General features: G+C 38.3%; 16 protein-coding genes, 2 long non-coding RNA genes and 7 pseudogenes across 21 annotated transcripts; 12 read left to right on the forward strand and 13 right to left on the reverse strand.

The window, feature by feature from the left end:
* The first annotated feature begins 8491 nt into the window (after window positions 1-8491).
* LOC143561584 (protein NDL1-like) lies at window positions 8492-14692 on the forward strand. Its single transcript, XM_077049628.1, has 10 exons — window positions 8492-8632; window positions 12361-12460; window positions 12547-12644; window positions 12724-12812; window positions 12898-12958; window positions 13061-13147; window positions 13239-13316; window positions 13412-13468; window positions 13542-13733; window positions 14201-14692. The coding sequence occupies exons 1-10, from the start codon at window positions 8573-8575 to the stop codon at window positions 14438-14440; spliced, it is 1062 nt and encodes a 353-aa protein (XP_076905743.1). The 5' UTR covers window positions 8492-8572; the 3' UTR covers window positions 14441-14692.
* Window positions 14693-15547: 855 nt separating this feature from the next.
* Window positions 15548-17005, reverse strand: LOC143561443 (putative germin-like protein 2-1). The gene is made up of 2 exons (XM_077049533.1): window positions 16605-17005; window positions 15548-16201 (listed from the first exon to the last, which is right to left on the reverse strand). Exons 1-2 carry the CDS (start codon window positions 16714-16716, stop codon window positions 15666-15668), a joined length of 648 nt encoding a protein of 215 aa, XP_076905648.1. The 5' UTR covers window positions 16717-17005; the 3' UTR covers window positions 15548-15665.
* Window positions 17006-19492: 2487 nt separating this feature from the next.
* LOC143561593 (mitochondrial carrier protein CoAc2-like) lies at window positions 19493-22660 on the forward strand. The gene is made up of 5 exons (XM_077049633.1): window positions 19493-19782; window positions 21611-21693; window positions 21797-22004; window positions 22088-22214; window positions 22280-22660. Exons 1-5 carry the CDS (start codon window positions 19588-19590, stop codon window positions 22522-22524), a joined length of 858 nt encoding a protein of 285 aa, XP_076905748.1. The 5' UTR covers window positions 19493-19587; the 3' UTR covers window positions 22525-22660.
* A 600-nt stretch (window positions 22661-23260) lies between these two features.
* Window positions 23261-24592, reverse strand: LOC143561453 (pentatricopeptide repeat-containing protein At2g15690, mitochondrial pseudogene; annotated as a pseudogene).
* A 772-nt stretch (window positions 24593-25364) lies between these two features.
* On the reverse strand, window positions 25365-27862 carry LOC143561463 (serine acetyltransferase 5). The gene is made up of 2 exons (XM_077049548.1): window positions 27450-27862; window positions 25365-25952 (listed from the first exon to the last, which is right to left on the reverse strand). The coding sequence occupies exons 1-2, from the start codon at window positions 27831-27833 to the stop codon at window positions 25464-25466; spliced, it is 873 nt and encodes a 290-aa protein (XP_076905663.1). The 5' UTR covers window positions 27834-27862; the 3' UTR covers window positions 25365-25463.
* Window positions 27863-32968: 5106 nt separating this feature from the next.
* LOC143561474 (protein EFFECTOR OF TRANSCRIPTION 2-like) lies at window positions 32969-36621 on the reverse strand (annotated as a pseudogene). Its single transcript, XR_013140308.1, has 3 exons — window positions 36359-36621; window positions 34748-35103; window positions 32969-33943 (listed from the first exon to the last, which is right to left on the reverse strand). The product of XR_013140308.1 is annotated as a protein EFFECTOR OF TRANSCRIPTION 2-like (transcript).
* Window positions 36622-54368: 17747 nt separating this feature from the next.
* LOC143561483 (protein TIFY 11d-like) lies at window positions 54369-55419 on the reverse strand. The gene is made up of 4 exons (XM_077049556.1): window positions 55205-55419; window positions 54971-55117; window positions 54626-54683; window positions 54369-54534 (listed from the first exon to the last, which is right to left on the reverse strand). The coding sequence occupies exons 1-4, from the start codon at window positions 55323-55325 to the stop codon at window positions 54477-54479; spliced, it is 384 nt and encodes a 127-aa protein (XP_076905671.1). The 5' UTR covers window positions 55326-55419; the 3' UTR covers window positions 54369-54476.
* Window positions 55420-59483: 4064 nt separating this feature from the next.
* Window positions 59484-62327, forward strand: LOC143561490 (pollen receptor-like kinase 3). The gene is made up of 2 exons (XM_077049567.1): window positions 59484-61338; window positions 61736-62327. The coding sequence occupies exons 1-2, from the start codon at window positions 59916-59918 to the stop codon at window positions 62299-62301; spliced, it is 1989 nt and encodes a 662-aa protein (XP_076905682.1). The 5' UTR covers window positions 59484-59915; the 3' UTR covers window positions 62302-62327.
* Window positions 62328-66158: 3831 nt separating this feature from the next.
* LOC143561433 (uncharacterized) lies at window positions 66159-67728 on the forward strand. Its single transcript, XM_077049526.1, has 6 exons — window positions 66159-66440; window positions 66682-66789; window positions 66852-67016; window positions 67096-67267; window positions 67349-67422; window positions 67508-67728. Exons 1-6 carry the CDS (start codon window positions 66159-66161, stop codon window positions 67580-67582), a joined length of 876 nt encoding a protein of 291 aa, XP_076905641.1. The 3' UTR covers window positions 67583-67728.
* Window positions 67729-68737: 1009 nt separating this feature from the next.
* Window positions 68738-73657, reverse strand: LOC143561602 (uncharacterized; annotated as a pseudogene). The gene is made up of 13 exons (XR_013140334.1): window positions 73194-73657; window positions 72389-72541; window positions 72102-72314; window positions 71938-72027; window positions 71705-71821; window positions 71352-71621; window positions 71067-71225; window positions 70867-70944; window positions 70653-70753; window positions 70374-70544; window positions 69557-69631; window positions 69260-69373; window positions 68738-69191 (listed from the first exon to the last, which is right to left on the reverse strand). The product of XR_013140334.1 is annotated as an uncharacterized LOC143561602 (transcript).
* Window positions 73658-76123: 2466 nt separating this feature from the next.
* LOC143561623 (protein trichome birefringence-like 16) lies at window positions 76124-78586 on the reverse strand. Its single transcript, XM_077049653.1, has 5 exons — window positions 78442-78586; window positions 78220-78363; window positions 77866-78003; window positions 77296-77491; window positions 76124-77209 (listed from the first exon to the last, which is right to left on the reverse strand). The coding sequence occupies exons 1-5, from the start codon at window positions 78563-78565 to the stop codon at window positions 76387-76389; spliced, it is 1425 nt and encodes a 474-aa protein (XP_076905768.1). The 5' UTR covers window positions 78566-78586; the 3' UTR covers window positions 76124-76386.
* Window positions 78587-80662: 2076 nt separating this feature from the next.
* LOC143561613 (cation/calcium exchanger 4 pseudogene) lies at window positions 80663-83221 on the forward strand (annotated as a pseudogene).
* A 665-nt stretch (window positions 83222-83886) lies between these two features.
* Window positions 83887-98157, forward strand: LOC143561553 (uncharacterized). Its single transcript, XM_077049609.1, has 5 exons — window positions 83887-84009; window positions 97358-97410; window positions 97493-97537; window positions 97633-97680; window positions 97774-98157. Exons 1-5 carry the CDS (start codon window positions 83887-83889, stop codon window positions 98021-98023), a joined length of 519 nt encoding a protein of 172 aa, XP_076905724.1. The 3' UTR covers window positions 98024-98157.
* Window positions 98158-99765: 1608 nt separating this feature from the next.
* Window positions 99766-102618, reverse strand: LOC143561634 (serine/threonine-protein kinase RIPK-like). Its single transcript, XM_077049656.1, has 6 exons — window positions 102148-102618; window positions 101565-101699; window position 101318; window positions 100781-100917; window positions 100564-100687; window positions 99766-100471 (listed from the first exon to the last, which is right to left on the reverse strand). Exons 1-6 carry the CDS (start codon window positions 102538-102540, stop codon window positions 99972-99974), a joined length of 1290 nt encoding a protein of 429 aa, XP_076905771.1. The 5' UTR covers window positions 102541-102618; the 3' UTR covers window positions 99766-99971.
* Window positions 102619-128654: 26036 nt separating this feature from the next.
* On the forward strand, window positions 128655-130259 carry LOC143561501 (uncharacterized). Its single transcript, XR_013140318.1, has 2 exons — window positions 128655-128966; window positions 129675-130259. It is a non-coding gene; the product is annotated as an uncharacterized LOC143561501 (long non-coding RNA).
* Window positions 130260-131772: 1513 nt separating this feature from the next.
* LOC143561641 (O-fucosyltransferase 35-like) lies at window positions 131773-143206 on the forward strand. The gene is made up of 8 exons (XM_077049664.1): window positions 131773-131968; window positions 139355-139504; window positions 139604-139676; window positions 139756-139826; window positions 139909-139997; window positions 141275-141407; window positions 141491-141723; window positions 142317-143206. The coding sequence occupies exons 1-8, from the start codon at window positions 131930-131932 to the stop codon at window positions 142984-142986; spliced, it is 1458 nt and encodes a 485-aa protein (XP_076905779.1). The 5' UTR covers window positions 131773-131929; the 3' UTR covers window positions 142987-143206.
* Window positions 143207-145958: 2752 nt separating this feature from the next.
* Window positions 145959-153515, reverse strand: LOC143561652 (artemisinic aldehyde Delta(11(13)) reductase-like). The gene is made up of 5 exons (XM_077049672.1): window positions 153340-153515; window positions 148440-148580; window positions 147209-147339; window positions 146907-147089; window positions 145959-146829 (listed from the first exon to the last, which is right to left on the reverse strand). The coding sequence occupies exons 1-5, from the start codon at window positions 153402-153404 to the stop codon at window positions 146189-146191; spliced, it is 1161 nt and encodes a 386-aa protein (XP_076905787.1). The 5' UTR covers window positions 153405-153515; the 3' UTR covers window positions 145959-146188.
* Window positions 153516-156694: 3179 nt separating this feature from the next.
* LOC143561673 (uncharacterized) lies at window positions 156695-158863 on the forward strand. Its single transcript, XR_013140356.1, has 3 exons — window positions 156695-156794; window positions 158670-158733; window positions 158821-158863. It is a non-coding gene; the product is annotated as an uncharacterized LOC143561673 (long non-coding RNA).
* Window positions 158864-162585: 3722 nt separating this feature from the next.
* LOC143561663 (uncharacterized) lies at window positions 162586-168616 on the forward strand. The gene is made up of 18 exons (XM_077049679.1): window positions 162586-162930; window positions 163120-163302; window positions 163398-163481; window positions 163742-163801; window positions 164060-164104; window positions 164525-164724; window positions 165031-165423; window positions 166312-166435; window positions 166538-166735; window positions 166838-166927; window positions 167026-167088; window positions 167233-167307; window positions 167409-167459; window positions 167590-167667; window positions 167838-167972; window positions 168067-168174; window positions 168303-168368; window positions 168480-168616. The coding sequence occupies exons 1-18, from the start codon at window positions 162628-162630 to the stop codon at window positions 168546-168548; spliced, it is 2325 nt and encodes a 774-aa protein (XP_076905794.1). The 5' UTR covers window positions 162586-162627; the 3' UTR covers window positions 168549-168616.
* Window positions 168617-170144: 1528 nt separating this feature from the next.
* LOC143561509 (growth-regulating factor 1-like) lies at window positions 170145-173243 on the forward strand. The gene is made up of 4 exons (XM_077049578.1): window positions 170145-170858; window positions 171433-171856; window positions 172473-172831; window positions 172924-173243. The coding sequence occupies exons 1-4, from the start codon at window positions 170642-170644 to the stop codon at window positions 172929-172931; spliced, it is 1008 nt and encodes a 335-aa protein (XP_076905693.1). The 5' UTR covers window positions 170145-170641; the 3' UTR covers window positions 172932-173243.
* A 3676-nt stretch (window positions 173244-176919) lies between these two features.
* Window positions 176920-184187, reverse strand: LOC143561680 (protein CTR9 homolog). The gene is made up of 24 exons (XM_077049691.1): window positions 183950-184187; window positions 183118-183184; window positions 182835-183029; window positions 182552-182652; window positions 182228-182281; window positions 181989-182105; window positions 181805-181868; window positions 181509-181723; window positions 181301-181385; window positions 180897-180997; window positions 180712-180804; window positions 180572-180640; window positions 180163-180255; window positions 179757-180071; window positions 179517-179597; window positions 179245-179403; window positions 179043-179138; window positions 178682-178783; window positions 178476-178583; window positions 178175-178399; window positions 177822-178088; window positions 177669-177740; window positions 177285-177572; window positions 176920-177210 (listed from the first exon to the last, which is right to left on the reverse strand). Exons 1-24 carry the CDS (start codon window positions 184091-184093, stop codon window positions 177076-177078), a joined length of 3246 nt encoding a protein of 1081 aa, XP_076905806.1. The 5' UTR covers window positions 184094-184187; the 3' UTR covers window positions 176920-177075.
* Window positions 184188-185889: 1702 nt separating this feature from the next.
* Window positions 185890-186581, reverse strand: LOC143561520 (vacuolar protein sorting-associated protein 28 homolog 1 pseudogene; annotated as a pseudogene).
* Window positions 186582-189253: 2672 nt separating this feature from the next.
* Window positions 189254-192401, forward strand: LOC143561530 (uncharacterized). Its single transcript, XM_077049594.1, has 11 exons — window positions 189254-189357; window positions 189503-189579; window positions 189729-189781; window positions 190415-190481; window positions 190577-190619; window positions 190926-190982; window positions 191057-191109; window positions 191421-191481; window positions 191568-191659; window positions 191775-192011; window positions 192101-192401. Exons 2-11 carry the CDS (start codon window positions 189541-189543, stop codon window positions 192248-192250), a joined length of 852 nt encoding a protein of 283 aa, XP_076905709.1. The 5' UTR covers window positions 189254-189357; window positions 189503-189540; the 3' UTR covers window positions 192251-192401.
* Window positions 192402-193016: 615 nt separating this feature from the next.
* Window positions 193017-193610, reverse strand: LOC143561564 (stress-response A/B barrel domain-containing protein UP3 pseudogene; annotated as a pseudogene).
* Window positions 193611-225074: 31464 nt separating this feature from the next.
* LOC143561542 (vacuolar protein sorting-associated protein 2 homolog 1-like) lies at window positions 225075-232832 on the reverse strand (annotated as a pseudogene). The gene is made up of 4 exons (XR_013140325.1): window positions 232725-232832; window positions 232547-232652; window positions 231743-231990; window positions 225075-225306 (listed from the first exon to the last, which is right to left on the reverse strand). The product of XR_013140325.1 is annotated as a vacuolar protein sorting-associated protein 2 homolog 1-like (transcript).
* Between the last annotated feature and the right edge of the window lie 5112 nt (window positions 232833-237944).

The following is a 237944-nucleotide window of genomic DNA, read 5'->3' on the forward strand; positions in this document are numbered from 1 at the left end:
AGTCGCGCCTGGACTTCAACCTCGAGGGCCTTGAATGCCTTCTCCTTCTCGGCTGCGGCAGCGGCCAACTGCCGGTTCTCCTCCCGAAGAGCCCGCGCTTCAGATACATCTTTGGCGCGAGCTGCTTTTAACTTGTCGTTTTCACGACAAAGCAGCTCGACGCGGGGCTGCGTTCGGGCCTGGAGAACCCGAAGCTCATTGGTTAGCCTACCCTCTTGGTAGCTAGCCATGGCTTCCCCCAACGCACCATGAGGAGCAGCGTGGCGAGCCCAGTCCACGCACTCCACAGGGGTGCGAAGGGTTGTTCCTCGGCGTATGTTCCATCTTGGAACATACACTTCATTGGAATCCGACACTGCAAAAGAAACAAAGGCAGTTAGGAAAAGATGACAAAAATATACAAAGAAAAAAGAACCCTACGTACCTGTAGGGTCAATAACAGGCCGATAGCCGCCAAACCCATCACCTGAACCTAAAGGAAATCCATCCAACAGGTCAGGCAGACGGGAAGGTGGCGTAGATCGGCCGGGAAGCCCGGCGCGTACCTGATGGTCCGGCCGTCGGTGCCGGTGGCGCAGGTATAGTGGCAGCCGCCGTGGTAGCCATTGTTGGCGCCGTCTCCTCAGCAACAGTAACCGCCGGCTCCGTGAAAGATGCTGTAAAAATTGCACTCACGGCCGGCGGAGACACCTTCTCAGCTGGAACAGCCTCAGGAAGGCTGGAACCAGCGGAAGCAAGCGTAGACGCCTGGGTCGACGCCTCGGGAAGGCTGACCGAGCCTACCGTCATTGGCGGGGGAATACTTACTCCAACTCCACCCTGGAATGCGTCAACATCCACACCTGCACAAGCAAAAGTGTTAGAAAAATTTATTTGAAACAACAAATCTAGACAAGAATTATGGGGGTACTTACGGGGTTTCTTGAGCTTGAACGCACGGACGAGCGGGGGCGAACCCGATGGAGCCGGCCTCTTGACACCGGTAACCGTCGTCGTCGCTGCCTCCCCGGAGGTAACACCTGCAGCCTCCGGAGCGGTGGTCTCCTCACCACCGGGCTTCCCCGCCACCTCTGCATTATCTGACTCCGAGTCAGATAGGACTACCGGGTCGGCCGTAGAGGCCACCTTCTCCTTGCCTTTCCCGACGGCAGCCTTTTTCTTCCGCACCAGTGGAGGACCTTCTGCGGATTCCTCAGAAGAAGAAATGTCATGAACTCCAGCAGCAGGCACAGCATTGAGAGGTTCAGGGTAGAAGATAGGCTTACCTGGCCGTCGGTGGCTCAGGATCTCTTGGCCTGGCGGGTAAACCTCCACGAACCGACCCGCAGTCTGCTCTAAGATGGGCAACTCGTTCTCGTCCAGAGCACGAGTACCCATCCGCGCAGGACCATCTTCCTCCCGCGGATTCAGGAGCGACTGAAGATCGTTACCCTCTGAAATCAACAAGAAAGTTAGAAAAAATCGTAGTCAGCAAAAAAGAAACAAGACATACCATAAGGGGTAGAGTTCGAACCATATTCAAGGACGATCGGAACCTTATCCGCATTCGCCGCCTTCCACACCCGGCTCATCCCCAGCATCACCATCGCCGACTCCGGAAAACGGAAAACCGGGGACTGGACCCGGGATATCTTCGCGAACCATTCCGCCTCCTCGTAGTTGATGGCGGGAAGGTTCGGAAGCGGCTGGCCATTCTTGAACTTCATGGCAATGGGGATGGCTCGAGCGGATATAAAGAAGAACTCTCTTCTCCATGAGCGAAGACTCCGCTCGGTGGTACAAATCTTTAAACCCTTGATACGGGTTGTAAGAGTGTACCACCCTTGGATGCACCTCCAAGTATAGAAGGTCATCAGGCGGTCAACAAGGGGCTCAAGGCCCAGTATCCGGCACACCCACTCAAAGTGCCGGACCTTGGCAATGGCCATGGGGTGCACCTCTGTCAGGTGCACACCGTGCCTCTCTAGGACACGGTACACAAACTTTGTCAACGGAAACCTAAGGTTCCCGTAGACAAAGAATGCAGCATAAACCCCGATCTTGCCACTAGGGGCATCGTACACAGTATGGTGGGGCTCAGGAAACTCAGGCTCGAGAGACTCGAGCATGAACTTCCTGACGATATACTGGTACAGCTCGACAGGAAGATAACACTGGCATTCGCCAGCAGTCTTCTGATCATCAGCATCGTGAGAAGACATGGTGGAAGAAAGAAGAGATTTCAGAGCAATACTTTACTGAAAAAGAGAAATTCGCCGGAAATTACTGGAGAAGAAGAGATGAAAGTAGAAAGTGTGAATTGCAAATAACCTTCTCCCCCTTTATATAGCAATCGCAATTAATGCGATGAATTTAATACGGAAGAGAGAGAAATCAAAGGTGCAATGAAACTATGACGCGTGGCAAAAGCAAACTGGCAACAGCTGTCAAAAAGGACGTGTGCCAGAGATTTCGCGGCTACGCGCCCGAAATCCCGTGCCCACGCGCCTGAAAAAGCAACTGGAATGACCACATAATGTCATGTCGCCATAACTTCTGGCACGTCCTGACACAGTCAGAAGAAACCGTCGCACGACGTTTGAGGTATTGGGTTGTTATCCATCCAACTCTTCAAATTTCAAAATTTAAAAATTTGAAGACTAAGGTTCAAAAAAGTAAGCGGGAAAATACCCCTTACCTTGGCAAACAAGTAACCATAAGCCGGGTGTGGGTACAGTGTAAAGGCAAAACCCTTCACATACCTAACACCCGCAGGGAATTGAAGCCAAAATATTTGGCAACCAACCATAAGACGGGTGCGGGTACAGTGTAAAGGCAAAACCCTTCACATACCTAGCACCCGCAGGGAATGGACGCCAGGAATACCTTGGAAGTAAAGTAACCGTAAGACGGACGCAGGTACAGTGTAAAGGCAAAACCCTTCACATACCTAGCACCCGCTGAGAATTGAAACCAGGAAGGATCTTCTGGGCAATGCTTGTGAAACGGAAATAATATCCCCGCATTGCGGGAACATCGAGTACTACGTTGTTTGAGGCTCCAAGATGGAATTGGTGGTTTAAACATAATTGATCACTATGTTCAAAAACTACCAGAACCACAGGGAGAATCCGCACAACTAAGACTCAATGCTCCTGACTTGCGAGGAGGTTACAGACCTACCCGCATCATACCCAAAGACCAAGCAGGAAACTCGGGAATTTCTGCAAGTGACAAGGACTTCCGCGGGAAGAACCCCCATGGAAAACCTTACAAAAACCCCTTTTCAAAACCCTTTGCTTAAGTCCAAAAATTCACCTCACTTTATTAGACATTCGTGAGAAGAACATTGGACTGGGGGGACTTGAAGAGGTAGGTCCCAGCAGGGCTCAGTTGGTCCCGCATGACTCACCTTGAACAGGGATGTCTGCGCAAAGACCATCTACTCCCGCAGGACCCACCATGCTCAGAGAAGCCTACGCGCAGTATGCAAGCTGCATACGCAGGGAAAAGCCTCCCAATGGTAAAGTAACCCGCCTGTTCCCGCAGTTGCGGATACAAGCCATCAGGGAAGGCTACCCGCACAGCATAGCTACACGCATAAGGCTTAACACTTACAAATATTCAGTGTCACCTGAAAGAATGAGCAAAGGCGGGAGGGGGAAAACTCCCGCCAAAATGGGCCAGTCCGTATGATGGAGGATCTTTTGCGTGATACCTGACGAGGTAAAGACAAAAGATCTGACCAAGAATGCGACAGCTCACTGACAGCAGCGTGGCAGACAGCACGCCACAGCACTGTGACCAATAGCCGCCGCCTGCCCACCAACTCCTGCCAGACCACGTGCCTAGCCTGCAGTTGGTAGAAGACGAAGAGTGCACGGCACGCCTGCTCTGTGTCAGCCGCTACCTATCCACCACTAGGAATGGCAACGGGGCGGGTTTGGGGCGGGTTTTGCTTAACCCGAACCCGAACCCGAAACCAAAAACCATCCCCGTACCCGCCCCATTACCCGTCGGGTTTAATTCGGGGATTCCCCGTTTGGTTTTTTGTACCCCCCCGACCCGCCCCGTCCCCGAACCCGAAAACCCGAAACTGACCCGACCCGACCCGAAATTGTACCAACATAAGTAATATGGGCCTTAGCTTGAACTATTGTCGGTTTCGAAAATAACTGCATAAGTATAAAAATAAAAAAATATACCTTAGTAACATGGGCCTTAGCTTGAACTATTGCCGGTTTCGAATCGACACTCTTCTTCTCAACAACAACCGATCAACTTTTAAACGAAGTAGTTTTCTTTATTACCATCTACTTTCTTTCTGTTATCATTTTGATGGCTCAAACTATAGCCCGTATCAGTTTCACACTTGGGTTGAACTAATGAATCATCAACATCCTAATAACAATAATAAAACAACATGGACCTTTAAATTCAAAACAAAGAAGTCAATCTCTAGCACAAAAACAGTCAACTTCCATCGTTGATAGTACCTTAAAAACATCAAGATTGTTGCTTTCTTCAACTTGTTCAGTAACCGACTCGTTAATAATTTCACAATTATAATCAGGAATTTTGGCTATTATATCCATGGAGTCATCTTCTTCACTGTAGTTTAGAAGTTGATGCGACAATCGTATCATCAACACCCACAATCGCTACAAAATTCAAAACCTTTCCTATAATATTGTTCTTTTGCAGGTATGAACATATTATATAATGACAATGTCCTTTGAGTTTTAACTAAATTTTTTGTGCGCCATTTATACAAGCACTTGGTGGGCGTGTGCATGGTTCAGTGTATACAAAGACATCAAATTACTACTTATCTATTTGAGCATCTTAACAATTACAATGATTTTTGAATGTCTAATGGGTGCTTTCAAATAACAATCAATAAACAAGAATCAATTACTTGATAAACCAGAACAATAATCAAAATAGGGCCTGACCTCAACACACCGATGGAAGCTAGTTACCATTCAATCACCATCAATTTTGAATGACCAGCTGTGTGATAAAATGAGTGCCTGGGATTTTGAGAGACAGGGGATTTGAAACAGAATTAGTGCCGATCGACTTTGCAAGTGAAATCGATCGATTGAAACACGAATTAGTATGAGGATAAGCATGAGGATTCAAGGTAATTATTTGAGATATTATTTATATTTATATTTATATATTATATCGGGGCGGGTCGGGGCGGGGGTACCTGAACCCAAACCCGAACCCGAACCCGAAACAATCCCCGAAACAATCTCCGAAACCCGACCCGAAACCGAAAAAACAAAACCCGACCCGACCCGAAATAAACCGGTTTTCGGGTTTCCCCGTCGGATTCGGGGATTTTTGCCATCCCTATCCACCACTCACAGGTAGGGCACGTGCATAGGTTACAGTTGGTAGCGTGTTGGGCCGGCTAAACCCCTTGGAAACCCACATTCGGCTATAAAAGACAGCAAATGGTATTATCATTTGATCATCTACTATCTCGTATAACTTACTTGATAACTGCTCTAATAGTATTCATATACTTTTATATTCAAAGAGCAATATAGACTGATTCTCACGCCGGAGGGTGGTCACAAGGAGGAACCCCCCCTTCTCAGTGACGAGCTTACGGTGTCTGTTTTGCAGGTTCCCTGAAGTACAACTTACTCTGCTGGACCTAACCTTCGTGGGAAACATTACTTAGCCCCCAGATTACCTATAATCTGCCCGGGGGTCACTTAGTGTTTCTTCAATCTGTCATATGAGACTATGAGACTTTATATTTCAATGGTTAGTTTGAAAAGCAACTTCAAAGCTCAAACAACAACCAAGCCAAGTAACCTGTTATCGGCTAAAAAGGTAATGTTATGAAAATAAACAATTAATTTATTTGATTAAAATAATACAATGATAATCACATTGTCATTTTTAATTAAGAATGAATTATAATTCGATCCTCAATATTCTTTTATCAATAATAGCAACTCAAAAGTTAAACAAAACAACTTAAAGTTATTCTTATGTAAACATATTTACTTTACTTATTTTAGAAGATTTTTTTAATTATATTATATAAAGCATTATCCCATTTATATGCCATCTCTCATCATACATATCGTAAGTTAGGAGTTACATCATATATTCACATAGCTTGTTTTAAGGTAATAATTGGCCAAGGACACGAGGTTACAACTACAAAATGTGTTTATTATTCGAATCTACTCAAAAATGAAATTCGAGTAAAACAAGATTTAGTTACAAATTCAGATTTTTGAACCATGTTGACATACTAACATGGCGGTGTTCAAATTCGAGTTACATGCATAATAAATGTAAATAAACAAGTATATATTTTTTATCTCGTTTTTACATAATGGCCTAATTTAATAAACTAGAACAATTCAAGCTACTCTATTATATCAACCTTACACCAATAACATAAAAGTCAAAACTCTTGTTAACTTAATGACAAAAACCTTGAACCTAGCTGTTTACGATTCTAAAATTATGGTTCAATTGAGTTGTTTCACGACTAAACACAATGTTTTTGATGTATACAAGACTGATACTATATCTTCATAAACATTTAAAAAAAAGGTTTGACTATAATGTATATAATGCAATTCAAATATTATTAAAAACGTGCAATATTGTTTCTTAAACAACAATTTACTAGGAAGCTTTGATTACAATTTCCAACTAACAAACGAAAGTAACCACAAAACATATAATTGCCCATAATATATATATATATATATAACATCTACTAATATAACAAGACCATAAGTAAAAGAATTTGTGAATTAGAACATGATTAATTGTTAATGATTACTATGAATAGCCAAATAAATACTATTGGTACAAATAACACATGACATGGGTTTAAAAACACAGAAAAAGAATTGTGTACGAGCTTTTAATATGAGGTGTACAATGTAAAACTGAATAATCCATTACGAGAATGATAAATGTTGAATTCATAAGAAATGTTGAAGCATAAATATCACACACACATTTTAAACAAAATGCACGTTGATTGGATGTGAACCCCCACATACCACAATTAAACGTATTCGAGTAAGATTAATATCAAGATGTGTGACATTAACTAATGTTTTAAGCCGGACAAATAAACTCAATTTCGGAAACTCCTAAAAAATAAAACAACATATTGATTGTTAAGTGAATTGAATATTACAATTATTTTTGGAAATATATATGTCTTACTTCAATTAAGTTAACAAAAGAAAAGAAAATTGTTTACTTTCCAAAAGGAAAACAAAGGTGAGCTTGGTTACTACATGACGATCCAGAAGGCTAATAATATGTCGGTAACCATGGTTGAGTTTGACCAAGAGAGAATAGTCGAATACCGTCGGTGGAGGCTAACCACACCTCCCCATTATTTTCTTCATTTTCTAGTATTTATTTAGTAAAAGAAAGTGCATACAATATCTTTTAATACATTAAATAATGGTACATAATAGTATTTTATTAAATTAAGACAATACATGTCTTTAACATATTATTTTTTAATAATTTTGTTTTTCAATAACTTGCGTTTGTTAACTAAAAACCAACTAAATACGTGGGCCTGAATCGTGATTAGTGTTTTTTTCTTTTAATTAAAAACAAAATGTATTCATATTAAAACTGTTTTCTGATATCGTAAACTATATTGATTGTCAAAGCAGTACATGTCTCGACCGAACAACAAAAACAAAGCTGTAAAAATCACGCATAGATGTTGATTAATCGTTAATCGGTACCTCACCGACCAGTCACGAATTAATCTATGTTTTGTCAAAATAAGTTGGAAATTTTATATATAAAATTGGGTATAAATGTATATTCGAAAAACTAATGTAAATTTCATTCCAATTAACTCCGATTAATTAATAATACTCTCCACCAAAATATATAATTGGTACCTCGCTTCAATAACGACTAGCGAGTTTTACAACATTGGTAATGATGCCTGTATTAACAGGACCAGTATCAATGTAGTTTTTGTTGGAGTTATTTATCGAACCGAGTCATGGATCGATCTCATTAATTATTTAATTATTGCAATTAGAGATAATTATATATTTTATTTATTAGATAGAGATTGAATTTTATTTAATAGATAAATAGGAGTTTGAGTTTTACTCTAACTGTAATTGAGTCTCTATATAACCCCAAATAATTCATGTAAGTATTAAGAGATAATTGATCAAGTTTTAAGTTATTTTTTTGGTTAATAAAATTGGTGTGTTGTCCCAAATATATTATCGTGTTTAATTTAATCTGGGCCATTTATTTTATACTTTTCAGTTGATGTAAAATACGTGCCATTATCCTTTACAACACACATACCATTAACAATATCATGACCAATATTGGTAGTCGTTTTTATGGTCTTCGATCGATATAAAACAACCGACCGTATATTTAAAAAGGGAAAGAATTGCTTCGTATATAAGCCACCGAAGCTTACAGCTAGCTGCTTATAAATGATAGGAGAGGTACACGAGAGTTTTTATTATTTCTAGAGAGAGAAAACAAAACAATACCCCAATTAAAGTGGAAGAGAGAGAAAGCTTAAGAAGACACAGCCATGGCGGATTCAAGTGATTCCGTCTCCATTGATACGGAAACCATTTATCTCGGTGGCAAGGTTCGGTTTAATCCCAGTTGTTCATTCAATCTAATGTAATATATCAACTTAAAACGCACCAGATTGGAATAATTGAATGTTGTATGCAAGGTGTTCGATGAAATGCCTGAATGAGTTTTATTAACTTTTTATGATCTTTCACTTTGTTTATTCAATACCCATGTGTAGTATGATTGATTTATGCAATTTCTACAATTTCTACAATACCCACTTGGATTTGAACTCAAATGCACGAGATTGAAATAATTGAATATTGAATGCAAGGTGTTTGATGAAATGCCTGAATGAGTTTTATTAACTTTTTATGATCTTTGACTTTGTTTATTCAATACCCATGTGTAACATGATTAATTCAAATGCAGGAGGTTGAATATTATGAAATGCCTGAATGAGTTTTTACTTTTTATTCAATTTTGTTTTTATTTGCTGTGATTTATGATGCACTTTATGGGATGAAATCATGCTCATTCCCAATTTAGAAACACCCTTTTCTTGATTTTTAAGTTACTTATGGAATTGCTACAATTGTAGATCTGTTTGACTTTTTTTTCATTGTCAAAATCTTGAAATATCAAAGTAAAGAAGTTTATGAATTATGTATATATTGTCAACATTTGCTAGCTGTTACCATTAATTTCCATTTGTTTGTCTCTATATCTTGGATGTTAGAGGTGTGTACTCTGGGGAAGATCCCTTCCCAGTTGCTTCTCCTTCTCGGCAAAGCGCTTGGCCGCCGTCATGATGGCATCCCATGTGGATGGCATGCCGTCCTTACCCGTCAATGTGCGGATAAGCTCTGGGTATTAGGCGCCCTGGATGAAAGCGGCGCGAACAAGATCTTCACTTATGTTGCCCAGACTTAGCTTTTTGGAGTTGAAGCGAGTGATGAAGTCTAGTAAAGATTGATCCTCCTCTCTAACGCAGTTGAGGATCGTCCACTGTTCTTCAGTGTATTTCCTTTGTTGGCTGAAGTGTTGGCTGAACTTGTTCTGAAAGTCCGCCCAATAATAGATGTGGTGGACCGGTAAACGATCGAACCATGCCCTGGCCGCTCCAACCAGAGTCATCTGGAACATATAACACCACGTGGGTTCCGTCCAGTTACTGACGGTTGCCCCCGCAATGAATCTGTTCAAGTGGTCGTCTGGGTCGGATAGACCATCATAAGTGCCGATGTTGGACATTTGTTTGGCACTTCTCGGGGCGATTGCTTCCGCAATGTCCCTTGCAAACTTTGACTTTCCTGCATTTGCAGCAGTTGGTCTAAAGGTTTTGGAGAAGTCACGCGGGTTTCTCTCCGCATTCGTTGGTTTAAAGGCTTCTCCAAAATTCCTTGTCGGTTGGAAGTCCGTTTCCTTACGCTTCCCTTTTGCCTTATGGCGAGGGTTTGCGTCGGTATCGGATTCTTCCCGCTCATCGTCTGAGTACTCGCACTCACTGTTCATATTGAGATGTTGGCGAGTACTGCCGAATTCGTCAGCCTGTTGAAGTGAACGCAAGCGTTCATCCAACTCAGCTTGGAACTCTTTCTGACGTGCTTCGGCCCACGCCTTAACTTGATCTAGTGTTTGGCGAGGGACCCTCGTCCGTTTCTCCATCTGGGCATCAGTGAACCCCAGTGAAATATTGTTTACTGCACTTGTCCCGGCTTGGGTAACCGGGGTAGTGTTCGTAAAATTTGTATAACCGCCGGTGTTCCCAGTTGCTGGGGTTGTGGTCACCGGGGTTTCTTGGTCACTTACTGGCCTTGGGACCGGAGTAACGTTAACCATTTCTTCAGAAATTTTGAAAAAACTAAGAATTAGTTCTAGCTTTTATACACGGATGGCGCCAATGAAGAAACACTAAGTGACCCAGGGCAGATTACGGATAATCTGTGGGTTAAGTAATGTTTCCCACGAGGATGAGGTCCAGCAGAGAAGGTTGTTCTTCAGATAACCTGCAAAACAGACACCGTAAGCTCGTCACTGAGAAGGGGGGGGGGTTCCTCCTTGTGACCACCCTCCGGCGTGAGAATCAGACTAGATTGCTCTGAATATAAGTGTATATTAAGAGATTGCTAGATAAGATAATGAGATATCAGATGATGTCCTTACCATTCCAAGGTGTTGGAGTATTTATAGCCGAAGGTAGGTTTCCTAGAAGGTACAGCCGGCTGAATAGTATTCCTGTTCTACCAACAGTGGGCTACGCACAAGCCATGTTGGTAGGTGGATAGGCTGCGGCCGACAGTGACAAGGTCGGCTGTATACTGTTCCTTTACTGTCGGCTATGCACTGTTCCACCAACTGTAGGCTGCGCACGTCCCACAGTAAGGGTTGGTGAGTAGGCAGCGGCTAATAGTGACAAACAATACTAGAGGGTGCTCCTCCTCGTACTGTTGTCGGTGAGCTGTCACCCTGTGATTGGTTCATGGGCGTCTCTGGTCAGATCGTCTGTTTTGCCCATACCTTGGTAGGTATAGTACAAAAGATCTTCCAGAAGCATACGGACTCTCCCGCCTTGCTCATTCCTTCAGGTGACTACTGAAGTAGCAATAGTGCCTTGTGCGTGTAGCCTTGCTATCAGTGCGGGTAGCCTTCCCTGATGGCTTGTATCCGCAACTGCGGGAACAAGCGGGGTACTTCACCATTGGGAGGCTTTCCCTGCGGGTACAGCTGGCGTACTGCGCGTAAGGTCTTCTCTGAGCATGATGGGTCCTGCGGAAGCAGTTGGTCGTTGCGCAGACATCCCTGTTCAAGGTGAGTCTTGCGGGTCCAACTAGGCTCTGCTGGGACCTACCTCTTCAGATTTGAACTCAAATGCACGAGATTGAAATAATTGAATATTGAATGCAAGGTGTTTGATGAAATGCCTGAATGAGTTTTATTAACTTTTTATGATCTTTGACTTTGTTTATTCAATACCCATGTGTAACATGATTAATTCAAATGCAGGAGGTTGAATATTATGAAATGCCTGAATGAGTTTTTACTTTTTATTCAATTTTGTTTTTATTTGCTGTGATTTATGATGCACTTTATGGGATGAAATCATGCTCATTCCCAATTTAGAAACACCCTTTTCTTGATTTTTAAGTTACTTATGGAATTGCTACAATTGTAGATCTGTTTGACTTTTTTTTCATTGTCAAAATCTTGAAATATCAAAGTAAAGAAGTTTATGAATTATGTATATATTGTCAAAATTTGCTAGCTGTTACCATTAATTTCCATTTGTTTGTCTCTATATCTTGGATGTTACAAAAGGCCAAAAAATCCAAATGCTTTTGGAATGATTCTTTTTTTGTTGATTGAACTTACATAATTTTGAAAAAGATGAACATTTTAAAGCATGGTACTTTATTCTGGAAATATGAATTACTTAGCTTGAGTTTTAATTTAATGTGATTGTTTAAATGATAAAAAAAAACTTGCAATCTTTTAAAGCATATGTGTTGTGTTGCCATTATCTTGAGGTTGTGACTCATTATCTAGAATGTGATTTATTTAATTTCTGACTGGTTAGAAAGTGCAATCTAGTTTCATGTTGGTTTATCAGTCGTTATCGAATTCCAACGTCATTGAATCTCTTTTCAATTATGAACTTACATTTTCATTATTTATTTATTTTTATATAATTCTTTTAAAGTCATAAACACATGAGTGTCGGTTGATTATAATAGCTTTCAACAGTTTACATGACTCGTGATCTTTATGATTAAAATATACTGCAAAATTTATTTTCAGGAACATATTATTCGAACAGGCCGTGGGGCCGTGTCGGTAATTGTGTATGGAGACCAAGAAAAGCCACCCTTGATTACATATCCAGATTTAGCTCTAAATCGTAAGCAAGCGAACCGTAACTTTATGATTCTTTTCATGTTATTTTATTCTTATTTTGGTCTAATTAAGGTTTGATTTTGTGAACAGATATGTTGTGTTTTCAAGGGCTATTCTTCTGTCCCGAAGCAGCTTCATTACTTCTTCATAATTTTTGCATTTATCACATTAGTCCACCTGGACATGAGGTCGGTGAACGGGCTAATTCATATTATCATATATACGGTTATTTGGGGTATATATATTTTATAATTATATTATTAACAGTCAGGAGCAGCAGCCATAAGTCCCGATGATCCTGTTCTATCTGTAGATGATCTTTGTGATCAGATTCTTGAGGTTCTCAATTATTTTAGGTAAGTCATCTAATCGTTAATCTTTGAACTAATATTATTTATTCGTCGTAAAAGTTATTTAACATGCGTTTTCTGGTTATTATAGGCTTGGATCAGTGATGTGCATGGGGGCAATGGCGGGTGCCTACATTCTCACTCTCTTTGCGGTGAGTCTACTCGTGAATATTGTTGGTATTTTAGGCATATGAATTGGTTTTTATAAAGTTTGACTAGTTTTTACTTTTATTTTTTATTTTTTTTTATGATAGATAAAGTATAGAGACAGAGTTACTGGTTTAATACTTATTTCTCCTCTTTGCAAAGCACCTTCATGGACCGAATGGATTTACAATAAGGTTTATTAGTTTTAATAGTGATTAATCGCTCTTTTTGCATTTAAACAATTTTTGATTTATTAAGACGTTAACAGATAATTTTAATGTATAGTTCATGTCGAATTTGCTCTATTACTATGGTATGTGTGGATTATTGAAAGAATGCTTGCTTCAAAGATATTTCAGCAAGGTACATTTCAACTTTTTTAATATTTTGTTTAAATGCAAATATGCAATACAACTTTTATAGATTTTAATTAATTAGAAATCTTCAAATTAAATTAGGAAGTCCGTGGCAATCCAGAAATCCCGGAATCAGTTATTGTTCAATCGTGCAGAAAGGTTAGTCATCAATTTAATGTAATACCATTTTTTCATGGATTTTGATTATTATTCTCACGTGCTTGTTATGCAGTTATTGGATGAAAGGCAAAGTATTAACGTGTGGCGGTATCTTCAAGCAATTGATAAGAGGCCTGATATTACCGATGGTTTAAAAAAGTTAAAATGCAGAACGCTAATATTTGTTGGTAACAGCTCATCATTCCATTCAGAAGCTCTTCACATGACTGGAAAACTTGACAGGCGGTATTGTGCATTAGTTGAGGTAATGTTGTTTATTGTTTTTAGGATCAATCATACTTATGATTGACTTTGAAGGTCAAACCTACTGTTTTTTTAGCTAAAAGTTGGATGCTAGCTCGTTATATAATAAGCGTTCTGATAATGGAAATGGTGTTGAAAATGCAACATTAAATTGTTTTTGAGTTTGAATTTTGAAAGTGCTAGGTTTGACAAAAACAGTGGTACATCAAAGGAAGTAAAATCGAGTGTTAATGATTAAAAAAATCGAATCTTTTTGTTCAACCAAACAATGAATAACTTCAAATGTAAAGGGTTTATATCAAATTTGGATCTTTATAAATAATTTTTCTTTGGGTTGACTTTTAACTTCAAATTTTTATACATTTTATAAAAGGTCGTTTAAAAGGTTAACGAAATTCTATCAAAGTTAAAATATTTTTAAACTTCTGGTTTTGACTTTAACTTTGACTTTGACTTACGACTATTCAGGTACAAGTATGTGGATCAATGGTTACAGAAGAGCAACCACACGCAATGTTGATACCCATGGAGTATTTTCTAATGGGGTATGGACTTTATAGGCCCAGCCCAGTCACAGGCAGTCCGAGGAGCCCGTTAAGCCCATCATGCATCTCCCCCGAGCTTCTATCTCCAGAAAGCATGGGGTTAAAGCTAAAACCAATAAAAACACGGGTGCCATCTTCTAATTCAACTACCGTCCCATGGTAGAAATCGTTTTTATAACGGTGTTTGCGACCTGCGTACAGTTTATTCGTAAATTTTGTCATTTTTTTTGTATCCGCGGGTAGATATATACATAATGATATATGTAGATATATAAGAGAAAGGGGGAAATATTATTCTTTAAAATGATGGACATATTCAGTTGTAGGATTGGTGGCCATAAAACAGAAACATTTTATTTTGTAAAGTGGAATATGATGATTTTTTATTTATTATGAAAAGCAATAATACTCTTTATTTTTGTAGGCTGGCAATGATCTGTCATTTTGCTTGAGAGGAATATATGGCAGATCTACATGATTGGTTCTATACTTTCTTTATATAGCATATCAATTTGGTAGCATCAACCAAAAGTGGTTATAAACTTTATAATAATGCTATTTGTGTTTAACAATAATAACTAATCTTAAACACCTTTTAAGAGCATATGTAGCGGAGGGAAAAAACAACCTTGTTTTCATGCCACGTTAACGCAACGTCAATGAGCTTTATTCAAGTTTATGTGTAGTGGTTGAAGTTCATGCAATGTAGACACATGAGCTTTATTCGAGTTTATTTGTAGTGGTTGAAGTCCATTATAATAATTTAATAATTGTAAATTATAAAGTGGAGTGATGTTGTTGTGAGTTGCGAAGGTTGGCTGACATAATGGCAGAAGTCCTTTCTTTGCGCCCTACGCCATTCCCATAAAGACGCACATAACGTTTTTTGGACAAAAACGCACCCATCGAAGTGGTGTGGGGGCGTTTTTGGCGTTAAAATTTTTAGGCGTCGAGGCAGCTCCATTACGGATACCTTAGAAGTACCAACACTTAAGACTTTGATGGGTTTACGTCTAGTTCTGACAAATTTAATTTGTAATTGTCAGTTTGACGTCGTTAACATATACCATCGGCTAACATGATTTTGATGGATTTACAAGTGATTGTGAGTTTTTCAGTAACGAATTCTTACGGTTTTATAAACAATGAAATTTTTGTTTTTAGTTTTAGGATTTAAATAGCTAAATAAAAAAAGGCAAATAAAAAGTTGCAAAAGTAAAATAAAATATTGCACTTGATAATTCTTAGCTAGCTTCATGACTTAACATATAATAATTTAGTTCTTGAACAATAGTGGATATGATCTTAAAGCATTACAATTTGTAGAACATAATTGTTAGAACATGCAAACACATTGATTGCATTGTTCTACTAATACAACACCAAAGCTAAAACTTAAGTTGCAAATCACTAATAACATTGTTACTCACTTGAAACGCCTTTGCAAGAACATCAGTAGATATATCTGGAGTCGAACCGAAAATCGCACTTCCAATGGCTATCACTCCAGGGTTCTGGCTACTCAGTGCCACTACCGCGGCCGCATTCGTGTTTCCAACATTACGTTGGTAATGCACAAGGTTCACCGGAAAAACAAAAACGTCACCCTTTTTTAGTACTTTTGAAATATGACGGTTTCCAGGGTTTGATGTCACAAATCCAACTTCAATTTGGCCTTCCAAAACGGTTAAGATTTCAGTAGCACGAGGATGGGTGTGGGGTGGGATGAGGCCCCATGGTGCAAAGTCTAGTCGGGCAAGTGAGATGCCTAGCGTATTTAGTCCTGATATTTGAAACACAAATGCAGGGGTCACACTGGACCCCATGGCGTTTGAAGTGTTCCCAATCACATGCATTCCACTAAAATGGAAGTCGCTTGCTTGAACCGAGTCTGGGTTCTTGCAAGTGAATCCGTTCACCAGCACTGTTATAAATTATATACAAATATTACATGTAAGAAAAACAATCATGCAGACATGACAATATAAATTTATTTTATTTTATTTATTTATTATTTTTTTATTTTCAGAACAACGAATTTCTTGTATTTGGAGAGCCCAACCGAAGCAAGTTGGCCGATTTATGATCCAAACGATTCGGTTTGCATTCAATTTTGACAAATTGGTATTTAGAACCGGTAATGTAATAGTTTATGATCCAACCAGTTCGGTTCACAGTTCATTTCAATTTTTTTTAATATAAACTTATGATTTTGAAAAAAAAATTTGGTTTAAACCGTAAACCGAACCATTAAACTACCAAAACATTTAAAGAGTAACTTGATCGCTCATGCTTAGTTAATAAGAAAACAAATCGTTTTACAATACCTTGACCACTCATATCCGCAACACAAAAGTCTTGAAGCGGGCTACTGTCTGTCGCCCAGACCACGGTGAAAGCTAGTGCAAGAGCCACGAACGTTCCAAGAGCGTGAGCCATTTGTGAACAATGAGGATGTTTCGGTAGTAAATGGTTTATGGTCTTAGACTCTTATGGATTGATGGTTTGAATGTTGTAAACTTAAGTTGTTTATATAGTGAAATGTTTACCAAAGAATTAACTCGCCGTCCTGCGGTTTATGGAGCCTAAGAACCGGTCAATGACTCAATGGAACATACAAATGTTTGCAGCTAAAGTTGAGTTTATAATATATGCTTGTTTTATTGTGACATGAACCGGCAGGCAGTGTTTTGGTTATGATGTTTGGGAATAGTACAACTTTTGATGCATGTGGTACAACTTTTTGAAGCGAGCTAAATGTTTGCATGCATGTCAATATCACACGTATAAAGATTAAGGAATCTTTTGTTAATAGTCCGGCCTTGCTAAGTCAAAATATACTTAATCAACCATGCCACGTGTTAACAATATAATAACAGTGATGTCATAAGTGATTAGTGATGTTAAACAGAAACCACCTTCAAATCTAACACTAGCATATTTGTCATATTATACGGATCATATGATTTTATATCTGCAGTATAGATATAAAGAAAAATGGTTGTGAGGTTCATATGACTTTGTGTCTCTATCGGTGGTTATATCAGTCATTTTAATAATAAACAAACATATCATACGAGTTGTATGATTTGATGAAGACCACCTCGTAGGGCTTATATGGCTATATGGCCATTTTCACCAAGTCACGTGACCCACAGGAACATCGTACGATTTGTAAGACATGCCAATGGTGTCTAGATAGAGTGTCTAGTGACATAAAAGTATCGGTAGTACTTTTGTTAATATCTAATCAACGCAAACACGCAAAGATAGATTTTTCTATGACTAAAACTTTTTAATACAGTCCATATCAAAGATCAAATCATTCAAAACTTAACAAAATACACATTGAAAATATGTTTTTTTAACAGCGAATTTCATTAAATCTAGCAAGAAGCTAGAAAACCAAACAAACAAAAAATTACAAGTGAAAAGTTACACCAATCTTTCCACAACAAGTTTTTGAAAGATGAGCGGTTTTTAATCCAAAGAAAGCCTAACGATTTGATATCTTCAACGGTTTTTGAAAGAGAAGTCGGCTTGTTATTGAAAATATGTAATATCATAATGTTATCATAATTCTTGACAAACTATATATAAAAATTGGAGACAAATCGAGCAAATAAACCGTTTCCAAACCTGTTTCGTAACCGACCCGATAACAACCAAAACCGATTTGGACCAAATCGTTTTTCAAACCAACCCAACCCAACCTCGTAAGATCATATAGTTTGGACATTGAAGACACAAACCGGTCTCCAAACCAAGCAGATATTACCCCAAACCGGTTTATAACCCAAACCAAATTCATTTGATATGTTTAAACATTTTTTCTCTCAAACCGATTTATAACCCGAATTAGTTTGGGCCCATTAACCAAAAGGCCCCACTAAAACTCCCAAACATAAACGCTAAACCCCAACAACATACATGCTTGGCTAACTTTTAATAAACTAACATGCTCATCAGTTACCGGTCCCCTAAACCGCTAAGCAGCAGTCAGCGCCCGTCATCGTTCGCATTCAATCACCTATAGTCGACGAGTCCAAATCGCATTCAATCAAACAATTACTAGATTTTCAAATCTTTTGTCAACTGTGGTCACACCCATTGGACACTAACATTTCATTCGTCCATCGATGTTTCATAGAAATGCAATAAATAAACTTATATGATTTCATAAACTATAAACTACGTTATTATTATTATTATTATTCTAAAAGAATCAAAAGAAAAAAAAAAGGTAAAAGGTTAGTCAGATTATTCCAATCCCTTTTCTTAAATTGGGTCTCTTATATTCGAATTCGGTTTATAACTAGAAAATTAACCTACTCTGACCAGCATATCCGAATAAAAAAATTCGAATAAACATAAATCCAAATTTAAACCAATGGAATTAGATGGAAGAATAAATCAACTTTGATTCTCACCTGTATCATTTTTTGTGGATTATGGTAATGAAGGATTTGAGTCAGACCTTATGTAAGGTTGTAAGTTTGATTCCCGAGCCCACCCGGATTTTCATCCCACCATGTGTAACACCAGAGAGTTATGCTCTTGTGACGGCACAACGGTTGTGAAGTAGCCGACGACAATATGGTTTCCTAGAGGAACGCCCAACTCAAACTCTAAAACCAGCATGAGCCCGATTAAAACAACACAGTCTTAGTCTAACCAGAATAAGACAAAATGCTCTCCACGTTCAAAAAAAAAAAGACAATAAACTTTTTTTTAATGATCATAGTTCTCATAAATTCACAAGATACACATATATAATTTTACAAAAGGATCAAATTACAATAGAGCAGACAACAAACTGTTTTCACCCCTGTTTTGAATGACAAATCCGATCATACTGAAAAAGTTACCGTGTTTCGGTGTCAATATTTACTGCTCACGATCCGCTTACCTCTTTTCATAAACGTAACAACATCCGGGGGCAAGGAAACCAAATGTATCAAAAGCAAAAGAAACGAAGACATTTTGATTCTCGACACAGACCTTCTCATACTTAGCAATTATTTCAGATTCTGCGTTTAATACAGCTTGTCTAGCAACAAACCCGATGCTCCTAAACCCGACAAGACGGGATATTCCAAATTCGTTATTCGTAAGTCCATTAGGAAACAAAAACTAATTTCAATTGGATTAAGAATTTTTTTCATTTTATTAAAGAAACTTGTTCGTCTAATAATCCTCCTTATTGATTCTTCCTTCCACGGTTGGTTACGTTGTTGATAACAGAATAACAAACAGCTTCTTCCTCTCTCTCTCTAGATTCTAGAGAGAGAAAGGCCGTTCCGTTACGCCATGAAAGAGAATAATAATAATAATAATAATAATAATAATAATAATAATAATAATAATAATAATAATAATACGGCAGCACAACGGGAAGGAGTCGGTATTCCGTTATTCGCAAAGGAATTGATCGCCGGTGGCGTTGCCGGTGGAGTTGCCAAAACGATTGTTGCTCCGCTCGAACGTCTCAAAATCCTCTTTCAGGTTTATTAATTAATTAATTCATTAATTAATATTTATATTAATATTATTCTCATTCATTACGGTTATTATATGCGGATAGCCATTAGGTCATGATGCTAATTAATTGATGATAGATTATCGAATTTCGTAGGTTTTTAGAGGAAATGTGTGGTTAGATTGACTTGTTAGAGTCCTTGACGCAGGTTATAAGTCGAATTGATGGTGATTTGTTGTGTTTGATTCATGATTTTGATAATGTGATGCATAGGAACTAAAATTTCCGGCTGGCAATTTCCGACACCAAATTTGCTTACACAACATGGAGTTAAAGTTAAATGCGCTTCGGTTTGAGCTTAACAGGTTTAAGACACGGTTAAATTCGTGTGTCTTAACTTGTTTATATTTTAGTTTTAAAAAATAAAATAAATTATACGGCATATGCCTTACGCGTCCTGTACTTGGATTTTTGATTCAGATCTGTGTGTGTGTGTTGGGGGGGGGGGGGCATGCAGTTGTCGCCTGGTGTGTGTTGTTTTTTTTTTATTATTATTATTATTATTATTATTATTATTATTATAATTCGTGTGTGTGAGATATATATATTGGGCTACCACACCACTATAACAAAAACCACCCATTTACTGATTGGGCGCCACACGTCACAAATCGACCATTTTGTGGCCCCTCCACTACACATGGCCTAAGGATTATGTATTAGTTAAGACTTTTGTGAACTTTTGGCAACTTATGTTTCCGTTCTTGTGATACTATTATCGTGTCTCTAAACAGGCCGGGTCGTGTAGTTTGTTTTTAAACAAGTTTGTGTTTGGGAGAATGACACAATTAGTAGCGTGTCGTGTTCGTGTCTAGCACAACTATTATTATGTTTTGTGTCTGGTATGTTATGCTAGCCTTACCTACGTCTAAACAAATTGGACGTTCGTATTCAAAATTAGGTTTCATTGGGTTATATCATTTCCCTCTATTAGTCACTTTTAGGTAGGTAATATGATGTATATATGTGTGAACCCTCAGGTAGGTAGCCCTGCTTGCGGTGCGCACATATGATGTATATATGTGTGAACCCTCGGGTGGGCAAAAGTGAAATTGCACTAATTTTGACGTTATTTTACTAATCTCGTGAAAATAACGTTAAAAGTGACGGACGGTTAATCAGGCATCATGTAGTGGCGTTGATAGCCGAATGACAAGGGTACATGCACCGATCAGCCGGTGTCCCGATGATTGAGTGCTATGTGCCTTATGTCCAAGGCTTGATGCAAAACTACTATCGAGCCGGGGGTCTCACCGGAAGCAGCCTCTCTATTCTTATGGGGTAGAGGTAAGGCTGTCTACATCTTACCCTCCTCAGACCCTACTATAGCTTTGCTATTGGTGGGATATACTGAGTACGATGATGATGATGATGATGATGATGAGTCACTTTTAGGTAGGGAAATTGCAATAAGTAATAAATATAGTAACCGAAAACCAGATAACTATGAAAACCATTACATATTCGTTTAACTTTAGAGGCAGAATAAGAATCTAGGCTACTTCTTTCCATTGAGACATGAATATTTAAGTTCACATGTTGACACAAAAATGTCGACGTGACAACGAGTTCTGCTTGCAGCCTTGCACATTGATGTTTCTCATTGGTTTTGACCAAAATCCCCAAAATATGTTGCAGAAGAAAATGCTTTAGGGCACTAGCATTTATTAGACTATTATGGCGAGGTTTATATCCTTGTTGTTATTAATGTTTGTCCCTGATAAATTACGGAGGATATATGATATATTGAATTTTACAAGTAACCTTTGTGTTTATGTATATGTTACATTGCAGACTAGAAGTGAATTCCATAATCTAGGTATATTAGCATCTTTTAGAAGGATTACAAAGACAGAAGGGCTTCTAGGGTTTTACAGGTTAGAGATCAAAACTTTGTCACATTTTCTCTGCTATGAAATCTTTCCCTTTTCAAGCTAGTATCTTTCCGAGTTTCTGACACGTGGTTGTAACAAATACCAGAGGAAATGGAGCTAGTGTTGCCAGAATCGTTCCTTATGCAGCATTACATTATATGGCATATGAACAATATAGAAGACACATTAGCTGCAACTTTCCTGGCATGGGAGATGGTCCTGTTATTGATCTGTTAGCAGGCTCATTTTCTGGAGGAACCGCTGTTCTTTTTACCTATCCACTTGATTTAGTTAGAACCAAATTGGCTTACCAGGTATACTATTATCATTATTATTTGACAACTTAACTTAAAGTTTTAAAAAATCTTTCTCGTTTAATATTGTCACCTCTAAACAGGTTGTGGATGCTCCCAAACTGAACGTGAAAGGAGCGATGGGTAGTGAACAAGCATTTGGAGGAATTAGGGATTGTTTTGCAAGGACTTATAAAGAGGCTGGGATGAGAGGCCTTTACCGTGGTGTAGGTATGAATTCATATATAATGCAAAATCGATTTAATTTTTTTTTAAATTTTGGATGTTTATGTTAGCTCCATCGCTCTATGGGATCTTTCCTTATGCTGGTTTGAAGTTTTACTTCTATGAGGAAATGAAAAGCCGTGTTCCTGATGATTACAGAAAGCACATAGCAGTCAAACTTGCTTGTGGATCCGTTGCTGGTTTACTCGGTCAAACTTTCACGTATCCTTTGGATGTCGTGCGAAGGCAAATGCAGGTAACTTTTCAAGTTTTTGATTCTGTTTATTTACACATGTGTGTTTGTGTTGCGCTTTAAGTTTCAAGATCCATCTTCTTTGACTATCTAAGGTTCAGCGGTTGCGTGCTTCAAACAACCTAGAGTTAAAAGGAACAATCGGAACTCTATTTACGATTGTCCAAAAAGAAGGGTGGAAGCATCTATTTTCAGGACTTAGTATCAACTATTTAAAGGTGAGTTAATCTGAACTGGAACCCCGACCACTCGTTCACAAGTAAACTAGTAAAAACTCCCTTCTAATATGACATGTAATGTTGAATTTAAGGTTGTACCGTCGGTTGCAATTGGATTTACCGTCTATGATATTATGAAAGCATACTTGCGGGTCCCACCGCGAGAAAAAGCCATTACTGAAGACGCCACAAAGAAACGTGAGAGTTAGACACGAACCTTGCTTTCACAGTCTGACTCTTTAACCTCTCAACGTAATATTGTTTTTTGGTAGTATTGAGTTGAGGGCCATTAACATTTGTACATTCGAGTCTTGTGTAACCCGAGCCTAGGTCTTATGCCAGTGTATAATGTGTACAGATATAAGTATATACCTAACCATAATTGCTAGGATAAAGAATAATGTAGCAAGGTATATGTTACTTGTCAAGTTACAAACATTGTACATAACAATAAGATTTCTATGTAACATTTATTCATAAATTCATGAATCATGTACTTAAATAGCTATCATAGTTATTTTCTAATCATTTATACAATTACAACAAGATGGTTATCTTTTTATACAAATAAAGATTTACCTTTACCAATAATCTCCACAAGAGCTTTTGCCATCCTTAAAATGATGAAACCGCTTATTATCCCTTACGATGAGCTCCCTCCCGACAATCTTGGACATAATCTTGATCGCATTATGACAATCACCGCATATCCTAAGATTCTTGATGATCCTAAGCGTCGTTCTTGCAGGCGTACTAATTAATCCATACGCAATTGCTAACCGCTCACTATGGTACATCAATGCTTGCTCTTTAGCTTCTTGATCAATGTCATGAAGCACATATCGAGTGTCGGGCACATACCCGTAATCCCTCATTTGACCATTTAACCCTTTTAGTTTCTCATCATATGCACCTTCCTTGTACGAATCATTAATTCTATATTCATTCACCTTATTCTTCCATTCAAGCATATTAACCAAAGATTGATTCCCTTTCGGTAACGAAAACTTATCGAGTGTCGCCATTGACGGAACCAAAAAGGCTTCAACACGATCTTCAAGCTCGATATCACCATGGATTCGAGCATAACTCAACAACGATTCCCATATTTCAGACGTCGGTTCAAATGGCATATCTTCAATAAACTCCATAGCTTCATTCAAATGCCCAGCTTTCCCCAAAACATCAATCACCAATAAATAATGTTCAATTTCTTGACTTATATCATACTCGTTCTTCATCGATTTAAACTGTTTTAAACATTCTTGAACCGAATCAGCACAAGCCGATAAAACCAATCTAAAAGTTTCCCTATTTGGAATCAATCCAAGTTCTTTCATTTGGTTAAATAACAATAAACCCGCACCCGCTTCACCATTATCAACATACCCTTTAATCATCACATGCCATAACGTTACATCTTTTCGTTGACGCATTCTGTCGAACACCCGGCGTGCATCCCTCATACTTGCATTTTACATACATATTCACCAGTTTAGAGTTTAAATTCACATTACCGTAGTACTCAGACCGAATCAGAAGCTGCTGAACTTTCTTCCCTAGTTCAATTTCTTCACATGAATCTAAAGAATCTTGAACACGTTGTAACCTGCAGGCACACCTTGAGACATGAGCTCAATTGTTTGGTTAATTGAACCGTTTTTTGCATAAGGTTATTAGTTCTATGTCTTGTGGTGGAGATAGGGTGGTGGGTTTTGGGTTTGTGTTGTGTTTTTGAATAGGTGGTGGTGTACGGCGGCGATAGGTGGTGCGTGTGGTGGTGTTATTGTTACGTGATGCAGAGCAGAATGATATGGGATATAGTTTGGGTTTATTTGGAATGCGGAAGTTGAATTGGAATTGGATAGAAGATGGAGATGATGATTCCATTGGAGAACCTGAAGTGAACACTGGTTAGCAACTGATGGTAGTAAAGATGATAAAAGATTAAATTCTTCTTAGAGATGATGATAAAATATATGCTGCTGCCGAGTGGCGGACCTAGCTCAAATTCTTCGTTGTCGTAATCTATCAAAAGTTAAGACAAGTGAGGATTGAACTTGAGTCTCTCCACCGGACCACATATGGCGGACAAGTTAAGACAAATTCGTTGCTGCTACCGAGTGGCGGACCTAAGTTTTCATACCACTAGACCACATGCGGTTAATATGACATTCTTTTGTACTCACTCCGTCTCGGTCAAAGTGTCTTAGTTCGAAAAACAAAAAGTTTAAGGTAGATTAAATTATTGTTTTCTTTATTTAACAAATGACAATAACGCCCTTGAAAATTATGTGTGGCAACACTGCTCCTTAGCCTTCGTCATGGAGCGTGGGGAGTGGGGGACCTCCACACAATTCACCTTCTTCCTCTTCGCAAAAATTCGTCGTGGTAGCCACCTCATCACCAGTGGGCGTCAACACGGTTTTCATACCACCCAGTCTAAGTATGTAAACCAAATTCAATAAAAGATATAGAAAACGTGTTGAGACAGGTTTCATTTTATAATCTACCACTAACATAACGTGAAAGAGGGAGACGTTTTAAGAACAATTTTAGCTGTGAGACAGGCAGAGCCTGAACCATAATGATATGCATATAACTTTTTAAACAAATGACATACTAATCTTTATAGAAAAAAATAATTATGCTTACATAAACCACAAATTCTATCAAGTCCAAATAAAACAGAAATAAATGTAAGGTCAGATACATTTATCCCCCTTAAACTTATTACTAAAAACTACAAAACACAACCATAAAACATGAATAATAATAATAATCTCATATAGTGTAATCAGACCAGTCTGATATGAATGAAGTATGATCCATAGACATCCCAGGGCACTCTTCAACCTTTGATCCTTCCTTCTCTTCAACCAACCTCGCGGGATTCCCGACCGCAGTGGCTCGTGGCGGCACGTTGATCAACACCACTGATCCCGCCCCAATCTTCGCTCCCGCACCAATCTTCACATTACCCAAAATAGTCGCCCCTGCACCGATCAACACACCGTCTCCAATCTTCGGGTGGCGGTCCCCACCAGCCTTCCCAGTCCCACCTAGCGTCACGTGGTGGAGGATTGATACATTGTTGCCGATAACTGCTGTTTCACCCACGACGACACCTGTTGCGTGGTCGAATAATATTCCTTTCCCGAGTTTAGCACCCGGGTGAATGTCGACAGCGAAGACGTCAGAGATTCGAGATTGTAAGGCTAAGGCTAGTGGTTTGCGGGATTGGGTCCATAGTTTATGAGCCACCCTATGAGCCTGGTTATTAAACCACAGACCGAGTTATTAACAAAAGGTTTAAAAGTTTCATGAATACATATCAGCCAAATTTCAATCCGTTTGACCCGTTTCCTTTTTAGTTAATCTCTGTATTTCACACGTTAGGCTCGTTCCACAAATAAACGTGTCGATATTCATCGATACACAACCGTTACTGGTTAAAATCTTAACCGGAAAACGCTGACAAGTATGAACTTTATCACAAAAATCTCACTTTTAAAATTTTAAAAAATATTTAATAGCACAGCACTGTTAAAGCTCCATAAAAAAATGAACTTTATTCACAACAAAAGTTATAAAGAATAACTATATTCTCTAGCCACAATACTTCTTCATTCCAGGATATGCATCTAAATTCATTATTGCATATAGAAAATAACAACTTTTGAATAATTTTTTTTCACTAATTTCAACAAACTTAAAAATTGTGAAGCAATTTCATAATTTTCAATTGAGGCGAGCAATAATTAAACCATTAACCGAAATTGAACTGGAAAACGACGAAAGCGAACCAAAAAACGGTTCGGTTTGTCTTTACCGGCGGTTAACTGAAACCAACGAAACCATTTATATTTTCATATATTTCTACGTTTTATACCTTCATGTCATATAATTCTAAGCAAAATTTAGCCCAAGTTTGGCTTTTGTTATTAACCTAACCAAACTGAATTCCAACAAATTAACTGAAAACCGATTCCTTAATAAAATAAATTAACTGATGCCTTCAGTTTCAGTTTAGGCCAATAACCAAACCTAATAATAACCAAACGGTGCACACCCCTAATTTTCAAGCCCGAGCTTGGGCCTTGTATGGTAAAAATCGTTTAGCTCATGGAGCCTAAACGAGCTTTGCATATTTTTTAAATTTTAACTCTATTGGACTTCTATATACTGATTCCACAGTCAACACTACACAGTCAAGCTTGAGCTGAGCTTTGGCTCGTTTAAGATACTGCACATGATCTCGGCTCATTTAAGGTTTTTTCTTAAAAAATACAAAAAAAAAAGTAAAAAAATCTATATAAAATAAAATAAATAATAAATAAATAACAAACGAGCCGAACCCACATATCTTAAGCTCGTTTAAGGTTTTTTCTCAATATATATATATATATATTAGTAAGTAGAAATGTATATAAAATAATTAACAAATTATAAACTAGCGAAGCTCCAGCTTTAAAAGAAACTCAAAACAAGCCGAGCTTAAACTCTCATAAATTAAAACAAGCAAGGCCAGGTGGTCAACTGACATTGAAAAGTGAAAACAATGTATTTTTAAATTATATACACTTTTTGAAAAAAAAAATGTATTTTTTAATGTTTAAACCCAATTGCTCAGCTAAATTTTCGCCTTTGCCCATTTACTTTTCACGATTCTTTAAGACGACACTAAAAACAAGCCAAACTCAAGTAGGTCTCGGCTCATTTACTCCCACTAAGACACAACAACAACAACAATAATAATAATAATAATACCTGACAAGCAAGAAACCCTTTATAATTAAGCAAGCAATGCGAGAACGAAACACAGGCCGGGTCACGCGACCTGGCGGCGCGTAGGTCGGCCACGGCGGCAGACCGGAGGTCCGGGTCACCGGCAAACGTGTTTAGAAACAAATCATAAAGCAAGGTAGATAACAAGGTGGAAGAACAAAGCTTGTTTCCTAAATGGAAAGCTAATGAACGATCTAAACTAGAGTGTGAGAGTATTGTTGAGTATAAGTAGCTGGCTAACGCCGGCTCCGACTCGGCGTCTCGGCGCGCCTCGGCTTTGATTTCGGCCCATACCCATGATGGGTCTTGGTCTGGGTCGGACGGTTGTGGTGGTGGTGATGAGTATCGTGAGTCGCCTGTGGGCATTGTGATATTTGGGTGTTGTGATTATTATTATGATATACGGTGTCGTTTTGATGACAGTTGTTTGGGGTCTTATCTAGGGGTTTTGGAGAAACATAGGATTAGATCATGCCATGTAAGGGTGCAAACGAGCTGAGCTGCTCGCGAGCTACTCGAGATCGGCTCGTCAAAAAACTCGAACGAGCCGAGCTTAATCGAGCCCGAGCTCAAGCCTAAAAGTAAGCTCGTTTAATAAACGAGCCCGAGCCCGAGCTTCACTTATCGAGCTCGAGCCGGCTCGCGAGCCTAAACGAGCCTGCTATTTATATAATTTTTAAAATATATATTTAATAATTATTAATATATATCATGTTATAAAAATAAATAAAAATAAGTAAATACTATATATTATTTTATACAAAAAGTTATAATAGAAAAAATATATAATAATAATTATATTATTTAATAAATAACTTATAAAATGTAAACGAGTCGAGCCCGAGCCGAGCTCGAGTTTGAAAAATCTACTCACGAGCCGAGCTCGAGCTTTGAAAATAGAGCTCGAAACGAGCCGAGCTCGAGCTTGAGCTCTATGTAAGTTAAACGAGCCGAGCTCGAGCCTGGTCGAGCTCGGGCTCGGCTCGGCTTGGCTCGTTTGCACGCCATGTCAATATCTAAAAGCTGGAAATGCTTTTATTTATTTATTTTTTTTTTGTCATCAGGCTCTTCAATTTTAAATGTATTACGCCAGACAGTTATCTTCTTTTACGACATAACAAAAGTCAAGTAATAGTCGACAGTACGCTCAAGTGGGTGTAAATTCTTTTTGTTGGGGTTTAAAAAAGGGAAAATTATCATAACTTAGAGTTTACATAATTAGATCATGCCATGTCAATATCTAAAAGCTGAAATACTGAATATGGTTATTTTTTTTAGAATGACGTTTTTTTGTGTGTTTATGTAACATCCCGAAATTTCTAAAGTAATATTTAATATATTATTTTGTCGGGTGAAATAAACGAGTTAGTGGAACGATAATAATAATAGCAAAATATGAAGACTTAGTAGGATAATTAGATGGGATTAGATATGGACTAAAAGGAAATATGGGCCTTCGGTCCATGGGCTTAAGGGAGTATAAATACCCCCTTAAACCCCAATCCTTTCCATTCCATCCATTTATCCATCCTAATCTCTACACACTCCAAAACACACACACAACCCGAACCAAGATCCAAAGGCGAGGACCCGAGCTTGTTGGTGCTAGATCGTCATGACGAACCAAAGCAACATCAAAGACCAGCTCGTGTTCGTAGTTCGACTCGTTTACGGTACGTTTATATCGATAACTTGTTCTTTTAGGTTTGGATTAGTATAGAAATGATAGATCGGTGTTTGTATGGTAAAAACGAATCCTACAAAACTAAACTTACTGAAAATGGTTAAGATTTGATGGGTTAATCGATTGATAAAAGAACCCGTAACCTATATGCCTAAATCGCACCCCTTAAACATCGATGTTAGGCCGATCAGATGGTTGGGGTTTGAAGGTGCTGGTCAGACGATTCCGTTGATACCTAAATCGAGTTATTTGGTTAAGAAACGAAGATGATCACGGGGGTTAAGGACGAACAGGCCGATGCTGGGCAACTTCGCCTGCGAATTGGGCAACTTCGCCTGCAAAAGCTTAACTTCGCCTTCAAAGCATAACTTCACCTACGGCCAAGTTCGCCTAATTGTTAACTTCGCCTAAGGCCAAGTTCGCCTAACTGATAACTTCGCCTAAAGCTAAGTTCGCCTAAGGTTTAACTTCGCCTAAAGCTAAGTTCGCCTAAAGCTAAGTTCGCCTAAGGTTTAACTTCGCCTAAAGCTAAGTTCGCCTAAGGTTTGACTTCGCCTAAAGTCAAGTTCGATTAGAAAATAAATTAAAAACCTAATGGAAAATATGTTAAGACAGTTAATGTAAATAAAATTTTTCCAAGCTGACCTGGCAGCTCGACCCCAGCCAGGGGCTCTGCCCCTTGGACCCGGCTAGGGGCTGCCGCCCCTAGACCCCGCTGCCAGGGGCGCTGCCCCCGGACCCCCGTTCGTTGTGGGTAGTAGTTAAGACTAGAAAGATGATATGAGTAGTGATAGTTAATTGATACGTATACTTGTTATACAGTCAGCCGTGCACAACTGAAGAAAGGGATTACGATTAACGGTGAACGTAACCGTGTTCAGGTGAGTTTCTAGCCCCATTCCTTGTTATGTTTTCGGGGCTGTGTGCATACTCGATGTGTTGTTAATACATTTATCCTAAGTGATAAGTGTATGTCATATGTGATATATGTGATGGATATGAATGATTGCTTGTCGGTACGCGAATGATCTTCGGATATTGCGCGTACTGTCAGGTTAAAAATAAAGGTACGAATGTTATATATCGAAGATGTATGAACATTACAAATGAATACTTGTCGGAGCGTGAACGATCTTCGGATATTGCACGTATCGACAAGGGGTATGGTTGTTAAATGAATGATGTAAAGAACGCCTAGAGTGTTCTTATGCTATAATGTAATTATTGTATATGTGAAGTATGTGTATACAGGTACACGAATGGTATGTGAGTTCTACGATCGACATAGTAAGTTAGGATGGCAAATCCCTCTAGCTTCTGTCGGACATAGACTCGGCTGGTGATGGCGTAGTTAAGGACTGCGGGCCTTATACGTAATGTAGATGATAGATGTAAACGTAGATAGGGACGGTGGGCCTTATACGTGTTACAGATTAGACGACAACGTAGTTAAGGACTGCGGACCTTATACGTATTATAGATAGGCATCAGCATAGGAAAGGACTGTGGACCTTATACGTGCTGTATTTGTGTTGTGGTAGCATAGGGGGGGACTGCGGACCTCGTACGTGCTATGAATTAGGTTGCAACATAGGAAAGGACTGTGGACCTTGTACGTGTTGTGGATGTAGGATGGTATAGGGAAGGACTGCGGACCTTGCACGTACCCTAAATGGTGAACATAGGTAAGGACTGCGGACCTTTTACGTGTTCACGACCTTGGGTACAGGTATAGACGGCGGACTATGAACGTACTCTCGGTAGACTGAGGTTAGTGATTGTAGATATGTATGTATGTATGGTAGTAAGTATGTATGTAGAACAGAAGGGTAACTAGTTAAGTATGGATATGTATCTTCGGATATGTATGTATGTGTATGTATTGTATGGCGTCCGATTAACTAGAACTCACTCAGCGTAGCTGACTTTTAGTATGCATGCAGGTGAGTAGAATGAGACAGCTAGCTTGAGCGGGCACATGGTGGGCGAATAGGAGACTGACATCTGAAGACTCAAGATGTTTTAATGTAATTGACGTTTATTTTGAAAGACAAGAATGTTTAAGGCAAGTTTTGGATTGCTGTAATGTTTCATGAAAGTTTTTATATTCCGCGAAAGTTTTAATGAACTCTGATTTGTAAGAACTGTGTTTATGAGTAAATCCGACGCTAAAGTAGGGCTACCGGGTTCGGGGCCTTACAGTTTAGGGCATCGTACTCTTTAATTTGGAGAGTCTCGGGTTTTTGTCTTATCGGAGCTATGCTCTTGTGACAGCACAACGAATGTTAAGTGGCAACCGACGGTATGGTTTCGCGGGGAACACTCAAGTCCAACTATGGAGCCAACGTTGAATATGTATGGGTGTAAATTCTTTTTGTTGGGGGTTTAAAAAGGGGAGTTTATCATAAACTAGAGTTTGCATGGTTAACCTTTTTTTACTTTTGGCTAAATGGAAACAAAAACCGAAATTTCTATTTACGGTGTCGTCTTTTGACAGAATTATTACTTGGCGGGTTTTTATTGTTTGGAACAAGGGGTTTCGGAGATGTATAGGTGGGATTGGATGATGTCACGTTAGTATCTAAATAAAATCTGAAAACTGGAATATGTTATACCTTTTGTAGGGAGAAAATCATTAAGGTGATTATGGGGTGATTTTAAGGAGTGTTTTATGGGGTGATGTATTTAGAGGACCAGAAACGATGTTATTTTTCAAAACAAGTCGGTTATCGTATAGAACAAGGCGGAAGAAATAAAATTCTTGAGTATTCTTTGGATTAAGAATTGTTTCTTTTTTCTAGTTTGTTTTGAAAGGATTGGTGTAATTTTTCTTTGTAACTTGTCCGTTGTTGTTGTCTCTAGCTCCCTGCTAGTTGTTTATTGAAATTCACCTTTCTAAAAAAATTGTAAGGGTGTATCTGGGTTGGGTCAGTTTGGTTTTGGACTAAACTAGAAGCAAAAACCGAAATGCCGATTTTTGAGTTTCTTAAAATTATTCGGTTGAAGTTTTTTCGATTTTTGGTTTGGATTTGGTTTGCCATTAGCACTAGAAAATTTTGAGCCTACAAAAGGTCGGCCAAAAATATGTATTTGGGTTTACATTTTTTGTCAGATTACACTTAATAGTCAATTGATATTATACATTTGAGCTATATTGATTATCTACAATTTGGTATGGTTTGTTTTTTTTTTGGTTTTAGATACACTAGAAACCGAACCGAAAGTTCAGTTTTTACAAAAACATAAAATCAAACCATTGGTTTTTTGCTTCGCTTTTATATCGGTTTTTCAATTTCATGCACGTCTCTAACTTATGGTCATAGGTTTTTTTCAGCTAAAGATTCCACATGGTAGATTTTTGGTATCCCACATTATTGGCAGGCAGATTTCATACTATTGTATTCACTTGCAGGCGAAAAGTAAATGTTTGTTCAAGTGAAACAAAACTTTGTTGCGTCTGTCGTGTTTGGGTTCATATGTTTGACACATGTTATAATTCATGCCAAATTTAATCCATTAACACGCCCATTAGCATCCCCTAAATTCCACAAGTAAAGAGTGTGCGATGTGCAAAGTAATTTTATGTACAAATCAACTCTGTTAAACAATCAAAGGCTAGATAATCATATGAATGGAGTGATTATAGGCTAACGTTCGACCCATTATACATTCAGACCTTGTTTTTCAATTCAATAAAGTTGGAACGTAAACGAGCTAGAATATATTCGAACCTCAGCCATCCAATATGCATATTTGTAAATCATATATGTCACATGGTATATCTTTAATTTCATGGAAAGGTTCAACACAGTGAACATCATTATAAAACTTAATAACATGTTTAAAAATCTAAAAGTTTACAAACAGTCACCAAATCTAACTTAATGTAACTTGAAAACTAAACAACACGCGTTAACTTAACACAAAAAACAATTAAATTCTGTAAATAAAAAATTAAATCATATGGTTTGTATGTATAAATAAATACCTTTTGCAGGCTGACTTCCTCTGATAAATAAGAGTCAATATGTTATATGATCTTCAAACAATTCTCAATCCATTGCTTGACGAACAACTACTTTTACAAGTTTGATTTGTGAAATTAGTCATTAATCTTGGCCCAAATGGCTTCATGTTGCCAACAAAACTTGCTGTTTTTACTTGGTTTTCTACTACAACAGGAACCTTTAACTGTAATAGCTACACAAGTCAACGAATCCACACCCGACACCGTTGACTTTTTCTCATTGACCATCATCCCTTCATGTTTTACTTCTTCACAGTCCTTTCGGCTGTTGCAAACTGTCCCGGTTTCTAAATCTAAACGAGGTTTTATGTATGCGTTGACTTTCATCCCTTTGTGGTCAACGCATCTTTTTCTTCCTTTAACAGGAGGTCGTATACATATGGACCCGTGACCCAAGGCTACACCACATATACGGACATTATCATTGTTCATATTACAGTCTTTTGATACTAATGTAGGCCGTGATCTACCAAACTTGAAAATGTTAAGGAGACTATTTGTGTCGTTTCGCTTGGTATAGAAACTAGATCCGTTTTCCAAAACAGGCGGGTCACATTGTTTGATTCTGAGGCCTACTTCTTTTGAAGGGAAGACACGAATCTTCTTTAATACCAAAAATACCCTTTTAGGATTTGAAACTGTATCAATGAGCTTTTTATGTATATCATCAGGACGTCGCTCCCCGTTCATACCTCGGTTCCATGCATAATCAAAGGTTTTTAAAAGTTGGGACTCGGTTTTCTCAGCATCTTTTTTACTTTCCATCTGTAAATCAAAGCATAGTTTATTTCTGCTTATAATTATTCACATATTATTATTATTATTTATTTATTTTTCTTCATAATATTTTATTTTTTATTAAAAACAACCAAACGATTTACAATGAAGTGGCAGGTAAGCGGGCAACAAGCTGCGCCGCAACCCCCTTTTGGATAGCAAATCCAATCCTACTAAAAACAAAGTTTCGGTTCTTATGGGCCGATAAGTTACTATCCACGACTTTTTGAACTCTATTCAAAAGGTCCACGGCATCCGGAGCTAATAATAATAATTAATAATAATCATCATCATCATCATCATCATCGTACTCAGTATATCCCACCAATAGCAAAGCTATAGTAGGGTCTGAGGAGGGTAAGATGTAGACAGCCTTACCTCTACCCCATAAGGATAGAGAGGCTGCTTCCAGTGAGACCCCCGGCTCGATAGTAGTTTTGCATCAAGCCTTGGACATAAGGCACATAGCACTCAATCATCGGGACACCGGCTGATCGGTGCATGTACCCTTGTCTTTCGGCTATCAACGCCACTACATGATGCCTGATTAACCGTCCGTCACTTTTAACGTTATTTTCACGAGATTAGTAAAATAACGTCAAAATTAGTGCAATTTCACTTTTGCCCACCCGAGGGTTCACACATATATACATCATATGTGCGCACCGCAAGCAGGGCTAATAATTAATAATAATAATAATAATATTATTATTATTATTATAAACCTTGTTAATTAATAGTCTTCATCAAGGAATAAGAAATATAAATTTAGAATCAGCAAATGTTTCTTACCGGAGCCCATCTAAACGCGATGGCAAATCCATATGAGAATATATCAGAAAACAATCCAAGGACTTTTCGGTCATTTTGCTCACCCTTTGACAAGCCATTTTCCAAATGATCACCATCTCTACCATACTGCTGAAGTCTAGTCCTAACATTATCAGCTTGCCCAAGATAAACAGGAATTATATTTTTAGAATCAAGTTTGCTAACACTCTTTCCTTTGTTTGTGTGACTGAAACAGTAATCCCGAGTTCATAAAGCCCGGGACACGAAGCACCATTTGGTAGATTGTGAGTCCGGTATCTCTCTGCACCTTCCTTGTGTAACAAGTAATCCTCCCAATCACAGGCCCCAATAAGGATCTGGAAAATAACATAGAATTCTTTAATCAAATTTGAAAAACATGAAAGATGAATGAGATAGATGCAATGTTGGAAGTTTAAACCATAGATGACAATTGACAAGGTGCGAAATTGTAGTAAGTCGTTTGGAGTGAAACTGTAGACACAATTAAATAAAGAAGCAGTTCTATTTTGAAGTACATGAGCTTTGAATCCAAACTCATAAGTAGGCCTGTAAACGAACCGAACATTCAGTGAACTGCTTGGCGGGAAGTTTGTTTATTTAATAAATGAACGAACATGAACACCATGTTTCGTTCGATCATTTACGTGCATAAGCGTTTGTTTGTCCATTCATCTATGTTCGTTCATTTATGTTTGTTTAACCGATTTAACTATGCAATTTTATAAATTATAGAATAAATAAATAAATAAATAAATAGATGTGTTTGTTAGACATGTTTGATACATAATCGTTTGTGTCCATTTATGTCTGTTCATTTGCGTTTATTCATTTATGTCCGTTTGTGTTTGTTCATATGCGTTCATCTACGTTCGTTTATGTTCATTTTGTTAATGAATGAACATGAACAAGAAGATATGTTCATTTAATTGTTCGTGTACAGCTAAAGTTAAATGAACGACGCCTACTAACAAGTAATATTGATCAAATCCAACACCTACGGTCCTACAACATGAAATTCGAGATCTAATTGGCTTTTCCGCTTAACTAACTCATAATTCATCCTTAATTAGTTTAAGATGACATTAGATAGAGTGTGGAACTGTGCATACATAAAATTTTATTAAGTAATACGATTAAATATCATCTTAACATATTCAAGTTAAGCATATACAGATCAAATTTGGATCTAGAATTGAGAGAAAAACAGTTTTCAAAATCCAGATCTGGTTTAAACGAACACGAACATGTTCATTTTCTTAACGAACGGACATGAACAAAAAATCCGTCTGTTTACTGTTCCATTCGTGTTCGTGCTCCTGTTATTGTTCAAATTCTAGATCTAACTAGCTTTTCTACTTAATTAACTCATCAATTAACCAAAATTAGCTTCACAAATTTAACATGACGTTAGATACAATGAGCATACATAAACTATATCGAATCTGATAACAATATTTAATTACAGATAACTTATTAATCAAATTCGAAATTAGCATTCAATCAATAACAGTTTCCAAATTCCAGATCTACTTCAACATCAAATTATAAATACGGAAGTAAAGAGAAATGAAATAATAATAATATTAATACCTTCCAATCGGAGAATGCGGAGTCATGTTTAGTTTGTGTGCAGTTTTCACGTTTCAACGCCGGTGCGGTGGTGACGCCGGAATCAACGGCTCTTACCATAACTAATTACTCGTAACGATGAGAGGTTCAACGTTGCTTTCTATATGTACAAAAGCGGTTATTTATTTATTTGTTTACTTTATTTAAACACTGCAATAATAATATTATTATAATAGTCACGTTAGTATTTCATTTCATGCTTTGAACTTTATACCTTTAACTTTCTGGAAACATTTTTGCACTTTGTTCCCGAGTTTATTTGAGGACGGAAAAGATATGAAATAGAATAAAAAAAAAGAAAAAAAATTATTGTGTTTTAGAGCTTTTTTTCAAGAAAAAGGAAGAAAATTAGAGAATATTGTGTTCTTGAGTTTCATTAAATTGAAAGAAAAAAAACAAATATAAAGAGTAAGTCGGAATGAAATGTTTTCTTTCAAATTTGAAAATAAACAAGAAAATAAATGAAAGATAAAACAGGAAACAAATGAAAGCAAAAGCTTTTCTTTCTTTTATTTTCTCTCATTATGTGAACTAGGGAACATAGCATAGAGTGAAACCTTGGTTTCCATTCATATGTGTTTTGTCCAGATACGCGTTTTCATTCATGTGCAAATGGGTTAGAGTTGCGAGACCTGACTCGAACTATTTTAGTGGTATTCTCAGGACTCAGGACCTGACCATATTGTAAATAACCACGTGTGGTCGTTCTAGGGCTAGTGAGTCTCATGGGTCTTCGGGTTTGACTTAGGACTGTGGTTTATTTGAGAAAAAGAACAAAATTACCCCTCAGGTGAGGGACATGCTAATGGATTTAACAACTGGAGTTAACAGGGTTGATGGAGCCAGGTTCAGTTGCAAGCAAAATGAAACCATATAGATGAAAAGTACAAGTTTGAAACTACAGGACTAAAAGCATAAATTTGAACAAACCACATGGACATAAACTGTAGTTCACTCTTTTTATAATTTGGTATCATTTGCGTTCTTTTATCAATATGTTGGGTGGCCGACTTAGACATGAATAAATATTGTTTAAGGTCGTGACATTGATAAGTAACTTTGATCACATTATTTTATTGGATCCTAATTTTTGAAAGAAAGAATTTAACTTTGCATGAAAGCGAAACGCCAAAGCGAAACGCCTAAGCACGCGCTTTGCTTCACATGGTGATGTGATTGTAACTTGTATACGTATAAATTGTGAGCATGTAAACAAATAACTTGTAACTTGAAATAACTTACAGCTTGTAACTGTATAAAAACCTGTAAGACTCATAAAACATGTAAAACTCAAAACACTCGTAAAATTGTAAAACTAATTGCAATACTCATTAAATCCTGAACTTGTTAACTTATAAAATTACAAGCGTGAAAAACATGAAATCCAATAAACTTGTAAGCTTATAAACTTGGGAACTCGGGAACTCGTTAACATGTAATGTGTAAACTCGTAAATTCCCAAACATGCAAATAGATCAAAATTTCAGAAACTGTGAATCTCATAAACCTATAAACACACTTCAAAAGGTATCAAATTATTAAAGAAAATCAAAATATAGTGTGAAGGCCTAAAGGTTGATATCAAAACTAATAAAACAACTCGTATTATAAAAGTAACAATTAGCAGTATGTTAACATTACAATAAAAGTAACATACATGTTACGCATACCTTAATACAAAGATGAAATAACTGCAGTAACTTCTAATGTTAATAGATCGTCACCATAAACCAAATTGCGAGAAGAGGTCGTGTTCGACAAGCATGAGTAGATGATCAAATGTTTGTAACCTTGTGAGTGAATTCTAACATTTTCGTAGAGTTTAAATATAATTTTTTGCATTAGTCGTACTCATTAAAGTTTTAATTGTCACTTGTGGGTTATATGTGTTTTAGGGAGAAAATAAAGCGAGCAAAAAATGTGGAATTTTCATAAGTTACATAATCTAAGAAATGGCTTTCAATTTGGTCAAACTACATATTATGTATTAAACGTTTTAATTTGGCTTTTGATTTACAAACAAAAACTTTTTATAAATTTTCTTGATTCCTTTGAAATATATATCACACATTATTATAATCAAAAGGTGATAATGCATATTCACAAAACAGTGAAACACACAAGACTAGTTGTTATTATGATGTTGCAGTAAGTTGTAATTAGTGACGAGTCCTATATTTTTGGATAAAAGACACGACCTAAATAACAGGGTTTAATTGTTTTGTGTCTAGCGGGTCTCACGGGTCTTTCCCGTTTTTTTAAAGAGAAAATGATCAGGCCCTCGAGACCTGGCCCAGATCCGTTTATTGGTATTTTTAGGACCCAAGAACTGACTCTATTATAAATAACGGGGTCTGTCACACCCCGACCAAGGCGGCGGAACATGCCGGGGTGCAACGATTGCTCATAAGCGCATGACACTATTCAAAGCGACAATATTTAACAAACTCATTTCATTTCACATCATCGAAAATGTCACATAACCAAATATTCATAACTCAAATACAACAAAATATAACAAAATATAGCAAATCAAATATTGTTCAGTTTTGCTAATATCCTAACGGTATTTGTGACGTTTTCTTCACCGAACTCCATAATCAACCTAGATGCAAACCTATAACATTTCATAAAATAAAGTTTATCAACACAAAGGTTGGTGAGCAATTCATAAGTTTGAACAATAGATATATAGTATGAAAAGCCACAAAACTAGTATACAAAACCATAAATAATAGCTATAAACTTGGATAAATAGTTATCGCTAACAAGTTAGCGACACCCAACTATAAGGGGTTGCCAAATAGTTTAGGATTTTATAGTTATCGTTAATTGCATTACGTTAACGACACCTTGCCATGAGGGGTTGCCAAATGGTCTAGGATTTATAGTTCCACCATCCAAAAGCGATAAACACATAGTCAAATAAGTATAGAACACCAAATCGAGCAATTATTCAAGTAAGGTATACAACAACGTTTGTGGTTTAAGACCCAAGTATAAAACATTTAGTTTAGATAAGTTGAAATGTCACCCCCAAAATAAAAGATAGAAAACGGGGTATGAAGTTACTCACATTCAAGTAATAAACTTGAAAGATTGATTATTTGGAGATTTGCCGGAACGACGAGTTTAACGTATGAAGCCTAAATAAAAAAAAGTCTTGGATTTAGAAAGGTTGTCTTGAAGATCTTTAAATAAAATAATTGTTGCAAAAACTAATCAATTAAAGTTCAAGGTTTAAAATGTAACTATTTAAGAATTTATAATAATAACCCTTTTAAAAAAATGTAAGTTTGCTCAAAACCGGGTTAAAGTATCTAACCTTAATATTTACTTAACCAATGTTAAGTAATAAGGTGGGGAAAATGCTAAAATGCAAGTTCCATTAGGCTAAAGATACTAAAACGGGTTTTTAACGAGTGTCCGGGTTGTCGGTTCGGGTCTTGACAAATGGTCAAACCCAAAGTCAACTTTCCAAAATATTAATTGTTATGAGATAACTCATTAAAACATACTAACACTTAACCAAGTATGTAGATCTATTGTTTAGAACTAACAACGCACGTTAAGCGAGTGTTCGGTTTAGTCGGTCCAAGCTATGTTATGAGATCAAGTTGGATCCAACTATTCCAAGTACTTAAGAAAATAATTAAAATCAGTTTGTAAACTATTTTTTTTAAAGAAATATACAAGTCTTGATAACTAAAAACACACTTGTGTGTCTTAAGCGAGTAAAAGTCGGTATAATTCGGTCTCCATCTCACAAATAGTTCATAGATGGTTTCTACATGCCCAAATATCATAGAACTTGTATATTGGTTTATAAATGAAGAAAACTCAACAAAAAAAGTTAACTACAAGTCTTTTAAGCAAAAGTTTCGGTTTAGTTCGGTTTCCATCTCCCAACGAGTTCATAGATGGATTCCATATGCTTAATATCAAAGAACTTGTAAAAATGATTTTTGAAACTCAAATCTAGCAATAAACATGTTTAAACAACTATTTTAACAAAACTAGTAAACAAAAGTTTGGTTTCCGGTTTGGACTAGTTTCGATTAAACCGAGGTTAGTCTTATACAAACCCACACCATGGAACTTGTAAATAAGATGAACAAACTAAAGGGTTAGAAGTTAGTCATAAGTGATATGTATAATAAGTTATGTGTGTGTAAATATATATCAAGAACACGAAGTCCTCCATGAAGCCTTGCCTTATGACATTCGAAACTTAACCAACCAAAGTTGGTGAAGTAACAAATAAAGGAAACAAGGGGTGTGTATTATATATATGTTGTACCACCATATTCAAGAGTTAGTAATGTTAGATGAACAAGTTAGAATGAAAGACTATAGTTAGTTTGACTTAAGAAGTCAAAACTTCAAGAATACATAAGAAATAACAACCTTGAATCTATGGAGTTTGAGAGAGTTTTTGGAGATGTAGCAAGAGTAAAATGAAGAAGATGGGTGTGTATATATAGGGAAAGAGTGAAGGGTTGGGTATAAAGATTCTTTTATGGTTTCCATAAAAATGGGTATGTTTAAATGGTCAAACAATGCATAATATAAAAAAATATATATTTTATATATCTTAAATGACAAGATCCAATATTTTATATATTTGAAATGTTCGGGTTACAAACTGGTCGGGTTTACATAACAAAAGTGACCCGAAATTGACGAATGTCACAGTATTCCCTACTTTAGGAAATTTCGTCCCGAAATTAAGATGAAGACGACGATGCAAACAAATGTGGATACTTCTCTTTCATTGTGTCTTCTCGTTCCCAAGTAAACTCCGCGCCACGCCGTGATTCCCAACGAACTTTTACTAACCGAATACGACTACGCTTGGTTTTCTTCTCGTTGCGATCCATAATCTCAACGGGTCGTTCAACCATAATCATAGACTCATCAACATGAACTTCATCGAGGGGTATATGAAGATTACCCTCGGCTAGGCACTTTTTGAGATTCGAAACATGAAATGTCGGATGAACACCGGCAAGTTCTTGCGGTAGTTCAAGTCGATACGCTACTTTCCCAACACGCTCAAGAATTTTAAAAGGACCAACGAAACGAGGAGCTAGTTTACCCTTCTTTCCAAAACGGACTACCCCCTTCCAAGGAGATACTTTTAGAAGGACAAGATCATCAACATTAAATTCGATCGGTTTTCGCCGTTTGTCGGCTTAACTCTTTTGACGATTTCTAGCGGTTAGGAGATTTTTACGGATTTGGTCAATGACGTCGGTGGCTTCTTGGACCATTTCGGGTCCCGTGATTTGAGCTTCACCGATTTCGTTCCAACAAATCGGGGAACGACATTTACGACCGTAAAGAGCTTGAAAAGGAGCCACATCAATGCTAGAGTGGTAGCTATTGTTGTAGGAGAACTCGATGAACGGAAGATGAGAATCCCAATTCCCACCGAAATAAAGAACACATGCTCGAAGCATATCCTCGAGTGTTCGGATTGTACGTTCGGATTGACCGTCCGTTTGAGGATGATAAGCGGTGCTAAGATCGAGACGTGTTCCCAAAGCTTCTTGAAGTGAACGCCAAAAATGAGAGGTAAAACGGGCATCGCGGTCGGAGATGATAGACAATGGCAAACCGTGTCGGCACACGATTTCCCGAACATAGATTTGAGCAAGCTGCTCGACAGAATACTTCTCGCGGATCGGAATGAAATGAGCAGATTTGGTTAATCGATCGATGATCACCCAAATGCTATCGTTGCCTTTTTGGGTTTTGGGTAATTTGGTGATAAAGTCCATAGCAATGTCTTCCCATTTCCAAACGGGAATCGGTGGTTGCTCGAGTAGAGCAAAAGGTCTTTGATGTTCGGCTTTGACTTTCGAGCAAGTAAGACATTTAGATACAAACAACGCCACGTCCTTTTTCATACGCGGCCACCAAAAGGTAGCACGAAGATCGAAGTACATCTTATCCGCACCGGGATGAACGGAATAGTGCGAATTATGAGCTTCGTCGAGAATACAAGTACGAAGGTCATCGCGATCGGGAACCCACAAACGATTGAGAAAATACAAAAGACCATCGGGTTTGGTTTCGAGTTGAAGTTCGGCTCCACATGACATTTCGTCATACATGTTACCTTCTTCAACGGAGGTGTGTTGAGCTTGAAAGATACGAATTTGAAGATCGGTTTGAACAATGATGCTTAGAAGCAGAACGGATTTAATATTAACCTTTCGACTTAGGGCGTCGGCGACAACATTCGCTTTACCGGGGTGGTAGCGAATCTCGCAGTCGTAATCACTAAGTAATTCGGTCCATCGTCGTTGTCTCATGTTGAGATCTTTTTGGTCAAAAATGTGTTGAAGGCTTTTATGATCGGTAAAAACCACACATTTTGTTCCATAAAGGTAATGTCTCCATATTTTGAGAACGAAAACGACGGCACCAAGTTCGAGATCGTGAGTCGTATAGTTCTTCTCGTTGACCTTAAGTTGCCTTGATGCGTATGCGATGACTTGACCTCGTTGCATGTGAACACAACCAAGTCCTTGATGGGATGCATCACAAAATACAACAAAATCGTCGTTTCCATCGGGAAGAGTTAGAATAGGAGCATTGCAAAGCATGTCCTTGAGAGTACAAAAGGCTTCCTCTTGCTTCGAACCCCAATCGAAGGGTTGTCCCTTATGGGTCAGAGAGGTAAGAGGCAAAGAGATCTTGGAAAAACTCCGAATGAAACGCCGATAATATCCGGCCAAACCGAGGAAGGATCGAATTTCCGTGGGAGTCGTTGGAGTTTTCCAATCCTTAACAGCCTCAATTTTAGCGGGATCAACATGAATACCTTTGTCGTTTACGATATGTCCCAAAAATTGAACTTCCTCGAGCCAAAATTCACATTTGGAGAATTTGGCATAGAGTTGTTCTTTTCTAAGGAGCTCGAGAATGGAACGCAAATGATGTTCATGTTCGGCTTTGGATTTAGAGAAGATAAGGATGTCATCAATAAAGACAATAACGAATTTATCAAGGAATTGTTTACAAACGCGGTTCATGAGGTCCATAAACACCGCGGGTGCATTTGTTAACCCGAAGGGCATAACCAAAAATTCGAAATGTCCATATCGAGTACGGAAAGCGGTTTTTGGAATGTCTTCTTAGCGAATACGCAATTGATGATAACCCGATCGAAGATCAATTTTGGAGAAACAAGTTGCGCCTTGAAGTTGGTCGAATAAGTCGTCGATACGTGGCAATGGATAACGATTTTTAATAGTAAGTTTGTTGAGTTCTCGATAATCGATGCACATACGAAACGAACCATCCTTCTTTTTCACGAAGAGAACAGGAGCGCCCTAAGGAGAAGAGCTTGGACGAATGAAGCCTTTATCGGAAAGTTCTTCGAGTTGGTTTGATAGTTCTTGCATTTCTTACGGGGCTAGACGATAAGGAGCCTTGGCCACGGGCATCGCGCCGGGCACAAGATCGATTTGGAATTCAATCGGACGAACGGGAGGAAGACCGGTAACATCATCGGGAAAGACATCAAGGAAATCACGAACAATAGGAATATCTTGGATCTTCCTTTCCTTTTTGTCTTTTGTCAACGAGAGAGCTAAAAACGGAATGTACTTTTGGCGTAAGTACTTTTGCGATTGAGCACACGACATGAGATTTAGCCTTCGAGACGTTGTGTTTCCAAAGACCTTAAGAACCTTGCCGTTGACAAGCGGAATGCGAATGTATTTATCAAAACAAACGACTTCGGCACGGTGCAAAGACAACCAATCCATGCCTACTATGACATCGAAGCTACCCATTTGCATCGGGATGAGATCGATGGAGAATTTATGCTTAGAAAGAATAAGAGAGCAATCGCGGATGACGGAATTGATGGTAATAGAATTTCCATTGGCGACTTCAACAGAGAACGGTCGGGAAAGCTTAGTTCGAGGCATCGCAAGTTTCGACTCAAATTTCAAAGAAATAAAACTTCTATCGGCACCGGTATCAAATAAAATAGAAGCCAAATGATAGTTCACCAAAAACATACCGTTCACAACATCGTTTGCCACTTGAGCTTGATTTGCATTCATCATAAACGCCCGCCCTTGATTACCATGGTTGACTTGATGTGCTTGTTGTGGAGGTGGAGGTGGTGCTTGGATTGTTTGGATGGGTTGGATGAGTGGTGCATTGAGTTGGGGAATTTGGGGTTGGTAAGTTTGAACATGGTAAGCTTGTGTTTGGTAGTATGGTATGGTTACGGTTTGAGCTTGGTTGGCAAAAGCTAAACGTGGGCAATTTTGGCGGAAATGGTTGGGATCACCACAATTAAAGCAAGCTCGGGGTTGTTGGGGTTGGTTTGATAGGTATGGTGCATAGCGGTTTTGGGCATTTTGGGGAAAGTTTCTTGGTTGGGTTGGTGGGTTAGGTTGGTTGGGTTGGTTTCGTTGGGTGGATCGGCATGTGTTGAAGAAGTGACCAAATCGGTTACAAATTGTACAATGGCGACACGGCGAGTTCGTTGGGTGGTGAAGTTGGCAAGTGTTACATAGTGGGGAGTTACCAATATAAGGTTTTCGGTTTTGGGGAAAAGTTTGGGCTTGTTGTGGTGGTTGAGGTTGGGTGACGGCAAAGTTTCGGTAATTAGTCTTAGGTTTCTTCTTGTTGTTGTTGTTGTGTCGGGAGGAGTTGGAGTAGTTTATAGCTTGTGGTGCAGGTTCAATCTTGGCTTGAGTAGCGGGCTCGGTTTTGGCTTTCTCGATTGTTTTCTTGAGGGTTAGGGTACCCTCCTTCACGTGATTTTCCGATAGCCAACCGGCTAACGTGATGGCTTCCTCAAGGTTCGCGGGTTTGCTACTCATGACTGAGTCCCGGATTTTCATCGGTAAACCCCCAATATATTTGTTAATTTCACGTTCGGTTGGGGTGACCAAGTGAGGTACAAGAACGCTTAGCTCGTGGAAACGGAGTGAGTAAGCGGCGTTATCACCACCTTCTTGTTTTAGGTCCCAAAATTCTACCTCAAGCTTTTGGAGCTCGTGTTTAGGACAGAATTTCTTCTTCATCAGCGCCTTGAGCTCGGCCCATGGAAGAGCCATGGCCACATCCGTACCTTGGAGGTGCATGACACTACCCCACCATGTTAGGGCGGTTCCCCTAAACATGCTTGAAGCGAAGTTTGTCTTTTTCGCTTCGGGGCATTCGCTGTATAAAAACACATTTTCCACATATTCGAACCACTGCAACAACGTAGTCGCACAGTTGGTTCCATAGAATTCGGACGAGTTGACACTAGTAAATTGTTTAAGCGGGTAGGATGCGGGTTTGGGATCAATAGGTGCAACAACGGGTGCGGGTTGGTTTGCTTGTATTTGGGTTATTAGTTCGGGAATCACAGCGACCATTTGCTTGGCGATGATGGCGGCCATACGTCGAGTGGAGTTCTTGCGCGGTTGGCGTCTTAGCGGAGGCATGCTAAAAAATTATAAAGAAAATGGGATAAGTTTTTGGGTAAAAAGGAAATGAATATAAAGGTGTATAAAATAAAATAAGATTTCGATTTTTGATTTGTGAATCCTAGAGTTAGTATGGAGAAGATGTTAGTGTTAGATAAAATATAAAACTTTGTTTATAAATAACAAAACCGAAAACAATAGTAAATGGTTTTTTTTTTTAGAATTTAAAGCTTAAAAATTTGAGATTTTGAGATTTATAGAGTTGGGAAAATCGTGCATGAACCACCATGACTTGATATTCTAACACTAAAAAGTTTTAAAAAACAACATATTGGAGTCTAAACATGTGTACGAACCACCGAAACTTTTTCATGTTTTCGACTCAAATAACGATAATAACAAAATAAATCGAGATACAACGTCATGTCAAAACACTAGTCCACGAAATCACCGTAGTTCTATTGTTTTAACACCGAAAATTAGGATGGCGACCGGAACGCTCGCATTCGATTACTTAAAGCATTGACATTTATAACACGATTTATGGCCTAGAAAACGAGCATTATAACTCAACCATCCCAGGTAAGTAAATCACCTTCGATTCTTGGAATCTTTTTGTCAAATGGTCATTTTATAATTTCTCGTTTCCTATGATGGCTACAAACCCGAAATAAACGCAACCTTTAAGGGATTTGAAACAACGGGATCCAAGTTAATCTTGTAATCCATAAAACACAATGAAAATCTACTTTTTGCATTTTAAGGTAAGGATACCTTGGAAATACCATGAAAGTGTGTGTATGTGATCATTTAGGATATTGGTGAATTTTAAACAAGTTAATAAATAAACATGCGATATGAACAATTAGATAGAGTAAACACGTATGAACACACGTATATGACCCTAAGCATAACAATTCTAGGTCGTTACGTCTAACCACCTATCTTAATTGTCATGGCTCTGATACCAATCTTTCACACCCCGACCAAAGGCGGCGGAACATGCCGGGGTGCAACGATTGCTCATAAGCGCATGACACTATTTAAAGCGACAATATTTAACAAACTCATTTCATTTCACATCATCGAAAATGTCACATAACCAAATATTCATAACTTAAATACAACAAAATATAACAAAATATAGCAAATCAAATATTGTTCAGTTTTGCTAATATCCTAACGGTATTTGTGATGTTTTCTTCACCGAACTCCATAATCAACCTAGATGCAAACCTGTAACATTTCATAAAATAAAGTTTATCAACAACACAAAGGTTGGTGAGCAATTCATAAGTTTGAACAATAGATATATAGTATGAAAAGCCACAAAACTAGTATACAAAACCATAAATAATAGCTATAAACTTGGATAAATAGTTATCGCTAACAAGTTAGCGACACCCAACTATAAGGGGTTGCCAAATAGTTTAGGATTTTATAGTTATCGTTAATTGCATTACGTTAACGACACCTTGCCATGAGGGGTTGCCAAATGGTCTAGGTTTTATAGTTCCACCATCCAAAAGCGATAAACACATAGTCAAATAAGCATAGAACACCAAATTGAGCAATTATTCAAGTAAGGTATACAACAACGTTTGTGGTTTAAGACCCAAGTATAAAACATTTAGTTTAGATAAGTTGAAATGTCACCCCCAAAATAAAAGATAGAAAACGGGGTATGAAGTTACTCACATTCAAGTAATAAACTTGAAAGATTGATTATTTGGAGATTTGCCGGAACGACGAGTTTAACGTATGAAGCCTAAATAAAAGAAAGTCTTGGATTTAGAAAGGTTGTCTTGAAGATCTTTAAATAAAAATAATTGTTGCAAAAACTAATCAATTAAAGTTCAAGGTTTAAAATGTAACTATTTAAGAATTTATAATAATAACCCTTTTAAAAAATGTAAGTTTGCTCAAAACCGGGTTAAAGTATCTAACCTTAATATTTACTTAACCAATGTTAAGTAATAAGGTGGGGAAAATGCTAAAATGCAAGTTCCATTAGGCTAAAGATACTAAAACGGGTTTTTAACGAGTGTTCGGGTTGTCGGTTCGGGTCTTGACAAATGGTCAAACCCAAAGTCAACTTTCCAAAATATTAATTGTTATGAGATAACTCATTAAAACATACTAACACTTAACCAAGTATGTAGATCTATTGTTTAGAACTAACAACGCGCGTTAAGCGAGTGGTATGGCCTTTTGTCCCGTGGAAGTCACAGGATTTGCTCTGATCAGCGTTTTGACGCTGTCGGATTATTGGAGCCTTTGGCCATGGGAGCTTCTCGGTGGCAAATATCTCGGTGACGCTTTTGGTGAGTGGCGGCCATCTGGGATTCCGGTTCGGTGACTGCATGTTATCCCTTCCGCCTAAGAGAGGGCGAGAGCTGGATGAGGTGTCAAAGTTTACCCTTGACTGCCAAATACCAAGCTTCCTCTTTTTGTTTGTCGGGCGGTACGGACATTGTTTTCTCTTGTTCTCTGAGCGTTGAGGGCTGTGCTCATGGCATCATCATAGGACGTGTTCGCAAAAATCCGATGCACAACCTACAAAAAAAAAACTTTTCTAAGTATAAAAATAAAAAAAAGAAGCAAAAAGCAAAGAATAATGGTGCTATGCGTACCTGCGGCAACGCTTCTCGTAGAAGCCATTCGTTATTGGACAAGGACTCTTGAAGGGTAGCTTGAGCTTGATCGCGTGCGCGTTCGGCCTCATTCTTATTAAGGTTGGCAAGCAACACCTCCTTTGCAGTAGCTTCCTCAACGCCTTTAAGCTTGCGCTCAGTGCGATCAAGCACACCCCTCTGATCCAAGAGCTCTTGTAGCTTCTTGGCGTCCTCCAAAGCCAAAGCCTCATAAGCCTGCTGAAGCTTCTCCAGTTTAGCTTTCAGTTCTTCATTCTCAGTGCGTAGAGGCTCAGCAACAGCTTCAGCTTTTGTGGCCCTTTCAGTCGCATTACGCGCAATTTCCTTGGCCAACCTAAGCTGTTCGTTAACAGCTTGAGTAGCCTTGGAACGGGCCTCATGCCTAGCTTGCATTTCGGCCTCAAGGTCCTTGAAGGCCTTTTCTCTCTTAGTGACGGTGGCGGCAAGCTTCTTGTTCTCTTCCCTCAGTGATCGCACCTGAGACCCCTCCAAGCTACGCTCAGTTCTTAACTTATCGTTTTCACGACAAAGTAATTCGACACGCGGCTGCATCCGAACAATTAGAATTCGGAGCTCGGTGGACAACCTGCCTTCCTGGTAGCTAACCATTGCCTCCCCCCAATGCATCACTTGGAGCGGCATGGCACGTCCAATCGACGCAGTCTGCAGCCGTCCTGAGAGTTGTCCCTCGGCGGATATTCCACCTTGGAGCATAAACCTCATTGGAATCCGAAACTGCAGCAACAAAAAACAGTTAAGAAAAAATGACAAGGATGGATAACAGGCCAAAGTAACCCCAAGCACATGTAGGGTCGATAACAGGCCGATAGCCGCTAAACCCATCACCCGAACCTAAAGGATATCCATCCAAGAGGTCAAGGAGATGGGAAGGAGGCAAAGATTGGACCCCCTTATCAACAGAGGTAAGTCTAGAGGTCCCAACTCTAAACATACCTGAAGAACCGGCCAAGGACGGAGTAGTCGTTGACGCCGAATATGACACCGTAGAAGCCACAGAGGTAGAGACCATCGGAGATGAACTCATTTGAGATGAACTCATAACCGTTGTAGTTGCTGCAGATGAGCTCATCGCAGATGAGCTCATGGAAAAAGTTACCGCCGGTCCGGTGAATGACGTGGTAAATATGGCACTGACAGCAAAAAAAGTGGACGCCATCGTCGGCACAGCAGCCATGACAGACGACGTCATAACCGGAACAGACGCAGCCGCCTGGGTCATCGCTTCGGATAGGTTGACCAAACCTATCATCGTGGGTCCTGAACCAACTCCTCCCGCACCACTCTCCTCGAAGACAGATAAGTCTACTTCTGCATAAAGAAACCTTAAGATATCAAAACAAAGGCGGAAGGAGATGCGGAAAAGGTACACAAAAAGTACACTTACTGGTTTTCTTGATCTTGAAAGCCCAGATAGGCGGAGATGGACCCGATGAAGATGGCCTCTTCACGCCAGTTGCCTTCGCAATGCTTGGCGACTTGGAAGTGACAGTCGTTGTCTCAACCTCTGAGACAATAGTCTCGTCACCATCACCAAGGTTCCTCGCCGCCTCCTCACTCTCAGTCTCGGAATCAGATTGATCCCCCAAGTCAACGAAGGTAGCAACCTTCGTTTTACCCTTCACGCCAGCCGCCTTCTTTTTCCTTGCAATAAAAGGCTCATCTGCGGATCACTCATCAGAAGATGACAAGATCAGAGGAATTCCAGCAGAAGTGTGAGTATGAAGAGGAAGAGGATTAAAGAACTCATTACCTGGCCGAGTGGCGCTTAAAATCTCATGGCCTGGCGGGTAGACCTTTACGAATCTATCCGCAGTTTTCTCCAAAACAGGCAACTCGTTCTCATCAAGATTACGAGTACCCAACCGCGCGGGACCACCAGTCTCCCACGGGTGCAAAAGCGACTGTAAGTCGTTCCCTTCTGAAATAAAAATGATAACAATGTTAGAAGGACAACCCTAAACCAACACAAAAGACGGGGCATACCATAAGAAATATAGTTCAAACCCTATTCAAGAACGATGGGTATTTGCGGCATCCCAGACCCGGCATCCTTCCACACGCGACTCATCCCAAGCATGACCATCCCAGATTCCGCGAAGCGATAAACAGGAGTCTGAATCTGGTAAATCTTGGTGAACCACTCCGTCTCCTGGTAATTGGAAGCCGGAAGATTAGGGAGTGCCCTCCCATTCTTAAACGTCATCGCGATGGGAACGACACGAGCGGAAATATAGAAAAACTCCCGCTTCCAAGAACGAAGACTATGCTGAGTAGTACAGATCTTCAAACCCTTGATCCGAGTGACAAGGGTATACCAACCCTGGATGCACCTCCAAGTATAGAAGGTCATCAGGCGGTCGTCTCGAGGCTCGATATCCAAAATACGGCACACCCATTCGAAATGGCGAACTTTAGCAATTGCCATTGGGTGCACCTCTGTCAAATGAACACCGTGTTTCTCCAAAACACGGTATACGAACTTCGTTAATGGGAATCTTAGATTCCCATATATGAAGAACGAAGCGTAAACCCCTATCTTGCCCTTAGGGGCGTCGTATACCGTCTGATGGGTCTCCGGAAACTCCGGCTCATAGGGCTCCAGCATGAATTTCTTGACGATGTAAGTGTATACATCGACAGAAAGAGTACACTGACACTCGCCAGCAGTACTCTTATCGTCCTTATCGGACGACGACGTCGGGTTCTCGGGGAAAACGTCGGACTCTTCGACTTTAACCTCTGGATCATGAGAAGAAGAAGACATTTTTTAAATATTAAGGATGAAAGAAAGCGGTTTCAGGAGAATACTCGCCGGAAAAGATGAGAATTCGCCGGAAATCGCTTAAAAGAAAAAGAAGAGTGAAGTGAAGATAATGGACGAAATACACCCTCTCCACCTTATATACTCATCGCAATGAATGCGATGAATTTTATGCGGATGAGAGAGAGAGCGTAGGAGCAATGACACGGCGACACGTGGATAAAGCAAGCTGGCAACAGATGTCAAAAAGGCGCTTGCCATAAAACTCGTGCCCATGCGCCTGAAAAAGCGTTCAGATTGACCGCATGCTGTCACGTCGTCACAACTTCCTGCACATCCTGAAACCGTCAGAAGACGCCAACGTCCTCTCAGCCGTTTGGACTGTCCTTATCCTTTCACCAACCCTCCGAATTTCAAAAAGATTCAAAAAGATTCAAAAGTATGAGGGAATATACCCCCTTACCTTGGAAAGCAAGAAACCATAAGACAAGTGCGGGTACAGTGTCAAGGCGAAACCATTCACGTACTTAGCACTTGCAGGGAATTGAAGCCAAGAAGATCGATCTTATAGGCCATGCTTGCGGAAAGAGAAATAACACCCCCGCATGGCGGGAACGTTGAGAACTAGATTGTTTGAAGTTTCAAGGTGGAATTGGTTGTTTAACATAACTGATCACTATGTCTAAAACTACCAAAACCTCGTGGAGAATCTACACAAGTGAAACTCAACGCTCCCGACTTGCGAAGAGGTTACATACCTACTTGCATCATACCCAAAGATCAGGCAGAAAAGTCGGGAATTTTCTGCAAGTGACATTAGGAAAACTGCGGGAAGAATCCCCACGGAGAACCTTAAAAAACGAAAACCCCTTTTAAAAGCCCCTTGCTTAAAGTCCAAAAGTTCCCCTCACTTATTAACAATTCATGAGAAGAACAATGGACTGGGGGGACTTGAAGAGGTAGGTTCCCGCAAAGCCCAGTTGGACCCACAAGACTCACCTTGAAGAGGTACGTCTACGCAAAGACCAACTGGATCCGCAGAACCCACCATGCTCAGAGAGATGAAGACCTTACACGCAGTAAGCCAGCTGTTCCAGCAGGAAAGCCTCCCGTGGTACAGTTTCCTGCCTGTCCCCGCAGCTGTGGGTACAAGCCAAGAAGGAAGGCTACCCGCACTAACAGTAAGGCTACACGCATAAGGCACTAACTCTTAAACTTCAGCAATGTCACCTGAAGAAGGAATGAGCAGGGCGGGAATATTCCCGCCCAAAAGAGCCAGTCCGTACGCTTCTAGAAGATCTTTTGTACTATACCTAACAAGGTATGGACAAATAGACAAGATCTGACAAAAGCAACCCATGAACCAATCACAGGGTGACAGCTCACTGACAATAGTACGAGGAGGAGCACGCTCCAGCACAAAATGTCGCTATCAGCCGCTGCCTACCCACCAACTCCTATCATGGCACAAACGTAGCCCATAGTTGGTGGAAAAGGAATATTATATACAGCTGGCCGTACCTGCTTGGAAACCTACCTTCGGCTATAAATACTCCAACACCTTGAAACGGTATCATCATCTTCTCTCTATATACATTTATATTCAGAGCAATCTAGTCTGATTCTCACGCCGGAGGGTGGTTACAAGGAGGAACCCCCCCCCCCCTTCTCAGTGACGAGCTTACGGTGTCTGTTTTGCAGGTCGAGAAGAATAACCATCTTTGCCGGACCTAACCCTCGTGGGAAACATCTACTTAACCCTAAGATTATCCTTAATCTGTCGGGGTCTTTTAGTGTTTCTTCAGATACGTGTCAAGGCTTTTAATTGAAATAGGAAGTAAATTGGAATTCTTCGCGATATCGAATTTATTAGAGTGATTGGATCCCTAAATGAAAGTTACTTTGCCTTCCATAGTGAGAGTTACGACTTGAAATTATCACTAACTAGTTTTCATGATTATCAGCTGAGTAAATTACATAGATAATCCATATGCTTTGTCATATTAACACATTTTAGATCCAACCTGAAATAGTTGCAAGCACACGATCCTTAGTTCCTTAATTACATGGCATTTCGTAACATTTTTTGAGTCTTAACATTAACTTATGCAATGATAGTTTTATACGTTTATGCTTATAGTTGAAAAGTAATAAAACAATTCCCTACCCAAGAAAAAACCCCGGCTCGTCACGTTTCCTCTCCCTCATATTTGCCGCCTCACTAATTATTGGCTAAATTCATCGTCATCGTCATTTCCTCTACTAGCCCTATCGTGCAACCTCTTGATCTTTATCTCAAATCCCATTTTCCAGCAAGATTTAAAGGTCATCGTCTCCATGACGAGATCTATGCCTCGGAGTAGATTAGCATAATCAACTAGTTCTTTTCTTGGTTTCTTTTCTGTGTTTAGGAATAAATCACGCAAATAGTTTGCTTGTTTCTGATTTGTTTTGTATTCTTTTGTCGTTGATAAAGTAGTTTACAACCGTGTTCTATATATACTTGAGTCTAGAATTTAGGAAGGCATGTCAAGAAAGTTACCCAAAAAATTTGTAACATGATTACTATAGATTTGCATTCAACTTTTTAAAGTTATTCCTAAGATGTAATTTTTAGTATACCGTATGAATTACCCATGTAATTTGCTCCAAGTAACCCATTTGTTTTCAAGATGTAGCCAATTTTGAATAGGGTTTTGTTTGTTTGTTTGTTTATGTGGATCTCTTATTGAACAGAGAATTCACTTTTGATTTATTATTGATATTTAATTTAATTTAATTATACTTGGATGACCATTTTTACCCAATCCCCTTTTTGTCCCAGAGTTTATGGTTCAACCATTTGAAAATTTGGATAAGATTCATAATCCTTGACATAGTAAGAAACATATACATTACAATAAGAAACAGAGATCAAACAAACAAGCTATAAGCTATAATATGATATGATATGATGATTATCAACTACTAGTTATAGATACATTAACAAGGATTATTAAGTAGGAGTACCAAGTACAAATTATACATGCCATAACCATAACCATAACCATAACCATAACCATAACCATAACCATAACCATAACCATAACCATAACCATAACCATAACCATAACCATAACCATAACCAAACAAGTGATAATAATCCAAGAGATAACATAACAACACCATATGCATTACCATTAATTGACTACAACTTAATTACTGTCCACCACCGGCTCAGGCTTCGAATACGCACATGCTCTAGCGGTGATTCTGTGAATAACTTTCCTTAATTAGTTCCATCTTCAAGAATAAATAAATTACATGACTACTAAACTTATTAATCACAAATAATAATACGCACCTCTCTCTTCTCTTCTCCAAGAATCGAGCCAGAGATGCTTTTCTGGCCAGTGGTAGATCTGCATCACAAACCAAAATATACAATAATAATAATAATAATAATAATTACTTATTTCGTAACGGACCCTCGATTTTTTATTTTTTTCATCTAAAAAAAAATTAAGTTTATACAAGGTGCAAACAAGCCGAGTTGAGGGCGAGTGACTAGAGATAAAAAGTTGAAACAAGCCCGAGAGTTAATTAAAGTTTGTTTAGTTATGGAGCTCTAGCCTTATGTTTTTTAATTTTGGGGTTTGGTATGTATTAACTAACTTCACCTTGCAAATTAACCTAGTAAATTGCTTACCAGAAACAGCATTGGGGGTCCCACTGCCAGCCAATTTCATAATTTCCAAAGCCTTATCGGGTGGGAAATCATCCACCACAATCACCTGCCCGGCATAAAAGATGCTCAACTGACTCGATGATTCCTTTGGCGGCCTTGTTGCCATCCCTAAAGAATAACAATCCATAACAAAAATAACAGATCTAGTCAAACCAAAGTATGCATGAATATGAAAATATATATATAAATACCAACCAAGATTGAAGTCTCCTAGAGATCCGGTTTCCTTGAGGTACTGACTCAACAGATTGAAAGTCTGTGAGAATTTGTTGGTGTTGTTTGATTTTTCAGGGCCGGAATCAACCACCTCAGACATATTATTATTATTATTAATCACCGGTAGAATAGTACCTACTTATCTCCTGTTGCTTCTTCCTTTTTAAATACAAAATAATAATAATAATAATAATGATAATGCTGCAGCTGCAACATTTATTTATAAGGCTGAGGGGTGTGGGGGGCGCGAGTGGGGGCTCCAGCCAATAATATTGTGACGTGTGGCAGAGAGAGAAACTTGATAAGATGGGTGTTGGTTGTGGTGCTCGCGCCCCGGGCCCTGGTGTGGAGGGGCGCGAGAGGGGGCGCGAGCGGTTTTTTTTTTATTTTTTTATAAATGTATTAAAAAAACGTATTATTAAAAAAACTCATAAATTATTTAAAAAAACACACATTAATTAAAAAAACACATTAATATCTAAAAAAAAAATTAAAGTACTAAAAAAAAACATTATTCTTATTCTTCGGCTTGGTCTTCTTCGATCAACCTCTTCCGGATACGTTCCTTTTGTTTTTCCATCAGCATTTGGTCGACCGGATTTAGGTTACTGAAGTCTCTTGTAAACAAAAAAGGGTATGATGTTAATGTGTATTCATTATAAAATAATATTATTTTCGTCTCTCATTCAGTGTATTTCAATTTAAGAATAAAAATTTTTTTTTTTAATAAACAAAGAGCCCAACGGCTCTATTTACGCATTCCCAGGCCACTTCACGCGTTATCCCAGCCGCTAGCCCTCTTGCGCCTGCCTGGATTTCCGCGCTCGCGCCCCTCTCGCGCCTCGGGGGCGCGAGCGGATGGGCTCACGCGCCCTTTCTCGCGCTCCACACCCCTCAGCCTAAGGCATAGGGGGTGTGGGTCTTCAACGGGGGCGCTAGAGCCCCTCCGCTCGCGCCCCCAGGCGCTAACACCACACCACCGGGGCGATAGCGGGGGCGCTAACGGGGCGCGAGCGCGAAAAAACATGCAGGCGTGATGGGGTTAGCGGCAGAAGAGAGAGTAAAGTGGCATAGGGGAGTGTGCAAAGAGCCGTTGGTTTATATAAAGAGCCGTTGGGCTCTTATTTAATAAAAAAAAACGTTTTTTTTTCCTATATAATACCCCATTTCACCCATATCAATCACCACAACTTCAAACATTCACCCAAAATCAACTCATCTTCCCAACTTTTTTTAAAAAAAATGGCTGGAAATTGGTACCCAAACCTTGATTCAGATTACATTGACGACGATTTATGGTCGTCACCGCACCAACCGATGTTTTATTCGGAGCCGCAAGAATCATCCGGCTTTCAACCATCCAACACACAACCGTCTCCTAACTTTGTTGTTCCGGAGACACAAGAATCACACGGTGAAGCTACGGGACCAAAAAGACGCGTCCACCGGAAAAAACAACTTGCAACGGACGGGTCGGGACCGGCTTCGACTCCGAGGACGAAACGGAAAACCACTCCGTGGTCATCGGATGAGAAGGAAGCCTTGTGTCGGGCTTGGATAGTCATTTATGAGGATCGGCGTTGCGGTAATTGTTTTAACGTTTTTAAAAATGATTTTTAATAAAAAAGTTAAATAAAAAAGTTAAATGGAAATCTAATTTATTTATTCATTTTGCAGCCGACTACCAAAAGAGCAAGAATTTTTGGACAAAGGTTAGGGAGACGTTCTATACGCTCGTTGGGAGTACAGAGCGGAACGCCGATATGATTTCGGGTCGGTGGTCCGTAATCAGAAAATTTGTCGGCTTGTTTACTAATCTTTTCAACAGGAACAGCGGTCGTATGAGACCAAATGGCAGTGATGATTTGGCGGTTACAATTTCACGGTCGAAGAGTGGAAGCAGGAGTGTTTGCGGAGGTATGGGATGTGAAGACGTGGGATGATTTAAAGTTGTGGGAGAGGTTGAAAAGGTGTTCCAAGTGGGTTGAGCTGGTGGCGCCGGACGTTGATGCGGAAGTACGGCCAAAACGCACTAAAACTAGTTCGTCTGGAGCGTATAGCACTTCAACCGGGTCGGATTGCCGCGTTGGATTCGACCTAAAAATTGCGGAGGAGGAAACGTCTTCACCGCCGAGGAGGCGGCCATTGGGAAGGGACGCCAAGGGGAAAAAACCGGCTGAGGGGGAAGCCGTAAACATCGCCAATCTTGTTGAATCCCTCAATAAATTCAACAAAACCATGGAGGTGGTCTCTAATGACAAAAAGGAAAAAAGTCGAATGAGAGATTTGGACTTCCTTACTAAAGACTTCAGTAACCTAAATCCGGTCGATCAAATGCTAATGGAAAAGCAAAAGGAACGTATCCGAAAGAGGTTGATCGAAGAAGACCAAGCCGAAGAATAAGAATAATGTTTTTTTTAGTACTTTAATTTTTATTTTATTTGTAGATATTAATGTGTTTTTTTTAATAATTTATGAGTTTTTTTAATAATACGTTGTTTGAATATATTTAAACAATGGGGGCTCCAACACCCCCCTTATCCAGTTTCTCTCTGCCACACGTCATAATATTATTGGTTGGAGCCTCCGCTAAAGCCCCCATTAGAGCCCCCCACACCCCTCAGCCTAATATAAGTTACATTTTCATTTAAGCACGAGGTTTACATGCCTATTGCCTTCGACTTATGACCTGTCCTTTCCTGGGCCCCACCTGCACCCTATTCCCTTCACTATCTTTACTTTTCTTTAAATGTCTTTTTCTTTGCATTTCAAAAACGTTTTATTTTTATTTTTTATTTCATTTTAAAAAAAATCAAATGTTTCTTTTCTGTTAGGGTTATAATATTTTGCAACTAAGAGCATTCAGATCTCATTTCATATATTTTTTCTATAATTTAGCTAAAAAATATCATTCTATAAATTTATCTATAATTTTTCAAAATTCTTTCACATTCTATTCCCTATTAATATCTATAAATTAATTGTTTATTATTTTTTTCTCTTTTGTCTTATTATATAGTAAATAGTGATTGGAAGATATGTGATATATTATATGGTATGGATCAAACATAAGTCCCTATATTTAGAAATTTACTTTAGTTGCTATATAACTCATCCATATAATAGGGAATAGATTGGAGAGATGATTTTGATGGTTTTCTTAAAATTTACCCTAAATTATATGGGTTTGACAACTTTAAAGAATGGGTTGAGAATGCTCAAACTTAACCTTAACTTTCTATTTCACCTTTTCCTTCATACTTTATTATCTTAGTACATATATGTGTTCGACTTTGAGGTAAACAAACAAACCATGTGTTTGTTTTCTATTCATAAAAAAGTAATTAAAGTATATCTTAAATGAGTTAAAATGAATTGTTATTGTCCTCAAATGTGAACCAAAAGGTCTAAGAATATTTTATTTACCAAGACTAAGAAATCAATTAATTTGAAGGAAACATATATATAAAGTGTGCAGTGAGGGGATCTTTTATATTCTAGATAGTCGGTCTTTACCTCATATATATAAAGGAAACATATTAATTATCTGTATATGTTCTTTTGAGCTAGAACCACCTACGCGCTGGTGAAAACCACCTTGACTTGTTTAGAGTAAGAACAGCCAGTTCATTTAGTAGACAGCAAGCGAGCAACAATCACCTACTCCAGCTACGGCTATTCTATCTATTCTCTAGACGTGAATATGAGAGTGACGATCAACTCACATATTAGAGATAAGAAAATGTACCGTACCAAAATAGGTATCATTGATATTGATTCAGTACCACTATTTGAATTATCAGGATTGGTACGGATGTTGGTATTCATCGAATTTTTATTTACTATACCACAACTGAACCGAGCATTTTCGATACCCGTATGATACCTAGCTCGTTTCTATCATGTATTCCAACTGTTGTTGCTTTAATTAAAATTGAAAAACTACGTATTAATGAGGAATATTCTAAGGCGCATTTTAGTTATGATAGATCAGTCTATTCCAAGAATAAAATTTAAATTTAGATTTATGTACGTATAATTGTATAATACATTAAAATGCTGTTTGTGGATGTCAACTCTTCTTGAGAGACCCACGACTCCCTTCAAAAAATATGTGGTCTTTATCGATTCCCTTTGCTAGAAGGTCTCAAAACCAATTGAATATGTAAATACGTTGGTCAAAAGTCAAAACCTTAGCTTCAATGTGAGTCACAATATTGTTTTTTAAGCGTTTAACAGCTTTAGTATAGTACTCCGTATCAATTAATAATTATTTATGTTAAGTTAAAAAAGAATATATAGTTTAGTTTACTTGCACAAATATTTTAAGTAACTAGTAGTGTGGTAATATGTCATGTAAGAGATTAAAATAGAAAAACTTTGACAATGTCAATTAAATTATAACCCTTACATTAACCTGATCAACTATTAATTCGGAGTCGTCAACTAATTTCCAATTTCCATCCACCATTACCAGCCACTAATGTTTTTCATTCAATTCAATCTCTTTGTTTTGTCAATTCATCTCTAACACCATTTTTTTCACACGTTTACATTGTCATTCTAATAATAACAATAATAATAATAATAATAATATATCCTTGCATGCATGCATGTTTTTCTAATCTCTACACACAACGGCCTGTTTTCCTCACCGATCAAACCTTCCTCGCGCGCGGCTTAAGCAAACATGGCCGTTGTTTGCCCTCGCCACCACCACCGCCTCCTCGTAATATTACCCTTCCTCCTCCTTTTCCCGCCATGCAGCCTCTCCCAACAAGCCCCACTCCTCCAATTCAAGAACTCGTTGACAAAATCGGACGCTTTATACAACTGGAAAGACGACGGATCCAACCCATGCGACCCCAACAACGTGTGGGTTGGCATCATATGTTCAAATGGGTTGATCAGCACCATCAACCTCTCCAGCATGGACCTCGAAGGCCAGCCTGACCTAGGGGTCTTCGAGGCCATCGAGGGCCTCAAAGCCCTCAGCATCCAAAACAATTCCCTCGCTGGCCCCATGCCAGAAATCAATCGCCTTCGTTTCATAAAAGCCTTTTACGCTGGTGGCAATTGGTTTACCGGGGTCATACCTTCCAATTTTTTCCAAACTCTAGGTTCCTTGAAGAAATTATGGCTACAACATAACAACTTTTCGGGACAGATTCCAACATCCATCGGAGAATTGCCAAATCTCAAGGAACTCCATTTAGAATACAACGAGTTCTCGGGGCCTATTCCTACATTTCTGGACCCGGACATCATCACATCGATTGATCTATCCAACAATAAACTACAAGGAGAAGTACCCAAAAGTTTAACCAACTTTGATGCAAAAGTGTTCGAAAACAACCCTGACTTATGCGGTTCAATACTCGACAAAGAATGCACCACGCCTTCTAATCATCCACCAGACGAGCCAGAACCAGAAACAGAATCAAAATCGTCAGTTAAATGGATCATCATGATTGTGGTTGTTGCTCTCTTGATTATGATCATCTTGGCCAGAGCGAATCAAATAGACGAAGATACAAGACCTTTGGGTAAGGGTGGTATTGATGAAGCTGTTGTTAATATCCCCACCGTAACCAAAAAACCCGCAACTTCTAGTACTACCCAACCATACAATAATAATAATAATAATAATAATAATAACAATACCAGCAGCAGCAGTAGTAGTACAAGTACAAACATTAATAACCAGACCGTTGCTAGCAGTAGTGCAGACATCAAAGATGCATCTGCAGCTGCAGCCCATCCTGCAGCAGTGAAAAAAGCGGGTGGTGGGGTAGGGGACCTGGTGATGGTAAACGAAGAGAGGGGGGTGTTTGGGTTGCAAGACCTGATGAAGGCTGCAGCAGAGGTGCTTGGAAATGGAGGGTTAGGGTCCGCATACAAGGCGATGCTGAGTAGTGGAGTGTCGGTGGTGGTGAAGCGGGTGAGGGAGATGAACCAGATGACCAAAGAGGTCTTTGATGCAGAGATGAAGAAGTTGGCCAAACTCAAGCACCAAAACATATTGACACCTTTGGCCTATCATTTTAGGAAAGAAGAGAAACTTATAGTCTCCGAATATGTCCCCAAAGGAAGCCTGCTTTATATTTTACATGGTAAATAATATTATTTAAGGGACCAGCTACCGTTTTGACCAAAAAAGTTTCAAAGTTTTAGTCAAAATGGTCGTTTGTGGATGACGTTTGATGTTTTACATGGTAAATAATATTATTTAAGGGATTAGCTACCGTTTTGACCAAAAAAGTTTCAAAGTTTAACTTTTTGTTCAAAACGGTCGCTTGTGGATGACGTTTGATGGTGTGAAATCAAACAACGGTGTAGCTGTGTAGCTATATCATTATGACCAATTATATCTATATAGCTTTAAGCCTAAGCTACAGCTACCATCTAGTTTTGCAAAACATACCCTAAAACACAACTTATCATCATGACCAATTATTTAATTTGGTTTTACATGTATAACTAATTAACTAACTAACTAACTACTTGCAGGTGAGCATGGGATATCCCATGCAGAACTAAACTGGGATAAGCGGTTAAAGATCATAAAAGGAGTAGCACGTGGAATGGGTTTCCTTCATAAGGAATTCGAATCGTATCCATTACCTCACGGGAATTTGAAGTCGAGCAATGTACTGGTGGGGTCAGACTACGAGCCGCTTCTAAGTGACTACGCTTTCTACCCAATGCTTAACAACACCCCAACCGTGCAATGCATGTTCGCTTTTAAGTCTCCGGAAGCTGTTTTAAACCAAACAGTGAACAAAAAGAGCGACGTTTATTGCATGGGCATTGTGATTCTGGAACTCATGACCGGGAAATACCCGTCCCAGTATTACAATAACCAAAAGGGTGGAACGGATGTCGTCCAATGGGTTAAGTCCGCCCTTGCAGAAAACCGAGGGAAAGAGCTTATTGATCCGGAGATATCATCCTCTTCTGTTTCGGAAATGGAGAAGGTTCTTCATATAGGAGCTGCTTGTACGGAAAGCGAAGAGGATGAGAGAATTGATTTAAGTGAAGCAATAAGAAGAATAGAAGAGGTAAATGTTAGTTAATAAAGAGATGGATGGATTGAATTGAATTGAATAATGCATGTATGCATAATTGGGGAATCGATAGAATCAAAGATCGAGGCCGTAAAAAGAAAAAAATGATAAGGCTGAGGCCGGGGGTGAAGGCAAGAAACTGAATGAATGAATGAATGAACGAACGAATGTAGTGAACGCGAGAGGCCTCGGATCGGCTTATTTCATTTAGATTAGAGAACTCATTCTTTAATGTCAAGTCATGTGTATGACTATGTATGTATGTGTGGAAAAAAGAAAAGAAATCCGACTCAAATAATGAATTATGCATATGTAATCATTTTTAAGCCAAACTGGCTTAATTGCTGCAATCTCATTCGGCACTTCCTTTTTTCACATGTATGACTATTTTAGGCGTGAATTAGTGGATGCTTTTTATTTTTATTTACTCCGTATTTATTTATCAAGCATCACATGTCAAACACCATTTCGTACATAATTAGATCTTTATTGTGTATTTGATTTTGTGTATAATGCTAGCTAAATTGAATTCATTTATGAATTAAAATAAGTTTTTCCATGAAAAAACAATAGATAATTAATAATCAAACTAGCATTTCGACCCCCCGCGTTGCGGGGGGTTGTGACACCATAGACGAAACTCGGATCTTGGTTATCAAGATGTCAATCGAATCCCCTCGATTTTGATCATCATGGCTTTGAACAGTGAAAGCAATTTGAAGTTATGTACGCGGGACTTAAAAAACTTAAAAAGCTTTTTTATTGGAACATACACATACATGATACTTATTTGGAACATACACATACACAATACTTATGTATTAAAGGAGACATGTATTAGTTGAAGTCCAAAGAGACTGTAAGGAAACGATAATGGATAGCTTTGCTTCTTGAATCTAACCCACACCCATCCACATCAATAGTCATGCCTATATATAGAGTCCAAAAAACTAAAGTCACCACCAACGTCCAAACTCCCTAGTCAGTGAGTTATTTTTTAATCATGTATACTTCTATCCGACAATAGCAATACGTCACCAGTGTATCGGCACAACAACCGACTGTTGTCAATATGCCACCAGCGTATTGGCACAACCACCGACCACCCCGCTTTGTGACTGCAGCGAAGATTCATAGCTTATCAAGAATCTGTCAAGACAAATATATTAAACTTAATCACAGAATAAATTAGTTGAATTAGTTATAATAAATAAAAAACTCCTAGAAGTGCATCTTAAAACTGAATTCAATTAATATGTTTGCTATTTGAGATTCAAATAGCTGTTTAACATAAATACTTAATTCCAATCTCTTTTGTTGACTTTTTGTAAGTAAATTTAGTATCTTTGGAGCAAATATTGACACAACTAATGAAAAGAAAACTAAAAGTAAAGAACTTTTCTAAGTAACAAATCTTTGAGAAAGGGAAAGCAAACATCATATAACAACACATCAAATCCGTAAAGGAAAACAATCGGAAAGAAATACCGGAATCAACTATTCAATTATCATTCTAAATCCCAAACATGCCACCGACTACAAATCAAACAAAAAAAAACACCAGAGAATTAGGCAATAGGCTCAGATAATAAAATATCATCATAGCCTTAAACATACAAAATTCATCATTATCAACATATAGAGACAACAAATATGAAGGCAGGCTCAGATGAGGTGTAGCTCATCATCATAACTTTTATTACGTGTATGTATACTCAGATACAGTCACATTCTCGTATATTGTTTTGAATAACAGATCCACCACCGGAGAGAGAAAGCTTTGATTGATTAAGTTTGAAACAGAGAGAAAGCTTTGATAGATGAAATGAGATGACAACAGAGCACGTGTAAAGTAAATGGATACGTGTAAGGCGCAAATAATACAAAGAAAAAACATACAACTTATATACAATACAAACAAAAGCACACGTGTAAGGTAACGAAGAGTAGACCGTGTGTACAACAATAGAAGCTAGTGTTACAATAGGTAATGCACACCAACGTTGTCTTTTAATATATATACTAAGGGGGTTTTTGTTTTTCATTAAAAGCACTTCCCCATCTCTTTTGTCTGCGCCGCGCAGACAACGTGCAGCCGTTTTGCTTTACAGTGCGTTTGTTTTTTGAAAGGAATTTCATTTAAAAACGTCTGCTCACTCTTCTCCTATAAACATTGTCCATACCACTTCCTACCTCTTTCTTCTTATTTTTTCATTAGACAACACAAAACAACTCCTCCTTCCTCCTCCTTCTCCTCTTAAACCCTAGCTCCCTCTTCCACCCTCCACCTCCATCGCTGGCCACCCTCCTCCACCGTCGGCCACCCTCCACCGCTGGACACCCTCCAGCGCCGCCGCATCTCTCTCTCTCCACCACAGATCCGCCGCATCTTTGGAACAAGCGATTGTGTTCTTGTGTTGGTGAAACAAGAACATCTGGGCTTTGTATGTTTTCTGCAATCAGATACTTTCTAATTGAATGGATTCTATTAAATCAGAAAGTTGAGAATCTGGAAGGAAGGCCGATATCGATTAGGCAAAGTCAAAACTATTAAGGCTGTTTCTTGTTCAGAATTGTTGAAGATAGATTCTCATAAAAATTGCTAGAATAGATTTATGTTCTTTTATTTTATTTGGGGTCTGCACATCAAAAAAGAAAAAAAATCCTGGAAATCGGTATTAATTCAGACGTGTTCTTTTACAAAGCCCATATGTTTTTGTGGTATTATGAATATTATTTAGTGTTGTTGACAATTATTTAAATTTGGATGTTATTTAAATTTCAGTTTATTTTACCAGTCTGCAGATGTTAAAAAACAGTCTTTTTGTTACAGTCTACAGATGTTTGGTCCACCTTTTCTGCTACAGATGTCTGCAGATGTGGTCCGCAAATTGCAGACATTTTATCTCTGAAAAAACAAACAACACCTAATACTAATTGGTGTACTCCCCAATGAGGAAATTGATTGTTCAAATTTCGTGATATATAGATGTGATGATTTTTGGAGTTAAGTATGTGTAAAATAAGGGGGGGTGTTTGCCAATAAATAATAATAATTATAACAACAAACCCTAACAAATAAAAATTGCATAAAAGTTAAAACACAATGGGTGAAATTGAACATAGAAGTAGCAAATTCTAACGAATATAAATTACATAAAAGTGAAAATTGGTATGTAAAATTTGTATTTTATAAAAATTTGTTAAAGCAATTATCACAAAAAAACAACACATTTTTTGGGTTTTTTTTTCTTTATTGTAAAGACGGTTAACAATTTTTTATACATAAAAACCAACTTAATTTTAGTTTTTTCTCGTATTAATCATTTAACAACGCTTTGCACATAAATATCAACGTACTTAGTGTTTTTTCTCATAAAAGTCTCTTTAAAACTCATACTTATGTGTAAATATTGTTAACAGACTATTTACATCGTTAGTTTTTTCTTATATGAAAAAAAACTCAATTAACTATATAATAGAAAGTATATAGTTTTTTTTAATACCATGTGTTAATCATAAATTCACATATTGGGAAAAAAACTGTAATTTTGTGATAAATAGAGGTGACAATAAGGATGGCAATTGATCGATTTAGGCATTCCAAAATTCATACCCGATTATTAAAGTTTGTTTCAAATCCATCAAGTTTAAATGAGTAATTACTCGTCGGATATCGGGTTTTCCGTTTGGATTTAGGGTTTTGACAAATTGTGGGTGCAACGTGGAAGCAAGAAATCCCCCAAAACAAAACACAAACTAACCTCCTCTCTCTCGTCTCCGTTGTTTGTGAGTGCAGTCTGTGTGTAGCATCCAATCCATCATCAATCATTTGTTTTATTATTATTATTATTATTGTGTTGCAAATGCATCGATGGGCAGCCAAGCGATTGTTTCAGCATGGAGCAGCACCATTCAACAACCGGCTTCGAATTGCAACCCCTCTGTCTCATTTCCGATTACGTTTTCTCTCATCTCAACCACCACCTCCTCGTTTCCCTGATGATCATCATTCAAACCCTAATAATAATCATCATTTCAATACTCATAATAATAATAATACCACCTCTAGACGAACAATAAACACCCCTAGGGCTAATTACGAACAAGAACAAGCTCGTGTCATTCAAGCTTCTCTCCAACACGTGGTATCATTTTCTTACTATTCACCATATCTATCTATTAATTTATTATTATTATTGCTGTAATTTTACATTTGATTTCAATCCTAATCATTATTATTATTATTATTATTATTATTATTATTATTATTATTATTATTATCTGCCAATAGGTCATAGTTACTTAGGATTATCAAAATCCAAAGGATGGATTTATTATCCCTATGTTATGTTCACGTAATACTACTACTGATTTATGCTGCTGCAGATTCGACTGGGTTGGAGTGAAGCTGCCATGATTGCCGGTGCCAGGGATGTCGGTGTTTCACCTTCCATTGTCGGAGCCATTCCAAGAAAAGAGGCTGCACTAGTAGAGGTATCTATCTTATGGAACCGTCTTTATCATATTTCTCTTTAAACGTTTACATTGCCTTTCAGTATTTTATGGACGAATGCTTGCAAAAACTTATCGATACAATCGACTCCGGTGAGTTACAATTACAAGATTTAGTAGCAAGTGAGCGTATTGCCAAGCTTATCAAATTTCGCTTACAAATGCAAGCTCCTTACATATCAAAGTGGCCTCAAGCTCTTAGCATTCAGGTAAGTTGCAATTAGCATATGTAGGTTTAATGCTATGTTGTTGAAATGATAAGCGAGCCTTTAACTTTAATATGAACAGGCACAACCAGCAAATGTGTCAACAAGCTTTAAACAACGGGCCATGCTGGTTGATGAATTCTGTCATGCCGCAAACGATGAAGGAAGTGGTGTCGATTGGTACCTCAAACGCACTGTTATTGGTGGGGTGTACTCCACAACTGAAATATACATGCTAACCGATAACTCCACAGGTTTCTTTTCCTCTTTTTTTTCGTTTGGATTTTTTGCTTTCTGTGTCACGTGTGATTGATGATAGTGGTGGTGTTTTTCAGATTTTAATGATACTTGGACATTCTTAAATGAGCGACTAAGAGACGCTTTTGATTTAAAGAAGACCTTTCAAGAGGTTGTTTACTTCTAGTTGGTTATATTATATATGTACATTTGGAATGTTTGCATTTTTAATATTTTGTTTTGGTTGATGTTTTCAGGTACAATATTTTGCAGAAGCTGTGGGGGCAGGGTTGGGCAGTTCATTGCAGGGATTTACAAAGAAAGGTTATTAGGATTAACATTTACGGTGGCATAAAATAAAATAAAATTTTAGGCTTAAAAGTATCTTTGTTGTTTTTGAATGACGAAATGGTTTCGTTTTACTGTAATCATGCTTTGTTTGATTGATGCTTATCTTTTGTTTGACCCAAAGAAATAAAGGATCTTTATATCTTTGTAATCGTTTAGTATTTTGTTTGTTTGTCCATTGGGACCGGACCCTAACTTCTAACTCGTATCAATGTTTTTTGAAATATCTTTTTTCGTCTTCTTTAAATTTAGTTATACTAAAATACACTAGATAATACTAAAATGACTATTTCTCTCACAGTTTCTAGTGCAATGTACATGCACGAGTCATAACATAATTACAAACTCGGTTATAAATGGAAATGTATTGAAGATTAACTTCCATCTTAGTATATCACACATGACACATTCCAAACATTTGAATACAAGGGTGTCTGGTACAATTTAACACTTTTTTTTCTACTTAATTGAGTACAGGAAGATAATGTGCATGTTAAGTTCTAAGTTCAGTATGTTCACAAGATCTTACTTGACACTATTATGTACAAGGGTTGTGTCCTATCCTCTAACAGAGTATCTAGAAGCCAAGTCCCAACTTTTATGGCATGGCAAACCTCAAACTCATGTAGGCGGTTTTTTGGTTCTTGTATCTTAAACTCAAGAAGTTAACCTCCAGCTCAACATCTCTTGCGGGTCCGCACACATACCTTGGGAATGATATCACATTTGTTCTAATCTCTATAAGCTTTCCATATTTTACTCGGCACTGTATTAGATAGTAATTGGGTATCTTAGCTGATTTGGGCACCAAGTGTCTCCTTAACCCTTTGGATGATCCGCTAGATTTTATTGTGCACACGCAATGAAGCAAACCTTAAAAACAGATACTGAAATATGTGAAATTATAGGAGATAAGAGATAGAGATACTACTGTAATGCTCTTTATTGTGTACAACCAATGGTTGGAAAAGTTGCCTAATATTTTAGATGCTAATAGCAGAAGCATTAGCAAGTAAAAATATTAGTAACTTTTTCAACCATTGAGATAACCCTTTTACCATTGTTTTCATTTGGTCATTATCAACTTTTTAGTATACGCACCATGCAATCTAAATACGAAACTATTTATGCGCATATCACTAATGAAAGAAATTGCAGACTCAAGAGGCAATCTCTAAAAGACTCATGACAGGTTGAAATTTTATCACATTTTTTGTTTACAGACGGCAATATCTTTACATATATATAGATACCACTGTCGTGGCATCATTATCCATCACAACACAATTCACAACACGCAAAGCAGCCTAAAAATGCTAGACCGGTAATTATCTGGGTGACCAAAATAGCACACTGGTCGTTGATGCTTGCACAGGCTTGAATGCAGCACATGCAACAGCACTTGCCACATAGGTTAACACAACAGTTGCCAGCTGCTCTCACCAACATTTCTGCTTGGTCAGGTAACTTTGGTTCATAGCCCGGAGGAGTGTTCTCAATAGTTGCAACCAAATTACCAAACCCAACGCCCACCCGCTGCAACACCCTTATCATTTCACATTTTTCTCTAATTTCAATACTTTCTTTTTTTCCCTGCATTAATCCACACATATTACGTTCTTAATATGCTCACAAAAAAATTGTAGAAATCAGTGACCAACCTTTTTAACGCCAGACGACGTTGACGCGTGCTTTTCTTGTATTTGTACCGTCTCTAACAAAACCATGCGCGTATACTCACTAACACCACCACTCTGCATGCTCATTTTGGCTACCTGCAGTAGAAGACAAATAATCAAAAATTGAAAAGTTAAAAAAACTTCATAATTAGTGATACAAGCCTAAACTTTAACCAGCAAACAAGCACCACTTTTAAAACTTGGAATTAAATTTACACTGCATTATATCTACCTAACTGGGTAACTCTTATTCCTCAAGAAACAAGACAAATAACTGACCTTCTCCTCAAGCTTTTTATCTTGTGAAAACCATGCTTGTGATGTGTAATGTTCAATTTGTTGCTTCGCCAGAACCTAGTCACAAAGATGATATCAATCAGACCCCAAAAAGGTAAAAAGTACAAGAGAACCCGAGGGAAAAAATTAAGGGGGAAAATAACAGATATGTATGTGAGCTATATGATGGGCACCCATAGAGCATTTAGATCATCAGAGAATTGCTTATATAAGTTAGAGCATAGCAGCACAATATAGATAGGCAAAAGAGCTGTTGTCACTTTTCGTTCATGCAACTATATCTAAACTCTAGTTACAGACCTACTAGAGTTAGCTATTTTCTTTAAGTGGGTGTGGCAGAAGTTAAACTGTTGTAAATGTACATGTAGTGTCTTAATCAGAATTAGCTGTGTGTAATTTACTTATTCTTGTTGGTTTTTGGTTAAGTGCAAAAGTTTACAGCTTTATCAAAACTCATATACTACAGATTTACAGTGTTCCTGCTCCAATGTGAGGGTATAGCAGTGGTCTTATGAAACCCATCTTAAATCTAAGAATCTTCTACTTTCTGGCAAAAAGTAGAATGCCAATGGGTTTTAGTCACATGAAATATCTTAAGATCTAGTTAAGTTCTTTTCTTTAATGTATAGGTTTTCAGTTGGTAAAAGATATCATATTGTATAGTGCTGATGTGTCTTTCAGCTATAATAAGTTTATTTCGTCGATTACCTAATTACTACATATAGCTAAAAGTTCATTAAGACAATCCTGCCATCAAAATTACAATAACTAAATATACAGTGAAAATTATAAGGCTCACCTTTTCAAGGGATATTTCCTTTGCCCTTTGCACCTTAAGGTCAATAGTGAAGTTACTCATATCTGCAAGAATCCCTGTAACTTTTAAAGTGTCGGGAAAACCACCCCTGTAATGCCCAAATACGACCAATGGCCCTTCCGAACAAAGATCTAAAGTAACTGAAGGATAAACCTGAAGAAGATAAGCAACAATTAGATCTCTTAAAGAGTAAAATTAAATAAGATTTGTATGTAAAATGCTAAACTGAGTGTGACTGGTAAAATATGTAATCCAAAACACCTGAAGAGCATCAAGATCATCTAAGCCATCAATTGCAATGTTCATCAAAACTGTAGAGGCAGCTCTAGAAAACAACATGTCCATTCGAGCCACAATGGAATCTGATCAACCGCATACACAACATTAGTAACTTCTCAATATTTCCAATTCATTTAGCTTTAAAACAATTAACTTTCTAGAAAAACTCTCCCTATGTTGAATATATATGAATTACCTGCATCGAAAGCAGACTCAAAATGGCCCCTGCCAATCATTGCAAGCATTCGTAAAAAGTAATGATTGCAGAATGAACCTACAAATAAATGCAAAAAAGTTAATACGATGTACCAACAATCGTGCTAATGTCGCCTGTAATAATGCTATAGGCTAGCAAGAGTAAGAAAAAAAGTAGAAGGTTGGTAACAAAATCATTACCTATACCAAATGTGTAAATGCGTGGACACAGCTCCGATCCTTGATGTTTTAGTTGCTTTGTCATAACTTCACAAATTTGTCTCTCATCTTCAACCGCGCCATCAGTTAAAAAGAAAATCACTGGAATTGATTGTTAATCCCTGATAACATCTCTACGGCCTGTATATCACAAAACGAGAACAAATCATAAATAAATCCATTAACACATATATATATTGTGATTATCAGATACACACAGAAGTAATAAGAGAACAAAAACTAAGCATTTTGAAGAATGAAAATAACCTGACTAAGAGCAAGTGACATGTTTGTACCACCACCAGGGATGAAATTCATGCCAATCCAATCACTAGCTTTTTGAAGAGCTTCCTCAGTTGCCAACTCCAGAGTTGATGAATACAAGTAAGTCCGGTCATTAAACGCCATTATGTTAAAAGAATCCCCTTGATCAAGCTTTGATAGCGCTACAATAATCGCACTCTTTGTAGCTTCGATTGTCCTACCCTTCATGCTTCCGCTAACATCAACCACAAAAAGTACTTCCTTCCTAATAACCTTTTATGTAAATAGCAAGCATTAGCCCTCCAACAAAACTACATCGCATTCAGTTACAAAAAAAAAACAGATTTAAAACAAACCTTTTTGCTGAGATCCGGCCCTGGAAATAGATACAAAGAAAAAAACTCCTTTTGATCGATTGTGAGTGACGATGGAGACTGCAAAAGAACACCACCAAATGCATTGCTTGTAGGAACCTGAGGGATGATGATGATGATGATGATGATGATGATGATGATGATAATGAAACGGTCATTTGACACAACTTGCGTCAATATAAAACAAATGTGAATTCAACAAGGTGGAATCTTACCTGGTATGTAAACACAAAATTAGAACTTGACCATGTAAGAACTTCTTTCTCATACACAAAACCCAATTTCCCTACTACACGTTTTTGCTCCTAAAACAAAGTACAGTTAGTTTTCAAAACAAATGAAGCATATAATGAAAAACTGAATCGAATACAAGTTACACCTTCATTTGATGGCTTGCTGTCTTACACACAACTTCTGTACCCAAACCAACATTAACACTCAACTGAATCTTTTCCTTTTTTGTTAGTTTCTTTCCTGCAGGAGTGACATACTCTGGGAAACTGAAAGGAACATCCAATGTGAAATCGCCATCTTTATAAAGTAACTTCTGAGACCATCTTACTTTGACTGAAAGATTTGAACCACCATCAACCTAGATGATACAAGTCAAACTATGTTCAGCTTTTACACTAATAAAAAAGTCATAAAGAGCAAGTCGTTATTAACCTGTGGTATTGTCAAGGTAAAGATGTGAGGTTTGAGAAAGCCACCATCTTCAGGCTTGGCTGCGGTTTCTGTCTCCCCCTTTTCATCCATCACAACTAGCTGCGTCTTGTATGATTTTCTGGTCAGTTCCACCTCTACACCTAGAATTGAACCCTGTTAGCCAGATCATGCTATATTACTTGACAATTTCAACCAAAACAATAACTCATTTTACATTCTGAAAACAAATTAAAACAGGAATGAGCTTGTTACCCTACCAGTACCAAAACCGTAAACAAGCCGAGCCGAGCCCAAGCTTAACTAGGCTCGAGCTCATCTCGTTTTGAGCTTGAATTCGACCCTCGTTAGTTGTTTTTTCAAGCTTGGGCTGAACACATTATTTATTAACCAATTTACTTATGTTTTTAATTAATTTTACATATACTGAAAAAAACTGTAAATGAACCTAAGCACAGCTCGAGCACATGTAGTACCTTAAAAGTCCAAAAGGTTAAAATACACAAACAAAACTCTTTAAGGCACAACAAGCTTCCCATACAAAGCTCAAGCTCAGACTCAATAACTAAACAAGCTTTATTTGAGGCTCAGGCTTAACTCGAGCTTGAAAAAGCTAGGCTCATTTCAATCTTTATTTGCACCGTTACCAAAAATACAAATACTGAATTTTCAAATAATTGACTACTGAATCTATAGATACACTACCGGTACAATATCAGTAGTTGTTACAAGCTGCTACCTAAAATAAAAATAATATCTATCGGAACGACAACGGTATTGAGTAAGAGTAATTGCTGTACCTCAGTACCTGTAAACCACCCATAGGAATAGCAAGCCGGCAATCAGAGGCAGCACTTGCCATAACACAATGAAGCCGCCACGAACCAGTCATTGTAACAAACGCCGTGTCGAGATAACACTCCACCTGAAGCTCAATCCCGTTCATCTGAAGCGGAATCAAAGCAGGCGGATCGCACCTGCCGTGCACGTGAGGCTGGTAGCTCGGGACGTCAGGGTTATCAACAATCCCAGGGTTGAATATCACCTCGTAAACCATAGGCGAAGCCAGATAAAACGATCTGGTGGCTTTCTCCATCGGCGTGAGCGGCTTAGGCGGCGCCACTGAGCGGTCTTTGCCGAAGTAGATGCGTTTGGATAACCTGAGGCCGTCTTCAACGCCTCTAGTGAAATCATCATCATCATCACCGGACATAATTGATTGATTATTCAAGTGATAGTTAGGGTTTTTGAAATGAAAGTTGTTGGTGATATCTAACGACGAATCAGATGTCTTTGAGCTTTGAGTCCACTTTAGGATTCTATTTCTATTCCGTCTTTCAATTTTGAATTTTGGGCCTTCGACTATTACTTACTATTGGATTCCTCCTCCTTTAACAACTTGCAATTGCCGTTTTTATCTTATGTTAACAGAGCTACGGGTGTAAACGACCCGAGCCCAAGCTCTATTAGGTTTGAGATTGGCTCATTTAACTTACACAGAGCTCGAGCTCGATTCAATCTCTATTTTCATAGCTTGAGCTCGTCTCGTTAGTAGTTTTTAAGCTCAAGCTTATTTTCTTTACTATTTATTAATTAATTTTTATATATTTGTTTAATTATAATTTTATATACAACATAATATATATTATTTAGTTTATTTTCTTAGCTATATATATCAAGTAATATTTGTTTTATATATACACACACTTTATGAAAAATTACATAAATAACATGCTCGTTTAAGTTTGTAAGCCAGCTCGAGCTTGATATGTGAAGCATGGGATTAGGCTTGTTTATTAAACGAGCTCATACTCAGGTTCAGGTTCGTTTAAGTTTGGATTTATTGAGCTTTTTCAGGAGCCGATCTCAAGTAACTCACGAGTAGCTCGGTTTGTTCACAACTATAAAAAGGGCTAATTGATTCACAGGCTTTATTATGTATGATTATAAATATGAAGGCTCCAACCCAAGTTCTATCCGCTCAAACCATGTTTAGATACCGTCGAGCCAATCAGCCAACCCAAGCGTTCGACTAGTTTTGCTTGATATTTTTTTTTTTTATAAAACAAGTAAAAAAAGGATAAAATATTCAAGAAAGAAGAAGTTGAAGGACAAAAATTGGTGTGTGTAGGGAAAACTTTGGTAAATGATTAAGAGTGCATTAATTAACGTGCAATCCACCCTGGCATATAACTGGTACAGTTGCCGTTGCATATACAGTCGCCGTCCTCAGTTTTAATTTTAAAACAAGTCCATCCATTTTTATTACATTAAAATAAGCTTCTTTTTGTCACTGACTCACATGTTCACTTTAACATATAAACCACATATGCTATTGGTTTTATTATTATTGTTTTGTTGACTCCGTTACCTTATAGGTAAGCAATTGGATGGTCGGCTAAGAATCATAATTAAGATCCAATGGTGGTGTTTGTGCCTTTGTGTGAGATGTGAACAAACATACCTTAAATTATGTTAATCTTAAATAGAACTAAAAATCACAACCTTTTTTAAGCTAATTTTATAAATAAAAATAAAAAAGTTTCACATTTAAGTCCTTGCTATAAGTCATTTACCCGGTTCACACTCATTTAAAAGTTTAAATTCAAATAAAAAAGTTTATATTTACAAGCCATATTTCTATTCATCCTTAGTCAAAAAATTCTTAACGATTCTCAATGAAAACCATGCCTCTATGAAATTTTTTTTTTTGAAAGAATATGTGACCACGAGATGTATAAATCAACAGAGAATATCAAAATTTGATGAGAATGCATATATTTTGTCATCAAATTTGCATTGCATAAGGTAAGTGAATAGCCTAGCAGCATAACTTAATTAATTAAAACATATATAATCATATACAAATATAAATCGAGTTGAACAGTTAATGTATATGAATAGTTTTATAATATAAAAATAACAAAATACGAGATAGACATGACATATATTTGTAAATTAATAGGTCTGTTCAAATAACTCAATCAATAGGTTGGTATTGCATGTTCATCTTGTGGTCTGGGGGTTCTGCCATAAGGCTTTTTTCTTGGTAGGTTTGAGATTCGAGTCCAACAAGTGTATGTCAATAAAAGGAGAACACTAATGTTGTAAGATTGAACTTGTGTATGTCATTAAAAGAGACACTGCTATCGTCAGGCTAATATTAGAAGGGATATTAGCTTGATGATGTATTAGGTTGGAAATTGTGAATTATAAAATTAAAAATTGTTGTTTATTTAACCTTGAATTTAGTTTCCTCGAAGTTTGATAATGATATTTGGTCAAAATAAATTAAAATATACAAATTACTTGTTCAACGCCAACATCGCACCCTAGCCACCGGTTTGCCGTACATCCACCACCACCTTATCATTAATTTGTCACCATAAGACCGGCAATCCAAGTATCCAACTCAAGTCTTTCAATATTTCTTTAGGGTCTTAAATCTTAAATCAATATATATCAAGTGTTTGGCATAGATATAGGATGACAATATTTTGGTTATAAGATGAATTTTACTATCCTTCATAGTTCATAACATATCTTAGTAGAATCATATCTCGAGTTTAGTTTCATACCTTTCATGTATCCAAATACTCATTATTCATTCGTAGGTTACCTTACCTGTAGACATATGTGGTTCCTATTTACGATATTATATATGGTTAAAAATTATCAAATAAGATTTCTTGAAGTCTAAAAATATATCTTTGACAAGAAAGAACATATACCGAAACTAATAAAGAACAACAAAAAAGTGTCATCTTACAGCCAAATATAAACATACGTCAATCAAATATGTTAAACTTTTCACCTGTCGTAAAACCAGCCAGTTTCCGATTCGCTCTCCAATCACATTTATTGGCATAACGAGTCAAAGTCGTAACGGACAAGAAGAGATGTATAAATAATATACTTCGTTAAAAAAACAACACTCTTTCTTACTTGAGATCCTAACTAGTAATCACTAAACCGGAACCTAAATTAGCATTACATGGATTTCACATTTGTGCAAAAAGAAGCTCATTCCACGTGTCAGGAACACCCGGCAGACACCAATGCAAACAATCTTGCATCCCGGGAGCTGCTCGAATCGAATACCTTGATATATGACCTTCCTCTCTCACCAACGACAGACCCGTTATATCCAACAACTTAACATCCGTTCCCTTAACCGCACCTGCAGCAACCAGATCACTAGACTCATCTTGCAACACTTCCAATGACCCGGGTGCTGTGCTGTCACAAGTACCTCCAGTATTCCATTCTCCATTAAAAAAATGTCTAGGTGAAATCGACCTCAAGAAAGCCTTCAAACCCGGGTGTTTTGGTAACTCAGAGTGAACCCACCTCACAACACTATGAATTGTAAAGTTTTTAGCCCCACCAATATCTAAAATCTTCCTATTGGTGTTCGGTTTCCCGCCAACATACATAACCCATTTGTTTGCATTAAGCTTCCCTCGGTTCCAATGATGCCCCGTGTTCAGAACGAGGACATGAATCCTGTCAAGATAATGTTTCAGAAAACTTGGCGGGCGGTCAAGGTGCATCGCATATTCTGTGGTTGGACTTGTGGGGTCAACAGGCTCTATGTCACATAGACTTGCAGACCAGTAGTACAAAATGGTGGTGTTCGTCTTTGGGAACCGATAAGCCCACCCGTCAGGCCGGGCAGACCCCTGGGCTTTCGCCAGCCTGTATTCCTTTCCAACGTCTTCAACATCCTGTGTATCTTCACCACCTGTCACCATGCACATTAGAGATTGGAACTGCTGGCGGCCCAATGAGTCTCCAACAAAAGCTAATGTTTTGTCCTGCATTCTGGAGTATGCATAGCAATTAGTGAAATGATAATCTAATTGACCGCCACCAGCTATGTATATATATGTGTGTGTCTGTATGTATACCTTTTGAGGAATTCAGCTCCTGTAAAATCATCCATTTTGCAATCTTTTGGTTGCCACTTCAACTTTTCATAACCAAAATCCGTTCTTTGTGTCAAACGACAAGCCCACATCCCAGATAACCATTGTTTACACCCGAATCCAGAATAGAGAGGTCGATTATTAGCAGGGACCCACTTTCCTTTACCATAGTTGCAGGCTGGAATAACCAACAGGCAAATAACTAGTCAGTATTGGTATTAATTAACTCTGAGCTAAAAATAACTGCACTACTTTCGGTCACCATTTGGTAAAAGGTAAAGAGAATTGCAGTGTTAAACAAGTGGTCTTAGTAACTATGAACAAGATGATACTGAACACATCAAATGGTTTCAATCAGAAAGTATATTATTTTGTAAAGGACTATAATACACTGAAAAAAAGACGACGACCAATAAATGTTATTAGTAGTGTATTGCATGTGATTGAGCTAGATGGAAAAAATCAATAGAATATAGGCCATGTGCCATTATTTGTTAGCGGGAACCATTTATGTAATATAACATATGGTAAGGAAATGAATGTAAGAAGCACCTTGTGTTTCTACTTTAGCTACCGGAGCATCGATCACGGTTGATTGAGTTATTTGTGAAGTCATCGGCTGCTGTTTAACTGTTTCCGACCTCTCTTCTTCTTCAGAGACAGTTTGGTCAACGAGAAGCGTTTTGTTTTCTGCATCAATGTTACATGAATAAATGTTGCAAACCAAAAAAGACCCAGCAAGATATTCTTCTACAGTGAGCTTTGATTGATATAAAGCAAGTGTAAACAATCGCATAAACGACATCTAACCTGTGCTTAAAATAAAATAAATATTATTTAAATATAAAAAAAGGAAGCAGTTAAGTATTAAAAAGATAAAATGAGAAAGGTGTGTAGGGTACATACCATGGTGAGAAGTATTTGGAAAATGATCATCGACATGGTGTGGAATGCTTGTTGAGAGTGATGGGGTAGGTAAAGCAAGACCTTGTTCAGCTAATTGGTCATCGTCATCTTTTAACGGAGTGACATGTATCCTTTCAACATCATCTATGATGATAAACAACAATTAACAATGGGCTAAAAGATTAGACAGGGATTGTTATATAATAATGTTAGTAAAAGAACCTGGAAAGAGATGATGATTATGATGAGGTGGTAAAGTAGTAGTGAGAAGAGGGGTTTTCTCCCAATTCCAGAGGAGAAGAAAGGCGCAAACAAAGACGAGAGAAAAGAGAGAAAGCTGCTTCATTTTCAGACCCCCATTCAAATACCACCCGGTACCTCCTCCTCCTCCTCCTCCTTTCATACCACCCCACTTAATTCTTCTTCTTCTGCCAGAATAATAAAAAAATATATAATATTAAACCCCCTAACTAAAGTAATACTAAAATCAATAAGATCTCAATCGAATTGAGTGAAAGCAAATCAATCAATTAAGCAATTGAATTGGAAGAAACAATTACGATCGGGATCTAAATATAAATCTAAAATAGGCACAGAGAGATAGCATTGTAAGTAAGTAACTACGAACGAACTAATCAATTAACGATGTATACTGTGCATTTAGGGATTACATACCTGCCTGCAAAACCAGAAAGAAAGCAAGCAAGGAAGCGGTCACAATCAATGAATCAATGAAATGAATAGCTAGAATAGAATAGAATAGAATAGAATAGAATAGATTTAGAATTACTTAAGTGAGTGTTCACATGTCATGTTTATTATTATTTTTTATTTTATTTAATACAATAGAATATAATATATCGGTTAAAAGTTACGTGTAAATCTATATATTTTTTTTACTCTTTATATTTAAAAACAAAAAACAAAAACCGCTTTTCATTAAAACAACAAACGAACTAGCGATATGACCGGTTAGTCCAATAGGCAAAACTAGCGAAAAACCTGAGAGAGCAACCAAGGCAAAACTACACAAAATCATGTCTTTCCAATAGGACTTGACTAAGGATGATATAAGATAGTCCTAATCTTAATCCAAACTAATCATAATACCACAACCCCACCTCTAGCTTTATGACCCTCCTTTTCTTCTATATGTAGATTATTAGTTAAAATATATTAGCTTAATATGTTTACAAGTTTAATCAATAAATGCGTCATTTTGAAGACATTATATATGGAATATAAACTGTCAAAAGCAAGATAACATGTTGCAATAAAGTAAAGTATTAGTGCTACATAAATGGGCTATAATCCAATTTTAGTTGGGCTGCAACTTGGGTCCAAGGAAATCTATGGACTTGAAGAAAGCATGTCGGCAATTTTGAGTTATATTTCGAGTCCAAGATTAATCAATTTTAATTTTGACATGCTTAATCTATGGTTTGTTTCTATTCGTTTACTCATATGTCATGCTTAATCAATTTTAATTTTGACACATAGTTTATGCCAGTTTTTTTTATTCATTATTATGTGAATTCATTATGTGATCCGACTTTTATATTTGCTTGCGGTAAACACCATTTCGTATTGGGTGCCAACCGGCAAGGGCCAACACATTACATAGGGAATTTTTTGATTAGATGCAACACTAAATCAACACACAATCCACGCTAGCGCCCCATCCGAAATGGTGTTTAACGCCCTTTTTGAGTGATTTGGCATTGGACGCCAGCCCGCTACTCATATCCACACAATCCACTAAATGTTGACATGTATTGATTCTAATTCCTCCCATAAGTATTTACACCGATTACTAAAGCTATATATTATAATCTTTAAAAGGAAATTAAGAAGATAAATCCCATAATGTAGATGCTGACTTAAGAGTGTTGTTATTAGCTAACTAGTGTATGACGTGAAAGGTTTGATTGAATGAATGATTTGGAACATTGTGTGATGGCAAGAGTTGATGATATTGGACTAGTAAGGCATGGTGGGCCGGGCCATACACATAGACGAGTGGAATTTCGCCTCTTTGATGTGACATTTACGGGCTGCAAGAGGTCCAAATCACTGCCTCCATTGGACTCCTTTGTCTTCTCTTCTCTTGAACGGATGAGGTGACAATAACCTTTTCTTAAACGGAATCTTTATTCATTCATAGTTTTTCAATTTAGATTTGAGTTTCCTTTGATATCAATCAAAATGAGTCATTAACTTATCCAATAATCCACATCAAACATAAGTAATCATATATTTATAGAAAAAATAACTTTTACACTCATGTGATTGAAATTTCTATGCGGTTTTTATGCAATTTAACGTCAATTATAAATAACCAATAACAATAATAAATAAAGTGTGTTGAAATTGGATAAACATAATAATAATAATAAATAGATTAAAAAAATAAATAAATAAATAAATAATATAAGAATGGTTAGTTGGTTGGTTATAAAATGGTTTGACGTCCGACATGACAGTTGTCCATGATTGGTATGGTATTTCACACGTTTGACACCATATCATCGGAAACAAAACATCAGATCCCGGTAGCAGCCACTCACGTACGTCTCCAACCACACCTTTTCATCATCAAACCAAACCAAACCAAACATCCTTCCTTCCTTAATTAAATAATATATACTCTGTTATTATGTTTTTGTTTATCGCTTCACTTTTATATTTTCATGATCCCTTGGAATCCCCGAAGACAACCTCTTTGTTTCTTTCTTTGTTTGTATATTAACCATAATCATATTATTATTAATTCATCTCCACTTTCTACAATTTTGTAGATGGGACAATTTATTATCTTAAGAGCTTGTTTTCATGGTCTCTGCATACTTATATTTATCATTCTTTTATGTTATAACCAATTCACCCATAAAACAACACATGGTTTAGCTTTAAAAAGCTTGGTGATCACAGAACCAACCGACTGTTCCGGGCTGACTCAACACACGGGTTTTGCAAACCAATGCGACTTCCTAAAAGGAAACCCCCAATGCAAATCCGGTGGCTATTTTTACTACCTTAACTTTTTCTACTGCGACTGTAAAAACCATGCAAATTTGGGTTACATTAGTCTATCAATATGGGTACTCGCCTTGTTTCATTTGCTAGGGAATACATCTGCTGTTTATTTTTGTTGTTGCCTTGAAAAGTTATCAAACGTGTTGCGGTTATCACCGACCGTGGCAGGGGTGACCCTGCTTCCGTTAGGTAACGGCGCACCTGATGTGTTTGCGAGTATCATTGCGTTTGTGGGGACCACGGATAACGCTGATGTGGGGTTGAATAGTATTTCGGGTGGGGCCGTTTTTATTATTTGTGTTGTGGTTGGGACGATTTCGCTATGTGTGGCTGATCAGGAAGTGTGTATTGATAAGAGATGTTTCGTGAGAGACGTGTACACGTTTCTGTTTGCGGTTGTGATACTTGGTGTTATTTTGTTTGTGGGTGAGGTTAATGTTGGTGGCGCGATTGCGTTTGTGTCAATTTATGTCGTCTATGCGACTTTCGTTGTTGCTAGTGAAATATTAAAGAAAAATGAAGATTTTAAAATACAAGGGTATGCGCCTTTGTTGCCTCTTGCGGACACAGCTGAAAATAGAGTGGTTGCGCTGGATGACGTGGCAGTGCCACATCTTGTTGAGTCTAAGGTTCCACATTGGATGTGGACATCACACGTGGCGATATATTCAGAGTTCAATAGTCATGGTTTGGAGGATAAGCCCCAATGGGGATGGATCGATGATGAAGACACACATAATGCAAATTCGGGTTCTTCGGTCTGTTCAAAGTTGTTAAAGTGGTTAGAGTTTCCGTTAATGTTACCGAGACTATTAACCATTCCAATCATAGAGGAAGAAAGATGGTCAAAAGGTTATGCGGTAGCCAGTGTTACATTAGCGCCTTTGCTTCTAGCCTTCCTTTGGAACACTCGATATCAATCAGGCGAAGTGATGATCTATATAGGAAGTGCGATGGTTGGGTTTGCGTTAGGCGTTGCTGCATTTGTGAGCACTAGAGCCGACCAACCGCCACAAAAGTTTTTACTTCCTTGGGTTCTAGGAGGGTTTTTTATGAGCATAATTTGGTTCTACATGATTGCTAATGAGCTAGTTGCTTTATTGGTTTCACTTGGTCTAATATTTGGAGTCAACCCATCGATTCTCGGGTTGACCGTGCTAGCATGGGGAAACTCAATGGGGGATTTGATGTCCAACGTGGCGCTTGCAGTGAATGGGGCGGACGGGGTGCAGATAGCGATATCTGGATGCTATGCAGGGCCAATGTTCAACACGCTTGTGGGTTTGGGGGTTTCAATGTTAATTGGATCGTGGTCTAAGAGACCCGAACCTTACACCATATCTCGTGATAGTGGATTGGTGTGTAATCTTGGGTTTATTATCGTGGGGCTGGTTTGGGCGCTTGTGGTGTTGCGGAGAAACCAAATGCAGCCGAGTAAGTTGTTGGGGTTGGGGCTTATTGGAATTTACTTGGTGTTTTTGGGTTTGAGAATAGGCATGGCTGTCGCGGTTGGAACGCTCAATAGTAGCTAGCTAGGTGATGCATATTACACGTTGTAGGATGTGTACTGGTGTAATTAGATATATATAAATAAACGTTATATATGTTGTATAGCTTATTGATGTTCTGTTTTAAAACAATAAAATGAGTGAATGTATATAGAATCAAACAAACATGTTTAAATCCACAGCAATATTCAACTCAGATCTTGTAAAATAACAACTATGAGTATGAGACAGATGGTCTAAACTGAAGTCAGAAGACAAAATTTTGAGTGTGTGTATGTGGACCTTCAACTTTGACCATTTGCCTAGCAAACCCTTAATACTCTACAATATTGTACATCTAGCTGCTTATTTTTAAATCTTCAGCATTAAATCTTAAAAAAACATCTTCAGTTAGAATTTTGCAACACTTTTTTTCAAGAACTCTTGTCATAATCGTTTATCCCCAAAAGAACAAAAAAAAGCCCAATTGCCATTAGGAAAAAAAAATTATTCAGTAAAAAAACTACACATGTATGTAAGGTTTGATATATAACCGTGTCCCTTTTGGTCAAGTTTTGAAATTTGAAAGCTAAACATACGGTTATGTACAACTAAATGATCACATAGTCGTGTTGGACAAATTATAAGGTGTTGGCAAGTAACTTGCCATGTAATGTAATATAAACAGTAGAAGAGTTAACAATTAACAAGTGGAAATAATAATAATAATAATAATAATAATAATAATAATAATAATAATATTCTGGTGAAGTTATTATTACAGTATAGTATATTAATTAAAAAGAAACAAGTGGTACTAGCTTATACAAATAATAATAATAATAATAATAATAACATAAAGAGTAGCAGTATAAATAGAGACAATTGAAGAGGGTGGCATGACATATATACTGTACGTAGTAGTTGCAGGCATGAAAGAATCATCCTACAAGGCAGTCACGTGCGGCAGTGACACGACAGACAGCTTTCAGTCTGCCACCACCTCCTCATCTGGCCATTCATTCATCACCACTTGCTTACTTAAAACCAGTACACCATTTTATTGTTTTCAATTCTTCTAGCTACTTCAATTTGTTGTTAATATATATATAATAATAATTTGTCTCATTTACATAAGTGATTGATGGTTATGGAAGAAGGAAGATCAAGATCTCCACCCAAGCCTAAATCGCCACCGCCGGGTGGCAAACAGAAACAATTGTCAAAGGTGGTTAACATCTTGGAAACACAAATTCACTTCCTTCACGTTACTAATTAACCACTTCTCTGTTTTATTTTAACGTTTTGTGTGACCAAATTCTCAACTCAAGCTTACAGTTTTAAACTACAATTGAAGAAACACTAAGTGACCCCGGGCAGATTATGGATAATCTGGGGGCTAGATAATGTTTCCCACGAAGGTTAGGTCCAGCAGAGTAAGTTGTACTTTAGGGAACCTGCAAAACAGACACCGTAAGCTCGTCACTGAGAAGGGGGGGGTTCCTCCTTGTGACCACCCTCCGGCGTGAGAATCAGTCTATATTGCTCTTTGAATATAAAAGTATATGAATACTATTAGAGCAATTATCAAGTAAGTTATACGAGATAGTAGATGATCTTACCATTCCAAGATATTGGAGTATTTATAGCCGAAGGTAGGTTTTCTAGAAGGTACAGCCGGCTGAATAGTATTCCTGTTCAACCAACAGTGGATTACGCACAGGCCATACTGGTTGGTGGGTAGGTTACAGCCAACAGTAATAAAGTCGGCTGCACTATTCCACCAACTGTAGACCATGCACGTCCCACTGACTGTGGATTGTACGCAGGCCATGCTGGTTGGTGAATAGGTTACGGCCAACAGTAATACTATTCCACCAACTGTAGGCTGCGCCTGCTCCACAGTGAGGGTTGGTGAGTAGGCAGCGGCTAATAGTGACAAACAGTACTAGAGGGTGCTCCTCCTCGCACTGTTGTCGGTGAGCTGTCACCCTGTGATTGGCTCATGGGCTGTTCTGGTCAGATCGTCTGTCCTATCCATACCTTGGTAGGTATGGTACAAAAGATCTTTCAGAATCAGACTGGCTCATTTGGGCGGGATTGTTCCCGCCTTGCTCATGCCTTCATGTGACTGCTGAAGTAGCTAGTCTTGTACGTGTAGCCCTGCTGTCTGCGGGTAGCCTTCCCTGATGGCTTGTATCCGCAACTGCGGGAACAGGCGGGGTACTTCACCATTGGGAGGCTTTCCCTGCGTGTACAGCTTGCGTACTGCGCGTAAGATTCTATGAGCATGGTGGGTCCTGCGGGAGCAGATGGCCTTTGCGCAGACAACCCTGTTGAAGGTGAGTCTTGCGGGACCAACTGGTCTCTGCTGGGACCTACCTCTTCAAGTCCCCCCAGTCCAATGTTCTTCTCATGCGTGTTTAATAAAGTGAGGTGAACTTTTTGACTTAAGCAAAGGGTTTTGAAAAGGGTTTTGTAAGGTTTTCCATGGGAAGTCCTTGTCACTTGCAGAAATGCCCGAGTTTCCTGCTTGGTCTTTGGGTATGATGCGGGTAGGTCTGTAACCTCCTCGCAAGTCAGGAGCATTGAGTCCCAGTTGTATGTATTTTCCATGAGGTTTTGGTAGTTTCGAACATAGTGATCAATTATGTTAAGACCACCAATTCCATCTTGGAGCTTCAAACAACGTAGTTCTCGACGCTCCCGCTATGCGGGGATGTTATTTCCGTTTCCGCAAGCATTGCCCAGAAGATCCTTCTTGGTTTCAATTCCCAGCGGAGCGCTAGGTATGTGAAGGGTTTTGCCTTAACACTGTACCTGCGCTCGTCTTACGGTTACTTTACTTCCAAGGTATTCCTGGCGTTAATTCCCTGCGGGTGCTAGGTATGTGAAGGATTTTGCCTTTACACTGTACCCGCACCCGTCTTATAGTTACTTGGTTGCCGAGGAATATTTGGCTTCAATTCCCTGCGGGTGCTAGGTATGTGAAGGGTTTCGCCTTAACACTGTACCCGCATCCGTCTTATGGTTACTTGTTTGCCAAGGTTTTCTTGGCTTCAATTCCCTGCGGGTGCTAGGTGTGTGAAGGGTTTCGCCTTAACACTGTACCCGCATCCGTCTTACGGTTACTTGTTTGCCAAGGTAAGGGGGGATTTTCCCGCTTACTTTTTAATATTTTCGAATTTTGAATTTTGAAATTCGAAGAGTTGGTGAAAAGATAAGAACAGTCCAAACCTCTGAAACGTCGCGCGTCAGTTTCTTCTGACTGTCAGGACGTGCAGGAAGTTATGGTGACGTGACAGAACATGGTCATTCCAGTCGCTTTTTCAGGCGCGTGGGCGTGATTTTTCTGGCGCGTGGCCGCGAAATTACTGGCACACGTCCTTTCAACAGCTGTTGCCAGCCTGCTTTTTGCCACGTGTCATAGTTTCATTGCACCTTTGATTTCTCTCTCCTCCGCATTAAATTCACCGCATTAATTGCGATTACTATATAAAGGGGAAGAGAGTTATCTGTAATTCACACTTTCACCTTTCTTCTTCTTCTCAAGTAATTTCCGGCAAATTTTTCTGTTCAGTAAAGCCTTACTCTGAAATCTTTTTCTTTTTTCCACCATGTCTTCTCATGATACTGATGATCAGAAGACTGCTGGCGAATGCCAGTGTTCTCTTCCTGTCGATCTGTACCAGTATATCGTCAGGAAGTTCATGCTCGAGTCTCTCGAGCCTGAGTTTCCTGAACCCCACCATACTGTGTACGATGCCCCTAGTGGCAAGATCGGGGTTTATGCTGCATTCTTTGTCTACGGAAACCTTAGGTTTCCGTTGACAAAGTTTGTGTACCGTGTCCTGGAGAGGCACGGTGTGCACCTGACAGAGGTGCACCCCATGGCCATTGCCAAGGTCCGGCACTTTGAGTGGGTGTGCCGGATACTGGGCCTTGAGCCCTTTGTTGACCGTCTGATGACCTTCTACACTTGGAGGTGCATCCAGGGGTGGTACACTCTTACAACCCGTATAAAGGGTTTAAAGATTTGTACCACCGAGCGGAGTCTTCGCTCATGGAGAAGAGAGTTCTTCTTCATATCCGCTCGCGCCGTCCCCATCGCCATGAAGTTTAAGAATGGCCAGGCGCTTCCGAACCTTCCCGCCCTTAACTACGAGGAGGCGGAATGGTTTTCGAAGATATCCCGGGTCCAGTCCCCGGTTTTTCGTTTTCCGGAGTCGGCGATGGTGATGCTGGGGATGAGCCGGGTGTGGAAGGCGGCGAATGCGGATAAGGTTCCGATCGTCCTTGAATATGGTTCGAACTCTACCCCTTATGGTATGTCTTGTTTCTTTTTTACTGACTACGATTTTTTCTAACTTTTTTGTTGATTTCAGAGGGTAACGATCTTCAGTCGCTCCTGAATCCGCGGGAGGAAGATGGTCCTGCGCGGATGGGTACTCGTGCTCTGGACGAGAACGAGTTGCCCATCCTCGAGCAGACTGCGGGTCGGTTTGTGGAGGTTTACCCGCCAGGCCAAGAGATCCTGAGCCACCGTCGGCCAGGTAAGCCTATCTTCCACCCTGAACCTCTCAAAGCTGTGCCTGCTGCTGGAGTTCATGACATTTCTTCTTCTGAGGAATCCGCAGAAGGTCCTCCACTGGTGCGGAAGAGAAAGGCTGCCGTCGCGAAGGGCAAGGAGAAGGTGGCCTCTACGGCCGACCCGGTAGTCCTATCTGACTCGGAGTCAGATAATGCAGAGGTGGCGGGGAAGCCCGGTGGTGAAGAGACCACCGCTCCGGAGGCTGCAGGTGTCACCTCCGAGGAGGCAGCGGCAACGACGGTTACTGGTGGCAAGAGGCCGGCTCCATCGGGTTCGCCCCCGCTCGTCCGTGCGTTCAAGCTCAAGAAACCCCGTAAGTACCCCCATAATTCTTGTCTAGATTTGTTTAAAATAAATTTTTCTAACACTTTTGCTTGTGTAGGTGTGGATGTTGACGCATTCCAGGGTGGAGTTGGAGCAAGTATTCCCCCGCCAATGACGGTAGGCTCGGTCAGCCTTCCCGAGGCATCGACCCAGGCGTCTACGCCTGCTTCCGCTGGTTCCAGCCTTCCTGAGGCTGTTCCAGCTGAGAAGGTGTCTCCGCCGGCCGTGAGTGCAATTTTTACCGCATCTTTCACGGAGCCGGCGGTTACTGTTGCTGAGGAGGTGGCGCCAACCATGGCTACCACAGCGGCTGCCACTATACCTGCGCCACCGGCACCGACGGCCGGACCTTCAGGTATGCGCCAGGCTTCCCGCCGATCTATGCCACCTTCCCGTCTGCCTGACCTGTTGGATGGATTTCCTTTAGGTTCAGGTGATGGGTTTGGCGGCTATCGGCCTGTTATTGACCCTACAGGTACGTAGGGTTATTTTTCCTTTACATATTTTTATCATCTTTTCCTAACTGCCTTTGTTTCTTTTGCAGTGTCGGATTCCAATGAAGTGTATGTTCCAAGATGGAACATACGCCGAGGAACAACCCTTCGCACCCCTGTGGAGTGCGTGGACTGGGCTCGCCACGCTGCTCCTCATGGTGCGTTGGGGGAAGCCATGGCTAGCTACCAAGAGGGTAGGCTAACCAATGAGCTTCGGGTTCTCCAGGCCCGAACGCAGCCCCGCGTCGAGCTGCTTTGTCGTGAAAACGACAAGTTAAAAGCAGCTCGCGCCAAAGATATATCTGAAGCGCGGGCTCTTCGGGAGGAGAACCGGCAGTTGGCCGCTGCCGCAGCCGAGAAGGAGAAGGCATTCAAGGCCCTTGAGGTTGAAGTCCAGGCGCGACTCGAGGCCCGCTCCAAGGCTGCCCAAGCTGTGAATGAACAGCTTCGGCTGGCCAAGGAGACTGCGCGAAACTCAACTGAGAGGGCTGCCAAGGCTGAAGCTGTTGCTGAGCCACTTCGCGAAGAGAATGAGCAGCTTAAATGCAAATTAAAGGCTCTTCAGCATGCTCATGACGCCTTGGCAATGGAAGATGCCAAGAAGCTGCAGGAGATCCTTGACCAGAGGGGGGTGCTTGACCGTACTGAAAGGAAACTCAAAAGCGTCGAAGAAGCTGCCGCCAAGGAAGTTCAACTTGCCAACCTTGATAAAAGCGGAGCCGAACGTGCTTGTAAAGAAAGTCAAGCTACCCTCCAATGGTTGCTTCGAGAAGCGTTGCCTCAGGTATCCTCTTTTTCTTTACGCTTTCTGCTTGTAATTAGAAAATGTTCTAAGTATTCTTTTGTAGGTTGTGCGTCAGGTCCTCTCAGAGACCTCTTACGACGATGCAATGAGCGCAGCCCTCAACGCTTCTCATGAGGATGGGCAGAAGACTGGCTTCCTGCTTGGTCTAGGGTTTGCTGAGAGAGGCTTTCCGCCCTCCAACTTCCCTTTATTCAATGTTAATACTGAAGCTGCTTATGACCAAGCTGTGAATCAGTATGCTGCCTTCCCGCATCCAGTGGTGGAGAAGGTGAATGAAGTCGCTGCTGCTGATGATGGGCTAAACATCCTTAAGGCTTTCCTTGGGCAGCCGCGCTCTGATGGTGCTGGCCCAAGCGGAGGTGGCCCTGAAGCCTGATCCTGAAGATCCCTTCCCGCTGCTAGGATAGACTTAGCTTTGTATAGATTTCTTTTAGGCGGGTAGTTACCCAGCCCTTGTAATTGATTGTGAAATATTAATCTCTTTGCGTATAAGATTGTTATTTCCTTGGGTTCTTTGCTTTATAAACTTATGACTTGCATACTTAGTTTAAATTAGCAATTTCCCAAGTGCTTAGAATAAGAACCTTTGAACGTGGTTGATAATGGGTTAAAGTTTCGCCTCCTCCTTCGTGATTGTGCGGGTAAAACCGTCACTTGCACTTGGTAGGATGGCTAATCTTTACCCTTTATCTGACCTGCGTGTAGGTTTTTCAAAATTTCTAAGGCATTAAGTTAAACCTTTGAACGTGGTTGATAATGGACTAAAGTTTTCGCTCCCTCTTTCGTGATTGTGCGGGTGTAACCGTCACTTGCACTTACTAGGATGGCTTTAACTTTAGACCTATATCTGACCTGCGTGTAGGTTTTTCTTGTCCTTTTTTTTTTTTTTTTAGTGTTCATAAGTTAACCTTATAACGTGGTAGACGGTAAGTTAAGTTTGGCTTCCTTGTTCGTGATTGTGCGGGTAAGACCGTCACTTGCACTTCCAAGGATGGCTAAACTTTACCTACATCTGACCTGCGTGTAGGTTTTCCTTAGGAACTTTAACATTTTGGCGTTGTGTTTATGCGGGTATTGCCGCCTTCCACACGCAACTACTTCTTCCCGTAAGGGAAGTTCATAGGTTACAAGCTATCAATACATCGTGAAAGGAGAATCATTTCCATTAGAAGTGGCTCTAGGCCTTTTCTTTACAAGTTGGAATTGATCTACATATAACATTTGCGTAATTGAGCTCCATTCCATGTTCTAGGGATGGGAGTGCCATCGAGCCTTTCGAGCCGGTACGCGCCCTTTCCCAGAACTTCTTTGATGATGTATGGCCCTTCCCAAATCGGGGCCAACTTTCCTGGGCGTTGTTGGTTCGAAGCCTCGTTGTTACGCAGTATGTAGTCTCCTTCCTTGAAGTTGCAGAGTTTTACCCGCGTGTTGTAGTACTTTTGCATTTGTCGTTTGTAGTTTTCTTCACGCACGGCGGCTAAGTCTCTGCGCTCTTCGGTTAGCATAAGGTCTAACCGTCTTTCCGCATCATTGTCTTCTGGTTGGATTAAGACCCTTGGTGAGGGTAAACCGATTTCGACTGGGATCATGGCTTCAGTGCCATAAGTGAGACTGAACGGGGTTTCTCCCGTACTGGTCTTCTTCAGCGTTCTGTTTGCCCAAAGGACGTGCGGAAGCTCGTCCACCCAGCCGGATCTGTGTTCCAAGAGTCTTTTCTTGATGCCTTCGACGATGCTCTTGTTTGCTCTTTCTACCTCACCGTTACCTTGCGGGTGTGCCACTGAGGTAAAGGTGTGGGTGATTTGAAGTTCTTTCAGCCACTGCTGTAGCTTCTTGTCAGCAAAGTTGGTGCCATTGTCGCTTACCAAATTCTGTGGAAGTCCAAAACGGCAAATAATAAATTCCCAAATAAATTTTTTGATATGCTTTGCGGTTGTTTGGGCTAAAGGTTTCGCTTCTATCCATTTGGTGAAGTAGTCAATGGCCACCACTAGGAACTGAACATTCCCAGCTGCTGTTGGAAATGGGCCTGTCACGTCAATGGCCCACTTCTGAAATGGCCATGAGGAAGTGACAGGAACAAGTTCATTTTTCGGGCGATGCGTGTTGGGTGCGTAAAGCTGACAAGATCTGCATTTTCTGATGTATGCCAACGCGTCCATATGCATACCCGGCCAGAAGTATCCCGCGTTGTTTAGCTTGGCTACCACAGCGCGGGGGCCTGCGTGTACTCCACAGATGCCTTCGTGAACCTCCCTTAGGAGGTAGTCAGCATCTTGGTTGTCCACGCATCTTAACAATGGGCCAAGAAAGTTACGTCTGTAAAGGGTGTCATTGACCAGCTGATAATTCAGTGCTTTACAGCGTAGTTTTCTTGCCTGTGACTTCGACTCTGGTAACGTTCCTGCTTCAAGGTATTTTATTATTGGGGTCATCCATGTTTCTGTACCGGTTTGGATGACACAAATTTCCTTGTGCGGGACTGATGGTGTTTCGAGGAGTTCCACGCGGATGTCCTTACCCAAGTGGGTGAAGGCCAGTGATGCAAGCTTGCTTAACGCATCCGCAGATTTGTTTTCGCTGCGCTTGACATGTATCACTTTACAATCATTAAAATCGCGCATGATGGCTTTGGCCTGGGCAAGGTACAGGGCCATTGTGTCATTTACAGCCGTGTACGTCCCGTTTATTTGGTTTGCCACTAGCATGGAATCTACATGGGCTTCCAAATTTTTTACACCCATTTTACGCGCAATCCTCAATCCGGCCAGGAATGCTTCATATTCAGCTTCGTTATTCGTACTTGGGAAATCCAGCCGAATAGCATAAGTATATTCCTGGCCTGCTGGGTTTGTTAATTTTAACCCTGCGCCTGAACCCTCGTTACTAGCTGCTCCATCAGTATAGAGTCGCCAGACCTCATCGATTTCGTGTGCTGGGGAGGGTTGAACCTCCTCCTGGCACTCTTTCTCCCGCGCAGCGGGGACTTCAGCAATAAAATCAGCCAGGACCTGGCCTTTAATGGCTGGTCTCGGCTTGTATTGAATCGCATATTCTCCCAATTCAATTGCCCATTTGGCTAGGCGTCCCGATAACTCGGGTTTGCCTAGAACATTTGAGAGTTTGAAGTTGGTGAGAATAGTGATTGGGTGACCCTGGAAATATCGTCTCAACCTGCGTGAAGCGTGTATAAGTGCCAAGACCAGTTTTTCCAGGGTAGAGTACCGGGTTTCCGCGTCTGCCAGCACGCGGCTAACATAATAGATTGGCATCTGGATGCCTTTTCGTTCTACAAGCAGGACTGCCCCGGTTGCTCTATCTGTTGCGGAGAGGTATAGGATCAACTCCTCTCCCGCTTGTGGTGCTGTGAGTGTTGGGAGTTCGATCAGGCGTGATCGAATCTCCTGGAAAGCTGCTTCCGCTTCTGGTGTCCAGCGGAAGTGCGTTTTCTTTAAACAATTTCTTAGTGTTGACACAAAAGGGAACGACCTATCCGCATGATTTGCCAAAAAGCGGTTAAGCGCGACTAGTCGTCCATTAAGTGTTTGAGCCTGTTTTATGGTGGTAGGTGATTCCATTTTGACAATGGCTTCGACCTTTTCAGGGTTCGCTCTGAAGCCATCTTTAGTAATAATGACCCCTAAGAACTTCCCTTCTTCCACCCCAAATGAACACTTGCTCGGGTTGAGCTTCATGTTTATCTTTCTGAGCGTGTTGAAAGTTTCCTCAATGTCTTTCAACATCGTCTCTGGCTCGGGGCTTTTGATGACCAAATCATCCATATAGACTTCCAAGTTTCTCCCAATTTGGGCGTGAAACTCTTTGTCCATTAGTCGTTGGTACGTGGACCCCGCGTTCTTAAGTCCGAACGGCATCATTTTATAACAAAATGTGCCATCGGGCGTCCGAAAGGCGGTTTTGTCCTGGTCATCCACAGCCATGTGGATTTGATGGTACCCCTTATACGCATCCAAGAAGCATTTAAGGCGAAATGGTGCCACCGAATCCACCTTGAGATCAATTTCTGGCAACGGATAACAATCTTTGGGGCATGCTTTATTCAAATCTTTGAAATCTATGCACATGCGCCATTGTTTGTTATTCTTCGGTACCATTACGGGATTTGCAACCCATGTTTGATATTTGCTAACGCGCACGATGCCCGCATCAAGGAGTTCCTTGACTTGGGTTCTGCACGCGTTGGTTTGCTCGGGCCCCATTACTCTGCGCTTTTGTACGATCGGCGTTACGGCCGGATCGCATTTGAGCTTATGCTCTGCCTTTCCCCGGGGTACACCAGTCATGTCGGCTGGTGTCCACGCGAAGATGTCTGCGTTTCGCTGCAGTAAGCGCTTGAGTAAGGTGCGTGTTGGATCAACAATTGTCGGGCCAATGGTAACGGCCTGATCGGGATATTTCCCATTGAATGCCCACTGTTCAGGCTCAGTGATGGTTTGTTTGGCCATCTTCGGTTTGGGTTTAGAGGAGACAGATGCGATGCATACCTGGGGAATGCCCGTGATCATCGCTACGCCTTCAGTTGTTGGCCATCCCATCATGCCGTGGACTGAGGATACCACAGCGTTGAATCTTGCCATCCCGTCTCTCCCGAATAGGATGTCATACGTATGATGTGGTTTTTTCATCACAACAAAATCCACATCCTCCGTGCGTGAATAATTCCCATCAGTGAGAGTGACGGGGAAAGATAGGATGCCCAAGGGAGTGTTCATGCTGCCGTCAAACCCTTCCATTGAAGCGTAGACCGTCTCCAGGCGTTCCTTGTCTTCATCATCGAGCTTGTCGAAGAACTGCCTGTACATCACTGTCGACGATGCGCCATTGTCAACGAGGGTGCGGGAGGTGATGTAGTGCCCCAGCTGGCTTTTAATGACAATGGGGCCTTCTTTGTTTGGGCCTCCCGGCACTCGCGGGAAGCGCACTTCTGCTTCCTTCCATGCGCATGATTCGGTCATTGGTCTCTTTCTTCCTCTGACCTTACCATGGACCATGTTGATGCTAATGTCGACGGGCTTCCGTCCGTTACCCCTGTACCTGTTGTCGTTCCTTCCTCCCTTCTTGATAGATGCCACGAGGTGTGCGAGCCTCCCATCCTTGACGAATGTCTCGACGATGTCCCTCAAGGATGTGCACTCCTCAGTGCTATGGCCCTTTGTCCCATGGAAGTCACAAGACTTGCTTTGATCCGCATTGGGTTTCTGTCGGATCACTGGAGCTTTTGGCCATGGCAGTTTTTCCGTGGCAAATATCTCCGTGACGCTCTTGGTGAGTGGCGTCCAGCGGTTTTTTCGGTTCAAAGGGTGCGTTTTGTCCCTTCCGCCAACCAGAGGGCGAGAGCTTGAGGGGGCGTCAAAGTTTATCCTTGACTGCCAAATACCTTGCCGCCTCTTTTTGTTTAGCCGGGCGGTTCTTACATTATTCTCCCTTGTCCTCTGCGTGTAGAGGTTTGTATTGTGGGGGAGATCTCTTCCCAGCTGTTTCTCTGTTTCGGCAAAGCGCTTGGCTGCCGTCATTATGGCATCCCACGTGGATGGCATACCGTCTTTACCCGTCAGAGTGCGGATGAGTTCTGGGTATTCAGCGCCCTGAATGAAAGCGGCGCGAACGAGGTCTTCACTGATGTTGCCCAGACTCACCTTCTTGGAGTTGAAGCGGGTGATGAAGTCTAGTAAGGATTCATCCTCTTCTCTGACACAGTTGAGGATCGTCCACTGCTCCTCAGTGTGTTTCCTCTGTTGACTAAACTGTTGACTGAACTTGTTCTGGAAGTCTGCCCAGTCATAAATGTGGTGGACCGGTAAACGGTCGAACCATGCTCTGGCTGCTCCTACCAGAGTCATCTGGAACATGTAGCACCACGTGGGTTCCGTCCAGTTACTGACGGTTGCCCCCGCAATGAACCTGTTCAGATGGTCATCTGGGTCGGATAGACCATCGTATGTGCCAACGTTGGACATTTGTTTGGCACTCCTCGGGGCGATTGCTTCTGCAATGTCCCTTGCAAATTTTGACCTTCCTGCGTTTGTAGCAGTAGGTCTAAAGGCCTTGGAGAAGTCGCGAGAGCTTTTTTCCGTGACTGGTTGGAATGCTTCCCCAAAGTTCCTTTTTGGCTGGGGATCCGTTTCCTTACGCTTCCCTTTCGCCCTATGGCGAGGGTTCGCGTCGGTGTCGGAGTCTTCCCCCTCGCCGTCTGAGTACTCGTGCTCACTACTCATGTTGAGGTGCTGGCGAGTACTACCGAATTCCTCAGCTTGTTGGACTGAACGCAAGCGTTCGTCCAACTCAGCCTGAAATTCTCTTTGACGTGCCTCGGCCCATGCCTTCACTTGATCAAGTGTTTGGCGAGGGGCTCGAGGTCGTTTTTCCAGCTGGGCATCAGTGAATCCCAGTGGAATATTTACTCCACTTGCCCCTACATGAGTGACTGGGGTAGTGTTCGTAAAATGTATTTCACTTGCCCCAGCTTGGGTGGCTGGGGTAGTGTTTGTAAACATTGTGTTGCCGGTGTTAACCCCAGTGGCTGGGGTTGTGGTTACCGGAATTTCTCTAGTCATCTTGGAAGTTTTGAAAAACTGGAGAAAGATGTAGTTCTAGCTTTATGCACGGATGGCGCCAATGAAGAAACACTAAGTGACCCCGGGCAGATTATGGATAATCTGGGGGCTAGATAATGTTTCCCACGAAGGTTAGGTCCAGCAGAGTAAGTTGTACTTTAGGGAACCTGCAAAACAGACACCGTAAGCTCGTCACTGAGAAGGGGGGGGTTCCTCCTTGTGACCACCCTCCGGCGTGAGAATCAGTCTATATTGCTCTTTGAATATAAAAGTATATGAATACTATTAGAGCAATTATCAAGTAAGTTATACGAGATAGTAGATGATCTTACCATTCCAAGATATTGGAGTATTTATAGCCGAAGGTAGGTTTTCTAGAAGGTACAGCCGGCTGAATAGTATTCCTGTTCAACCAACAGTGGATTACGCACAGGCCATACTGGTTGGTGGGTAGGTTACAGCCAACAGTAATAAAGTCGGCTGCACTATTCCACCAACTGTAGACCATGCACGTCCCACTGACTGTGGATTGTACGCAGGCCATGCTGGTTGGTGAATAGGTTACGGCCAACAGTAATACTATTCCACCAACTGTAGGCTGCGCCTGCTCCACAGTGAGGGTTGGTGAGTAGGCAGCGGCTAATAGTGACAAACAGTACTAGAGGGTGCTCCTCCTCGCACTGTTGTCGGTGAGCTGTCACCCTGTGATTGGCTCATGGGCTGTTCTGGTCAGATCGTCTGTCCTATCCATACCTTGGTAGGTATGGTACAAAAGATCTTTCAGAATCAGACTGGCTCATTTGGGCGGGATTGTTCCCGCCTTGCTCATGCCTTCATGTGACTGCTGAAGTAGCTAGTCTTGTACGTGTAGCCCTGCTGTCTGCGGGTAGCCTTCCCTGATGGCTTGTATCCGCAACTGCGGGAACAGGCGGGGTACTTCACCATTGGGAGGCTTTCCCTGCGTGTACAGCTTGCGTACTGCGCGTAAGATTCTATGAGCATGGTGGGTCCTGCGGGAGCAGATGGCCTTTGCGCAGACAACCCTGTTGAAGGTGAGTCTTGCGGGACCAACTGGTCTCTGCTGGGACCTACCTCTTCAACAATGTATAGATAGAATATAATCAAAGAATTAGAAGAATGTTTAATTATGTTTATTAATTTCTTTCTTAATATTTTGAATACAACTTATTGTCTTTTTTTAAAAGCTAATAAGTTAAAAGTTGCTTGGCAAACATAAATGTCCCTCTTAAGGGGTGTTTGGGATTCCTTATTTTGCCTCCTTATAACATTTCATTAAGTTAATAAGTTACAAAAGTATAACTTATGGAACTTTTCATTCACACTATAAGCAATCCCAAACACCTTATTACTTTTCAAAAAGTTTATAAGTTATAAGTTGGTGAAAATAAGCAATCCCAAACACCCCCTTACTTTAAAGAGTTAAAAAGTTGTTTTTAAAAAGCAACAAATCCTAGCTTTTTGCAAAAGCGTCAAACTAAATATGGAAAGGCTTTATTGTTGAGGAGAAAGTCTCTTGGGTAGAATTAGAGGTTTAAATGATCGATTTTGGGCTTGACACCTGGGCCAAACCACCGTGGGCAGTTTCGGCTCATCTAGACCTTTCCTTGTAATTCCACTCATAGCCCAAGCTATATATGTTCTTTTAAGTTTGGGCACTTTAGAGTTTTGACCATGTTTTCCACTATCGCTGATCGTTTTGCTAACTCTTGGATTAGTTCCTCATCAAAATGTATGTGGTTTAGGGACTTTAGGATAGGATTGATTGTTAATTAGTTACATGTTTGCCCCCTTGTTGTTATATGCAGGAAGAGTTGAAGTCGATTGAAACATTACAGCCTGCTTCTTTTTGCATCAAAGAGTACGTGACTTAACAGTAACTAACTACTGTTTAATGTTTATCCTATCTGTTATCCAACCGTTATATTCACTTTCATTTACAGGGTTACTAATTATGCGGTCGCCAATCCAGAACCACTCATCACTGTGTAAGAAACCTTGCTCGATAATCTACTTCTTACTCAGTTATCCTTAAAAGTTAAAACTAATCTGTTTTTGTTTTTATGTTTAAACAAAAAAGCAGGCGCGATAGGAAGACTCGTAAATCTCGTGGTTTCTGGAAATGGCTATGGTATTTTACTTGTCACCCGTATATATATCCCTTGTTACTTGCTTGAGCGTTGAGCGTCATTTTTTATTTTTTTTATTATTATTTTTTTTGCAGTTGTTTCGACATGTCATGTGTTTGCTGCAAGGGCTGTTCTGTTGCAACACTATGCTGCTGTTCCTTACCGGACTGTTGTTCATGTTCTTTACCAAAGTGCAAGCCACCCGCGTGCCCTTCATGTCTAAAAGCGTGTTTGTGTTGCCCAAAGTGCACTTGTTCTTGCAAATGTTGTTGGCCAACCAAGTGTTCCGGTCCAAAGTGTTCTACCTGCTGCTGTTCTTCTTCGTCTTGTCAATGGTGCTGCTGATGATGATCACAAGTTAGAAAAATCCTCGACGTCATACCTTTCTATTACATTACTTTTTCAAACCACATCTTATAAAACTAACAGATTATAACATCCAAAAGCAACCGGTCTTCTAACTTGATTGCGGTGCTTCAACTTGCACATCACAACACACCCAGAGGGGCCAACCGCCAACGTTCATTAGCTGATGGCTACTCTTCACTTCACAAAAAGGACGAGAATGATGGATCCCCTAATGTTTTGATACAAGCAAAGATTGTACTTGCTTGATAAGAAGCAAATGTGCATGTTTTGTATTTTTTAATTGCCTTGGATATCTCTATAAATCGTTGTAAGACCACTATTGGATTAAAGTATTTTGATGGTACTCATAATCTAGATTCTCAAAAGATTTTAAAACACACAAACATATAAAATCCGGTTCGGTTTCAGTTAAAGTGGATGTTAATTAAGACACTCTAACCGTAACCATAATCGGTTAATCGAATTGCCATTACCAATAACGTTTCTCGATTGTGAATTAATTTTTTTTTTTTTAGTTACGATTTGGGTTTTTTCAAACCCACTTCTTGCAGTGTCTCAAAGATAATTGTGAATTGCAAAACCAAAGCCTTTTAAACTAAAGGCCCAATAACTAATAAGTTTGGTTTACTTAAAAAGACTTAAAAATGGTCGTAGAGTTGGGGAAAAACCCAAGTTCTGGATCCGCGGATATGAATTAGGTTTCACTTCTGTGGAACCGAAACTGGACCCATTGAAACAGGTTTCATCTCTACTCGATCAAAACCTAAACCCGACCTGGCCAAAACCCGGCAAACCCAGTCAAAAACCCAACCCGGTTCTTGACTTTTGTTCACTAGACTTGGAACCGGTTCATACCTGGTTTTGGTTAATGAAAAACCCCGATTTGCCCACTTCTAGATGGTAGCATGAATACATGGCCATGTTTCGTTTGTAGCAAGTACACTAAAATAAAAAAGTACACTGGGTGTCTTTATGGATGTGTTGGATTCTTTACTCGCCATATACATAAACCAGACTTAAAATATATAATATACATCCAACTACCATACAATGTTTTAAATGGTGATATTTTATTTTCCAAACTTACGTAATGAACAAGATATGATGTAATGTGACCATTCTTTTCACGATTATAAATGTCCAACCTAATATTACTACTTTTTTGAAGAAAAAAAATTATCTTGTTTATTTCTTTTGTAGGGACCAACTCCCAAGCGTTCTTTTTGATTTTGTCCAACTATAGGAAACGTATGTAAAAGGATAATGGATCATGCAAATAAATTAAACGTCAACGTATGTATATGTCTACATATAAATGGAGACTCGTAGACATTTATGTGCTTTTCTCTAGAAGCATGTATTTATTTATTTGTTAAATGTAACATAATCCAACAGTGAGGTTGTTGAATAAGTTAGTTTTCAAAATTCAATAACCAATTGGCACACTCAAACCAAAGGAAAACTGTCCTAGTGACCCACGCATGGGTGACATTGTGACAATTGGAGTCACTATGAAACACACCATATTTAATAAATGGGTTCTACTTCATTCATAATTAAATAATTTTCGTAGTTTTAACTATAATTTTTATTAAAAAACATGATTTTTATATTGACGTATAAGACAAACAGACAACAAGCTACACAAATCTACTATTGATTTGATATTATTTTAAATGATGATATTGAATAAATGGAACATGAATGTAACACCAATAAACTGATAAAGAATGGAAATTGTTAGTGTTTAATTGCTATTACATCCAATATACAAATTCATTTTTTATAAAAAGAAGGAAGGAACAAAAAATCAATCAAAAGAGAGCTCGATCCTTCCCCTAATAGGAAAAAACCCAAAACTTCTATTTTATGTATCTACCATAGATGTATCTTGATGATATATAGTACAGTAACTACGAGTCGTCTATCCTCTCTTTAATCTTTGTTGCAATGGAGAACTCCCAAGGGTTCGATGCACATTTGGGTCCGAACGCGAATGTGGGGACAAAGGAGATTTTGTCCTATGCCGCTGACCATGGTTATGATGAGGACCACTTTTACTATCCTTTTGCTCTTCTTTTGGAGCCATGTAAACAAAGGGTCCAACGTGGACTTCGTTAAAGTCCTGTAGTGACTCAAGAGTTTTAACAATTATGCTCATATATGGTCTTGCTTTAGGCCTATGGCTAAGGCATTGATAAGCCAGTTCTGCTGCCTTTTCTGCACCTGATTCCGAGTACATTCCTTCGAGTCTTGGGTCCAGTATCCGGTTGAGTTTTCGAGGACACTTGAGTTGAGGCCTGGCCCAATCAGCTAGGTTCTGCTCTCGGTTAGGACGACTCTTGTCCAATGACTTCCTGCCGGTCAGAAGCTCCAATAATACAACTCCAAAACTATAAACATCACTTGCCGCTGTTAAATGTCCTATACAAAATCCACTTTACATATTTAGTAAAATTATCATGATTGAGAAAAATGCATAAATCAACTTATTATTATGTATATATATGACATACCTGTCATTAGGTACTCGGGAGCTGCATAGCCGTGTGTACCCATGACTCGGGTGGAAACATGTGTGTCATCTCCCTCGGGGCCGTCCTTTGCGAGTCCAAAGTCTGACAGCTTAGCTTTGTAATCCTGTAAATCAATACCAAGATTCGACTTCAGTATAATATACATTACAGGTCAGTTATGGGAAAAAATGTGCGTTATGGATTATTAGATACTTACGGAATCTAGTAAAATAGTTGATGCTTTAAAATCACGATATATAACAGGCTTTTTTGCTTCGTGAAGAAATGCAATCCCTTTTGCTGCACCTAAAGCGATTTTCATTCTTATTGACCATGGAAGTGAGACCGAAAACCCTGGAAAAAAAACAATTTGATAAAGATTAGTGTGGTCTCATGATAACATAAAAATAAAAATAAAAACAAAAATAAAAAAAAAAACAATTACTAATAACTCCAAATACGTAGTTTAGACTTTAGATATGAATATGAATGAATATTATATTTTTAACAACATTGACTTTTGATGATATGGAAGTCCCGAACTGGTAAACTGTCCTACCACCTTACAAAAAGTCAAAAAGTTTCCATTACAATGAACAAGTCTTGCCGTAATGTTAGTCAACCATCCAAAGAAAAAAAACATCTCATTTCTAGCAAGCTGTTAATTTCATTATACACACGACCTTTTCTTGTTATATTATTATTTATTTCTGTCACCCCCCACACTACCTATATAATATTAATATATATACACGCTTTGTCAGCATGCAATATAATAACAATATCCAGATTGCTATAAAAATCTTACAACTAATTAAAATCTCAACAAGAGCTAGCGACTATATATTATCAATCAATTTTTTATAGGAAAATAAAATTATACGTTGATTTTTTCAATGGGTCTGAAGTGAACAAACTTATATATATAGATATCATCATCGTACTCAGTATATCCTACCAATAGCAATGCTATGGTAGGGTCTGAGGAGGGTAAGATGTACTCGAAAGAGTTGATTTTCTAAGCTCCCGCGTGGCATGTACTTGTAGACAAGAACCCTATGTTCGTCTTCGCAACAATATCCGATCAACTTCACCAAGTGTGGGTGCCACAATTCACCAAGAAATATCACCTCCGTCTGTCACATAAAATAACAAATATTACAAATTGCTTCGATTCTCTTAATTATTATAGAATACACGCGTATGCATGGTTAGAAACCTATATATTACATAGATTAAATAAATGTTTCTTTTACAAATATTTATTTAAAAATAAAAAAACATTATATATTTGTAAGAGACGTATAATAAAATTAAATTTAAAGTTTTAAGACCTATATTATAACCAATTATTTACCAAGTGAAAGAAAATTGTAATTATATAACACGATAGAGATGTGAAATTAAAATCTAGACTTTCATTACTTTTATTAGTTATATATAAAAAAACAGAAGATGTATATGAGTGGATTTCTATCTTTATGTTACCTCATGTAAATTTCAATTATTATTATTATTATTATTATTATTATTATTATTATTATTATTATTATTATGTAGCTAGGCAGGAAGGCATGCACATACCAGCCATTCTCTATGGCCTTGTAAGCCTTCCAAGTCAAGGATCTTAACAGCCACAGGCTGAGCCTTCAAACCAGGCTTAAGTTTATCATCAATGAACCCCTTGTGAACCGGTCCGAACCCGCCTTCACCCAAGAAATTCGATGAACTAAATGACTGTGTGATGACCTTAAGCTCAGCCAAGGTGAACACATGGAGGTTAGATCCCGCAAGCGAATTCGATATGTCCTCGGACAGCGTCGAGCTGCTTAAATCCGTAAACGAGATCCTCGGAAACGAGCTATGTGATGCAACCGCAGCCGTCGACTTCTTTTTCGGTTTAGGTTTATTCTTCAATGGACGGATAATTGGCTCTTGAATCTTGAAACACTTTGGTAAGAATTTATTAACCGTCATCGTCTCGATCTTCTTAATTCTTCAAGGATCCAACGATTAATATATCAGGGTTTGAATTGAGATGAGAATTAGATAGAAAAGTTGGCAGCTGGATGAAATGAAGAAGAAATGAAATGGTGGTTATATATGAATGAATTAGTTGAACTTGAGTTATATATATATATATATATATTGAAGGGTTGGTTTCTTGCAAAGAAATTTTCAATTTTCAAACATATATAATTAAACAACCACTTGGCCATCTTGCTTTTGAATTTTTAATAACCTTTACTTAATTTTCTTGCATACCAACATTGAGATAGAGGCTTACAACGTACACCTTTATGGGTTAGACTTAGACCAATAATATATATATATATATATATATATATATATCTTTCAAGAGTTAATTTGCATAGTCTTATTTTAACAACTTTTTTTATAGATTTATTTGTCGTATAATGCTAGTTCAACGTACATTTTTTATTTGATAGACTATGATTAAATATGAGAGAAGAACATTTTAAATTTATCATACAAATAAAGTCCTTTCCTTTATCATATGTTATTATTATATAATTATATATGAAGTAATTATACCTGCCTATGAATATAATATTTCATACATACTACGTATATAATATGATTAAATTCAAATACATGCCCACTGATTAATTATTTTGTCTAGTTGATTAAAAGGATTAAATATTTCATTTTATTTAGAATAGTATGGTGGGGATTTTGGTGAATGAGAAAAGAGAAACCCGCATTTTGACTTTATTTTTATAAACAAAATAAAAAAAATAAAAAATGACGATATGAAATACATGGAGAGATTTTGCTTGGCTGGATAAAGGGCTGCGTATGGGAGTCACTAATTTGACTGACTGACTTGGTCATTTTCTTTTCCCATTTCCACATTTCATTCTTAAACCATATGCTCTATTATTAATAACTAAATGAGGTGGTTAAGGTTAAACCAAAAGATAAATAGCTAAACAAAAAACTTTGAGCTAATTAAGGAAAGTGTTGTGCTTGTGCATGGGCTCTTATGGAAAAAAAGTTATTACAGAGCACTAGGTTATTGTAATTTAGTACGAATATAAAACCTAATCCAAACCGTTTAATCTTTATCTCTTCATATATGATTACATAACGTGTATATGTTTACGTAGACAAAAACATCAAACTAAACTTTTATGCGTAATTAAAGTTGTAAGCATTTTCTGCACGTGTAGTTCTTATAAGCTATATATGATTTATACATGCGTAGATTATATGGAATAACAAGCTTTATTATTTTTTTTTATCTATACTATATATAATATATCAAATAAAGGCAAATTAAGACACATTAGTTTTAAGGGATTCATAAATCAATTAGCATATGGTACAACCTTTAATGCATCTAGGATAAGGGCAAACTTGTCAACAACTAAAAGTGGTTATTAAATAGTTACATCATTGACCCATTCATTTTGGTTAACTTTTATAAATTTTAAAAATAGTTAACAACTATGATCCTTGATCTTTAACTCTTATATGATTTTTATTTTCATTTTTAACTCAACCCCCCTCATTATTTTTAAATATTAATAAATTTTTCATGTGCTAATATTTTTTTAAGGAAATTATACCATAAAAACGTGCTAATATTTTTAAATAAAAACGTGCATGTTTTTATCTTTAATTTGAGTATCATATTGTTATAGTTTTTTTATTTAAAAAATATCATTTTACATAGGGGCATTTGATGTCTGGTTTTAATGGATTTTAAATTAAACCGTGGGTCAAACCGTTATTAACCGGTTTTGTCGTCGAAAACCGAAACGAATATTTGAAAATTGAAAACGACCGGCCAAAAGTTAATGAAAAAATCAATGGTGAAATCAAATCAATGACCGGTTTGAACGTTTTTCGGTTTCAAATCGAACAACGAACATCCATAAACTTGTTACATGATTACAAATGTATGTGTTTCCCGCTGCATCGCGCGGACACTCGGCTAGTTATTAAAGATACATATAACAATCGTATTTTTATAACTTTATTTTTTTAAAATAAACATGAAATAGCTTTTTATATTGTTTTACATGTTATCATATTTAATGACGTATATATATCTAGGATTCCCTTTGAACATAATGCCTTGAGACAACCATTTTATTTGAAGATAAATAGCCATCCATGATTTCTTCTTTTAATAACAATTAACAAATTAAATAATACATCGTTTAGCTTTTATAAAATTACAATACTGATTTAGTGATTTCATCCTATGTCTAGGTGGATGTTACATAACTGATAACTCGGCCTCCACAACACAAAACAACAAACTTAAAGTGGACATTTTGTTTATTTAAGTAACCCGCTTAATTAATTATTGATCATGGCTTGTATTAAGCAAATCCGACCACAGGTTAACATATATGTTTTTGAGACACAAATAAACTATCTATGAATGTGGTGTCATGTCGGCTTGTCACTATTATTATGTGATACGTTATTGGCCCCAAATCTCTTTTATACTTTTCAAAAGGATCTAATGGAAGTGAGTTCATATTCTGTTTTATCTTATTTTATATCTATAAGCCAGTCAATTCTATCCGGTTGATGTTGTAATATAATTGCCTTGTGAATGTTCTCACGCCAAAAATATTAAATTAAAACCAGCAAGTGTTTGGTATTTATTAACTAATAATTTCTATTGGTTTTCATGATAAATTAATTTACAAGTGACAATTAATAGTATCACTTTATATGTTTAAGTGTTTTCGAATAAAAGCCTATTGATCGAATTTGAGATAGACTTCAAGAACGATTTGGATCGGTTTTTTGTGGAAGGATGTGTTAGCATGGGATACAACTCTTTCTACATTACCTTTGTAGAAATGGTTCAAGCATTTTGAAAGCCATGTGTGAAACAAATATATCGAGCCTGTTTTTACACGTCAACGTTATAAACGCTACTCATTTTTTTTCAGGCTTGAAACCACAATAGCAAACTAAAAGTCTATAGTTAGCAATTTAGCAATTATCAAAGACGTTATACCGAAAAGTTCTACACAACTAGGGATTTTCTTTGGAGCCACAATTTAGGAATTTGCTTTGGACCCTAGTTTAGGAATTCGCTTTGTGTCCATAAAAAGGTTGAGCTAGCATTGAGCGTGACAACTGGAAATGAATGGCGGGCGATTCTAGGAGGTTGGCTTCCATTTAAGTATTAAAGTAGTCATTTCGAGGTTTGATTTATTGTAAACCTCTCACATAGAACACAAATTCATACTTAATTGCTTATATAACACGTATATATAAATATAATTATTTACGTCCAAAGTCAAAAACAGAACTTTCACTACCTTTTCCAACGTATGTATGTGACTAATGTTGTAGAATAAAATAACTATAATGGTGCATGTACAAGACTAAATACATTGCAAATCTTTTGTTTTCCTTTTGTGTTTTCATTTTTCAAAAAGAAAAGTGGACGTACAAGACAGACTAAATCAACATAGTTTAACTGAAACAACTTCCTTTTTATTTATATTAATATAATTTAAATGTATATTTTAATTAACAACTTGTTTTATTTCCATCATTTACTTAATACTATCATATATACTATCAACATTTGCAATATAGATTGATGTAATTAATCACGCAAATTGGTCGATAAATCCCGGTATATATACAACAATTAACAATAGCCAGCTTACGGAGTTGAATAAATATTTATCATTCCTCAAAATAATATATAATTATGTAGTGAATGAAACAATGCTTCGTCAAATATTGGATTAGGTGAAGTTGGTGCACTCTTAATTAAGCCATCAAAAACAAATTATATATACATTATAACCTTCTTAAAGAAACATGTGCATGCGAAAACTTGAATTTAATCGAGCTTATACAAGTCTAAATTGGAGGTCATGCAATTTATAAACGACCTAATTCAAACCGGACTATGAAACTTTTCGAACTTATGTAATACAATGTTTATATATATGTGTGTATAATTCAGAGCAGCCAAATAGATGTGGAACCTGATCTAAAAAAATAATAATATGAAGACTTGGAACAAGATCTGCTTTAACATGTTAAACGCAGGCCACAATTTGTCAATATGTTTATACTTGTAAAACTCAAATCATTCTTATTCTAAACATGATATGATGATGCCTTTTGCAATCTACACTACATATTTGTTGATCAAATCACTAACAAAGATAAAGGAAATGCAATAATGGATGTTGAATAAAATGAATATATAGAAATTAGAAAGAAAAACACCTTCGGGTTTTTCTAAAAAGGAGGGCTAATCATACTTATTGTTAGTGACAATCAACTATTTAGCAAGTTGGCTACTTTCTAGGAAACAAACTCATTAGATAATGTCAACTATAACAATTCTCGCTTTTGAGTAGATTATAACTTAGGGAAGGGTTGCTCCTTTCAAATTAAAAAACCATCTTAAAATTAACTCGATAAAATACCAATCATGTACTATCACATAAGTTTTATCCTAAACTACTATAGTATACTCTAAGTAGCGGTGTCACTTCTTTCAATCACCCTTATTTATTTATTTAATCAAATAAAAATAAAGTTTCTAAATTGCCTAATTGGACAAGTTACAAAAGTTTATTTGGAAATTGCCAAAATTGGTAAAGTTATTTGTTTTGGTCTTGTACAAGTGAACATCACCCGGAAAAGAAAATGAGGGGGTGGCGGCAGTGTGTCGGGGTACCCGAGCCCACTACCCTCAACTCACCCCCACCTGTGTTGTATATAATTGTTTGATCAAAAAGATTTATTCATAGCAATTATCATATAGCGTTAAATGATTCCTCACTCAAGTAATACGAATTCAGGTCATATTGTAGACAGAATGATGTAGTCATGTAGATTAGAGGTGTGAGTTTGAAACAAAAAAAAAATTAAAAGATTAGTTGATTTATAAGCATGATTGTTACAATTTTTTTTTTTACTAAAACACATATATAAAATCTGGGGACGATTTTATGTGTATTAGTCAAATAATCCAACTAATTACGTTGTTAAAATGTGACTATATATATACTCACAATTTCCGTATTGACTTCGATGTAATGGGAAATTAAATTAATTGCTAATCCTTTGTTTATTCACTTAATAATAACCATATATCAGATAATACAACAAAAATCAAACCATGTGTTAAAATAATATAAGAAGTGAAAGTCAATTTAACAAGAACGAGCATATACTGTCACCATGTAATCATATTTGCATGAATGACATCCGAAAAAATGAAATTCATAAATAATACGCTGGTTTTAATTGTTTAAGAGATATGTTTCATTCAGAAAAATATATAATAAAGAGATATATGCTTTAATATTTGTCAGTAACTGCTAACTATAAATTTATAATACAACACATGATATATATCTTGTTACATGCAAGGGCGTAGCATTTAAGGGGCCGGGTAACCTAAGTAGCCACCGTTTTTTTTTTTGTTTTATAGGGTAAATTTTTACGATTTCATCCCGAAAATTTTAAAGGTATTGAGCCAGTCACCCCTCAGTAAGTTCGGTCACTCCGATAACTTAGTCCAAAGGTTACATGCGTTTTTGCCAATCGAAACAATTAACAATAGATCGGTCGTATATAATACCAATTAACCATATGATATTCTAAACGTTGGGGTGTCATCTTTATTCAATAAGGATGACGTAATCATTGAAAACTACGTATAGTTTGATAGATTAATAATAATATCGTGTATGAAATAAAACGGAGAAGAAAAATCAAAGGTCAAGAGGAGGGGATGAAACCCCAACCACCGACTCAGCGAACGAGTGGGCATTTACCAAACACCCCAAAAAAATAAAAAAAACATATTCTAAAAGCTAGTCTAGCTAATTCTTAAAGTAGTTTGCCATCATCATCATCTTCGTATCGTATATGTCTTTCAGTTAATTCCTAGGTTTCATTTTTACTTTCACTTTTAATTCATTTGACTGCTCAAATATCTGCGTATGCAAATCTTGAACAATCGTCTTTCTTACAAACCTTCAACGGCTTACGCCTCGCTCGCTCCCACAATCCCACTTTAAGTAGTCATTATACTTTTGTATTTATAGACCTTAAGAGTTTAATATATGTTTATGTTTGTGCTCGTGATTTACTGTTTAGTAATGATCTAGGACCGAAGCACTTTCAAATCAAAATGTAAATGAAGTCAAGGGTGCGACTTATATCAAACCACATGAACTATTTACGTACGCATTTAACTCTTCTTTTCTGAACTGACAAACTCACTTTTAAATTTAGTCATTTTTCTCACAATGAGATATAAATTACAAACCCTCATTAAGCACTTTGATACCATTAGCCATTAGACCTTGTTTAGTGGACACTTTCCCACCCTAAAAGTTCCTAAAGCGCTGGAAACACCACCCCCTGAGCATTTACTACACCCGCTTTAAAATAATAAAATACGAATAAGATAATGATTTGAAGGAGTTTCATTCGCTACACTTATTTTAACCAAAAAGCCAATATGCTAACGTGGCGCCCGGCAGAGGATAATCTAGACCATAGGTTGTTCTATAGCCTAGTTAGAGTTGTTTAATTAGTTGACTTAATACATGATGTTTGTATGTTACACCAAACCCTATTAATTGCCCCCTATAAATAGCTGTAACCTTTTCTTGAGCATATAATTTATTACTGTTTTAGAAAGATAACTAGCTGTGGAGAGTGGATGTAAATTAAACTGATCGAATCACGTATAAATCTCTCTTGTTAATTGGTCTTGTTATTTCAAATTAGTGTGTGTGTGTGTGTGGATGGGTATTTTGTGTGCTCGAGTTGTGCTAGTGTGATTGAATCAAAACCCTAACAGTTGAAAGGTTCTCATATATAGGAAATTATAGGAAACCATGAGATTGAGCAAAAAATAAAGTAAACAATTCATATATTAAAAAAAACGTGAATGGTACCGGATTTAAAACACCATCCGATGGTGATCCATTCTCTAGTCTAGTATATAGTTCAATACTTTAATTTGGTTTGTGCCCATTAATAATTGGGGTCAAATTAGCAGTTCAACGACCAATAGACTTCAGTCACACCAATCTCTACTAACCACTTGAAGAGGTATGTACCCGCCTCAAAACCGAGCAAGGCGGGTCAACCCACAAGATAAAGACATTATGAAGGCACAAAGCCAAAACCTATGCGCATGGCGCATACAAAACATGCTCAGGCATCATATGCCCAGGCACCACACATGCTCAGGCATCATATGCCCAGGCACACATATGCTCGAGCATGTGATATGCGCGCCGCGCATATCACATGCTCGTGCATATCACATCTGCGCATGAAACATCTGCGCGTGAGAATAAAGAGAAGACCTCGCGCATCCTCAGGATTGGCGCATATCACACATGCACACAATCGACCTCGTCCTTATCAGGATTTAGGGCAACCTTGATTGTGCACGTCAGACAACCTTCCAGAAGGTATCTTTTTAAGGAATAAGAATATGCTGATGTTGACAGCTGCCAAACGAAAGATCGACAACTCAGCATGACACATGTGCTACCACGTGATTACAACCAACGAGAAAGCGCCAGGTGTCCCAGAGGACACGTGGCGCAGTGCGATTGGAGGAGGCCAACGAGGCTGAGCCCAATCAGTGGAAACCCTAGCACTATAAATACAGCATCAACTCCACTTTGATGGGGACATTCATACTCAATCATTGACAGTTACAGGCAGTGATATCACATTCAATCATATTGAATTACATTCACTCACAGTCAGTTACAGAAAAAACACACAGTCACACAATCATACAGTATTCAGCTATTAAGCAATACTCTCCAGATTCCCTGACTCACACATTATTATCTTCTCCTACACATACTTATTCTCACGCCGGAGGGTTACCCCAAAGAGGACCCCTCTGTCCCTTTCTGAGGGGTAAGTTAACGGCGTTGTTCATTTTGTAGGTGGAAGAACACAGATCCAGAAGAACCATCGGTGAAATAGTACAATCAAAACCCGAGGAAAGTAGATCTGCTACCAGTGAGTAGATCCACGTTTCTTCACCACTCTTTCTTCCTTCCTTCTAGATATCCACATATACAAACTATGAATGATCTTTAACTTATTAACTTCCACGTGACATATTTAATCACTCATAACAAAACTATAGTGCTGACTTTTGTTTTCTATTTGAAATGATATAAAGAGATAAAAAGTTCAAAACATATGTATAGATACCTTTGTGGTCCATCGATCCACGACAAATAACATGTTTAAATTAGTTCATATGATGAGTCAGAGAAGGGATGTTAAGATTATTGGATCAAGAACTAGTCATGCACACGTATGCATGTCTAGAGTCTAATATTTTATTGTTTTAAGTTTTATTTTATGTGTCCAGAATAAGTCAAGTTCCAATCTTGAATTGTGAACGTGGAGTTACTAAGTCTTAGGAGTTTGTTGGAGTCTTCAGTTTGTTTTGTTTATTTCCTGTTTTTCAGCAAGTAGTTGGTTTCTAAACGCTGTAATTTTGGCTATTTAAAGCCAGTTGGTTCAATGAAACATTATGCACTTTCAATTATATTGTGTTACTATATTCACTTGACACTTCAATTTGAATTTGAATTTGAATTTATAACTATAAATTTGAATGGATATTGTATATTTGTATTGTAGTTTTCAGTATGGTATGCTTGCTTGTGCCTTCTGAGTTGCTTATGGACTGCTAGTGAGTTAGTGGGCTTGCCCTACAATAGTCAACGTCTGGGATCTCTTTGGTCTCAAGTTCAAAACGTAACTTGGTGGAGTTTTTCCATAATAGCGGGTATTCTCCTTGATAGTGTTCCTAAGCGGGTCAGTCATGGAGTATCAAAATCAGTTTGGACAGTTGAAATCTTGTTTTAGAAAATTTCACTAATGTATTGGGAGTAGTTACAAGCGCCGTTAGAAAAATCAAATAACCATTGTATACATGTATTCTGACAATGCAATGTAGTTGGACTCTTGTGTTGATTTGAACGAATCATCATTTCCACGGAGACAGATCTTTGCCTGTTAAGAAAGAGGATAGCAAGTTACAAATTCTCTTCCTACGAATTAGTAAACTAGACAGGATTCGTTTGTACGGAGTAAAAAGTTGCGGCTCAATCTACAAAAATTTTGCCAGAAAGCAAGTATGTTACGTCAACCACTCGGATTTGTGTTTTTATAGAATTTGACTGTTGGATTGCCACATTTGTTTTTTGAGGTAACCTATTTAAACTCGTTCTAAAATAGCAAGTTTTATAAGAGTCAATAACTAGAATGACATGGTTCGTCTTACATTGGGAGAATAGTTGACCTTTGAAACGGTTCCATGTACAACGAAGAAGAGGTTAAAAGTTGTTATCTAGCCAAAAAAAAAGTAACAAATATTTAGTTACCATTAATGTTAAAGAAAAGCATAAATAGAATTTAGATAACAAAAGGCGACACACGGCCGATAGCATGTCTTTTGAGATTTCCCATGGTGCGCCAATGATGACCTGACCTCATCAACATATATATCGACAAGCTAAAACACTGAGGCTGCGTTCGTGCAGATGCATAAGTGGGAATAGAGCCCCACGCATAATATGGAACAAACGTTTTACTACTAAGATAATGACAAAGACGAAATACTAGACAGGTTAGGTTGGGTAATCGGTTTGTATATGAGCTGTTGTGATCTTGAAAACAAAATATGTCATTAAGATTTTAGAGAAAACACCTAACAGTTTGATCAGTATAAATGCCAACTAGTAGGAAAGCGTGAATAAAGATCATACCTTTCTTCCATAGATAAAACAGGAGGACCTTTGTTCTTAATAATTTCCTCATCGCTCACGATCCGACCGGCCACTAACTCATCTCCCAAAGCCTTGGCTTGTCTCAAAGCATTTGCATGACCATAATGCATAAGATCAAAACATCCATCCACCCGGATCCGTTTCTTACCACTAGATTTCCCAAGTAAGGTAACATGTATGGCAAAGTATGAAAACCAGCAATACCACTTAAATAACTTGTAGAAAAACCAAGTAATATATGCGGCTGTTAGCATAATGACGCCGAATAGGTGCGGGTGGTAGTATACCCCCTCCCAAATCAAATAGTTAGCGTTATAGTCCATGTTAGTACAATTACAAACAAAGGCCTATAGATCCTTAATTAAAACGAGCCCAACTTAGGCCCATTAAGGTTTTATCAAAATAAATAAATTAGACTAAACATGTATAGAAATTAACGAATAAATAATAAACTATCCAAGCCTGAGCCGAGTTCTAGCTTCAAAAAAACGACCTAGGAGCCGAGCTCGAGCTTTCTTAAATGAGCTCCAAAACAAGCCGAGAGTGAGCTCGACTCGGATTAATATTTAAACAAGTAACTTGCCTGAACAACTGAATCCATCAATTATCATACACATCCAAATTAAGATCGGTTTTCGTATTTAAAACCAGATCGAACTAACTGTAAACCGGAAACAATCATAACACCATAACTCCACCAAATTCAAATTCCACTAAATCAAGTTATACATAAGCTCGGATTAATGCTGAAACTAATAACTAATAATTCACCTGAATCCATCAATCATCCTACACATACAAATTAAGATCGGTTTCAGTATTTAACACTACTACACAAACAAGCATATGCTTTGGATTTTTGCTACGGAAAAATTTGGTTGCAAATTTTGCTATGGATTAGCTAGGGACACAATTTGCTACGATTTAGCTACGGATAATTCGTTGCAAAAAAATTTTCATAGCAAACTTGAGAAAAATAGTATAATAAAAATATATTTATAAAATCCGTAACAAATACGTAGCAAAATCGAAAAAATGAATATTAAAATGTTAATAAAAAAAACTTTTGGTAAAGTCTGTAGCAAAATTCGTAGCAATTTGAGAAAAAATAAATATTAAAAAAATATCAAAATAAAATTCGTGGCAAAATCCGTAGCAATATCAGAATAAGAAACCTTAAGAGTAGTTTGTGAAATCCGTAGCGAATCACATAGCAAATTCAAGGAAACCAAAATAAAGTAAATAGACATGGCAAAATCTCAACAAATATTTCTTCTAGTAGAAACATTACTCAACTGAAGCTGACCCATTTGTTTCATTATGGATGAATCAAAATGATTAATTTATTATCCCAAGCTTTGGCTTATCTCCTAACAACAAATTCACAAAAGAGTGGATGCTGGTGGGTGGTGATGGACGGGAGCGATGGCTGGTGGTGGCGGTGGTGGTAAGTGGATGGACGGAGCGATGGTTGGTGGTGGCGTGGTGGGCGGCGAGCAGTAATAGTGGTGGTAGTGGTGGGCGGCCATGGCGATAGGTGGGAGCGATTGTTGGTGGTGGCGGTGGTAAATGACGGGTGGTGGGCGGTGGTGGTGATGGTCGGGAGCAATTGTTGGTGGTGGCGGTGAGCAGTAATGGTGGTGGTAAGTGGATGGACGGGAGCGATGGTTGGTGGTGGCGTGGTGGGCGGCGAGTAGTAATAGTGGTGGTGAGTGGTGGCGGTGGTGGGCGGCGATGGCGATGGGTGGGAGCGATTGTTGGTGGTGGCGGTGGTAAATGGCGGGTGGTGGGCGGTGGTGGTGATGGCCGGGAGCGATGGTTGGTGGTGGCGGTGGTAGTCATGGCCGGGAGCGATGGTTGGTGGTGGCGGTGGTGGGCGGTAAGTAGTAATGGTGGTGGTGGGTGGTGGTGGTAAGTGGATGGACGGGAGCAATGGGGTGGTGGCGTGGTGGGCGGCGCCGAGCAGTAATAGTGGTGGTGAGTGGTGGTGGGTGGTGGGCGGTGGTGGTGATGGCCGGGAGCGATGGTTGGTGGTGGCGGTGGTGGGCGGTGAGCAATAATGGTGGTGGTGGGTGGTGGAGGTTAATCAAAGTCAATAATAGTGGCTATTGTGCCCCATTAAATGTTGTTATGACTATTACAATTCAATATGATTCAATAAGACATGTATGATATCATTCTTAGTTAATCAAAGTCAAAACGATGTTAAGTTAGTGAAATAAAGTCAACTTTGTTCATTCGTTATCAATGTCCACTCATCAAATCTAACACATTAAGCACTTGACATGATATACTAATGCCCATCACGCTCAAACTTCATCTCCAACTCTATTTTTCGACAATATCTCGACTCTAGCAACCATCTCTCTTCCATTATTCATCTTTTTGTACATCATATTACTTTTATATAACATTTATAACTTTTATTTAATTTTATAATATGTAAAACATTATACTTTATATTTGTTTATAATTTTATATAATTTTTCGTTGAAAATGTTTTATCTTTAATTTGTATTATTTTTATAATGCTATATTTATCTCTTAATATATATTATTTTAGTGTGTTAAAATATTAATATAAAAAACTTTATTTACGTCATTAAAAATGAGTTTCCCTCTGTTAATTTCCCCAAAAATTAGTGTGTTACATTTGTTTTTCCTCAAAAATTAATTTTCCCCCAATTTCAATCCAAATCCAATTTATTTACGCCCATCTTCCCCATTAAATCGGCATCACCTCCTTCACTTCCTTAAAATTCGTTCCCCAATCCCAATCATCTTTTTATCCTGGTGCTCCACTTTCACCCATGTCAATCAATAATAGCAGGTTATATTCAATTTGTGTCTCTCGATTCGCGATTCTTTCCTTTTATCTGCCCTCTCATGAATGTTGATTTATCAATAGTGCTTAGCAGCGAAGCAGTAACTGGTTATGGACGTGCAATTGTATAATTTGGTATATGCAATCTGATGAATGTTTATATTATATTAATATCATTGTTATTTACTTGTATGTATCCAACTAATTTGAGTTAATATAGTGCATAAACATCGTGAATCAGTGTTTTGTTTACAAATAAGATGCATACCAACTGTTTGATGAATTTCCCCAAGTAGAGGTTGTTGTTGAGGTTACAAAGGACGACTATCATCCATCGGCTGCTTCATTTTTTGTTTGTTTGGCTATGTTGTATAAGAAAGTGGGGATATTTAATTTATTTATTTGATAAACAGGTAATGGTTTCATTGAAATGATAAGTACTTAAGTTGTTTAATTATGTTTAGCATGCAATTAGCTTTCTATTTACCACATTGTGATTTTTGTCATGTTTTTCTCTGAATAATTTTGTACTGATATTTTTTTCCCTTATCATCAATCTTGTACCATATTGTTTAAACAACTCTATTATCATATTTTGGCTATTTGTTATTTTTCTGGTGCGTCACTCATATATAAGTTACAACCACTAATGCCTTTATTCTTCTTTATATGAATTTACGTCATCATATAGATTAATTCTCAATTACTTTGATCACCGTTTCGCTACTCTAGCTATTGTGGTCTTCAATGGAAGGAATATGTAAGTGAAAAAGAAATCATTTATCAATATCTACTTTACATTCTTCTTGTTAGTCATTACTAACTGATATCTAAAAATATATTTGTAGGTGTTGGCAGTCAATTAAAGTTACTTCTGCATAAACCAGTAGCCAAAAGAAGATACAACAGGGTTGTTGTTGTAGTATTAATACATAAGTCACTTCTTGAGTTCTTTCATTTGATTGTGATATCTTCATTTTGTTTTTGCAGGCCAAATACATATTTGTAGTTGACCTTAGCCCTCAACTTGAGATTATATTCAAATTTATGTGAGAAGATATGCAATGCAAATGATGATAAAAAGCCCCCCTCCTCTGATGTAGTTGATGATGAAGAATTGAAGATGATAGCATGTTTGGCATTTAAGCATAACTTGTATGTTGTTTTGTACTGGTGATCGTTTCATCACTTAATAATATTTATGGATATTCTATATTTATTTGTAGTTTGATAAACTATATAAATAGAGGCATATTATGGATAATTTGTATCGTTATCACTTAATATAAATTACTGGTTGATTTGTGATTGTATTTTAATGTGATATGATGTATTTTTATAAACAAGAAAATATAAATAAAACAATAATATTAAACAGGATTATTAGTATATGCTAAAAATCAATATAAAAGTCGTAGCAAAATCGATCTGTACCTAAAACACGTAATTTTGTAGAAAATTCCTTGGTTAAAAGTCCGTAGCAACATTCGTAACTAAAAATCCATAGCTAACAATTCGTAGCTAAAAAATCGTAGCAAAATTCCGTAACTAATATTTCGTAGCAAAATCTGTAGCTAATATAGCTAAAATGACGACGTCTTTTTCGGTAGCTAAAGTCGTAGCAAAATTCTGATTCCGTAGCAAAAATCCATGGCAAATAAGTTAGCTACGAGACTTGTACTTACGTAGCAAATCCGTAGCTAACACCCTGTTTGCTACGGATTTGGCTGTAACAACTACCTGTTTTTGTAGTAGTTAGGACCGAATCAAACTAACCGTAAACTAGAAATCGGATGCAATCATAGCACCGTAAGTTCCGTAACTACACAAAATCAACACTTAATGGTGTCTAATCATCCTTCTCTGTTTCGCCAAATGGGTGGGCATTTTATTGAAGTCGATCCGGTCGACTTCGAACAGATCCCGCAGCCTGGCATCACAGTGGACGTGCGCCATCTTATAGGATGCTCCCTAGAGAAAAACAAAAAGTCACATATTATTGTTTAGAGAAAACAATTAAAATTATGAGAGTTAAATATATTTGAGAAAATCGTTAACGTGAGTCCGTTCTCGAAGGCGTAATCTTCAATGGCGACAACCGCCTCATCTATCGTGAAACGTCTGCAGCTCTGGCGAAACTGGTAGCAACACCTCATACCTTGTTGGGAAATGTGTCGCAATGAAGCCTGGCAGCTCGTGAAGTATAAGGAGACTCTTTCCTCAGAAGAGTCTACTAAGAGTAACATCACATGGAATCATCCCACTTCATCCTATACATGAACCAAAGAAGAGTTTTAAGGATGTTCCATGTTTTTTTAAGGATAAACGACTTTGGATTAAATTATATGAACTCGCCATACCCATGTAACCCCTCACAAGCGAGTGTGATATAAAAACTAATTACCTCGGGGGGGGGGGGTTTCCAATACGTACATGGCGAATATTTTTAGGGGCTCATCTCTTGATATTGTTTTTCTTCCACAGAGGAACTTTTCCATCTCCGAAGACACCGGAAGCTCCACTGTGCATTGTGTAGGAAAGTGACGAGAAATCAGACTTTGGATCTACAACATGTGGACCTCCGCCCTCGGCCCAAACAAGGTTATGAGTTTTTTGTCCGTCGTTATTTTTGCATTCTTAACGTAAGGACCCTGAATACGTACACACACAAAATATCAGAATCATTGAATTATGTTTGAATGATTTTTTTTTTTAAATAATGCTTACCATAGGTCATGCTCAACTATGTATGCCCATACAAATTGCATCACTATGTTTCCGTCAATTAACTTAACCCCTCCTAAGAATTTCTCCATTTTAGGAGAAGTCACTAATGGCTCATCGAACTTTGCTTGGATTTTTAAAGGCCATATTGGCCTTGATTTGTGAAATGTGAGCCTTCCGGTGAATGATACTAGGACTTTTCAAAGGGTAAGACCCGACCCTTTTACCTAATACCCTACCCGGACCCTTTACCCTTTTAGAAAGAAACTTGGACCCGAGACTCTACCCTCTAACCAATAAAAAAGTCGGGTATAAATAAGGGTTTCAGGGGTCCAACCCTTTACCTTTTAAGACCGTAATCACATCTTCTTTTTCTGCATTTACAAGTTGCATATATCATAAATGACTTTAATGCATGAATCAAGAACAATTATACTTTCATTTAATAACATAGTAAAATTTAACTTCGAAAGTTTATCAATCGTTTGAATTGATGCAAGCAATATTCACATTCACAAATTATTTGTAGAGAACAATTAAGTGATTTTCATATATATGTTTCCATTCAGTAGTATGGCCCTTTATTTTTATTTTTCTTAGTAGTTGGAAATTTCTGATGAATCATATATGAAATACAAATCTCTCATAAATTTTATATTAATCGTGAATCTGATGCATATCTATCTAGTAAAAGGGTCAAGGGATTGCAAAAGGGTCGGATCCTTAGAACCCTTTTACCCTTTAAGGTGAAATTTAAATACCCTTTACCCTACCCATGTTATTTATTCGGGTCTAATTAAGGGTTTTAAGAGTCGGGTAACCGGGTTTCAAGGGTCCGACCCTTATCTTGCTCACCCCTAAATGATACATTCTGGCGTGGAGCATGGAAGGGTAAAGGGAAATGTGTGGTCTGCAGGAGGGTAGCCATGGGGTGATGAATTGAAGGTGTTAGTTTAGACTTTAGAGATGCAGAGAGAAAGGGATTGAGTTCAAAATGTCTGTGAATGTATGAGAAACGGAGGTGTATGTTGAGCTTAAATAAAGTGTAGATCATGTATGATGTCATGACAGCAGGGAATCTCACACCCATTCACCCCATGGTTAATATGGTAAGTCATAATTATATCTAGTGCTTGCTTTTGGTGGCGACTGATGGTGAAAAGAAAGGGAAGACAGCCCTGAGTGTTCCACAAGAAATGAATATAATATAGTTTGTTACTCTTAATATGAAAAGATTTACAAACTAGAGTCTGTTAACTTTGATATAAGACAATAACAATGCCTTAGATTAATTCAAAAACCAAACATGTTTAACTCAATATACAAATACAAATTAGATTTTAAATTAACTATTATTCATTTAAACTATACTTGAGTTCAAACATTTAAGGTTGTGGGCGTACGTGCTACCACGGAACGACACGAAAAAACGTCATTTCAATGTTTGCAACATATCACCGCACTCACCCATGTTGTTTCAGTGCGGGTTGGTTTTCGTCGGTAGAACTACCATTCGCAAACGATGAATTTGAATGTCGACCTCATATAATTTTAGGGATGGTTTTCATCTGTAGAACTTGGCCAACTCTACCATTCGAGAACGATGAGTTTGAATGTCGACCTCATATAATTTTAGGAATGGTTTTCGTCGATAGAACTTGGCCAACTCTACCATTCGAGAACGATGAGCTTGAATGTCGACCTCATATAATTTTATGGATGATTTTCGTTGGTAGAACCTGGCCAACTCTACCATTCGAGAACGATGAGCTTGAATGTCGACCTCATATAATTTCTAGGGATGGTTTTAGTGAATTGGGAGGCAACCTAGACTGGATAACTTTGGTCTAAAGAACAACTTAAATAATAATAATAATTGGTTACATATTTTAGTGAGTTTTCATGGGTTTAGTACATAAAAGTAAAGATGAAAATAAATGTGTTAGTTACTACGTAAAGGCATATCACTTGCCATAATGGCTAATCATAAAATTAGTATAGTTTCATTAGCGTGTATGAACACAATAAGTCTTTTGACACACTTAAGCAGTTATCCAACAACCTTTAGTTTTGACTTTGCAAATAGTCAATTGCGGTATCTCGAGTTTCAAATAGCTAGCAAAGAAGCGTACCGGTTGCAACATAATGAAGAAACAATTCATATCCATCGTTTATTTATACCATTGGAGCACCCGACCAACATTCCTAAAATAACCCTTCTAAACATCACATTATTCTTTATATAAACTGTTTTCGCGTCTTCTAACTCCTCCAGCCAAAACCGGATAGTCTGACTTTGATATAAAGAATAATGTGATGTTTAATTAGAAGGGTTTATTTTAGGAATGTTTGATCGGGTGCCCGTATGCTATAAATGAAGATGGATATGAACTGCTTCTTCATTATGTTGCAACCGACGCTTCTTCGGTACATTCTGGATTAATCGATAAAAAACGGAATCATGAACTTTTTGATAAAGGAGTTAACTACAGGTGCTTGTATTGTTTTCGCATTAACTGATATAGCAGAAAAGATTTCAGATTCGCTGTTTGAAACCCTAGACACTGTGGTTGAGTTTATTTGCATAGTCAAAGTAACGTCGGATATCAGCCTAAATGTGTTAAAAGGCTTCTCCAGTTTGACAACGAACATGATGTTTTTCATGGTTACAAAGATGAGGATAATACAATTAATATTATCGGAATGAGACTGCAGAAAATAGAAATGGACTGTTTGATGATATGATATCCAAAAGTAAACTTGTTACAATGCATCACTTAGCCTTACATACACCCATAATACAACAACAAACCACAATACATGATACCCTAATTGGTCTTGACAAAATGCCCTTTTAACAAGCGCGGAATTTCATTGAACTCCACTCTGCCTCGTCCGAACAACTTTTTGAATCGTTCATCGCAGTTCACTGTTACCATGACAAACATTGACCCATAATGAAACAACAAAAACTCACGTATTATAGTTTTGAGAAAACAATTAAAACTACAAGAGTTTAACATAATTGAGAAAACCGTTACCTCAAGGCCATTGACTTTCACATACTCTTCAACACCGAGTACAACTTCATCTATTGAGATATGTGTCCGGCCTTTTAAAAAGGCCTGCATCTCCGATGTCACCGGCAGCTGTACTTGCCTTTGAGTTGGAACATTTGGTGACGATAGAAGTAACTCTTTTGGAATAGGAGACTAAATATATCATTGCAGTTAATTCTTCCGCTTTCTTTATCCTATACATGAAGAGAGAAAATGACCATATAAATAGGTGAGCAGTTTAAGGAAAATTAAAAACTAATTAGTAATTACCACGAGTTGTGCCTTGAGGTGTACGTCAAACACATTCTCATAGCACTCTCCTGAGACGACAATTCGGTTTCAAAGAAAGTTTCCCTCTCCTGTGAGACTGGTAGGATGACAGATTGTTGTGTTGGAAAGTGATTGGATATAATGGCCGGAATCTGCAACCTGTCAACCTCCACCCTCTGTCTAAAGATTGTCAGAGGTTATTGTTTGTTGTGATATCCGGAACCTTAAAGGATGGAGGCTGAACACACACACACACACACAATATCAGAATCATTGAATTACTTTTGAATGAATTTGTTTTGAGAGAATGCATACCATTAATTAATTTCCCATACTATTTGCAAGGCGTCGTGCCTTGAGAGTTTGCTCTTACTTTCAATAAATTCCTCCAGCTCTAGAGAGACCATCACAAGCTTATCTAGAGTTTCTTGGATTTTTAAAGGCCGTATTGGCCTTGATTTGTGAAATACGAGCCTTCCGGTGAATGATACATTCTGGTGTGGAGCATGGAAGGGTAAAGAGAAAGGTGTGGCCTGCAGAAGGGTAGCCATGGGATGATGAATTGAAGGTGTTAGTTTAGACTTTAGAGATGAAGAGAGAAAGGGATTGAGTTCAAAGTAAGTCTGTGAATGTATGAGAAATAGAGGTGTATGTTGAATTTAAATAAGGTGTAGATCATGTATGACAGCACGGAATCTCACACCCATTCACCCCATGGTTAATAAGGTAAGTCATAATCATATCTAGTGCTTGCTTTTAGTGGCGACCGGTGGTAAAAAGAAAGGGAAGACAGCCCTGAGTGTTCCACAAGAAATGAATATAATATAGTTTATTACTCTTAATATGAAAAGATTTACAAACTAGAGTCCGTTAAATTTGATATAAGACAATAACAATGCCTTGGATTCATTCAAAAACCAAACAAGTTTAACTCAATATACAAATTAGATTTTAAATTAACTATTATTCATTTAAACTATACTTGAGTTCAAACATTTAAGGTTGTGGGCGTACGTGCTACTACGGAACGACATGGAAAAACATGTTTGCAACATATCACCGCACCCACCCATGTTGTTTCAGTGCGGGTTGGTTTTCGTCGGTAGAACTACCATTTGAGAACGATGAATTTGAATGTCGACATCATATAATTTTAGAGATGGTTTTTGTCGGTAGAACTTGGCCAACTCTACCATTCGAGAACGATGAGTTTGAATGTCGACCTCATATAATTTTAGGGATGGTTTTCTTCGATAGAACTTAGCCAACTCTACCATTCAAGAACGATGAGTTTGAATGTTGACCTCATAAAATTTGAGTCCATTTAAGTTTTCTTCTTTTTGTAAAACAAAAGAACCCATGTGAGTTTATATTCATTCATGTGTAGCAACATGGCTAGCTAGAAAAATTATTTATTGGTTCGGGGTTAATGGCCCAGTGACATATTCAAAGGCGGTTGTGGGGGTGGTGCTGGTGGTGCAATATGTCACATAAACATACCACGCATATGCCCAGTGACATATTCAAAGGCGGTTGTGGGGGTGGTGCTGGTGGTGCAATATGTCACATAAACATACCACGCATATGCCACATAAGCAATATTTTTACACGCAAACATGTCACGTCATCAAAAACTAGCGACGTTAGATTTCGTTGTGGTTGGTACAAAAAATGATAAAAGTTAGGAACGTCACAAGCTATTTCGTTGTTTGGGATTATTTAAAACCAACATAAAGTGTATTATGTTGTTTGAACTAATCTTGTTCATGCATAATGGACACTCCAGAAAAAACAAACAGAATTCTAATATCATAAAACATTCATGTTTCCTTCAATGTGGTATGTGACACACTTAATTGTTTTTTCTTAAGTGTTGCTTCATAAACAGATCTTAATGCAATTCAAGTCTCAATAATTTTATTACTTACTTAAAAATGTCGACTGCGTCAACCATCGTAGTTCTGATTATCACCTGGGCCAAATTAGTAGCACCTTCCACCACTTTTTCCGACGATAATCCTATAAGACAAGTGGTGTCTGATGGCCTACGAGAACTTGAAACTTCTGTTCTTCAAGTTATTGGTAGAACTCATCATGCCCTCGCCTTTGCTTGATTCGTTCACAGGTTCAACATTCATACATATAAATATATTCATACTAACTAGTTATGACTTTGCTGAATGAGCTCAAATTTAATTGTATTTCAAATAGTTATGGGAAGAAATACGAAACTAGCGATGAAATGAAAAAGAGGTATTCGATATTCGTTCAAAGTCTGGAGACGATTGCCTCGCATAACAACAAGGGGCTTTCCTATACTCTTGGAATCAACGGTGATCCGTCTTTTCAATCCTAAATAAAATATTGTTTTGTTTAGTTTAGTGAACAAGTTGTGTTGCATGAAACAGAGTTTGCTGATATGACATGGGAAGAATTCAGCAAAAGCAAACTCGGAGCTTCTCAAAATTGTTCGGCTACTAAGAAGGGCAATCACAATCTCACCTATGACATTCTTCCACTAACAGTAGCTAGATCAAGATGCATAGAATATTAAATAACATATATATAGTGCGGTTTACTTTCTTGTTATGTAATCTGAATTGATTGCAGCAAGATTGGAGGGAAGCAGGAATTGTGAGCCCAGTGAAGACTCAAGGATCTTGTGGAGCTTGTTGGACATTTAGGTAGGTGGTTCACATACTAAAACTCACAATATATCTGAACAACAACAACAACACATAACCAGTAAACTCCGACCAATAGCAAAGCTATAAGTAGGGTCTGGTGTCACAACATATATAAAATGGTCTTAAATAATATTACTAATTATTATGCAGCACGACTGGAGCGCTTGAGGCTGCTTATGCGCAGGCTTATGGGAAACCTGTTAATCTATCTGAGCAACAACTTCTGGACTGCGCAGGTGATTATAATAACTTTGGTTGCAAAGGTGGGTTGCCTTCTCAAGCTTATGAGTATATCATGTATAATGGTGGACTGGACACCGAGGAAGCATATCCTTACATTGGAGAAGACGACAGAGATTGCAAATACTCACAAGAGAAGGCTGCAGTCCAAGTTGTTAATGTTGTCAATATAACCGAGGTACATCCTAGTAACAATTAACTAGGATATGGTGGTAATTTGTTTTGTACATCTATGTATAGGGTAGTGAGGATGAATTAAAGCATGCCGTAGGTATTGTTCGTCCGGTGAGTGTAGTGTTTCAGGTGGTTCCACCCTTTGGACTTTACAGCGGAGGAGTTTTTACTAGTGATGTTTGTCGTAACGGTTCAATGGTAACTCTTTATGGCTTTCATTTTTTCTTTACTATATAGTATTATTGATGTTGTTTAGTTTCGCAACTAAACTATATGTTGGCCCAGGCGGATCAAACAACCGAATCAAACGAACTTATCAAACAAACGAACACGAGATATTGAGGAGACAACCCTCGACTCTTTTCATATATCAAACGAACTTAACAAACGAACTTATCAAACGTACATGGAGATGAGACTCCTTGACTCTCTCTTAACTCTCTCTCAACTCTCTCCTATCTCTCACCAATAAAACTAATAAACTGGACCTTATTTATAGACCTACTAAACTTGCTCTCCAAGACATACCTTTCCTAAACCTACTATAATTCAAATAAGTAAAATAACATAATAAACCTTAACTTTATTAATATTCAAGATTAATCTTTCATTCACCCCCTTAATCTTGAATTGTATTTCTTTTTGCATTTGTTCCTCCTTTTCAACTGACTATAGCATACTTGTTTCACCGATTCTTCAAACTTAGCATTCGTTCCTTCCGTACTTAACTTTGAAACCACATTGTCATTTTCTTTCTTATCTCTCTTCTTCTCATCAATTCGTTCTTGACCAATACTTTCATGAACTCCAAACAAATTATTCGGAATTGTTCCTAACCGAATATCCTTCACTTTCATAATCGATTTCACATCATAACTTTCTTTCTTTTCAACTTCAAAGTTATTAGGATTACAACATACCTGAAGCTTGATGTTGTACGTCATATTCAGATTTCTCTGAACCTTCATCAACAATCTCTCTTTCTTATCATATAGTCTCAATATACCATTGGCTATTTCAATCTTACATCCTTCATCCAACTTTCCCAAGCTAAGAAGATTGGTCTTCAACTTAGGGATATAAAAAACATCAAACGTTTTCTTTTCACCAGTCTTACTTGCCACAGTCACATGACCTTTACCTTTGATTTCGATCTCGGATCCATCACCAAACTTCACTTGACCCGAAACTCCTTCATCCAAGGTAGTAAAAAACTCTTTCTTTCCTGACATATGATGACTTGCACCATTGTCTAAGTACCATGTACTTTCATTCTTTTCATCCTTTTCAAACACACTAGGGATAACCCTTTCTTCATTCAAACTTACTTTCTTTATTGAACCAACCGCCATGAACAAAGAAGAATCAACATCATCTTCTTTATTTGTCAAATTCACTTCATCACTCCCTTTGCTTGGTTCTTTACATTCATTCGAGTAGTGCCCAATCTTATCACAGTTGTAGCACGTTACATACTTCCTTCTATCTTCCCATTCTTCAGGGTTCTTTTTTCGGTATTGACCCCGTTCATCATTCCATCTTGGATTCCCTCTTCCTCGTCCGTTGTATCTTCCACGACCTCTACCATTTCCATGGTAGTTTTCAACTTTCTTTTCGTTTTGGGTGAACAAGAGCTGACTTTGAGATGAACTTCCATTCACATTCTTGAACTTGTTTCTTTCTTCATATGCCTTCAAACGTCCAACCACATCTTCAAACGCCGTTGTTTCGATGTCTGCGAGTAGCTCCATCGAAGAAACAACAGGTAAATATTTATCCGGCATAGAGTTCAAGAACTTTTCTTACCAAAACCTCTTCTTCAAGTACCGCTCCCAAGCTCTTGTACTTTGACTGTACTCCACCCAGCTTTGCTGCATAATCATCAATACTTTCCGTCTCCCCCATCTTCAATCCATCTAACTCGGTTCTTAGCATTTGAACACGAGTCTTTTGAGTTCTTTCTGCACCAAGATAACGAACTCTTAACGCTTCCCAAACATCTTTCGGTTCCGAATACTTGGCCATCTGAAGCATCACGTCTTCAGGAAGGGTTTGAAAGATAACACCCAACGCCATAAACTTCTTTCTTTCTTCAATTCCCACACCCTTTTCTTTATCAATCGCATCGTTCAAACCGTTTGCACCCAAAATAATTTTCACCATGACGCGTAGTTGGTCGACGTTAACTTCGGTGCTTGCAACACAAAACCACCTATCGATTCTTTCATTGTACCCGAACTTCCCGCTTCTTTATTACCGGACATGTCACAATCCTAACAAGGTCAGTGGTGATTCAAACGGTTTCGATTTTCTTCTTTTTTTCTTGTTCGGCGTACACACCAAAAGAATATAATATACTTTTGATCTCCACCAAAAATAGGGATTACTTCCTTTTCTTTTCCTGGTGTTCACCGACTTAATCCAATGATGATGAATTAATTGTAAACTCACAAAACAAATATGTCAATTGCATATAATAATATTAATGTCGGCAGAAGCTTTTTTCAAAACACAAATCACAAACCAATATAATATATAATGGTGACGGTTATTAATATGTAATCACAATTTCCTCACAATCATAATATGGCAGTAGACAGCAATGCGGTGAACCAGTACTCCGAAAGATTTTCGTTCCGACTCACTTTTCTTTCCTCACGTTTATGATCTTCAAGAGCTAATCGAGCTCTGATACCAATTGTTGGCCCAGGCGGATCAAACAACCGAATCAAACGAACTTATCAAACAAACGAACACGAGATATTGAGGAGACAACCCTCGACTCTTTTCATATATCTAACGAACTTAACAAACGAACTTATCAAACGTACATGGAGATGAGACTCCTTGACTCTCTCTTAACTCTCTCCTATCTCTCACCAATAAAACTAATAAATTGACCTTATTTATAGACCTACTAAACTTGCTCTCCAAGACATACCTTTCCTAAACTTACTACAATTCAAATAAGTAAAATAACATAATAAACCTTAACTCTATTAATATTCAAGATTAATCCTTCACTATATATATGCATGCATGAAATTTGGGCAGGATGTGAACCATGCAGTTGTTGCAGTCGGATACGGTGTCGAAAATGGTGTCCCGTACTGGCTTATGAAGAACTCATGGGGAACAAAATGGGGTTTGAATGGCTACTTCAAGATGGAGATGGGCAAAAACATGTGTGGTATGTCACATATATTCATTCCCAGATAAATGAAAATGATTTCTTTTTTTATATATATGTATGATGAAAATGATGCTGTTTAATTTGTTGTGATTAACTGATTACTATGTAGGTATTGCAACGTGTGCATCTTACCCTGTTGTTGCGTAGATTGAGCATATACATACAAGTTGTTGAAGAAAAACTAGAAGCCTTAATAATCGTGTGACAAATAATTTTATATTATCTATGTGTAATTGCTTTATGTTCTTTATATATACATGAAAACAACATTTAAATTGTCTTGTGTTTTAAAATCTTAATTGTGTGACACTTATATTTCTTTTTCTTCTTAATATTGACGCACAAATAGACATCTAAATGAAGAAATGCACAAGAACAGAGACGTGTTCATGTCCGTGTTCGTTCATTTAATTTTAACTAAACACAAACATATAGACAAACAAAATTTGTGTTCATTCTCGTTCATTAAGAAAATGCGCATGTTCGTGTTCTCTAATGTTTGTTTATTGAAAAACTAAATGAACATTTCTTGAATGTAAACTAACAAAAACGAAGTTAAACGGACATAATTGAACAAATATAAACGCATACAAATGAACATAATTGCCTAAACATCCATAATTTAAAACAAGCCCCTTTTATGTTTATACTTTTTTTATAAATATAACCATTTACATATTTATTAAAACTTAAAGGAACATACATTCATGAACAATATGTATGTTCACGTTCATTCGTCTAATCAAATGAACATTAAAGTTTGTGTTCATTGGTTATCAAATAAATAACTTCTCATCAAAAAATTGATAAACGTTTGATTCGCTTACAAAACTACTGATACTACTTGAAACCGGTTCAAATATCATATAGCAATTGTTTAATCCAATAGTTAATTATTATTAACGAGTGAATGCCGGTTGGTTTATTATTTTAACACAAATGGTGGCCCGAGGATAAGAAAGAAGGAAGGCCCATTTCTGTGTAACCTCAAAACCCTCTTGTTCCATTTTTGTTGTGTCTGTATGATCCCTATCTATTATTATTATTATTATTATTAACTCTTGTTAATTGTTATGCTAAAAGCTTCATCAGATCAGATGATGCCTCAACTGTTTACAGACTACTGATTGATTGATAATATTAATCAAGCGGATCTCTCTCACACCTTGACTTTACTTAGATGATGTGGATCTACAATTCCTCCTCCAGTGATAATAATAATCATCATCGGAGCTTTGACTTCACCGGAGGAGTTAAAGAAGACGATGAACATGATTCAAGCAGTTCTTCTTCTTCCATCGGTAATAACAGTGACGCCTCTGGTGATTCAGATGCCGGTGAAGAGGTCCAGAGCTTATTCAAAGGCTCTTTGAACAACTTATCTGATTTGGAAAACGCTTTGGCCCTCAAGTATCATTCATTTCTTCTTCTTCTTCTTCTTATTGTTGTTGTTGTTGTACTATTGCATGTTAGGTTTTTTATATTATGATTTCATTCCAATTGAATTCTATTTTGATCACATGCATGTGCTATTTCACCTACAATTTTCCCCAATTTTTATACAAAGCACTTCACTTTTACTCATATTTCGGGCTATAAACAGAACAAAGCCTTCGGACCACGGTTCACCAACACCTAACTGAACGACGCCTTCGTTTGCTAAGGAAATGAATTTGTTTGTTAACCGTTTACGAACAAAAGTCAACACACAATGTTTTATTTGATTTGGTTAACTAGTGTCAATGGTTCAGTTTGTTTGTGTTGATGCCTTTGATGGTTGACATTCATATGCTAATTTTACATATAATTATCTATTTTTGTTTTATAGTTGATCATTTTGCTTAACTCTATATGATAAGATTAGAAAAGTCATTAGAAAACTTTAATGAACAAATAGAAACCAATAAGCATTAAACGAATGTTAACGAACACATGATCGAACGTTCACGAATGCAATTGAACGAACCTGGCCTTTGTTCTTCGTTCATGTAGTTAAACAAAATTCATTGTTCATGTTCTTTATTATTAAATAAACGAACTTCCCGCCTAACGTTCGATTCATTTACTGCTCTAGCGATATTTGGTTGATCCTTTTTGTTGAATTTGTTTGTTTATTAGGAGAGGTATATCAACATTTTATTCTGGGAAATCAAAGTCATATACAGCCTTGCTGATGCGGTGTCTGCTCCATCCATTCAAGATATTGTTAAACCAGAAGACGCATACAACAGGAAACGCAAAAACATGATTGCTCATAGTGTCATACTCAACAAAAATAGGAGTGGAATATCAAAGAAGGTTGCAGGTGGTGAAAGCTCATCACCTGGTGGTTCTCGGCCACCTTTACCTTTACCTGCACGCCACAGAATATCACCAATCGCTATCAATGAATCAATTAACCCGTCTCCTAGAAATCATTGTTCTCCATGGCGATCATATTCTCTTTCAGATTTGCAAACTGCTGCTAGTGGTGTTGCAGCAGCAGCTTCAAGCTTTACGGGTAACAAAAGAGATGAAGATGATTAGATGTGTCTGATGTAGGTCTGTAGGTGGTTTCTCTTTTCCCGTTTCCCGATTGTGCTCATTGTACTTACTTCCTTGTGGGCATTTCTGGAATTCTGTGGATGTTTCAGTACTAGTAGTTCTTCTTCCTTGTAACCATATGCTTGTTTGTTATGTATAATGAAAAAGTGTTACTTTTTATGTTGCCTGCCCAACTCAAGCATCAATGGTCTGCAGATCACTGTTACAGAGCCACTGAGTGGAGCAAGTTGCTGTTAAATCATCACTGTTACAGGCATCAATGTGTGTTGTAAAAGTGCTCCTCGCAAATGGCCATGGTTTTAGTTTCATATATTTATATTCTAAGTGTGGCTAGTTATAGTTAGTTAAGTGATGGTTATTTGATGATAAGACTAACCATGTTGGTAGTTACCGTTACACTTATATATTTCTGTGATTCTTCCCGCTCAAGACCGATCATTGGGGTATTCTAATCTCTTCATGGATTTAGCATGACATAACAAAGTACAATATCGACTGACGCATGATTACACGTTCAATGTTAGAACCCACCAAGTACTACCTCTGACCCGTGTCATGCTAGATATCATACTTATAACATTAGTAGATTATTGTAGATTAGGATTACAACCCCTTCTGGTTTAGCATTAGAGTTTGATTTTATTGGTATATTCTCTTTTATGTTAAAAGAGTTTAGAAGGTTCCACAAATGATAATGTTACTATGTTAGTGTTCTTTATTAAGGAGTTTGATTTTATTGGATGCACAATCTACTTCATGAACTTCATTCTCATTTACTTTGTGTCTCCATTGTCTAATATGACAAAATTACTCCTCTTTGCATTCCCTTTCTGTTCGCGCCTTACTTTAGCTTGACACTGCTCGTGTATGATACAACTTAAGGTAGTTATATAATGTTATCATAAATATTTATTTTCATGAACACCATATTATTTCATATTGGTGTCCTGGGCCTAACAATATTTAACTAGGTAATTTGTACTAGATATTAACTTGGCCTAGAACAAACAAAAGTAGGAAACCAAACTAACAACGATCCTTATCCCAACACTACAACTGGGGCCGGCTCACATGGATGTTTGTTCATTGTTGTACTATGAATGTAGCAATACAATACAATACAATACAAGACAGTGTTTAATTAACCGCTGGATATTCGTGTGGTAATGCGGCCCGCTTACAACGGAAGGAAAAATAGAATTATAAATAAATAATTAATTAATAATAAGGACTCAATTTTCCTCACATTCATACAGACATATACATATGGCGGTGGCAGCGGCAGCAGCAGCAATCAATCTTACTTACTTACTTACAGCCTGTATGTATATTTATTCCCTTTTCACTCCAATTCCATTAATGGCGATCTATCCCACTACTGTATAATACAATAAATAATATTAAGTTTGGGACCCTATATTCATAAATACATCATCAATCTTACACCTACACACACACACAGATGGCCAATAATAATAATCACTACCACCACAACTCAACCTCCACTTCCGCCGCCGATGGACTCTCACAACGAGTCAACTCACCCAGATTCATGACTCGCCGTGCCCAGTCATTCAAACGCAATAGCAACAACCACCATGAGATTGATGTACTCAACTCACCTAGATCTGAAGCCACTGACGCAGCCTTTGACTCTCTTTCTGACAAGAAACAAACCACCCGTTTAACCCAACGCCTTCAGACCAAAAGACTTACTGGTGACTTTGTTATTGAGAATAAGAATAAGAAGAAACTGGTGGTGGGCCAGTGGTTGTTTTTTCTGTTTTGTGGCTTCTGTTTGTTCTTGGGTATTCTTAAGGTTTCTGTCAATGGTTGGTTTGGATCTTGCCATTGGTGTCTTTGATCAGGTTAGTTAGTTAGTTAGTTTCTTACTTATATTCAATCTAATTAATCAAGGTTTTAATATATATATATGTCGAAACATGAAATGAATCTGACCTGATCCATAACGATGTTCCCACGGATTTTCGAGATGAACGAACCACGACTTGATCTTTTTCTCCGATTGCTTGAGACCTGCAATGGTTTTTTGGGGGTGTGGAGGTGACTGCTAAGAAATCTCGAGGATCTCTTGTTTACAGGACACAAAAATAGTATGATCGTGGCTCTTGTTGAGAGCAACCACCCCCCTTAATAAGGAGGTGGAGACCTCCTTATATAGGGAGCCTCATGGCCACCATCATGGTACCCTAATGGGCTTAGCCCAGTTAGGGTTACCTCCACAAAACCCCCTCAGCCCAATAATATTGTATTAGTCCATATAATAAAATAAGCCAGATATAATAAATTAAGGTCGTAAGCCGGGTTTAGTACCATACCCCTACAAGCCCCCCCAAGTCCAGTGTTGCTCCTAGGCGTGCAAGCGTTTAGGTGGAGCGCTGGACTTCATAAGGTGTGTTAGGGTATGAGGTGGTTTTTTTTCCCTTTCTTCGGCCTTGTCTTTATTGTCTCTGAGTTTTGAGAGGTTTTCTCCATGATGGTGACATGTTGTGATCCTTATGATAATAATGGTGCACTGGCATGAATAAGATATAACACGCATCATAACAATAGTGGCGCGGGGCCTAATAAGAAGATAGAGTGCGCATCTTGATAATAATGTAATGCAACTTGCGCGCGAGGCAGCTTACGAGCTATAAAAACAATGAAGCTTGCGCGCGAGGCGACTTACGAGCTATAAAAATAATGAAGCTTGCGCGTGAGGCGACAAACGAGCTATAAAATAATAAAGCATGTGCGAGTTGCGCTTATGAGCTATAATATGATGATAATTGCGGGCCTCTTCTACGCAGGATGACTATCCCAACTTGTTTTCAAAATAATAATGGAGGCACAAACGGCCAGATAATAATAATGTCATAGGTGCTTGTGCGACTCGTAGCCGAACCTGCAAAAACATATCAACTAAAAGTGGATGTATTACAAAGTTCCCATCCTCGGGCAAATTATGAGGGGTGCCTGTTAGGAACAAAGCGGCGCGCGGAAGCGAAACAGCACACCATGCACAACGATAAACACACATAAACGAAAATATAAACGACACAAGAATTTAACGTGGTTCGGTCCCCGCGAGGGGACCTACGTCCACGGCTGCAACTAGGTTTTCTTATTAAGCTCAAGGCACACAAGATTACAATTACAACTAGGGTATATATAGACTAAATCTAGGGTTCCTAACTTGTTCTCCAAGTTAGGCCCAAACAAATAAGATGGGACCCATTAGGGCCGGCTAACCCTAATTAGGGCCGGCTGCCCTATACCCTTTGTTCGAGTCTCCAACCCCTAACAATCTCCCACTTGGAGGCTCGAGCAATCCTCAAACCACCATCCAAGCAAACCCTATACCTGTAACTCCAGTAATCTTAAAAACAGAAATCTTCCAAGCCTCCAGTTCCAAGAACAAGCTAAAACTTCACGGTCAGAAGTTCTCCAAGCCTCAAGCTCCCAAGAACAAGCTATGATTTCAAATAAAAGAAGTCCTCCAAGCCTCAGTTCCCATAAACAAGCTAAGACTTCAATCTAATCCTCCCTAGTTGCAGCGGCCCGCTCCTCAATTACTGAAGAGCCAGTTGAAGCTCCATTGAGCTCCAACCCAACAGTCATCAATGACCCAGCCATGGCAAAACCCCGCATTGACTCATCCTCAATCTCAACCGGCTCCCACTGATTCGAACTACCGGCTCCAGAGACTCCCAGAGAAAACACCACTCTCCAAAACCTGCAAGTACCCAGGAGAGATTTTCCCATTCGGAATTCCGGTATTCAAAACCCAACGGTGTTTTGAACTGTACCTAGAACACGGTTCGTGCTCCCACTGTTCCAAAACCCCTGACCTAGTTTAAACCTCCGAATGCACTCAGCTACATCCCGGTGGCTCCAGGATTCACACTTGCAAAATGAATCCACTTAGCTCTACCCGATGCAGCGAGCCAAGACTTTAATACTCGGAAGTTGGTTCCCTTCTTCCAGCGATACATAAACTTGTACCTTCCCAAAGTCTTCAATAAGATTCACCAATACTTCACTACAGTGGGTAACATGAAATGAAGTATACCAGAATCTCGAACCCAAGAGTCTCACTGCCTTCACTGAGTCCCAATGCATCAACCCAGACACATTCTCAGAAGCAGAATTCATTATCTTTTGACATTGACTCTAAAGAATGTCACGAACCTCCATGCAGCTCCACGAAGTCAACTATGCCCAGCTCCCACTGTCCCTGTTATCCCAACCCATTACCAAAACCAACATTCCATGAGATTATCCCCGATCGTACTTTTCCCGGTAAACGTGTTCACCCAGCACAAGATCCCGGATCCCCTCAAATGTCGAACTGCTGATCACCACCGAACAAGAAATAATTTCATAGTTCCAGACCAGCTAACCGGCAAACGGTTATAACTAACAGCAGTAGAGCTTTACCGAAAGCAAACGGTACCAAGGATTCCGCGATTGTACACCCGATCAGCTAATCCTAACCGAATAAACCTTTCAACCTGACTTCCCTTTTTTTTCACTTATGTCGTCACCAGCACACCAGAATCAGAATACTTAAAACCCAAAGCATTCCAACCTGCTAGTTCCATTTTCACCTGTTTTATCCCACAGTACCACATCCAAGTTCCTTTGACAAAACCAACCAACCGAAATCCAAACCGGTCAAACCTTCGATCATACCCATCCCGTCTTCAGCTATAACAATAGCAATCAGGAAACAAATCGAAACAGTGAACACATCAATGGTACGAGCCAGAACTTGACGGATGTTCTCTACCGAACATTGTCAACTGACCGATTTGCTCCTACAATAAACTTCGCAGACAAATCTAAACCCAAATATTGATTTTCACGTAACTCGGTTCTCAAACAGTTGATAATAAACAGTCAACAGAAACTAACTAAATCTCTAACCTTTATTCGACGAATCCAAGAGTTTTATAACCAAACCCTAATCGGCGGCTTCAAAGAGATTAACCTGGTACTATAAACAAAACCATTTATACCCGCGATGTCATAACCCGAAACACCTGACCCGACCTTCACCTGCAAACCCGAGTGAGACCAGCAACTTCAAGAGATCCAAAACCGGAACTCTAATTGCAAATTCACTCCAAATCAGCCCCGAACAGCCCTGTTTTCTTTCCCTTTTTGCGCAACCTAGGGTTTCTCCTTTACGAATCGTTCTTCCGTGCAATACCGTGTGCAACAACGAGCCAAAGCTCTGATACCACTTGTTAGGAACAAAGCGGCGCGCGGAAGCGAAACAGCACACCATGCACAACGATAAACACACATAAACGAAAATATAAACGACACAAGAATTTAACGTGGTTCGGTCCCCGCGAGGGGACCTACGTCCACGGGCTGCAACTAGGTTTTCTTATTAAGCTCAAGGCACACAAGATTACAATTACAACTAGGGTATATATAGACTAAATCTAGGGTTCCTAACTTGTTCTCCAAGTTAGGCCCAAACAAATAAGATGGGACCCATTAGGGCCGGCTAACCCTAATTAGGGCCGGCTGCCCTAATACCCTTTGTTCGAGTCTCCAACCCTAACAGTGCCCAACCTACGTTGGCGCGTGGCCGTTTAGGATATTATTAGGCTCCCGCCCTAAGATTCGGATGTCTTCCATCGCGATAATGTAGTGGTGGTATACCACGATAGTCCCCTAGTTCATTGAACTTGTAATATAAACTTGTTAATAAAGTTTTAATCACAAACGTGTATTGATAGTCCCCCAGTTCATTGCTGCTAAATAAGGTTGTCCTTATCCTGATTTGGATTAGACTATTGTCTCATTTGTTGTGTCGCTTACGCATAGGTTTTGGCTTTGTGTCATGCGCAGATGTTTCATGCGCTTGCGCATAGGCTTTGTGTCATGCACCACGCGCAGATGTTTCATGCGCTTGCGCATAGGCTGTGTCATGCGCCACGTGCAGATGTTGCATGCGCGTGCGCATAGGCTTTTTGTCATGCGCCACGCGCAGATGTTGCATGCGCTTGCGCGTAGACTTTGTGTCATGCGCCACGCGCAGATGTTGCATGCGCTGATGTGATATGCGTGAGCATGTGATGCGTAAGCATATGTAATATGCGTGAGCATATGTGATGCGTGAGCATATGTGATATGCGCCACGCGCATAGGCTTTGGCTTTGTGTCTTCATGACATCCTGATTTCAAGCCTCGTCTATATCTTGTGGGTTGACCCGCCCCGCTCGATGTTAAGGCGGGTGCATACCCTTTCAAGCCCCCCAAGTCTAACGTGTCTTGTCTTGCGCGAGCGAGGTAAGAGATTAGACTTAATAGTTTGCCTCTGCACGTTCCTGCCACCATTTTGAACATTTGGGATGGTTGCATGGAGTTCGTAATTGCCAGAGTTAGCGTTGAACTTCAAGAAGGTCGCATGCGTTCCGTGACGGCGGAGTTTTACCCACCGGATCAAGTTGGTGAAATGTGATACGCGACTGCGCGCAAGCATCATGGCGGTGCGCATGTAGAGTGGCGGAATGGTTGATCCGCGGTGGCGCGCATGCGACATGGCTTGTGTTATAAGAGGTTTAATTATGACGGCGTGTTGAGCGGAGCGGAGCCGCGTTCGGTCTTGTATTCGGCGCGAAGCCGTATGGGTTTATGAGGATTCGCAACCTTTAAGTTTGGCGCGCGGCCGATGGCCGTATGGGTTTATGAGGATTCCCAACCTTTAAGTTTGGCGCATGGCCTTATGGGTTTATGAGGATTCCCAACCTTTAAGTTTGGCGCGTGGCCTTATGGGTTTGAGGATTCCCAACCTTATAAGTTTGGCGCGTAGCCGTATGGGTTTATGAGGATTCCCAACCTTTAAATTTGGCGCGTGGCCTTATGGGTTTATGAGGATTCCCAACCTTTAAGTTTGGCGCTTAGCCGTATGGGTTTATGAGGATTCCAAACCTTTAAATTTGGCGCGTGGCCTTATGGGTTTATGAGGATTCCCAACCTTTAAGTTTGGCGCGTGGCCTTATGGGTTTATGAGGATTCCCAACCTTTAAGTTTGGCACGTGGCCGTATGGGTTTATGAGGATTCCCAACCTTTAAATTTGGCGCGTGGCCTTATGGGTTTATGAGGATTCCCAACCTTTAAGTTTGGCGCGTGGCCTTATGGGTTTATGAGGATTCGCAACCTTTAAGTTTGGCGCGCGGCCGATGGCCGTATGGGTTTATGAGGATTCCCAACCTTTAAGTTTGGCGCGTGGCCTTATGGGTTTATGAGGATTCCCAACCTTTAAATTTGGCGCGTGGCCTTATGGGTTTATGAGGATTCCCAACCTTTAAGTTTGGCGCGTGGCCTTATGGGTTTATGAGGATTCCCAACCTTTAAGTTTAGCGCGCGGCTGATGGCCGTATGGGTTTATGAGGATTCCCAACCTTTAAGTTTGGCGCGTGGCCTTATGGGTTTATGAGGATTCCCAACCTTTAAGTTTGGCGTTTAGCCGTATGGGTTTATGAGGATTCCCAACCTTTAAATTTGGCGCGTGGCCTTATGGGTTTATGAGGATTCCCAACCTTTAAGTTTGGCGCGTGGCCTTATGGGTTTATGAGGATTCCCAACCTTTAAGTTTGGCGCGTAGCCGTGTGGGTTTACAAGGATTCCCAACCTTTAAATATTATTGAAATATGGCGGCGGAGTGGTGACTCGTGGGCGCACATGCATGGTGGCGAAGTTTTGATCTTCGGCACTGCGCATGCATGGAAGCGGAGACTTGATCTCCAGTGACGCGCATGCATGGTAGCAGAATCTTGATCCTCCGCAGTGCCCTTGCATGGCGGTGAAGTCTTCTGCGCAAAACCAAAGGCATGGAGTCGTCTTCCGACCCGCGTGTTGGGTTTTTGCGGGAGCGCATGCATGGCGGCGAAGTGATGACTCGCGGGTGCGCATGCACGGCGTCAGGAGTCTTATCTGCGATGGCGCACGTGCGGCCATCACATTTTTCCGCGATGGCGATGGCGCAGTATATGATGTAATTTTAAACCAAAAATCTAGATCTATAACCTAGATCTAGATCTGTAAACCAGATCCGAAGTGGCGAGGATTTAAAACCATCACAGATCCGGAGGCTTGACCGTCCGGATCAGGTAGTTTCTTTTTGGATCTACAAATCTTTTTCATCTTCATTTTTACACAGATCTGGAAGCATCTTTTAGATCTATGGATCTTTTTAAGCTTTAATGGAACAAATCTTGAAACATCTTTCTGTAAACTTCCAAATCTGGATTTTTCTTGGGAGAGGAGAAAATCACAGATCTAGAATAATGGATGAACAGATCTGAGCACCGAGACGAAGATCGAAGGATAGCTCGTTGCCGTCCCACGGATGGCGCCAATGTCGAAACATGAAATGAATCTGACCTGATCCATGACGATGTTCCCACGGATTTTCGAGATGAACGAACCACGACTTGATCTTCTTCTCCGATTGCTTGAGACCTGCAATGGCTTTTTCGGGTTGTGGAGGTGACTGCTAAGAAATCTCGAGGATCTCTTGTTTACAGACACAAAAATAGTATGATCGTGGCTCTTGTTGAGAGCAACCACCCCCCTTAATAAAGAGGTGGAGACCTCCTTATATAGGGAGCCTCATGGCCACCATCATGGTACCCTAATGGGCTTAGCCCAGTTAGGGTTACCTCCACAAAACCCCCTCAGCCCAATAATATTGTATTAGTCCATATAATAAAATAAGCCAGATATAATAAATTAAGGTCGTAAGCCGGGTTTAGTACCATACCTACTACAATATACTTGCTTGGTCTTTATTATTCAATAAAGTGTAGTATATTTTTAACAACAACAAGAATCTTTCAATCCTAGGATGATGTTTTTTCTTTACCATTGATATTGACAACAAAACAGTACATAAAGGCTGTCTCAAACTATTGGTTTTTTCTTTCTTTTGCTTAAATCTTGTAAAGCTATATATCTTTTTGTGGGATACTTAAATTTGGTTGCTAACAAAACTTACCTGTTGCGGTAACACCATGGTTGTAAAAATTTCGCCCGCTATTTGGTCAAACTTTAAAATTTAGACATAACATTTGTTATATATATGCATATTTACTAGTCAGTACCCCCACCGCCCTAATAACAACTAGCGAGTTCTACAACACCTGGCAATAGTATGGGAAAACTTTGGATAGCATGTTTCATTTTTTATTTTACATAAGTACATAACTACCCTTCATTTCCAAAGTAGGATTACTGGGATTCATCAAGCTCTCTTAAGAACTCAAGGGATCATATTTCCCACAACAGTAGATATCAAGATGATGAAGAAACCGATGTCAAACAAACTCTAGTTATGATAGCTTCGGGTATAGTCACAGATCAGGATCGTAAGGATGACGTGAGTCTACTACACGTTCTGAAATTTTACAATTTTCTTTTTTCAAATTTGTTTGTTTTTAACTTTTTATTGATGATTAATGAAAACGAATGATTTTAGTTTACAGGTATATGGACTAAACCAAGTAGTGGTAATTACACTCGGTGCATTAACCGTCCAAAGAGTCATAAGAGTAAGCTTTTATATATTAACTTGACTTTCACCATTGGTCTTTGTGGTCCTACTTGTTGACCATGTTCCTCGTCTTGCAGAGTTAGATGACAAGACGAATGGTTACCTTCTTATTAACGCAAATGGTGGCTTGAATCAGATGAGATTTGGGGTCTGGTTTATTTTCATTCAAATAAATTTAGAATTTTAGTACGAAATATATATATAAATCTAATAATGGATTTGTAGTGCAGATATGTGACATGGTTGCTATTGCTAAGATTATGAAGGCAACATTAGTCCTTCCGTCTCTTGATCACACTTCCTACTGGGCTGACGAGAGGTATATGTATTCTGCGAAATATATATTTGTTGATTTCTTTTTAGAGTTATTGGCCATTTTCGTCTCTGTCTTTTGCTACTTTTGCCACTTTAGTCCAAAGTTTGAATTTTTGTCAATTTAGTCCTCATAGTTTTATACATTAACCAATTACATCCCCACCGTCTAACGGCATCCAACTATACCGTTAGTTTAAGGGTATTTTTGTCTTTCTCCTTTTTATGTTAAGTTAATTGTAATTTTCGTCCTTGTGGTTTGATACTTTGCCACTTCAGTCCAAAGTTTGAAAATTTGTCAATTTAGTCCTCATAGCCAATTATGCCCCCCCCCCCCCCCCCCCCGGGTCTAATGGCATCCAACTATGACGTTACCTCGTTATCACGTTTCTCTTGTGTGAGGGTCATAAATGTCTTTTTAGCCATTCGTGAGGGTTATAATCACGTAATGTTTAAAAAGACATTTATGACCCTCACGTAAGGGAAACATGATAACGAGGGTAACGTCATAGTTGGATGCCGTTAGACAGAGGGACATAATTGGCTATGAGGATTAGATTGAAAAAATTTCAAACTTTAGACTGAAGTGGCAAAACGCCCTGCTTGCGGTGCGCGCATATAATGTATATATGTGTGAACCCTCGGGTGGGCAAAAGTAAAATTGCACTAATTTTGACGTTATTTTACTAATCTCGTGAAAATAACGTTAAAAGTGGCGGAAGGTTAATCAGGCATCATGTGGTGGCGTTGATAGCCGAAAGACAAGGGCACATGCACCGATCAGCCGGTGTCCCGATGATTGAGTGCTATGTGCCTTATGTCCAAGGCTTGATGCAAAACTACTATCGAGCCGGGGGTCTCACCGGAAGCAGCCTCTCTATCCCTATGGGATAGAGGTAAGGCTGTCTACATCTTACCCTCCTCAGACCCTACCATAGCATTGCTATTGGTGGGATATACTGTGTACGATGATGATGATGATGATGATGATGATGATGATGATGATGGAGACTGAAGTGGCAAAAGTATCAAATCACAGGGACGAAAATGACCATTAACTCAGCATTAACAGGAGAAAGATTAAAATATCCTTAAACTAACGACATAGTTGGATGTCGTTAGACGCGGGGGGGGGGGTGGACGTAATTGGCCAATGTTTAAAACTATGAGGACTAAATTGACAAACTTTAAACTGAAGTAGCAAATCATAGGGACGAAAATGGCCATTAACTCTTCTTTTTATTAATCAATTAACAAATTATCTTATATCTTATATACTTTCAGTGGCTTCAAAGATCTGTTTGACTGGCAGCATTTCATTGAAACATTGAAAGAGGACGTCCACATAGTCGAAAAACTGCCACCCGCATATGCTGGACTTGAACCTTTCGCCAAGACTCCTATTTCTTGGTCAAAGGTTTGACTTTCACCATTCAGCTCTTTTTTTTTGGGGTAATAAAGTGGTTTCTTTTGGAGTCAGCTTTCGCTATATGTTTTCAGGTTAGTTATTATAAAATGGAGATTGTCCCACTTCTTAAACACCATAAAGTTGTGTATTTCACTCATACCGATTCCAGAATCGCCAACAATGGAATCCCAAATTCTATTCAGAAGTTAAGGTGTCGTGTTAATTACCAAGCGCTAAAGTATTCCGCTCCGATTGAGGAGTTAGGGAAAACTTTGGTTGCGAGAATGCAACAAAATGGAGGCCCGTATCTTGCTTTGCACTTGAGGTATATTCATTTGTATATATATATAGGATTGAGATCATGTGAGAACTATTTTGAAATTGAGAACTTTGAGAACCATTTTGGACCACAAAAAACCCAAAAATAAAAAAAATTATAAATCAGAAAAAAAAACGCAAAAACAAAAAAAGTAAAAAAAACCAAAATTCTTATTTATCATCCCGGTTTCATAAAAAAACGTCTCGGTTTAGCTAAATTATACATATATGTATTATATGTATTATATGTACATACATGTTTTTTTTTATTATACACATGTACAATTTAAGGTAAATGATAATGTACATATGTGTACATTACGTAACTAGAGATTAAATGAAATTATACACATGCATGTAATACAAAGTTGTTCTTTTTTTTCTTTTTTTTTTATGAAACTGGAATAATATATAAGAATTTTAGTTTTTTTTACTTTTTAAAAATTTTTGTTTTTTTTTTTTGTTTTATAATTTTTTCAAATATTTTTTTTAGTGGTCCAAAATGGATCTCAAAATTCTTAATTTTTAAGTGGTTCTCTTATGATCCTTACCCATTAACATAAATAATAATTTTTTTAAAATGTATATGGTTGATTGCAGGTATGAAAAAGACATGCTTGCGTTTACGGGTTGTAGTCACAATTTGACATCAGAAGAAGACGATGAACTAAAAAGGATGAGATATGAAGTGAGTCATTGGAAAGAAAAAGAAATAGACGGATCAGAAAAACGACAAATGGGCGGATGCCCGTTGACCCCACGAGAAACGTCTCTTTTACTTAAAGGTTTGGGCTTTCCACCGACTACCCGTATTTATTTAGTAGCGGGCGAAGCATACGGGAACGGAACAATGGAAACTCTAAACCGAGACTTCCCAAACATTTTCTCGCACTTCACTCTTTCAACGGAGAGAGAACTGAAGCCGTTTAGGAACCACCAAAACATGTTGGCTGGTTTGGATTATGTTGTGGCTCTTCAGAGTGATGTTTTTGTTTATACTTATGATGGGAATATGGCGAAAGCAGTTCAAGGTCATAGGCGGTTTGAGGATTTCAAGACAACCATTAATCCCGACCGAATGAATTTTGTTAAGCTTGTTGATGAACTGGATGATGGAAAGATAAGTTGGGAAGAGTTTAGTACTCGAGTGAAAAAGATTCATGAAAACAGATATGGAGGTCCGTATATTCGGGAAGCAGGCGAGTTTCCAAAATTAGAAGAAAGCTTTTATGCAAATCCGCTTCCGGGGTGTATATGTGAAGAGAAATAGGGATTGTTGCTTGTTTGCTCAAGATTAACTGTAGCTGAGGCTTCAAAATTGAGAGTTCACTCAGGCTCTTGGATTGAGTATAGGATATAGGAAATAGAATATAGGAAATGGAAATACTTGTTCCATAACTTATATTATTATTGTTACTACATGTTTTACTCTTTCTTGTAATTTAACATATCCAGAATATATCTATTTATTTATTTATCAACACAACAAAAGCTTCTTAATATATATGATTATAAGCTAACCAGATAGATAATAGTATTAAACAATAAACCAATAAAAATAAACTAAAACCGAAAAGTGTTCGATTAAATTAAGCCAACAAGATACGCGTAACAATCTATCGTATAACCTTTAAAATACTGCTGTCAACTTTGATCTCCGAAGTATCAATGTCATTTTTCCAGTCACAACTTTTTCCCTCTTCGAATATCGCATCTTGCGTCACATACATTTCATCCTCCTGGATGTCATAGCAACGGTACGCTTTCCTACCCGCCTCGCTTCCCAAGTGGACCATTATCCTCCTGTTATCATCAGTTGTCAGTTTCACATGTGAAACACACCTGAATACCCGAACATGTCCCAAGTCCGGTTTCCTCCCTTTGAATGCCTCATAAGGTGTAACGTTTTCCAATGTGTTCGTGGTAGTTCGGTTCATTAAGTAAACCGAATGCCGAACTGCTTCTGCCCACATGCTTTGTGGGATGTTCATTGCCTTCAACAAACTTTTTGTTATGTCAAGTATGGTCTTTTTCTTCCATTCCACCACCCATTTTGTTGTGACGTTAACTCTCCGTCTCGTTCTAGAGTCTTGATCTTGAATGCACTTTCGTCTTCAACGCTTTTTTTTGAACTTTTCGTATAAAGGATTCGCCGCCTCCTTTGATTTAATTAAGTATAGCCACGTGTACCTGCTATAGTCGTTGACAAATAAAAGAAAGTAATGATTACTCGGAGAGACTGGACCACAAATACCCGAGTAGACTAGCTTGAGGGGTCCACTAGCTCGGGTATTAGTTTGTTCCGAAAAATAGAGGTTTCCAGCCACACAGGCTTCACAAACATGCGACAACTTTTGTATTACCGGGGCTCCAGTTACCATCGGTTTACTTGTCATATGATGCAGGGCGTGGAAATTCATGTGCCCGAGTCGTGCATGCCACAACCAATCCGGGCTGTCCAAGTGAGCGGCCAAGCACACGCACGTGAGCAAATTCAGTTTCAGTATGTATAACCGGTTTGCAGATCTTGCTACCTTGACCACGCCCCGATCACGCCAATACAGCCACATAAACTTGCCCTCCATAACCACCTTGTACCCAGGAGTTTCGGTCAGTCGTCCAAGGCTTATGATATTAAAACGTAGCTTCGGCACGTAGTAAACATTAGAGAGTAGTGTTTGTTTTGTGCCACTTCCCACCAAAGACCCCTTACCTTTTATATCTAGCATTGAACCGTCTCTACAACGGGCTTTACCGAGAATGCATTCTTCAAACTCGGTTAAGTATGCTTTCACACCCGTCATGTGATTGCTCGCACCGCTGTCAAGAAGCCACATGCCTGCTTCGGGTGTGTCAGTGTATGTGCTTGGCACCACTCTGTTTTCACTAATTACCGTATCTGCGTTCATCGTCTGATGGTCACTCACCACCAGTCTTTCAATATTATTAAGAGACACAAAAAAAATAATAACATTAAACCATCTATTGATACTAAACTATAACTTGTTCAACAAGACTCCTAACTAGATTCAAACTAGGAAACCGAATAAACTAACTAAAATAAACTATATCTCTAACTCTTATAATATCCCTTATCATTCTTGATTATCTTGATAACCATTTAATTTCTTTTAATATATACTTACTTCGTAAGCATGCAAACAAATCAAACTTATATTATTATAAACAATATTCTAAAATTTTGGTTGGTTTATCTTCTAATAAACCGATAAGTATAACATTAATCCAGTTGGCCCAACATGATATAACTTGCCAAAAAGCTTGTTTGATTTTCCTAGCATCATATGACGTAAGGTGTACATGGATCTCTTTTGGCCCATAATCATAACTTTAACCGAGATCAGAGGCGGGGGGGGGGGGGGGGGGTGTTTCGACGGTCCCCGGTCCAATCGCCCCGACATGCCGGGAATTTTTTTAAAAATATTATATATTTCATATATATATTATTGAAAAAAGTATGTTTTTATACCGTGTAAGCCTAATTACCCAATTCATTTAATCTTATTTTTATATTAACAAAATTTTGCACACCCGAACCGTAATCTATTAAGCCTACCTAGAAACTTAATTATTTAAACCCAATAAAAACAACCAATTTTTTCTTGCATTCAGCCCAAAACTTTTTCAACGGTTCTTAGGGACGGGCCTGACTTAGATGTTAGTTAACAGATAACCAAAACCGATCAATTAATCGGTTATGGTGATCTCGGTTAATCGGTTTTGAATGTTATAGTTTGTCGGTTCACTCTGAATTTGTGTCTTGCAAAAATTACGCATTATGAAAGTTTGGGCTTGAATTCGTATATATTAGTATTACATAGCATTAAAATATACATATAATCTATAATATTGAAAAAATACATATAATCGGTTCGGTTTTGGCAAGTATGGAAACCTTGTTTATGATTACCGACTCAATATTGTCGGTTTCAAGAAATCATCAAACTAACCCACCGGTTTTTGTTAAAGTTAGTTTCATCAGTCAATTTGGTTATGGGTCAGTTATTTCAATTTTCTACACACCCCTAAATTATAGGGGCGTTTGTGATTTCTTATTTTACCTTCTTATAGCTTATATAGGTTATAAGTTATAAGGTATTTAGGAAAGTTAGGTTTTGTGAGTGTATACGTCATAAGTTACAACTTTGTAACTTATAACTTGTATAAGTCATAAGGAGGTCAAATAAGGAATCCCAAACACCCCCTATGAAGGTAGCTAAATCAAATAAAAATGACATTAACCGAATTTTATTCATTTATTGGAGCCCGATCCAGTAGTTTGTTAATGAATCGGAGGTCGCTAGTTTAACCGCGATTGGTTTATACATGATCCTTTAAACAAACATCCCCTCAAAATTACAACAAACAACTACGAAATACGAAAAACAGATATACATTAATAATAAATAATAATAATAATCTATTTGATAACCGTTGCAGTCACAGTGTGACTACAGGCGTGACAGTCCTTTCTGAAGAGAAGGGTAATCCGTGTAGCCTACAACAGGATCATGGGTATAGAAGGTAGCCCGCACATACCGGTTTAGTGGTGCATTGAGCTGAAGCCTTAAAACCAGGTCAGGGTTCGATATAAAAAGCCGCCCATAAGCCACCAAGTCAGCATCCCCGTTAGCCACGGCTTCCACTCCTAGCTCTCTAGTGTATCCGCCACTGCATATAAAAGTTCCCACATACGCCCCTCGCCAAGTTCTCATCAACTGAGCCACTTCTTCCTCACTCCCATGTGAGCCTGACTCGGTTTGACCATAAGCCGTGTAACGTGGCTGTGTCACGTGAAGGTAACTTAATTGTCCTAACTCAAACTGGAGTTTGTTGAGTTGTTCGATTACTGCTAGTCCTAGGCTGCCTGGGTCAGAGTCCATAGCGTCTAGATGGTCAATAGCTGGAGAGATTCTAACACCAACTCGGTCTGCACCGATGGCTGCAGCCACTGCTTTTACCACCTGCAGTATGAACTTGCTGCAATTTGCTAACGATCCACCATATTCATCTGTTCTGTCGTTGATCCCGTCTTTCATAAACTGGTCAAGTAGGTAACCATGTGCTCCATGTATTTCAATCCCATCAAAACCTATTTAAAAAAATGTCATGTTAATTTCTGAAATATAATGGTAGTAACATTAGTTAAGAATATACTAAAAGAGTAACCTGCTTCAATAGCGTTAACGGCCGCCAAACGATAGTCTTCCACCACCTGTGGGATTTCATGGGTTGCCAATGGCCGTGGCTCAGGATACCGACCATATGTTGCATCGGGCATTAATATTTTCCACTTGTTCGATATGGATTTGTTTGTAGACGATATTGGTGCATCCCCACCAGGCTGATACACTGTTTTTTTTGTTCAACAAAAAATTAAAGCTTAAGAAATGTCTTTTGGCAAGACTAATGCTTTGTAACTATTGATTTACGATTAAACGACATGATGGTACAAGATATTACATATGTACCTTGGTGAGATGCTCTACCGACGTGCCATAATTGACAAAATATGACACCGCCTTGTTTGTGAACTGCATCGACCACTTTCTTCCAAGCGTCGATTTGTTCTCGATTAAATATACCTGGTACATGCGGGAATCTGAAGCACACGACGCAATCTCGTCAAATTAGCTATATGAATGAAAATGCAGGAGGATCTTTTAATGATCAAGAGATCCGGTATAATTGTGTGTACGTATTATAAAGGAAATACGAACATAGAACTTGAATCGTTTGTCTGTCACTTTTTTGTAATCATTTTTGGATTTAATGGTAAAGTTTTATTTAAAAGAAAAAAAAGAACTTGAATGGATAAACACGTAACACACATGTTGGTTGAAACATGATCAAATACATTTTATTCTTAACATGAAAACGGTGAGAACCAATTTGTTGTTATGATTAGGTTTATTTTTATAGGTGTTTGCTGCTATTTTTTTGTTAGTATTTGCTAATTTTCGATTATGAGACGTTATAAGTATTTGCTTATTTATATTTTTTTGTTATTATTAGATGTATTCTTTTGCTGTTATAAGTATTTGCTGGTATATGCTGTTATTATTTAGGTCTTGATTTTGATTCTTTTGTTGTAGTTTTTAAGTTATTTTCTTTGTTATTATAAGTCATTGTTTATGTAGATTGGCATTATAGTTGGTATTGTTTCTTACGTTCACATTTTTAAATAAATTGACATTATTTCCTACGTACTCATGTTAAGATCAAAATGTACATGAACATTCCCCATGTTGGTTTACTACAATAGTCATATATATACACGTACTAACGAGTGGTAGTTATTTGACTACTAAATAACTAACTAAACAACTACCTTTAACTGCCATTTAACTAACTAATAAATGAACTTTTGATATAATTAATAATGCAATATTATAGGATAACAAAAGAACAAGGACTGGAAATGAAATGCATCCATTATTATTATTAAGTTTAAAGCTAACAAGCACCCATCTCCATTATTGCATCAGCTATTATTAAGCGCACCATGTGTAGATATATTTGTGTGGTTATAAACTTATATCATAACTTTAATAATTATTTATAGACTACAGCCCCCGAAAAAGAAAAAAACACTTTAACAAAAACAACGTGGCGTCAGTCCATCCTTCTTTCAACCTTTATTATACATACATATATATAAGAAAAGTAAAATGGGCATGTGAATTGACGAAAAGACCTTACCCGGCAGCAGTGGGAGAGATCATAGTCCCCTCGGTGACGAGAAAGCCACCGGCAGTGGCTCTCTGGCGGTAATACTCCACCAGTGCTTCATTTGGTATGCTGTTCAACGCCCTACACCTTGTCATCGGAGCCAACACCACCCTACCAACAAATTCACTATCAGTATTTTTGGTATCAATATTATATGATATTATATATAGAGATGAGCATTTTGTAACAAGTACCAGTACCGTACTGAAGAAACACTAAGTGACCCGGGGCAGATTACGGATAATCTGGGGATTAAGTAATGTTTCCCACGAGGATGAGGTCCAGCAGAGAAGGTTGTTCTTCAGGTGACCTGCAAAACAGACACCGTAAGCTCGTCACTGAGAAGGGGGGGGGGTTCCTCCTTGTGACCACCCTCCGGCGTGAGAATCAGACTAGATTGCTCTGAATATAAGTGTATATTAAGAGATTGCTAGATAAGATAAGATAATGAGATATCAGATGATGTCCTTACCATTCCAAGGAGTTGGAGTATTTATAGCCGAAGGTAGGTTTCCTAGAAGGTACAGCCGGCTGAATAGTATTCCTGTTCTACCAACAGTGGGCTACGCACAAGCCATGCTGGTTGGTGGATAGGCTGCGGCCGACAGTGACAAGGTCGGCTGTATACTGTTCTTTTACTGCCGGCTATGCACTGTTCCACCAACTGTAGGCTGCGCACGTCCCACAGTAAGGGTTGGTGAGTAGGCAGCGGCTAATAGTGAAACAGTACTAGAGGGTGCACCTCCTCGTACTGTTGTCGGTGAGCTGTCACCCTGTGATTGGTTCATGGGCGTCTGGCCAGATCGTCTGTTTTGCCCATACCTTGGTAGGTATAGTACAAAAGATCTTCCAGAAGCATACGGACTGGCTCATTTGGGCGGGAGTATTCCCGCCTTGCTCATTCCTTCAGGTGACTACTGAAGTAGCAAGAGTTAGTGCCTTGTGCGTGTAGCCTTGCTATCAGTGCGGGTAGCCTTCCCTGATGGCTTGTATCCGCAGCTGCGGGAACAGGCGGAGTACTTCACCATTGGGAGGCTTTTCCTGCGGGAACAGCTTGCGTACTGCGCGTAAGGACGTCACGTCTCTGAGCATGGTGGGTCCTGCGGATCCAGTTGGTTTCTGCGCAGACGTCTCTCTTCAAGGTGAGTCCTGCGGGTCCAACTGGGCTCTGCTGGGACCTACCTCTTCAAGTCCCCCCAATCCAATGTTCTTCTCATGAATGTCTAATAAAGTGAGGTGAACTTTTGGACTTAAGCAAAGGGTTTTGAAAAGGGTTTAGTTTTAAGGTTTTCCATGGGGATTCTTCCCGCGGAAGTCCTAATGTCACTTGCAGAAATTCCCGACTTTCCTGCTTGATCTTAGGGTATGATGCGGGTAGGTCTGTAACCTCCTAGCAAGTCAGGAGCGTTGAGTCCCACTTGTGTGGATTCTCTATGAGGTTTTGGTAGTTTTGAACATAGTGATCAATTATGTTAAAACCACCAATTCCATCTTGGAGCTTCAAACAATGTAGTTCTCGACGTTCCCGCTATGCGGGGATGTTATTCCCGTTTCCGCAAGCGTGGCCCAGAAGATCCTTCCTGGTTAGAATTCCCTGCGGAGTGCTAAGTATGTGAGGGGTTTTCCCTTGACACTGTACCCGCACTCGTCTTACGGTTACTTTACTTCCAAGGTATTTCTGGCGTCAATTCCCTGCGGGTGCTAAGTATGTGAAGGGTTTTGCCTTGACACTGTACCCGCACCTGTCTTACAGTTACTTGGTTGCCAAGGTAAGGGGTATTTTCCCGCTTACTTTTGAATCTTTTTTTTTTGAAATTTTTGAAATTCGAAGAGTTGGTGAAAGGATAAGAACAGTCCAAACTGCTGAAACGTCGTGCGACGGTTTCTTCTGACTATGTCAGGACGTGCAGGAAGTTATGGTGACGTGACAGTACCTGGTCATTCCAGACGCTTTTTCAGGAGCGTGGGCGCGATTTTTCGGGCGTGTGGCCGCGAAATTAATGGTACGCGTCCTTTCAATAGCTGTTGCCAGCTTGCTTTTTGTCACGTGTCATAGTTTCATTGCACCTTCGATTTCTCTCTCTTCTGCATTAAATTCATCGCATTAATTGCGATTAGTATATAAAGGGGGAGAGGGTTCTTTGTAATCCACACTTTCACTTCTCTCTTCATCTTCAAAACGATTTCCGGCGAATACTCATCTTTTTAGTCGAGCATTCTCTTGAAATCGTTTTCTTCTTTCATATCTGCAAGATGTCGTCTCACGATCTTGAGGCTACAGGCCAGGAGGCTTGGGTGTACGTCGATGACAAGAGTACTGCTGGCGAGTGTCAGTGTGCTCTGCCTGTCGATCTATATCAGTACATCGTCAGGAAGTTCATGCTCGAGTCTCTCGAGCCTGAGTTTCCTGAACCCCATCAGACGGTGTATGATGCCCCCAGAGGCAAGATCGGGGTATATGCTGCATTCTTTGTCTATGGGAATCTTAGGTTCCCGTTGACAAAGTTTGTGTACCGTGTCCTAGAGAGGCACGGTGTACACCTGACCGAGGTGCACCCGATGGCGATCGCGAAGATTCGCCACTTCGAGTGGGTGTGCCGGATTCTGGGCATTGAGCCCTTCGTCGACCGCCTGATGACCTTCTACTCTTGGAGGTGCATCCAGGGGTGGTATACCCTGATAACCCGTATAAAGGGTTTGAAGATTTGCGCAACCGAGCGCAGTCTTCGTTCATGGAAGCGGGAGTTCTTTTTCATCTCCGCTCGCGCCATCCCCCTTGCCATGAAATTTAAGAATGGGCAAGCTCTCCCCAGCCTTCACGCCTCCAACTACCAGGAGGCGGAATGGTTTTCAAAGATTTCCCGAGTCCAATCTCCGGTTTACCGGTTTGCGGAGTCCGGGATGGTGATGCTCGGGATGAGCCGGGTGTGGAAGGATGCGGATGCGCAAAAGATCCCGATCGTCCTCGAATACGGTTTGAACTCTGTTCCTTACAGTATGCTCTGTTTACTTTGTTTATATAGGTTTGTCTTCTAACTGCTTTTCTTTTATTTCAGAGGGGAACGACTTGCAGTCGCTCCTGTACCCGCGGGAGGCTGACAGTCCCGCTCGGATGGGTACTCGTGCTCTAGATGAGAACGAGTTGCCCATCCTTGAACAAACGGCGGATCGGTTCGTGGAGGTCTACCCGCTAGGCCACGAGATCCTAAGCGCCAGGCGGCCAGGTAAGGCGTTATTCAACCCTCGACCCCTCAATGCTGAAACCTCTGCTGGAATTCCTCTAATCTTATGTTCTGATGAGGAATCCGCAGATGGTCCTCCGTTGGTGCGGAAGAAGAAGGCTGCAGGCGGGAAGGGGAAGGAGAAGGTGGCCTCCACTGCCGATCCGGTGCCTCGGTCTGACTCAGAGGCCGAGAGCGAGGAGGTGGCGGGGAACCCCGGTAGTGATAAGACCACTGCTCCGGAGGCTGCGACGACTGTCACCTCCGGAGAGCCCAGGATGAAAACGGTGAGCGGCGTGAAGAGGCCGGCTCCATCGGGTTCATCCACGCCTGTCCGCACTTTTAGGCTCAAGAAAACCCGTAAGTACAAACTTTATTTTTAACTTCATAGCTTTCCATCATTAATACTTATCTTCTTTGTGCAGGCGTGGATGTTGACGCATTCCAGGGTGGAGCTGGGAGGAGTACCTCCCCGCCCATGACGGTAGGTTTGGTCAGCCTACCTGAGGCGACGACCCAGGCGGCTGCGCCTACGCCTGCTTCCGCTGGTTCAGTTGCTCACTCCATTGAGCCAACTGTTCCAGCTGTGATGACATCACCGCCGGCTGTCAGTGCCATATTTACCGCATCTTTCACTGAACCGGCGGTTACTTCTGCTGCGGACTCCGCAGCGGCGGCCGCGGCGGCCTTCACCATGCCTCCTCCGTCATCGGCAACGACGGCCGATCCTTCAGGTATGCATGGGGCTTCTCGCCAACCTCTGCCTCCTTCCCATCTACCTGACCTTTTGGACGGATTTCCCTTGGGTTCAGGTGATGGGTTTGGCGGCTATCGGCCTGTTATTGACCCTACAGGTGCGTAGGGTTCTTTTGGCCTATTTTTTTTTTTTTTATATATCATCTTTTCCTATACAAAAAAAACAAAAATCTACGCTAATGGTGGAAAGGGATCTTCAGTATCATGCTTCAAGACTACTTCCACTTGGACCCGCACCATCAGTAGAGCGTGGCGGTTCAAGGAAAGCTTTAAGGATAGCTAGCCCATCATCAGCAGCAGCGACTTCGTTTACCTTCTCCACCACCGAATGCGGGAAGGCGGCATACTGATTCACTGCTTGGTCATAAACAGCTTCAGTATCCACATCATACAAAGGGAAGTTGGAAGGCGGGATGCCTTTCTCAACAAACCCTAGACCAAGCAGGAAGCCGGCCTTTTCCCCATCCTCATGAGAAGCATACGGACTGGCTCATTTGGGCGGGAGTATTCCCGCCTTGCTCATTCCTTCAGGTGACTACTGAAGTAGCAAGAGTTAGTGCCTTGTGCGTGTAGCCTTGCTATCAGTGCGGGTAGCCTTCCCTGATGGCTTGTATCCGCAGCTGCGGGAACAGGCGGAGTACACCATTGGGAGGCTTTTCCTGCGGGAACAGCTTGCGTACTGCGCGTAAGGACGTCACGTCTCTGAGCATGGTGGGTCCTGCGGATCCAGTTGGTTTCTGCGCAGACGTCTCTCTTCAATGTGAGTCCTGCGGGTCCAACTGGGCTCTGCTGGGACCTACCTCTTCACGTACCAATAGATTTGGTACGGTATTCGATACCAACTTTTCTAGAAATTTGATATTGGTATTTTCAGTACCGTTACCGATATCTACCTGTGTGGGAGGTTGAACTTGCCCAACTTGTATGGGGAAAAGAGGCTTGAGTTTTCTCTACCCATAATTTGCTTTGAAGATCTCTAGTAGTGATGAGCTAGATTATTATTATTAGTAGTAAAAGTAAAGTAGTGGAGATGAAGACACAGACACAAGTAATGAAGTTTGGTTTGGTTTGGTTTGGTTTGGTTTGGTTCAATTAAATACAAGAACTGAGATCGGAAGTCGCATTTATATAATTGTTTTTTATAATAATGCATATATTATTTTGACTGAAAGAATGAATGTTTGACAAAAAAAAAAAAAGCACACGTGATATAATTGTTTATCCAACAACTATACTTTTGTAAAATTTTTGTGATTTATTGTGTGTTTCTTCATAAATTGTTATTTTCATGAAAAAATAAATTCATTGTAGCCGATTTTGGAAGTAGTATTTTGTTTGTATTTTTTTGGTCGGTATAGGAAATTGAATAAAAACACGTTTATGACCACCACTAGACATTGAATTGAATTGAATGATGATAGGGACAAAAATAAAGTCACTAGACGCGTTGTAGCCAAATTCTAATACGACTTGTTTTCCTCAAGTCATTATTTTCTTTTCTTTATTATTCCGTCCAAGAAAAACAAAACAAACTGTAAAGACAAGAATCTCTCAAATGTAACAATGTATTGGAACTTGGAAACCTCTATTTAAAGACTATATTAACGTAAAACCGGCTTAATTTACTAACAAATTAATAGTACATTTGCTAGAATAATTCTTGAGTGCTTGACATCCCACCATGATACTATGATAGACTAGCCATTTGTAAGGATATGAGGTATACATTTATGTCTTTTAACGGTGTTATATTATCTACTTTATCCTTTTTTACTTCATCTAACTAAACTAAAGGAAATTGATTAACCACACTTAACTTCCTTCAAAACAATTCTTCAACTATTTTGTGTGCGTATAGAGAATTTTAAAGTCCGTTAAGTTTTTAACGCCCCTGACTGGTGTTCCACTCGTTAACCTTTGTCAAATTAGCTTAACGCCCTAAACGTTAAGATGTACCCAACGGCCTATTATATCAAAAGATAATATCTTTATGAAAGCATTTGACATTAGTGATGTGTTCCCGAGTTCAATTAGTGAAAGAAAGAAAGAAAAGTTCAATCTTGTAATTTAATTCGATTTCTTTTCCTTTCCTTTTCATATTATTCTTTCCAAATCGGAAGGAAAACATTCATCCTTTAAAATATCATATTCTCTTTTTATCTCCTTTCATTTCTTCTTTTAAATGAACTTGGAAATACAATGTTTTCATCTTTCATTTCCTTTCTTTTCAAATTAAAACTTGAACACAAATCTTTTTTTCTTTTAATCTTTTTCTTTTTCTTTCTTTCATTAAGTGAGATTCGGGAACACAACTTTGTAGACCCACTTGCAATAAAACTATTTGTAAAACTTACAATACCAAAAGAAAATTATAGTGCATGTTACAATTCAAAGTAGTTGGAGAAGAAAACAAGAAGAAAAGTTGAAGGTGGCGGTCGTTGTGATTGGCGTTTAATTTTTAAGTTATTTAAAATAAATTTCGAGTCTTTTAAGAAATTTTATTTTTTTATTAAGGTATTGTACTGCCAATAAAGACTCTATGACACATGATTGCGCAAGATTAGACTCTTGATCATCAGAAAACAACTTGTGTAAAACAACCCGATCATTAACTACAACAAAATCATAAAAAAAATGTATTAGATGGTTTCAATGCAATCTTTTTGGTTTAATGTTTTTAAATGAAACTAAAACCTTTTTGTTTTAAGTTTTAATTGCTTATCGGTACCAAAGTAGTAGGAAGGTGCTACTACATATCTATGAGTGTAAAGTGTAACATAAAAACGCCACACTGTGTGTAGGGTCCCCACTTCTTCTTTGCTTTCTTTGGTTCGTTGCTTTAAACATTTCAAACTCATAACTTTGAGTGTTAATATCTCATCTATCTTAGCTATGTTTTGGACATATTTTGGGATAGTAGAACGCAAAACCATTGTAACAACTATATTAATATAAATACATACAATTATTTGTGTCCAAGGCTAGTGAAAATACATTTTTAAACTATTTATCTAACACTTAACAAACAACATTAGAGTGAGAAGAAGCAAACATCAAAACCCAAGTTCAAATAGAGTGTGGAGAAACAATTGTTTTTAATGAATGATCTTCCATCTTACTAACCATTTTCTCATATCAATAATTATTTAAGTTGGTCCCGACAAATATACAAGGTATAGATTTAGAGGACAGGTAGCTTTGGCATCTCCAAGGAAAATATAACAAACACATCAAAAAGTGTGAAGAATAGTATGACTTAAGGATAACAAGAAAGACATTCACATGAAGATGAGTAAGTTAAAGGTTGGGACTCTTCAAGGTTGACGTTGTAGTATAAGTATCATACCAAAAATTCCTTATTAAACTTGTGTGCTAGGCGGAGATCATGATGCTTGTGTGCTCGGGAGGTGTCCCGATGATCAAATTGATTTCCAAACGACATTTCTTGTAAAATTGGAGCAGAGGAGAAGGTGTGAATTTACAATTGGTCCAAACGTTTATCAATTCGTTCAAAGAGTCAAAGCTAGTCCAATGTCTTAGCATATGCCAAATTGAATGCAATTTGACCAAATTGCAGAGGGGAATTGATACAACTGAAGGTGGAGTCTAAAACCATTATGCAAGGATTAAACGAGTTAAAAGGCGATTAATTGTGGGTTAATTGGTCAAGCGAATGACTAGCCAGTTGAAAAGCTTGTTTTTTTTAGTAACTAGCACCCCGTCATGTGTCGCGAAGGTTTCTTGTTGTATCCGTCACGTGTCTCGACCTGAATGAAAATGGGCAGAATCCCTAGGCTTATCGCGTGTTGCGATGCGTGAAAGAGAAATCCTTCATGTGTCGCGGCAGATAGAATTTTCCAGAAAGTTTAGAATTTGACATATTTAGTCTCTAGACCTTGTTTATACTTTATATGCATTTAGAGTATAAATTAAACAAAATCTACTATTATAATAAAATAAGGTTTTTTCTAACACCTGTCATTCATACATGAGTTTCACCTTTTATTTTCACTTCATGTAATTTAGACACCTGGCTTCACCACAAGTAAGAATTTGACGGTTGCTTTATGGTTTCATGCAACCGTCCATCATAATACTCACACGTCTTCTCACCCCATCTTGTATTATACAATCTTTCCAAGCTTCCTTCCCACAACCTCCTCAATCCAATTCATCCCTGATCAATCATCTCCCTCTTGTGAGGGTTTCAATTCAACCAACTTCTACGATTAAAATCTAGGGCCAGTGGGCCACCCCACTCTAGCCAGATTTGTATATGGTGGTGGCTTGTATATAGTGTGATTTGATGGACGCGCAGAGATCTCGCTGTTATCACCAGCTATTGCAGGTAATATATGTTGGGAAAAACGACCACCTAGCCACGAACGGTATACAAAAATTGCGGAATTAAACTTCGTTTGGCTAAACTTTTTCCCGACCCGAATGAACCAATGAGGATGCAAACAAGTAGGGTAATTTAAAAGTAAAAGTGACACAATAAATTTTAGCGTGGAAAACCTCTCAAGACGAGAGTAAAACCCACGGGACTACTAGAGCCGCTTCAAATTCACTATCACCAATAATGAGCAATACAAAAGTTCTTCTCTAGATAAAAACAGAGGCATACACAAATCATCATATACTTGGTACAAACTAACATCAAGTATATGAAACAAAACAAAGAGTAAGAGGTAACACCAACGAGAAAATACCGGTCTCTTGAACGTCTCTTATCTTCAAATAAAACACCAAAAAATTGGAAAACTAAAATCTTCTCTTCGTCACTATGTTAATCGGCCAAAGAGGAAATCACCAAAAGACCTACAAGACTTCTTGTATTGTTCGGCTGAATAGATATGCACCTCGACAAAATAAAAACCATTGTTTCCTTTTATTGTTTGTGTCTTGGAGCATACGAAACTTAACCAAATTGGTTATGGCTTATGGGGCCCAAAGCCCACCAAAAACAAACACACTTCAACGTATGAAGTAGCAAAAGAATTACATATTATTATTTTTTTTCTTTTCTTATTATTAAATAATAATAATAGTAATACCCATGTAATATATAATATTTGTCGGGTTTTCTCATGGGCAAAAAATACCCCAACAATATATGGTTGTTGTTTACAAAGATTTGAATTTATTAGGTTATGGACGATTTGGGTATAAATATGTGACCATTTTGTTGATTTATCCTCTTGATTATATATGATTATTGTGGTTGTTGAAGTTTAAACTTCCGAGGGACGATTCTAGGTAGTTATGAAAGATCCTTTTTGATTTGTTTGATTTTAGCTTCGAAAAGCTTTTTGTGATCAAGTTTGTTTATTAATTATTAATCTTATGAATTATGACTAGATTGCATTTGGAGTACCGTCCAAGACCAAGTCACCATCAGTTGGGATTTAATTTTCTTCCACCTTTATATGATTTGGATTTTGAACTGTGTTGTTTATTTAGCAAGTGTTTACACTTCAGTTTGTTTGATTAGGTACATTTGGGCTGCTGATTGCATATAACTTCAAAGTTTTGTGAAATTGGGGGCTGCGTCAAGACGGGCATTGCCTTAGTCTATCTGTAGCAACCTTTATGCAGATTAAGTTTCCAAACATCAAATTGAAATCATGATACATTTAACGAAAAGATGGATCTTCACAACCCAGCTTTAGCAGTTTCTCAGAATTTTGAAATATATATACTCCTTAATAGTTAATGCTTAAATTTGATAAAATATATGTTTGTATAATATGATTAAGAAGCAGTATGGACTAAAAGCTGTGTATTCTAAATTCGTTTTAACCCAAACCAAAATGACGAAAAAATATATTTATAAAATGTGAAGAGGTTAACAAATGCGGCCCATTACGACCCATAACCTACCATGAAGTATACCCGTTGTGACCCGTATTGGCTCTTATCAAAGTCATTTTGATTGAACTAAAGTAACCGTTTTTAAAAACCAATGGGAATATATCATTTCTTAAAATCATAGTTAGCGGTTTGGTCCTTTTTTTTGGTGTCTTATCATTAGTGAACATCATAGTTGAATTGAACACATACAGTTTGTTTGTTTGTTTTTTTTTTTTTTTTAAAAACATTTTAGATTTTGCTAAAATGACCACAAATGGTGATATGAAGGTATGGTTAATTAGATATGCATATTTTAAGTATCATGTAATTAAAGCTTGCTCAATGTTCATTTGGTCTTTTGCTCTTTTAGTATCAACATGTGAAAATGGAACCCGTGGTCTCTGGAAGGCATAATTCTTTTGTTGGATTTGCAAGTAAGTGTGCGTGTTGATGAATTTTGATTGCATTTAATGTGTTTGTGAAAATGTCATTTATAATTGTTTATTTTTGTCATCTTTCAGATGGAAAGTTCAAATTTTGTGTTTGAGCCAACGATCATTATAGAGAGAGAACTTTTGGTTTGTCTTCACTTGATTGGAAGATGAACCCAAAATTTCTTCAATTATAAATATGATCTCGATATATCATGACTTGCTTATAACTTACTGTTTTTTTTTTCACTTATATTTGTGAGTATGATAGTATAGTATAAATGATGAACTACAATATTTAATTTAAAAACTAAGTAGAAATCATGAATCACTTGAAAGAAAATGGGTCTAATGGGTTGAAAATCACGCAAAGTAAGTTTCTAAAACACAAATCTTTCTGAAATAAAAATGAACGTAGCTTAACATAAGTACTTCAAATAAATACTATATATACATATGCATAGTTTATATATAACATATCTATACTATATATAATACACCAAACAAGGGTAAATTAAGACACCCATTTTTAAGTAATTTACAACACTTAAAGCGTGAGGTACATGTGTTAGTAAGGGTAAATATGTCTTTTAAACACACTCTATTCAACTTACAAGTTTGGTCCCTCATCTTTAACCATATTATGTTTTTAATTTAACTTGTAAACTAACTTCCCACCCATGATTTTTAAACGACTATAGCCTTTTCATACGCTAATATTTTTATAAACAAATTGCACCATAAAAACGAGCATTTTATTCTCTTTAATTTGGATATAATATTGTTGTAATTCTTTTTCATTTTAAATAAATTAATATGTTACGTATGGATGTTCAGTGTCGGTTTTGATGGTTTTTAAGTTAAACTTGTGAGTCCAACCGTTAATACTGATTTTTTGTCGTCCAAAACCAAACTCAACCATTGAAAGTTGAAACCGAATCGTTACCAACGGCCTGGTTCTGGTTTGGTTTCACAGTTTAAACTTTAATAATAAATTTAGTTTAAAATAATTAATAATGTATATGTACCGTCAATGTTAACTAAAAACCAACATAATATGATACTTGAGATTATCATAAATAAAAAATGATAATTTTAGCCACATAAATGGTAAATATTAATGGAAGATTTAGGACGTGAAATAATAACAACAAATATTACAAAAGGAATCATACTGCAATTAGGTTAATTTACAGTCTTTTCTGGTTTCATATGGCTGGTTGCCGATATAAACCGCGAACCAACCGTTCACTACGTTTTGAAAATTTTGAAACCGACCAACAAACAGAAAGTAAAAAAGAAAAAGAAAAAAGAAGTCAAACCAATGACCGGTTTAAACGATTTCAAGATTTTAACCGAACCATAAACACTTATATTTGTACGTGATTAATAGGTTCAAACACTCGCTGTATCGCGCGGCCACCCGTCTAGTATAGTTATATACAATTAAATATTTAAAGTGATTATAATTTAATTATTTTTTTTCAATAGAACACACGTTCCTATCTTGTGTGACGTTGTTTATAAAAGTTGATTTTAGAGAGGAAATTTACAGCATGGGGTCAATTTAGCTACGATAATTTTTTTTCCACATTATCGAACGGTTTTTATTTATATATCCTAAATTATACTTACGTATTCTTCAAAGTGTTATTTGATGATTTGCTTGTGTCAATGCATGTAAAACATAATCGATAATGACATGATATTAGGTTCATCTTTTTTACCCAACCCCGTGTACTACACGGGTTTATAACCTAATGTGAATTAATATTTACTATTAAGATTGCAACATGAAAACACATATAACAAATCAACACTTAAATGGTTAAATGGGAATCCGAATTACATCAAAATTTAAAACGGATCAGGTTTTCGTAATAAAAAATTGATGAATGTCACGTAACGTTCAAACTAAAACGAGAAAGGGACAGTTGTAGTCAATTATTTGACGTGTGGTAAAGAAACAAATCGATCAAATCTAGTAATTATCGACAATGACGTTTTGGTAAGTAACTACATACTTAAAATAAAATATTTGTGTCGTTATTCATGAGGTTTTTGCATGTTGCCATATCTCATACAATATATGTAGGACAACTAAATCTTAATATTATTATATGAATTTTAATTAAACAACCAAAACCTTAATAACAATAATTTCTTGTTTATTATTATTAATTATTATTATTTTATATCATTTTTTTAATAAAATACGTGTAGGCTTAGAGTTGTAAGAAGCCAACTCGAGTTTGAATAAGCTCGAGCTCAACTCGTTTTGACTTATGGGAGCTCAAGTCGAGCTCGGCTCGTTTTGAGCGTTTTTTCCTAACACTCAAGCTTTGGCTCATGAGTTGTTATTTCAAGCTCGGATTCGGCTCATTTATACTTATGCAAAGTTTTTAATTACTCTGAGAAAAACCTTAAACGAGCCTGACTACCTAAGCTCGTCTCGAGCTTGTGTAGTAACTTAAACAACCCAAAGCTCGGCTGTGCAATGTGAAATTAACACTTAGAAGTCAAAAACAAAAAAATTAAACTTAAATATATGCAAGGCTTGAGCTCCAATGACGAAACTTGGACGAAAACACCCGGGGCTCAAACTGTATGAAAATTTTCATAACCCGAGAGGGGTTAGGGTCAAATTTTAGACAGAAAACAAACAAATTTACACTACGTGTACCAATTGTTTAAGGGAAAAACGAGTTAATTTACACTGTTGAAGGGGATCGGGGCCACCACTGGCCTTCACTATTTCCCGATATGTCGAGCTCGAACTCGTAACTGAAGGAGGTTTATTTGAGTTTAATCACCTGAATTTATTTGGGATTAGCAAAGTTTATGTTAGATTCTGAATGTGGAAAGAAATATATATATATATATATATATATATATATATATATTATTTAGTATAAACATGATGATAATAATATGGAAACTGGTGTAAAAATAGAAAGTCAAAAGGGGAAAAAATGGTCAAGTGGTTATGGAGGGGTTTTGTTTTGTTTTGTTAATAATATTAATAAATAGTTTTATAGTTATGGCCGCCTGAAAAACTCTGTTGCTGGTTATCTCTTTCAATTAAACAGAGCGTAAGGAAGGAAGGAAGATGGATTCAGGTGTGGTTGCATAATCCTGATCTCGTCTGCTTACACGTACTTGTAGCCCTAACTGACATCAATTTGTAGGTCAGTTTACTTTTTCTCTCCGTTTAATTACACTCTGTTTGTTTATGTTTACTGATCTGTTATCGTTAATTCTACGAAGCAGCTGTATTGTTAACAGCTGATTAATTAATTAAGTTTCTGCTGCTGTTTAATTTTACTTTAGCGCGTTTATTGCATCATCCGTTCCGTGTGAGATTAAAATAAATTTGTATAGGCTTTTTAACTCAAATTTCCGATTACGTTTGCTACTAGATTTCTTTTCTTATCCTGGTTCATGATGATAATGTGTACGTCAGCAGCAGCAACTATTGACCTATTGTAGTAGTGCTTTTAGCTTTTGCTCATGGAATGACTAGTACGCCTAGCGATTTGTGCATTTTTATGTGGATCTGTGAATAGTGAACACAAATGAATGAGCATGGTCTCTGTTCGTTTTTGTTTATTTAGTTAACCGAACAAAATTCCTTGTTCATGTTAGTTTGTTTTGTTAAGCGAACGAACATAAACGAACTTCCCGCCAAATAGTTTGTCCAAACAGCCCTGGTAGGTAGTATAAAGATGAATAATACTAACAATAAGACGAAGATTAACTAACCAATACATTTTGTAGTTAATTATCTTCTTTTTGAATGTGTACAATAGGCAAATCGAGCTTATTATGCTCTCTTTGTATTTATCTATATATTGTAGCATTCTTGGGGTTGTGTGTTTGGCAAAAGGAGTTGCACTCATGGACAAAGGGAACTGTACTCGTGAAGAGCCGCGCAGCACAGGTTGGGGTGCTTCATTCTTTGTGCAGACAACTGAAGATGTCTCTGGAGCTGCTGTTACTCCACCTCCACCTTCACCGAGACCATCAGCAGTATTCTCATCAAAGGGGGACAGCGGTAGCCCTCTTCAAAAGATTCAGAATCAAGTTTTCAGAGTACTGAAAGGCTTAACCCCTCCTCCTGAAGAGAAAAGTAGAACTTACAATCCAGAAGTATTAACTAGCCAAAAACGTCAATGGGCAAGCTTTCAGTTACAGGCACTGGTATGTTCTTTATAATATACTTAGTTTCTTTAGGTGATTACAACTAGAATATTTGCCAAATATGATGCTATTTACTTATAGCGAACTAGTATCTTCATTTGAAACAAACGGTTATCCTTATATTTAATCATTTGTGGTTGATGCTCTGATGTGCTCACATGATTGTTTATAATATCCAAAATATTTCAGCATCAAAGGATATTGAAAGAACCATCGAGGCTATTTGAGAGCATGGTAGTGGTTGGATTGCATCCAGATTGTGATATTCAGGCACTTCAGAGGCAATATTTTGGTAGACCTGAATCTTTAGGGAGGCTGCGAAGTGCACGCGGTCAGCACCAGTTTCGGGTAGAACCAAATCTCGAGCCTCAGGTGCGGGTCCTACCTGTTCCCTGTTATATGAGAATTAAAAGTTTAATTCCTCCATTCTTATTAAGCATATTTTATGGTCATTTGTGTATTGTCAGGTTCTATTTGTGTACCCTCCGGACAAACAGCTACCACTAAGGTCAAAGGATCTCCTTTCGTTCTGCTTTCCTGGTGGATTGGAGGTTAGGCTACATACTTATATAATAACCTGAAAAAGCTGGGTTATATGCTAGTCTATTCCAGGGAACTGGGAACATTTATTGTTAAATAATGTGTACAATTGTTTATCATATGTATATGTCTAAGAAATTTGGTAATGTTCATTCGTATGACTATTGTGGGGAAATTGTCCCTCTCCTGTGTATTTGTGTGTACCAGTCTTATTAAATGCCACTTTATGGTTTTATATTTTGAGCTTATATGTTTCGACTTGTAATTTCAGGTTCACACTATTGAGAGAACACCGTCAATGAGTGAACTGAATGAAATTCTTCTTGGACAGGTATATTTTTACTGTGTTTTAGTTTCAGATATCTATACTTTTCTTATTGCGGTCAGATAAAGGTTGGTTGTTCTTTTTTGGTGTTACATTTTTAATCACTTACTCACTGATAAAAAATGTTGCACTGGTTTCTTTTTATCATGCAAGCCTTTCATTTTGACAAAGAAAATTACAATATTCATTTTCACGGTTATCTCAAGCTTTTGCGCCCAGTATTTTGGCTGGTATCCTATTTTTAACATGCTGGTTCTGTTTCAGGAACACCTCAAACAAAATGATCTATCCTTTGTATTCAGGCTGCAGGTAATCGAGTTTCTTTCATCTACCTTATCAGCAACAATTTCATTTATAGTTGGGTGTTTTCTATATTCGATTGGTGACTCTTAAACCTCTACTGCTGCACTCATTTTTCTAATCTACCCATTACAATTGCTTTGCTCATTAGTATAGATTGCTGATTGACTACACTTTTTTATTCTTTGTTATCTTGAACAATCTTTACAAAACTTTGTTTTAAGATAGTACCTGATTACTCGACGGGTTCATATACACACTATTTTATATGTATGCATGTTTATCATAGATGTGTATCATATATGGATGCATGTACATAAGTACATACGCATGTTATGCATGCGTATATATATGCGTGTGTCTAGATAAACACACACACATCTACATTGTTTTAGTACTCGTTCTGGGTTCTGATATTTAGTAGTACAGGGTGCAGATGATTCAATTCTGTATGGATGCTGTGTTCTAGTTGATGAGTTATTGCAACAACCATCTAGATTAATTTCTATGGCGGTAGATGGACAACTTTCACCCCCACCTATGAGCCGGCATATTTTATCCACTCGCCGGTGTTACTGCATTCTCACAAGACTTCCATTTTTCGAACTGCATTTTGGTGTGCTCAACAGGTTTGCCAACATTTTAACTGACATAAATCTTTATTTTTCTTAATCACCTTTGTATCTAGTTCGTTTGAGTAGAGAATTTTTTTATTCTTGTGAGAAAAGGTTAAATGCGAAGAATTGTAACGAATTACCAAGAAAAGTCAAGCTTTTTTCTGTTTATTGCTATGAAAAGAAGAATATGTTAGGATTGGGTTGTCAAATTTATATTAGTAAAGATAATAAGACTCTTTTTATTCTTATCTGAAGCTAAGTATTATCTTCTGTAACTTCTTTCTATAATCTATTAATTTTGTTTATAATCATGTGTAGCATCTTCATTGAAGAAAGATTGGAAAGATTAACAAACAGTATTAGCGATTTACATCTGGAAGGAACACATGAAAATGAAGTATACTTAGAGGACAAAGTGAGCCATGTTTCAATTGAATATGGATCTGAAGAAATGCTTAGTGGAACCACAGAAATTGCCCCATTAAGCAGGGACAATTCTGTCACTGAAGGATTCAGTGATTGTGTTATTCCAGTTCATCCTGAAACAGAGATGGATTCATCTAAGAAAGAATATATAGCTGCTGATGCGTGTGATAGTCCTACTGTTGATGATATGCTTTCCAATAAACAACCGTCTCAAAAGCAGATTCCAAATGCAATTTTGCCTCTTCTACGTTATCAACAACATGATAGTTCTGATTCTTCATCAAGGTAAACCGTTATCTTTTGGCATCTGTGACTTTTGACCACTGATTTCTTGACTTCTACTTTGGTCAATGGTTGCAGCATAGCAGGAGTTGTGGATCTTATGCAAAAATATTTTATGTAGAGGCCATCCGTGTATATATCTTTTATAATAAGGCTAATATATATTTCAAATTGCTTTTTTGCCCACCCAGATATGTATCTAGTTTTTCTATACAAATCTGGCCAATAACATGCATGATGGTGAAATTGCCCTTAAAATTTTTGAAAAAACAAGATTACCATTGCATCGCTTTATCAATATTCAGCTGTTCAATGTAAAAGGATTAGTGCATTTTTGTCGTCAACAATATTCTGGCATGTCTTTGGCCGGACTTGGATTAAATGAAACAAGATACTTATTTAGGTGGTAATAAAGTAGTTTTCAGTATATCATGTGTATGGGTGGCTTTAATAAATAAAAGTTGAATGCTTGTGTGGCATCCACTTACATCATGCTTTGTTATATTCAAGTGCTTCTTATCATCACAGTCATATAAACACATTGGATGTTTTTAGTCATATTGGAAGAGAAATTAGTTGTATCTTGTCAAAGTTTCTTTAAATCCCTTAAATACTCCTTCCATTCCAAAATATACCCACAAGAGAAAAACCCAATTTTAGGAATATGTTAGTTTATTATATAATAGCACAGTGATAGTAACATGGATTTAATGAAATTTAATTACTTAATAAGTTATGTTGGAAGTGGGCATTCTTTTAGGGAGAAACCAAAATATAAAGGTGGGCAATGTTCTTGGGGTGGAGGGAGTAATTTTTTATTTTTCCTCTTTACATCCATTCCCGTTTAGACTTTATAATTATTTAGTTGGTGATTAAAATTTATTGATACAGTTTTCAGGGTTCTCCTAGTGAGGATAGGAACTTTAGGAGCGATGTTGATTCAGCAGAGACGGACGATGCTTCTTTTTCGGGTCAAGAAGATAACGAGCACAACGAGATTCTTGATTGGGCTAAGGTTTTTTATTTTCATAAGTTAACGTTTTCTTTTTAACTTTGTTGCCATCTCCTAAGCTTTAGAGATTCTCAATTGTCACAATAAAAAGTTTGAAAATTGCAGACCAACAAGCATGGATCTTTGCAGATTATATGCGAGTATAATAGTTTATGTGTCCCCGCCAGAGGTTCGACAATCAAGTTCCATCCATTGGAATACCTGCATCCATTGGAGTTCCATAGACCAGATGAAACAATTTTACATATTGCTGGTTCTTCAGTTGATTTGATGTCTTGCAGCACAAGTTTTGAACTGGCAGAGGTAGGTTTCTTCTTTGGTTATTGCACATGTCGATGTTTATGTAACCTATAATGTTCTTTATGCATTAATGGTAAATTATATCAATTGCATTTGGTACTGTAGGCTCACAAGGCACTTGCTGTGGAGGAAGAGGCAACAAATTTATCAGTATGGGCAATTTCAAGCATATGTGGCTCTTTGCGTCTTGAGCATGTAATTGTTTTATTTTTTAATATTAAGTTACATTGTATTTATTTTTCATGTTCTGCTAAACAGTAAATTAACAATGTCAGTGTCATTTCCTTTCATAGATCTTGACAATATTTGCGGGTGCCCTTCTGGAGAAGCAAATTGTGTTTGTGTGCTCCAATCTGGTTCGTATATTATACGTATTTGCAAATTACTCTATTTTTCGTATGATTTTTATCATGCTGGCTTTCTATTATTAGGAAAATTTGATGGCGTATGCTCCTCAATTAAGTGGTGGATACTAATTTTTATCTTCTTTTGCATTTCAGGGAATATTGTCTGCTTCAGTGTTGTCGATTATCCCTCTGATTCGTCCCTATCAGTGGCAGAGCTTCTTTATGCCGGTATTGTGGATAATAATTTTTTTTAAGTTTATAATGCGCTATATTCTAAAATATATTTGTATCCTCTGAATTCAAGTGTTGTTTTAATTGATTTGCTTCAGGTCTTGCCAAATGACATGCTAGATTTTTTGGATGCACCTGTTCCTTTCATAGTGAGTTTTTAATCTTAGTTTTTTGTTCTGAATCTTTTCATTTCCAGTTATTAATTTAAAAAAGACTTGAGTTTTTAATTTAAGTTATACCCTTTCATTGGCTTCTTTGACCTATATTAATGTTGACCAGGTTGGTGTGAAGAGCAAAACTGCCGAAGTACAATCCAAGTCAGGAAATGTTATTCTTGTTGATGTTAACAAGAACCAGGTGCGGATTTAATGATGTTATATTACAGTTGCCAGGTCATCCAGACCTCAAAATGTTTATAAAGTTATCACTTTTCATGCATTGTTTTTTATGCTAATTATTAGATTTATTATATACTGTATTCAGAAGTCCATGTATCGCATTGTGATATTCCTTTTTCCCTTGATTAGGTCAAATCATCGTCAATACCACATTTCCCTCAGTACAAAGAGTTATATGCAGCCTTAACTCCTTATCATGCTCAACTTGTGGGAGAAAGTTATTTGGGGAAAAAGAGACCGGTGTATGATTGCACAGATGTGCAGGTATATCTTTGTTTTGACATGCTTAAACTCTGAACATAGATGTTGCGATTCTGATTATGATGCAAGACGATAAGTTTGACATGTTATCATACAGGTGGAAGCTGCCAAGGGTTTCCTGAGAGTATTAAGATCTTATTTGGATTCAGTTTGCTCTAATTTACGCTCTCACACAATTACAAATGTTCAGTCAAATGATGATAAGGTTTGTTTCTAGTCTCTTTCCACATCTATAAAATTATAAAAAAAATATGTATAATACAAGTGTTGCTTCCAATGCCTGCAATTAAGTTAACATGTCACATTTCTCACAATCTATTCATTAAACCTCAGGTATCATTGCTTCTGAAGGAGAGTTTCATAGAGTCTTTTCCTAGTCGTGATCGACCTTTTATGAAGGTAATTTTAATCTCTAATTTATCGTATGCGTCTTTCTAGTTTTTTATATTGCTTGTTAGTTAGCTATAGATTCACTTACCAAATATTAATAAATTAATTTTTGGGAGACAGGTATTTGTGGACACGCAACTCTTCTCTGTACATACGGACCTAGTATTATCGCTATTCCAAAAGGAATAGCAGCTTGAAGTTGTAATGTATAGTTATAGGCAGTTGAAAAGGTAAGTTCTATAACTTATATGGGCTGATATGTAAAATTAAGTTATCGGTCATTAACATTGTTATTATATAAGTATCAACAGCCTTGTTTGTGAGAGTGAGATTTTGGATAAAAATAAACGATTTTGTACTCGTATGTCTTTGCTAGAAAACACTTTTGGGCCACATATGATTTCTCTCTTTCAAGCAATTGCAAGATTGCCACGTTATTTATTTTTTAATCATTATGTGCTTTTTTCACAACTATGTTATCTGATGAATAACTGACTAGGTCCACATTCACAATGTGTCATCAAGTACACTTGATGGTTAGTTGACCAGGTCAACATGAAGCTGATTAAAGAAACATTGATTTATATGAAAACATTTAAGGCCAAAAGACTGTCACTTATTTGGTTTGTAGGATTAGAATGTGTATGAAATGAGTAGGGTAGTTGTGTCGAGAGACATATTTCGAAGAAAAAAAACGTTTTGAAAAAATTAATAAATATAAATTAAAGCCATTTGAATTTGGTTCAGTTTTGTTTTAAGACAGAGGCCAGTAATTCTGTGTGTGGGTTGATGTTTTTATTCCGTTTTAAGAGGGACCAGTAATTCTACGTGTGGGTTGAAGATATTTATGATTCCGTTTTAAGAAGAGACCAGAAATTCTACGTGTGGGCTATAAGCCTTTTCGAATGGCAAATGTTACTCCTACTCTACTTTAATTACACCAATAATTCTAACATTATTTGTGGGTTCTCAATTAGCTTAAACAAACATGAGCTAAGCTGGCGCTTATTTAGCAAATGAGGCCAGGCTTGAGATTCGCATATCGATCTTAACTAAACTTGCTAGCGTTATACATAAAACGGTAGTTGTATATAAATAAAATTTTGTATTGATATTAGCCCAATAAAATTGTCATTCGACCGACCATGATCACAGTTTGATCCAGTTCTACCGGCTCAACTCCAAGTTTCATAGGTGCGAAGACCACTGCGAACCTGTCTCCGACGGGAGTTTCAGGTTGTAATTTCTTCTCAAGTTGCTTATTGAACGTAACAAGCGGAAGCATTATGTCCTGCTCTAAAGAAGCTAGTAATATTTGTAACTTTGTAAGCCAGTAATATAACATTGTTATCTCTAACCAATATTTGAAAAACTTAGTAAGATATAGAAAACAGATAAGACCTAGCTAGTAGATAACACTGAATACAAAGTATATAAAATAATAATAATCAGCTACTAGTTTTATTTACTTAAACAAGCCAGCTTTGTTTTCTTTTCTAATATCCTAAAATGTAACAAGTTGTGTATAAAAAAAAGACACAACACCCTTTATGTAAAAACAGCAAAGCATCATTGATGGTTTGCAAGGTACAAGTGATGAATGTACAATGTTTTGAACTGCAGTGCAGTGGCTGGACCATCCTGGTTAGATTATTATTATTAATATTAGATGGGATCAAAGACTAGTTTGAATTCACATTCACCCAAAACAAGAAACCACATATTATAGAGTTTTACAAGATGAAAAAAAGTAAAAAGTAAAAGTATGCAAAAAACCGTACAAACAAACTTCTCTCATGATCATGGCCACTGCCACTTTTGTCTTGTCACCCTGTGCTTTCAGAAACCAACTCTATTACTCACACACACATACTGACACACACACACACACTTTTTATTTTTATTTTTTTTCTTTATTTTTTTTAATGAACTCACACACTCTTTTCTCTTTCTCTCTCTTGAGCCCATTATCATGGGTTTCCGTATAAATTGTGTCAGAGACAATAGCTGCCATAAAGGTAGCATAGTTGCAGCAGCAGATGCATCAGTGTTTGCAGTCTGCACAACACACACACTACACCATCTCTAATAAAAAGATTATAAAACAGGTTATGCCCTTTCTTTTCTCTTTTCATTTTCTTTACTGACTTAACATCTATCTTTACACAAGATCCTGCAACCATTCATTTCATTTCCCACTGTTTCTATTTCTCAAACAACCAAATTCAACATCAAAAAAAAAATTGATTTTTTTTTTGTGTGAAATTTCAAGAATCATCAAGATGATGGGTACAGCAGGTAAAGGTGTAAGAAATAATAATAATAGTGGACGGTATCCCTTCACAGCAACTCAATGGCAAGAACTTGAACATCAAGCACTTGTTTACAAATACATGATCTCTGGTATGCCTATACCTCCTGATCTGCTTTTCAGCATCAAAACAAGTCTAGATTCTTCTACAAAGCTCCTCCTTCACCACCAGCCACCTCATCCCACAAGTAATTAATTAATTTTCTTTATTTTTTTTCACCAAAAGATCAAACCTTTTTAACATGTACCCTTGTTAAGTTGCTATCATTTGTTAGTTGAGTGTTTCTTGATGACAAGTATCAACCTTTTTCCATTTTTGGAACCAGGGTACATGAATACATTCATAATACATAAAGATCAAAACTTTTTCAATATATTCATGTCAATTGAGTGTTTCTTGTTGATAAAAACAAGAATTTTCAAAATTTAGAACCAGGGTATATGAATAAAAGCATAAAGATCAAAACTTTTTCAATATATGCATATGTTAATCAAGTGTTTAATTCTTGGATAAAATCAAGAATTTTCAAATTTTAGAATAAAAGCATAAAGATCAAAACTTTTTCAATATATGCATGTTAATCAAGTGTTTCTTGGTGATAAAATCAAGAATTTTCAAGATTTAGAATAAAAAGCATAAAGATCAAAACTTTTTCAGTCCATATGCATGCTAAGTTACTACCCTTTAGTAATAATTAAGTTTCTTGATGTCAAAGATCAAGACTTTTAATAAAATTAATGCATTTTTGAATGAATTTGCAGTTGGATGGAACTGTTTCCAGATGGGATTTGGTAGAAAAATAGATCCAGAGCCAGGGAGATGCAGAAGAACAGATGGGAAAAAATGGAGGTGTTCAAAAGAAGCATACCCTGATTCAAAATACTGTGAAAGGCACATGCATAGAGGCAGAAACCGTTCAAGAAAGCCTGTGGAAGTAGTCAACATGTCAACACCAACACCTAAAACACCTCCAACTGCTATTCCAATTATCCCACCTTCCATCTGTACCAAATCCCCAAACTACCCTTCTCCCAATTCACATCCACTCTCATCTTCTGACTATAATAATAATAATAATAATATTAATAATAATAATAATCACACTCACCTTTCCTCTTATTCTAGACCTACCTCTAATGCCTTGTTATCTCAAGATCACTTCTTGTTGGATTCTAGCCCTTATAGGTTTGTTTGTGCTTTCATTGCTTGTACCTTCCTTTGTTTATTTTAACGTTTAACCAGTGTTCCCGAGTCTTATTTAACAAAGAAATAAAAAAGTTTTTTTGTAGTTTTTTATCAACAAAATTAAATTTTTTACTTTCCTTTGTTCATTTTTAATGTTTACTCTGTGTTCTTGAGTCTCATTTAACCCGAAAAAAAAGAAAAGTTTTTTTTAGTTTTTTTCAACAAAATTAAATATTTACCTTCCTTTGTTCATTTTTAACGTTTGCTCTGTGTTCTCAAGTCTCATTTAACAAAGAAAAAAGAAAAGTTTTTTGTAGTTTTTTTTCAACAAAATTAAATTTTTACCTTCCTTTGTTCATTTTTAACGATTACTCTGTGTTCTCAAGCCTCATTTAACAAAGAAAAAGAAAAGTTTTGTATTTTTTTTTCAACAAAATTAATTTTTTTCAAAGAAATCGAACGGATTTTTAACACACAAAATCTTTTTACTTCCCTTTTTTATTTCCTTTGAACTCATGAACACGGTATTTAAATATTTCTCTTGATGTCTGTTTTCGTTTATTTAATAAACTCGGGAATACAGTGTTAATGACTATGAATGAATAATATGTGACAGAAAGGGCTATGGGATGAAAGAGGTGATAGATGAGCATCCATTTTTCTCAGAATCTTCTGGCAGCATAAAGACTGATTCTTGGCAATTGGAACCACTGGCTATCAACAATTCAGCCTCAAAGCAAACAACTTTTTCTCTTCAAAACAGATACTCATATCAACAACAGCAAGATCAAGGCTTTTATGATCACTTGGCTTTGAAAATTGACAGAAAAGATGAACCTCAGAAAGTAATGCACCATTTCTTTGATGAGTGGCCACCAAATGATCAAAATAATAATAATAAAGATTCTTCCACAACTCAGCTCTCAATTTCCATCCCAAGTTCTGCTCATGATTTCTTCCTAACACATAATAATGGTAATATTTTTTAAAAAAAGTTTTTTTTTTATCTTTTTTACAAAAAAATTACAAGATTTGTTAATATTAATACATTTCATGTGATTTTGCAGATAAATGATGGTAATGGGTTGTTGAAACAGTGACCAAAGAAGCACTTGAGGTGGTTAACAAATAACAATGGTGGTTGAGTAGTGTTTGGATGCATAATGAGAACTTTTGGTGTGTTTACATTTTTTTTTTTTATTTTGTTAGGTTTGGTTTGTCTTTTTCTGATTGAGTTGGGTCAATCAAATCTCTGAAATTTTTGCAGCATATTTTGTATGTTTGTTGAAGTAGATTGACACCTTGAATATATAGTGTTTTTTCCTTTTTGTTGTTTACTTGCCCCTAAACTTATGATGCATAAAATTATTTGGAATTTTTTAGGTTTCAAATTGGTGACATGGATGTAAAATACTTATTATATAGATATAAGAAAACTGTAATATTTACATTTCCAAATTAATCTTACACAACTAATACTAAAGTCTAAGAATAGATGTGTTAACAAACATGTTTATGTGAAATGTTAAACTTAGAACTTGTCAACATAAGCTTGCTCGTTTTAGCATGCATTTCAGGAAAGAATATAACCATGGAATGACTTTAGTAGAGACGGGGCTTGGCATAGTAAAACGCTCATATTGTTAGATCGGGTTTAATGTAAGAATGTTTTAAGTATGAGATGTGTGAATCCAACAATACAAACTATGATTCATGATTTGATACTAATTAATATTAACAATCCTATCAATAACACTCATAACTTTCACTTCTTGACAACTTACTTATAAGAAAGAACTAACTCCATCTTGTCGATCTATAATTATGTCGTTTCAGAACAGTTCACAACTTCCTGATTGAGATATAAATCAGTCAATTGTTTATCAAGCAAAGATGAATTTACATATCCACTAGAATAATATATTTCTTACATGAATTATTATTGACAAATGAGTCATTGTTTTATTTTTATTTTTTAATAAGGCTATATATTTTCTATAAGAAAAAAAAAGGGGGACTACTAATTTACAAGTGGTGTTTACAGCTTTACATCGATACAGATGACAAAGGGGTAACAAGTTTTGCCGCTAGCCCTTTTGAATAGCAAAACTAATTCATTTAAATATAACATTCATAAAACACAGGGTCATAATTTGAATTATCAAAACCCTTTTTTATTTTCAAAAAATATATATTGAAACAAACATTTATATTTACTAGGGCTTTTCTACTTGGACACATCTAAACCGATGTGGGCGAAATTGGTTCGGTCTCGGTCTAATCCGAATGTTTGTAGTAATTTGTTTGAGAACTACTCCATTATGGTTAAGACCAATGGATCCAGTTAATGAATATAGTTTATTTATTCAACTTAAATTGGTAGATTGACATAAATAAATATTAGACTGTTGTGACAAGATATGAAATCTCACAAAGTTATTTATTTATATAAATGTTTGGTGGGTATAGGTATAATTTGACAGAAAAGCTTTAAAGAAGCCACACCACACGCGTTGACAGAAAAAATGAAATAATAATAATAATAATAATAATAATAATAATAATAATAATAATAATAATATTTAACAATAATAATAATAAGATTAATAACATAGGAGAAGAGAGAATCTTCTTCATTTATCAGCAGCTTTAAACACTTGTACCGTACCTGTTCATTCAAACCAAACCTCTGCTCTGACTCTGATTCTGACACTGTTCTGCAAACATCGTAAGTGATTGTGGGACCCACCCACCCTTACCTTCACTCCTGACACTGACCACATGTCAGAATCACTCACTCACTCACACCTTAAGATCCAAACTAGGGATCCCGAACCCGATGGAAAAATCCGAAACCCGACATAATTGGGACGGGTAATACCCGATCTATTAGGGTTTGGGACGGGTTTGGGATTAATTTTGAAAATTTTCACGGGTTTGGGATTTGTAATATACCCGATTACTCGACCCGATTACCCGATAACATAAACCCATTTACCCGATTATATACCCGACATAACTTTTTTTTATGTTTATATATAGTATACTCTAAATATTTTAAATATATTGTATGTTGAAACTTGTTTATAACAATTATTTGAAACATTTTATTTTTATGGTAATTATTATTTGTGATCGATTAGTTATATTTTGTCAAAACCCGATGGGTTTTAGGTCGAGTATACCCAATCCGTCTTTGAGAAAACCCGATTAAAAACCCGAAACCCAATGGGAAAACTCGAAACCCGACGGGTAATTACCCGACTAAAACCTGACGGGTTTGGGATGAACTTTCATAACCAGATATGGGTTTGGGAATACCTAAACCCAACCCATTGTCATCCCTAATCCAAACACAGGATCTCATCTTGTTTCATATATATTAAGTAACTTTAACTTAAGGGGGTGTTTTACATTACCTGAATAGTTGAGGGGTGTCATGTAACTATTGTCACATGCTTGCATGCACTAATTTGGATGCACGTGATACAGCATTTTTAAGCTTCATGTAATAATAATATATTATTTATTCTCTGTCTCTACACGTGTAGGCATGGGCTTGCTTTTTTAAAGGATATTATTATTTCACTATCACCTATATGCTTTCATTAGACATGACCGCGGGTTTGGTTCAAAATTTGTTGAAATGATTAAAACTTGCCGATGAAAGACAGATTTGAATAAGTGGTTGATTTTGATTGGCTCAAACAAACTCGTAGACGTTGATGAATTTAGTTCAAAACTTGTCTCCGTTGATAAGTACGAGACTTTATGGGAATATTAAAAAGAAAAAGGTTATATGAAAAATCTCTTTTATCAAATGAGCTATTTTAATAATTTTCCATAAAATCAAACATACTTCTTCGTCACCTAGGCAAGGATACAAGTAAAACCATAATATACATACACGACCCATAATCACGTTTTTTTTTGCTCGTGTAACATAGATCACCCTATAATGGTGCATCAAATTTTTTTATCGTGTAGCAGCTCATAGGTGTATGTTCATGTATCGGTTTATATACTCTACCTACTGTTCAAACAAGAAAATGTCAAAAATATGATATGCTTTTTTTGTAATATGGATTATCATCGTATATTTGTATTTTTAGTAACATATAATTTAAGATATAGAATATTCAGTTCAGTTTATTTAAGATGGAGACGATAATTGTTACACTTTAGAGAGTGTGACCATAAGAAGGCCACAATTGAAAGCTACATAGAAGGGATATGCCACCTATTATACTCGATGAGATTTGGTAACATCCTCTTTCATAAGACAATTCACCAGATAAAGAGTGAGGGAGAAGCATAAAAAAGACTTTTATCTCCATGGAGGATTCTTATAATGATTTATCTATTGTTGTAAGCTAACTCAAAAACCTTTTCGGCCCCTGCAATTTAAATGTACAAATTCCATCACTGAATCGAAACCTATTGTTTGCATTATGCACATCAACTCATGCTACTTTCATCATCTTCACTTAAGATAACTCCAAATAAAACTGTTATGTAACAAATTATATTTGGTTAATGTGGGCATTAAAATTTAAAATAGTGTCCGTGAACATATAAAGAAAGTGGTCTATTTATGCCAACTCTTTTGACTACATATTTATAGGTTATTAAAAAATCAAGGTAATTTGGTGGTCCAAAACTGTCTGTCCTGCCAACATAGTTAATGCAAAATGACTGTAATACATACCTGACACCACACCTGCACACCACTCCAAGACAGACAACATATTCAATGTACCACCAAACTTCATAGATTAAGTACCTTGCTGATTGTCTTTCTAGTATACTACCTGCTAACAACTTGAGATTTATTATCAATGGTAGAAAACCAAAAAAAAAAAACTGGTTTTCTACCATTGATAATAATCTCAAGTTGTTAGCAGGTAGTATACTAGAAAGACAATCAGCAAGGTACTTAATCTGCATGTATCACTTTCATTATTAAAAAAAAAAAAAAAGAAACAATAACAAACAAACACATCATTGGATGAATATGACTGTCGAAATGGATTCGATTGGTAAGAAGTGCAAGACAAACTGACCAAGAACTAAATGTAAACTTTAAGCTTAACTTAACCCAGTGCATATCCACAACATACTTTCTAAAGTTACACAGATACAATAATTTTAGAGCTAAATTATGTTGGAATTCAAATGACTAGTAAACACGAACCTGACCTATTATTGTAATGAAAACTTCATATTTCTCCTTCACTAAGTTGCATATCAACAGAGTTGTCTTTAACGGGACTAGAACTGGGCGGCCTCTTTTCTGGCTTGTCATCTTCGGATTCTGACCATCCCCTTATTCTTCTTCCTGCTGAAGGTGCAGCCTTCACCGCACAAAGCAGAACAAATATAAGCAATGTTTGTGGTTGTGTGAGAGAGAGAGAGAGAGAGAGATTACCGGGTCATTATCAACATCAGAATCTTCAAGGCCAGCAGCTGCAAGTAGATCCTGCGGATCATCAGCATCATCATTGACCTGGTTATTGACTTGATTATCTGGTTCATAATAATTAGTGGTGGTGTTATCATCTTCATATTCATCTTGATCATCCGTCTGAGTCTCTGTTTTCTTGTCTCTCTTCCTCTTTTTGCTGCTACCTTTTCTTCTCCTTCTCTCACCCCCACCCTCCTCGTCTCCGCTTTGAGCCCTATCTTTTCGCTTTGACCCGCTACTCTTCCAGTGTTCCTGCACCAACAAGTTCACATTTTTTGCGACTTTTCAACAATTGCTGACATGACATCTTAATTTTGTCATTTCTATTTCAAATTGCAGATGACTAACCTTAATACGCTCTAGATGTTGTTCTTGTTGCATCACCTTCTTCAGCTCATCCTCTTGTTTTCGTTTTTCCAACTGTGTTTTCAACACAATATAAACATATACACAAATAATAATAAGTTTAATAAAGCATAATCCATAACTAAGTGAACTGACCTTGACTTTCTTTTGTTCTTCAGCCAGCCGACTCTCTTCCTCGCGTATTGCTGCTTGGCGAGCAAGTTCTAGTCTATGTCTATTTTGTTGATCTTCCAGCTCAGCAGCATCACAATGCACTTTCGCAGCCTCAAGCAAATGCTTGCAATATCCAACATGAGTTTCGATTTTCTTTTCATCAAATCCGTGAAATTGTAGATTTGAAGCTGCTGATAACTGACTAAATAGACGAACAGCATTCTTAAGCTCAGCAACCGTTGCACGCACCTATTAAAAAACATTTGGAATATTTCATGTTTATGAAAAACGAATGAGAATAAAAACTTTAAAAGATTATTATTTTGAGCAGTCACCTCATCGACGGTTCTTTTTGTTTTTTGTAACGTTGAAGCTGAGAATTTCTGCAGGGCGACACCTGTGTCGAATCTTAATGTGTAATTTGAAGGTGCCAAATGGATGGCTTTCAGTAAAGTCTTTTTACAGTCTTGCCACTGTTCAGCTTCATAATGTGTGCGGGCTAGATACAGAAGGATTTGATTGTCCGTGTTGTAATAAAACTTGCGCAGACAATTTTGGTACTGCAAAAAAGAACTAAATTTATTAACATCAAATAATAACAAGAAAATAAAATGCAGAGTAAAGTGTGTAGGGTACCATTTTAATGGCCAATGGAAAGGTGCCTTGAGCAAAATGAACATGTGCCAAATTTATCCACACATCTGGCATCTGGACAAAAACACTTCCACTTGCAGCTTCTTGAACCTAAAATTTTCAATTTTCAAAGAAAAAATGAATAAAAAAACAATAAACTAAGTAACGAATTTAGTCTATTACAAAGTATTTGTAAAAACTAAGCTAACCTGTGTAAAAAGCTCCTTTGCAATATCAAATTGACCTTTTTCAGCCAACACCACACCAGCACCATTGGCAGCATACATATTAGCTGGATGCTCTACCAAAACCTGAAAGTTGATAAATCACAATGACCTTTATTATAATTACATATACGCTATATAACTAAAATGACAAATAAGATGCCATGTCAGCAATTTTGGGGAAATCGGCAAAAAGGTGACTTGTTACTAACTGTACAGGTCACTCACTGCTACAATTGGTAACAAAATGCAACTTTCTTGCTAATATCATTGATAAAAATGTAGTTATTTTATGCATAACTGAAAGCCGGTTGATAAAATCAGGAAAAAGTATAAGCTATCAAACCTTTGTGTATAATTCTTTTGCTTTTTCCAGATGAGTTGCTTCCAACTTAGGAGCTCTTTTCTCAGATCTGATTGCTGCAAAGTAGTTCCAGTTCCCCTAAATCCAACACACATTTAACATGATTTATTAGTCTAAAACTCTGCACATGATTAAAGCAGCTGTCGTAAAACTAATTCAATATATGTTTCTGAAAAATAATTACCAAACAAAGAGTAGCATAAGAATCTTTTCCATTAGATGCATCTTTTGCTGCACGAAAGGTATCTTTTGCCTTGAGCCAGTCATCATTTTTAAGCTCTAAGTAACCCAGCATGCATAATGCGTCCGGGTTTTTGTCATCAACTTGCAGTGCATCATGAATCTAGAATTTAATAAAAAAAAAAGGAAAACAAAATCAAATTGTTGACATTTAGACACAAAATGAAGATAATAAAATAAAAATGTAAACAAAGATGTTAAGGAAAGGTTAAGAACCAATTCAATGCTTAATGAAACATTATTCCGTGATTTAGCAATAGCAGCAAGCCTTAAGTAAGCATCTACATACTCTGGAAACTGAGACCCAAAAAAAGTGAAGATGCTAAAAATATATACATCAATCCATTCAATATGAAAAATATTTATAATAATTAGCAAAACTAGCATAACTGCCTTTCAATGTTACGTTCTTCATCAGAAGACGAAATAAGATCAAATTAATGCTCATAAAATTACCTTAAACAAGATCAAATGGTACAATAAGCTAGCGGTCTCGGTTTTATGCAACTGCTCAAACAGTCTAGCAAGGTTGGACAATGTTGTAACCTTATCCCATGGTATATCCACAGAAATGCCATTTTTCTCAAGATTATGAAACAATTGTGTATCCTTATACTTTCGAGCAGCTAAACTGGAATCAATTGGTTGATATAGTGTGTTTCTAATAGGGTCAGAGAGTGAACCACCAATAGAGTCAGATTGTGGTTCAGTATCTATTAATTTGAGCCATATTCCATCACCAAGTGCTTCTTTAAAAGTTTGTAAGGCAAGCTGACAAAAAACACATGACATCAAGATATTTTAATTGCACTCTTAAAATAAACTCAAAATAGACGAACATAAGAAGGGGGGACAAACAAACCTCAAATTCTCCTTTTTCGAAATGGAGAACACCAATATTGTTGAGAAGCTCGATGGATACTTCTTCATTTGCCTTCTTTAAAAGATTACGTGCCTATCAGAAGAAATAAGAAAATCAAGTTTTAAACCAGTGATGTAAAATATGGATATCCATGATAAAAGCAATACTTATGTAGAATTTTAAACTTGACTAATAACTAACTTGAAAACAAGATAATGATGAAACTAGTGAACTACAATATATAGAAAACAAACTACAGAAAAACCATTTACTCTCAAAACCTTAGAAAACAGCAGCGAATTTAAATCATGGTGGTCTGATAACAAACCATAAGTCGAACTAAAAAGGATGCAGCACAGTAATGATATTGCAACGATACAGGAAAAAAATAAGGATAGTGGTTTCATACGCTTTTAAATGCATCTAAAGCGGCTCCAGAGTCGCTTGAAATCAATAATTCTCCAAGATCAAGAAAGCCCTGCACCATAGTTAGCCAAATGAAAAAAACTGCAAGTAACATAACCTCAGGATAGCGGTAACTAACATCACCTCGGGATCTCGAGGATCAATTCTGGTGGCTTTCTTCAAAGCTTCATGAGCCTTAGTAGTCTGGTTAAGCTGAAGATAAATGTGAGCAACAGCCTGTATCAAAGAAGTCCAAATTCAGTAAACTAAAATGTTGTAGAGAGTGGGATATTTTGTGGGACTTATAGCAAACTCGCTTTGTCACTTGCCTTTAATGTCTCAGAATTCTCAGGATAAACTTCCAAGACTTTCTCAAAATTTGATAGAGAGCTTTTGAAGTCTCCCAATTTTAGTTGTACTTGTCCCAGACCTGTTTTGATATACAGATGTAAGATGTTCATCCTATATATTTTGGAACCATTACCAATTAATAAGAAAATATAGTGTATGACTTGCGTCTAAACTCTAAACATTTCTAAACCATAGTTCTACCAAAAACAATAAGTACCCTATGAAGACTATGCAAATGAGAGCTAACAGAAAGCATAATGAACGAATATGTCAGAAAAGAAAAGGTTAGATGAAACATTTTGCTCCTAAGCAAAAATGGGACAAAGAATCATGAGTGTAACTTAAAAAGTAAAATCTAAATTTGTGAGATTACTTAACGAACCATAAAAAGGTAAAATGAACTCTTGTGGCTTATTGACTTCCTTTACAGATGCCATGTAGTATAGTCCAGCCTTTTCATAATCACCCTGCATTCCAGGAAAAAAAGAACCAAAGCTTATTTTGAAAGTTTGGACATGTGATTAATACTTAGCACCTTGTAAGATTTGAATAGCTACGAGATGCAAATGAATGACAAAAATTGACCAAACCTTGGTATGATATGACCGTGCGAGGTTATAATAAGAATGTGCCCTTGTTGAGCCATGAGTAGTAGCAGCAAGAGCTGTTTCAGTCAGCTGCTCAACTAGAAAATGTTGACCAGTGAAAAAGAAATGATTTGCCAGATAATTTAGTGCCGTTGCACAGTACGGATAAATATCAAAGGCTCTTCGCATCTTTTCCATTGCCCCTCTAATGCCAGAAGCTAAACCAACAACATGACAGTTAGACAAAAAATAATTAACAAACTAAATAAATTTTACTGCATCAACAAGGTAAGGCCAACCTTCATTGGATTGTAAATCCACAATTCCAAGTGCCACAAGTGCCTCAACATTTTCTGGATCCAACTGCAGTTAAAAAGTAATTAGCAATAATTAGACATTAAAAACAGATGCTGTATAAGGAACAATGACGTGTAAAAAGTGCTTATTATTATTATTATTTATTTATTTATTGGTATGACTTACCTGCAGCACACGTTCAAATGCTTGTTTGGCCCTCCCAAACTGACCTAATTTGTAGCGACAGAGACCTATGCCGAGTCGTACGGCTGCAGGACATCCAGGATAGACTTGCAGGACCCTCTTTCAAAGGGATTGCAAAAAATTAGAATAACATAATTAAAACCTAGTGGGGTACATAAGTGTAGCATATTGTTATAAATCAAGAGAATCAAATGAAAAACCATGCAAGGTAGTAAAAGAACCTTGTACATCTCCAAAGAATTGGAGTATTTCCCACGGTTGAATTCAACACAAGCCTGCATTAATCCAAGCTATGTGATCAGTTTATAGCTAAAAAAAGCTAAATTTTTGGTTGATAAGCATCATAAAAAGCATTAAATAAATAGGCATATGACACTTCTCAAAACTTGAAAGAACTATTGGAACTTGTGATCAAAAATCAGATAAGAATTTGACTCGCTCTAACATTGTCAACGCAGTTCATATAACTTTGTACTTCTTTCTACGATACAAACTCAATGAACACACCAGCATTCAATTTAAGAAGAAAAGTAATTTGAATATACCTGACCAAGAAGAGCAGGAATATTATCTCGGTCTCCATCTAACACAATCTTGAATGCAGCAAAAGCCTGATCCACATCACCCTTTCCAAGTAAAAGTTGGCCTGTAACCAAATGTATACCATAACTACAACTTTTATGGGATCCAGTGCATTAATGCATATAGAAGAACCTAATTGGTCTATTAACTCTTATGTTTCATCAGTAAGTTGTCACCAACTGAAAATGTGTACTCCTGTATGGTTGGCTTAAACTGATATGTGCCACAGAAAGCTCAGTATGTTACCTTTGCCAATCCAAGTAGAAGGCTCATGCATATCAATTCTAGAAGCTTTGTTGTAGTACTGAGTTGCCAAAATGAAATGTTCTTCCTTCTCTCTTTGTTTTGTCTCGATTTTCCCAAGGTGGCTATAATAGGCCCCTAGAGCATTTAAGATGGCAATTCTTTCATATCTAACATCAGCATAATACTCATCAATCTCTGCAGAGCAAACAGATCACAATGACACCATTCAAAAGTTTGACAAATTATTTTTACAGTAACATATCATTAAGGTAACATTATATACCAGGACTGGATCCTTCTTCCAGAATTTGGCGGAACTGCTCGATCTTTCCTTGCTTAAAGTACTCCCTCTGCACCAAATCAATATATTTAAAACTAGCAACTGGTAACATGCAAAGTCACGATTCATTATGTAAACCTATTTTTTATATCCTAATTCCTACATGAATTGCCTTCTTGAATAAGCGTGTTGACAGTTCTGAACCCTATGTTGTCACAAACCCTTCAAGCATGCGCCTAGGCCCTCAAGCATGGCAAGGTGCAGGGAAAGCACCTCACTGCCATTCAGGAAATCCCTCAACCTTTGAGTGAGACTCTATCCAAGTCCTAAATATTCTGGTCTGAAACCATCCTAGACTAGGCGTTAAACATGTCTAAAACCCCTAAACATAGTGTTTTATACTACATGCCTTGCTTATCTCGAGCCCCCCGCTTTTTAATCGCCATGAGCCTTTAACAACTATGTCTAAACCTACCCTACCAAAATTTTAAGACCTAAAACAACTCTTATTAGGGCTTTTCTTTTCCAATTTCAAATTACATTCAAAATGAAGCCCTATGAGCTCCACAGTGTTAATACATAACTGTGTAATGTGACATGTAATAGTATGAACTTATGTAATCCTCTAATTCAATCACACACGTGATTCCCATAGCCTAAATCCACATAAGGTGAGACTTGAATGTTTGACCTATTAACAATTTCAAATTAAACTCTATGTACAAACTCTAATTGAATCAAACACATGATTATGATTAATTCTCCTAACTTAACCTAGATCCACATCACTAAACCAGATAGAATACAATTGCATTAGAATTACAGAATAACTAACCGCGATAATGAGCCAGAGATCGAGAGGAGCTTGCTCGGCCTTAAGGATGTCAAGGATATCAGTTGCATCTCGAGGAAGCTGGTCCAAAGCCACTCGTACTTCCTCCTCTGAATTCTGTACCGGAATATAAACACACGCCGCCATTACCACCTTAATTGATTACTATTAGGGTTTCGATTGCTCGTCTCGTCGGAAGGAACCAATTTGTATTTGTATATACGAATGAAGAAGAAAGAATTAGGAAGGATTTTAGAACAGGTTTAACGATAATAATAATTTAGGGATTATTAGGAGTTTATATATATTTTGAGTAGGGTGCAGCGCGTTGTACACGGAACCTCTTCAGCTTCTAGGTCCCAAAGCTTCGTTTTTAGCAGGATTGGCTTTGCTGTTCAAAAGGGGGTTGCGGCGCAGCTTGTTGCCCGTTTGCCTGCCACTTTATTGTAATCGTTTTATAGTAAATTATATAAAACTTCGATTTATATATATTGAAACTTTGAGTGGTAACCTTTCCTTTTTTTGTGTTTTAACTTTTAAATTTTATTTTATTTTAAATAGCTATGGCAATTCGGGTTCGATGACATGTCTATACCTCATATGGAATTTCAACTGTTTATCGTTAGTTTGACGCTCTAGAATAGCTTTACATGTGTTGTTAGTTTGACGGTCTAGAATAGCTTTACATGTGTCGTTAGTTTTACGTTTGTTCGTCTTCAGCTTTCAACCGTCAACCGCCACCTTCTCATACCCGTTTTTATTTTTATTTTTGGAATGTATCATCTTATTTATAACTTGCATCTGGATTGTAATGACAAAAGTTTTAAAGTTACTAATTGTATTTAATGGCTTTAGTATATGTAAGAATTTCATAAATTTGGACGGTGAATTTGATATTAGTTTTTCGAATTAGATTAATATAATGTTATGTAGGGTTTTGTGTGTATATATGAAATTACGCAAAATAAACAGTTTTATATATAGTCGTAATGACAATGAAGGTGGTGGTGTAGTTGGAAGAGATATTCTCGATCTTTTAGTTAGATTTGTGACTTGTTTTGAAGGTATGTTGAATTTATTACTTCAAGGAATTCAAGAAAATTTACAATGAACTTCACTCTCTAACTCCACTCAACACCCGAAAGGTTGATTGTGGTCAATGGGTTTGCACATGTAAGATGAGTTATATGACTCTTTTTCGTTTTAAATGTTTTTGGATGAAATAGACCCCAAGAATAAATGGTTTTAAAAGCGTATGATGAATATTTAAGTTAATGTGCATGAGTTGATTGATTTAACGAATGTTGATGTTTTGAAGTGTCATGCTTATTGCTTGATTGCATGTGATGTGATGCATATGATCGAATGTTTGCTTATGCGTTTTGTCTTCAAACTAGGTTGATTATGATCAATGTGAACAACGAACATGTCAAAGTGTTCTAACTCATGTGTCAGATCACACTGGTGGTGAACAGTGTGGGCAAATATGTTTTTTGTAAGTTTGAATATGATGAAAGTATGTTTATGAAATGTTTAAAACTTAAGGGCATAATTGACTTGTTTTAATATGCATTCGGGGTGTAATGTCTCGAGTAGCAAAAGACAGGGTCTAGCGTGATCGGTGGCATTCGTTGGCTATTTTACGAGAGATAGATGATCACATAGGTTTCGGTTGGGCGAACATGAACTTCGGGTTTGACTTTAGACAAGTTCGAGAGATTATTTTCTTAGTAAATATACAATCATAATAGCTTTACTGTTACAAGGAGAATCATATCTTACAACCAAAAATATATATTATATGCATAACATAGATAAATGTCAAACTCAAAAGACTTCACATTAGTAAAATAAATATCATCTATCCTTACAAACATTCACAAACAGCCCCTATATCAATCAAGACATACTCCATAGCCAGTATTTCAAACACAATCAAACCAAACCAATTACTGTGATATTTTTCTCTTAAAAAGATTACCTCAAACTCAACCACACGTCAGAATCAAGCTCCAGTTGTCGGCAACGCAGCCATAAACGAATTATAAGACGATTCCAGGTCAAAATGAAGCTGCCTAGCCTGCTGCTCGGTCAACTCATCTGCAGCCCCCATCTTCGCCAGCCGCCCAATCCACTCCTTCATCTTAGTCTTCCCTTCAAAATCCGAGGGCAAAATCGACAATTTGTTTAACGAACCAGACAAATCAGAAAGCAAAGGGAAAACTTGATCAACTGCAGTCATGTTCAGCTTCAACGAATCCATTGCAGTAATGAAATTTTGCACGCATTCCGCCACAATCGCAGCAGATGTCACCCCAGAGGCGGCTGCCGCCGCCCTGTGCTCCACCGTAGCAGGCACACCGGAGATCAACAGGCGGTTGATTGCCGCCAGGCAGTCCATTTTGTAAGTATCATGAAACCTTTCAATACTGGGGACAATATCTTTTAGTGTTGATGACAATGTTTTAAAATGTGCTATGAGTTTTTGACACTCGGTTTCATAATCAGCTGATGAGATAATATCTCGAACGTACGCCTTTTCGAGCTTTTCTGTAGCCTTGATGATGGCGTACAGCTCCGCGAAATTGTCGTACATTTCCCTCTCACGTTTATCACTCCATAGTTTGACTTCCATCGTGTACTAGTCAACCTAAAACATGTACACACACACCATTTATATAAGATTAAACTTACATGAACAATGCAAAATAGCAAACCATCTAAATATATATTGTGTTATAAAGAAACTAATGTGGCCTTTATGCTAATCAAACGTTATAGAACACATGAATCAAGCATGTCTTCTTCTGAACTGGCTTTGTTTTCTTATTAATCATATAAAAATTCTATGAATCCTAGGAAAACAGGTATGGGTCATTTAAAAGAATGTCATTTTGGTTCGGGTTAAAAACGGGTATGGTTGAAACGGGTACTTTAGAAAAGTGAAGAATATGGTAATCAAATATTAGAAATCAGTTTCTATAATAACTAGGTGTATTGGTTTTTATGAATCCCAACTATCATCTTTTGGTCGTTGTGGTCCCATCTTTTAACGTATCTGTTCCCAACTGTACGCGACTGACATAATTCTAAAGCCATTAGTTGCGGGTAGCCAGAAAAACGTTTTTGGTTGGAAAAGTCACAATATTTGGGGAAAATAAAAACCAATATACCTAATAACTAAAATAATGAATTATAAAGAAGCTACTGTAACTAGAATCATCAATTAATATATATCCATTGTTTGCTGCATCAAAAAGCAAAAAACAGTAAATAGTTATAATAAGCAATCAAAATCAAGTTGTACAATCTAGACGCAATTAGCCTAAAAGCTCTCAGCTGATGATTGAAGGAGGCAATTGAAATCAAAATTAGAACGGTCAACAAGACCCATAGATAGTTATAAAGAATCATTAATAATAATATTAACTTGCTGAATCATCGTAATTGATAATCAAAAAGGAGGTGATAACAAAATTGCGATAACAAATTAAAAAGAGAATAGTTACTTACGTAAGGGGCAAACAAATACAAAGTGTTCACCGATCAGATCTCAACTGGTTGATTGATATTTGAGACAAAACCTATGGAGAACGTATCAACCAACGCAAGCACGCGTTCCTCTTTGACCCTACCAAAAACTAAAGGAAAACGCTAATGATTTATTTATTGATATCCAAACTACATATTACGATGGCCTCAAAAACAAAATAGTCGTTCTAGAAAAAAGAAAAAAACTAACGACTACATTGATTTTTATTATATCTCAAATTATATTTACTAGTCTTTCAAAAATATGACTTTCACTATCAGTCTTTTATTTGGATTTTGGTTTTAGTTTTAGTCATTTAGTTACTAACGACCATCCAATAAGAGCTCAATTAATTCTTCGTTTTGTAATTTACGTTTTGGTTCTACGAACCGATGTAGAAATCTCATGTCGCTGCTGATGTCCAACGCTAACTGGAGAACGGATTTTGACTTTTTATCAATGTCGAATAGTTGATGAATCATGAAATCGACATCGGTATATTTTTATTAGGAGTTAAGTATTAGCAAACATAAGATTTATGGGATAAGTTGTGTATGTTGGGTGTCTTAGCGGTTGAATCGAGAAAGGTGTTAGGTTATATTTTCCATTTCAATACAATTGCTAATATTCATTAATTTTTATCTTCTAACTTAAAATGTTGACCGGTAGGATTAGTGTTAGCACTAGAATAAATATTGAGGGTGTTGATTGATGATTGGATTGGTTGATTTAAGACGAGCTAGATCTTAAAGGCATATTCTAAAGAAAAAAATGGTGAAACTTTAAGGACGTCTTGTGAAACTTTGACCGGAGTATATTCTAGTGATGATGTGATGATGTTTAAATAAAAGACCTAATCTCAAAGTTTCATTCTCTCGTCGCTCAGTTTGTTTTGACGATTATCGTTTTCAATAATCAAGATAATTTTGTTTTTTAATATAGGATTAGAAAATTAGTTGTATGACTTTTTATTTAGATCTTCAACATCTATACAGAGATTTTGTAATCGTTACTGAGTACTGTGTGTTGTGTTGTGACTTTGAATTCTAATGTTGTTATTGTAAATCTAAATTATAACGAATCTTTCATTTAGATGTTGTTTAGACACTCTCCTAGAAAAGCAGGGGGAGGGGGTGGCTTCATGTTTTTTACAACTCCACAACCAACAATGCATCATAACACATTGATCCCATGATTGAGAAACCCTTTGGCGATATTAACTAATATATGTACAGTTTTACACCATTAATATATAATAGAAAACCGGACTAAATATACAAAAATATAAAACATATAATATCTTATTAATTGGCACTTTTTAGCTATCAATAACGAAATCTTCATTTATGTTTATTACTACCCACACATAAATTTTATTATACATTAGCTGTCAACAAAACACGTTGAAATTAAATCCACGTTTACATCATAACATAACTCACCTAAAAGTTTCAAACGATTTGTATCAGTTAAAATGCATCATAATTCGATAACTGGTTAACCATCACAGGCAATTAATTAACTTATGGTATATCGTTGTCACATAAACCATTAGCAAACCCACAGTGAAAGAATGGGGACGAAAAACCGCCCTCCGATAAAAAAAATAAGTTAGTGTTATATACACGCTAAAATCTCGACCGTCCTCTTCAGATACATGGACGAAAACGCAAAAGTTAAAACCGAGTGGATAAAAAGAGACGTAATAAAATATGCAGGGAGTAGTATTGTAAGTTGGGCATGTAACGAATTTGGGAATTTTACCGCTATAAATCCTCCGATGATAATATTAATATCATCCTCAGCCGCCACCACCACCACCTTCGATCACTTCCGTCACCGGAAACCGCCCATCAGCTCGCCGGCAATCACGGAGTAAGTAATCAAACATAACTCTTTATCATTCATTCATCATTTAAGTTTTTTAAATATTCAAACAGATCAAGTTTCGATTGGTTTTACATATATACATACATACTGATTATTATTATTATTGTTATTATTATTATTGTTATTATTATTAGTTTGTTTGATTAATAGGATTCAGTTGAAGTTGTTGCCAATGATGAATGATGAGAAGAAGCCTATCCAAAGAAGAAAGGTCTCTTCTACTCTTCATACTTATTATTATTATTATTATTATTATTATTATTATTATTATTATTATTTAAAACTTAATAAGCTTTTTATTGGAATGCAAATGCATTCAACATGTTATATGATTGCTAACTGTTTGGTTTTGATATATAGTTTATGCCGAAAGCACCTCCTCGCAGAGACCAAAAGCTAGTTTTACCTAAACAGTGAGTTATGATTTTATAATATCAATGCCTAGGGTTTTCTGTGTTGTATCATATTTATATATGATGATTACTAGGGCTGTTATCGGGCAAGTGAACGGTTCACGAACACATAACACATTACACGAGTGTCAATGTTTCGATCCGGCTACCAAGTTTTTGTTGGTGGTTTGTTAGCGTTCATATTTAAATCACATAGTAATCATGTATATTTTTTGTTAATAGTTTATAATGTTGCTTAAATTGTAAATGATAAGATGATTAGAAATTAAAGTCGTTAAAAATAAAAAAAAACTTTAATGGAACAAGCATTAACGAACAATCGAACATAAACAGAAGTAACCGAATGTAAACAAGCACGCTCTCGAACGTTCTGATGTTCACGAACACAATTAAACAAAAATGGCCTTTGTTCGTGTTCGTTCACTTAGGTGATTAAACGAAACTCCATGTTCATGCTCATTCATTTATTATACGAACGAACATAAACGAACTCCCTGTTTGTCAAATGCTTGGTTCATTTACAGCCCTAATGGTTATTTATTTTATAGCAATAAAACTCCATATCTAGTTGAGTGATTTCAATCATACGTATAGAAAAGGCTTACTCAATTGTCAAATACATTGTTTGTATAGGGAGAAGGTTGAGGAGATCGATGAGGATGACAAGAAGGTTCAACAACTGTTGATGAAACGTCTCAGTGTATGTCCTTTATTTGAGTTCAAACTGTACTCGTGCTATTTTTTCAACAGTTTCCGTTCCATTTGTTTAAGCAATATGTTTCTGTTCATTTGCAGGAAAATGCTAAAAAGCCGAAATTTATAAAACCTGAAGTTACGGGTAACATTCTCTTTTTTACTCTCGCTTTTGGTGTTTATAGCTTATAAGAAAGTTAAGTTAAAACAATTGTATAAGTTCATTGTGATGCTATCATTTTTGTTTCTCAATGCAGCTAGTAGTTAATGGCAGTATATCCTTATTTCATTCTGATTTATGAACCTGGCAATATAAGCTTATTTTATTATTCTTATTTCATTCTGCTTATTAAAACTGTTTATCTACTTATTGTTATGTTATTGCTTGTCCAAACTGCTTATCTGCTATAAGCAGTACTAATATAAGTCTTTCTATGTACCATGATCACAGCCCCACAGCCACGGGTTTCGTCATTTAGTTTTGGTCCTGCTGGTCTCAAATCTGAAGGTAATTAATTCATTCTTCCATCTACCATTTTAACCATTAGTATAGTTTCCAATCACCAAACATGTTTTATCCAGGTGGTGATGCTGCCATGTCGAACACGGGAATAAAGGATTACAAGGATCCATGGGTTGGTGAAATACAAATCTACTTTTATGTTTCTGAAAATTGCTAATGTCTTAGAATAGCAACACACTTAGGCTAGTGGTCCGTTTTGATAATCACGCTTAATAATGTCCCAACCGAAGTTATGCCTTTTTTAGATGGATAATTTGATCACCTGATGAATGGTTTCTTGCTTATGTGGCTTATCACCAATTTACCAAATGAATTTCATTTTTAATACGGATAATTGCCAAACTCGCCCTTACAAAACTGCTTTCTTTCTAATATCTTAATGCTTCATATTTTCATGTTTTTCTTTTCTGAACTATAATGCAGGATTATAACAAGTACTATCCTGTTACTCTACCTATAAGGGTGCCATACTCAGGAAATCCCGGTATGATTCTCGTTTTTCATTTGCATACTAGATTATATAACTTATAACTTATAACTAATTATAATAATTTCTTGTAACACTGGTAGAGCTTCTTAAAGAACAAGAATTCAAGAATGATTCAGAAACCACAATTCACAACGAGTCATCTTCAAATGCAGTGGAAGAACTCGGTTTAATGGTTAGTTATTTTTAAGTCGTGAGCTTGACACATTAAACTGCGCCAAATTAAATAACGAATAAATTTTTGTTCATAATTCATACATGAAACATGTAAGATTGTTGTACCGTTTCAGAATGAAGACTTGGAAAAGAAACTGTTTTTCGTACAACTGCCACCAACATTGCCCTTACCAAAGCACTATGTGAAGCCAGAGGATAGTGGGACCACTTTGAGCTCAAGACCGGACAAAGGTACAGAACCACTTCCAAAAGGTTCCAGTTTGAGTGAACTTCCTGCAGGGTTAATGGGTAAAATGTTGGTGTACAAGAGTGGTGCTGTAAAGCTCAAATTAGGCGACCATTTGTATGATGTGAGTGCTTATCAAAAGTTTTAAAAATAACTATTTTATGTTTGAACACAATATATGTAGCCTGAATCAAATGATTGAATCCAATGCAGGTTACTGGAGGACTAGACTGTAGTTTTGCTCAGGATGTCGTTGCCATTCACACCGAAGAGAAAAGTTGTTGCAATATTGGAGAACTGAATAAGCGTGCCATTATTACCCCAGACATCGACTCCATCCTAGACGGCCTTAACGACTTGTGATTTCTATATATTTTCGCTATGCATTTTTTTCTTCTACACATGATGAAATTTTGACTCGATTTGTACGAACTCGTGTAGTGTACTGCACATTTTTTTGCTATAAGTTGATCAACAGTTACTGGATTGAGAACTGTAAAAGAGACTGGTATAATATTATATATGAAAGCTATGTTTACAATCTAGAGGTAACCCTCAATATATAGGAAATTAAGCGTGTGTGGTGCTGTTCGGTGCGGTTTTTGGTTAAAACCAAACTGAAAACCAAAACTTTGGTTTTTGTAGTATTTGAAACCGTTCGGTTTCGGTTTTCATTTTGGTTTCGGTTTTTTCAGTTTTTGCCATTTGATCTTGAAAATTTTAGGTCAAAAGAAAGTTTTCAATAAATAATCATTTTAGGTATAAATAATTTTGTCAATTGTTAAATAATAGAATATTAAACATTTTATCAAAATATTTGAGTTACATGTTTATTAAATTCTTATAAATTACTTAAGATAAAATATAAAAAACCAAAAATTTAGGAATTCGGTTCGGTTTTTTTCGGTTTTTATTATATGCAAAACCAAAACCGAACCGTTAGTTCGGTTTTTACAAAAACATAAAACCAACCGTCGGTCTTTGTTCCGGTTCGGTTTTTTCGGTTTCTTGCAATCCCCTGTAGGAAACTGGTAAAGTTTAACTTGTGCATCATACACAGAACATTTAAGATATGATATCATATCATTATGTAATCAAACATTCATCATACAGACAAGCTATCAGTGTTTTAGGACGGAACTACATAATCAACCACCATCTCGCTCTCTATAAAATCCTTCACTTTCGATGTATTTGCCACGTCTGCAGCTGAATCCAAAGCCTCCAAATCAGGAAAAACATTGATCATACCAATCGAATACCCCTTCGCCATAACACGAGAGATATCCTCACCAACACTCACATCGTCACTCGTTTTAAGCTCGCCTATAATTCCTTCAACTAACTTACCTTTCTCATTTTCAATCAAATCCTCCTTTAACTTCAACAACGTAACTCTCATCAACGATCCTGGCTTCATCGGATCGCTTATACCATTTGATATCCAGTCAACAACCATAGCATCATCAATCAATGGTTGTGTGTTCTTGGCAACCTTCATGTGCTCTGGATGATAGTTGTAGACTTGCAGATCATCATTTGAACTAAACCGCCCGTAAACCATGTGACTGAAGTTAAGTGAAGTAGATGTGCATCGGATGAGTGGTCCAGCCCTTAAGTGCACTGCAAGGTTGAGTGAAGTCAATCCGTTTATTATGGTTGCGACTTTAGTAGACTCAACGTCGGGTTTGACGTTGAGGAGGACGACGTGATCGATAGACATTCCGATCGCTGTGTGGACCGTGGAGAATGGAGGTGACTCCGGTAACAGTTAGGTGGAGGCTATGTGGTGTGCAACTGCTCTGGAGTCTGGATAACGAATTTAACGAACATGGACAAAAGTCAAGTCAAAATGTTATTTTGGGCCTATTGGGCTACTATATCTTATTATCTAAAGAAAAGTTTCTTCTTATAGTACCACATCTCAACTCTCCATTCTTTACTTAGATGGTTAACGTACTGGGCTGGCCTAGCCCTTATTAGGCCCACCCTATAAATTATCAACAATTCTAAATACCTTATCCAAATTTTGGTTATAGAATATAAAATAATTAACTATATATAAACAAATTTAAGAAAACATAACTTTTATAGGGTGCTTAACATACTTTTTTGTTTTTCTTTCTTTTACTGTAAAAGATCTTAGCAACTTTTTGCACATTAAAAACCAACATAGGTATATTTATTTTTCTTGTGAAAGTCATTTGACAATATTTTGTACATAAAAAAATGAAAGCATACTTAATGTTATTATCATAAAAGTCCCTTGAAGCATTACATTTAAAAAATATTAAAAATCTCATAATTATGATTGAATGGAATAAAAAAACATTATTTGAAAATTTAAAATATAATAACGATAAAAAATCATTTTTTATAACTTTTTAAAAATTTTAAATTTATACAAACCAATTTATATGTTTTTGTTTTTTTATATTATTTTGAATTACGTCATCCAGGTTTTTTTTCACTCCTCGGTTTTTCTTCTTCATTTCTCGATTTTCATAATAGCTTTGAGAGATGGTATTTTTACATAATGGGGTATGTTTGTTATTCTTTATGATTTGCATTCAAACCTTTTTTTTCTGCTACCAACCAACACAAATTAATAAGTAATGCATTCTCATATGATAACTATACTAGACAAATAAATGTTATGATTTCATTCTCGTTATGTTCCCTCATTATCGGTAGTCTTCCATCCATTCAATTACCTCATGACTGATACCATACAAATTACAAACTCTTAATTACTAGATTTATTCCTCCACATTGGTCTCATTTTCAACAATTGAGTGGATATTCTTCCCGCTAAGTCTTCAAATAAAACACAAACAATATCTCATTTTCACAAAAAGATTCTTTGGATTGTCACCACCAGCTATCAACACCAAAAAACCATTATTTTGCATAATACAATTCAAGTTTAGAAGAATATTCAGATAAAGTATAACGTCAAATACCCCGAAAAAATCTTTGTATTAAAGAAATTCTAAGATTCCAGTTGGTGGTCCTACTTAGCCGATTAGGTTTCTTCAATTATTGTACGTAAACATTTGGATAGGATCAAAATACAAAGAGAGAGAAAACTATATAAATGATATTATTATTTTTTGTTTAATTAGTTATGGTTTTATAAATGTCAAGATTATGTATCCGTAGATACATTATCTACCTAACGTTGGTGTATCACAAAAATGCTTTAAAAATGTGCAAACATGATTTTTCACTTTATTTTATGTAAGTGGGCTAGCTTTGTATATTTTTGACCTGTATTGTTGGGATAATTTTGTGATTAATAACCTAGATTATCTTATAGTCGTATACACTTTTATATTTAAATTATTTGGTGGTTTTTCAAACTAATTAGCCGGACAAACAGACAATACAAGATCGAGTATGTAATTTTGGTGAATTCAATAACCAAAGATGAGAGTGTATTCAACCAAACGAACGGGGTGACCTTTGTCGGTTACCATTTTGAATTTCATTAAAACCCCATTTACTTTGACTTATGTTTTATGTGTGACAAAATCCGATTTATTGATGAATTTTCTATATAACTTAATAAAACATGTACCCTACTCATCCTGACTTACTTAATATATATTATGATAATATTGGTCGACGAGTTAATACAAATATACAATTACACTAAAAAATCTACCACGTTTATATACAACACCCAAATAAACTAATTATTCTGATGATTTTCATAAAGGAAATGCATGCATGTATATGATTTAAAATGTATTGTAAGTCTTAATCTATAAAGTATAGAGAAAATAGTGTCACGTAATTACCATTTATAGAAAAGACAAGGGGGAAAGAACATAAGTGTTGTTAAGGTGAGTTCCAGCCAAAAAAGCAAGAACCTTTCATGGGTCCATCGTCATGTTATTGGGTCGCTATTCACATAAACATCTCTATCTCAAATGCCACTATAATGCTTTTTCATTTTTTTTATTGCATTATATTAGTTTGTTCTATAATTTATTCCATTACAATACATAAAATAAAAATTTTAGTAGAGATATAATTATAAACCCATAATTTATTGTTGTGTCCTCAAAGATGGGGAGTTCAAATCTTGTAAATGCACGTATTGTATTTTAACAAGAGTATAATAGAGTCTGTTTATGTGTTTTGCATCCATTTATGTGTTTTGAAGCATGTTTATGCGTTTTGACGTCTGTTTATACGTTTTAGACTCCATTATGCATTTTGAAGTCCGTGCATGCGTTTTGAAGTTTGTTTATGCGTTTTGAAGTTCGTGTATGCGTTTTGAAGTCCTTTATGCGTTTTGACGTCCGTTTATGCGTTTTGACGTCTGTTTATGCGTTTTGAAATCCATTTATGCATTTTGACGTCTATTTATGCCTTTTAGAATCCATTTAAGTGTTCTTAAATCCATTTATGCGTTTTGGACTTCATTTATGTCTTTGAAATCCATTTATTCCTATAAGTTCAATGTTAATTGAGGTATTTCTGAAGGGTACTGCAAGAGACACCGGGCCAAAAATTAGCATGGCGTATTACCAGTGCTTTTCTAAAATTCCAGTGTATATAGATGTAGAGGTAGGGTACCAAAAAGACCCAAATACCCTTAAGTACCACCCGCGGGTCACAGATAATGTTCTTATAAGCCACCCGCGGGACATATGGATCACCCGCATATCACGATAGAGGAGGAACGTCCTCATAACACGCGCGGAAGCATCCGGGCATCCTCAAAAGTCATCCGCAGGACAAGACATCTGTCCGCATAAAACAACTGGAGGACAATGCCAGCGGGACAGCTGTCACCACTCAAGTACTCTCTAGAAGAAGGCTCATGATTCTTACTTGGGGAATACGTGACATATTAACCAATGAACAAAGGACACCTGGCCAGGTTGTTATAACCGTGCACAAGGCCAGGTGTCCTTTGTTCATTGGTTAATATGTCACGTATTCCCCAAGTAAGAATCATGAGCTTTCGTGGCCAGGTTGTTATAACCGTGCACAAGGCCAGGGTGTGATTCGTCCTATCATTTGGCGACACGCGTCCAGGTTGTTACGCCCATGCACATGTGACGTATAGCTCAGCCTATCACAAGAGGGCACGTGTCTAGGCGGTTATCAAAGGTCTTCTAGAAGAGGACAGCAGCCCCAATCATCTTCCATCATCCTTCGGCTATAAATACCTTGTCAAATGGTATGAGGTATTCATTCACTCACATATATTCTGACTGCACTTAGTCTATATACTTCAGTACTTTCTCCATTACGAACGTTACTGATTCTCACGCCGGAGGGTGGTTACAGGAAGACCCCCCCTCTTGTCCTTCCTGTAACGAGACTCACGGTGTCTGTTTTGCAGGTTCCGGTCACTGGACTTTGGGAGGTTGTACTCATATCTTGGTTGTAATTATCATATCCTACCTTGTGGACTCATTAGATCCAGGACCCATACCTGGGGATTGGATCTGTGTTTCTTCATTGGCGCCATCCGTGTTTTGTGTTAGAACAGCAATAGTTTTCGTTGGTTTTTTGGTTCGTTTGATATGAGTAAACTTCCTGAAGGGCCGACGGGAACCCCTGCACCTGATTCACGTGTAACTAACACAGAAGCACCTCCGGGTCTTAGTGTTATTGCACGTATTACGACTCCAAGTGGTCGTACTCTCGAGCGTGTCACAACTCCGGGGTCAAGAATCACCAATGTAACACCTGGGGGTTTTACCCTAGATACTAGATAATGTTGCAACACCAACCGATCCCACTCCCACAGATATGGGACGTGGTTCGGCACCAGAAGGTTCAAATCTGGGTAACCTCAGACGGATTATGGAAGAAACTCGCCGAAAGCGGTCAGTGTTGGATCTGGAAGATGATTCAGGTGACTCTGACGTGGTGAGATCTCATCAACGTAATTCTAGATCTAGAGGACATTTAACTCCTGAGGAGTGGCTTCATGTGCAACAAAAAAGTTTGGTGGCTGAATATGAGCGCAGAAAACGTGATGAACGATTTCATGCCCGCACTTTGAATTATGAGGAATCTCTCAGGAGATCCCCTTCTCCTCCACCGACAGTAAGAGGAAGTCAGCTTCGTTACAGCCAATCGACGGAACCAAAGTTTGGTGAATTACTGAAGTTACGACCTCGTCCTCGTATAAATATGTGGATGCCATCTTACTTGGAAGAGTTTGATAGTTACGATTCATCCTACCACCCGGGAGATTACAGTATGTATACCGGTGACAGTAGGATGAGTTCTCAGGAAAAAAGCAGCCGTCCGCATGACATAGTCCGCCACATCGAATACCATAGCAATACGGAACGAGACTTCACTAAACCGTATCGCCCGGCGGCCTTTGCCAAAAAATCGAAATTAATAGCAACAATTGCCACTGCACCCTTCCCTATCAATGCCAAAATACCTACATCAGTAGGCAAGTACAATGGTATGACTGATCCAAGTGATCATCTCCAGAACTTCGTGGCAGTAGGTGGTGTCAGTGGCTGGACTCTCCCTTATTGGTGTCATATGTTTGCGTTGACACTAACAGGGACAGCAAGAGATTGGTTTGAAAAGTTACCAACGGTGAAATTTCTAGTTGGGACGATCTGGTGAAAAAATTCTCTCAGCAGTTTAGCCAGCAGAAGAAACATACGCGAGACCAATCAGAAATTTTAGATGTTGTCCGCCGCGATAACGAGTCCATAGAAGATTTTATCACTAGGTTCAACGACGAGAGCTTGAACATCGGCGGGATCAGTAAAGATATGCTTCACGGTGCCTTCCGCAAAAACGTCAAATGTGATGATTTAGTCCGTACACTTACGGGCAGAGATGGAATGCCGAAAGAGTGGGACGACCTTATGACTGCAACAAAGGTGTATGCTAACACTGAAAAAACATTGAGGAATGGTAACCCGAAGCAAAAATTTAAAGTTGAATTTCAGAATCCGAGACCTAATAGACAGGATAAAGGCCCTATCTGGTCAAGGCTTCAGCCAAGTGCGGAAGTGTCAAAACCATTTGATACAAGATTCCTCATAGGCAACAAGAACAAAGCGGGACCCGCAAACCGAGGTTCCAACAATTGGACTCCTCTTTCAATGACTCCCGCTGAAATTCTCACTACAGAAAATATAAATTTCAGGAAACCACAGCCACTGACAAAAAGTCATTCTTAGATGCTAAGAAGCATTGTTCGTATCATGATGACATCGGTCATAATACAAATGAATGTAGATCATTGAGAAATGAAATTGAGGCGGCTGTTAAATCTGGAAAACTCGGGCACCTGGTAAGAAATGGGAAACCTGATAATGGTAAAGCGCCCGTTCGGGACATCCAAGGCCCGAGTAAGAAGCAAATTAAAGATTTGAACGTTCATATGATACAAGGCGAATCCCATACAAGGAATAAGAGGAAAGAGTCTGATGATGAAGAGTGGAAGAATGAGCCAGTGATCTTCCCTCGAATTAAAGGGGGGCCCGAACAATAAGAATCCCCTGATCATCACTGCTCTTTTCGGGCATTATCGTTCTCATTACGTCTTCTTCGACACCGGCAGCACATCGGACATCATGTATGAACAATGCTTTGAACAAATTGACGAAGAAGATAAAGAAAGATTGAAACCCATCCACGCTCCAGTGTCGGGATTTGGAGGGGAAATAACGCATCCGCGGGGGGTAATTTCATTCCCAGTTACCTTGAGCGACGGAATTCATTTGAGGACCGAGGAGGTCGAATTTCTGGTTTTGCCAGCAATATCGAAACATGACATCATTCTCGGACGAGAAGCAATTGGTGACTTCAATGCTCATCCGTCCACATCACACGGTGCAGTAGGAGTTTTGACCTGCACTGGTATAGCAATAATTCACGTCAATCGACATTGCTTTGCAACCGAGAGCTCAAAACCCAGCAAGATCCCAAAACAAACTTTGAAAACTGAACCAGAAAAGTGGGTCTTGAACAAAGATTTCCCCGATCAAACTGTAACAATTGGACCTGCTATTTCCGAGATAGTACGGACTTTTTTGAAACAGTTATTATCAAAAAATGTTAGCGTGTTCGCATGGCAACCCGCGGACATGACTGGTGTCCTGCGGAACATTGCGGAACACAAATTAAGGGTAAACCCGTTGTTTACGCCGATTGTTCAGAAACAACGTAAGATGGGTCCGGAACAGACAAAAGCAATGAACGAGCAAGTCCAGGACCTCTTACAGGCCGGGATAATCCGTCCAATCCGCTATCAGACATGGGTTGCTAACCCAGTCATAGTCCCCAAGAGCAACGAGGCGTGGCAGATGTGCATTGATTTCAAAGATCTAAACAAAGCATGTCCTAAGGATTGTTATCCCTTACCAGAGATTGACCTCAAGGTTGATGCTGTGGAACCATTTAAATTCAAGTGTTTCCTGGACGTCTACAAGGGTTATCATCAAATCCGCATGGCAGCAGGAGATGAAGACAAGACAACATTCCGCACCGATCAAGGCACCTTTTGTTATAAAATGATGCCTTTCGGACTAAAGAATGCGGGAGCCACATATCAACGATTAATGGACATAGCGTTTAAAAAACAAATTGGTCGAAACTTAGAGGTGTATATGGACGATCTCGTAATCAAAAGTGTCAAGGAAGACCAGATGTTGAGAGACATTGAAGAGACATTCGAAACTTTAAAAAGTATTAACATGAAGCTGAATCCAGCTAAATGCTCATCCGGGATGGAAGAGGGAAAGTTTTTGGGAGTGATTGTCACGGACGCGGGCTTCAAAGCTAACCCAGACAAAGTTCAATCTATAGCCCGCATGCCTTCCCCATCTTCCGTCAAGGAAGTTCAGACACTCAATGGCCGGCTCGTTGCTCTGAATCGTTTTTTGGCAAATCATGCAGCCAAGTCTCATCCTTTCATCTCAACTCTAAGGAATTGCCTCAAGAAAGCACAATTCAAATGGACCACGGAGGCGGAACAAGCTTTCTTGGAGGTTAAAAAATGTTTGATGGACTAGCCCACGTTAACAGCACCTCACGCGGGAGAACCTTTAACGTTGTATTTATCGGCTTCAGACATTGCCATCGGGGTCGTCCTTTGGACAGACCGAAAGAACGTTCAAACGCCGATCTACTATGTCAGCAGAACATTATCGGACCCGGAAACAAGATACTCCATGCTTGAAAAACTTGTTTTGGCGCTGGTCTATGCCGCCAGTCGCCTCCGCAGATACTTTCAAGGGCACCCCATCAATGTTTTAACCGGATACAAGCTCAAAAATGTCCTCAATAAACCAGAATTGTCTGGACGCATGGCCAAATGGGCCATCGAGCTAGATGAACACGCAATAGAATACAAACCTAGGCCAGCAATCAAAAGACAGGTATTGGCGGACTTCATCACAGAAGTCCCGCATCACAAAGAAAAAGAATGTTTAATCGAGCAACAACCCCAAGTACCTCCGGAATCAGAACAGATTTGGTCTTTATTCACGGACGGAGCTTCAAGCAGTGAGGGATGTCGCGCAGGCCTTAGGCTAGTCAAGGCCGGAGTTCACGGATGGAGCTTCAAGGCCATGAGTTTACATATGCCATAAAGTTGGGTTTCAAAAGTACCAATAACGAGGCAGAATATGAAGCTTTCTTGGTAGGCTACGGATAGCCAAAAAGCTTGGGGTTAAACATTTGGAAGCTCGAGTAGATTCCATGTTGATTGCGGGACAAATCAATGGCACGTATGAAGCAAAAAATGATATCATGGCTTCATATATGTCACAGGCAAAAGATTTGATGCTCCAGTTCTCTTCCTGCAAAGTCATTCATATAAAGAGAAGTGAGAACAAATCCGCAGATGCTCTCAGCAAGTTGGCTTCAACAAACTTCGAACACTTTTCCAAGGACATCCGTATCGAGATATTAGATCGTCCGTCTGTTCCGCAACATCAAGTTTTAGTGATCCAAACGAGAGTGGAATCCTGGATGACACCCATTATGGCATACTTGTCATCAGGAGCACTCCCGGAGGGTAAAACAGCGGCCCGGAAGATAAAATACAAAGCCTTGAATTATCAGATTCTTGATGGTGTTTTGTACCGACGTTCCTTTCTCGGACCACTACTTCGATGTGTGGATGCCGAGGACGAGAACTATTTAATCCGAGAGATTCACGAAGGCATTTGTGGTCTTCATGCTGGCCCGCGCATGGTTGTAGCCAAATTAATGAATGTCGAATACGATTGGCCAGGAATGCATTTGGACGCTGTGCAAGAAATAAGAAAATGTGATTCATGTCAGCGTCATGCACCTAACACGCTACGACCAAAGAACGAGTTAGTTCCAGTCACTTTGGCTTGGCCGTTACAGAAATGGGCGATTGACATAATGGGACCCTTCCCCGAAGCCCCTGGACGAGTCAAATTCTTGATAGTAGCAATAGACTACTTCACGAAGTGGGTAGAAGCTAAACCGGTCGCCTCCATAACGGCAGCAAGCGTTAAGAAATTCTTATGGGAGTTCATAATATGCCGGTTTGGTCTTCCTTTGGAACTCGTTAGTGATAACGGGACTCAGTTCGTGGATAGTGGGCTACAAGAATGGTTAAAAGAATTACACATTTCTCAAGTCATCACCTCAGTAGCTCACCCGCAGGCGAATGGTCAGGTTGAACGAACCAATCGGACCATCAAAGAAGGAATTAAGGCCAGATTAGGAACTAAAAGGACGGGTTGGGTTGATGAATTGCCCCATGTGTTATGGGCTTTCCGCACTCAGAAGAATTCCAGTAATTCCGAAACCCCCTTTAGTTTAACTTATGGCACATAGGCCATGATTCCGGCCGAAATTGGAATACCATCCGCCAGAGTCCTCATGATCGAGGATAATGATCATGAACTCCGGATGAACCTTAACCTCCTTGAGGAGAGAAGGGAATTGGCATCAATCTGCGAGCATAATTATAAACGCCAGTTGCAAAAAATACTACAACTCGCGGATCCAAATGTGCGAATTCGACGCGGGAGACTTCGTCCTTCGCAGTAACGAAGCTTCAGGGCAAGAGCCCTCGGGCAAGTTGGACCCTACCAGGGAAGGACCTTATAGAATCCATAATGTTCTATCTAAAGGTGCCTATAAACTAGAAAGGTTGGACGAGACAGAGATCCCCAGAACTTGGAATGGGGCCCACTGAGGAAATGCTACATTTAGTAAATTTATCTTTTGACCTGCGTGCCTAACTAGATGTTAAGAACCTTTGTAATTTCGTTTCTTGTAAGTCGGCTTATGCCTTAGCTATGAAAATTTTCATTTCAGTTATTCGAGACTTATATTATCATGTAATCCTTTATTGGCATACAAAGAAGACCCTACAAACACTTATATTATGACAAATAAACAAAGTGTACGGGGTGCAAAATTAAACTTTCTTTATTTACACAAATGGGATTACAACAAGTAAAAAGATCAGTTACAAGGACAGAAAAATTTAGGGCGCGACATCTTCATGTTCCGCATCATTGCCCCCCGCATCTTCTTCTTCATCTTCTCCGTCAAGCTCAAGAAGAGTCCTTAACTGTTGAATGCTATCCTCCTTATCAGCAAGCTCGGATATCTGCTCTGTTAAAGAAAATTTCAAAGAATCAAAGTCCTTTTATTTCTGTTTCAGAATGGCAGCAGTATCTTGGCCGGCCAACACATACTCCTCAGGAAGCCTAGAAGTTGAGCCAAACTGGTAACCCTCTTGGAATCCCAGTTGACGGCCAACTTGTTTAGAAGCTTTCAGGAGGATGGCAATGCAGTTCCCAAGCTCATCACTAGCCCGAACATCGGCGATAACCTGTTAAAACAACCGTATATAAGTAACTCTAAAAACACTTAGATTATTTATGACAAGTAAAAGGTACATACCTTGGGAATAGCCTCTGCCAACAGCTATTTTTGGTCTGCCCTGGCCCGGACAAGCTCCATTTTGTGTTTGGCTCATTCCAAGGCTTGGTCGCGGTTTCTGACGTTAAGATCAGTCAAGCGCTTATCCTTGACTGCGGATTTAGCTTGAAGGGCCTCCACTAATCTAGCTTGTTCGTCCAATTGTTTTTGGAGAACAGCATTGGCTCCATCAGCAGCGGACCGAGCAACCTTCTCCGCCTCCAAGGCCTGGCTAGCTTCCCTAGCTTCATTAATAGCCTTAAGGGCTTCATATTTGGCGTTGGAAGCAGAGGCTGCCAGTTCATCCCATTGCTCATTCATCGCCAACCAGTCCCTGGTTATTTCATGGGTAGTGGACATAGTATTCGTCAAGTAATAAGAACGAGAGTTCAGCAACTCTTGGTGGATACTAAGGCGACGTCTCTTCTTTTCACCATGAGGAAGACATTCCCCCAGGAACTCAAAACATGTGTTCACGTCACGGAATGTCGAATCCCGACGTAAAGACCAATTAGGTTGATGCGGGGTAGGGTCTTCCTCCTCAGAAGTGGGAGAGGTTTGGGAAGCATAAGGGAACGTGCTTATGCCCCCTTGATCCATGAAGTGGTAAACATTACAAGAAGGCGACGCCTTAACATGAACAGTTGCGTCGGCGTCCTTCTTCTTTAATGGGGAGTCGTCCGCCACAATAACCGGATCCGTATAGGTGTTAGGTGGTGGTGGCGGACGAACGGGTGAATCCTTCAAACCGGAAATACCCTCAGAAGGGTTATCCAGGTTCACTGTTAAAACATTTATGAAGGGTTAGGAATATTCCAATACAAATAAGATAATAAAGTACAGAGAGGTTTTGCATACCTAATGAAGGGTCTTCAGCATAGAGCTGTTCCAAACGCGCTTCTAAGGCGGCAGGATTTGTCTTTTTGGATTTTTTCATCTTTAAGACAATCTTTACCGGGTTAACCTTACGTTTGCCCGCCACCTTAGAAGCGCCCGCGTCAACGACCGGACGATCACCCTTAGCAGTGACATCCTCATAAACATGTCTCTTACCTTCTGCTACAGTGGTAGCATCGTCTTGATCCGCTGTCTGGTGGGACGCAGCTCGTTGACGGGTAAGACCTGCAGTTGAGCCCACAACTTTGTTAACATCAATCGAACATACTTCTACGCAAAGTGATGACTCCTCGATAGACGAGAAGAGCACAATCACTCCGCTAGAAGTAATAGCAGTCACAGGTTTGGGTTTCAAAATGCCCTCACCTTTTTGGATGCAATCTTTAACATATGCCTCACTTTTGGCATACATCGCCTCGGAAACTTTGGGTTCGGGGCGGAAAGCTGTGGGAAACACAAAATTAGAACGGGTGCGCTCAAGAAAGGACGCATCCCTTTTATCGATCGGACGGCGCACCATCATTCCTCCCTCGCGATCCAACAAAGTGCTAAAGGCGGAACCTTCACCTACACAAAGCAAGAAAACAAGTTAGAAGATACTTGATGACAAAACAGAGATAACAACAAACTTACTCTTGTTGGTCTCCTCGTAGTACGGTTCCAGGTTGGGAAACGGCCACAGGCGGCTCATCTTTGCACACACCATCGCTCCTTCATGGATTGGGCGAATGGGAGTTGGTGTGGAGATTAACGTTTGATACCATGACTGATCTTCATGAGGGAGGCCGCAACCACCGGCATAGCCTCTTTCGCCTTTCGTTTATGCATCGTGAAAGGAATGACATCCTCCCGGATCCAGAAAAATTTGGGTTTCCAGCCAAGGAGGCTACGGAGCCATTCCGTGCCTATAACCCTCTTTTCCACAGACGCAAAGCTGTACCATCCGTCACGAAAGGTCATCTTATAAAAAACGGCGAACATGCCAACAGTCGGTTCATGGTTGTGAGTCTGGCAACAGAATTCGAAGTGTCAAATCCTCAACATCTCGAAGGGATGGATCTGGGAAAGATGAACCCCATAAGTTGATAAGACCGATTGGACAAATTTGGTAATCGGAATCCGGAAGTTCCCCGTGGTAAAATCGTCCACGTAGACAGCCATCTTCTTTGGAGGAGGATTAGTGGCGATAGAACCACTAATAGGCCGCTCCGGTTCCCACTCCATCGTCAGTCCATACACGTTTACAACATCATTATAATCCTCTTCTCTAAGGCAGACTTCAACTTTTCACTGATAGCAGGAGTACTCTTTTTCTCTTTAGCCATTTCAATTTCAGAAAAGATTAAGAAATCTCAGAAGGGCGAAGAGGTCTCAGAGAATGTTAAAAGGTCTCAAGTGTTTGAAGGAAATTTGAAAGCGATAAAAGTTTAATAAAATCCACAAGTGGTTATATTTATACTCATCGCAATTAATGCGATCCATAAAGTTCCAGAGGAGAGAGAAACCGCGGACCACCAGATGGCTGACACGTCAGGCGGGAAATTCAAGATAATGAAAACAGACTTTCAAAAGTGTCACACACGTCTTATCGGTTGTCCTCAACGAACTTCTCTCTCCGCCACGTCACCATAGTTATCCAAACTTTCAAACACTTCAAAAAGTCGAAGATTTCAGAAAAATCTTCTCATAAGATATTAAAAAGAGTAAAAAGATCACAAGAGTCAAAGAAAGATTCATTAATTATCAAAAAAGTAAGTACAAGAAGCAAAAGAAAATATTACAAGATGAAGAACATTAAAGCCTATCCTAAGGGTTTGAGGCTGCTGGGTCTTCCGGAGCCTTCAACGACGTGTCTTCCGAAGAGTCATCATCAGAGTCTTCCCCAAGATAAGTCTTCAAAAGTTGTACGCCGTCATAGGCGAAAGCAAATTCCGGAAGTATATCATGTAGAGGGAAGACTAAAGCGTCATGCTCCTTAAACCGATTAACACGATCTTGTTTAACATCTACGCCATAGAGCGAATGATCTTTGAATGTGCGGCTACTTCGAGCATAGTTCATCCCTTCATGAAAACCCATAATGCGCCCAAGTGATGAGGAAGCAGACATCACATTGGCAAAACTGTCAGTCAACTCTTTACTTCCTTTAATATGGTGAATGACCTGCTAGGACAAGAACATAAGTTCATGACGTGTGTGAATATATATATATATATATATATAAATTTAAGTAAAAGTTCCACATAAATTGGGTTTTAAAATAGATTTTCACCTACAACTAAACCACACACGAAAGGCAAGTGTACCTATCGTTTGTAATAAAGTGTCGGTAAGAACCGAGTATCAATCAATGGACACGGCAACTTTCTAGTACTAAATCTTTGTAAATGACCAACCGAACAAATAAATCTTGATTTGGATATTTAACTAATTAAACTAGCATACAATGAAAATAAAGCAAGTAAAAATACAAGAAAAACAATCAATCCAACAAACTACCTAGACAAGAATCCTCTCTACTAACATGACAAAATAGCAATGATAGGGCAAGACATCATGAATCTAAACATAAATACTAGGTTTTAATAAAGCAACCTAATACTAGCAAATAATCATCATGATGGGTCTTCAATCAAGAGATAAACATAGACTAACTTGTTTGTCAAAACAACAAAGTCTCATAATCAAAGGAAAGCTAGCATGAACAACATTCTAACCACCTAAGATTACACTAAAGTAGCCAAATTCATGAAATTAATATAAACTTATGAAACTTTAATTAGCAAGTCATCACCAAGTCAAGAATCATAACAACACTCATCAATTTTACAATATTAAGTGTAGGGTTTCATACTCATCAATAATTATATAACCAAGTTAATTTTTACTAGTCATTCCTAACTTAGTAATGTAAACAAAGATTTCATGGACATTCAAAGTTTACAAACAAACATCTAGAACATAGTTTTTCAACATGAATGCCTAAACATTTGCAAAACTAACAAGGTTATGTAACATAACAAGCATGAACACCATCAATATCAACTTATAAATTCAACCATATTCTTGAAAGAAAACCATTTTACCAACATCATGCACAGATAATATATCACATTAATAAGAGTTTCAACATTGTCTAGATAGCAAAAGTAATTAGCCCATAAGACTTAATACAACTACAATCAAACTAGAAATAAGCTTACAAAACATGTTCAAGAACAAAGGAATGCGAACTAAGATCAAGCAAGGATTGAAGGATGGAATGATGGATCTTGTGTTGGTGGAAGCCTCCAAGAATCCCCAAAAATTGTTGCACTTGGTTGGGAGAGAATCCCCAAGACTCCACACACCAAAATGAAGTGAAAACAAGTGTTTATAAGCTTCTGGTCAAAGTGCATGGTCGTGCACTATTTTGGGTACGTCCAACTTTCACTTTCGGCGGCTCAGAGTTGCAGGTTCCAAAAAAGTGCACGGTCATGCACAAAAAGTGCATGGTCGTGCATTTGCGGCACTGGCTAGTGCACTTTCAAAGTTGATGTGTCTTGTTCTCGGCATCGGATAGTGCACGGGCTCGTGCCCTCGGGAGTGCATGGTGGTGCACAAAAAGTGCATGATGGTGCAGTTTCACTTTTGGCACGACAGTAGATGTGCACGGGTTCCAATAAATGTGCACCATCATGCACATAAAGTGCATGGTCATGCACTTTGGCACGGCAGTAGATGTGCATGGGTTCCAATAAAGGTGCACCATCATGCACATAAAGTGCATGGTCATGCACCATGGCATGGTATCAGATGTGCACGGGTTCCGATAAAGGTGCACCATTATACCCATAAAGTGCATGATGGTGCAGTTGCTCAGCATGGCCATACACTTCCTTAGCATGGTCATGCACCTGCTTTCTGCATGGTCATGCGCTTTCTTAGCATGGTCATGCACTTTTGGCAGATTCTTGATTTTTGTCCGAAAAACACCATCTTTTCATCGTTTCTTCGTAGGGCGGGCGCCCGCGCCTGCAAATTCATAAATAACTCAAATAAGTACCGAATACAACGAACTTGCATGGAGTTTTACCAATATACGAGGATAATTTGATTCTAAAAGGTGTGCACATTATGTTACATCAAATATCCCCACACTTGAACTTTGCTTGTCCTCAAGCAAATGAAACAAACTCCACAAAAACAAGAATAACCCGCAAGCAATAATCATTCAAAGTTTTTAATAGATTTACAAGCAAGCACTATTGATGTTTCCAAACAAGCCTATTAAAAATGAAGACATAGTCTAAAGAACATTACATTTGTTGCCATCACATTCCCACCTTGCAAACCTCACAATGTTCACTCATACACTCGGCTATATTTAGTGATCATACATGTAATATTGTATGTTGAGAACACTCGATGCCAAGACGATGACCAAACAAAGCATAGGCTTGTTTAAGGCTCAAATCTAACCGACACATACGTAGCATAAAACACGAGTACTTGAGGGTTGTAATTTGGCTTAGGGTTAGGGTGAGGAATTTTGGGGAAAAGTGGCTAAAAGGCTAGAAAATCCAGAACTAAGCTAGCTATATATATAAAAACTAACTAAACCAAGTGGTCTAAACGAACCGAGAGCTAACGAACCCAAAATTGCTCTTTGAAATCAAACTTCATCAATATGGGATGAACCAAATTTCTTATTCTTCTCTTTTTTTCTTGTAACATTTTGTTTTGTTTTGTTTTTTTGTGTTTTGTTTTTTTTTTTTTGCTTTTTTTTTGTGCATAGAGACTACACAAATGAATACAAACTAATAAAACATTTTGGGAGATAGCATTGTGCTTCTAATATTCCCAAGTGATAAAATACATGAAAATAAAATGAAAAACAAACTAACTTAGCCGAACCGGATTTCTAACCAAAAATGGGTGAAAAATAAAAGGCTTTATGGCTAAGTGGGCGATAAAAATAGGGCGAAAAAGAAAAACACAGAAAAAGGCTAAACATGGGCTACTAGGGGAATAATGTGGGTAAGGGAAATATAAGTGAAAAATGGCTAGACATGGGTTTATCCTAAATTCCTCAAATGGTTTATACTATGTATGTGTATATGGTTTGAAATGCATGCCAAAAACAAGTTCTACTTGCAATAATCACCCGGCTCACTCAATTTCCCGCAAAAAACATGAGCAAAAACAAATGACGAGGCTAACTCACGGAATCGGGCGGAATGGGTAATATTTGCAAAGTAAGAATGTGAATCTTTTTGTTTGTCATGTTTAAAGGTATGTCTTTTTAAAGATTTTCGGCTTGAATGTCTTAAAGATTTGTGCTTCAGGACAATGCAATTAAAGTTTGAATTAAAAATTGCTTAATGGTTATTATTTGTTACAAAAATTTATTTAAGAGTTTTGCAAAAAATTTTAATTTTAGACAAACAAAGTTCAAATTCCCTCCCCACACTTGAATTGGACAACGCCCTCGTTGTACAACAAAAAACTATAAAAGTAAGTGCAAAAGAGAGAACAGAAAAACTCCCCTGAAATCCAGAAATCTACCAAAACCAAAGATCCGGCAACGCGTGAAAGCATCCAAAACCAAAGAAACCAAAACATGCCACTGACATACTAACAAACACATTATAAACCCATCATATATAATAAAAGCATCCAACAAACATCATCCCAAAACCAACATAACCCGAACCATCAATATATAGTTTGCAACAAAACAAAGTACTTAAAAAAAACACACAAATGGGTTGCATCAACGAGGGAAAACGGTGCAACCCTACATACTACCATAACCAAACACATGAAAATCCTAAACATGCTACATTTTGCAACAGTCGATAGCTAGACTCACAACCCCTTATTAACGGGTGGCTCTTTGATATTGAAAATTGTTATACGACCCGTTTAGTTTGATGAGTTTACCATGGGTTTGTAAGAAATTTATGGTAAACATAAAAAGTGTTTTAGAAAAAAATAAATAAACGGGTCATGCCACCAACACTTAAATTTACCTGGACCAAACCTGATACAATTTATGTAGTGAAGAAGGCGATCATCTCGAGAAAATCGGGACCCGTTAGTAATGCCCCATGGAAGGACAAACAGTTCATGTTTGTCACCCACGCCCGTATTTCCGTAATAATGGGAACCCGAAGGTCTAAGGCGAGCTGGGGAAGAAAAAGGCTGTTGTGGAGGGGGAGACTCCATATCCCTAACATTTTTCTCATTCGTAGCAGGATTGTCCCGCTGGTCCCCAGTAACACTCCCAGCCTGAAAAAGGTAGTCGAAACGAGTATCATGACCAGAGTGGTTGTCAGGACTTTCAGTTGAAGTACCAATCGAAGGAGTCGGCATCCTCTCATCTACAGTAACCCTAACCAGGGGGGAGCTTGGCCGGTCCTCCATACCAGTAACATCAGGCGGAGTAGATGGTTTATCCTCCGCCTCTCCCATTGAAAAAGGGGAGGATGGTTTTTCAATATGAGGAGTTGGAGTAGGTAGCTTCTTCGATATATCCTCACTAAAGATCAACGGATCTACATAAAAAATTTATACTTAGCCAATCACTCATAGAAAAGAATACAATATTTAAAGGTTGACACGTACCTTCAACAGTGTCAAGGCGGTCAGCAAGGCTATACTGTGGGTTTTTGGGATGGTGCACTTTTCGTTTTTTCTTCGATGGTCCCGCCTCAGTATTCGCAGCCTTCACGTCGGGGTGACCCATCTGAGAAGCTACGAATGCTCCCTTTTTCTCTAGTTCTGCTAACAAAGACGAGACAGAAGAAAATTCAGAAGCACCTTCGTCAGAGTCCTCTTCTTCTTCTGAAGCGGGAAGCTGAGAAGCATCTCCATCATCATCACTTGATCATAAGATGACAATCTTCCCGTCGGAAGTAACGACAGTAAGTGGAGGAGGGTTTAGAACGTACGCACCTGTTTCAAAGGTGGCATTCTAAGTCACAGGTTCAGCTCGAACCTTCTTCGGAAACAAAAATTGGGACTTAGTTTTCTCAAGTATAGGTTGGTCCCCCGCCTCGCGGATACTCTTGCGAACACAACCTCGGTTCCCAAAAAGAACGTTAAACATGGAACTCCAACCTGAAAAGACAGAAACTCGATCATAAAAGTATTCACAAAAATGAAAAGGCAATAACAGACAACTCACGCTCATTAAGATCCGAAAAAATAGGTTCCATGAACTCCGTCGGCCACAAACGGCTCATGCCCGCCCACACTAAAGCTTCTTCCGGCAAGGCACGCATGGGTGAAGGCTCCAAGGTAAGAATACGGTACCACTCATGACCTTCACGAGTAGCTGTGACAACCTCCGGAAGGGCGGAATTCACATGACGACGAACCATGGACAGTGGCACCACATCCTCAGATATCCAAAAGAATTTGCTATGCCAGTTTGTAGGCAACTTTTCACCTTCATACCCAAGACTTCGATCAGAAAACCCTTGACACGTATACCAACCATTACAGTTAGTAAGACGGTAAAAAACTTGGAATCGATATATGTGGGGAACCATATCACGTGCTATACATACAAATTCATAATGACGAATTCGCATCATAGCACGCGGGTGCAATTGGGATAAATGGATCCCATAAGCAGTCAGAAATCTTTCAAAAAATTTTGTTATGAGTAAACGGAAATTCCCATAAGCAAAATAATCAGCATACAAAGCCATCTTCCCAGGCGGTGGGAAACTAGCTATAGAACCCGGAGATGGAAATTCTGGTCCCCATTCAGGAGGAATACCGTACGTCTCCAGCAACTTTTCATACTCTGAATAGTCCCATGACACTTCTGTTTCGTCGACTTCAATCTGAACGTTCTACATTGCAAATAGAATTGGGTAAGATAGAAGAAAGATATATGGAAAATTCAGAGAGAATTTACAAGGTAATCAGAACAAAAGGTGATAAAACTTCGAAAGGAAGGAGTCTCTCCTTATTTATACCCATCGCAATTAATGCGATGGGATATGAACAGTAGAGAGATTAAAACACCACCCAACCAGTACTTGCCACGTCACGCGGGAAATTCGAAAAAGAGAAAAAGTTGTACAGTCGGGTACAGTGACAACCGTCAAAAACGTTCCATCATCTGTTCACGCGCCTACGAGTGGTCAACTTGTCCTTTTTTATGATTATCCATATCAACAGAAGATATTTTCTACCTAACTTCCGAACAACAAAAATCCCCAACATACATTAAGTCCAGAATTTCACCCGCATAAAGACTTTACACGGAAGAAACACTGGACTGGGGGGACTTGTAGAGGTAGGGTACCAAAAAGACCCAAATACCCTTAAGTACCACCCGCGGGTCACAGATAATGTTCTTATAAGCCACCCGCGAGACATATGGATCACCCGCATATCACGATAGAGGAGGAACGTACTCATAACACGCGCGGAAGCATCCGAGCATCCTCAAAAGTCATCCGCAGGACAAGACATCTGTCTGCATAAAACAACTGGAGGACAATGCCAGTGGGACAGCTGTCACCACTCAAGTACTCTCTAAAAGAAGGCTCATGATTCTTACTTGGGGAATACGTGACATATTAGCCAATGAACAAAGGACACCTGGCCAGGTTGTTACAACCGTGCACATGGCCAGGGTGCAATTCATCCTATCATTTGGCGACACGCGTCCAGGTTGTTACGCCCATGCACATGAGACGTATAGCTCATCCTATCACAAGAGGGCATGTGTCTAGGCGGTTATCAAAGGTCTTCTAGAAGAGGACAGCTGCCCCATCATCTTCCATCATCCTTCGGCTATAAATACCTTGTCAAACGTATGAGGTATTCATTCACTCACCTATATTCTGACTGCACTTAGTCTATATACTTCAGTACTTTCTCCATTACGAACGTTACTGATTCTCACGCCGGAGGGTGGTTACAGGAAGACCCCCTCTCTTGTCTTTCCTGTAACGAGACTCACGGTGTCTGTTTTGCAAGTTCCGGTCACTGGACTTTGGGAGGTTGTACTCATATCTTGGTTGTAATTATCATATCCTACCTTGTGAACTCATTAGATCCAGTACCCATACCCAGGAATTGGATCTGTGTTTCTTCAATAGAAAACTCCAATTGCATCCATGCGAAACTTGTGTGCGTAAATGTTATATGATATACAGAGCTCTTGAGCTATTGACTGTTAAATCTTTAACAGGAAGAGTTTATTCAACTAAAATAACCCAAATCCCATTTTCACTTTGTACATTTAAAAAGGAATCATCATCAACTAAAATTTTGAAGAAAATAGTTTGCCAGCCAGGTGTTTGACAAAACGCCTCAATGAAATAATCTTTGTTTTTGGTGTTTTGAGGAGGGGAGGGCAACGGGTGGTTGCTCTCCTCCTTCCTCTTTGGTTCGGGTGTTCATTCCTCAAACTCAACTCGAGTTTTGTTTTATTATTATTTTTCTTGGTGTGGTACTTGGCTACCGGGGTGTTTTGTGGGTCGGGGGTGGTATGACCGGGGATATTGAGGAGGTTGTTTGGCCGTGTCCGTTTAGAGGCTTCCACTGTTGCCTGGATGGATTACCGGGGTCCAAGGGGGTTCGATTGGCTGCACATATTAAGCGGCTTCATTTGTCATCGGATGACAAGAAAGAGACCTTACGGGAGGCGATCTCGACAAATTTGGATTTGTTTATTTCGGTTGGTGAGGCTTTAAAGGTCTCGCGTAGGTGGATGTGTGGAGTGTGTATGGAGTCACATGCTCTCCGTCGGGGGTGCCATCATGATGACGGGTCGGTCTGGTACAAGTGTGTCACGGGAGATGTGGAGGAATATATTATGGGGATTGCGAAGCCACATGTTGGGAGGGAATTTGTCGCGGTGGGAAGGGTGGAGGTGGATGTAGCTCTCCTTGAGCGTGTCTTCACTCTTCCTATTACGACTGTTAAAAACATTCCTCATAGTTGTCGTATGGCTTTTTCCCAAGCCTTAGTGGGTGCTCTGGGTAAGGTGGCGGCTATGCCAGAGTCTGTTGAGGCGTGGGTGAAACTGTTGTTGTTACCACGTTGCACCTTATGAGTTTTCAGACCTTCTAATCGTCAGCAACGCAGGCCTGGCAATAGAAAGTCTGAGCAATGCCGAATTATTCAACGGTCGCTATCCGCTTGGGGTGACCGTGACGGTTTCTTTGAGCTCCTTATATAGCTTTTTAACCAACCCCTAGGAGATGCCCCGGGTGGTGATGCGTTTGTACCCGAGTCTGACAACGCCGGGTTGGGCGCCAATGTTAAACAATGTTTGCGAAAAGTTGCGGACGGGCATTTCACTGCTGCAGTCAAGGTATTATGCTCTTCAGGGGTTGCACCTTTCGGTAAGGATACTTTGAACGCTTTGTTGTCTAAGCATCCCATCATGGCACCTCCGATTATGCCTGCTTCCTTGCTTTCTGAGTCTCCCCTTGTCGTGGACGTTGATAGTGTGCTTGGGTGCATTAAGTCTTTCCCTAAAGGGACTTCGTGTGGGCGGGACGGTTTGCGAGCCCAACACATTTTAGATGCGTTGTGCGGAGAGGGGTCTCCGATTGCGGATGGTTTGCTCAAGGCTATCTCTGCGGTGGTTAATTTATTTTTGGAGGGAAGGTGTCCTAAGGTGTTGGCAGAGTTTGTTGCGTCTGCCCCACTTACGCCGTTGCTTAAACCGGACAATGGGATTAGACCTATTGCCGTTGGGGCCATTTAGAGGCGGTTGGTCTCTAAGGTGGCTATGAGGGGTGTCGGGATGGAGATGGTTAAATACCTCGGTGACTTTCAATTTGGGGTGGGAGTCCCCAGTGGGGCAGAGGCTGTGCTTCATAGCGCGAACAGGTTTCTAAATCAGTTTCATTCGGATGGGTCATTGGCTATGCTTACTGTTGATTTCTCCAATGCCTTCAACTTAGTAGATAGGACGACCCTTCTACATGAGGTTCGGAGTCGATGTCCTTCCATTTCTCTTTGGGTGGATTTTTTATATGGGCAGTCGGCTAGGTTATATGTGGGTGATACTTTCATTAAATCCACCACTGGGGTTCAACAGGGGGACCCTCTTGGGCCTCTCCTTTTTGCCTTAGCTTTGCACCCACTTGTTCACCAAATCAGAGATCGGTGCAAGCTTCTCTTTCATGCTTGGTACTTGGATGATGGCACGATTATCGGGGATACTAGAGAGGTAGCCAAAGCATTAGATATTATCAGGTCTGAGGGGCCTCGTTTGGGTCTTGAATTAAACGTTAAGAAAACATAGTTATTTTGGCCAACATGCAATGGGGTGAAGGCACAGGAGGGGTTGTTCCCTTGCGGGATTGGAAGGCCGGTGCTTGGCGTGAAACTCCTTGGTGGTGCTGTAAGCCAGGATGCGGGGTTTATCAGCAGTTTGGCTATGAAAAGGGCATCTAGCGCTGTGGAACTGATGAGCTGTCTCCCAAGACTTCGAGATCCTCAATGCGAGCTTCTTTTGCTTCGCTCATGTATGGGAGTCGCCAAGCTTCTGTTCGGTTTGAGAACATGCCAACCTATGTATGTGGGGGAAGCTGTTTCTATATTTGACAATGGTCTTCGAAGGGCAATTGAGGACATCGTGGTTTGTGGAGGTCCGTTCTTTGGGGATCTCCAATGGAGGTTGGCATCACTTCAGATCCGTTATGGGGGGTTGGGTCTCTGTTCGGCCGAGGATGTATCTACATATGCTTTTGTGGCTTCGAGAGGACAGTCGTGGTGTTTTTAAGACCATATTCTTCGGGGTTGTGATATTTATGGGTTGGACTCTGATTATGGGTGTGAGATGGATCGTGTACGTACTTCACTTCCAGATTTTGATCTTAGCGGGTTCTCTAATAAGGACACCGCCCCCCCCCCCCTAAAGCCCCACATGTTGTGGCGAGTGCCTTATTTAGTGGAATCGTCAAGAGTTTAGAAGTGAAGTTTGATCTATCCCCTCGCCAAAAGGCGGTGTTTGAATGCCTTCGGGCTTCTCGGGCTCAGGATTTTCTAACGGCCATCCCCATTGAAGGATTAGGCCAACGTATGTCGGGTTTGGAGTATCGGGCTATCCTTAAGTACCGGTTAATGATCCCTATGTTCCCGACGGATGAACCTTGCCCAATTTGTCGTAAGGTCTGTTTGGATTCTTTTGGTGACCATGCGGTGCATTGCAAAGAATTGTCTGGCTTTAAATACAGACATGATCTGGTTAGGGATGTTCTGTGTGATGTTCTTAAATGGGCAGGGATTTCTGCTAAAAAGGAGGCCCCTGTTAACTTTCTCACGGATCCTATTGAAGGGAGGTCTACTTTACGACCAGCTGATATTCTTGTGTTCGGGTGGGCAGGGGGGAAACACGCCTGTGTGGATCTTACAGGAGTGTCTCCTCTTGTTGGGCTCAGGGACCGTGGGTTTGTTGTTGGTCAGGCTGCGTTGAAGGCTGAATCGGGCAAAGTTGTTAAACACGAGAAAGCTTGTTTAGATAATCAACATGTCTTTCTACCATTTGCCTTTGATACATTTGGTTTTCTGGCTCCAGAGGCTGTGAAATTTTTGAGTAAGGTTCAGCGCGTCGTACACGGAACCTCTTCAGCTTCTAGGTCCCATAGCTTCATTTTTAGCAGGATTGGCTTTGCTGTTCAAAAGGGGGTTGCGGCGCAGCTTGTTGCCCGTTTGCCTGCCACTTTATTGTAATCGTTTTATAATAAATTATATAAAACTTCGATTGTGATGGAAAAAAAAATTTATTTTATATATTAATTATTAAATAAAAAAGGGTCAAATGCTCATCACGTTTATCTTAGAATCTAGTTTGTGGTGATGTGTGATTGTGAACTAACAAGATTATCTATTTATTTTGGCATAATCAGATTTTTCAAAATTTAATATACATATTTTTCTTTTCACAATTTTACGTTAACGTACCTTTTATTTTCTTCCAACTTTTTGGTTTAATCATTCATTCTTTTTATGTTTGTAAAAAGTTCCATGTTTTCCACGATGCGTTCGATTGTGTAAACGATTTCTAATAACGCTAGAGTTTTCGAACACGATCACTTTATTTAACTAATGTTATACATATTTTAGCACTAGTAAGATTAACAAAATAAATGGTTTAACATGTTTATTTGTCACACAAATTTTTTAAGAGTTTATCGGCAAATCAGGTTCAAGTCTAAATCTCGTTTGTGTTATTGACTATGATGATTAATTTGATTACAAATATCCCTTATTTATAAATCTCTAATGTTTAACAACCTATACAAATCATTATTAGACACAAAGTAGAAAAAAAATAAATAATAAATAACCCATTTACTTACATAAAATTTACACTATCCAAATTATGTTATGCCCATGTCACGTATAAAAAAGAAAAGGTAAATATATTTGTAAAGCTGCCCATATTAATTTTCTATATATTTTAGGGCTAAAAGTTTTGAGTTGAGAGTCGAGAGATGTATGCATGCAGATTTTGCGTCATAAAAAGTAGTCCGAAGAACAAAATTTCAAGGATCAAGATACAGTTGTGTTATGTCTCTTTACATTCATTCCTATGTACAAGTGTTGCTCAATATTTAATACGTGATGTACAAGTTTCTAAAGCGTGTTTGGGAGTTCGAGATTTAGTGGAACATGATAAAGAGTAGTACTATGCAACAAACAGTATCTGCCACCACTGTGTTGTACTGCTGGGTTGCATAAAAGGTCCAGAACAACAAGTGGCTTTAGATTTTAGATTTTGTTTATTAATTTAATAAAAATTTATTTTTTATCGTATTTTATTCATCTTCCTTGTTTTAAAAGAAAATAGTTAACAAATAATATTATTATTCTCAATAAAGTTTATAAATGTCACTTTAAAGGAGTTATCAAGTTTAAAATTAGATCTCAAGGCATCAAGTTCGAATCTATTCCAATCGCATTGGACATTCGTGTGACAGGTTTTTTCTTAGAATATGAGACGTTGGGCATGGGGAACGTAGACGTATGAGATCGCATTGTGTCATTGAGTTATTATGATAGTTGGACTTCATTCGTTGATCGTTAAAAAAATTAAAGTTTATAACTATTAATTATTAAAGCAATAATATGATATATTACCAAAACCCACTAATCCCATCATGGTTTCTTGTATTTTGATTGACTGATTATTAATGAGAAAGCTTGATAAACAAATAGCCAATGACATTATGATATTAAGCAGACGTTATGATATTAAGCAACCTGTCTATGGGTATAAATTAATTTATATAGTTATTGCATTTATATCTAGTAGTTTTGAACTTCCAGAACCAAAAAATAATTATAGGGTATGTGTTTTAAATTTAATTTATATGATTCTAGACTATTTTATTTAACTCCTTGAATAAGCATATAATTATTAAACTAACACTTAAAGTAAAGGTGTATAATGTATTTGTAAAATTTTATTTTAAGTGTGATAAAGAAGACAATGTGATATTTTTTTTTTTGAATGTTTAAGCTTGCCTCCTACTATTTACAATAAATCGCCATTGCCAGGGATCGAACCCTGGACCTTTCACCCAAAGGCCTAAGCCTTTACCGTCCCACCAAAGTGGAGATGGCAGACAATGTGATATTGATGACGGCTTCATAACAACCTACCCCACTAATGTAATTAAATCATCAATGCACGGTACACTAACATTTATGCAGTTTTTACGGTATTTTACATTAAACTGATTACAAAACTGGTTAGTATACTTGTATTAAGTAGCATAAATGATTTTTACATTAATGCTATCTCTTCCATTGAGGGTAAAACCATCAAACCAAACAATAATGGATTTCTTACAAAAAATCATCTCCATTTGATTTGATGTAACTTGTACTTGGAAGATCAACCTTACAAGACCCAATAAAACATAGAATTCCTAAAAAAGACTTGCTCAATAACAATTAGATTGAAAGATTTACACCATTATTCTTAAATTTATATTAAAAAAAAAGTAATAGATACCATAGCAATCCAATGTAATTAATTAACATAAACCCGAAGAACACGACACGTGATTTGTTCATCTAACCCGGTCTTGTCCTCTTTTGCGCACCTTTGCCATCGGATCTCGAATCCCCTTCGGATGAATTCACATCGATCGATCTCGAAAAATTCGAGGAAAGATCCGAGTAAAGATCAGCAACTTTCTTTATATTGTTGTTGAGTTCTCTGATCAAACCCACATTTTTACTTAGATTATCAGGGATCTTTGATTCATGATTCTGATTAATCTCATGGATCAACATCCTATTTTTATCCAAAATAGTTTGTACTTGAACAAAACTCTTTTGAAATGTTTGTAACACCTTCCCATCTAATTGAGCCCCTCCATTAGCCTCCATTAAAACTTGTAAATCAACTTAATCTGTCAAAAAAAAGTATAAATTTATTGAATTTAATATGTAGTTCGGTTATATTAAGAATAAGACCAAACAAGAAAATTAATATAAAAAAAGGTAAAGAGCAAAAGAGACAAGTTCTGATTCTGAAACAAGAAAATCATGACACCCATTTGAAGTTCTTTATATTTTGTTTGTTTTCAAGTAATTAATTAATTAATGAATTAATTATAGAGAACTTGAATTTAATTAAATTAATTATTGAACTTTTGATTAAATAAATAAGTTTGAAGTTATTATTTGTGATATGATGAGATGTAAAAAAGATCTCATTTCCATAAAGGGGAAAAGCTTTTTACTCATAAATGAACACTACCCACCAAAAGATCTTTTGATTATTCAAAAAAGAATTAAGAATATCTTTCAAGATTAACTAATCAAATATGTATGAATATAAACACAAAAATGGAGGTACATCCATCACATCTTACATATTGTGAGGGTGAAGAAAGATAACCCATTTTCAGAAATTTATAAAGGTGGATTTGCTTTAAATTCTGGTGAAGTTGAAAAGATTCATAAACAACTAATTTTATGATTTATTCACAATTGTGGATCTTGAATGATAATGGTTTGTACAAAATTCTTTATAAATTATGAGAAAAAAATAAAGTTATGTTAAATCCAAATCTAGAGCAAGAAAACTGTGTATTCATGATATATATATATATATATAATACTAAAAAAAGAAAAGAATTATGAATAAACAAATTGATAACACATAAGATCAAAGATTTGAAGAATTCATAGAAGAAATATTGAAAACAATCAAAGAAGCATATGTATATATATTTTGTTTAAATTTTGCTCGTAATTATGATAATAATTATTAATGAATAAAATACGTACCTTGAAAATCTGGGAGCATTATTTTTTTTGGAGAGATTGAAGAGAACACACACATATATCATATATACATGTGTGTATGTATAAATAGAGAGAGTGTGTGTGTGTGTGTGTGTGAGTTATGAAATTTAGAGAGAGAAAATGAAGATTTGACAGTACCCCTTCTTCCCTCCAACCTACCCTCTGTCTAGAATCTGAATCTCTCTCCAATGAGAGCTTATGTATACGAGAAAGTATTTGTTGTGCTACATGGAGGATAATATATTTTAATTCAATTCACTAAAAATATTACTTATATCATTATTTTTGCAATAAATAATTGATAATACTAAATTGTTTTCTTAATCAAAATAAGATCACACTTGTCAATATCAAAACATGACTAAAAAATGCTTACATTTACTCAATGTAATCATTTTATAAATAATGAAAATATTAGAATGATTTTTAAACTAAACATTTATAAGCATACAATGCTAAACTGACGTATCAGATTCCAAACATTCATAAACATGTTTTTCCAACAAAAGAATCATATAGTGTTTTAAGGCATAAATTGCTCTTGAAACATATTGTTATTTTCAACATTTTTATTATTTTCCAATAGAAATAATACACCATTTGAAATTATTCATTTATATGTACAAGATAAACCCTGCCGTTCTAAGGGAAAAATAAGAAGATAAACCACTATTTATTTCAATTAAGTGAAACATATACATTTCACAAGTCTTTCTATATATAAAAAGTGTGTGATTGATGATGTAGCATGTACCACTAGATATTATTAAGGTAGATTAAGTGCTCCACTAGGTAGTAATACTATGTCATAAAAAAATTATAAATTGTATGATGATATGCTTTCAAAATAAAGAAATCCGCCAATAAAAAAATACATAAGAAGCCTCAAAATAAAGAAACACGTAAGTATACGGTATACCCCAATTTAGAATCAACATTTTTTGCATTATTAAACTATAAGATTGGTATTAAATGTATATTGTGTAATTAATGAAACTCATGGGGTTAAAAATGTCAAGTTTTCATACTTAATATTTGGAAACAGACCAAAACAGATAAAAAGGTTGTTGAGGACCACCGGTTTATAAACAAGGAAAAATGTTGTAACAACCATAGTTACAAAATACTTACTATGTCATATTATTTTAAAACTAATAGTAGTTAATATACAAAGGGGGTTCAAAATTTTTCCATTTATAAAAAGTATAGCGGAAGCATTTTATACACAAGCTATTAATAGTAGAGTAACCCATAAAAGATGTCTTGCTTTGATTCCAAGATTCCTGACTCCTCAAACGGCGATCCGTAAGCCTTTACATGATATACCAAGCTTAACGCATAATAACATAAGGTAAGTGAGTTTATAGACTTAAATACATGTTTCTAGTGCTGGCTAGGCGTTTCACAATAAAATCCATCAGGGTTTGGTGTTGTTTAAAGACCTATGCGAGTCTTTGTTGCTCAAATTTATTTTGAAATGTGTCCAAATTCAGTTTCAAGTCCCAATCCATACAAGTACTTGTGCAATAAATATATTGAGTTAATCCATTCGCATAAACACCATAAAACTTCATCCAAATCTATTAAGAGTTCGGAGAGACATTACACATACTTTTAAGGTTGTGTTAATCTTGACTCGTTCGGTTTTCGGTGAAACTATGCAATTGTGTGACAACAATTAAGAGTGTAATCCATCGAGTATCAAATTGAGTACTATCTAAGTTGAGTATAACATGTTAGCCTTACTATTAAAACCTAACCACACAATACTAAACATTAATATTTAATAACATTAAGTTATAGCCATACATCTTTATTTCGAAGTTCAAACACCACAAATGAAGACTATGAACTTTCAATTCTTATGATCACTTAGCTTCAATATCTAGTATTTTGTAGTAATTACATTTTTTGAATAATTTTGTAGTAATTATACACCGTGCTAGATTTTATTTTGAGCGTAGTTTTATTTTAATGATAATAAGCTCAAACCATGAAAGCAAATTGAAAAGATTGAATAAAACAAGAATATAATCCCAAATTAACTGTTATAGATAAAATAAAAGAAAATATTTTCATAAAGCAATCACCTGTTTATATTAAATTAAAATCCCCAATTTATCAAAAATTGTACAAATAATATTTATATAGTAGAATCAGAATATCATATTTGCTACTTTAAAAAGCATAACTTATTGTCCGTTTATATGCTACTACTACTTTATCGTAATATGCTAATTTGATTAATGAGATTACGTAATAAGTTGGAATTAACATGTCAACAACATTAACCTGCATGACATACAATTTTTGGTACTTTGAAGTTTAAAAGAACAACCATCACTTCACAACAAAGCTACAAGTTCCAACTTCCAGTTGTGACTTTATATTAAAGTTTATTATTATATTTTTTTAGAATATTAATTTAGTGGTGGGCTGAATTGGGCTTACATTAAATAAAACCAATGGACTTTTAATTAATTGAAAAGCCCAATGTCATCTGATCCATGAATGCTTTTAGGGTTTCATCTCAAGCACTTACAAAAGGCGGACAGAACCACAGAAGTCATCAAACAAATGTATTCAACAAACCTTAAAGACGGTAAGCTAGTTTAGTTTTATGTTATGTTTTGAACATGTCATCAACACAGCAAATTGGTGTTTTCTCACCGATTTTGTGTCTGAAGGTGACTATATTAAAAAATATCTAGCTATACCATTTCTTCTACTAAAGGAATTAGTGGTAAGTAGGTATGTGTTGGATTGACATATTGAATCTGTAAATGTTTTATTAACATGTCAGTTGGTGTTTTGTTTGGTGTGTTAATTTTAAATTTGAAGCTTGTCATCTATAAAGCAAATAGGCTCATATCTGTGCTAACTTTGTGTCGGAAGATGACTAAATTAATAAAGGTTTCAAGTCAATTTACAAATGTAATGCTAGTGTTCATTTGAATGCTTGGAACCTTAACAATTGCATAAGAAAATTTTATTTTCGTAGTACTAATTTTTAGCTTGTTTGCTACACCTGGAACTGGCAATCTATTTGAGGTTTACGCTTAAAGATGTAAACTAGCTTTTAATTAAGGTTTTTTGCTTCTGGTGACAATGTTATTAAAAATCTATTATTGTCCAATAATATTAAGTGTTGTGACCGATGAACACAATTATAACTATACTTTTAAACTAGAAATTGAATCCGCACAACTCAGCACAAGGACCTTAAAACCGTAACCGCATTTTACACATTGGACACCAGTAAAGTTAACTCGTGTTAATGTAGTAATATCTAAGTAAGTCTGCAAACAAACTGAATAAAAACGAACAAGACTTTGTTAATGTTTGTTTGCTGAAGAAATTAATGTGCTCACAAACACTTGCCGAACTCGAATATATGTTCGTGTTTGTTTTTGTGAAATGAGTGTGTTAGTGACCGTTTCATGGATACAAATAAAAATTGGTGTAGCTTATAGATTCACTATGATATATTCATCAATAGCGAATTGATATAAAAAATATGAACATAAAATAATGTGAACTTTTCATTATCTTTTAAAGGTAATAAATTTAAGCATTTAAAATGTGTTATTGTAAATAAAAACTTTCATGAATAACATATTCAAAATAACATGAACAAGCATTCACGAATACGTTACCAAACGTTCACGAACAAATTTGATAAAACGGGTCTCTTGTTCATGAATGATTCATTGAACCTTGTTCATGAATGATTCATATATTAAACAAATGAACCTCTCACCGAGTGAATTCATGAATGATTCATTGAACCTTTGAATGCGATTTTAAATTAGGTGTCTTTTTTTTTATAAAAACAGTTATTAGAATAATCATTTAAATTATACCAGTTATCAATTTGTCAAATCCCAACGTAGTTATCACATTGTGTTCATAAAAAATATACGATTCATTCAACAAACTTAAAACTCAGAAGGGAATGAACATCAAAAATATTTTCAAGTTCGTAAAAAGCACACGCCAAAATGTACCATAGCTGCATAATGTTGTATCTTATTTGAACGCAGTTTGTTTTTTTAAATTTCATTATCATAACTAATAATGTAACTCACATATTCAACACAAAATGTATAAGTGGAAAATCATGTCAACAATATAAGCTTTTCTTGAAACAGAATATGATATATACTTAATTACATCCTTCTTAGATTATCCAATCTGGCCTGTAAGTCACTGTCAATACCGCCATCATCAGTAGCAGCTGCCTCAGCTTGTGGCACCTTGGTCTTTCCAGCTGGGGCTGAAACCGCCCCAGACGGTGCATTCATCAACTGCAATTTCATAATGTTCAGTAAATACCAACAAATTTGTTTATTTAGCTTCGAAACATCAAATTGTATAAATACACCATTTTTTTGTAAATGATTTTTGGAACTAAGACACAAACTTATATGTAAATTGTAGCAAAAAATAACTGGTTCAACAGCAAGCAGATTCAACGGGTGACGTTGTTTACTGATTTTTTAAAAAAATTGGCGAACCATTAAAATATTTTAAATGTATTTCTTAGGAGAAAGATCATATAAAATAAGTACATAAATTTATTTTTTCATATAAGTACCTTTTAAAATGTTGTCAACATCCAGAAACACCGTAAAATTGTAAAATTCATTTATTTTTTTGAAAAAGATTTTAAACTTGTAAATAAATTTACTTCCTAGCTTTTACACAAAGGACATATTCCATTCGCTAAAGCCGGTATGTGAGATACTGAGATCAGTAAAATGTGTAATGTTCATTTCTATTTAGTGCACGGTTTGCCCAATTAAAATAAATCATAAGTGAAAGAACTAGAACTACCTCTTGATTGATGTCGATACCAATCTGAAGAAACACTAAGTGACTCCGGCGGATTATGGATAATCTTAGGGTTAAGTAGATGTTTCTCACGAGGGTTAGGTCCTGCAAAACAGACACCGTGAGCTCGTCACTGAGAAGGGAGGGTTCCTCCTTCTGACCACCCTCCGGCGTGAGAGTCAGACTAGATTGCTCTGAATATAAGTGTATATTGAGAGAAATAGCTAGGGAAGATAAGATAATATCAGATGATATGTCTTTATACCGTTCCAATGTGTTGGAGTATTTATAGCCGAAGGTAGGTTTCCAAGCAGGTACAGCCAGCTGTATAATATTCCTTTTCCACCAACTGTGGGCTACGTACGTGCCATGCTGGTGGTTGGTGGGTAGGCAGCGGCTGATAGTGACATGGCCGGCTGTGTACTATTCCTTTTCCACCAACTACAGGCTATGTACGTGCCACGATGAGGGTTGGTGGGTAGGTAGCGGCTGATAGTGACATTTTGTACTGGAGCATGCTCCTCCTCGTACTATTGTCGGTGAGCTGTCACCCTGTGATTGGTTCATGGGCTGCTTTGGTCAGATCTTGTCTATTTTGTCCATACCTTGGCAGGTATAGTACAAAAGATTTTCCAGAAGCATACGGACTGGCTCTTTTGGGCGGGAATATTCTCGCCTTGCTCATTCCTTCTTCAGGTGACATTGCTGAAGTATTAAGAGTTAGTGCCTTATGCGTGTAGCTTTACTATTAGTGCGGGTAGCCTTCCTTCTCAGCTTGTACCCATAGCTGCGGGAACAGGCAGGGTACTGTACCAAGGGAGGCTTTCCTGCGGGAACAGCTGGCTTACTGCGTGTAAGGTTTTCATCTCTCTGAGCATGGTGGGTCTTGCGGAACCAGTTGGTCTTTGCGCAGACGTACCCCATCAAGGTGTGTCTTGCGGGTCCAACTGGGCTTTGCGGGGACCTACCTCTTCAAGTCCCCCCAGTCCATTGTTCTTCTCATGAATTAGGTGAACTTTTGGACTTTAAGCAAGGGGTTTTGAAAGAGGTTTTTGTTTTTTAAGGTTTTCCGTGGGGATTCTTCCCGCGGTTTTCCTAATGTCACTTGCAGAAATTCCCGACTTTTATGCCTGATCTTTGGTTATGATGCGGGTAGGTGTTTAACCTCTCCGCAAGTCGGGAGCGTTGAGTTTCACTTGTATAGGCTCTCCACGAGGTTTTGGTAGTTTTGGACATAGTGATCAGTTATGTTAAACCACTAATTCCGCCTTGAAGTTTCAAACAAGCTAGTTCTCAACGTTCCCGCTATGCGGAGGTGTTATTTCCCTTTCCGCAAGCACGGCCCATAAGATCCTTCTTGGCTTCAATTCCCTGCAAGTGCTAAGTATGTGAAGGGTTTCGCCTTGACACTGTACCCGCACTTGTCTTATGGTTTTTTTCTTCCCAAGGTAAGGGGGTATATTCCCTCTTATTTTTGAGTCTTTTTGAATCTTTTTGAAATTCGTAGAGTTGGTGAAAGGATAAGAACAGTCCAAACTGTTGAAGGGACGTTAGCATCTTCCGACGGTTTCTTCTGACAGTTTCAGGACATGCAGGAAGTTATGGCGACGTGACATTATATGGTCATTCCAGACGCTTTTTCAGGCGCGTGGGCGCGAATTTTACGGCACGCGTCCTGTCGACAGCTGTTGCCAACTTGCTTTCCACGTGTCATCTTCACATTGCTCCTACGCTTTCCTCTCTCCGCATTAAATTCATCGCATTCGTTGTGATGAGTATATAGAGGGAGGAGGGGATGCATCTCAACTCACACTTTCACTTCCTTCTTCTTCTAAGCTATTTCCGGCGAATACTCTCAACTTTTGTCGAGCATTCTCCTGAAATCGTTCTTCTTTCCATCCCCAACATGTCTTCCCTTCATGATCCAGAAGTCACCGCCGAAGAGTCCGACGTGTATATCGAGAACCCAACGTCCACTTCTGACAAGGACGATAAGAGTACTGCTGGCGAGTGCCAGTGTGCTCTTTCCGTCGACCTTTATCAGTACATCGTCAAGAAGTTCATGCTCGAGCCTTTAGAGCCTGAGTTTCCTGAGCCTCACCAGACGGTGTACGATGCCCCCAAGGGCAAGATAGGGGTGTATGCTGCATTCTTCATCTATGGGAATCTCAGGTTCCCATTGACGAAGTTTGTGTACCGTGTTTTGGAGAAACACGGTGTACACTTGACGGAGGTACACCCAATGGCGATCGCCAAGATCCGTCATTTTGAATGGGTGTGCCTCATTCTGGGTGTGGAGCCCCGCGTCGACCGCCTGATGACCTTCTACTCTTGGAGGTGCATCCAAGGCTGGTACACCTTGGTCACTCGGATCAAGGGTTTGAAGATCTGTGCTACCGAGCGCAGTCTTCGGTCTTGGAAGCGGGAGTTCTTCTATATCTCTGCCCGTGTCGTCCCTATTGCGATGACATTCAAGAACGGGAGAGCACTCCCCAAGCTTCACGCCTCCAACTACCAGGAGGCGGAATGGTTTACCAAGATCTCCCGGATCCAGACTCCGGTTTACCGATTTGCGGAGTCTGGGATGGTGATGCTCGGTATGAGCCGGGTGTGGAAAGGTGCTGGGGCAGAGGCGCCACAGATTCCCATCGTCCTCGAATACGGTTTGAACTCTATCCCTTACGGTATGCTTCATATTATTTGCTAATTTAGGGGTTTTGTTCTAACCATTTCTTTCTTTTTATTTTCAGAGGGAAACAACTTGCAGTCGCTTCTGCAACCGCGTGAGAGCGGTGGTCCCGCTCGGCTGGGTACTCGTGCTCTTGATGAGAACGAGTTGCCCATCCTGGAGCAAACGGCGGATCGGTTTGTGGAGGTCTACCCGCCAGGCCACGAGATTCTGAGCGCCACGCGGCCAGGTAAGGGTTTCTTTAACCCCCGCCCTCTCCATGCTCAAACCACTGCTGGAATTCCTCTAATTTTGTCATCTTCTGATGAGGAATCCGCAGATGGTCCTTTTTTCGTGAGGAAGAAGAAGGCTGCTGGCGCGAAGGGCAAGTCGGAGGTTGCCTCCACTGCCGATCAGGGGAACCGGTCTGACTCGGAGACCGAGAGCGAGGAGGCAGTGGGGAACCCTGGTGATGGTGAGACCACTGTTCCGGAGGTTGAGACAGCTGTCACCTCCGGGCAGCCCAGTACGACGACGGTGACCGGCATGAAGAGGCTGGCTCCATCCCGTTGAGGCAACTGTATTTCGTCCCCGCCTGTCAGAACCTTCAAGCTCAAGAAAACTCGTAAGTATAAATTATATTCAGCTTAACTGCATATCTTTCCGCCATCATACTTATATATCTTGTCTTCGTGTAGGCGTGGATGCAACCGCATTCCAGAGTGGAGCCGGAAGGAGCATCTCTGGACCCATGACGGTAGGTTTGGTCAACCTACCCGAGGCGATGACCCAGGCGGCTGCGCTTGTTTGCAGCATTGGTTCAGTTGCTCATCCCGTTGAGGCAACTGTTCCAACTGTAACATCATCTCCGCCAGCTGTCAGTGCCATCTTCACGGAATCCTTCACTGAGCCGGCGGTGGTTTTTCCTGCGGGTTCTTCCGCAGCGACGGCCACGGTTGTGAGTTCACCTCCGTTGGTTTCTACCGCAGGGGCCTCTACAATGCCTCCTCCGGCGCCGGCGACTACGGCCGGTCCCTCAGGTACGTTCAGGGTTGGGGCTTCTAGCCCATCTTTGCCTCCTTCCCATCTCCTTGACCTTTTGGATGGATATCCTTTAGGTTCAGGTGATGGGTTTGGTGCCTATCGACCTGTTGTCGACCCTACAGGTGCGTGGGGGATATTTTGGCCTTATCCCTTTTATCATCTTTTTTTTTTAACTGTTTTTTTTATTGCAGTTCGTGATTCCAACGAGGTGTACGCTCCTCGGTGGAGTATCCGCCGGGGAACGACCCTCCGGACTGCTGCGGATTATGTCGAATGGGCACGCCACGCCGCCCCAAGTGGTGCGTTGGGGGAAGCCATGTCTAGCTACCAGGAGGGTAGGCTGACGAATGAGCTTCGGATTCTCCTTGCCCGGATGCAGCCGCGCGTCGAGTTGCTTTGTCGTGAAAACGACAAGTTAAAGACGGCGCGTAGCCAGGAAGTGGCTCAGGCGCGGGCTATCCGGGAGAAGAACAGGAGACTTGCCGCCATTGCTGCGGAGAAGGAAAAGGCCTTCAAGGCCCTCGAGGTTGAAGTTCAGGCCCGGATCGAGGCCCGTTCCAAGGCTACCCAAGCTGTTAACGAACAGCTTAGGTTGGCTAAGGAGACTGCACGGAACGCAACCGAAAGGGCCACCAAGGCTGAAGCTGTTGCTGAGCCTCTACGCACTGAAGTTGAAGAACTTAAGGCCAGATTAGAGAAGCTCCAGCAGGCTCATGATGCCTTGGCCATGGAAGACGCCAAGAAGCTCCAAGAGATCTTGGACCAGAGGGGCATGCTTGACCACACTGAGCGTAAGTTGAAGGGCGTTGAAGAGGCTGCAGCTAAAGATGTGTTGCTTGCCAACCTTACTAAAAACGAAGCCGAACGCGCCCGTGATGAAGCTCAAACTGCCCTCCAGGAGGCTCTGGTCACCAAGGAGTGGCTTCTACGAGAAGCGTTGTCGCAGGTATGCGTAGTTCCGTAGTTTCTTCACGCTTTTCTTTATACTTAGAAAAGTTTTTAATATATTTTTATTTTGTAGGTTGTGCATCGGATTCTCACAAACACATCCTATGACGATGCTATGAGCGCAACCCTCAACTCTTCTCATGAGGATGGGGAAAAGGCTGGGTTCCTGCTTGGTCTAGGGTTTGTTGAACAAGGCATCCCGCCTTCCAACTTCCCTCTTTATGACGTGGATACTGAAGCTGCTTATGACCAAGAAGTGAATCAGTATGCTGTCTTCCCGCATCCGGTGGTGGGGAAAGTGAACGAGATTGCTGCTGCTGATGATGGGCTAGCTATTCTCAAGGCTTTCCTTGAACCGCCACACTCAACTGATGGTGCGGGTTCAAGCGGGAGTGGTCCTGAAGCTTGATCCTTTAGATCCCTTCCCACTGTTAGAATAGATTTATATTTTTGTATGCGGGTATATGCCCAGCAATTCTTGTAATATTTGAATTTTGATAGAATATAAATTATTTGTTAATGCCTTGCCTTGTAAACCTTATATGTTTTGTTTCACGCATATTTTAGTTTAACTTAGCAATTTCTTGAGTACTTTGGATAAGTTAACCTTTCAACGTGGCAGATAATAGGTTAAAGTTTTGCTTCCTCTTTCGTGATTGTGCGGTAAGACCGTCACTTTCACTTAGTAGGATGGCTAAACTTTACCTATATCTGACCTGCGTGAAGGTTTTCCTCATCTTTTCCTTATAAATTTTTACCGTTTTTATGCTTATGCGGGTTTTGCCGCCTTTCACACGCACACGACTTACTTCTTTTCACACTTATTTATGCGGTGAATACCGGCATATCAGTGTGGAAAGTTCATAAGTATAAAGGTAAGGTTATCAACACAATGTGATAAAGGAGAATCATTTCCATTAGAAGTGGCTCTAGGCTTTTCTTTACAAATTTGGAATTGATCTATATGTAACATTTGCGTAATTGAGCTCCATTCCATGTCCTTGGGATGGGGGTGCCATCGAGCCTTTCGAGCCGGTATGCGCCCTTTCCCAAAACTTCTTTGATAATGTATGGTCCTTCCCCAGACCGGGGCCAGCTTTCCTGGGCGCTCTTGGTTCGAAGCCTCGTTGTTACGCAATATGTAGTCTCCTACATTGAAGTTGCAGAGTTTTACCCGCGTGTTGTAGTATTTTCTATTTAGTGCACGGTTTGCCATTTAAAATAAATCATAAGTGAAAGAACTAGACTACCTCTTGATTGATGTCGATACCAATCTCATCTAACACCTGGTTCACCAACTCTTCCGTTTCATCTTCTTCTCGTCTCCTTCCAAAGCATCATCAATGGCATCACCCATCACATCACTCACCATTTCCATTTTCTCATTTTGCATCTCAAACTCTTGCAATGACGGCAGGTTCATCTGCTTGTTCATCTGTCCCATAGCCTTTGTCACACCTTTCATTGCTTCGCCCATTGCTTGCATTGACTTCAACGTCTGTTTACATTCGGTTAAAAACAGTCACATATCAACTCTAATAACTGCCTTCTACTTGTTTGTTCAAATATCTTTCCTAGGGGTGTGCGTGGTGCGCTTTTTGGTTAAAACCGAACCGAAAACCAAAACTTCGGTTTTTGGAGTATTTGAAACCATTCGATTTCGGTTTTTTTTCGGTTTCGGTTTTTCGGTTTTCATTTTGTCTCAGTTCGGTTTCGGTTTTTGCCATTCGATTTTGAAAATTACAGGTCAAAATAAAGTTTCAAGATGTAATAAATTTAGGTATGAATAATTTTGTTAATTGTAAAATAATAGACAATTAAAAATTTTACCAAAAATATTTGAGTTACATGTTTATTAAATTCTTATAAATTACTTAATATAAATTTAAAATAACAAAAATTAGGAATTCGGTAACCGAACCGTTAATTCGGTTTTTACAAAAACATAAAACCAAACCGTCAGTTTTTGTTTCTGTGGTTTTTTTCGTTTGGATTTTTCGGTTATTTCGGGTTCTTGCACACCCCTAATCTTTCCTATATAACCATAAGTGTACCTGAATTCGAAGCGATACACCCCTGCAGTTGAGATTTAAGCTTGTAAAACTTTTCAATCTGGTGTCGTGTTCTGATAAGATCTTTTACCATCACCTTAACAGCTCCCTGGAAAATAACATGCGAATATAGATACATAAACCGAAAACAAAAGTGAATATTGTAAATTAATGTGCTTACCATTTGACCTTGTTTGGCACTTTTCTTGATTTCAACGATTAATTTCTTTTCTTGTGTCTTCAAACCTTGTCTCTCTCGTTCTATTTATCTAATGGATTTATCTATCATTCTCTTGTTCTCCCGCAAGAGTTCTGCAAATACCAACCACATCTCATATCAGAAACTAAACACTAACATTCATTAAATGGCTATGTGCAGACAAAAGCTTCTATTGGTTAACAAAAGTTGATTAACGAACATTGAGAGTAAAAATGAAACATTACATGTCTAAATAGGATAAACATTTCATGATTTGCAAGTTTGATCCTAATTCCTGGATTACCAATCAACTGAGGTAACCTTCAATATCTCCATTGGAAAAGGGTGCAAACAAGCCGAGCCGAACATGACTCGTTTTGACTTACAAGAGCTCGAGCTCGAGAGTAATTTTTTCAAGTTCGACACGTTTATTGAGTATTGGTTGATATACATTTTTTTTATTACTTTTATATATTTTGAGAAAAACCGTAAACGGGCCTAAGCTCGGCTCCAGCTCGCGTGTAGTACCTTAAACGAGCCAAAGTTCAGCTCGAGCTAAAAGTAAAAAAAAACAAGGTTCTTAACGGCTCGACAAGCCTAAACGATCTTCCCATACATGGCACAACCTCGGGCTTGATAACTAAACAAGCTTTATTTCAGGCTTTTTATCGATCTGATCTCAAGTAGCTTGCGAGCAAGTAGACTCGTTTGCACTCGGAAACAATCCTAGGTTCTAAAATCAATAATTACCAGTGGAATAACAGTGAACAAATCTCTTAATTTTTAAGCCAATACATGTATTGATGTATGTACGTATGTATGTTATTATAAACTTCAAATTCAAACAATTAACCATAATTCTAAAAAAGCACCCTAATAGAAACGAACATGTTAAATTGACCGACAATCTGTATACGATTAGCAAATTCTCTTTCAACAACAGATCAATTGAATAATAATAATAATATGCATCCAATCCATGATTGAGAGTAAGAACTGCGTGAGTTTTCTTCTTGCCGAATATAAAACTCATTGTGATAATGATGATTATTGAATCAATAAACAACAGACACTCTGAATCAAGTTCGACGACTGGATCTCAAAATCCTGTCCTGTATGATTGCTTTTTTTTTTAAGAATGAAAGAGAAATTTTCCATTCCAATATGTAGAAACATAGAAACATAGCAGGTAGGCGGGCAACAAGCTGCGCCGCCATCCGTTTCTGAATTGCAAACCCTAACCTGCTAAAGACATACCCCTGCCCCTTTGGAGTCGACACATTGCTATGCACAACCTGTTGGACCCTGGTTAGAAAACGGATAGCTTCGATGCCAAGGAGCCAAATGTATCAAAACGCAGAGGGACAAAAACATGTTGGTTCTCTTCGCAGGCTTTAGCATGTTTCTCCACCTTCTTCGTTTCAGCCCTTTTCATTGCTTGCCCAGCTACAAACCCATTATCCCTCAAACCAGCTAAGGGAGATACCCCTGTGAGGTCAACACAAGCGTGTTTTCCCCCGGCCCAACCAAAGACGAGCAAATCTGCCGGTCGTAGAGTGGATCTCCTTCCGTGGGGTCTGTAAGGAAGTTACGGGGGCTTCCTTTTTAGCTGATATCCCAGCTCGCCTTAAGATGTCCCAAAGAACGTCCCGCACCCAATCATGTCGGTATTTGAACCCAGGCATCTCCTTGCAATGAACCGCATGCTCTCCGAATTTATCCAGGCAAGCCTTATGGCAGATCGGACATGTTTCGTCTTCTGGGTACATTGGGACCATCAAACGGTACTTAAGAATGACCCTATACTCGACCGCAGAGATGCTTTGACCCAAGCCATCAATCGGGATGACGGTCAGAAAATCTTGGGCATGAGGACCTTGTAAGCATTCAATAACCGCCTTCGGGGACAATCCAAAAACTTCTCCCAGGCTCTGAGCGATTTTTCCAAAAACGGCATTCGCCAAAGTTTTTTGAGGCTTTGGTGGGGCGGTGTCCATATTAGAGAAACCGCCAATGTCAAAGTCTGGGAGAGCGCCATTTAGGCGTTCCAGGGCCTGCACGTAGTCTGGGTCCAGGTCGACAACTCCACTATTCCTTAAGATGTGATTCTGTAGCTTCCAAGACTGAGCCCTCGACGCTACAAAAGCGTAAACCCCAAAATCATGAGCCGAAAGAAGGCCTAAACCCCCTAAGCGCATCGGTAAAGATGCAAGTCGCCACTGAAGATCACCAAAGAACGGGCCTCCACATACAACTATGTCTTCGATGGCTTCTCGTAGCCCCTTATCAAAACAGGATACCGCATCATCCATCATATGGGGGTGGCATGTTCGTAACCCAAAAAGCAACTTAGCAACCCCCATGCAAGACCTAAGCAGGAGGAGTTGCTTTGGGGATCCCTAAGGCAAGGTAAGAGTTTCATAAGATCAACCGCACGAGATGCTCTCCGCCTCGCCAACTCCTTAATAAAGTAGGGATCTCGACTAACAACCCTCCAAGGAGCTTTACCCCCTCTCTGGTCTACCAATCCCACTAGGGAAGAGCCCAACTTTGACTTTCACCCATTACACGTTGGCCAAAAAACCTCAGTTTTCTTAATATTAAGTTGCAGCCCCAATGATGGCCCTTCCGAGTTGATAATGTCTAGGGCTTTAGCGACTTCGTTGGCACCACCAATAATAGTTCCATCATCCAAGTACCAAGCATGAAATGGGAGGTTACAGTCATTTTGTACCCGGAGAACAAGAGGGTGTAATGCTAAGGCAAAGAGGAGGGGCCCAAGGGGGTCTCCCTGCTGAACCCCAGTAGTAGCCCCTATACAGTCATCACCAACGTACAACCTAGCCGGCTGGGCATAAAGGAACTGGACCCATAGATAGATAGACGGGCAATGATGATGAACCTCTCGGAGAAGGGCTGTGCGGTCGACCATATTGAAGGCGTTGGAGAAGTCCACGGTAAGCATAGCTAAAGAGCCGTCCGCGTGAAAGGAGTTAAGAAACCGGTTCGCGCTGTGAAGCACCGCCTCTGCCCCATTAGGGGTCCCCACCCCAAACTGAAAGTCCCCTAAATACTGAGTCATTTCCTTCCCAACCATCTTCATAGCCACTTTAGAAACCAACCTACGCAAGATAGCCCCCACAGCAATGGGCCGAATTCCATTATCCGACTTTAATAAAGGGGTAAGGGGGGCCGAAGCAATAAACTCAGCGAGCACCTGGGGCCCAGACCCCCTAGCCATAAGTTGACGACTTCAGTGATGGCTGAGAGCAGACCCATGTAAGTCACTGATCCCTCGCCACTAAGAGCGTCCAACAAGTGTTGCGCCCGCATCCCGTCTCTCCCGCATGAGGTCCCTTTAGGAAATGATCGGATACATCTAAGCACACAGTCCCCATCCACAGAGAGAGTAGGCAGGACGACAGAGCAAGAAGGCAAGGACGAGGCGGCACCACTGGGTGTTTATCAATGAGGGCTTTCATGGTTGAATCTCCGAGAGGGGCAACCCCACTTGAGCATAATACCTTGACCGCAGCTGTGAATGACCATCCCTGACTTTCCTGAGACATTGTTTAATATGAGGCTGTTTTCAGAACCCTCCTCCCCTCCCACCTCTCTTTTAAAAAAAGTGCCCCCCTCACGTTATCAAGAGAGAAAGAACCAAGTCAGCAAAACCAGATCCATCTTTCCACACCGCAAGTGCTTGTTGAATGCTACTACATTGTAAAGACTTTCGATTCCCTGACCTGCGTTCCTGCCTAGTGGAAGGTTTCACCACCCTTAAAGTACAACGCGGCAACAATAGTAATTTGACCCAATTCTCAATCGAGCCTGGTGAATCCACTACCTTGCGTAAAGGCCATGCCAAAGTCTGAGCAAACGCCAAACGACAACTTGGGGGATGCTTTTTACCGTTTGAATGGGAAGGGAGAAAACCCGTTCCAAAAGGGATACATCCCCAACCACTCCTACAGATGGACCTGGGTCCCTATCCACAGACACACGATTAGGTTTCTGGATCCCAACGATGAATTCTCCAGCATCTCCAGAATCCCAACGATTAGGTTTCTGATTGCTTTGATTTTAATTTAAGCTTTTTGATGGATTATTATGTACGCGTTATCGTGACGAATAACACGTACAAGCAAGAAAGAATACTAGTCTGTTTTTCTTTTCTTTTAAGATCTACGGCTGACGATTATTTACCAAAATCTTCACCATCTATTACGACTTTGTTGATAAAGCAGGCTTGACGGTTTTTATATATTGGGCTTCATTAATCAACGGATCACTTTTTCACCAAATCCATTAGCAATTAAACTAGTATAAATCCTAATATAATAACACTTTAACCTAGAGGTGCACAAACCGGAATTATCATGAACCATAACAGGTTTCAAGTATGCTCAACAGAAGTCAAAATCGAATTAGATAGGAACCGCATTTGGGTATCGTCAGGTATTTGACCGGGTTTTGCTTAAGATATGGTCGGGTTTTGATAGGGTAAAGGTGGAATCTGTTCCGGCAGGTCCGAGTCGGGTCCGGTCCTGTTCTGGGTACATGTCCAAGGACAAACCCAATACCAGGTCGTACCCGAGGTCAAGTACGGTAGGATCCGATTACGGGTCGGTACACCGGGTATTTTGTGCACCTCTACTTTAATGGGTGTATAAGTTCCATCAAATTATTTATTAACCAACTAGATAAGGTAAATCAGAGCTTGTAAACATGTAATTTTCAAGAGGTTATGATAAATTAAAACAATGAAATCGATATTCGAATCTAAGACCTTAGCTAGAGGGGGAATCAAAAGATTACAGCTACACCACTTGAAGGTTTTCTATTACCATTAAAACTATATACATACATAAACGTTTTACTAAGAGTCTAATGAAGAAAGACAATTGGTACAAGTTTAGACAAACTACCTACTAATTAAATTGAAGTAAATTCTCATTTTGACTTACATTTGGATGTATGATGAATGGTCCTATCTATTGGCTATTGCAATTACATTTTCTATTTCCTTGTATCTTGTCCTGTCATTTTATCCAATATCTTATATCACTCATATAGGTTATGTGCCAAAGTCATGAGATATGCTTAAAATTACCATTTAAGGTAGAATTTTCTACATGAAATAACAACTTGCATCATAGGTAACTTATGTCGCTTTGTACAACATATTATAAGCCATTTGAT

Source organism: Bidens hawaiensis, unplaced genomic scaffold (assembly GCF_021521415.1).
Source record: "Bidens hawaiensis isolate Kalapana, Puna unplaced genomic scaffold, B.hawaiensis_p1.1 tig00001177_1, whole genome shotgun sequence".
NCBI classification, from domain to species: Eukaryota; Viridiplantae; Streptophyta; class Magnoliopsida; order Asterales; family Asteraceae; genus Bidens; species Bidens hawaiensis.

Bases quoted from the DNA above. Each gene is read 5' to 3' on its own strand.
- LOC143561584 (XM_077049628.1), top strand. From the start codon at position 8,573: ATGGCGGATTCAAGTGATTCCGTCTCCATTGATACGGAAACCATTTAT. The intron at 13,148-13,238 runs GTTTATTAGTTT...TTTAATGTATAG, and splicing joins CCGAATGGATTTACAATAAG to TTCATGTCGAATTTGCTCTA. The intron at 13,317-13,411 runs GTACATTTCAAC...AAATTAAATTAG, and splicing joins TTCAAAGATATTTCAGCAAG to GAAGTCCGTGGCAATCCAGA.
- LOC143561443 (XM_077049533.1), bottom strand. From the start codon at position 16,716: ATGGCTCACGCTCTTGGAACGTTCGTGGCTCTTGCACTAGCTTTCACC. The intron at 16,202-16,604 runs GTATTGTAAAAC...AATTTATAACAG, and splicing joins TGCGGATATGAGTGGTCAAG to TGCTGGTGAACGGATTCACT.
- LOC143561593 (XM_077049633.1), top strand. From the start codon at position 19,588: ATGAAAGAGAATAATAATAATAATAATAATAATAATAATAATAATAAT. The intron at 19,783-21,610 runs GTTTATTAATTA...GTTACATTGCAG, and splicing joins GTCTCAAAATCCTCTTTCAG to ACTAGAAGTGAATTCCATAA. The intron at 21,694-21,796 runs GTTAGAGATCAA...AACAAATACCAG, and splicing joins GGGCTTCTAGGGTTTTACAG to AGGAAATGGAGCTAGTGTTG.
- LOC143561463 (XM_077049548.1), bottom strand. From the start codon at position 27,833: ATGCCCACAGGCGACTCACGATACTCATCACCACCACCACAACCGTCC. The intron at 25,953-27,449 runs GTATTATTATTA...TTTAATAACCAG, and splicing joins AAGGGTTTCTTGCTTGTCAG to GCTCATAGGGTGGCTCATAA.
- LOC143561483 (XM_077049556.1), bottom strand. From the start codon at position 55,325: ATGTCTGAGGTGGTTGATTCCGGCCCTGAAAAATCAAACAACACCAAC. The intron at 54,684-54,970 runs GTAAGCAATTTA...TTTGTGATGCAG, and splicing joins GACCCCCAATGCTGTTTCTG to ATCTACCACTGGCCAGAAAA. The intron at 54,535-54,625 runs GTGCGTATTATT...AGTTATTCACAG, and splicing joins TTGGAGAAGAGAAGAGAGAG to AATCACCGCTAGAGCATGTG.
- LOC143561490 (XM_077049567.1), top strand. From the start codon at position 59,916: ATGGCCGTTGTTTGCCCTCGCCACCACCACCGCCTCCTCGTAATATTA. The intron at 61,339-61,735 runs GTAAATAATATT...AACTACTTGCAG, and splicing joins CCTGCTTTATATTTTACATG to GTGAGCATGGGATATCCCAT.
- LOC143561433 (XM_077049526.1), top strand. From the start codon at position 66,159: ATGCATCGATGGGCAGCCAAGCGATTGTTTCAGCATGGAGCAGCACCA. The intron at 66,790-66,851 runs GTATCTATCTTA...ATTGCCTTTCAG, and splicing joins AAGAGGCTGCACTAGTAGAG to TATTTTATGGACGAATGCTT. The intron at 67,268-67,348 runs GTTTCTTTTCCT...GGTGTTTTTCAG, and splicing joins GCTAACCGATAACTCCACAG to ATTTTAATGATACTTGGACA.
- LOC143561623 (XM_077049653.1), bottom strand. From the start codon at position 78,565: ATGAAGCAGCTTTCTCTCTTTTCTCTCGTCTTTGTTTGCGCCTTTCTT. The intron at 78,364-78,441 runs GTTCTTTTACTA...TTATCATCATAG, and splicing joins TAATCATCATCTCTTTCCAG to ATGATGTTGAAAGGATACAT. The intron at 77,492-77,865 runs GTGCTTCTTACA...TGGTTATTCCAG, and splicing joins AGCTAAAGTAGAAACACAAG to CCTGCAACTATGGTAAAGGA.
- LOC143561553 (XM_077049609.1), top strand. From the start codon at position 83,887: ATGGTTATGGAAGAAGGAAGATCAAGATCTCCACCCAAGCCTAAATCG. The intron at 84,010-97,357 runs GTTACTAATTAA...TGTTATATGCAG, and splicing joins CACAAATTCACTTCCTTCAC to GAAGAGTTGAAGTCGATTGA. The intron at 97,681-97,773 runs GTATTTTACTTG...TTTTTTTTGCAG, and splicing joins GGTTTCTGGAAATGGCTATG to TTGTTTCGACATGTCATGTG.
- LOC143561634 (XM_077049656.1), bottom strand. From the start codon at position 102,540: ATGACGGTTAATAAATTCTTACCAAAGTGTTTCAAGATTCAAGAGCCA. The intron at 101,700-102,147 runs GTATGTGCATGC...TTTATGTGACAG, and splicing joins AAGGCCATAGAGAATGGCTG to ACGGAGGTGATATTTCTTGG. The intron at 100,472-100,563 runs GTATGTCATATA...GATTTTGTATAG, and splicing joins TCCCGAGTACCTAATGACAG to GACATTTAACAGCGGCAAGT.
- LOC143561641 (XM_077049664.1), top strand. From the start codon at position 131,930: ATGGTTGGTTTGGATCTTGCCATTGGTGTCTTTGATCAG. The intron at 139,677-139,755 runs GTAAGCTTTTAT...CTCGTCTTGCAG, and splicing joins CCGTCCAAAGAGTCATAAGA to AGTTAGATGACAAGACGAAT. The intron at 141,408-141,490 runs GTTTGACTTTCA...ATATGTTTTCAG, and splicing joins CTCCTATTTCTTGGTCAAAG to GTTAGTTATTATAAAATGGA.
- LOC143561652 (XM_077049672.1), bottom strand. From the start codon at position 153,404: ATGGGTAGAGAAAACTCAAGCCTCTTTTCCCCATACAAGTTGGGCAAG. The intron at 147,340-148,439 runs GTAAGGTCTTTT...CGTGTGCTTCAG, and splicing joins ATCTCTCCCACTGCTGCCGG to ATTCCCGCATGTACCAGGTA. The intron at 146,830-146,906 runs GTTACTCTTTTA...TTTTTTAAATAG, and splicing joins CGTTAACGCTATTGAAGCAG to GTTTTGATGGGATTGAAATA.
- LOC143561663 (XM_077049679.1), top strand. From the start codon at position 162,628: ATGGACAAAGGGAACTGTACTCGTGAAGAGCCGCGCAGCACAGGTTGG. The intron at 163,303-163,397 runs GTGCGGGTCCTA...GTGTATTGTCAG, and splicing joins AACCAAATCTCGAGCCTCAG to GTTCTATTTGTGTACCCTCC. The intron at 167,308-167,408 runs GTATTGTGGATA...GATTTGCTTCAG, and splicing joins GGCAGAGCTTCTTTATGCCG to GTCTTGCCAAATGACATGCT.
- LOC143561509 (XM_077049578.1), top strand. From the start codon at position 170,642: ATGATGGGTACAGCAGGTAAAGGTGTAAGAAATAATAATAATAGTGGA. The intron at 170,859-171,432 runs GTAATTAATTAA...ATGAATTTGCAG, and splicing joins CCAGCCACCTCATCCCACAA to TTGGATGGAACTGTTTCCAG. The intron at 171,857-172,472 runs GTTTGTTTGTGC...AATATGTGACAG, and splicing joins TTGGATTCTAGCCCTTATAG to AAAGGGCTATGGGATGAAAG.
- LOC143561680 (XM_077049691.1), bottom strand. From the start codon at position 184,093: ATGGCGGCGTGTGTTTATATTCCGGTACAGAATTCAGAGGAGGAAGTA. The intron at 180,072-180,162 runs GTTTGTTTGTCC...GTTTTTTGTCAG, and splicing joins TCGAAAAAGGAGAATTTGAG to CTTGCCTTACAAACTTTTAA. The intron at 177,211-177,284 runs GTAATCTCTCTC...TGTGCGGTGAAG, and splicing joins CTGATGTTGATAATGACCCG to GCTGCACCTTCAGCAGGAAG.
- LOC143561530 (XM_077049594.1), top strand. From the start codon at position 189,541: ATGATGAATGATGAGAAGAAGCCTATCCAAAGAAGAAAG. The intron at 191,482-191,567 runs GTATGATTCTCG...TAACACTGGTAG, and splicing joins GCCATACTCAGGAAATCCCG to AGCTTCTTAAAGAACAAGAA. The intron at 191,660-191,774 runs GTTAGTTATTTT...GTACCGTTTCAG, and splicing joins TGGAAGAACTCGGTTTAATG to AATGAAGACTTGGAAAAGAA.